Source organism: Aotus nancymaae, unplaced genomic scaffold (assembly GCF_030222135.1).
Source record: "Aotus nancymaae isolate 86718 unplaced genomic scaffold, 86718_ANA_hifiasm-v0.15.2.pri h1tg000089l, whole genome shotgun sequence".
Taxonomy (NCBI): Eukaryota; Metazoa; Chordata; class Mammalia; order Primates; family Aotidae; genus Aotus; species Aotus nancymaae.
In genome coordinates this window covers 22939265-23207087 of record NW_026988504.1, presented here as the reverse complement: position 1 = coordinate 23207087, position 267823 = coordinate 22939265, and the positions used below count along the sequence as shown (strand labels likewise).

At 49.6% G+C, this 267823-nt stretch overlaps 10 protein-coding genes and 3 pseudogenes across 21 annotated transcripts; 3 read left to right on the top strand and 10 right to left on the bottom strand.

Moving 5' to 3' along the window:
* Positions 1–30512: 30512 nt before the first annotated feature.
* LOC105711225 (histone-lysine N-methyltransferase NSD3-like) lies at positions 30513–32428 on the bottom strand (annotated as a pseudogene).
* Positions 32429–60646: 28218 nt separating this feature from the next.
* On the bottom strand, positions 60647–65680 carry SOST (sclerostin). The gene is made up of 2 exons (XM_012443855.2): positions 65411–65680; positions 60647–62670 (listed from the first exon to the last, which is right to left on the bottom strand). The coding sequence occupies exons 1-2, from the start codon at positions 65628–65630 to the stop codon at positions 62249–62251; spliced, it is 642 nt and encodes a 213-aa protein (XP_012299278.2). The 5' UTR covers positions 65631–65680; the 3' UTR covers positions 60647–62248.
* Positions 65681–75511: 9831 nt separating this feature from the next.
* DUSP3 (dual specificity phosphatase 3) lies at positions 75512–86661 on the bottom strand. The gene is made up of 3 exons (XM_012444111.3): positions 86522–86661; positions 82979–83205; positions 75512–77010 (listed from the first exon to the last, which is right to left on the bottom strand). Exons 1-3 carry the CDS (start codon positions 86644–86646, stop codon positions 76805–76807), a joined length of 558 nt encoding a protein of 185 aa, XP_012299534.2. The 5' UTR covers positions 86647–86661; the 3' UTR covers positions 75512–76804.
* Positions 86662–88193: 1532 nt separating this feature from the next.
* On the top strand, positions 88194–93304 carry CFAP97D1 (CFAP97 domain containing 1). Its single transcript, XM_064369732.1, has 5 exons — positions 88194–88317; positions 89166–89236; positions 89826–89944; positions 91874–91997; positions 93248–93304. The coding sequence occupies exons 1-5, from the start codon at positions 88194–88196 to the stop codon at positions 93302–93304; spliced, it is 495 nt and encodes a 164-aa protein (XP_064225802.1).
* A 14066-nt stretch (positions 93305–107370) lies between these two features.
* On the bottom strand, positions 107371–140306 carry MPP3 (MAGUK p55 scaffold protein 3). The gene is given in 19 exon segments (XM_012444133.2): positions 107371–107813; positions 116323–116445; positions 118161–118269; positions 118470–118563; positions 121672–121752; positions 121858–122022; positions 123659–123700; positions 124298–124318; positions 125658–125722; positions 129037–129233; positions 132469–132543; positions 134300–134385; positions 135984–136065; positions 137872–138009; positions 138246–138326; positions 139491–139568; positions 139806–139924; positions 140126–140168; positions 140170–140306. Coding segments are annotated over 19 exon segments (1836 nt in total). The 5' UTR covers positions 140230–140306; the 3' UTR covers positions 107371–107636.
* Positions 140307–152310: 12004 nt separating this feature from the next.
* CD300LG (CD300 molecule like family member g) lies at positions 152311–168600 on the top strand. 2 transcript variants are annotated; one of them, XM_064369142.1, is made up of 9 exons: positions 152352–152394; positions 153298–153633; positions 157356–157457; positions 158661–158796; positions 158905–159006; positions 160151–160263; positions 162761–162810; positions 166772–166891; positions 167396–168600. In XM_064369142.1, exons 1-9 carry the CDS (start codon positions 152352–152354, stop codon positions 167504–167506), a joined length of 1113 nt encoding a protein of 370 aa, XP_064225212.1. In that variant the 3' UTR covers positions 167507–168600. The 2 variants fall into 2 exon arrangements, with proteins under 2 accessions (XP_021529357.2, XP_064225212.1); XM_021673682.2 differs by lacking the exons at positions 157356–157457; positions 158661–158796; positions 166772–166891; positions 167396–168600 and adding an exon at positions 163091–163456 and having other exon boundaries at positions 152311–152394; positions 158922–159006.
* Positions 168601–179276: 10676 nt separating this feature from the next.
* On the bottom strand, positions 179277–213638 carry MPP2 (MAGUK p55 scaffold protein 2). 10 transcript variants are annotated; one of them, XM_012443937.2, is made up of 13 exons: positions 213490–213638; positions 203777–203840; positions 197881–197999; positions 187105–187257; positions 186804–186953; positions 186207–186434; positions 185365–185496; positions 185152–185257; positions 184998–185066; positions 184592–184753; positions 183682–183884; positions 183176–183304; positions 179277–181937 (listed from the first exon to the last, which is right to left on the bottom strand). In XM_012443937.2, the coding sequence occupies exons 2-13, from the start codon at positions 203805–203807 to the stop codon at positions 181761–181763; spliced, it is 1659 nt and encodes a 552-aa protein (XP_012299360.2). In that variant the 5' UTR covers positions 203808–203840; positions 213490–213638; the 3' UTR covers positions 179277–181760. The 10 variants fall into 10 exon arrangements, with proteins under 10 accessions (XP_012299360.2, XP_064225558.1, XP_012299365.2 ...); XM_064369488.1 differs by lacking the exon at positions 213490–213638 and adding an exon at positions 207203–207220; XM_012443942.2 differs by lacking the exon at positions 213490–213638 and adding an exon at positions 206781–207036.
* Positions 213639–214797: 1159 nt separating this feature from the next.
* LOC135271681 (ADP-ribosylation factor-like protein 17) lies at positions 214798–216613 on the top strand (annotated as a pseudogene).
* Positions 216614–220256: 3643 nt separating this feature from the next.
* Positions 220257–221861, bottom strand: LOC105711279 (leucine-rich repeat-containing protein 37A3-like). The gene has a single exon (XM_012443948.3). It carries the CDS (start codon positions 221859–221861, stop codon positions 220257–220259), a length of 1605 nt encoding a protein of 534 aa, XP_012299371.2.
* A 64-nt stretch (positions 221862–221925) lies between these two features.
* Positions 221926–222885, bottom strand: LOC135271689 (leucine-rich repeat-containing protein 37A3-like). Its single transcript, XM_064369489.1, has one exon. The coding sequence runs from the start codon at positions 222883–222885 to the stop codon at positions 221926–221928; it is 960 nt and encodes a 319-aa protein (XP_064225559.1).
* A 353-nt stretch (positions 222886–223238) lies between these two features.
* Positions 223239–224579, bottom strand: LOC135271688 (leucine-rich repeat-containing protein 37B-like; annotated as a pseudogene).
* A 14238-nt stretch (positions 224580–238817) lies between these two features.
* On the bottom strand, positions 238818–240546 carry PPY (pancreatic polypeptide). Of its 2 annotated transcripts, none has more exons than XM_012443949.2 (4): positions 240477–240546; positions 239470–239660; positions 239157–239228; positions 238818–238966 (listed from the first exon to the last, which is right to left on the bottom strand). In XM_012443949.2, the coding sequence occupies exons 2-4, from the start codon at positions 239658–239660 to the stop codon at positions 238942–238944; spliced, it is 288 nt and encodes a 95-aa protein (XP_012299372.1). In that variant the 5' UTR covers positions 240477–240546; the 3' UTR covers positions 238818–238941. The 2 variants fall into 2 exon arrangements, with proteins under 2 accessions (XP_012299372.1, XP_021529359.1); XM_021673684.2 differs by lacking the exon at positions 240477–240546 and adding an exon at positions 240243–240330.
* Positions 240547–251658: 11112 nt separating this feature from the next.
* On the bottom strand, positions 251659–252564 carry PYY (peptide YY). The gene is made up of 3 exons (XM_012443950.2): positions 252474–252564; positions 251859–252046; positions 251659–251743 (listed from the first exon to the last, which is right to left on the bottom strand). Exons 2-3 carry the CDS (start codon positions 252044–252046, stop codon positions 251659–251661), a joined length of 273 nt encoding a protein of 90 aa, XP_012299373.2. The 5' UTR covers positions 252474–252564.
* Positions 252565–267823: the final 15259 nt, after the last annotated feature.

Below are 267823 nucleotides of genomic sequence, written 5' to 3'. Positions count from 1 at the left end.
TCAGCCTCTTGAGTAGGTGGGACCACAGGTGTGTGCTACCACACCCAGGTAATTTTTGTGCTTTTTGTAGAGTCAGAGTTTCAATATGTTGCCCAGGCTGGACTCGGATTCCTGGGCTCAAGTGGTCCTCCTGCCTCAGTCTCCCAAAGTGCTGGGATTACAGGTATGTGCCACCATCACCAGTCAGAATATGCAATTTTTTTTTTTTTTTTTTTGAGGCAAGGTGTTGCTCAGGCTAGAGTGCAGTGGTGTGATCTCAGCTCACTGCAACCTCCGCCTCCTGAGTTCAAGTGATTCTCATGCCTCAGCCTCCTGAGCACGTGGGATTACAGGTGCCTGCCACAACACCCAGCTAATTTTTGTATTTTTAGTAGAGATGGGGTTTCATCATGTTGGTCAGGGTGATCATGAACTCCTGACCTCAGGTGATTTGCCCACCTCGGCCTCCCAAAGTGCTGGGATTACGGGCATCAGCCACCTCGCCCTGCTGAATATGCACTTTTAACAAGCCACCAGCCAGGCTGGGCAGACCGCCGGCCAGACTCAAGAACATCTGCACCACAGCCACTGGCTACCTGCCCTTTTTCCACAAGCTCCCCCTGCCCTCTCTCCCCTCCACCCGGATCTGTTCCTCAGGTGCTTCCCTGGGAGCTCTCTGAGCCACATCTCTGTCCCCAAGTGCGAAGAGATGGAGAGAGGAATCACCAGACCAGAGCAGGTCCCCAAGTTCGAGATGGGCAGGGGAGGCCCGTGCTCTGAGGCTCCTGAGGCAGTGAGAGGTGACCAAAGACGGTGGCTGAGAACCAAGGAGGGGCTGCAGGGAAACGCCTGGATGCAGGTCGCACTTTCCTCAGCCTCCCATGCTACAGAACGTCTTTGAGAGGAGGGGATGGGGAAAGGTGAGGCACTGGGAAAACCATTTGGAAGGGGGTCAGGCTGCAGAAAAGCTGCAGGAGTCTGGAGGACCAAAAAAACGGTGGAAGACCCCACTGCAGCCAGCATGTGAGCGATGTGTCATGAATGAGGGAAGAGCAGGCAGTAGGTGGTGACCTTGCGGCCTCTGGAGAGGAGGAGCCGCCTGACTCTGGGGTGATCTGGGGTGACCCTCAGGGTAGGGGTCCCTCCCTAGCACTGCGCACAGATGGAAGCCCACATGGCCAGGGGCGGTTTTTCTGACAAGGCTTCTCCCTCTAACACGATGTGAGTGTCCTGTCGCTGCTGTAACAAATTGCCACCGAGTGGCCTCAGATAACACAGATGGACTATGACAGCTGTGGAAGTAGGAAGTTTGAAAAGCAGGGTGCCTGCGGGCTGCGTTCCTTCTGCCGGCTCCAGGGAGAATCTGGTCTTTGCCTCTTCCAGCCTGTTAGAAATGGATGCTCGGTGCCACAAAGAAAAATCAGCACTGAGACAAAGGATCTTTCAGCAACGCAATTTTTACTTCCTGGACTGCAGGAAGGGTACCCTTGCTAGCCATTGTGCCACAAAAGTACAATGAACAAAGGAAAACACACAAATTTATCCCTTACACATTTGGGGCCGTCCTTAATGCTGTGTCTGATCTCTGTTGGCTGGAGCCAGACCTCACAATCTAAACTAAAACCTGATTGACTAACAACTTAAAACTTTTCTAAACAGGTAAAGCAATGGAGAGCTGGGACGTGGTGTGAGCAGGTCCAGCACAGGTACCTTGGTTAAAGTACAAGGACACATAAGTCCTACGTGCCTGTGAGCACGGCGTGTCTAACAGCTACACAGGATAGGGCTTAACAAAGTTATTAGCACACTTATTCTTTAACAAGAAAGGAAACTTTGAAAAGGAACTTTTCTACTTCCCGCACAGCCTCTAGACGCTGCCGCACTCCTTGGCTCGTGGCCCCGTGTCATTGTGGCCTCTGCATCTGCTGTCACATCTCCTCCTCTGCCTCTCCTGCCTCCCTCTGTCCTTTATAAGAACGCTTTTGATTATCTTGGACCCGTTCAGATAGTCCAGGATAATCCCCCCATCCTCATATCCTTCCCTTCATCATACCTGGAAGGTTCCTCTTGCCACATAAGGTAACATATTCACATTGGGACAGTTAGGGGATGAGGATGTGGACATCTTTTGAGATGAGAAGGAGAACCTGGGGTTCTTTTAATTTTTTTTTTGAGACAGGGTCTCTGTCACCCAGGCTGGAGTGCAGTGGGGTGATCGAGACTCCATGCAGCAGCCTCAGCCTCCCGGGCTCAAGTGATCCTCCCACCTCAGCCTCCTGAGTAGCTGGGACTACAGGTGTGCACCACCACACCCAGCTGATTTTTGTATTATTTTAATGTTTTGTACAGATGGGGGTCTTGTTATGCTGCCCAGGCTGGACTCAAACTCCTGGACACGAGCAATCCTCCCGCTTTAGCCTCCCAAAGTGCTGGGATTACAGGTGTGTGCCACCATACCCAGCCTGGATCTGGAGTTCTTGTCTCGTGTCAGCCTTAGCAATCTGGGTGACCCTGGGCAAGGCCTGTCCTCTCTCTGGGCCTTGGTTTCTCCGCCTGTGCAATGAGGCTGGCACCTCTGGCTCCTTCACTGTGAGCTTTTCAGTTGGGAGAGCATCTTGGCAGGGGGCATGGGTAGGGGGGTCGTCATTCCATCTGAGGGCCTCCCAGAGTCCCGCCGTGTGTGTGTGTGTTTAATTTTCTACATTTGGATGTGATCCTAATCCAATAAATGCTTAGGAGATTTCTATAGAATAGATCAATTTTTACTAGAAAAAAATATAATTGGCTGATGTTAAGGCTACTGCCCTGACAAATCTGCCTTGGCCATATATCTGAGAAAGTAAAAGACCCGCTACGCATGCACATAAATATGCCATCTTCCCCACAGGCCCCAGCGAAGCACTCTGGGGAGGTTTCCCTCGGTGATTTATTCTTCATTAATAAGCTCTATGCTATATTAGGATCAGATTTATGACTCTGCCTTTATAATATTTCTGACATTTCATCTGAAAAGAATTACAAATGAAATCTTGAAACTCTGCCACTTCTCCCTGCTGGTGCTCGGGCACTGCATGTCCAAGGGGAGCTGGTGGGCTGGGGAGACCCCAAGAAGCAGGGACAGAGGCATGTTTCGGGGAAAGGGGCGGTCAGCTTGACTTCAGGGGGACTTTATTAGGTTTGCGAGCAGCTGGGGAGGTGAGCGGTACAGGCGCAAGGGCTGCGGACCACAACCCCAGCAGCAGCAGTGATGCCTGTAACATGTATTAGACAGCGCCAGGCACATTCATTCATTCAACAGCTGTTTGTTAAGCACGTACTATGTGCCAAACACTGCGTTGCTTGGTGCTTGGGATACAGGAAAGAATGAAAGTGAAGCAATGACGAAGATCTTGGCCTTCATGCAGATGGTGCTCTAGTGGAGGTTGGGGAGGGTCAAGCACTAATGCATGAAAGCCATGACTAGGTAAAGTATATCTTATGTTCACACGTGGTAAGGGCGATGGCAACACAGAAACAAACCCCCAAACAGGGAAAAGGGAACCAAGAGTGCCGGGTGGTCCAGTTGCGATGTTAATTAAGGTAGCACTTCAACTCATCAACGCAGGGAACCATACGATCCCATTTTACAGAGGAGGACGGACGCTCAGGGTGGATTAGGAGCTACACAAAGACACGAAGGTACCTTTGCACAACTCGAAAGTTTGCAAAGTGTCATCTGAGCTATTAGCCTCCCTCTCCCCTGACTGCACACCACAATCATATAGGAACCATAAAAATCCTGCTGCCTGGGTCCCACCCCCAGAGGATTTGATTCAGTTGGTCTGGTTGCAGCCTGGGACTTGGCTTGTGACTCTGGTGATGCCAGGACTAAGAGTCTTGTGTGACCTCCCAGCCCAGCCTCTCAGGCCTCTGTTTCCTCACCTGCCAGATGTGGGTAAAAATATTTGCCCTGCACTGCAAGAGGATGGCAGGAGTGAGGGCAGAAACCCAGCCCTCCAGGACCCCCAGCTCCTCCCCGACCCCCATTCTCCACCCCTGTTGTCCTTTCTGACCACAAAGTGGCTCTGATTATTTCACTCACAGGCTGCTGGCTCAGAGGTACACAGCTCACACGTGGCAGATGGAGATGCGGACCCGAGGCTTCCGATGCTGCCACATCCAGCGGCCTCCCCCAAATTCTAGGCTCCTGGATGACATCTAGTCTGTTCCCACAGCATCAGAGCACAACAGAGCCAGCTACCAGTCCCGGCCCCACCCGCACCCCACCCTGGGTGCCTAACCTCGAGGATCCACTGGCAGTGTGACGCGGACCTGTCTTGGAGCACTTACAGTTTGCCCAGGGATATTCTGGCCACAGGGAGGAGCCAGAAACCAACCTTCCTGTCACCATGTAGTGAGTGACAAGTGCCTTTGGAGATCACAATAGCCAGTGGTGATTTCTACCACGACCCCTAGCACCTAAAGGTGGCGGAGGGGCCCCGTCAGTCACCCCCATTCTGTTCATGGATTCACAGTGGGCTCCACATGGGGAATGGCAGCCTTCTCCCCCCAACCCCACCACAAGCAACAGGACAATACGAATACAAATAAGACCGGAAGATCGAGGTGCTGGGCAGAAAGGGACCAAAGGCCAGTGTGTGTGTGAGGGGTGTCGGGGTGGGAGAGGAGCAGCAAGAGGCTGTGACCACCTGACTGAGCACTGAATACTCCCTCAAGGCTAGGGAGGCTTCCTGGAGGAGGAGGCCTGGCGTGGGGCTTTGGAGGGTGCTGTGAACGGTGAAATGGACCCCAGGTAGGGGCATGCCTCCATTCCTCCCAGTGTTATCCACTCTCTCTAGGAGGTGCTCTGCGGGGAAGCAGCTTGCATCCAAGCAGGGAGGCAGAGAGGACGAAAGGCAGAGAGGAGCCCAGCTGGGCTGGTGGACAGGCTGGGAAATGCAGGAAAATCCAGAAGAGGGGAATAGTTCCCAGCTGTGGCCTGTGGTGGGCCTTGAAAACAGGTGCAGGCACTTGGACCTGATCGCTGGGGAGCCAGAGTTGTTTCCTGAGCAGCAGAAGGGCAGGACAAGAATCCGACGAGGGGCAGTGGGAGGAACTGAGAGGCCTCAGGTCAAGGAGAAAATGCACAGGGCCGGGAGGCAGAGATGCTCCTGTTTACTCGCATTGGGGCTCAGGATGGTCACAGTCACCCTAAGCCTCAGACTCAGCTCACTCATCTTGGGGAGATCCTGATGGTGCTGCTTCCCGATGATTGGGAAGAGTCAATAAGGTAAAGTATGTGAAAAGGGCGTTGATAACTATAAACCACGGTACAGGTTCTGTTGTCGCTTCTGCTTGAAGGACTCACTGAGGTGGTGGGGACAAGAGTTAGAGAAGCCTATGAGGAGGCCGGGGGTGCCAGACAGACCCACTGAGGACCAGTGGGACTGGGAGAAAGGGCGAGTCAGAGAGAAACGGCAGGAGCAGGAGGTAGGCTTCGTATGGAGGATGAAGGTGAAGGTAATACACCATTAAACTTGAGAAAGAGAGGGGAGGAGCTGCCATTTCTTGAGTCTAGTGGATGCTGAGCAAGGGCCTAACAGGGGGAAACTGAGGCACAGAGCGATTAAGTAGCTTGCCTAAGATCACCCTGTTAGTAAGTAGCAGAACCAGGCAGCTTAACTCCAAAGTCTTTCTACTAAAGCCAGACTTCCCAAATTTGCTCAACTGTAAGAATCACCTGGGCCTGTAATCTCAGCACTTGGGGAGGGGGAGGCAGGTGGATCACCTGAGGTCAGCAGTGTGAGACCAGCCTGGCCAACATGGTGAAATCCCGTCTCTACTAAAAATACAAAACATTAGCCGGGTGTGGTGGTGCTCGCCTGTGATTCCAGCTACTCCGGAGGCTGAGGCAGGAGAATTTCTTGAACCCCGAAGGCAGAGGTTGCAGTGAGCCGAGATTGTACCATTGCACTCCAGTTTAGGCAACAAGAGCAAAACTCCATCTCAAAAAAAAAAAAAAAAGAATCGACCTGGAGTTTATTACAGATGCAAATTCCCAGGCCCCTCCATGGAGGTTCTGAGTCAGTGAGTCTGAGGCCTTCTGCCTCTACCCAATGTATTCATTCTGCACCATCATTACTCGTGTTCAGATACAATGTGGGTGACAGCTTGTCTCTGGAAGCACAGCAACCACACCCAACCAATCCAGACCTCAGTCATGATGGCACCAGTCATAGCTAACATTTAATCAGCACCTGCAGGACCATGCTCAGCATTGTTTGTGCACAGTGCCATGTAACCTTCACAACAGCCTGTGAGAAGGTGTGTTAGCCTCATTTTACAGAGGAAGAAACTAAGGCCCAGAGAAGTTATGCAACTTGCCCAAGGACACACAGCTTGAAGGAGGTGAGGTTTAACCCATTTCTACGGGGTCTGATTCCTCCTTACACCCCTCTCCTCTGACTCCCAGGTTGTATTTGGTCTACTTGGGTAGCATCCAGCCGACAAACGAGATTTTTTTAGCTTCAGACAGTCTATGCCATGTAGAAAGCACCCAGGACTGAGCATAGAAGGGAGGTTTGCAAATGTGTCCACAGTAGATAATTTTTCTCAAAATGCCCCTCACTGCACTTCTGTCATGCAGCGTGTACTAAGCTCCTGTGTCTTGCCAGGTCCTAGTAGAGAGGACAAAGTGGGCAGAGTCCCCACCCTCAAGGGACTCCTGAAAACAGGAGTCCCTTGTGCTCACGGAAGCAGGGCCTTGGAGCCTCAGCACTGTGGACATTTGGGGGAGTCATTCTTTGTTGTGGGGGGCTGTCCTGTACATTGTAGGATGCTCTGCCACATCCCTGGCCCCTGCCCTCCAGATGCCAGTTGCACCCTCCAGTTGTGACAGCCATAAAATGTCTCCAAACACTGCCCCCAATTGAGAGCCAATGCATTAAATAAAAAATAAAAAAAAGACTTCTGTATCCTCTACACACGGACTAAACTTCACTGACATTTCTCTAAAATAACTCATTCTATTTCTATACTCATTTTTTTTTACCAGCTGCCATTTTATTTCTTTTTCTTTTCTTTCTTTTTTTTTAAGAAACAGGGTCTCACTCTGTCACCCAGGCTGGAGTGCAATGGCGTAATTATGACTCACTACAGCCTTGACCTCCTGGGCTCAAGAAAACCTCCCACCTCAGCCTCCCCAGTAGCTGCGACTACAGGTTCATGCCACCATCCCCTGCTATTAATTTTTTTTTTTTTAAAGACAGGGTCTCCCGATGTTGTTCAGGCTGGTCTCGAACTCCTGGGTTCAAGCAATCCTTCTGCCTTCATTTCCCAAAGTGTTAGGATTACAGGTGTGAGCCATGCACCTGGCCATTTTATTTCTTAATAAAGCACAAATCAAATGTAAAGTGCAGCTAGATTTTCCTTGATAAATAATGCCTAATGGATTTGTTTCTGTCAGCTGCGTAGAACATTCTGGTAGCCCAGACAGAAGTGTAACACCAGGTGGAGGAATTGCAACTGAGATGTTCTGATCAACACACCAGCACCCCCTTAAAAGCTGTGTACACTTGGGGTTCTCAGCTAGGCTGCCACAGAATTGCCTGAGTCTTAAAAAAACAGATCTCTGTCCTACTTCTTGAGATGCTGGTTCTCTAGGTCTGAGGCCCTGGCACCTGTATGTTTTTAAAACCTTACAAATAATTTAAAAGAGCCTTCAAGTGTATAACAACAGAATATTTGCCTCTACTCCTCATTGTCCTGGAGTTCTCCCACAGTGCAGTTCTATAACTGGACACCAGATGTCACTTTTCAGCCACAGTTATCACTAAGCAGCCCCACAGGGTGGCAGGTGCCTTCTGCAGAGAGAGATGGCTGTGGCGAGTGGGTCAAGACCGGGCATCCTGGCTCCTTCTCTGCAAAGACTCTTCACGGATGTGAACTTTCCCTATTCCTTGTCTTCTCCTGTCCCCAAACGAAGCCTCTCAGCTGCCAAGAGCTGAGAACCACCAAGCGAGCCATTGCTAGTTACTCTTGTGTTTGGAACCACAAAAGGCAGAATTATTAAGGCTGTAAAGGACCTCAGAGCATCTGGTGCAGTAGGCTTCCAGCCTGTAAAAATACGGTGCAATTTTGGACAAGTCACTTAGCCCCCGCCTCCATTTCTTCATCTGTAAAATAGGATAGGAATATATCTTCTCCGTCCAGTTGTTATGAAGACAAAGAGAACAAATGCACACAAAGCCTGTGACCATGTGCTTTGTGAACGGAAGCTTTAATTTAATTAATTTATTTATTATGAGACGGAGTCCTGCTCTGTCACCCAGGCTGGAGTGCCATGGCGTGATCACGGCTCACTGCAAACTCCGACTCCCGGGTTCAAGTGATTCTCTTGCCTCAGCCTCCTCAGTAGCTGAGGTGACAGGTGACTGCCACCATGCCTGGGTAATTTTTTTATGTTTTTAGTAGAGACAGGGTTTCACCATGTTGGCTAGGCTGGTCTCAAACTCCCGACCTCAGGTGATCCGCCTGCCTCGACCTCCCAAAGTGCTGAGATTACAGGTGTGAGCCACCATGCCTGGCCAGAAGCTTTTATTTTTATTATAGTTTTACATAAGGATAAATTTAGGGTGAGTGAAGGGAAGTGGCTTGCTCAAGATCATACAGTGAGACTGCTGATCTGGGGTTCTGCCTCAGAATTTTTTTTTTTTTTTTTTTTTTTGAGATAGAATCTTGCTCTGTTGCCCAGGCTGGAGTGCAGTGGCACAATCTCAGCTTACTGCAACCTCTACCTCCCAGTTCAAGCGATTCTCCTGCCTCAGCCTCCCTGGTAGCTGGGACTACAGGCTTCCGCCACCGTGCCTGGCTAATTTTTGTGTTTTGAGTAGAGATGGGTTTTACCATGTTGACCAGGCTGTTCTCGAACTCCTGACCTCAGGTGATCCACCCACCTCGGCCTCCCAAAGTGCTGGGATTACAGGCGTGGCCCTCAGAATTCTTGAGAATCAGTCTACTGCTACTGTCCATGATTTTTCCTAAAGGGAAATCACAACCCCAGAAGATAAGACAAAGAACAATAAAGGTGGCTTTTGAGGCAGTGAGTTCTACCTGAAGGTGGGAAAAGCCCGCTCCTGGCTTGGGCACAGAGTGATGAGTTCTACTCAAGCCTTCCCCTGGCTTTGTGGGTGAGGAAGAGTTTCTACCCTGAAGCTCGGTCTGTTCAGCCATAAAGTCAGGATAATGGCGGCTGTGCCTCCTTGGAGTGGAATGAGAATCAGAGCAGAACAGGAAGCTGCAGTGACTTGTCAGCCATCAACCTTCAGCATGACGGGAGAGCCTGGGGCCCTTCCCGTTTCCCTAAGAGAGCTGGCCCTCAGCAGGCCTGGGATTCACCACCCGGCACTCACCACCCGGCACTCACCACCCAACACTCACCACCCAACACTCAACTGGGAGCCCAGGGACCTTGGCCGATGTCTGGTTCTGCTTCAACTTGGTGTTTGGCCTTTGTCAAGTCACTTCCTCATTTGCAAACTGGGGGAGGTTGGATGAAGCTATTTAACGAAATTATTTTGGGGGTTTCCTTCTGGCTCTCACAATCCTCGCATGCTCACCACATCTTCAATTTCGTTAGCTCAGCTCAAGAAAGGGTTAAGCAGTGTCAGCTCCTCTCATCCTTTGGTTAGGACAGGAAAGTCAGGGGTGAGGCCAGTACAAGAGGTAGCCGCTGCGGCTGATGCTGAAAATGACAATATTTCCTTCCTAGACTCACGTTTGTCCCCTCTCCCTGAAGCTTTGCCTGCAGTGCCCTCGTAAAGACGTTGGCAAGAAGCAGGAGAGAGGCTTAGCCTTTCTCTGAAATGGATACGCCGGTCGCTCCCCCTCATGGCTGGTCTCATTTGCCTTCTTCATTTTTAGACACATTCCAAACTTTTCAGCAAATTATAGTGTTTGCCAACTGACCGTCTGGGGCCCAGGAGAGATGCTATTTATAGCAGTGCTGGGATGCTGCCATCCCAGAGCAGCCTGGTAAGAAATGGGGCCAGAGTGCCTGGGAGTGGCATCCTGCACCCTGGGGAGAGGCCAGGGCCCTGGAGCAGGGTGGCAAAGCTGGTGGCCCGTGGCAAGGATCACCAGCACATCCGCTGCCTGCCTGGGCCCTGGGGTCTGTGCCATGCCCCACACAGGGGGCTGCCTCCATGCTCCTTGGAGAGACGGTAGTGCCGCAGGGCCACTGGTGAGCACGGTCAAGGCTAAGACCCCCCAGAGATCAGCCCTTGCTCATGCTGACTGTTGCCCCGTTTTACTTCATTCTCTCATTCGCTCATTCCTCAGAGGCTACGTCCTGGTTCTGTCACTGCCTGGAGGTGTCAAGATACCACCAGGCTCACCTGGTGGTGTGAGCCTTGATTTTCCCCATCTGTGTAAAGGATGGATCTGGCCTCCAAAGTTCCTTCTAGTCATATGTGTGAGACCCCAGCAGAGTGTCCCACATGCACAAGGTGTATAATAAATGTGTTCATATTCCCACTGCGCTTGTGGTGGGCACTGGGGCATGCAGAAGAGAAACTGGACTAAATGTGACCCTTGTCCTCCAGAGCTCAGTAGCAGACTGGAACCAGGACCCAGACGAGGGGCTTACCCAGGACAGCAGCGTGCTCTCCCGTTTGTGTCAGACGTTACAAAGGGAAAATACGGCATCTCAGAGAGACCAAGGGACTCGCTCAAGGTCACAGGGACACAGCCAGTAAGTAGGGAAAGAGCCGGGCTTCCAGGCTGCTTTCCCAGGGCCCTGGCCTCAGTTTTAACCCATTCTCCTAGACCTCTAGGTCTCTGGCTCTCCCCTCTGTGCCCCCCACCCCCACTTTCCATCAAGAGCTCAATTCTCTTAAGTTCTCTCTTTTCTCTTCCCCACCCCTAGAAATCTCTGCCCACTTCCAGAAAAGGCTTTGATTCCATCATTTTTGGCATTTCCCACCCAGGAATCAAGGCTGCCTCCTCTGCGAGGAAGGCGTATGGAAGGCGAGCAGCTGAGGACACCTCTTTTTAAGAGAAGCTTCTCTATGTTCTTAGCCAGATTATATAATTTCTTTTGCTTCTTTCTTTTCCATACTCTCGGTATTTTTCACAATGGGGATGTGTCACTTCTATCGTTAAAAATGGAAATCTTCATTTAAAAGAACGATCAGACACAAGGCAAGGTATGCTTACCTGGCCAGTGATCAAGGAGCAGGGAGGCATTGGTCATGGAAGCTGTAGGTGGCCGGCCCGAGGGGAGGGAAGGAAGGGGAGGCGCAGGGAGGCACCGGAGTGGGCTCTACGAATATGTCTGTCAGCTGCCCCTCTGTGCCCAGCACCCTGGACAGCTCCTGCACACAGTAGGCCCTCAGCAAACACCCACTGAGCAAAGGGCCCTGCTTGAGTAAGGACCTAGAAGCAGAGTGTGCTTGAGGCATGGGGTGGGAGGGCATCCAGCTTGGCTGGTGGTGGGAGCTGGTGCAAAGTCAAGCTGAGACGGGATGAGAGAAGACCTTCAGTGCTGGGCTGAGGAGGGTTCCTTCATCCCATAGAGAAGAGCCTCCAAGACAGGGGGCTGGGAGTGACAAGTTTAAATCAGTATCTTAGGAAAATGGAGCCACTGGCTGGGCCACTGGCTCCCCTTTGTAGAGGGGTCTACGAAGCTCCCCAGGTTTCATATGGTCCCCCGAGGGCCCTTCCCTGGCAATGGGCTCAGTTTGAGGCATGCCCAGTGTGAAAGGACCACAGGCCCTTTTGCTCCGTGAGGGACAGGACCATTGAGGGCTAAGAGCTGGGAAGGTCCAGGGGACCAAGAGAGGGAGCAGAAGGGGAGCTGAAGGTGTTGGGAGGTGGGTAGAGAGCCAAGATAGGGAGGGGACAAGAGAGGGGAGAATCTCAAGGAAAAGCAGGGGCATGAGGCTGAGAGAAGGCCCCTGGGACCCTGGCTTGAATGTGGCCAACACTAGCACCACCAGTGCTAATCCCAAACCAGAGCTCAACCAGCAACTTTTCTGCATGTCCGCTCTTTCATCAGACAGCTAGGAACAAGTTACACGAGACGACGTGAATAAATGTCACAGTCCTTCCCACTGGATCGGGCCCCAGCCTCCTCTCTGAGCCATCTCCTATAACCCCACCCTGGCCCCGCTGGCTCCTTCTGCTCCGGCCACACAGGCTTGCTCCTGGGCTCAGTACGTGCCTGCCTGGGGACCTATATGCTCGCTGTTTCCTCCTTGAGAAATCCCTGCCCTGGAAAACCACACGACTCCTTCCCCCGCTTCCTTCAGATCACTCCCTTATCAGGGGGCCTCCCCTGGCTGCCCTATCTATGACAGCACTCACCACTCTTTTCCTGCTTTTTTTTGTCTTCCTGTTCCTATCACCTGACATCACACATATATTAGTTGGCTTGTTTATATTCTGTCTCCACCCATCTTAGTCAGCTACTGCCAAAATGATGCTGTGTAACAAACCAGCCTGATACTCAGAGGCTCCAAACAAGTGCTGATCTTTCTTATTTGTGAGTCTGTGTGTCAGCACGAGCAGGGCAGCTCCAGGCTGTGGCTTGGGTTGGCTCCATGTCTCTCTCCATTCTCCTTGGACCAGCAACTCCCTGGACCACGTGCTTCTCCTGGAGAATGGCAGGAACTTCAAAGCCAAGCCAAACCTCACAGCACGATTAAGGGTGACCGTGACACACCGCTAACATTCTAGTGGCCAAAGAAGTCTCACGGCCAAGTGTAATAGCAGTGGAGTGGGCAAGTTTACTGTCCTACACCTGTTGTGAAGGGGAGCAGGAGGGGTGAGGGGGTGACTGTTTTCACAACAACAATGCAAACTATCCCATCTCCCAATAGAACATAAACACCTTAGGGCTAGAACTGGGTCTGCATCCCCAGCACTTAAAATAGTTCTTGGCATATAGTAAGGGTGCAACAGACATTTGTTAAGAAAATATACAGACTAACCAATTAGCATTATACGGATGACATTATACGGAGAGCTGTCTCTCTTCTGCCAGCTTCTGTGCCTGAAATGTTATGGTCTCCTCCCTATCTTCCTAACATCTCTCCTGCCACCACCTGTCCATGCCCAGGGATTGGCTGCTGTGACAGAAGTGTGGGAGCCTCCTGTCTCCCTTGGGCTTCCAGTAAGAACTTCCATGCCCCTCTCTCTGCTCACCTGGGCTCCCATCCCTGGGGACCTTCTGGAAAAAGCTTCCAGGGCTCCCAGAGCTTAGCCAGATTCTACATCTGGCTCCAGTTGTTATCCTAAGCTTGGCCTTGTTTTCTGACCTGACCGCAGCTTCGTTGCTCCTACCTGACTGTGGGATCCTAGCCAGCAGGGGGGTGGGGGACCAGGGTGACAATTACCTGGGACCTTGACTATTGAAAGGCTAATCAGGCTTGATTGGGAAAAAAGAGTTGCTAGAAAGGATAGTATTGGATAATTAGTGGGATTTGAACATGGACTGTATATTAGCATTGTGTTAACATTAAATTTCCTGATGTTAGTCATTCTTATAGGTATGTAAGAGAACATCCTTGAAGTATTTAGGGGTGAAGGTCATGATCTCTGCAGAATGAGACTAAGAAGAATAAGAAGACTAAGAATAGACTAATAAGAAAAGACTGAAGAATATAATTCTTAGGCCACGTGCAGTGACTCACACCTGTAAATAAATCCCAACATTTTGGGAAGCTGAGGCAGGAGGATCACTTGAGGCCAGAAGTTGAGACCAGCCTGGGCAACATAGTGAGACCCCCATCTCTACAAAAAAATGTAAAAATTAGGTGGGCATAGTGGTGCATGCCTGTAGTCCCAGCTACTTGGGAGGCTGAAGTGGGAGGATCACAGGAGCTCAGGAGTTCGAGGCTGCGGTGGGCTAGGATTGCACCACTGCACTCTAGCCAGGATGACAGACTGAGGCCCGGTCTTTAAAAAAAAAAAAAAATCTATAGGAGTTTATATATTCTTGCAACTTTTCTATAGGATTGAAACTCAAATAAGTTTAATAATAAAAGCAAAAGCTGGTGGGTGAGACCTATCATGTACTCTCCAGGGGAGTTGAACCCCCTATTCCTGTCCCCCTGTTCACTCTCAAGCACCCCCCCACCCACCCAAGGACCAGGGTTTTGTTTACCGATCATCTCAGCAATGAGCTCTCGCCCCCTGATTTCATCAATTATAAATGTGCTCACTACTCACCACACGGCAATTCATGACGGACTGTGGTTTGCGGTGAGTAGCACCATCCAAGTTCACCGCAGCCGCGAGTAGAGATGAGGGTTGGGGCCAGACACAGGGCTGTGGGGGCGGCAGGGGCACGCAGGCTGCCCTGCCACCTTCCTGTTTGTCAGCCAAGTGAGGCTTCCGAGGGCAGCGGGCGAGTGGGTCAGTGCTCCGGGCCAGCTACTGCGGCCAGCCCAGGCAGGTCAGGTCTGTGCAGCCAGGGCCAGAGGCTCCGCCAGCACCTGGGAATTGAAGCAAACACTCTGACTACCCCTTCTTGAAGTGCCTTATGGTATATAAATTTATTTAACCTGCACAACAAACCTAGGAGCAGTTATTGTTACTGTCCCCATTTTGCAGACGAGGAAACCGAGGCAAAGAGAAGTTAGATAACTTCTTCAAAGTCTGGTAAGTGACGGAACCAGATTTTACCCTCTTAATCACTGCCCATATTGCCAAGTAACTTACATTAATAGTTACTATGCATGCTTATTTTATTTTATTTTTAGAGATAGGGTCTCATTCTTTCACCCAGGCTGGAGTGTCCTGCGCAATCTCAGCTTACTGCAGCCTCAACCTCCGGGCTCAAGCAATCCTTCCACCTCAGCCTCCCAAGTAGCTGGGGCCACAGGCGGTGACACCACACCTAGCTAATTTTTGCATTTTTTGTAGAGACCAGCTTTTGCCATGTTGCCCAGGCTGGTCTCGAACTCCTGAGCTCAGACAAAAATCCACTTGCCTTGGGATTACAGCTCCGCACCTAGCAGACACTATGCACATTTATTGACACCTAATGACTAAAAGTCACAGGTAGCAACAATTTCTCAGCTGCCTGATTCACCTTCCTGAACCCCAACACTGAATACGTCTTTCCCCATGTGAAAGAATTTGTAGGCTCCTACTGCCAATCTATAAAGTAGAAATCCTTTGGTGGTACAAAGTCCTCTTTCTTATCTAATTTCCCATTTCCCCTTCCTCCTCCTCCTTCAAAGAGCTCTTCCATACCCACATTATAAGTAGGACAGGGGAGCTTACCCTACCTTGCCGGCTCCAAATCAATCATGTGACCCAGGCCTGGCCAATCAGGGCTCCAAATCCTATAGCTATCGTGATAGGTTTAGGAAGGGACATGTGACTCACCTGAGCCAATGAGGATCTATTCTGGGACTTCTGTCTGAACTCTTGGGAAAATAAACTCTCCTAATGTTGGGGTGACTGAGAGGATGAATGTGAGCTGGGAGCTGCCAGCAGGCGTCATGCTATTCCCCTCAGCTTTCAAGTAGTGTTTTCGCGGCTTCTAACAATTCCAAATCTTAAGTGTTCCTTGCATCTTCCTCTCACCAAAAACATCACTGTACTGGAGGGCTTACATGATTTCTCAAATATCTGGAGTTTGAATCTGCCTTGCAGCTTCCCTGGCCACAGTGAGTATCTGAGCCCAGGCTGCTTTCTGCTGATCCCAGGGGAGAATTTAGCCTGCCTGCCCTTCCTCCCTGGTTAGTTCTCATGTACTCAGATCCCTGCTTCACTCTTCTCATACACAGACAACAAAAGACAGTCAGATTGTGGTCTTAAAGGCACAGGATTCTGAAGTTAGGACCAGAAGACCTTGGTTAGAGTCTAAACCTTGTCACTTACTAAATATCATTAGGCACATTAGTTAACCTCTCTGGGGCTCATTTCCCCATCAGTAAAATAGGTACTGCTGAAGATGTGGTCTTTGGAAGCGTTCTCTAGTCTGTAAGCCCATGCTTCCTGGTTATTGCCTAAACAGGGATAAAAATGAGTTTCTATTCACCTGGGTGTCATTGAGCTTCTGGTCATTGTGAAATGGGTGACTGAGCCAAGGGCATCAAACATCCCAACGAGGCTCAGTTTTCTGCATCTCCAGGGCTATCCCAGCGTTGACCACATATGGACCTTCAATCAGAGTTTGCAGAATAAGTGAGAATTGTGTCAGAGTACGAATGTAGATATTGTCTTGTTTTAGTCATTGTTACTCTAAGGGACCATTCTTGCTTCAGGAATATTGCATAAAACTGAAGAAATTCATTGACACTTTCTCCTAACCAAGGCCTAAAGAGCTGGTGTTAGACGTAGACCAAGGCCAGCCAGAGACCCCAAGCCTGTTTCCCAGGGTAGGACTGCCCTGGCCTACGCCTCCTTCTCCCCAGGCTCCACCCCAGGGAGCTCAAGACCCAGCTGGGAACAGCACTGCTGAGAAACCGAGGAAAAGCCCACTGGTCTCCCCTCCCACTGCAGGCTGCCCACCCGGGACGAGGAAAGTGTGTCACCAAATCAGGTTCAGCTTTGGTCACTCTCTTGGACTGGACATTCCAGCATCGGCATTGAGATGGCTCTTGTGACTTAAGTGACTTCAGGACTCTCTTTTACCTAAGAGTGGGTGGAAAAGTTACAGGCCTGAGGAGTTCCAATTCAGAAACAGGGGAGATTACTCTCACTGAAGAAAGTCTAGAGGAAGGTAGGAGACAAGAATAAAGTTGTGTTTTGATGATCCTAGAAACTATGCTTTTTCTTTTTGTTTTTGGGAGGGTGGGGGACAGAGTCTCACTATGTTGCCAGGCTGGAGTGCAGTGGTGTGATCTCAGCTCACTGCAACCTCTGCCTTCTGGGTTCAAGCAATTCTCCTGCCCCAGCCTCCCGAGTAGCTGGGATTACAGGTGCGCACCACCATGCCCAGCTAATTTTTGTATTTTTAGTAGAGACGGCCTTTCACTATACTGGCCAGGATGATCTCGATCTCTTGACTTCGTGATCTGCCTGCCTTGGCCTCCCAAAGTACTTGGATTACAGGTGTGAGCCACCATGCCCAGCCAAGCTGTGCTTTTTCGACGTACCAGTTATACCTACTATCACAGTAGTTATGCATTAGGGGACCCAGGTGTCTGGAATTATATCCAGAAGGCTTCTGAGGGTGCACCAGGGGGTCCCTTGGCTATAAGTACGAATTAAACCCCAAGAGCCTGCCCAAACTATCCATCCCAGTTTCTAGGTCCACTGTCCCTGAATCTCGCTGCTTCTTCCTTCTGCTGCTGGAGTCTGAACCCTCCCCGCCACCACCCCTCCCCCATACCTCAGTCGTGGGAAGGTAGGGCCTCAAGCAGTAGGGCCAAGCCCTGTTCACCCTGGACCCAAGTTCCCATCAACAAGGTGGCCTGGACAGTGGCCAGCCAGAGAGCAGTAATTACTGTTGAGGTGCAGGGACCCCAGGTGGGGCCCCCACCTCTCACCTCTGTGTGGGCAGTGAATGGGCCTGCCCCTGGGTAAGACAGTATCAGCAGGCGCGCCTACCTGCCCCTTGCTGTGTTCCCAGGCCCCTAGAACCCTCTTGTAATAGGAGCCGTTTGCCCTGTAACCAGTGGGTGACCAGATTTTTAATCTTGGAGACCCCTTGGATCCCAGCCGGGAAGTGGGATTCGTCAAATGGGGAGGGGAGGGCCTGTCTGGGAATGCCAGAGGGGCTTGTGCTGGGGAAATATGTCTCCTTTCTGTACCAGCCTTCCTCCCATGCCTCCAGCCTCCCCCTACCCCGCAAGCCAGCTCTGTAGCTCCTAGGAGGTGTCTCCAACATGCTTAACTGTTGAAAGGAAATGAGTGCCCGAAGTTGAAATCTGAATGGCTTGTTTTGCACCAACTCAGGTGCGTGTCAAATAGGAGAATCTCTTTGCTTGATCCTAATCCTTCCTCCACTGAAACTTCCTTTCTGGCCCGCTCCTGTCAGCAATTGCCCTGCAAAGACCCTCTAGCTGGCCACGGGAGAAGCTGTGTTCTTGGCTGTCAGGGGTGAGAACACTGGACCCAACCTTGCCCACTCTCTGACGCAACTCACTGTGTGATCCTGGACAAGCTGCTTCCCTCCTCCTTTTAGCCTGTTTCAGGAGACTGGGCACTTGCTGGGTACCCAGTGTGTGCCATGTTCTTGACATGCATGGCCCCACACAACCTTGCCAAGGACCCTGTGACCTGGGTCTTCTTGTTCCCAGTTTACAGGAGAGAAGGTGCAGCCTGGGAGAGATGTAGCGGGTGTCTGGAGCCACTCAGCAAGTCACCCAGGGCCAGGATCTGAAGCTGGGTCTCTCCAGGTCCACTGCTGGAGTGCTTTCTCCTCCACAGCCACCTCCAGGTCGTCATCAGGAGCCTTTCAGACAAAAGCTAGAGAGCTGGGATTCCAACAGGTCAGCTCCCCGTGCCTTCTCCATGGTGGCCGCTGCCTGATCACCTAGTGCCTTTCCACCGAGGTTGCTCCTCCCTCTCCTGAAGATTATCCTCCTGCCCCTCTCTCCTAAACATCTGTGGTGTGTGCCTGCTGCCCAAAGTTGAACTTTGTTTTTTGTTAGACACAGGGTCTCACTGTGTCATCCAGGCTGGAGTGCAGTGGCGGGATCATAGCTCACTGGAGCCTCCAACTCCTGGGCTCAAGTGACCCTCCCACCTCAGCCTCCTGAGTAGCTGGGACTACAGGCATGTACCACGCACCACCACACCTGGCTAATTTTTAAATTTTTTGTAGAGACAGGGTCTATGTTGCCTAGGCTGGTCTTGAATTCCTGGGCTCAAGCAATCTGTCTGCCTTGGTCTCCCGGTGCACTGGGATTACAGGCATGAACCACCATGCCTGGCCCTCCCAAGTTAAACTTTTGAGACTCGGTTTCCTTCTTTGTGAATTCAGGCTCCTAGGGTTGATAAGTTCAGGTGCCCCCTCCTCAGAGACATCCTCTCTGACCACATCACGTGACCTCTCCCAGGGGCCACATCCTTTAACGTATTCATTTGTCTATTATCATTTTTCCCCAGTGGAATTCAAGTTCCACAAAGGGCTGGGGCTTCATCTGTTTTGTTTGCTGTTATATCTTTAGCACCCAAAACTCTGCCTGGCACATATAGTACTCAGTATGTATTTGCTGAGTCAATGAGTGAGTGCATTTATACTAATACAGTAGCTACCATTTCTAGAGTGTTTACCATGTCTCAGGCACCGTGTCAATCTTCCCAACAACCCACGGAGGAAGATCAATTATTACACCCATTGTACAGATCAGGAAACCGAGTTAGGTGAAGTAACTTGCCCTAGATCCTTCAGTCTCACTTTGAACTTCTGACTCCAGTGCTCATGAGAATGGACAGTAAACTCAAAGGCCATTTCCAGCTCAGGTGGCTTCTATCGACAGAGCTCATCATGGCCTTGCCAAGAGCTGGACCTCTGACATCGGCGGAGCCCTGTGCATAGCTGGCCTCTCCTGGGCCTCTTGCCCCAAGCACAGAGACCTGGATCCTTTCCCTCTCATGGGAAACAGCCCAAAATTATAAACAAAAGCCATATTAAAAAACAAAACCAACTTGCTGCCTTAAAATATGGTGAGCCAGCGGGCAATTAGCAATTATGCTGTATTTTATTATGAGAAGATAGAATTCTAATTGGACTGATTTGAATTCCACACACCTCCACAGATTGTTTTGGGAATTAAGGTATCAGTTGTATCGGTAATTATGGTTTACCATTCAATTACCCCCCCACAGAAAACTGTTAAATTGTCTGTGACGGGGCTTAAATTTAGCTCAGACCTATGTACTATGAAGACTGAGCGAGTCAATACAAGCCATCCGGAAACCACTGGGTGCCCTGTGCCAGGCGGTAATTAGGGGTTGAGGTTTCCAAAGTTTTACCTGAGACAGCAGGGACAAGTGCCTGGGCCGGGCGTGCTCACGTGGGGGGCTTGGACGCTCCCCCAGCACAGTGCTCTTGGCTCCTGCCCTGAGTTGCTGGCGCAATAGCCGACCATCCTGGAAGGCAATGTGGTTTCAGCCGCAAGTGACATTTTGGCGAGGTGCACCGGCATAGAAGGCACCATGTAAGGCTCAGGGACCTTGTAATCGGACATATCTGGGATCGAGTTCCCACTCTTCCACTTAGCAAGTGCACTTGAGAGGGTCACTTAATCTCTTTGAGCCTTTGTTTTCCCACCTGTCAAATGGGTGCACCTCCTGCCTCACACGTGAGTTATTGTGAAGATGGGTGGAGAATAATGTGACAACAACCATCTCTGGTGCCCTTGTAATGTGCAAGTCATGTGTTTGTCTTTAATTGCTATGACAAGCCTATGAATTGGGGAGGAGTTCTGTATTGGGAGGATTGTTTGATTGCAACCTGTAGACCCTGACTCTGGCTGTTATGCAAACTGGGAGTTTACTGGAAGGATGAGGAGGTGCTCACGGAAGGGAAGGGGAGGCTGGAGAAGCGGCTCAGTACAAACAGGCCACAGCGAGCACATGCAGACCCCAGGATCTTGACTATCATGTTCTCCCAGACACCCGCAATGAGACAAAAGGGGTGCTCTGAGAGTCTCCCATCCCCCATCCCCTCCACTCAAAACCCTGGCTACATCACAGGCCTGCCCCTTGGCTCTCCAATGCGGGTGGCAAACGGAAGTTCTGTCCAAAGAAGCGGGACCTGGATTTTCTATTCTTCAGGACACTATGAACAGTGGCAAGGGGAAATTGGGGTGCTGAAGAATGGATACTGAGCATGATTCTTATTATCCCCATCTTATAGGCCAGGAAATTAAGGGTCAGAGCTGGTAAGCCATTTGCCAGCAAGCGGCAGAGATGGGATTGAAATCCACATTTCAAGCTTCCTTCTTTCAGCCCCAATCTGGGCTTTTCTGGATCAGAACAGGGGCTGTATTCTGGGGTCTCACACATACGTCTGGCTCCAGGGCGCCCAGACAGGGTGAAAAGCCCTCAGGATGGAGGAGTAGCTACCCTAACCCAACTCCCAGGACCAGCCAAACAACGTAGGAACAACTCTGACCTTACTGTGTGTGAAACGCAGCGGTCAGGACGAGCCGGGAGGGGTCTGTTGTCATGACATTGAAGAGTTAGGGAAGTTGTCAGGACTTTCACACCATCAGAACAAGCCCCAAACAGCTTTGAACTGAAGAGAAGCCTTGTTCTGATGGTGTGAAAGGCCTTCCCCGTTTCTTACCTCCACACCCTGACTTCTGCTGTTTATTCTACCGGCAATGGTGTCTCCCTTATCAAGGTTTTTCAACCCCACACATTCTTGAAAGCTGGAATCAAAGTCCACTTTATCTAAGAAGCTTTCCTGAGTCCTGACCAGGGCAGGCATCTCCTTCCTCTGGCCTCACAGGGTCTGCTCTCCTGACCCTGGCTGCCTTCTGCATGGCTGGGAGCTTATTTTCCCACCCGCCACCACAGCACAATGCTGGGTCCAGGGGCCTGTGTTAATACAGGGTCTGTGTTAAATGGAACAAAACTTCTCCCCACCCCACCCCAACAAATTGCATTTTTTTTTTCTTTTTTTCTTTTTTCTTTTTTTAAGACAGAGTCTCACTCTGTTGCCAGGCTGGATGCAAAGGCATGATCTCAGCTCACTGCAACCTCCACCTCCCATGTTCAAGTGATTCTCCTGCCTCAGCCTCCCCAGTAGCTGGAATTACAGGCACTCGTCACTACGCCTGGCTAATTTTTGTATTTTTGTAGAGACGGGGCCAGGCAGTCTCAAACTCCTGACCTGAAGTGATCCACCCACCTCAGCCTCCCCAAGTGCTGGGATTACAGGCGTGAGCCACCGCACCGCGCCTGACCCAAATTACATTTTTTTTTTTTATATTCACTACATGCCAGATACTTAAAAGCATCTCCTTTAGACCTCCTAAGCTCTATGGGCAGGCACTGTGGTTATTCTCTGTTTTATAGATGGGAAAACTGGGGCCCAGAGAGGTTAAATAATACGCCCAAAGTCACATGACTATGAAATGGGGCAGCTGGGATCCAAGCCCAGGTGACCTAGGGCCAAACCCTAAGCATGAAGCTGCCATGCTGGGTGCACTCTGTATCTGTTCCTCTAACTGGAAGTGCCTAGAAATGACACAGCCAAAAGCAGGAGGCTGCATTTTATCTTTTAACAATTTCCCTTGTCTATGAAAAGTTCTATGCAGTCCCTTTCTTCTGAATACAAAACTGAGAATGGTAACAGGAAATTGAGTTTTTAATGTCATGGTGCAAAGGAGCTAGCTCTGCCATGGCCTCCTTGAAGTGACCTGGTAGAGTGAGGGTAAGACAAGCCACACCCCATAGGCTATGGAGGCCACTCTCCATGGAGGTAGGGGGATAGGAAATCCTGCAAAATGCAGTCTTTGGCAATGATCAGGGAAGGGGCTGGGTGCGGTAGCTCACGCCTGTAATCCCAGCACTTTGGGAGGCTGGAGCAGGAGGATCACTTGAGCTCAGGAGTTTGAGATCAGCCTGAGGAACATAACAAGAGCCTGTCTTTACAAAAAATTAATAAAAAGTCCAGGCACTGTGGTTCATGTCTGTAATCCCAGTACTTTGGGAGGCCGAGGTGGGCAGATCACATGAGGTCGGGAGTTCGAAACCAGCCTGGCCAACATGGTGAAACTCTGTCTTTACTAAAAATACAAAAATTAGCTAGGCATGGTGGCGCACGCCTGTAGTCACAGCTAGTCAGGAGGCTGAGGCAGGAGAATTGCTTGAACCCAGCAGGTGGAGGTTTCAGTGAGCTGAGATCTCGCCACTGCACTCCAGCCTGGTGACAGAGCAAGACTCTGTCTTTAAAAAATTTTACAAATTAGATGGGCATGGTGGCACACAGCTATAGTCTCAGCTATTCAGGAGGCTGAGGTGAAGGGATCACTTGACCCAGGAGTTCGAGGCTGTCGTGAGCTGGATCACACCACTGCACTCCAGCCTGGGTGACAGAGTAAGATCTTGTCTCAAAAACTAATTCTTTTTTAAAAAAGGATTAAGGTAGGGACATGGACTCCTCCTCTTCCTTCTGGCACCATCAGTGGTTGAACACACAGCTTTGGTTCAAATCCTGCCTCTACCAATTTGCTAGCTGTGTGACCTTGAACAAGTTATTTAGCGCCTCTTATCCTTAGTTTCCTCATCTTCAAAATAAAAACAGTGCTTGCCTGAGGGGGGAGATGATGAACGTAAACGGCCTCATAGAGGGCTTGGCATTTACCGTATGTTTGAGAAATATTGTCTGTTTTTATTCAAGGCCTGTTCATTGCCAGCATGAGCTACCTGCAGCAGCCACCTCTAGGCCTCTTTCGCTCCCTATATTCCAGCCACACAAAGAAACCACGATGGCCTGAACCCTCTCTGACTTTGTCAGGCCTCCATGCCTTTGCACATGCTGTTCCTTCTGCCTGGAAGGCCTTTGTCTGTTTTCAACCTCCCTGAGTCCATTTTAGCCCTGGCTAGATCGTCACTTCTCTGTGATGCTGCCCTAACTACTTGGCAGCCATGCTGCTCCCTCGACCATTCATTAGCCCCTTTAATTCAGCTGCAGCCACAGTGAGGATTAAATGGGATGATGTCTGAGAAAGCCCACGGGCAAGAGCCTGACATGGAGAGGTGTCCGTGTAAGACGAGGGCAGGGTCCCAAGGGGGTCCATGGGGAGACAGACCGTGCATGACATCATGAACAAGACCACGTTGTAAAGTGGGACTTAGCTGGGCCTTCCAGGCACCCTGAGGAGATGACTTTGAGCCCTCATTGGGTGGTGCCATCACAAAGTACAAAATGAATTGGGTTGTAGGAACTGGAGGCACTGAGACAATATTCCAGATTAGGGATTGAGCTGAAGGGGTTGGAAATGGCTGAGTGGGGTGGTAGAAAAGAATGCCTGCTAGTAGGCAGTTATCTTAGTCTTTTCTGTGCTGCTGTAACAGATTACCACAGACTGGGTAATTTATAACAAACAGAAATTTACTTGGCTCATGGTTCTGAAGATGAGAAATCCAAAATCAAGGAGCCGGCATCTGGTAAGGGCCTTCTTGTTGCATCATAACATGGCAGAGGGTGTCCCATGGTGGAAGGGCAAAGAGAGGGAGAAAGGGAAAGAGAGGGGGCAAGAAAGGGCAAACCCAGGCCCGTGATAATGAACTCACTCTTATTATGAGGCATTCGTTCATCATGAGGGCAGGGTCCCACCTCCCAACAATATCACAATGGCAACTAAACCTCAGCGTGACTTTTGGAGAGGACAAACATTCAAACCACCGCAGCAGCGTTTGTGGGAAAACGGGCCAAAGCAAGAAAAGAGCAACCTAAGAGTGAATGGCTGGGCCCCTCATTCTACATTCATTTTCATCCAGTGGGGCCCAAGAGCATGTACCCATTACCCAACTGGGTAGTTCCCCTGAATGTGGGCTTCTCTCTGCACGTGGGGCTGAGGAACTTCAGGGAAGAAACCGTGAAGGACCTATTGAGGCTGAGGGCTGGCACCGGTACCGAGATCTCCAGGCAGCTGGAACAGTGATGGCTCTTCTGTCCTGGTAGGCAGGGCAGCCAACAGGGCGTGAGCATCACCTAAGGGGAGAGAGCCAGAGGAGGAGGCCTGATCCTAGGACTGAGGTTGGTGGTTTGGGTGGAGAGGTGACTCTGAGTGTGACACCCTCCAGTGATAAAGCGGGGGGCTTCCCAGCAGCCCCTAAGGAAGCAGGCTGCATCTCTGGAGACAGGAGCTGTGTGTAGGCCTGAAGGACAGTGGAATGCCCTGTGTGTCTGGGTCAGAGCTCTCTTTGGCAGGTAGTTTTCAGACTCCCCATCCTGCCCTGTCCTTCTCCTGTCTGATGCTCAGACCTGTCACTCCCAGGTCAGCCCCCACCTTACTGTCTACTCCTCAGAGTCCCTCCTGCCAAGGGCACCTTCTGTCCCACATCTCCATGACACAGCCATGGGAGGAGGACTCAGGAGCATGTGAAACTCCCAAGGGCTTTTGGGTCCTAGGGACAGCAATGAGGAGGCTGCTCCAGCCAGAACCTCATCTTGTCAGTAAAGTTGGGACCCACATTCCCTAAGTGATTTGTCCCAAGAACACATGGGTTGCTACAGAGGAGGAGAAATCAAGTCTGTTTTCCCTCTGGTCAATTGTCCACTGAACTTGCTTTCTTCCTACAGTGTTGCCAGGAAAGTTAAAAAAAAAAAAAAAAAAAAAAAAAAGTCCACAATGTCAGCTGGGGTGATACCAAAACAATTGTGGGAGGAACAACATCCGCAAATTGAATAGTGTGAGGAGTGTGGACAGAAGGTGTTTTGTCTTTGGCCTCATCTCCCAGACTTGATCTTTGTAAATACAGAAGATTCCACCAGAGCTGAACCTGGCAGTGACTGGAGGAGCAGCTGCACAGAAGGCGGCCTCTCCCAGGGTAACACCGGGGGCACAGCCCAGCCTCCCCTCCTGAGCCTTATCCAGGGGTTAGCACTCCCTCTCGGAAAACACAAAGATGACAAGAAGCCAAAGGTGCCAGCCGTTCCCATTTCATACTAAAGCTGGCTCAGCAGATCACACTGTTTCAGGGCCTAGGGTGGGCCAGTTTCCGGGCAGCGCTGGCAGGAAGGACTCCGGGGGGCGGACAGTGAGATGGGGGCTTGAGAGTGATAGGTCTAAACATCCGATGGAAGCAGAAGAGAGGACAAAGGAGGGAGTCCAAAAATCCAGGAAGCCTGTCCTTCCAGAAAGTACTGACACCAGGGGCTCTCACACCTCCGCGTGCCCTTTCCCCTGCCCTCCTATCCCGCCCCCTCTCAGAGCTGCCCCAAAGCACCTGTTCCTCTGAGCCCCGAGGTGGTGCCCTTTGTGTGTGTATAGGAAAGTACAGTGTACACATTGGGTTAGTTCCTTGTTTTAAACCCGTAAATTATCAGAGACAATCCTTTTGGAAAGAAATTTGGCAGTAATATCAAGTGACATAAAGATGTTCATAACGTTTGGCCCAGTAATCTTCCTCCTGGGAATTAATCAATTCACAAGGAAGAGAGAACAATTTCGTATCTAAAAGACATTTATTGGGGTGTTATTTATGATAGGGAAAAAGTGGAGACACCTTCCCCAGACAACATAGAGGGATGGTCCTATAAATGATGATACATCCATCCAATGAAATGATCCCCTGCTAGTAAAAGTGGTAAATTGAAAATTGCGTAGCAACAAGAAAGAGTGTTTAGAAAATAAAAGCATTTGGAAAAAAAAAAAAAGGAGCGCAGGATTGTATGCTGTGATCATGACGATGCTGACAAATCCATGTATGTGTAGGGGTGAAGATCGGCCAGAACCTGGAGAAATGGAAATAGCTGTTACCTGCAAGGGACAGTAGGGCGGATGTCACTGCGCTTCAAATGTTCTTTTCCATGGCTGTGGAGTCCTTCTAGTATGAAATTATTTTTGTAAAATCGCAATTTGTTACCAGGGGTTTTGATTTACCTTATTGCCTCGTGGGAGGCGCCAGAGGCTGCGCGTCTCAGACTGAGCCTCCTTTCCTCCCCGACCTCCCACCGCTGCCCCTAAAGGAAGATGCTGCAGCCTCCCCAGTCCCCATGCCAGCATCTCCACTTTTCTCTGAGCTTTCGGTGGCAGACAGCGCCTTGGGTACTTTTTCTTGCTCATAATTCAAATTACCTGTTTAAGTCGGTCAAATGAAAAAATAGCAGCTCCGCCCCCACGCGGGCTGGCCCGGGCGCCGGGAGCGCCAGGGCGGCTGCAGCGCGCTCTCCGCGGCCCTGGGCCCTGAGCTCATTTCCTGGCGCGCGCGCCGCGCTATTTCAGCCTGGCGCTGTGCAAACAGGACAATTTACTGCGGCCAAAAGGGGCCCAAATTACAATCGTATCACAGACAAATATCCGCCACGCCAGGTCTCCAGGGGCCAGAAGGAGCCTTTCTCCCGGCGCGGGGGGCGGGCGCGGGGTCAGGCGAGTCCGCGGGGCTCGGCTGGGCCTTGCCGCGCCCTGGTCGGCATTTGCCAGCGAGCTGTGCCTGCTCCCTGCAACAGGAAGGGGCCCAGCTCCCCCGGGGGACCGTTCCTATCTGGGTTCTCGTGCAGAAAACCTCATCTCTTCCTGGGGATTTTCCTCTGATTTGGGGCCCCCTTTTATTTGGTTACTTTTCTGCGCTTAGGATGAAAACATCCCTCCATCCAGCCACTCCAGGGCTCAAAATCATATCTCCTCGTTCAGAAACCTCAGTGCCTGTCCATCCATCACCCTTTGGGAAAAGTCGGAATCCTTAGTCTGATGGTCAAAGATCCGTCTTGGTCCAGTCCACCTGTCCAGAGCCAGCCCCTGTAGCCAGATGCTCCAGCCACGGAGAGCACACAAGACTTTCACAATTTTATCCTTGACAATTGCCTTTTCATCCTGCCTAATGTTCCCTTGTTTTTTTTTCTGCCTAGTGAGCTCTTACTCCTTCTTCAAGACCCAGATACACATCACCTCTTCCATGAAGCTTTCCCTGACTTCCCCTTTCCCTGCCTGACATCTGTCTTCTAAGCAGAGTCAGCCCCTTTCCCTTCCTAGCACCGTGTAGAGTAGATGGTACTTCTCACGCCCTGTAATGATTTGATTGCATGCCTGTGATGCACGGTACCATTGCTCACAGGTATTTCCTCTTCCTCTCTGGAGAAGGATTCCACTTCCCTGACCCATTGGCCTCACTCAGGCTTGGCCACATGACTGGTGCTGGCCAGTGAAGTGGGACATGTGAGTTACTGGAGAGCAGAAACTTTCAAAGCCAATAATGGCTCATCATGTTCTCTCTTCCTTCTGCTACAAGGATGGCAGTGCCCCAGCCAAAAAACATGCTGCCAGCCTGGCACAGGAGTGGAGCAGGACACATGTAGTGTGAGAGAGAAATGAACTTGACCTCAGTGCTCGAGGCCCCTGGGACCCGGGAATCATTTGCTACTGCAGCATACACTAGCTGATCTTGACTTCAGCTTCTGCCTCTCTCCCTGGCTTTACCTTCAAAAATCAAGAATCTGATCTGACTCATATTACAGAGCTGGTCCTCAACCATGTTCCTTTTTTTTTTTTTAGATGGAGTTTCGCTCTTATCACCCAGGCTGGAGTGCAATGGTGCTATCTTGGCTCACTGCAACTGCCGCCTCCTGGGTTCAAGCGATTCTCCTGCCTCAGCCTCCCGAGAGGCTGGGATTACAGACGCCTGCTGTCACGGCCAGCTAATTTTTGTATTTTTAGTAGAGACGGGATTTCACTATGTTGGCCGGGAAGTCTCAAACTCCTGACCTTAGGTGATCCACCTACCTCAGCCTCCCAAAGTGCTGATATTACAGGAGTGAGCCACTGCGCCCAGCCCCACGTTCTTTGAATGGCCAAGAATATCAGTAGCTAAGGTTTCTCGAGCATGGATTGTGTGTCAGGCACTGTGCTATGCCCTTGGCAAGCGTTCTCCCATTGTATCCTTTAACGGCACTGTCTGGTGGGTACTGCTCTTATACAGGATTTACAGAAGAGAAAAGAGGCTCAGAGGAAGGTAGGGGTTCGCCTGAGACTGTAAAGCAGTGAGAAGTGGAGCTGGTCCTTGAGTTCAAATCCATGTGATGTCAGAGATCTCAAACTCTGCAGCTCCATCATGCGCATCCTCACTCTCTCACTCCCTGGAGAGCACCTGTGGAGGCTGTAACTGTTTTCGCCTGTCTCTTCCACTGGGCTCTGAGCTGCCCAAGGACAGATCTTAATCATCTGATTTCCCATCCATTAATTCAGTCTTTCACCAAGTCTGTATTGAGTGCCAGTTATGTGCCAGGCACCATCTGATGTGCTGGGGACAGAGAAATAAAACAGATAAAAATCCCTGCTGTTAATCTAAGCTATAGTGACAAGAGGCAGATCCGTGGCTGCCTGGGGTGGGTGTGGGGTGGGAAATGGGAGAAATGGGACGACTGCAACTTTGGGGGTGGTGGAAAATGTTCAGTATCGTGGTAGTGGTGGTGGCTGTACAGGTACATATATCCTGTTACACCCCAACATCCTGCAGTTCAGAATTGTACACTTTAAATGGTAAATGGATAAATGGATCCAGTTTTTTGTTTGTTTGTTTTGAGATGGAGTCTCGGTCTGTCGCCAGGCTGGAGTGAAGTGGCACAATCTCGGCTCAGTGCAACCTCCGCCTCCTGGGTTCAAGTGATTCTCCTGCCTCAGCCTCCTGAGCAGCTGGGACTACAGGCATGCGCCACCATGCCTGGCTAATTTTTGTGTTTTTAGCAGAGACGAGGTTTCACCATGTTGGCCAGGATGGTCTTGATCTCTTGACCTCGTGATCTGCCTGCCTTGGCCTCCCAAAGTGTTGGGATTACAGGTGTGAGCCACCGTGCCGGGCTAATACAGTTTATTATATGTAAATGATCCCTCGATTAAGTTGATTTAAAATAACCCTTGCCCTTATGGAGAAGCGTTCTAGTTGGGGAAACAGACAATATACACATAGATAAATAAAACATATGTCAGAAAGGGGTACGTGGTGCTCAGATAAATAGGACAAGGGATTAGAAGTGCTGGGGGTTGCAATGTAAAATAATAGGGTCCGGCAGGCCACCCTGAGCAGGGCCATTGGAGCCATTCCCAGCCTGTGGTATCCTTCCTCAGACAGGGGACTATACCGCCAGCTTGCAAGCCTTTTCAAGGTACCTTCACGGTTTGAGCCCAAAACATGCCGCACATTAATGGGCTTGTGGAAATCTACCCTCCTGTCGGGCTCTGATGAAACTTCTGTAACAGGAGGCTGAACTCAGGATGGGGCATGGCTCCCTGTACGTAGTAAGTCCACGGCAAATGTGTGTGGGGTAAATACTGTCTTTATCCTCCCTTTTTATACCCCAGTCCATAGACCGTGTATCTACCCACCCAATTTTGCTGTTTCTGGTACCCTCAGTGGGTCTTGCCTGCCCTCCTCCTTGAAGTCATTACTCAGAGGTCTCTGAGTCAGCTCCAGGCAGATGGGCCTGGTGCTCCTTTATCTCAATACAATTCCCCCGTCCCCAGGCTCCAGCGGAAATCCTGAGCTAACTTCCGCCTTTCCTAAATTCCACACTTCCCTTTGTGGGACTCCCTTTCAGAATTTGTTGCTTTTTCTTTTTTCTTTCTTTTTTTTTTTTTTGCAAATATTCATTAATGATGCTTTATTTAAAAAAACAAAACAAAACAAAAGCAATCCATGTTGAAATTGATCAGTGTAAGTTAAATAGTGGTTTTTAGGCTGGACCCATGATTTGATTTAAGCTGTACCCATCCATCTCAAACTGAAAACAAAAATCATTTGAATGCTAAAGCAATTGTTCAGAGTCTTGAAGAAGAAACCAGGCAAGAAAATGCCAATAATAATGATTGGCGAAATCAAAATAGAAAACAAAGAAACTGTTTATCAAGCTGTGGACAAAAAAATCTTGCATGGAGACTACAAATATGAAAATTCTGGGATGAAACTGTACGGGAACCTCAGTCTACAGTTCCCTCAATCGCTGCGGAGATGGAGCTGTGTCACTGAATCTGACAGAGCCCTGCACTCCCCAGTCCACTGACCCTTTCTGTAATCCAGTCTTCACTGTAGCCTGAGGAACTGTTTCAACCTGCTCCTTTTTTATCTTCTTCTGTGGCACAACCTCAGTGGACTTCTCTGATTCAGAATGAGTTCTAATTGATCTTCTCTATTGCTTCTTCTCTACTGAGACTGTAGAACCAGACGTTGCTTCAGGAGATGATACATTCTGCATTGGCTTTTCATTTCTCTGGTTTGGTGTAGAAATTATAAGCCTGTCTTGCCCCCTGAGACTTCCTTCTGTTTTGCTACCAGTTCCCTCTGTTGAATAAATAAATTGATCGATAAATTTCCCATCGCCTGTAGCATTCTGAAGAGCAAACATGTGTTCACTTTTCACAGCTGGAGATGTTACACTTCTGCAAATCCAGTCTCTCTTTGTGCATTGTAATGGAAGCTGGTAAGGACTTCCTTGCTGCTGCAGTTTTCCAGGCTATTTTACCAAGACGTGGCTCTTCCTTTTCCACACTTGTGTGCTGCCTCTGGCTGTGTGAATGTCAGTTCGTAAGAGTGAGGAGGCCACCTCCTCTGCACTGGTCTGTTCTGGCTGAGGATTCAGCACAGATCCTGATCACCAGGTTTTTCTTAACTTTGGCTTTGGAGACAACATTCTTTTTTGCTTGGGATAAAGCCTCTTCAGTCTGTTTATCAATATAAATAAAAGCATACTGTTCTATTCTTTCTTCTCGAGTCATTTTCAATGCTTTCTCTACATGGGCAATGCCAATATCCCATTGAGCATATTCTCTCTAAGGTTGGAGTTTCTGAATCATTTTTTTCTGAGTGACTGCTGGCTTGTCTGGTCGCCTCAGCCGGTAATTCTTCATACTGCTGATGACCTTTTTATTCCTGTACCCATTTTTCATGACCCTATGCCCTCTCTGGCTGTTTGCTAAAAAACTGGACATGATATTCTCAGGCACCTCTTGTGTTAATTTTGGTATGAACCTCAAGCTGGGGATCACTTTAATCCATACAAGACCACCAAGGACAGGTTCCCACCTTGGACCACACAAGATCGCCAACCTGAAACTTAACACCAGTGGACACTTCTGTTGTTAGAACAGAAGATCGTATTGGCTGAACTGGGGCTTCCTTTTTTAGTACTGGATCTTCCCTTGGTTTTTCTGATATGGTGTCAACCCTCTCATTTGGTCTATTTTGTTCCTCTGTTTCTAATTTGGGGATTTTGTGTGACTTTCGCTCTTCAGATCTCGATGAGTCATGCATTTTGCTTTTTGCTTTTTCTCCTCTTTTCTGCTTTCATGCTTTGACTTCGTGTGCTCACTTGCCTGTACTTCATTTAAAAGGTCTCCACAAAGGGAAGACTTAATTCCCTGCCATTCTGGATAGTTTTGGTTATTTTTAGTTTAACTTCAGGTGAGCCAGTCTTCTTTGGAATCACAGTTTGCGGTACCGAAGGAGGAGGTGGTGGCTGTGGAGGGGAAGGTTTTTCCAGAATTTCATGTGGTCTTGTGTTTGGAATTTCTGAAGGGTAGTAGTCAGTGGAGCTAAAGTTTCTAACTGCACCAAAGCCATTGGCTGACCCATTCGGATGTTGATTATACGACTGGTATTTGGATTGAGTTTCACACACGCTGATTGATGGTGGATACCCATTTGTGAGTGGAGGGCGTAGGTGGGTACCGAAAGTTTTGCTGCAAGGTAGCTTCGTATGGTGTCTGCTCACCATTTTCAGCAGTGTCGCTGTTGTTATCAAAGGCATCCTCCTGATGCTGATGGAGTCAATGAGTTGAGGTGGTGGCTGAATTGTGTTTCCCATGATCCCTTGCATGAAAGAGAAACAGCAATCCATTGTTCTGCTCCAGCTTTCTTAACTTTCCCTTTCTCTCATCAGGACTTCAGTTTGTTCCGTTCTAACCCCCGGCCGTGTCAGTGAGATCACAGGAGAGGCACGGAGACCGAGGAGGGCCACGGCCGGGCCGGGCCGAGCGTGCTGCGGCAGGAGGAAGGCTCGGGAGGGGGCTGGGAAGGGGAGGGAGGGACGGGGTCGCCGCGCCGCCGCTGCCGCCAGAGAGGAGCCTACGACTGGCGGCCGGGCCTGGGCAGCCGGGTCCCCGGCGCTCGGCTCGGAAATCGCACGTGTCTCCGCAGCGACCTGTGCACAGCCCTGGTCCTCCGCCTCCGTGCTGGCCGCCGCCGCCGCCGCGCACAAAGCCCCCCAACCCCGACTCTCGGGGCGCCGCGCCGCCAAATCTTCAGCCCCTCATTGGCCGCGGCGCCTGCCGGGAAATGCAGTCCCAGGTTCGGGGCGCTGAGGCCCCAGGGGAAGCGGCGAGTCACCGGGGCGGAAGGGACGGGAGCGCGAACAGAAACGCCCACGGCCGCGAGCTTCTGGACGACGTGGGAAAGACTGGATGAGAGGGCTTGATGCTTTTTTTTTTTTTTTTGAGACGGAGTCTCTGTCGCCCGGGCTGGAGTGGAATGGCGCGATCTCAGCTCATTGCAACCTCCGCCTCCCGGGTTCAAGCGATTCTCCTGCCTCAGCCTCCCGAGTAGCTGAGATTACAGGTGCCCGCCACCACGCCCGGCTACTTTTTGGTATTTTTAGTAGCAACGGGGTTTCACTGTGTTGGCCAGACTGTTCTCGAACTCCTGACCTCATGATCCGCCTGCCTTGGTGTTGCTCTTTTATAACTCTTTTTACCCTCTCACCAATCTAGCATTTAGAAAAAAAGAATCCTCTATCAATCATTTACACGTTAGTAGGAAATAATTTAGACCGGAGGGTCTCTCCTTTGCAGAACACATTCAGTCCTCTCTGATTATTGGAAGGAAGGTTCACCTTTTGATTTCGGTTAAAGAAATTTCAGGCTAAATTTCTGGGGAGGGGATGTATTTCAGGTTCTAGGGCCCCAGAATTGCTCTGTAGAAGTCGCAGCCATCCCTCTTCCCTGCAGCCCCTGCTGGCTGCATCACGTCTGCTGCTCCTTTACCAGTGGTTTTGGCAGCGGCCAGGCTGAGCTCTTAGGAGCTCCTTACAACAGAACAAGCGAATGTGAAAAGTCTTAAACACTCAGCCTTCTGGCCAGAGGAAATCCCAAAATCAGCATGGCTCAGGATTTTAAGTGCCCCATAGAGCATCCAAGAGAAGAATCCTAGGGTCTTTCAAAACCCCAAAGCTAAAATCTTTTATTACCCCTTCCTTACCGTCCTCCGTCGCCTAGGGTACAGTTGTCCACAAAGCCATTCATTCAGCCCTACTGATTTAGTGCCCGTTATGTGCCAGGCAGAGGAAAAGTAGAAATGGTAGGATCTATCTTCAAGGGGCTCCAAGTCTGCAGGAAACAGGACCCATTAACAAATTAGAGCACAAGGGTGTGCGGAGAGCTAGCAGTGTGGGCTGTCACTGAGAAAATACAGAGAATACCACCACGGAAATTCTATGAGTTGAACTGAGCTTGAAGGTTGAAGAGGCATTTCCCACTTAAAGAAGACAAAACAGTGCCCTGAATATATGCTAGAAATCAAAGCGCCATGTGCTTACCAAGCTCAGGTAGGTAACGTAAATGGATGGAGCAGGTAAGTAAAGCAGCAGGAATTGGTGGTGGTGGTGAAGTGGAAGGCCCATGTCCTGCCTACAGGGCTTCTGCTGTAGAATCCAGCCTGGCCTGGATTCAGCCTCCATCTGCCCCTTCTGCCAGGTGCTTTTGTGCAGTGCACAACTCACACAACCTCACAAGGCTGCCCTGTCTGCCCAAGCTGGCCATCAGCTGCTTGTTGCCCTACTGAAAAAGAGGACTTGGTTTTGCCTCACCTTGCTTTTTCAATGGAATCCAGAAACTTGAATTTTTATGTAAAATTTTCCAATTTGTCAAATGCCATTGCAGCCAAACAAAATCCAGCCTCAGGCTGGAGCCAACATAGAGATTCAGTCTGTGGCCCCGATGGGAACCAGTCCCCTGGGTGCACATGCTACTCTCTCCGCCGTACCACACAACACAGTCCTTTGCTGATTTGACAGGGGAAACACAGTTATAGATGAAACCCCCTACCGCTGCTGCAAAGCCCTTCAGAAAGATGAGATTGGCCTCTGAACCAGAGGAAAGCCACGTGGGGCTGTGCAACAGCAGCCTGCCTGTGAGACTGATGGAGAAAGCTTTCATTTATCGGTGCACCTTGTTTGGAGAAAGCTTCCCTGCGCTCTTGTCTGCCCCCACCTCCAACCCCTCCTGTTTTGCTAATGATAAATGACAAGCAGTGGACGTTTATTAATTAAACTACCCGCTGTAGCCTGTGGTAAAACCCAAGGCCACACACAGGGGAGGCATTCAAAGCATTCCTGCTGCCCCCGCCGGAGGCACAGGCCCCAGGGTTATCCTTTGCTGGTGAGAGCAGGCCACGGCGGCCACAGCCTTACACGACGGGCCTTCCTAGGACCTGTCTGGGTTCCGGCTGATAAATGGAAATCACCTCCATGGGCCACACAGTAATTAAACTCTTGGCATTCTTTTGACAAAAAAATGTTCCTCATGGGACATTCTCACAAGCTGCTGAAGGTCTGGGTCCTGCAAGCTCCCAGCTGATTACCAAGGGATTTTTGAAGTTGGCCTTGACTGAGGATCAAAGGAGGATGGGAGTTCAAGGAATGCGGGTGGGAGTGGGAAATGCCTTAGAATTAAATTGATCACGGCCCAGCATGGTGGCTCATGCCTCCAATCTCAGTGCTTTGGGAGGCTGAGCTGGAAAATCACTTGAGCCCAGGCATTTAAGACCAACATAGGCAACATGGTAAGACCCTCTCTTAACAAAAAATATAAAAATCACCCTGGTGTGGTGGCACACCCCTGTGGTCCCATCTACTCAGGAGGCTGAGGTGCGAGGATTGCTTGAGCCCAGGAGGTCGAGGATGCAGTGAGCTGTGTTTGCATCACTGTACTTCAGCCTGGACAACAGAAGGAGACCCTGTCTCAAAAAAAAGTTCACTGATGTACTCCAAGTACCTAGAACAGAGCCTGGCGCATAGTAGGTGCTCAATAAATATTTGCTGACTGATTAGGCAGAGATGTGCTCATGTTAATTCTTAACAAAAGCAGTAATCAGGAGAAATTCCTAATTAAGGTCCTAGAACCAGTGGCTTCTAATTGTTTGTTGCCGCAGGATTGTAAACATGTTGAAGATGAGGGCAGTGTCTTATTCAATTGACTGTCCCCAGAAGCAGGCACAACGCCCAGCCGAGGGCCTGCACGCTGTGGTTTCTCAACAATATCAATTGTCTGAATGACTCAGGGGTAAACCATTTTTCGGGGCTGGGTCAGCAGAGCCCCACTGGGACGTGACCTGCACACACTTTGGCAGTCTCCTGGGATGCAGCGGTAGCAGCAGCAGAGTCATAAAGCCTGGGGATCAGAGCCACAGTGGGTGTCACAGCTGGAAAGGCCTGAGATCTCAGCCAGTCCCTTGCTAGGCAGAAAGAAGAAATGAATTAGCCACAAATCTTGGGGTCTCTAACAATGCAGCTTCATTTTTCTGTATTTCTCCTACAGACTCCGCATTCTGTCCACCTGCCAAAAACATTTAAGTTAATTTAATAATCAATGTCAGCTGAACTCAGACATTTCAGACTTAAATTCAATCTATTCCAAATTGCTTCACTTTCCTTGTCAGGGCATTTACTTAGTTCCAGGGGCTTCTGTGCCATAGGACGGGGAGCTGGAGGAGGGGGAGAGCTGAGCCGTGGTCATCAGTATCTGTCTTCGCTAGCCTCTTGGGCATGGTCACCCCACCTTATTGGTGTCTGCTAAATCCATGTCTTTTTTCTGTAGTAATTAATCCACACACTCTGTGTCCTCCCGACTCTGTACTGAAGGCCCTCCCAGCCCACCAGGCCCTGCCCAGCATCTTCTATGCCTTCCTTGAAGTGTTGGAAAACCAGCTGGCCCCTCATTACTATAGGGCCCAAGGAGGCTCTGATTGACTCTGGGTGCCATGATAGAGGAGGGCTCCACACACTCAGGGTTCCCAGTGGACAGTGGACACAGTCTCCTTTGCTCTGGTATTTTCCCCAACTGGTTGGGAGGATTCTGTTGGTACCCACCCCCTACCCCACTGTGATCTCTGTCTCCCTGGTGAGCTGTGTATGAAGCCTGCCCATCCTTATTCATTTATTCAACAAGGGATCTATGAGCAACTACAGGGTGCCAGGCCCTGTTTTAAGATTCTGGGACATGGACACAGGCCTGGCCCTAGTGGTTCTCTTAGTCCAGCTAGAGACAAACATTGAATAATGATTAATGCACATACTTTGAATGAAAAACTTGGAGTGTTCTGAGAGTGGGTGGAGATCTAGTTAATCCTCATAATATCCTTCTGAGGTGGGAACCATCCTTTCTATTTTGCAGGGGAATACTGAGGCTCAGAGGGGTTAAGTGACCTTCCCAAGGTCACCCAGCCAGGGAGACACCAGATTTCAAAGCAGCAGCCCCCACCCGCCCGGTGCAGCCAGGAAAGCACAGGCACAAATGCCCAGCTCAGCAGGAGAGTGCTTGGGCTAACGGGTGCGGTGGGGTCAGCAGCCTCAGACTGGCAACTTCTGAGGGAACAGGATTAACCCCTGGAAAGCCAGGGTAGCTTGTTAATCCAGCAAACCTACTCTTCCCAAGAAAAAATGGCCTTCAACTGGGAAGGGATGATGGAGCTCCAATCATCCACCAGTCCCAGGACCGCCACACTCACCATCTGTAAATTGAGGGCAGAAATAGAGGGGGGAGGAATGATAACCACCCAGAGGCAGTGGCTGGGACCTCTAACCCACTCTTTGATTCTGAGTCCCCAAGGGCCAGTGGAGGAGCATCAGGAGGTGAGACAGAACATGCAAACAAACCCCCTCCAAGAGATGTCAGGATAAGTGGGTTTCAGACCTTGGGGTGTGGAAGAAGCACCTGGAGAATAGCTTAAAATGCTGATGTGTGGCCCCCACCCTGAGGAATTTGGGTTCATTTGGTCTGGAGTGAAGCCCAGGCATCTGTGGGTTTTGTTTTTTGTTTTTGTTTTTGGGCAACAGGCTGGAGTGCACTGGTGCACCCTCAGCTCACTGCAACCTCTGCCTCCTGGGTTCAAGCGATTCTCCCGTCTTAGCCTCCTGAGTAGCTGGGATTACAGGCACCCACTACTATACCTGGCTAATTTTTGTATTTATAGTAGACACAGAGTTTCACCATGTTGGCCAGGCTGGTCTCGAACTCCAAGACTCAAGTGATCTGTCCGCCTCGGCTTCCCAAAGTGCTGTGATAACAGGCATGAGCCACTGTGCTTGGCCAAAAATATTTATCTTTAGATGAGCTTTTAATAGAGTTCTTCAAATACTCAAAAAAGTAGGGAAAACTAGGATGCTAGAAGATGAAATAGGTGATTAGGCAAATAAATCATTAGGGAAACTGGCTTCAGGCTCATGGTCTTGTTCCCCACATTGCTGGGCAATTTACTTGTCAATTCCAAGCTTCAGTTTCCCCACCTGAAAAACTGAGCTAATAAAATTGATTTCTCTGAATGCGGTGGCTCGCGCCTGCAATCTCATCACTGTGGGAGGCTGAGGTGGGTGGATCACCTGAGGTCAGGAGTTTAAGACCAGCCTGGCCAATGTGGTAAAACTGCATCTCTATTAAAAAAAAAAAAAAATACAAAAAATTAGCTGGTTGTAGTGGCACGTGCCTATAGTCCCACCTACTTAGGAAGCTGAAGCAGGAGAATTGTTTAAACTTGGGAGACGGAGGTTGCAGTGAGCCGAGATTGTACTACTGCACTCCAGCCTGGGCGACAGAGTGAGACTCTGCTTCAAAAAAAAATGGATTTCACAGTGTAGTTATGAGGACGTTGTAAGAGGGTGTGAGCTATGTGCCAGGTGGGTGGTAAACGTTCAATAGATGCTACTTTCCTTCCTTCCGGGGCATTTGGACCACACAGAGACCTCCCTGCTCTTGGCTTTGGCTTTAAGGAGCTTGTGGTCACTGAGAGGATTTCACACTGGAAGTACATGCATTCGAAATGGATACCTAAGTGTATATTTTATGGTGTAAACTATATGTCGACTCTAACTTTAGCCCAAGGGAGCTTTATTATTTGTCTCCCTTTCGTGAAAGCTATAATAGAGGAAGAGAAAACCCTGCCTCGTACATTCCAATTCCTAAATACACAATTTATAATTTTCTGGGATATTATTTACGTTTATTTTAGTTCTGGATACACACCATCCCCGTGGGGTGCTTATTTAAGTTTCGGGTGGGCTCTGGAAAGGCCTGGAATGCCTCAGAAGGAGGGAAGAAGATTCTTTTCATTCATTAAACAGCAGGGCCTGGGGTCTTTGCAGGTTCTAGGGCTTAGAAGTTCCCTCAACACCAACTGAGAAGTTGCAGGGCTGGAGCTGAGCTCACACCGAGTTCTACTTCTCATGTCCTGCAGCTTTGACAGTTGGATCTCTTTCTGGCTCTTGCATTCTCTGCTCATACTGAGGCCAACAGAGAGACAGGTTGGACCATGGTCTGGCCGGGGGCTCCAGCCTCCTCTTTTTTTCTCAGTGGTCATCGGGCCTGCTGCCCATACCTGGCACCCAGGTATGAAAAGAGACCTTTGGCTTTCACCAGGCTCTTGAAGGGTCAGGGACCTCCAAAAGGATAAATGCCACTGGTCAGATAGTCACCATCTACCTCCTTCCCACCCATTCCTTGCTCTCAAGACCTGTTCTTAAGAGAAGGCCTTCCCTGGCATTCAACGGTGGGTCCCCAAGGAAGGCCCCAGGCTTGCTGAGCATCCTTCAAGGAAGACTTCAGCCCCTGGCCCTGCAGTGAGTGCTGTTGTTAGCAGCAGAGGGGCTGAGTGAGGCAGCGGGATGGGGTTCTTCTTTTTCATTCTGGTTGCAAATTATAAACTCCCAAATGTTGGCGTTCTGTACTGAGGTTCACAAACTAGCATGGAAAACAGTCAAGTGTAATTTTAAAAGCACCCCAGGAGATGCTGATGCAGGTGGACACTTGAAGAAATACTGGTTAATAAAGTTTCTTTCTCTTTTTCTGAGATGGAGTTTCACTCTGTGGCCCAGGCTGGAGTGCAGTGGGGCCATCTCATCTCTCTGCAAACTCTACCTCCTGGGTTCAAGCAATTCTCCTGCCTCAGCCTCCCAAGTAGCTGGGATTACAGGTGTGTGCCACCATACCCAGCTAATTATTGCATTTTTAGTAGAGATGGGGTTTTGCCATGAAGTCCAGGCTGGTCTCGAACTCCTGACCTCAGGTGATCCACCCATCTTAGCCTCCTGAAGTGCTGGGATTACAGGCGTCAGCCACTGCACCCACCAGTGATTTATAGTTTCTAGAAAGCTGTTCCAAGTTATTGGCTGTTTTTGAACTGTTCAAACTTAAAAAAAAGGAGGCACCCTTTAAGAAGGCCAATTGTGAAGTAGAAGTCCCATTCCAAGGCAGGCAGGCCTGTAGTGGCAGCTAATAAACACTTTTGTAGCCCTACTGTGCACCAGATACTGTTCTAAACACTCATAAACATTAATCTAAACCTCTCAACAGCCCCAAATGCCAGGGCACCAGTGCCTCTATTTCAGGAAAGGCCATCTGGACCCTGCAGGAGGCCAACAGGGAGAGGACAAACAGAGTCCCGTAGGTGAAAAGGAGAAACGAGAGGCTGGAGCGGAATGGGGAGCATTAGAGATCACAAAATGTGGTAGACAGAATAATGCCCCCCAGAAGATGTTCACATCCACATCCCCACAACCTGTGAATGTTACCTTACCTTATGTGGCAAAAGGGACTTTGCAGGTGTGATTAAGAATCCTGAGATGTGAAGATCATTCTGGATTATCCAGAATAATCCAGGTGGATTGGAGGGACCCAGTGTCATCACATTTAATGGTCCTTAGATGTGGAATAGAGGGGTAGAAAGGTGAGGCAAGGGGGTGCCATGAGAGAAGATGGAAGGGGACACAAGCCAAGGAATGCAGGCCACTTCTAGGATCTGGAAAAAGTGAGGATAACTGGTCTCTCCAGATAGGAACACAGCCTTGCTGGAATCTGGATTTTAGCCCTCTGAGGCCCATCTTAATACTTGTGACCTTTAGAGCTGTAAGGTCATAAATTTGTGTTGCTTTAAGCCTCTCAGTTCGTGGTAATTTGTTACAGCAGCCATAGAAAACTAGTAGAAGGAAGAAAAGGAGCATTAAGAGATATTTCCCACTTTGCTTTGAAAAGTGCATGGAAATAAATGGGAAAACAGGGAGAAGATGGCCCAGAGTAGAACGAGGGAGAAAGTCTTCTTCTATGACTAAGGAAGAGTGAGGCTTCCAAATGACCCTCAGGAAGGAGTTTGTGCCATGATGCTTTTCAAGAGAGAGTAGAGATCAATCAATCTCTGTGCTATGTTCTCACATGAAATATTTGTGAGGGAAGGGTTGTGGTGAGTCACTTGTGTTTTTTAAACACCTGCCACTCCCAGTTTTCCAGATAGCTGAGGAAAGGCTGGGGTTCAAATCCCATAAAAAACCAATGTCATTCAATTGGTACATGCTCCAAAATGTACATAAAACATCTAGGAGGACTTCATAACTTCAAAATTAAGAGCAATCAACTGCTAATGCACTGAGTGCTTATTTTTTGCCAGGCACTGTACCAGGAATGCTGCTTCATTTAAATTTTACAGGGACCTTTGACGTAGGTCCTACCTTGATTTCCATTTTGCAGATGAAAAGTATCACATTGGGATGCAGCCAAGGCTGTTGGTTGCCCTTCAGCCTTCGTGCTTTGATTATGGTCTGGCTCTGTGTCTCCACCCAAATCTCCTCCTGAATTTCACTCCCATAATTCCCATGTGTTGTGGGAGAGAACCACCTGGTAGGAGATAATTGAATCATGGGGGCAGTTTCCCCATACTGTTCTCGTGGTACTGAGTAAGTCTCACGAGATCTGATGGTTTTATCAGGAGTTTCCGCTTTTGCGTCTTCCTCATTCTCTCTTTGCCTGCTGCCATCCACGTAAGACGGGACCTGCTTCTCCTTGTCTTCTGCCATGTTTGTGAGGCTTCCCCAGCCATGTAGAACTGTAAGTCCAATTAAACCTCTTTCTTTTGTAAAATGCCCAGTGTTGGGCATGTCTTTATTAGCAGCATGAAAACAGACTAATATACCCTTCTTCCTCTTTGCTAAAATACCCTTTTGATGGTGATCATGAATTGGCCTTTGTGTGCAATGAGTTTTGACTGGTCTACCAATGCCTTGCCTTTCCAGCTATGAATGGTTTTAAAAAATATTAATGTGAAGACCCCACCTCAGAACCATTAAATACAAAGCTCTGGTATGGGCCCAGGTGTTTTCTTAAAAGTTCTCAGGTGATTCTAATGTTGCAGCCAGGGATGAGACCATTTATCCAAGGCAATCTGGATAATTCCTTTCACCTTAGCCAGGGGTTAGCCTGTGAACTATTCTGACTAAGGAGGCATGAATTTTTCTGTTTCTGGATGTTGTCATCTGCAAATGGCAGGAAGGAACCTGAGATCTGAAGATGCTGCTGAGCTGCCTGAGTAGGTCACCTGGATCCACTCTATTTCTAGACTTGCTGTTATATGATGAATAAATGTCCTCTTGATTTGAGACAGGGGTTGGCAAACTATGACCCAGGAGCCAAATCTGGCCCACTGCTTGATTTTGTAAATAAAGTTTTATTGGAATACAGCCATGCCCATTTGTTTATGTATTGCCTACATATTGTTTAGTGCTACAACGGCAAGGATGAGTAGTCATGACAGAGACCTTATGACCTGCAAGGCTTCAAATATTCACCCTCTGGCCTTTTTCCCTTTACAGAAAAAGTTTGCCAACTCCTGGTTTAAGGGTCTTTTTGTGGGCCTTTGTTTTATGTGCAGTCGAGGGTATCTGTTAGTTTTGGAGGTTAGCTTCACCAAGGTGGCATTGTTAGTGATGGCGGGTTTGCCCTCTTGAAGCCATTTTTTCATGAGAGAATAATTACAGAATAATCTTGCAGGGATTTCAATAATATCAGCCAACGCTATTTCTCACGGGAATGCCAGATGATAGTGTGGGATCACACAGGTTGGGGCTTCAGACAGGCCTGGATTTATGTCCTGGTTTTATCATGAACCAATTGTCTTTGAAAAGTGACTTGATCTTCTAGTTCTCAACTTTCTCATCTGAAATGAGGACAGTTATATCTACACGAAGGATGAGTACCCTCATGGAGGCAATTCCAGACAAAGGAATCAGTGCAAGCAAAGGAAGCGAGGTGAAAAAACTCTCGGTCCACATGGAGAGGAGCAAGCTGCTCTCTCACCTAAGCCAAGAGCATAGAAAAGAGGTCGTGGGCATACTGTGGTAAAGATAGGCTGGCACTTATTGCATAATAATTTGTCTGGTTGTCTTGGGTTTCTGAGAGGGAGCTTCTAAATGCTTGGAATTTCCCTAGTGATAGGAGTGTCTTTGTTATTCATAGCCACTGGAACCACACCTGAGTTTATACTAACAAGGTGTCTCATTATGGACCCCTAGATAGTTTCAGGGTGGGAACTAGCTATTAGGAACCAACCAGATGATAGAGGGTTGGGGTTTTGAGCCAGATGATATCAGTCTGACCTCCAGGGAGGGAAGGAGGCTAGAGATTGAGCTTAATCACATGGCCAATTATTTGATCAATCATGCCTCGTGATGAAACCCCAGTAAAAATTCTGGACATCAAAGCTCCTGGTGGGTGAACACTGATGTGCTAGGAGGGTGATGCATACTGACTCCATGTCAGTATGGAAGCTCTGTGTTTGGGATCCTCCCAGATCTCACCTTATGGATCTCTTCATTTAGCTGGTTCTGATTTGTACCTTTGATAATAAAACTGTAATGGTAGGTATAGCACTTTGCTGAGTTCTGTGAGTCATTGTAGCAAATTATCAAATATGAGGGGGTTGTGGGAACCCCCAAATTTGTAGCCAGCTGGTCAGAAGTGCAGGTGGCCTGGGAACCCCCACACTATGTGGGGTGTCTGAAGTGAGGGCAGTCTGTTGATGACTATGTCCTTAACCTGTGGAGTCTGCGCTAACTCCAGGTAGTTGACGATGCACAAGTATATGTTGCTGTGTTGCAGAGCTGGATTCATGAATGCCTGTTTCCAGACTTGGATTTAATTTGGTTGGTGGTGGGAAGCCATAGAAGGTTTATAAGCAGATGAATGACAGGATTGGTAACTGAGATTCTCGAAGAATAATTAGGCAGAGATAACGGCCAGCTAGAGCTCTCCCTGAGTCACAGGATCCCTTGGTCATGCACTTTCAACTTTGACATGAGATGCTGGTCACCGAAGATGCATCCTTTCAAAAATAAAGAGCAGCTATAAGGCAACTCACATATACTGGTAGGGTTGGAGCCATTCCAGGGCAGGCCAGGCCAAGGAGCTACAGGAAATCCTCACTTCTGGGAGCAGAAGGTCAGTTGCTTCTTCCTGGTCCACACCATCTGCAGACACTAGAGCTCATGGAAGAGTCCTGGATGCATACACAGCCCAAGGCTTTGCTTTATAGCATAAGGGTATGGAAGCAGAATCTGGGTACAGCTTCCTCTTGGAGGTTTGGGGAACCTGGTGACATTGAGGAGCTCCCTTTTTTAAAACCTTTTGTACCTTCCAGTTTGCTACTTTCTAGCAACAGCTAGCCATTGGGGCATTGTATTTCAGCCTTTCTGGGGCATCCCCTGGAAGACAGGCGCTGGCACTGCCTGCTCTCTCTCCCTGGATCTGATTTAGCCTTCACTGAAACCCTGCCCAAGGTGATGACTTAATCTCTGGGATGAGTGAATGCAGCCAGCATGTGCAGATGGATTTTGCAAGACAAAAGCTCAAATCTGTTTTGTGGCTGCAGATACACATTCTGACTTTACCACATCCGTGGTCATTCCAATCACAAACACAAAGCGTGCTATAAATTCTTTCCATGGAAAAGAATTTCCACTGAATTTTTTATCATCATTCATTTCATGATAAGTCAGTCAAAACTGACAGTCTGGCATTGATCCCAAGGGCCCCAGAGTAGTGTCCTTAACTTACTGATGGTTTTAGGTCTTGTTAGTTGCAAAGTTTCTTTCCAGGAATTCTGTTTTCTCATCGACTTTGATGAGAAAGAAAATTGAGAGAGATGCTAGCGAAAAAATTTAATTGCACTCAAAGAAGTAGCAGTCTTTTTTCTTTAGTATACATCATACATCAAGCAAAATCATTTTCTGAGAACTAGTTCCAGATTGCGTTCAAAATCATGGGTTGTATGTTTTATTTATTTTCTTATTGAGATGTAATTCACATACCATAAAATTCCTTTTGTAAGTTTGGGGAACCTGGTGACATTCAGGAGTATACAATTCGGTGGTTTTAGTATATTCAAAAGACTGTACAACCATCACGACTATGTAATTCCAGAACATTTTTATGACACAAAAAAGAAATTTTGCACTCATTAGCAGTCACTCTCCACTTCCGCTGTCTTAAATTCTCTGACAGCAACTAATCTCCCTTCCAATGTACTTGCCTAGTCTGGATGTTTCATATAAATGGAGTCATATAATCTGTGGCCTTTTGATCTGGCTCTTTCACTTAGCGTGTTTTTAAGGTTCATCCATGTGGTGGGATGTATCAGCTTCATTTCATCTCATGGCTGCATAATAATCTATTGTATGTGATGCAGGGCAGGTGAGTCCCGAAGTGGGACTTAGCCCATTAGGGTTATTGACTTTGCCCAGGGAAGAATTCAAGGGCAAGCAAGAGGTAGAAACCAGCTTTATTGAAACAGCGGTGTTACAGCTCCGTGACTGCTCCTGCAGGACAGGGCTACCCCACAGGCAAAGGGTAGCAGCTCAGGGCAGTTTTGCAGTCATATTTATACCGACTTTTAATTACTTATAGATTAAGGGGTGATTTATGCAGAAATTTCTAGGGAATTGGTAGTAACGTTTGGGTCGGTGGGTCATTGCCATGGAAAGGAGTGGTAACACCCAGGTGTTGTCATGGCAATGGTAAACTGACAGGGCACACTGGTGGGCATGTCTTTTGGAAAGCTGCTTCTGCCCCTTCCTAGTTTTAGCTAGTCCTCAGTTTGGTCTGGTGTCTGACCTTCGTCTCTGGAGTCAAGTCTCACTTCCTACCTCATATGGATATACCATAATGTGTAATCCATTTGTCAATTAATAGATATTGGATTGTTTCCAATTTTTGGCTATTGTGAATAATGCTGCTATGAACATTTGTGTGCAAGGTTTTGAATTGACATATATTTTCAAATCTCTTGGGTATATACCTAGGAGTGGAATTGACAGGTCATATAGTAAAGTCTGTGTTTAACCTACTAAATTAGAATATCTGGGACTAGGGCCTGTTTTAACAACTCTCCAGGTGATTCTATGATCACCAGAATTTGGGAAGCGCTGCCCTAGAGTAAGGGGCAGCAATGAGCCCTATAGTAAATATTGGAGTTTGCAGACCAAGAGACAAAACTGAGGATGTTAGGTAGGTACTTACTTAATAAGCGTGTAAACACATATCCAAAAATTTTATTGAAAAATTTAAAACTGTAATCATAATAATTGGTAACAGGGTTGTTTCTGTTTGTTGGTTTTTGGTTTTTTGAGACAAGTTCTCACTCTGTCTCCCAGGCTCAAATGCATGGCTCACTGCAGCCTTGACCTCCTGGGCTCAGGTGATCCTCCCAAGTAGCTTGGAGCTACAGGCATGCATTAGCACACCCAGCTACTTTTTAAATTTTTTGTAGAGATGAGGTCTCACTATGTTGCCCAGGCTGGTCTCAAACTCCTGGGCTCATGCGATCTTCCCACCTCGGCTTCCCAAAGTGCTGGGATTACAGATGTTAGTCACTGTGTCCAGCCAGAAACAGTTTTTTTGTAACGCAGGTTTACTAAGTAGAAGAATGTGTTTCATTTGTTTTGCTTTTTGCAGGGTTGGGAGGGCAACATTTTACTTAATTGAGATTCAAAGTTGGTATTTGCCATCACCAAATCAATTGTAGGTAGTAATCTGTAAAAACCACTTTTCCAGCTGGGCGTGGTGGTTCACGGCTATAATCCCAGCACTTTGAGAGGCAGAGGTGGGCAGATCACCTGAGGTTGGGAGTTCAAGACCAGCCTGACTAACATGGAGAAACCCTGTCTCTACTAAAAATACAAAATTAGCCAAGAGTGGTGGCGCAGTCCTGTAATCCCAGCTACTCAAGAGGCTGAGCAGGAGAATCGCTTGAACCCAGGAGGCAGAGATTGCAGTGAGCCGAGATGGTGCTATTGTACTCCAACCTGGGCAACAAGAGTAAAAAATATATATATATATTCTTCCCTTATGGACTATAAAATAACAAGTCATGGGACAGATTTGGCCTGTGGCTCTACTGTGTCAACTAGTTCCGGTGCATAGAAGCCCCCGAGGTTTTAGCAGCGTGGTTAGCGGACAGCTGTGGCTTTTGCCTCCATCTCAATTTTTCTTTGAGCAAATCACTTCTTTCCTGACAGTCCTGTTGGGGCTGTCGGTTGTGGGGTTCTGGCACCTCCCATCCCAGCCCCAGCTAGAGCGGGCAGGCCCACAGGAATCTGAATCTGGAGGGAGTTCTCAGGGGTGGAGCGTAGAGGCTGCAGGAGCCTTCTGATGGCAGGGCCCTGAACTAAGTCCTGCCCTGAGAATCACACTGTTATGTCTAGGCCTTGTGGGATTCCTGAGAATTGTACCCCGCCTGCCCTGCTCTGACATCTACTCAGCCTTTGCCATATCCATTTATCGATTCGGCTCAGCAACATCTACTAATGACGCTTAAATCCTGCAAGTGTACTTGAAGTGGCCCCAGAGGTTAAAGATGTGGACGTTCTCCCTCCAGCACCAGCACCCCTGCCCCACAGCCTGGAGATTCTCTGTTCTGCTTGCTATTAATCACTTATATATTGCATACTTATATGTGCCAAAAATAGGATCCTCTCTTGCCCTGTTTGGGTCATGAAATTGTCAAGTGGTACCTATCTTCTAGAAAGCAATCCAGCAGTATATGAAAAGAGCCACAGAAATGTGCCCCCTTGGGGAAAAGAAAAATCCTAAGTACAGAAAAATGTATCTGAGCAAAGCATTCATGGCCACATTCTGCCTTTCCCTGTTCAGATATGGATTAAAGCTGAATCTACTGCCAGCAAGTACCCACCTCCGCTCATTCGAGATGCAGAGGGTTCCCCGCCCTTTCCATTGGGTTGCCTTCCGGAAACAGCTCCCACGATGTCCTGTAATCTCTGTTTCCCTTGATCTCTCTCTCTTCCTCCTTGTCTAACCTTCTTCTTTTAGAAAATAAGCTTTATCCCCTTTGGTTAGTAGCCAGCAAATCTGAATTGTTCCCCGTGACCCTTGTGCCCAAGGTAGATAGAACCACCTACTCCACATCTGCCCATCCTCTGAGTGGAAGGCCCTCGAAATAATCTGCTTCTCTGCTTAGAGTGGATTCTCAATGTATCACTCTAATGATTTATGAAGTTAAAAGTCTCCCTCTTCAGTAGGGATTAGGTTAAAAGGTTCCTCCTCAGTAGGGATGAGCACAGAGAGGGGAAAGAGACTGACAGGGCCAGAGAATCTCATCCACTTTTACAATAGTGAAAATATTAGAAGCCACCAGATGTTCCAAATACCCTCTTGTACTAGCCAAGGGGGCTGACCCAAGGCAGGATCCCAGGAACTAGGGTTGATGGGTGGGGGAGGTACTTCGGGCAACAAGACATCAGATCTGAGGATGGGTGCCACAGTCAGCCTTAGAAGGTAGGCCTAGGGCCAGTTTTAGACAAGCAGCCTGGACAACCTGTTTTCTTTTGTTTTTAATTGGGTGCAGACACAAGGGGAGTATGGAGAGCCACTGGCTCAGGTCTCAATGGGTCTCGGATGTGGACTTCTGCTATTTTTTTCTTCAAATGCAATCACATATTTAGTCCCAGACAGTGACTCTGACAAGACCAAAAGAGAACATTTGTCATTTGGCCTTGACCTTTTCTCCACATCTGGACAGTTGGTATCACCTGTGGTACCTTATGAATTTCTACATTTCTTGTGAGTTTCATAACAATGTTATACCACATTACTAGGTGAAAGGAATAGTAATTGTTCAGTGTAAACATTAAAATAGCTGATAATCTTTTTTAAATTTTAATCTATTTATTTGTTTTGAGACTGGGTTATGAGACTGGCTAATGTTTGTATTTTGGGTAGAGATGGGGTTTTACCATGTTGCCAAGGCTGGTCCTGAACTCTTGGGCTCAAGAAATCCACCCACCTTGGGCCTCCCAAAGTGCTGGGATTACAGGTGTGAGCCACCACACCCAGTCTAAAATAGCTGACAATCTTTATAACCCTCTTCAGGCATATTTACATTTTATAGGTTACTAGGAAGTTCGAAAATTGATGGTAATTCAGGTTTTTTTCAGTATTTGAGAAGGCATCTAAGTTGTCAGATCTAGGCGTGGTGGTGAGTGTGATATACAAATTATATCAAAAAGTCTGGAGCAGGCAGAAGAATGCAGGAATAGGTCAGGGAGTGAGGGACTGGATTGAGAGGGCCACGATTTAGGGTCTGAACAGGGCTGACTTCAGGGTGTGGGAGTCTGGCCCAGGTAAAACTTAGTGTCATTGCGCGGGTCAGAAGACAACAGAGGATTTTTAAGGAAACTGGCCCATCATCTCAGTGGACCAGGCAGCCTTTGGGAATGATGGTCACAAAGACTCTGTGGCAACATAGAAAATGCGAATAGTGGCTGGGCGCAGTGGCTTACACCTGTAATCCCAGCACTTTGGGAGGCTGAACTGGGTGGATCACCTGAGGTCGGGAGTTCGAGACCAGCCTGGCCAGCATGGTTGAAACCCCATCTCTACTAAAAATACAAAAATTAGCCAGGTGTGATGGCAGGCATCTATAATCCCAGCTACTCTGGAAGCTGAGGCAGGAGAATCGCTTGAGCCTGGGAGATGGAGGTTGCACTGAGCTGAGATCACGCCACTGCACTCCAGCCTTAGCAACAGATCGACACTCCATCTCAAAAAAATTTAAAAAAATGCTAATGATGTCATACAGAATACAGAACTTTATGGACCTATGGTACACACACACACACGAAACAAGACTGGAAGGGGTTACACCTAAATGTAAGCAGTGCTTGTGTTCATGGGGTGGAGTGACTTTGTGGGTTTCTTTTCTCTCTATTTTTAAATAAAACAATGGCTCAGTTTAGGAGATAACTGAGTCAGCATCTCATCCAGCAGCTCCCAGGGCCCCTGGGAGAAGCTACCTCCTACCACCTGACCAAGAAGATCTAGAGAGGCTGAGAGACTCCCTCTCCCTCTCCTGGGGTCCTGAGCCACAAATCTAAAGCCACATTCCTTGGGTGACCTGGCAGGGACTGGGGGCAGATGTTGAAATTGGCAAGGCCCCGCTTTGGGGTAGCCAACCTGCTGTGGCTCCTGTCCTAGCGCCAGCTCCTCTGCTGCCATCCCATCCCCACCCGACACATCCCCACTTCCCCAGCCAACCGGGCCCAAGGTGCCCTCACTGATGTGTTGAGGAAGCATCTGCTTCTCTCCAGCTCCTCAGGAGACCCACATGGGTGGTCCTGTGTGACGGGCTGCTGCGGCACATGCTCTGAGCCCCTCTGGAGCCCACCCACCATGGCTTAGCTCTTCCCACCCAGGACCTCCTCAGGGCTTCTCAGCATTCCAGAAAGACAAGGAGATTTTCTTGGGGCCAAGGCATTGCTGGGCCTCACTGTCCCACCCAGGCCCTTGTCAGGCTCCATGCCTCAACTCTATTGCCTTCTCTCTGGTCCTCTCTGTCACCTTTCAGAGACTTTTAAATCCCATAGTCCAGGCTTCAGGGCCTCCAATAAAAGCAGAATATGACCTACAGGGACTTATAAATATGTTGACAGTAAGTATTATTAAGAAACTATGTGCCCGGGTATGGTGGCTCACGCCTGTAATCCCAGCACTTTGGGAGGCTGAGGAGGGTGGATCATGAGGTCAGGAGGTAGAGACCAGCCTGGCCAACACGGTGAAATTCCATCTCTACTAAAAATACAAATATTAGCCGGGCATGGTGCCATGTGCCCATAGTCCCAGCTACTCAGGAGACTGAGGCAGGAGAATCGCTTCAACCTGGAAGGTGGAGATAGCAGTGAGCGAAGATTATGCCACTGCCCTCCAGACTGGGCAACACAGTGAGACTCCTTCTCAAAAAAAATATAAAAATTATTTCTTTTTCTATAAAAGAGATAGAATTTTATCTATAAAAGAGACTTTCTAATCTAACTAGACACTAAGGTAAAAATGAAAAGAGTTAGACTTAAACTCTTAAAAAACAAAAAAGATTCAGCCCTGTCAGAGTCAGCCTGATGTGGCGGACAAATCGTTCATGAATTATTCATGGTATTTGCTAAAAAATGCAGATTCCTGGGAGTCTCTGAGCCTACTCTGGCTTGAGAGGCTGCCCGATTAAAAAAAAAAAAATGCAGGTTCCTGAGCCCAGCTCCAGAGCTACCAAACCAAAATCTTGGGGAGGTGAGGACTGGGAGTCTGAATGTAACATGTTCCCTAGGTGATCTGAAGCACACTGCACCAGTGGTTTAGTGGGTTCCATGCCAGGAGAGTGTCGCACCCTCCCTGGGAGCCTGCCTTCCAATTACTAGCTGCCAGGGCTCTGGCCAGCACAGACACAGGCCTCCTTCCCAAGAGGTCCCCAGACCTGGCGATGAGGAAGATGCAGTGGGTAACAGGAGTTGCAATATGAGTTTGTACCCAGTTCTCTGTGAGCACACAGGAGAGGGGAAGTCTCAGGGAATGAGTCTCTGGGGCCAGATCATGAGGGCTCAGTAGAGTTGACCAGCTAAAGAAGGGAGCAAAGATATCCCAAATTGAGGGCATAGCATGGGCAGAGGCACGATGTGGAGCTGTAAACAGTTTAGGGCCGGGGCACAGTAGAGAGTAGAGGGAGGAGGCCAGAGAGATGAGTGGGGCTGGTCTTCCTGCTGGTTTGTGTTTCATCCATTTGGCTAATCTGGAAATAATACTTACCAGAATCCCCTTCTCCAAAGGGGTCTGGGGTAGATTTGGTCAAAAGAAGAGCTTGCATGAGATTTGGAAAATAAAAGTGAAGCAGCACCATGACTCTCAGAGGGTTGTCAGGATCATGTGCTGTGGGCAGATCACAAGGTCAGGAGTTTGAGACCAGCCTGACCAACATGGTGAAACCCTGCCTTTACTAGAAATACAAAAATTAGCTGGGCGTGGTGGCAGGCACCTGTAATCCCAGCTACTCAGGAGGCTGGGGCAGGAGAATCACTTGAACCCTAGAGGCAGAATTTGCAGTGAGCCGAGATTGTGCCACTGCACTCCAGCCTGGATGACAGAGCAAGACTATCTCAAAACAAAGCAAAACAAACAAAAAACTCTAATGAAGGTGTAACTATTAGAAAAAAGGGAAATAAAGTGATTGAGGAAAGGAAAGTAACTTGTGTGTTAAGAAGCAAAGAACAAGCAACCGAAAGGCTCAAAACATTTTTCCAGGCCTGGGGGATGAGGTGGAGAGAGTCTGTTACACCCACTCCAGGAGAAGGGCTGCCTGGGACTAAAGCTGGTGTTTATGATCCAGTATTTCACTGGCATTCTTAGTGGTGGTGGTAGCTGTAGCAGAGCAAGTGTGCCAAGGCCCACCGGCCCCTTGCTGGTTCACTCAGTTGCCAACATACACTGAGCACCTGCTGCAGGCCAGGCTCTGTGATCTCAGATCTCGAACAAACCAGCTCAGTCCCTGCCTCATAGAGCTTGCAATTGGGCAGCAGAGGCAGACCTGACATGAGACAAATATAAAATGACAACTGATGACAAGGGTTGGGAAAAAGAATGGTGGGATCCTGTTTTAGATGGGATGGGCAGGGAAGGCCGCTGAGGAGGTGACATTTGAGCCGAGATCGGATGGATGGCAGAGAATGTAAGAAGAGCGTCCCCGGTGGAGCGAACAGCATCGTCATAATCGGGAGCCAGTGCTTTCGAGGAACTAGCAGACAGGCAGGGTGGGTGGAGGGTGGGAGCCAGGGCCGGACTGGGGGTACGAGGACACTGACAAGGGACCAGCTGGAGTGGGGCGGGGCTGACCATGCAGGAGTTGGTATCTTTCAGTAAAGGCCCGACCAAATGATTCTTCAGGGTCCTTGTTCCCCAGGTTTCAGTGGCATTTTAAAGGTGTTGTCATAAAAGGCTGGGGAGTCTGTTTCCACCCCCCCATCTCATTTAAGAAGGGGGCATCCAGGGCATCGTTGAACAGGTGACCTAGAAGCTGTCCCTTGGTCCAGTTCCTGCAAATTGCCCTGCAGCATTTTTAGAAAATGTTCCCTTTTAGATTCGATTTACCTTAGCCAAATTGACCAGGGAAAATAAGTCCCTACAAATAGCAATCACTGGCAAACAAGGAGAGTTATTATCTTAAATTGAGGCTGGTTTCTAAGGAAAAAAATAAAAAAGACCACCAAATGCCACAGGGTCACCCACCCCTCACACCCCGATCCCCAGCCCATACGTGAGGATGATGGCTCCATCGCCCTCCCTGTAAGTGCCAGGCTGAACACTGGCCTCTGTGCAAAGGGAAGGAAACAGACAGAGGAAGGAAGTCAAGAGATTAGAGAAGCTGACAGATGTAAATAGCCTCTGAGGAGCCACATTGTCCCGGCATTTCTCCCCAGGGAGCTTTTTGTACCAAGGAATCTGGTTGTCTGAATGAAAAATGATATCATTTATTTCTTTAGTCAGAGCTGAGCTGTTTTCTTCAAACATGGAAATAACACCACAACACCAAATTGTTGGCCAAATGATAGAGATATCTGTAACGTGGGCGCTTCATATTGTCCAGGGTAAACAACCATGGACTTGGTTCCTTGGGAAGGGCCCTGTTGCCCCCACGGTTGCAAAGCTACAGAGGGACTTGAATGAAAGAAATGCTTTGGAAAAGCTGTCCCAAAGCCCTTGCCTGCTGCCAAGCTGGGAGGAAGCTGGGCATTTCATTCCTGCTGCTCAAATCATGCTCCGGCAACCAAACGTCCATTAATTCAACAAATATTTATGGAGCCCGGATTCTGGCCAAGCCCTGTGCAAAAGCACTGAGGCTACAGATGTGCAAAGGCCGGGATCCTGTCCCCGACGGCCTCATAGTCCAGAGGAGACAGCCAACTTCAGCCTGTGTGGCAACCTTGTAACGCAGCCTGGATGTGGCATGGTGGTCAGCTCTATGGGGAAGGCAGTCTCCTCAAAAGGAGACTCGAAGGGGAATTTCCTGGCCAGAGGAGCTGGAGGAGGGGATCCTAGGCAGACTGAAACCCCCTGGGCGATTTGGAAATTAACAGAAATATGATATTGCAGAGAACAAAGTGCTAAGGAAGTCAGCGGTCAAATGTGTGGCTGGACAGGTAGGCAGATACCAGATCATGTACTGGTAAGCTAAGGAGTTTAGAGTTGAGCTTTGAGGTAATAAATTCCATGGAGGAATTGGAGCAGGGAAGTGGCATGATTAGACTTTTGTATTAGAGCACTCATTCATCTCTGTCCTGAAGAAACTCTACCATATGTCATATCAGGAGTGCAGGCATCCTCCTTAGTGCATTGCTTTTGATGGTGAAAACACTGGAACAAACCAAATGTCCATCAGTAGAAAAATAGATAAGCAGGCCGGGCGCGGTGGCTCATGCCTGTAATCCCAATACTTCGGGAGGCTGAGGCGGGCAATCGCCTGAGGTCAGGAGTTTGAGACCAGCCTGGCCAACATGGTGAAACCCTATCTCTACTAAAAATATAAAAAATTAGCTAGGCCTGGTGGAGCACTTCTGTAGTTCCAGCTACTTGGGAGGCAGAGGCAGGAGAATTGCTTGAACTCCGGAGGCAGAGGTTGCTTGAGCCAAGATGACACTACTGTACTCCAGCCTAGGCAATAGAGTGAAACTCTGTCTCAAGAAAATGAAAAATAGATAAGCAAATAGTGGTATAGTCATAAATTATAATACCATTCATTCAAGATTTAAAAATAATCCTATGTGGCTAGATCTTAAAAGCATAATTTTGGGTAAGACATAAGGTGAGTTTCAGAATATGTATGGTGTGATAAAATGCATGTGAAATTTAAAAACACATTTGTATATTGATTATAAGTAATATATGTAGGACCATATAAAAACATGGATTGTTGCCTTTGGAAATGAAGGGAAAGGCATGGAAAGAGAGAAATGCAAAGAGAACTTTAGAATTTTTCTGTTGATTTTATATAAAAAAGAAATACTAGTGGGGCATGGTGGCTTCCACCTATAATCCCAGCAATTTGGGGGCCAAGGCAGGAGGATCACTTGAGCTCATGAGTTCAAGACCAGTCTGAGAAACATAGTGAGACCTCATCGCTAATACAAATAAAAAACATTGGCCAGGTGTGGTAGTGCGCACCTGTAGTCTCAGCTTCTTGGGAGGCTGAGATGGGAGGATCACTTGAGCCCAGGAGATAGAGGCTGCAGTGAGCTATGATCATGCCACTGCACTGCAGTCTGGACAACAGAGTGAAACCCTGTCTAAAAAATAAATACTGTGGATGGAACCAAAATGTTAACATATTAAATTTCCTGTATTTAAAATATATTTTGAACTTTGCTTTTTTAAAAAAACAGAGAAAGCAAGTCCATCTGGCAGTGGCAGGGCAGATGGAAGGGAGGGGACTGGGGAAAGGGCCCCAGGCCAGTCTCTGTCTCCACACAGCTCCTCCTGGGTGGAGGAGAGCTGGAGGCGGATCTTGGGGACCCAGAGGGTAACGCGCACAGAAAACACCTCACCTTCTTGGGCTGCTTTTGGCCTCTGCGCAGAGCAGAGGCGTGGTCCTGGCATCTTGTCTGGTGTCCCTGGAAGATACGAGGCTCTGCCTTGATCCGAACTGGCCACCATTCTAACTTGGGATGTCAGTACCATTTTTGGACATCTGCCAACCAAGGGGTAGAAACAGGAGGCTTTAAGAATACCTAGGAAAGCTTGACATTGTATTTTCAGAGTAAAGATGGTGTGAATGTGTGTGCGTGCACATGTGAGCTCATGTGCAAATCCAGGACCATAATGAAAGAGACTCTTCCCCAAGGGGGTTTGCAGTGGATGCCGTGACTAATACATTCACTGATGAAGATGCTCTTCCACAGTTCAGACAAGTAAGAACGAATTATGAATCTTTCCAGAAGGAATTCATTTCTAGACTCCTCCTTACCCTTCAGATCTCCATTGCCTGCCCTAGAGTCTTAGCTGAATAGCATGAACCTGTATCAATCCACGTATATTTACGCATCTGGCTTAGAGCCACAGCAGGGAAGACCGTACAGCAGTGAAGTGCTTGCACTTCCTCAGGCCGAGATAGTCCTTTGCCTCCATCCCAGCCTGGATCGTATAGGCAACTATTAAAGAAACTGCAGGCATTTCTGCAACTACATACGAATTGTGTCATATCTGTATGTGCTGGAAGGAGTTCAAGGGCATCAATATTCCTATTGTAATACATCTGCCCAGTGCTAGCAGCCTTACTTAAACCTATCAAGAGCCTAAGGAGTAAAGATATGCACCAGCCTGGGCAACAAGGTGATGCCCCGTCTCTACAAAAAATATAAAAATTAGCCAGGCATGGTGGCAACTGCCTGTAGTCCCAGCTACTCTGGAGGCTGAGACAGGAGGATGGCTTGAGCCTGGGAGGCAGAGGCTGCAGTGAGCTGTGATCGCTGCACTGCACTCCAGCCTGGGTGACAGAGCAAGACCCTGTCTCAAAAAAATAAAAATGTGCATAGCTACATAACAATATGCAAATATTCTTCTTTAGGGCCACTTGGTCTTTAACATAGAGAGCCAAGAGAACATACAGAGACTCATTCTCTCTCTTTTCATCACACACACACACGCACACACACACCCCTCTCCACTATAATTATAATTACTATGTTGGCTTCCAGATCAGGGTTTAGAGCCTTGGCATGGAGACGCCTGAAAGGCACCCAAGGCAATTAGTGGTTCCCTCCTCCACCCCCTGCATACCTTCAGGGTCTTTGCACTTGCTGCGCCCCCTCCCAGAGCACACACCCCCAATTCCTGTGTGTCTGACTCTCCTATCACATTTAAGTCTTAGCTCGAATGCTACCTCCTCAGAAATGCCTGGCCGCCTCCAGGGCTGTCTATATGCTCACCAGCTTTATTTTTCTTTGGGGAACTTTCCATCCCCAGGCATGGTGCTAAACGTTTATTTGTTATCCATCCATGCTGGCACTCACTCCTTGCCGGCACTCACTCCTTGCTGGCACTCACCGTGAGCTCCATGAGGCTCCAAGATTATAGCCACATGCCCAGAGCCAGGGTGGTGCCTAACTCACAGCTGGCATCCAGTCAGTAGCAATGGAATGAATGAATGATCACCCTCCCTTCCTCTCCATCCCGCCCTCTCCTTTCTCTCACTTCCTCTCCCGCCCCATCTCCCCTGCTTCCGCCTTAAGTCTGCTGGCAGGACCAGCCTCAGGAAGTTGTCAGGCAGGGGAGGTGTGTGCTCTGCGCCCCTCTCCTTCCATCTCTCTTTCCTGCCTCCCTTCTGGGTACCTATCTCTCCCACCTGCAGCTGCCCACTGCCAGCTCTGGCCTTCTTGGTGGGCAGAAGCTTAGGCACCCCAGACAATCGTAGGGAAATCGGGCATTGGAGGGTAGCGGTAGGAAAGGATTCAGTGCACGCCAAAGAATGATAAATTGAGTCTCTCCCACCCACGGGACAGCCATGCTCTTGCAGAGCTTGGGTTCCATCTCTAAAGCAGAACGCCATTCCGGGAACCCTGCCGCACCCATGACTCAGTGCCTAGCCTTTCCTGCAGGAGTTGGTGCTGCCACTATGGGGACTCAGCCCCTCTCCTCTCATGATTCATTACCTAGGTTCTTCCTGCAGTGATTTACAGTATCTATTTTATTTTATTATTTTTTTGAGATGAAGTCTTACTCTGTTGCCCTGGCTGGAGTGCAATGGCATGATCTCAGCTCACTGCAACCTCCACCTCCCGGGTTCAAGCAATTCTCCTGTCTCAACCTCCCAGTACCTGGGATCACAGGCATGCACCACCATGCCCTGCTAATTTTTGTATATTTAGTAAAGATGAGATTTCGCCATGTTGGCCAGGCTGGTCTTGAACTCCTGACCTCATGTGATCCACCTGCCTCAGCCTCCCAAAGCGCTGGGATTACAGGTGTGAGCCACTGCTCCCGGCCAACAGTATCTGGCTCTACCCCCAGTCCCACTTGTGTAATCAGCTTAGATAGAGAGAGTCGCTACATGCCAGCCCCATGCCTGCACCACCTGCCCTACCCCACCCCACCCCACCCGACATGCTCTCCTCTTACTCCCTCTCCTGCTGTCTCTCCTCACTGCCCTTCCATATCCTAGGCAGCCTTCAAAGCTCGCTTCTCACTTCCCAGGGCCCCACGGACGCCCTTCTCCCCTGCAGCCCTCCACCCGCTCTGGTCTCTCCATTCTGGTGGCAATACATCACATACTACACAGGGATGCCTCTTTTCACTCATTTTCAACTTGACTCCCCAGCAAGATTATAAACTGCTTGAGAATGGGAGCTTTGTCTTATCCTCAGAGACCTAGTGTGTGTGTGGTTTGGGGGAGTGGGGCGGGGAGGAGTTGGGGGGGAACCTATTTCCTTCTAGGCTTCTGTCTTACTCTCAGACTATTAATACAAGCCCTGAGTCTGGCTGTACCCCTGGAACATGTGCCCCGCCCCCTACAACAAAATGCTGCCCCTCCCAGCTAGGTCTGTTGTTTGTTCCTTTTCTGATTGGCGCCAGGCTCATAGACCCCATGTAGGTAGAATATAACTTTCCATAAATAACCCCTAACCTGACCTACAATTTAGCCTTTGGGTTTTTTTTGCCCCTGGTGGTAATGGGATTGCAGCCTGGGCTGATCCATCCTGTACCTTCAGGTTTCAGAAAGCAGACCCCAGGTCTGGGCATGGCTTGGAATTCCTGGTCCCCCTACGTTGCCTTCACGGCAAGGACTCGGTACACACTGAGGAACGGTGGACTCTCTTCCACCCATGAGCAGCCGTGCGCTTGCAGTCTTTGCTTGGGCTGTGCCTTCTGCCTAGAAGCCGCCTTCTCCACCCGGAAAATCTCTAAGCAGCAACCACTTAGTGAAGCCTTCCCTGACCACTATCCCTCATCCCCTCCACAGAGCAAATTACTCCTGTCTTGAGTTCGCATAACACTTTATACAGAACAGTGTGACCTGATTATTGCCCATGCGCCCACCAGGATCTGAGCAGCTCAAGTGAGGGACAGGGCCAGGTACTGAGCCCAAGTGTGGCTGTGGGCAAAATACTGAACCCCTTGGTGCTTCTGTCTCCTCAGATTCAAACACCAACCTGGGGCTGGGCGCGGTGGCTCACGCCTGTAATTCCAGCACTTTGGGAGGCTCAGACGGGTGGATCACTTGAGGTCAGGAGTTTGAGACCAGCCTGGCCAACATGGTGAAACCCCCTCTCTACTAAAAATACAAAAATTAGCCAGTCGTGGCACCATACACCTGTAGTCCCAGCTACTCGGGAGGCTGAGGCAGGAGAATCACTTGAACCCGGGAAGGCAGAAGTTGCAGTGAGCTGAGATCATGCCACTGCACTCCAGCCTGGTGACACAGTGTGACTCTGTCTCAAAAAAAAAAAAAAACCCACAAACCTGGCCCAGAGCCTGTGTCCCCACCCACTGGACTGCACTGCCTCTCAGGGCTGGGAGATGTCTCTGCTTCCTACCTGCCCTCATATTCCAAGGCCTGAGACACTCATGATGCGTGGAATTTCTGCAGGTGCTCACTGAGCTCCACCTCGGGGGCTGGAGCCACAGGAAGGAGCTGGCCACTGATACCCACTCATACCTACCAAAGACTTGATGATGATGATGAATTCAAGCAGCTTATTGGGAGTTAAACTGACAAGTCATTAGGAGGGACCCCAACTTTCTTTGGGGAGTAGGTTCCCAAAGGTAGACTGGACTTAATTTAAAGCTTTCCAGCTGACCAGCCCATCTTACGGCAACTGAAGAGTGACTTTGAAGTTACTCTTTATCTGACGATGCTAACTCAGCTGGCATCCAGCACTATTAGACAACCTGGGGAGGTGAGACTTTGAGAGAAGCTCAGGACGCTGACCCTGCTTTTGAAGATGCTACGTTTTCACCCGGGAGGCATAAAATCCACACTCAGAAGAAGACGAAGCTCCCTTTGAGCTGGTCCTGAATTGTACTTGGCTTCATGTTATCTATGCCAGTACTAAGCAGGGCTTGGCCAGGCTGGTCCTCCATGAATGATTGTCAAATGGAAAACAGAATTAGGAACCAAAGTAGTGGTGTGGACAAAAGGGGCTGGAACCTCAGAGGAGAGAGGATCATGGGAGATGGACTATCTCTGGAACATTGGGGGAAGAGGTGACAAGTAACGTGAATCCTAAAGAAAGAGGATTAGTTATTGGGGGTGCTAAGTGTAGACGGCAAACTAAGGAAGCAGGGACCTGCGTGACCATTTGGAGTTGGTAGGAAGCTTGGCAGATAGGAGGTGGGAGTCAAGCAGGAAAGGCCTCCCGTGTCAGACTGGAAAACCTGCACTTGATCCTGGGCAAGGGAGAGCTATTGAAGGCTCTTGAGCAGGAGAGTGATACAAAGAGAACAGCATTTTTGGAAGCCAGCATGGAGCGCAGGCTGCTAAAAGGAGGCAAGGCTGAGGTTATGACAATGCCCTGGGTGAAGAAATGAGGTCTGGGTTTGGAAAGGAAGGGACAAACATGACTTTTCAAAGGAAGACATAATTGCCACAAGGGCCACCAGAGAGTCGTCAAAGGTGTGTCCAAGGTTTGAGCCCTAGTGACCAACAGAAGGGTGTCAACTCTGACATAAACGACATCGTGTGTGGTCAACAAAATGAGACCACATCCGTTCGGTCGTGATTCATAGTCTTTATTAACAATGTCTCTGGACTGGAAGAACAGACTGTTATTTCATAAGCAATATTAACATTGCCATTCTCTACAAGAAAAACTTTTGCATAAATAACTTAAGTGAGAAAATAAATATGTAACTTAACTCTTTAAAAACCACACTTTATTCTTGTGGACAAGTCCCACGTGGAAGGATTGTAAGAAACGACCAGTCCTGCAGGCTTTCGTACGGCATCTGCTTCTGTTTAAAACATTTTTTTAAAAAAACAAAAACTACACAGAAAGTAAGAGGTTGTCTGGAAATGATTTTCAAAAAGATTTTTGGGTGGCAGCTATTATGCTCTGCAGTTGCTCAGCATATGTACAGCCCTTGTGATTTTTCTCCCAATAATATTCTTTTAGCGTAAGAAATGCCATCACGTGTAAGAGGAGGAGGAAGCTGTTTTCTAGGCAGAAATGTGTCTGTGAGCAGTGGGCAGAAGGTGGCATCTCAGAAGGGATGTGCTGGTCTGGGAGTGTGTGGTGGCTGCTCTCTCGGGCCTGCTAGATCAGTGTCCTGGGACCTTGAACTTCTCTACGGAAGGTGACTTTAAAATATGGCTGTGGGTCGGGGCAGGGATGCTGCTCTTTGGGAAGTTGGAGGCGGGGATGTGATTTCTGTCCCTCCCACCACCTTCAGGACCCTCTCCTTCTCTACCCCAGTGGATGATGTTATTCCTTTGAGATGGAGGGGTGGAGATAGCCAAACATCTGGGGAGGCCAGGCCGGGAAGCAACGTAGCTTCTTCCAGGAGTTTGTCAGCCATAAATATGTCAGCCAGAAATAGACTCTTTACTCTTTTTTTTTTTTTTTTCCCTGTTTGTTTTTCATCTTTGGCTGTCAGATGAGAGCATCACAACTCTGAATTCTGAATTCTGGAAGTGACATTGGCATTGAGTCAATGCAACCTCATTCATTTATTCTCTCTCTCTCTCATCTCTGCCCATTCAAAAGGCACTGGAGTGCTTGGAATCATATGCCAGTAGACTCCTCGAGATCCTAAACCCACCTCCACCCTCATTTTACAAAGTGGAAATTGAGGTCCCGAAAGAGAATTGTGAAGTTCAAGGTTATACAGCAAGTTAGTGGCAGAGCCGGGACTAGAAACCACATCTACAGATGCCCCTAGTCTTGTGCTCTGGGCACGCCACAGGCTTTCTGATGGGCAGTGAGGTGCAGGGGGAATCCTATCCAACTTTCTTAACCAGTCCCTGGACTTGTCACACTCCCACACGGCTCCCTTAAACCCCCAGGGCAGTGAAAACGCTTCCATTTCTGCCTCCTCTGAAGTGGGACCAGCAAAGGTAGGCGACCCCGGAGGCGGGGCTGCGTGGCTCAGTGTCTGTGACTCTCAACTCCCTCCCCTACCCCGCGGGACCCCTCAGCTGATCGGCTGAGGTGAGCCTTGCCGGCGCCCGGGATGCCGCAGGGCCTGCAAGGTCTGGGCCCCCTGCCCTGGGTTGCAGGCATTTACAATGAAATATAAACAATCGAACCACACGCAGAGGACAGAAACGTGGGGCGCAGGGCCGGGGCGCCCGCCGCGGGGTGGGGCGCGGGTGGACTCTAGTAGGCGTTCTCCAGCTCGGCCTGGTTGGCTTTGGCGCCCCGGGCGCGGGGCCGCGGCTTCCGGCCCTTCTGCGGCCTCGCGGCCTCGGGCCCGAAGTCCTTGAGCTCCGACTGGTTGTGGAAGCGGGTGAGGCGCTTGCACTTGCACGAGGCCACCAGGCGCACCTTGCGCGCACGCGGGGCCGCACCGCCGGGACACAGCAGCTGCACGCGCTGCGCGCGGTAGCGGTCGGGGATGCAGCGAAAGTCAGGCCCGCTCGGGCGCCACCATTTGCCACGTCCGATGGCGTTGGGCAGCAGGCGCGCGGGGCCGCACTGGCCGGAGCACACCAGCTCGGTGACCGGCTTGGCGCTGCGGCACGGCCCGTCGGTCACGTAACGGGTGAAGTGCAGCTCGCGGCAGCTGTACTCGGACACGTCTGCGGAGAGAGACACGCGTGAGGGTGGCCACCCACCTGGCCACCACAGCCCTGGCCCGGCCCGGCCCCCTCCACCCCAGCCCTGCTTTTGCAAAGCCTGCCTCTCCCGGTCTCCAGAGGCTTTTGCCCCTGGACACCTATTGCATGAATGTCCCAGATCCTCTAGAGCTGGTGGAAAGCTCTCCTGCACACCCTGTCTCCTCAGAGCCAAATGACTGCTGGGGTGCAAACACCAGGGCTCCATCGCTCACTGCAGGAGTCATTTGGGCAAGTTCCTTAACCTCTCTCTTCCAGTCTGTAAAATGGGCTGCCCCGAGCATTGTGAGTTAATCCATTACGCACGCAGTGCAGAGAATACCATTTGGCACATACAGCTGGAAGCATCAGCTGTTGTTACGTATTATTATTATTATTATTATTATTATTATTATTATTATTATTTCTCTCCTAGGGATCCTCTTGTGATTTAAGCCACACTTATGCCGCAGGGACCCTGGCCTGGGCAGGGTAGGTAAGTACCCGCCACACCTTCTGCCTGGCTCTGGCTTTTCCCAAATTCCTTTTCCAGCCACTTGGGAGGGGTGAACAGGAGATGGAGAAAGGAGTAGAGGTTAATTGAAGGTAATAAATCAGGGCAGCTGCTGTGGAGGTGACAGAAGGGGAGGTGATCAGGACAGGAATTCATTAGACTTGAAAGGAATCAAAGGCACAGTGTCCAACCCCCTCGTTATCAATGAGAATACTGAGGCCCAGCCACAGAAAAGAACATGCCCAAAAGGCAGGGCTGCGTGATCCAGACTTCACTTCCCTGGGGTCGCAGCACCTTTTGGCTTCCATAAGAGTGGAGGCTCTGCGTTCGAGCACCGGTGGGAGGCTGGGCTGGGGGACAGGGCCGAGGGCTGCTTTTTACTCTAGTAGAGGCCTGAACTCTGACCAAAACCTACGGGTTCAGCAGCCACATACATTTACCCAGCTGTCTGCTGGGCACATTTCTTGTTCTGTGTTATTTGAATGGGCCCCTCATGGTGATACTCCCTGGGCGGGCAGAGATTGGGTTCGGAGGAATGGCCTGATCCCCTGCGAACACCTTGACCATGTCTCCCACGGTGGACTTGGGTGGGAGCTTTTTAAATAGCTGGTCCTCATGTGAGTACCAGTCCACCCCCAGAGGTTCCATGGGGATAGCTCCGATGTGACACGAAAGAATCAAAAATAGTCTTCAGACCAAACCAGAGACAGGGGCAGAGAAGGCCACCCCTACCCTACCCCCACTCTGGAGAGCAAGCACAGCAGGGGAGATGTGGCCGCTGCCATGTCTGGGGTTGCTTTCTGGTTTGTGGGCTGGTTTGCATCCTCACCCCTGTAGGGCTGGGATGTGTATTGCGGGGGGTGGGGGGGCATTTGACCAGGGAATGGGGCATTTTGGGGCTTTCCAAGAATAGTGCCCTTAGGTCAGTCACTTCCTCTGCAGATTGTGACTTTGTTTTGAGCATGTGGCTTCCTCGGGGGCTGTGGCCCCTCACGGGAGCCCAGCTGAACTTGCCTAGAAGCGGGGCTGTGGGAGGGGGCACTTTTGCCCTCCATTTCAAAGGCACAGGGTCCTGGCTGGCCTCCCCTGTGGTGGCCCTTTTTAGCACCCCATAACCCCAACACATTGTGAGGCAGGGAAGGCTGGGGTGCAGGAGCCTGGGTAGTGGGCTTCTCTGCCACCTGGATAATGGCCAGAGGGCAGTGAAGCCCTTAGTCTGAAGTGTCACTCCCGTCCCCACCCATAGCCCCGTGATTCCTGCCAACCGTAGAAGCAAATGTGCCCACTGTCAACTGGGCTTCTCTGTGCAGGCCTGACAGGAATCCAGGGTCTCCTTTCCTTCTCCCTGCCCTGGAATGAGGCAAGGCTGGGACTGGGGTGGCTACTGAGGACAGATGTGCCTACTCCAGCACAGAGGATGCTGTGTGCCCTCCAGGACCTGGACACAGCTGCACCATGTCAGGGGCTAAACCTGTGCTGACAACGCCCATTCCTTCAATTGCCAGCTCCCTGGGCAGGCCGTGGGCAATGCACACTGCAGGGGTGCCTCTCTGGCCTTCCTCTCCCACTGCTTTGTGGGGATCTGTCCCCAACCCCCCCAACACACACCAGGGCTGTCTTGCAGTTGAATCAAACCAGGTTCAAACCTCAGCTCTTCTCTTCACTACCAAGTTACCGAGTGCCTGGAACCTGTTTCTTTCCCTTCAAGCTGGGGGTTCACCTCCTGGGGTTCCATGACATGGGCCTGTGTGGTGGGGACAGCCACAGGCAGCATAGAGTGTCTGGCACCCCACAGGTGCTGCTCTGTGGATGGGAGGCTCCCTCACCTTGTTCCCTCCCCAATGGTACCAGCAGTTGAATGTGGTTCCTATATTCCCAGCAGGAGATTCTTTGGAACCTTTTCTTTTTTGAGCCCCTGAGCGTGTTCTGATGCCCTGACGCCCTGATGCCATATCCTCACCACCCCAGCCTCCTCCCTGCCCTGGGCTCTCACTGACAGACTCCACCTGGCCTCATGCCCCTGCACCTGAATTCGAAGGCTGCACTAGAGCCATCCTTCCCCTGCCTCCAGTCAAAACTGTTCTTCCACCGGTGCTGGCAGAGGCCAGCGGTCTTCACTGGGTCTACCCCAGTCTTCAAAGTCTCCCAAAGAGAAGTTTCTAAAACCTCCCCAGGACCCTTTTACTAAGAATTCTCTCCTCCACCCCATACCTTTGGTCTCAAAAGGGTGGTGGGGAGGCCGCCCTCCGTTCTCCGCCCGGTTCATGGTCTTGTTGTTCTCCAGCTCTGGTGGAGGCTCAGGGTACTCTCCCAGCTCAGGGATGATTTCCGTGGCATCGTTCTTGAAGGCCTGCCACCCCTGGGCCTCCACCACATGGAAGGCTGCGTGCACCAGCAGGCAGACAAGACACAGGGCTAGAGGGAGCTGCATGGTGCCAGCCAGAGAAGGGCACGCAGCCTTCCAGTAGCACAGGCTCTGGTCCCTAGCCGAGACACGGTCGCCTTTTTAAAGCCCCCCTCTGCCTCATGCCAGCCAATGAGGGCAGGCTGGGGCAGGGCTGGTCCCCTGTTTCTCTCAGCCCCGGGGGGAGGGAAAGGGGTGTGCTCAGAGCAAATCCTCCCTAAAGACTTCTCCTCTAGCTCAGCAAACTTCCAAATTGCTGCTGGCACTCCCAGGTGACCCAGAGAGAGGGGGCGTGTAAGGCTTGGCCCAAGCCTGCTCTCCAGCACCTCCCACGGGCTGGCGGCTGTGGTTTTCAGATATCAAAATGAGCTCCGGCTTTTAATTGTCCCTGGGCCCTCGGGCATTCTCAAAACAAGCTGTGGACCCACTAAACAAAGAAAATATGCAGTTCCCAGTGCTTCGCAGGGCTGAGCCCAGCCTATTCCATTTCTCAGGCCAAGTTCATTTGTCACCCCACCAACAAATGGCCCAAGGGGTGTCTGTTTGACCCCCATAGACCCAGCCAGAGGCAGAAAGATGCTTTTTAAGAAATCCCATTGGTGTCAACTCCACAAGTCTCAGCATTGACTGTCCTGACCAAGGAAGCCTCTCTCTTGGCATTTTCTGGAAGGCAAGAGAAAGAACTAGAGGGCCAGAGCAAGGGTGGCCACTTGGGAGAGGGGGCAGAACTCTGGTTACAAGTGGAGGATGCGATGGTCACTCAGGCTCCCGTGATGCGGCTCACAGAGGAAATCCCAGCTTATGCTGCTCGGGGATCCTGTGCACTGTGACAGGCACTTCCGAGCCAGGACCCTCACTGTGGCTCTCAGGGGGATGGGCTGAAGACAGTCATTTCCCAGCCAGGCTGTGGGTGAGAGCAGATAACACCAAATTCCTTTCCTTAGCAAAAGCTATGGCCAGCATTTTTAGTGCTGACATTTTTTTTTCTCGCCTTCCAGCTGGTTACATTTTTCAAAAACAGTTTCCAGTCCTATATGGAAATCTTCATTGGTGCACACCACAGGTTGTGTTCCATGAAGCCATCCCAGGACCAACCAGTCACAAAGCAGCTAAGAGAAATTGCCACCTTGGCTCTGCATAGAATGAGGGGCACAGGGCCCGGGGGCAGGTAGAGGCAGTGGGGAGGTGCAAGAAGAGAAAGGAGGTGGTTCTTACACCTGAGGTGCAAGGAGAGAAAGGAGGGCTGGGGGAAGCTTTCATTGAAGACAGATTGTTTGAGGATGAGCAGCTCCTGGGAAGAGGCTGCCCAGATCCTCCTGGTATTTTAACTGGGCAATGAATCAGTATGCCCCACCTGCAGAACCTCTGCAAGGCCTTTGCCACCTGCCTCAACTTGCAAGTGGCTGCGTCCATCTGCAGCTGACTGTCGTCCTTTCCATCATCCATCACCCAACACATGAATGCAGCTGCTCTGACAGTTTTACAAGCCAGACAGAAGCCCCCTCAGGAAGGGCCCTCTCTGATACCTGCTTCCTAAGTCAGTTTCCTTCAGGGCAGATGAAAACAGCTGTGGCCATTGTTGGGGGTGATCTATCTCTCCCAGCAGAGCCGGTAGTGTTGTGAGAAGCCGGCCCTTCACACCCCCTCTCCTTGTCTATGACCCTCCAGCCTCCTTTTCCCTTGCTCTGGAATGTGGACTGTTAACCCTCTCGTGGCCAGACAACTGCCTTATTGCAATAGACTTGCGAGAGAGCAGTTCTGATGCCTGGGTTCCCTGAGCAGACAGGATGGATGCTTAGAGCCCCACCTGCTGTTGGGAGCGGCTGGACCATCTGCAGAGACAGCAGGATCCCTCCCTGGAACACGTCTGCCACCTGCTGGAGACAAAAGGAAAGACGATTCTTCAGTCGCAAGGATGCTAAGGCTCAGGACTGGGCATGATCTCCTTTTCTTATTTTATTTGGAAGTGAACTAATATTAAACGAAAAAAAGAAGACTCCAGTGGACTTGAACCTCTAAATGACCTCCATCCCTCTGAATGGCTCAGCAAGAACCTGCTGTGATATCTTGTGCCATTTTGTTTAATGTAGACATCAACAGCCGTTTAGTTTTACTCAGTCCACAAACTTGGCATTGTTCACAGTATTCCCTGGAATTATTTAGCTGATTCCTATCGTGAGTAGTTTAGGTTATATCCAATTTTTTCCTATTTTCGGCAAGGCTACTATGAACATCTTTGTATGGTGTATTTATTTTTTGAGACAGAGTCTCGCTCTTTGTCACCTAGGCTGGGGTGCAATGGCACGATCTCAGCTCACTGCAACCTCCACCTCCTGGGCCCAAGGATTCTCTTGCCTTAGCTTCCCAAGTAGCTGAGACTGCAGGAGCATGCCACCACACCCAACTAATTTTTGTATTTTTAGTAGAGACATGGTTTCGCCATTTTGGCCAGGCTGCTCTCGAACTGCTGACTTTAGGTGATCCATCTGCCTCTGCCTCACAAAGTGCTGGGATTACAGGCGTGAGCCACTGTGCCCAGCCTCAGTCATTTTTTAAATTAAAATTTTAAATTTGAATATAATTGTAAGTTTAAATATGCTTGTAAGAAATAAATACAAGCCTAGGCAACATGAAGAGACCTAGTCTCTACAAAAAATTTAAAAATGAGGCATGGGGTCACGCACCTGTGGTCTCAGCTACTCAGGAGGCTGAGGTGGGAGGATCACTTGAGGTTGAGGTTGAGGCTGCAGTGAGCCACAATTGTGCCACTGCACCCCAGCCTGGATAACAGAGTGAGACCCTGTCTCAAAAAAGAAAGAAAGAATACAGAATCCATGTATTCTTTATCCAGTTTCCCCCAACAATAACACCTGGCAAAACTACAGGACAATATCACAACTAGGATATTGACATTGACACAATTTGCCAATCTTATCCACATCTCCCACAGTGTTACCTGTACTCTGTGTATGCACACGCATTCCCATGTGTGTATACTTAGTTCTTATGCAATCTTGTCACGTGTAAATTTGGGGATCCACCAAGATAAACCACAGCTCTGTGACCACAAGTCCTTCTCCTGTTACCCACCTCTCTCCCTCCCTCCTTTTCCCTCCCTCCCACATCTAACGCCTGGCAACTACTAATCTAATATCCATTTCTGTCATTTTTTTTTTCACTTCAAAAATGATACCTAAATGCACCCGGGCACAGTGGCTCACGCCTATAATCCCAGCACTTTGGGAGACCGAGGCAGGTGAATCACTTGAGGTCAGGAGTTCAAGACTAGCCTGGCCAAAATGGCAAAACCCTGTCTCTACTAAAAATACAAAAATTAGCTTGGTGTGGTGGTGTGCACCTGTAGTCCCAGCTACTTAGGAAGCTAAGGCAAGAGAATCGCTTGAACCCGGGAGGCAGAGGTTGCAGTGAGCTGAGATTGAGCCACTGCACTCTAGCCCGGGTGACAGAGTGAGACTGTTAAAAAAAAAAGTTATATAAATGGAATAAATTTGTATGTAGCCTTTGGGGATTTTTTTTTCACACAGCATAATTTCCTGGAGGGTTATGCAAGTTGTGCATATCAGTAACATGTTCCTTTTTCCCTTTTTTTTGGCTGAGTAGTAGTCCACAAAGTAAAACAAAACAAAAAAAACTTTAGAGTTATTTCTAGAAGTGAATGCTGTGTCTGAGGGAGTGAAGAGTTGGTGGGTCTGATGAGGGTATTGCAGGGCTGTTTTCCGGAAAACTCAGCCAGGTCCCCACCCTCACCCACAATACAGAGGCCCCCATAGGTGGCACTTTGCTGAGGCTGCCGTCAGTCAGTACCATACACTGGGCGGGACCAGCAGCAGAAGCCGTCTCAGAGCTGGAGGTTAGGAGTGCGAGTTCAAGATGCAGAGTTGGTTCCTTCGAGGACAGTGAGGAAGGCCTTGCACTTGCCTTCTGCTGGCTGCTGAGGAGCTTTGGCATTCACTTGCTTGCAGAAGCGTCACCCCCAATCTCCGCCTTCATCTTCACATGGCATCCTCTCTGTATTCGAATTTTCCCCTTTTTCTAAGGACGCCAGGCAGATTAGGCCCAGCCTAATGACCTCATCTTAACGAATCACATCTGTAACAGGCCTGTTTCCAAATAAAGTCACATTCTCAGGTACTGAGGCTTATGACTTCAATACATGCATTTGAGAGAACTGCAGTTCAACACATAAATCAGACTGTTGATACTGGGTTTGGGCTGTCGATTTATTTATTTATTTTTTTTAACAGAGTCTCGTTCTGTCGCCCAGGCTGGAGTGTAGTGGCGCGATCTCGGCTCACGCAACTTCCTCCTCCTGGGTTCATGCAATTCTCCCTGCCTCAGCCTCCCAAGTAGCTGGGACTACAGGCTCCCACTACCACACCCGGCTAATTTTTGTATTTTTTTTAGTAGAGACAGGGTTTCGCCATGTTGGCCAGGCTGATCTTGATCGCCTTACCTCGGATGATCTGCCCGCCTTGGCCTCCCAAAGTGCTGGGCTTACAGGCGGGAGCCACTGCACTCAGCCCATTTTTTAAAAATTGAATAGTTGTACCTTAATTTCTAGAAAAGCTGTTTTTCCATGTGATGATTTATATCTTTTGTTTCTATCGAGTTGCTTCTTCCTATGTTCACTTGCCAAACATTTAATAAAGCAAGGGAGACATGCACTCCCTCTCCAGGAGCTCACATACCAGGGAAGAAATAAATCCTGCATCCAAACAACACTATGAGGTGGAAGGTGATCAGTGCCACTGAAAAAAGGTTCAGATGCTTTTTCCTAAAAGGACTTTATTTTCTTCTGGAGCAGTTTTAGGTTCACATCAAAATTGAGGGGACAATACAGCGATTTCTCATGTACCTCCCATGCTCACACAGGTACAGCCACCCCCATTATTGACATCCCGCCACCAGAGTGGTGCATTTGCTGATTGATCAACCTACGTGACACATTATCCCCTGAAGTCCGTGGTTTACATCACAGCATTAGTGTTGTACATCCTATGGCTTTGGACAAATGTATAATGACATACACCTACCATTATAGTGTCACACAGATGGTCGGTATTTTCATTGTCCAAAAAAACTACGTGCTCTGCCTGTTCATCCTTCCCTAACTTTCCCCAGCCCCGGCAACCACTGATCTTACTGGACCTTCCTTTTTGCCTTTTCTAGGATGTCATATAGAGTTGGAATCACACCTATACACAGTCTTTTCAGATTGGCGTCTTTCACTTAGTAAAATGCATTTGAGGTTCCTCCATGTCTTTTCATGGCACCAACAGCTTATTTCTTTTTAGCACTGAGTAATATTCCAGCCTCTTGGCATACCACGGTTTATCTAGTCTGTCACCTTCCGAAGGACATCTTGGTTGCTTTCAAGTTCTGGCAATTATGAATAAAGGTGGTATAAACATTTTGTGCAGGGCTTATTTTTTGTTGTTTTGTTTGAAGATGGAGTCTCGCTGTGTCTCCCAGGCTGGAGTGCAGTGCCGTAATCTCAGTTTACTGCAACCTCCGCCTCCTGGGTTCCGGTGATTCTCCTGCCTCAACTTCCTGAGTAGGTGGGATTACAGGTGAACATTACCACACCTGGCTAATTTTTGTATTTTTAGTAGAGAAAGGGTTTCCCCATGTTGGCCAGGCTGGTCTCAAACCTCAAATGATCTGCCCACCTCAGCCTCCCAAAGTGCTGGGATTACAAGCGTGAGCCATCACGCCTGGCTGTGTGCAGGTTTTTATATAAACATAAGTGTTCAGATCATTTGGATAAATACCGAGGAGCATGACTGCTGGATTGTGCAGTAAAAGTATGTTTTGTTTTGCAAGAAACTAACCTGCAAACTGTCCTCCAAAGGGGCTGGACCATTTTGCATTCCCCACCGAAACGACGAGTTCCTGTGGTTCCACATCTTCACCAGATGCGTTTTTTTAAAAGGACAATTTTCTCATGGGTCTTCAAAGGAGAGAATAATCTTTCTCCCCTGGGGTGGGTCTGGGATCCTCATGGTAAGATGTGGTGGCATGTGGACCAGACTTTGAAAGACAGGGCAAATCTGGAAAGTATATGATGCTCCTTTGACTTCTTGGGGTTACAGAATCTTTGATCTGGAAGGAACCTCAAAGGTCATCTGGTTTCATTCTCTCCTCAGTTCTGGAGGAGGCCCCTATCTCTAATTAATGGAAACTGAGGATTCTCCTTACCGGCTGCATTTTAAAACAGATTTTGCTCCCACTGGTAGGCGGTAAAAAGGAAATATCTGGATTGGGAAGGCAAACTTCTGCTTTTAGGCAGTGGCCTGCATTGAGGAACGTCCAAATCACCTTGTCTTTATTTGCATATCCATACACAATGGAATGCTATGTAGCTGTTAAGATGAATGGGGTAGAACTATAAAAACAATAACTAAAATATAAGCTAAGCAAAACAAACAACGAAGCACAGATATCTCCGTACATGTGTGGATGCTTATATATGCTTGAGATTTTTCTGGAAAGATACTTATGAGAGAAATTGAAGGTTTGGAACAAGTGACTTTTCCTTATAAGCCTTTTTGCATTGTTTAAGTGTATTACTATGTACATATAGTATTATTTGTAGTGAAAATGGTTTTAAAAACACTTTTACCTGTTTTATATTTTAGTGCTCTATTTTAAGATTTCACGTAGAACCATAAAGATTACATCGTCAGAGGTCTGACAGTGAGTCCAATCGCTTCATGTGATAGAAGGGAGCAGGAACCTCGAGGGGCTTTCTCTGCCCAGACTTCTTCTGTCTGAGGGAAAAGGCACCCACTTTCTCTAAGATTTTATATTCAAAGGAACATAGCACCAATAGTAGAATTTAAGGCGTCTGGGGGAAGGGGATATGTTTGGAGACTGCACATTTGCAGGATCACTCAAATCCCAAAATGCCACCAAGTCATCACGTGAGGCTACCCTGAGATGAATCCTAGCCCCCTGCTTTCTTAGGAGCACAAATCTTTTTTTTTTTTTTTTTTTTTTTGAGATGGATTTTTCACTCTTGTTGCCCAGGCTGGAATTCGATGGTGCGATCTCAGCTCACTGCAACCTCTGCCTCCTGGGTTCAATCAATTCTCCTGCCTCAGCCTCCCAAATAGCTGAAATTACAGGCACGTGCCACCATGCCTGGCTTTTTTGTATCTTTAGTAGAAACAGGGTTTCTTAGGCTGGTCTTGAATTCCCGACCTCAGGTGAACCACCCTCCTCAGCCTTCCAAAGTGCTGGGATTACTGGCGTGAGCCACCGTGCCTGGCCAGGAGCACAGGTCTTACCTCCCTCATTCAGGTGGGCCATTCTACCTAAGAATATTCCTAGCAGAACATTTCTGGCACTGGAGAGATGTTCATCAATATCTACTGCATAAACAGGACCATCCTGGAACCTGTAACTAGCTCAGGACGGCTATGTTTTAGATGATTATTATTTAAAAGTTAGAAAAAGCAAATATAAAAGCTAAGCACACACACAAAACTAAGCTAAAAATGTAAAAGAAAATCCAACTATAAGAAAGACAACAAGACAATACATTTGTAACATAAGACATTTATTTTGGCTACAGTTTTTGCATTTTAACACTGATTTGTGATACAATGGACATTAAACTTCCTTTAAAAAAACAATTTGGTAGCTCTCCCTTTTCTGTCTAGAAAATTCATTCTTTCACAAACTACCCCAAAATCTGGCAGAGTTAAGAGGCCACCAGAGTTAAGTTTCCAACCAATCTATTCTCTCAACCTGAAACGTCCTCTATTTCCAATCAGGATGAAACCTTGACTTGGAAGGACCATCACTGTTGGCTCTTCAGTGATTCTTGACACCAGTTCTGTGAAAAAGAAAATTTCCTTCAAGAAAAGCTCATGTCTTCATATTTAAGGTCAGTGCTTTTTTTTTTTTTTTTTCCTCCATTAAAACTGTAGCATCTTGTGGCACAAAAGGCACCAACATTCCCTTTCCGAACCAACCATCACCATAGTTAGAAGGCAGCGCCACCTGCTGGCCATCATATTATGACTCACATTGCCCATGATTTCCTGACGGTGCTGAATTCCAAGTGGGGATTATTAGAGACCCCTCAGAGCCAAAAGGAACCTCAGAGGTCTCCTAGATGAGTCCCCTTATTTGTAGGTGGTGGTTTCTGGATAACTCAGAGTGGCAGGGAGACAGACCAGCCTGTGGAAAGGTATACTGCTTTAAGATTGAGAAGAAAACTATTTGGCGCTCTAATTTTGCCTGGATGGTGCTGTCAGTCAAAGAAAGGGATCAGGTCTGGGGAGGGGGTAGGGGCACCCTGAGTTCCTGTTCCACCACTTCCCAGGGGGTAGAAGGCTGTCCAGGGACAGCTCCCATCCACAACTGGGCATGTGTTGGCGCTTACACAAGAGACTTTTACTTGAACTAGAAGCTAAATCTCATTAAGTAAATACAGGTTTTTAGGGGTGAAGAACTATCAAGAAATCCCAACTTATCAGCATAAAAGTAGTTCCAAAGTAAAGGCAGTAATTTTCCCAATGGCCTTTTCTCCCTCATGCCCCCACAGAGGCTTTCGAAAGGTCCTAGTTAGGCAGCCACACCAACCTGCTGTGTTCGCCTAAGCAGCTGTGGCTGTCCCGTGGGGTGACCACTGCCTGGGTATGGGAGGGGAGCCCCAGTCCCAGCTCCCTAGCCTCTTTCAGGAGCAGAGCAGAAAGCTCTGACTTAGGGGTGCTACATCTCACCTGGAGAAAGAGCTGCACATTCTAGCCTATGAGGGACCCACCCTTTTTACTTGCTTCTCTGGAGCTGGATCAAGGGCATGTGCAGTGCACCTGGAAATGCCAGGGAGCCCCTTCCTTGAGAGAGTATCGTATGAAAGAATCCAGCTTCAGGGAGCAGTCAACCTGAAATCTTGCCCAGTTCCACCTTACTGAGCTGGACAACCCAGGGAGAGGGGAGGGGAGGAGAGGGGAAGGGAGGGGAGGAAAGAGGAAGGAGGAGGGAAGGGAGGGGGAGAGAAGGGAGGGAAAGGGAGGGGAGGGGAGGAAGGAAACAAGCTAGCTAGCTATTGCAAACATGCTCAACAGCCAGTTAAAGAAATGTTGCTAAAATATTATTATAGTCACTCCTCTACTTCACCAAGGGTTCCGTTCTGAACCTCCTCAATTCCTTTTTTTTAAAAGGCCACAATACAAGAACAAGCTCTACTAACTTTCCTGGGCTACTGTGAGGCTCAGGTTTGATGAGGCTGGAAGGCTACCCGGAAGCTGTGCAGCAAGGCACCCAGTTTAGAGGACGCCGTTTCACTCAGGTGGGTCTATCTGGACACCCTTTTCACTATCTGGAGTAGACACATCCTAGTTGTTCAGGGCTGCTGTGCTCACAGAGAAAAGGGGACAGCAAATGGCCAGGCTGGGCAGGGCTGCTCCTGTGTGATCAGAGACCTTCACAGCTGGGAGTGGCCCTTACAGCCCACCTGCTTCTCCATGTCCCAGCCAGCAGCTCCTGGCCAACTCTGAAAAAGGCACATTCCCACCTTGGCATGTTAACACTGCCTGAACTTAAATGTAGAACTGAGTTGTAAATAGTCAACAAAAGTCCCTGACATTTCCTTCATGTTAGGCAAGACTCCTTCACAAGGCCTTGCAAGTGATCCTACCTTGGATTCAGGCTTCTGGGAGCATGATACACCCACCAGAACAATGCCCTTTATATATTTGGTGCTTAAAAAGCATTTAATTTCCTCAACTTTTATCAGACACCTATGTGCTCAGTGTTGGGGGCATGGCTGAGGACCTTCTCTTTGCCCAGAGTGACCCTGAAGATAAATAGCATCACAATCACTTTCCATAATAACAATAACGTAAAATCCTAACAAGACTGTGTTTAAAACAAAACTCTTCTATTCTGGCAAATGTGCATACACAGGTGAGGGCTAGTGCATTCCAATATCATCCTTAAAAAGTCTTTTAAAAGGTTGCTTGTGTTTTTTGCTCTGCCACCAGTAAAGGATCCATGTGGACACTCCGCCATGTCTCATGCCTGCCTGGCTGAGTCACTCCAGGGATCCTGTGCTGGCAGCAGAGAGCTAGAAGAGCCACCTGCAGTGGCCAGGGTGTGTGCCTGGGACCTTTCACTTCCCTGCTTGTCCTCTGGCCGCGTTTCTGAGAGGCACGGCCCCACGCACCCACACACACACGATGTAACTGGCCAGCTTCCTCCTTCTGTCCTTGGAATAGCAACCGAGACAAAAAGCAGTTAGCACAGTGGCTTGGGCTTGCCAACACTATCATTCAGGACAAAACCCTTGTAATTCTCCAAATGGTGGGGTTTTTGAATAGGCTGGACTTCAACACCCTGTTTTCTAAAAGAGAAAGAAAAAAAAGCATGCCAAAGGCATCGCTCTTCTCAGAAATGAAGTGACTGAGATAAGGTCCGAGGGAAATATGCCACAGCAGCGGATTCTGAACTCAAGGCTTCCAAAGATTCACATTTTGAAAACTCTATGGATTTAGGAGGGTTCTCCAGGAGAATCTGTTTTTGCTCATCGAAGGGCCTCTTTGCGTAGGGACCATTCATCCTAAGGAAATCATTCAAACGCAGCCTTGCTCTGGGAATCTCCATCCACTCATAACTGACGAACGCGCCCGCCCCAGCTTCGGACCTCAAGACGTGAGAGCGCTGCCTATGCACAGGGTGTGGCAGGCCGTGGGGACAGTGGGGGGCACAGACGTGGTGGGGACGGTGGCCTGCATTTGCATAGTTCCTTTACTAGGGTTCAAGGTGTTGCGGTTCCCCACTCAAGGAGGATTTGGGGGTGAGGGAGGAAAGGTCGTAAGGGCCCTCTGTGAGTGTCCCAGGCCTTGCGCGTCCACACGCCTCCTGCCCCGGGCCGTCAGGAAGCATGCAGGCCACAGGCCTTCCCCCTCTGAGCCCCCATCTCAGGGAAAAGACATCATAAGTTACAGAAACAGGACAACCAGGGAGTGAGGATGCCCCCCTTGGCAAGCTTCTTTATGTGCTCCCCAGGGTGGGGGAAGTGGCCCAGGGCTGTGTTGGGGCAGACTCGTAGACAGGTGCCTTGTGATGCTGGGAGCAGGGACGGTGTGTTTCCTAAACATGGCAGCTCGGGACACCTTTGCCCAGGGCCTCCCCCGGCGGACCTCACGAGCAGAGGCAGCAGGGGTGCCCTAGGGTTTCAACTTCCCCTCCTTGGCGAGTCTGTCATTGAGCTGGCAGAGCTGGGCCAGGAAACCATCGTTTGGGCCAATCTCACGGTTCTGCCTCACGATGCTCAGGGCAGACTTGACGTCCATCTTCTGCCGCATCATGAGGTAGGCAATGACTAGCGTTGGGGAGCGGCTGTAACCTTCCCGGCAGTGGACCAGCACCCGGCCTGGAAGAAACAGGGGAGATGCGGTGAGCTGGGCAACAGGAGACCACATCTGTGCCCCCTACTGTTGGGTGGGTGCAGTGGCTCATGCCTGTAATCCCCACCGAGGTGGGCAGATCACCTGAGGTTGGGAGTTCAAGACCAGCCTGACCAACATGGAGAAACCCTGTCTCTACTAAAAGTACAAAATTAGCCAGGCATGGCGGTGCATGCCTGTAATCCCAGCTACTTGGGAGGCTGAGGCAGGAGAATCGCTTGAACCTGGGAGGCGGAGGTTGTGGTGAGCTGAGATTGTGCCACTGCACTTCAGCCTGGGCAATAAGAGTGAAACTCTGTTTCAGGGAAAAAAAAAAACCACCTCCGTGAAGTGCAACTGAAAAGCACAATGTCACGCCACCGTGTGCCTGCCAGAATGGCTAAAATGAAAAGGATGGAAAACTCAAAGTGCTGCTGAGGATATGGGGCGACTGGAACTCTTCTGCGTGGCTGGGGGAGGTGGGGTGTGAACTGGCACAACCACTTTGGAAAGCTGTGCGGCACAGCAGCGTCTCCTCAAGCTGAACACATGCATCCCCTCTGGCCCAGCACTCCCATCCCCAGGCCCAGGTCCAACAGAGTGCGCATTCACATTCACCAACACGCGGGCCAGAATGTCCACAGGCAGCACTGTACATCACGGCCCCAGCTAGAACCCCCAAAGGCCCATCCCAGTAGAAAGGATAAATACAAAGAATGAGCAGCCTGCCACTTAGCAGAATGACAGAGCAGCACACAGATAGGAGGCAGATGAGCCCACAGAGCAGGAGAGCAGGCGAAACCATCTGTGCTGTCAGAAGCCTGCATGGGGCCAGGCACGGTGGCGCTCACCCATAATCCCAGCACTTTGGGAGGTTGAAGTGGGTGGATCATGAGGTCAGGAGTTCGAGACCAGCCTGGCCAACATGGTGAAACCCCATCCCTACTAAAGATAAAAAATTAGCTGGGTGTGGGGACGCATGCCTATAATCCCAGCTACTCGAGAACCTGAGGCAGGAGAATCGCTTGAACCTGGGAATCGAAGGTTTCAGTGAGCCAGCCTGGGCAACAGAGCAAGACTCCATCTCAAAGAAAAAAAAGCCTGCATGGCAGAGGCCCTGGGAGCCGGGGATGGGGGCAGCGCCCAGACTGGAGTGCAATGGCACAATCTCAGCTCACTGAGATTTAGATCTTCAACTGTTTGATGAACTACACTATGTATTGTAATTCTATATTTTTATATTATATATTAAATTATAATTTTATTATATATTTATATTAATATATTTATGTATGCATTTTATATAAAATATTGCAATTATATAATTAAGTATATATAAAATATGTATATTATATAATGTATTTCTGTTTATGAAAATATATATTTATATATAACATTTTAATGTATATATGTGTATATATGTATACACACAGGTGTATATATACACATATGCATGTATGTATATACTCAGGTGCATGTATAGACATACATGTATACATGTGCACACGTGTGCACACATACATGTGTGCATGCACACAAATACACGTGTACACACGTGCACATGCATGCACGCATACATGCATGTACGTGTATGTGCACATATATACATACGTGTAAGTGTGCATACATGTACATGTGTGTGTACCTACACATACACGTGTATACATATGCATGTATGTGTATACATATGTATATATGTATATATACACATGCATATATATGTGTGTGTGTGTGTGTGTGTGTGTGTGTGTGTGTGGAGAGAGAGACAATCTCTCAAAACCTACCAGGGAGATTGGTTCTAGGACCTTCTGCAGATATATAATCATAATTTTATCAATTATAATTATATAAAAAATAAAATATTAAATGTTTATATTAAATAATATATTTTATATAAATTATACAATTGTATAAATTTAAATATATAAATACAATATATAATTATGTATATACTTGTAAAATATGTATATTATATATATTTATAGTTTTTTTATAAAAAAAAATCCTTTTAATATGGTGTGTGTGTGTGTGTGTGTGTGTGTGTGTGTGTGTGTGTATATATATATATATATATATATAAATAGATACCATCTCACAATATCCACCAGGAAAATTAGTTCCAGGACCTCCTGCAGATACCCAAACCCACAGATGCTCAAGTTCCTGATATAAAATCACATATGCAAATAAATAACCTGTGCACATGCTCCTTTATACTTTAAATCATCTCCAGATGACTTATGATACCCAATACAATGTAAACAGTTATATCATCTACAGAATGACAAGAACAAAAAGTCTGTACACGTTCAGTACAGACATAACATCCTTTTATGCTGTTTTTAATATTTTCAGTCTACGGTTGGTTGAATCCACAGATGTGGAACCGACGGGTACAGAGGACCAACTGTATATTCTATTAGTTCTGTTTTTTCTAGAGAATCCTGACCAATACACTGGTTATTAACTTGTGATCCACCTAACCTCAACGTGCCTCTGTTTTCTTATCTGGCCAATAGTACCCATTGCACAGGTGGTTGGAAGATTAAAGGAAATGACACATGAATCCCCTCGGCTAGCACCTGGCATCCATGAGCACTCAATAAACATTACCCAGTACTCTCTGGTAGCACCTAGTACATCCTCAACTATAGCAGCCCTGGTCCTGTGTCACTGCCAGCCATGCACAGGTCGACTCTTCTTTCCCAGAGGATGAGTTCCTTAAGAGCGAGAAATGGCTGGGCACAGTGGCTCACGCCTATGATCCCAGCACTTTAGGAGGCTGAGGTGGGTGGATCACCTGAGGTCAGAAGTTCAAGACCAGCCTGGCCAACGTGGCGAAACCCCATCTCTACTAAAAATACAAACATTAGCTGGCCATGGTGGCCCGCACCTCTACTCCCAACTACTCGGGAGGCTGAGGCAGGAGAATTGCTTGAACCCAGGAGGTGGAGGTTGCAGGGAGCCAAGATTGAGCCACTGCACTCCAGCCTGGGCAACAAATGCGAGACTCTGTCCAAAAAAAACCCGCAAGAAATGTGGGGCATTGAATTTTGGATGCATTCTAATCTCTAGCATACACTATGTGCTCAATAAATATTTGCTAAGTAGCTGAGTGAATTATTACCTACTAACACCTCTATAAGGGCATCGTTTGGCAAGAAATCCACTAGTCCAGAGTCCAACAGTCTTTTCTGCTCCCATCACCCTACCCTCAAAACACCACTCTATTTTCCCAACGCCTTCCAAATCAAGAAGCAGGAGTCCCCCGCTTTCCTGCCTATTCACCCTCCGGCCTATATGCCCTAAATATTCAGAGTGGGGCCTCTGCTGCCCCGCCCTAGGAATGAGACCCTCTGCAGAGCAGCCACCTCACCATCTAGAACATACTTTGCATGTAGGCCCAGTGCACACAGAGCCCACTGGGAAAGGGGACAGTTCAACCTCTCATTACCCTAGGCTCAGCCCAGATGCCACCTCCTCCATGAAGCCTCCCTTGATTTTTCCAGCTGGAAGTGACTCCTCCCTCTTGAGCACCCTCAGCCACCCCACCCAGCTCTCTGTGATGAGTCCCTGGGTCCCACACACTGTCGGAGGCCAGCATATTTCTGTTGACTCACTTGGCCTCTCTTTCTTAGAGACATTTATACTTGGCATTAGAGCCCGTGGAATTCGTCATCACTTGCTCATTAATCACCTGCAGTGTATATACTGTGTACCTGATGCTACATCAGGGGCTAAGGAGACAGACAAGGAACAAAGTGGACCCAGGCTGAGGGTAGGCTTCATGGAAGAGAGGCCACCGTGCCAAGGACGAGCTGGAGTTTGCCAGAGGATAGGGTAGGAAGAGGCAGAATTTTTCAGACTGAAAACCCAGCACACCTGGACTGAGACAGGAGGTGAAAAAAAGGCCATGTTCCTAGTTGTTTGGAAAGAGGAAACAAAGTCGGAGAGCTCAAAATTCCACGAATGAACGACCAATTGATATTACACAAGAACAGCAAAATCCTTCCCCTTCGGCCGGCCCGTGTCTACACAGGGTGAGGAGCTCGGTGCAGCTAGAGTGGAGGGAGGGGCCTGTCAGCAAAGTCTGCAGATTCTCCCACAGTGAGGCTTCTCTCTGAGCCCTGAGCGTGCGCTGTCCAGTGGTCTAGAACATTCTGTGTACTGGAAATCATTCTGACGCGAGGCTGCTAGGCCCAAGAAGCGTCAGTGTAGTAGAGGCAAGGCTGATCACACCTCATGGGGGTCCTTTCCCTGGGAGGGTGTGGGGTGCGGAGGGAGGGAGAGGTAAAGGAAGGAGCTGAGAAAAACAGCTAAAAGCAGAAAGGGAGAAAGGGCAAGTGGCCCAGCCTGCTCAGCTGATGTCTGCTCTGTGGCCTTCTAGGGTTTCTTGCCGGAATGCCTTGGCGACTGCCAGCACCTTGGTAGTTGGCCTTCAGTCTTACCTTATATTTGGAGGCTGCAGGAAGTTATTTTTTAAGTGGCTGGAAGATCTGCCAGGGGGGCCTGTGCTTTGCTGACTGCCAACCTAAGCTGACCACAGGTACCTTGTTTCCCCTTGCCAGGCAGTCATGTGAATCCCTAGCCAGTGAGATGTGAGGGGGGGTTCTGGGGAATGTTTTACTTGCTCTTAGAAAAAGAGAGAGGCCGGGCATGGTGGCGCCTGCTTGTAGTCCCAGCTACTCGGGAGGCTGAGGTGAGAGGACTGCTTGAGCCCAGGAGTTGGAGACGACCAGTCTAGGCAACATAGCAAGACTCTGTCTCCTTAAAAAAGAGAAGAGTGGCCGGGCAAGGTGGCTCACACCATAATCCCAGCACTTTGGGAGGCCAAAATGGGTGGATCACCTGAGGTTGGGAGTTTGAGACCAGCCTGGCCAATATGGAGAAATCCCATCTCTACTAAAAATAGAAAAATCAGCCAGATGGTGGTGCTTGCCATGGTCCCAGCTACTTGCGAGGCTGTGGCAGGAGAATCGCTTGAACCCGGGAGGCGGAGGTTGCGATGAGCCAAGATAGTGCCATTGCATTCCAGCCTGGGCAACAAGAGCGAAACTCTGACTTAAAAAAAATGGAGAGAGAGAAAAACGTGGGAAGAGATGGCTGCAGTGCCTCATCTGCGGCCCTTTGTCCTACTGGGAGGGGATAACCTGATACCATCTTGGGACCATGAGAGGAGCACCCAACACTGAGGTGGCAGAAGAGAGAAAGGGAAAGGGCCCCCTGGCGCAGTGGCTCATGCCTATAATCCTAGCACTTTGGGAGGCCAAGGTGGACAGATCAGGAGTTCAAGAGATCGAGACCATCCTGGCCAATATGGTGAACCCCATCTCTACTAAAAATACAAAAATTAGCCAGGCGCGGTGGCACGTGCCTGTAGTCTCAGCTACTTGGGAGGCTGAGGCAGGAGAATGCTTGAACCCAGGAGGCAGAGGTTGCAGTAAGCTGAGATCATGCCACTGCACTCCAGCCTGCACAACAGAGGGAGATTCTGTCTAAAAAATAAAAAAAAAAACCAAAGGAAAAGGGTCTGGTCCAGATGCCACCCCAGAGCTGCTGAATCAACCAGCCCCCAAATCAACCATCCCCGGATCAACCAGCCCCCTTGCTCCTTCACCTCAGGCCTTCTCGCCATGCACATTAGCACATTTTCCTTATCATTACAGCTGTTTAAATGGGGGATGTGTAAGCAACTGGAAACCAAGCCCTAGCCAAAGTGCAATCAAACGCAAGGACCCTGGGGCTGCCATTGCATGAATGAGTTGCACATCCTGTGACACCTGGGTCCACTAGACAGGCAGCCAGGTGAGCAGAGAGAGACCCCCAGCTCTGTCATTGACCACAGAAGATAGGAAATGAGGGGGTTTCCCAGAAGACACCCGTTGTGGGCCTGTTTTCCAGAGGGACGGTCCTTCAAAGCTGCCTCCCATCTTTTCCTGGCAGCAGGTCCCTTACCGTTCTTTTGCGCCAAAGCCTGGTCAATGAAGTCAGCAGCCCTTTCAAAGTAAGCGCTGAGGTTGAACTCCTGTGTGTCGTTGGCCTTAATACCCAGGTAGGTGATGCCGGAGTCCTTGTAGAAGTTGGCATTGGTGTTGACGTGCATGAAGGACCTGCCCTCAGCCGCGTTCAGGACGTGGGTGATGCCCAGTTTCTGCAGCTTGGGGATATCCTGAGCCACAGACCTGGATGGGAGACAATTGAGGGGATGATTAACCAAACGGCAGCCCCAGCGGGAGGAAGATGGAGAAGGATCTAAGCTGCTTGGCAAAGCAAGGAACTCCTCCATGCTCTGGCCCCTGCCAGCTTCTCCCGCCTCATCTTATGACCTCTTCCCTCACTCAGGCCATATCGAATTGCCAGCAGCTTCCCCAAATAGACTGGTGGTTTCATAGCCACGCTGTCCCCTCTGTCTGGAATGCTCTTTCCCACCCTCTCTGGAGATACGCGCCCTCTCGTCTTTCACACCCTCTGCGGTGTTTTTCTCCCCTCCATTCCATGTGGCCCCATGCTCCCTAAGCTGTGGTGTGGGTGTACATAGCCAACTGGCTAAAAATGGACTCTGGAACCAGAATAACTGGGTCTGCCTCCAGCCCGGTTACTAGCCAGGCAACCTTAAGCCTTAAGCCTTAAGCCTTCTGTGCCTCGGTTTCCCTCTCTGTAAAATGGGGTAACAGTGCCTTCTCCCTGAGGTTGTTATGAGTATTAAGTAGGCTATTCCGTGGACAGAGCCTGACACTGTAGCGAACACTACGATTCTAATGCTTGACTGTGCTTCTGTGTTTACACAGGCTGTGAGCTCCTTGAGAGAGGACCCATGTCCGCTTCAAGTCTGTTTCCCTGCCACCTGCTACAGTACCTGCTACATAGTAGGTGCTGGATAAAGAAGCGGTGAATGAGTGCCCCTCCCTGCCTTCTAGAGGGATCCTACCTGCCACATTCCACTGGCCACATTTTCAAAGCTCTCTTGGATGATCTAGTACTTGGGAAGCAAGTGGCCGTAACAGAACTATGGGAAGTTACAAAATAATTTATCTAAGGCCGGGTGTGGTGGCTCACGCCTGTAATCCCAGCACTTTGGGAGGCCGAGGCGGGTGGATCACCTAAGGTTGGGAGTTCGAGACCAGCCTGGCCAACGTGGTGAAACCCTGTCTCTACTAAAAATACAAAAATTAGCCAGGCGTGGTGGCAGACGCCTGTAATCCCAGCTACTCGGAAGGCTGAGACAGGAGAATCACTTGAACCCAGGAGGTACAAGTTGCAATAAGCCAAGATTGTGCCATTGCACTCCAGCCTGGGTGACAGAGCGAGGCTCCATCTCTAAAAAAGAAAAAAAAAAGTTTTAAAATAATAATAATTGATCTGAATGGTGAAAAGTCCCCTTTATTTCATCTGACAACACATCCCAGTCCAAACGGCAGTTTATACTTTATAAAATGTCACTTCCTATGTGATCGTTTGGCCACTATGAGCAGCCCTGTTAGGAAAAAGGATGGCAGTATCCCCACTGAACAGAGCTTGAACTCTGACCCAACAGGATGGGCAGAGGGATGGGCACATGCCCCACGTGCTGCTGGCGGCAGAGCTGGGAGAAGACCTCCTTTCTTCCGACATCCAGCCCTGCTCTATCTTCCACCTCACTCTGTCTCTCACGCCCACATCTGCTGCAAAACCCCCAAGGCCTGGCAAATGTGGCTTACACAGGCTCTGTCTCTGCCTTGTGAGGACACGGCTGCAGCCCTGATTTTGTTAAGGGGACAGAGCCCAAGTCCTCTTGGTGCCTGGTGCCCACTGATCCTCCCTGCTGAGCAACCCTCATGCCCCTGGCCAAGTCAAGGTCAGATGTGCTTAGAGGGCAAGGGATGTATTTTCTACAGGAGCCATCAGCAGTTGCCACGCTGGCTACACCAGGTGTGCACAACCTTGGTTTCCACTTGGGAAGTGGTGACAGCTGAATGGCCAAGCTGCCCCAGCAGGCAGGGTTCCTGAGGCTAATAAGGCCCACCTGCTGCCTCGGGCAGGAGGGTGTCTCCAGAGCTTTGCAATTCCTGAAGCCTTTGGACTCTGTTTTATCTATTCCTGCTTAGGACACTGCACAAGACTGTAAAGCAGTGGCTGATAGAAAAATACACTTTGAAGAGTCACTCCCGTTCATCTCCCTTCTCTAATACTATTAATAATTCAACATTCAACAAATTTACCGTTATCATTATTACTATCTCTACTATGAATGAACATTGTATAGTGCCTGACACACAGTAGGTGCTCAGACTAGTGAATGAATGATGGAACGGATGAGAACTGTCCCCATGAGGTCCCCATGAGCGCCCAGTGGGTGCTACACCCTGTGCTGGCGGCCTGACTGCTGGACCCCTTCTAGTTCCACGATGACCCCCATTTCTGTGGCAGTCCTTGGCAGGCTAAGCAGCAGGTCCTAGCGGAGGTCATGGAATACACACACAAACAAGACATTGACCCTGTCCTCGTACTCCCTCAGACACTCTGAGCCACTATTTCTTCCTCTGAAATGGGAAGAGGGTTAGTTTTGAGTTTTCAACATGCCATCCTTGGGCTGAGGCATAGAGTTTAGGATTTTGGTAACTGGGTCCTCAGAGTCTCATGAAAATCCAGCCTGAGCCTTTCCGAGGCCGTCCTGGCATGCTAATCTATTCTTTCTCGCGGGTCCTATTTCATATCTCAGAATGTTAACACCGGTTCCCTCCTGCTGATTAGACATTCTCATTAGAAAAAAATTTAAAATCTAAATAAAAAAATTCTTACTAGTAGTTTGAATAATAGAAAATGGGGTAATTAATCTGGTAAGAAGAACTCATAAATGATCAAGAATAAATGCATTTCCCGGGGATGAAAAGTCAAGAGCCTCTTCTAGGTGGTGGCTCAGGTCCTTAGGGGGCTTATCACTGGATCGTTCTAGAATCTCATGTAAATCAAACCACATCTGGAAGGTGGGAGAAGAGGCCTGATAATCCCGGCCCAGCTCCCCGGACTCCCTCGTTTGGGCTGTTTAGGTTCCCTGATCCGGGACTGCCCGGCCGGGAAAATTCCACGCCCGAATTGTGACGTCGGCCCGTTGCCATGGCGGCGAAGGCAGACATTCCGCGGTGACCTCACTGCAGAACCAGGCAGCTGTCACATGACGCGCGGGCAGGAGACCGGCCGGGCGACCGAGGGCCACCTGTTAAGTGAACATGGTAGCCCCGACCCCGCCCAAGGCCAAGCCCCAACAGCGCGACCCCCGGGCTCCGTGCACCCAGCGACGGGGAAGGGCCGCGCCCGGCCGGGCAGATTTCCGGTCCCTCGGCCCCACGTGCGGGGGTGGGCGTCGACTCCAGCCCCCTCCCAAGTCCCCGCTGTGGCTCCCGGAGGGGCAATAGCGCCCCGGCTCCCCTGACCCTTGCCTTGCGACGCCCCCACCCCAGCCTCGGGTGGGCGGGGCGTCCCAGGAGGGGCGGCGGGTCCCGGCCCGCGAGGGGGACTCACGCGTTGCCCACGTAGATCCGCGGGGTGACCTCGTTGCAGGGCTGGCTCGGGAGGCTGTAGCAGCCGCTGCCGTCCGAGAGCAGGTCGTTGAGATCCTGCACCGAGAGCTCGAACGAGCCCGACATGGCGGCGGCGGGGCCCTGCACGCCCGGCGGAGCGAGCGAGGGGGAGAGCGGCGGGTCGGCTGGGCGGGGGCTCTCGCCGGAAGCCGCCCCGTTCCGCCCCGGGGGCGGGCCCGCCGGGCTCGGGGAGTGCCGAGCGCGGGCGCTGTGACGCTGGAGCCCCGCGCGCCACTCCTGGGCGCGTCCCGGGGGGAGACGCCACCGCCCTGGAGTCTCGGGGGTCCTCGCCCCACCCCGGTCCAGGCTGTTGGTGTATCTTTGTGAACTGGGAAGCGCGGTCACTTCCTTCCCCGAACCAAATGCAGGGCCCAATAAACGTTTCCATTGCGGGATACACCTAGGGGTCGCTTCAGTCTTTCTGGATTACAGGGACGGCCAGGTTCGGCTCCGGAGCGGCTTCCTGCTGCGGAGGCCTCTCCCGGGCCCTCGCCAGAACCCCCGCAGCCCAGCCCTGCTGGATCAGAGCGGACATTTCACGGACCCCAGGAGGTCCCTAGGAAGGTCAAAGTCTGAGAAGTTCTACTCTGGGATGCATCTGCTGTCAACATTCATTGAGAGCGTCGTGCTTAAAAGCAATCAGCCTGGTAATTCTGAGGAATTACCTAACCTGAGCCTATTTGCTTTAAAAAAAAAAAAAAAAAAAAAAAAAAAGGAGGGGGTAGTAATAGTACCTAATTCCTAGGGTTGCTGGAAAGGTTAAATGTGACATTCAAGGAAGGCACCCCGCACTGCACATCGCGATCACTCAATAAGTGTTGGTCCATCAGCAAATGCGCTGAGCGCCCAGTGGGTGCTACACCCTGTGCTGGCGTGGAGATAAATCAGACTCCTGCAGTCCTTCCTGGAGCAGATGCCAGCCCACCATAAGCCACTCAGCGTTTCCTGAACTCCCACTAAGTACAAAAGACAGTCTCTGTCCTGCAGGAAAGCCACCCTCCCCCACTGCCATGAAAAACTGGCAGTTTCCTTCTTGCAAAAGAGCAAATTTGGCCTTGAATTCAGGAAACCCACATCCTGACCCCAGCCCTGCCACCAACGTGGCTCTGGAGTAGCACTGCTGCTGTGGTCTTCAGTTTCCTCGTCTGCAAAAGAAATTGCATCAGATTATCATTAGTGTCAACTTTCTCCTCCCCCAAAAACCTGTGGTCTTGCCCCTTCGGGGGAGTTATTGCAGTGGAGACTACTTAGCTGATAGCCCAAGATGTGTAACCAAGGCTGGAATTTCTGTATCCTTCACCCCACTCCGTGCCTGCCCACCCCTCCCCGTGCACCACTCCTTTCCTTCTGATGTTGTCTGGCAGCATCTGTATTCTAAGCAGGGGGAAAAGGTTTCGGGTCCCTTGACCTTCATCTTGACTTGAACCTAGGTTAGCATCAAACACAGAAGCCCAGAGGCAGCCAGCATGCTCCCTCCACTGCTCCTACTCCTTTCCTGAGACCTGTCCCTGATGTCATAACTGGGTAACTATGACAACTTGTCAGGGGGACAGCTAGGCACCTCACAGAGGAGTCTGGGTGCCTCATTTCAGAAGTGAGACTAGGAAGGGAAGATGAACAATTCCTTGGATTATCTGGCCTACCCTGTTATTGTCTCTAATCACAGGCAAAGCACAACCTTCAGAAAGAAACTGGACTTTGGCCACTATCTATCTCACAAGAATAGAGTACAAATAGGTATGTGGGCAGACACTGCTATTAGGGATTTTGGAATGGTACCCCCTAGAGAGATGGAAAATAAATCAGACCAGGTCACAGCTCTGGGATGATATGGCCTTCTCTGCTGAGTTTGGGCAAGAGGGCATTAGCACCAAAAGAAAATTTATCTTCCACCAGGGAGTTCGCTGGATGGAAATACTTCTTTAAACTCTTTTTTTTTTTTTTTTTGAGACAGAGTTTCGCTCTTGTTACCCAGGCTGGAGTGCGATGGCGCGATCTCGGCTCACTACAACCTGCGCCTCCTGGGTTCAGGCAATTCTCCTGCCTCAGCCTCCCGAGTAGCTGGGATTACAGGCACGCGCCACCATGCCCAGCTAATTTTTTGTATCTTTAGTAGAGACGGGGTTTCACCTTGTTGACCAGGATGGTCTCGATCTCTTGACCTCGTGATCCACCCGCCTCAGCCTCCCAAAGTGCTGGGATTACAGGCGTGAGCCACCGAGCCTGGCCCTTCTTTAAACTCTTTAAAGCCAAAGTAAGTTAGAAGGAGGATAGGACTTCAGAAGCCACTGGACAGGCTAGTAATATCGGAAAAAGGTTGGAAGAGAGGCTCTTTCATTGGATTAAAAGGACATTTATCTCTGTAAATTTTACTTTGTCTAGCTCTCACTATTCTTTTGTTTCTGTTCAAAACTCCTCAGAGATGTCTATCTGATAAATTAAACCAAACAAAACTTCCTAAACCGCATTTAGGTCCTAATTCGAAATTGTTCCTTAGTCAAGGACATTGTCTAGTGCTGGTTTTTTGAGGCTGCTACTGGAATTCCTGTGATGTAACACTGCTGTCTTTCATCTCCCTTCTCTAGTGAAACCTACTGTTGATACAAAACCTCCAGTGGTGCACACACATCACCTTTTAAAATTGAGCAAACTACAGGTATTTGTTCCTGCTGCCTGCAGATGTATTTTATTGACTTCCAGTCTATGTCCTAAAGAGGTTCAATTTCCCAGAGCCTTCTAAATACCCATCTACTCAAAGATTTAATATTCCTCCTCCCCATACACGTCAGCCCCAGTTTTGTGTTTTTTTTTTTTTTTTAGATGGAGTCTCATTGTATCCCCCAGGCTGGAGTGCAGTGGCACAATCTCAGCTCACTGCAGTCTCTGCCTTCCGGGGTTCAAGCCATTCTCCTGCCTCAGCCTCCCGAGTAGCTGGGACTACAAGTGCATGTCACCATGCCCGGCTAATTTTTTGTATTTTTAGTAGAGACAGTGTTTTACCGTGTTAGCCAGGATGTTCTTGATCTCCTGACCTCATGATCCGCCCATGTCGGACTCCCAAAGTACTGGGATTACAGGTGTGAGCCATTGCACCCAGCCCCCGAGTCTTTTAAGTTCTGCTCCCAGTCTTCACTGTGGCCCTCAATGCGCCCCTTTCCCACAATATCAGAGGAGGGGGAAGCTAAGTCATTGTGTGTTGGGGCAGTGTACTGATGGTGTCACATGGTGGTGTGGTTTCTTACCAGTGTGAACAAGAGAGAATCAACAAAATCGAGTATGAAAACAAGCAACTCTGTCAGAAAATCGCAAATGCCCGTCACGGCCCTGCCAAGGTGGATTGCTGGAATGAATATTTTTCTAAGAGGTAATGCCTTTGTCTTCATTTCAGTTTTGGAAAGTCAAAATTGACTTTCCTCTTGGGTTTTACTGTGAGGTTTTCCCAAGCCAGAGGAGTACTTAAGGGAAGTCATCTTGAGGGAGAACCAAAGAGACCATGTTATGGAGAATGAAAACCTTAAAAATGGGGCCGGGTGCGGTGACTCACGCCTGTAATCCCAGCACTTTGGGAGGCTGAGGCGGGCGGATCACGAGGTCAAGAGATCAAGAGCATCCTAGCCAACATGGTGAAACCTCGTCTCTACTAAAAATACAAAAATTAGCTGGGCATGGTGGCACATGCCTGTAGTCCCAGCTACTCAGGAGGCTGAGGCAGGAGAATTGCTTGAAGCCAGGAGGCGGAGGTTGCAGTGAGCGAGGTCACGCCACTGCACTCTAGCCTGGCACCTGGCGACGGAGGGAGATTCTGTCTCAAAAAAAAAAAATGAGGAGTTTTCTCTAGCATTAAAGAACTAACTTTTCTTTCATCTAAGAGACTTTCAGAGTCCTATTCAGTTTGTCACAAGAATGCACTGCCCACTTTTATAAAATGGTGGCCATGTATCTTAGTACATTATAGGATGTTATAGCAAAATGCTATAAACTGTTGGCTTATAAACAACAAAAATTTATTTCTCATAGTTCTAGAGGCAAGGAAGTCCAAAGATCAAGTTGCCAGTAAATTTCGCATCTGATGAGGTCCTGCTTCCTGCTTAATAGACAGCCATGTTTTCACTGTAACCTCACGTGGCATAACCTCACGTGGCAGAAGGAGCAAGGTGTTTCTCTCAGGCTTCTTTCGTAAGAACAGTAATTCCATCAGGGTGATGGAGTCATCTCTCAAAGGCCCACTTCCTAATACCAACACTCAGGGGTTAGGATTTGAACATAAGAATTTTGGGGAACACAGACATCTGGACCATAGCTCTGTGGCTGGGGCTATGATGTGGCATTCTTAAAACTGATTCCAGAAATCTTTCCTGAGCAACTACTATGTGCTAGGTACCAGGAATAGCAGAGATGAAATGAGATGTTTATTTCCTAACTTCAAAGAACTCAAGGTCTTGTAGGGGAGACATTTATGTAAATAATGACAACGCAGTGTGATTAGGGATACAAAACAAGCACATGCAAGGGAAAGAACTCGGTGAGGGGTGGGGGCCAGGCGCAGCAGCGCATGCCTGTAATCCCAGCACTTTGGGAGGCCGAGGTGGGCAGATCACGAGGTCAGGAGATAGAGACCATCCTAACACGGTGAAACCCCATCTCTACTAAAAATACAGACAGAAAAAAAAAATTGCCAGTCCTGGTCGTGAGGGCCTGTAGTCCCAGCTACTTGGGAGGCTGAGGCAGGAGAATCACTTGAGCTGGGAGGCAGAGGTTGCAGTGAGCTGAGATAGCACCATCGCACTCCAGCCTGGGCGACAAAAGTGAGACTCTGTCTCAAAAAAAAAAAAAAAATTTTTTGTTGGAGGAAGGAGATGGTCAAAATGCTGTTCCTATATCCTGGTATATTCAGGTATAAATTGAAAGCTGAGAGGAGTGAGGTGACCCAAAACTTGTCGCCAGCCATTTGTGATTTATCCACAGCGAGACCTTCTCCCAATCCTGGTTTTACATTATAATCCTTGGGGAATTTTAACAAAATGCCAATGCCCAAGGTTCATCTCAGACCAATAAAGTAGAATCTTCTCATGGCCGACAGGGCTGAGGACTACTGATATAAACCTGCAAATGCTGTCACGTTTCCCGGAGTGCAGTGCAGATCAACAGGCTGCCCCAGGGGGCTATGGGCTCAGCAGGACAGTTTACTCCCTGCACTTAGGCAGCCTGGCGTTTATAATCTCATGACTTCATCTCCACCACTTGTGAAGATGAACATTTCCTTCTTCACCTATGTCGGGATTTTGTTTTTCAGCTTAAACAGGGAAACAAGGAACCACGAGCTAGTGAGAATCACCGTGGAAAACCAGGGCATTCTGAAGAGGCTTGTCGAATGCAAACCCCACTATGACTGCAGGGCATCTGAGATACACTGGCAGGTATGTCGGCACTCATGTTATATTCCCAGACACACACAGAGTTTATCCGTGTTCAGCCTAGAGAGAGTATCAGAAAGATCCCTAAACAGTACCAGAAATGTAACAATCATTAAAAGAAAAACCATCCAGTTTGGGCGTGGTGGCTCACGCCTGTAATCCCAACACTTTGGGAGGCCAAGGCAGGTGGATCACGAGGTCAGGAGTTTGAGACCAGCCTGGCCAACATGGTGAAACCCCATCTCTACTAAAAATACAAAAAATTAGCCAGGCGTGATGGCGGGCACCTGTAGTCCCAGCTACTTAGGAGGCTGAGGCAGGAGGATAGCTTGAATCCAGGAGGCAGAAGTTGCAGTGAGCCGAGATTGCATCACTGCACCCCAGCCTGGGCGACAGAGCAAGACTTTGTCTCAAAAAAAAGAAAAGAAGGCCAGGCACGGTGGCTCACGCCTGTAATCCCAGCACTTTGGGAGGCCAAGGCGGATGGATCACGAGGTCAAGAGATCGAGATCATCCTGGCCAACATGGTGAAACCCTGTCTCTACAAAAAATAAATAAATAAATAAAAAGAAAAGAAAAACCATCCAAAGCAAGCAAAGCTAACAGGCACAGACCTGTTAAGCACAAATAAACAGCTAAAACATCTTGGTAGCAAAGCTATCATCTTCCCTCACCCCTTAATTTATTAAGAAAGGCTGAATGTGGCAAGGTGCGGCAGCTCACACCTGTAATCAGAGCACTTTGGGAGGCTGAGGTGGATGGATCACCTGAGGTCAGGAGTTCGAGACCAGCCTGGCCAACATGGTGAAACCCTGCCTCTACTAAAAATACAAAAAATAGCTGGGTGTGGTGGCACATGTCTGTAACCCCAGCCACTCGGGAGGATGAGGCAGGAGAATTGCTTGAGCCTGGGAGATGGAGATTGCAGTAAGCCAAGATCCTGCCACTGCACTCCAGCCTGGCTGACAGAGCGAGACTCTGTCTCAAAAAAAAAAAAAAGCAAAGAAAAGAAAGAAAGAAAGGCTGAATGCACAGGGATGAAGGGCATAAGATTCAGTATGTGGTTGGTTTCTTCATTTAGGAATGAGCCTTAAAAAGGTAGGGGGAGGGGAAGCCATCTGTGGTGTTTTGAAAAAACCTCCACTTACTGACTTTGGTCTTTAGACCTTTTCTAAGTCATCCCTAAGATTTAGAACTTCAGTAGTAACACCAGTGCCCTGGCATTGACATAAACCAATTTTTTTTCCTTCAAGAATTCAAGGCGCTATATCAGAAATACCACGAGATATCTTCTCTCCCAAAATGAATAGGTATGTCTCCTTACTATGGAACATTGTGACCACAGCTGAGACATTGTGACCAAAGCCCTGAGAACCTCATAAATGGTGAATGAGGGGCCCAGTTAAGGAGATGGATTTTGCTCTTCTCATATAATATTGACTAGTCATCCATTCAGGAAACGTAGGGCTCTCGGACTTTATTTCATCTCTCCTTACAGGGAGGAAATGGCATTGTCTTTTGTTATCATCTTTGAGGCTTTATGGGAATCTAAGGGGAAGTGATTTGTTCCAATAAGACATAAACTGGAGGACTTGTGGCTTTAAAATTGTGCCTAAGTTACATTACAGGTCTCTGTCAGTGTTCGAAAGTACCAGTATGTTGGCATTTTGTATTATTTAACATTATTAGTAATGACTAAATGGTTTCCCCCACCCAAGGGAGAAGGATAAATGGACACTCAGACGTTCCAAAGAACAGTTGTGTATAGTTGACGTGTCTCCTTCTCTCTTCTCCACTGAATACAAGGTTACTCACCAGGGAAAAGATACAAGAGAAGGTCCTAGGATTTCTTGGCTGCTTAGAATCTCAAGACACTCCTGAGTGGATGAATGCTCAATCTTCAGATGCTTCAGTAAAGCTTGGAACATAAAATGCGTAAGTTACATTCAGGGGACCCAAAGGCTTTACGTTCTCATTCCAAAATGGGGCAGGTAAAAGGAAAGATGCAATGAGCATTTTTATTTGGGGCTATGAAGAGAAGTTTTAACGAGAGAGAGAGAGAGAGAGAGAGATCAGAGAGAACTCTTTTAAACATACACCATCATCACCATCCCACAGAGGAAGAGGAAGAAAAGCTGGGATAAGATCATCCAGCCACAAGTACAGCACTTCACAATGCAAAACACAATCACATGACAACATCAAGGTTCAGGAAGCACGAAGAACAAATGCCGTTAATTCCTCCGTTAATTCCTCCGTGAATACACACAATCGGCAAAGAATGCCTTATTGAAGTTTCCATGGACTCTGTTCATTTATAGGGAGCAGCAGCAGTGAAAATGTTGCAGAACATATGGTGAGACAATGTTGCAGGGCTTCTATGACTGGTCATGCTGGTTTTGAGCCCAACTATATTAGTCAGCATTTTCCAAAGAGACAGACTCAATAGGATAGGGGGTGGCGGGGGCGGGGGGTGGTGTAGATTTATTTGGGGAATTGACTCACAAGATCATGGAAGCTGAAGTCCCACCACAGGCCAGCTGGAGACCCTGGTGTAGCAGGGCAGACATCTCCCAAAGTGGGGCTTAGCCTGTGAGGGTTCTTGGCTTCACACAGGAAAGAATTTAAGGGTGAGCCAGTTGTGGGGTAGAAGAAGACAGTTTTATTGAAGCAGCAGTGTTACAGCTCCGTGACTGCTCCTGCAGAACAGGGCTACCCCATAGGCAGAGAGAGTTGCAGCTCAGGGCAGCTTTGCAGTCTTATTTATACTTACTTTTAATTACATATAGATTAAGGGGTGGTTTGTGCAGAAATTTTAGGGAAGGGGTAGGGATTTTTGGGTCCTTGGGTCATTGCGCTGGAAAGGGGTAGTAACTCCTATGCGTTGCCATGGTAATGGTAAACTGACAGGGCACACTGGTGGGAAAGCTGCTTCCACCCCTTCCCTGTTTTAGCTAGTCTTCAATTGGATCCTATGTCCAAACCCCACCTCTGGAGTCAAGTCCCACCTCCCACCTCACGGGGATTCTGGTAGCATGGCTTGGTCCAAGTCTGAAAGCCTCAGAACCAAGAAGAAGGTGGTGTAACTCTCAGTTCAAGGCCAAAGGCCTGAGAACCCACCAGGTGTGTATCTTAAAGTCCAAAGGCCAAGGAGCCTGGAGTTGTTGTCCCAGGACAAAAGAGGAAGACTGAATTCTAATTCCAGCAGATAGATTGATATATTCACCCCTTCTCTGTTTTTGTTCTCTCAGCTCACAGCAAGTTGGATGATGCCTATCCACATTGAGAGTGATCTTCCCACATATTTCACTCAGACTTACATGCTAATCTCCCCTGGAAACACTCTCGCAGACACACCCAAAAATAATGCTTTACCAGGTTTCTAGGTATCCCTTAATTCAGTCAAGCTGGCACCTAAAATGAACCATTGCACCGACTTTTTAAACTTTCTATTTTGAAATAATGACAGATTCACAGGTAGTTGGAAATAAAGGTACAGGGAGGCCTCCTGCACCCTTCACCCAGTCTCCACCAGTGTTAGCATCTTGCATAACTGGAGTACAATATCAACACCAGGAAACTGACATTGGGATGATGCATGGAGCCTAAGCAGATACCATCAGTTACACATGCACTCATTTGTGTACATATGTGTATAGCTCTATGTGGTTTTTGTCACCTGTATAGCTTTGTGTAACCACAGCCACATTTGAGATACCTAAAAGTACTAATCAAAAGACACTCTTGTGCCACCCTTTTAGCTACAGCCATCTCAGACCCTCAAGCCTAACTCCTGGCAATCACGATCTGTTTTCCACATCTGTTAGTTCATGAGTATTACATAAATAGCATCATGCAGTACATGTCCATCCTTTTAAGGCTGGCTTTTTTCATAGGATAACTTCCTTGATGTTCATCCGAGTTGTATGTGCCTTTTTATTGCTAAGTAATGTTCCATGGTATGGACATACTACAATTTGTTTGACCATACATCCATCAAAGGACATTGGGATAGTTTCTAGTTTTTTTAAATATTATAAATGAAACTGCTGTGAACATTTGTGTGCAAATTTTTGCATGAAAATATGTTTTCCCTGGAATAAATGCCCAAGAGTATAATTGCTGGGTTGTATGGTAAGTCCATTTTTAGTTTTAAAAGGAATTACAAAACAATTTTCCAGAGTGGCAGCACCATTTTATATTCCCACCAACAATGGATGAGTGATCCAGTTTCTCCACATTCTCACCAACATTTGATGTTATCACCTATTTTTATTTAGCCATTCTCATATGTGTGTAGTGAAATCTCATCTGTATATCCTCTTCGGTGAAATGTCTGTGAAAGTTTTTTGCTCATTTCCTGATTTGATTTTTTTTTTTTTTTTTTTTTTTTTTTTAGGCAGAGTCTCGCTCTGTCATCCAGGCTGGAGTGCAGTGGCTCGATCTTGGCTCATTGCTACCTCCACCTCCCAGGTTCAAGTGATTCTCTTGCCTCAGCCTCCCGAGTAGCTGGGATTACAAGCATGCGCCACCACACATGGCTAATTTTTGCATTTTTAGACGGGGTTTCACCATGACGGCCAGGCTGGTCTCAAACTCCTGACCCCAGGTGATCCACCCACCTCAGCCTCCCAAAGTGCTGGGATTACAGGCATGAGCCACTGCATCTGGCCTGATTTTTTTAATAGCAAATTTTGAAAGTTATTTATATATTCTAGATCTGTCCTTTGCTGGCTGTGTGCTTTGCACATATTTTTCTCCCAGTCTGTAATTTGGCTTTTCATCCTTAGGGTCTTTCACAGAGCAAAATATTTTTATTTTGATGACATCCAATATATCATTGATGAAACTGTTCTGTATCTTGACTGAATCAATGTCAATGTCCTTGTTGTGATACTACTGTACCATATGGTTTTGTAACAAGCTACCACTGGGGGAATCTGGTGAGGGGTTTACAGGATCTCTCTGTATTACTTCTTACATGCATGTGGATCTACATTTATCTCAAAATAAAAAGCTTAAAGAAAAAATCAACATGCCTAAATAACAAATTCATCATTAACTGGTTCCAGTTAATCTCAGTTTGGAGGAGCAACCATTCTTCTAGATACCCAGGTTAAAAACCTGAGGTCATCTTTTACTTCATTCTCTGTCTTTCTTCCTATCCCCCTCCTTACATACTTTTTTCTTTTTTAAGACAGAGTCACTCTGTTGCCCAGGCTATGGTCTCTTCAGGTGATCTTAAAGCTACAAGTCTTTATTTCTCAATCTCTATATGAGCTACTGCCCATATTTCAAGCACCTGTGATTTACAACTCGTATTACTAATGCAAAAATATGCCCGTATCACTTTCTAGCTTAATGGCTTAAGTGATTTGCTACTCTTGCATAATGGGCTGGAGATTTAAATAGAGCAGACCAGGCCTTTCATGATCCAGCCCATGAACTGCTGAGGTTATATTAGCTATACTTTCAAATGTTTGGCAATTTTCCTGTTATCTTTCTGTTGTTAATTTTTAATTTGATGCCATTATGTCCAGAGAACATACTCTATAATTTCAATTATTTTAAATTTGTTAAGGTTTTTTAAATCAAGGTGAATATTTTCCGGACATTTGAAAAGAATGTGTATTGCCCTGTTACTGGGCAAAGTGTTCTATAAATATCAGTTAGGTCCTGTTGGTTGATGGTGTCCAGATCTTCTACATCCTGATGATTTTCTATCTAGTAGTTTGATCAGTTGCTGAGGGTGGGGTGTTGAAATCCCCAACTATAATTGTGGATTTGTCTATTTCTCTTTTTAACTCTGCTTTTGCTTCATATATTTTGAAGCCATGGTGTCTGGTACATACACATTAAAGATTGCTGTGTATTTTTGATGGATTGATTTGTTGATTTTTTTTTTTGTTTGAGACAGGGTCTCTGTCACACAGGCTGGAGTGCAGTGGTGTGATCTCAGTTCACTGCAACTTCCTCCTCCCAGGCTCAAGCAATCCTCCCACCTCAGTCTCCTGAGTAGCTGGGAGGAAGTAAAGGCCCGCACCATGGTGGCCAGCTAATTTTTGTATATTTTTTTTTTAGTAGAGATGGGGTTTCATCATGTTGCCCAGGCTGGTCTGGAACTCCTGGGCTCAAGTGATCCACCCACCTCGGCCTCCCAAAGTGCTGAGATTACAGATGTGAGATCTCTTTATTATTATACAATGTCCCTCTTTGTCCCTAGTAATTTTCTTTCTTTCTCTGAAGTTACTTTATCTGATATTAACATACTCAGTACTGCTTTCTTAAAATTAGTGTTTACATGATATATTACTTTTTATCCTTTTACTTTCAGTCTACCTGTGTCATTATGTTTGAAGGAACATATACTTGCAGACAGCAGATACAGATGGTCCCTGACTTACAATGGTTCAACTTAAATTATTTTTTTTTTTTACTTTTTGATGGTTCAAAAGCAATACACATTCAGTAGACATCATACTTTAAGTACCCATACAACCATTTCCATTTTTCACTTTCAGTACCATATTCAACAGATTACATGACATATTAAAACTTTATTATAAAATAGGCTTTATGTTAGATAATTTTGCCCAACTAAAGGCTAATGTAGGTGTTCTGAACACATTTAAATTAGGCCTGGCTAAGCTATAATGTTTGGCAGGTTAGGTGTATTAAATGTATTCAACTTAGAATCAACTTACCATGGATTTATTGGGAATATAACCTCATCATAAGTCAAGGAGCATCTGTACTTCTATTTTTATGTATTGTGTTCTTTCTTTTCCCTCCCTCCCTCTCTCCCTCCCTCCCTCCTTCCTTCCTTTCTTCCCTCCCTCCCTCCTTCCTTTCTTCCCTCCCTCCTTCCTTCCTTTCTTCCCTCCCTCCTTCCTTCCTTCCTTTCTTCCTTCCTTCCTTTCTTCCTTCCTTCCTTTCTTCCTTCCTTTCTTCCTTCCTTCCTTCCTTCCTTTCTTCCCTCCCTCCCTCCTTCCTTCCTTTCTTTCTTCCTTCCTTTTTTCCTTCCTTCCTTCCTTCCTTCCTTCCTTCCTTTCTTCCCTCCCTCCCTCCTTCCTTCCTTCCTTTCTTCCTTCCTTCCTTCCTTCCTTTCTTCCCTCCCTCCCTCCTTCCTTCCTTTCTTCCCTCCCTCCTTCCTTCCTTTCTTCCCTCCCTCCTTCCCTCCCTCCTTCCTTCCTTCCTTTCTTCCTTCCTTCCTTTCTTCCTTCCTTTCTTCCTTCCTTCCTTTCTTCCTTCCTTTCTTCCTTCCTTCCTTTCTTCCCTCCCTCCCTCCTTCCTTCCTTCCTTTCTTTCTTCCTTCCTTTTTTCCTCTACCTTCTTTCCCTTTTTAGGTCCCAGCCTTCTTCTGTTAATTTCTTTCTGTTTGGAGAGCTTCCTTTAGCCATTCTTTAAGGTAGGTCTCAATAAACTCTGTTTCTTGTCATCTGAGAATGTCTTTATTTTTCCCTTCATTCCTGAAGGCGAGTTTCACCTGATACAGGATTCAAGGTTGACGGCTTTGTTTTCAGCACTTCATATGTGTTGGGCCACTCCTAGATGGCCTCCATCATTTCTTTTACAGGTAATGCATAAATACAGTTTGAATTAGCATTGTTTCCTGGTCGTTTCTCCCTGATTGTTTTAAAGATTTCTTTTTTTCTTAATCTCCAGTTTTCAGAAGATTAATTATGATGTGTCAGTTTGGTTTTGGACCGTGTTTCCTATTTGGAGCTCAGTCAACTTGAATCTATGTGTTTTTGTCTTTCACCAGATTTGGGAAGTTTCAGCCATTATTTCTCTGAATACTTTTCAGTCTCACACTTTCTCTTTTCCTCTGATACAAATGTTAGTAGCTCTATTGTGGGATCCTTGGGGTGTCACTTTGCCAGCCAGAAGCCTCTGTGGCTAGTGGCACCTTCTGCCTGAGTATGACTCGTGCCCACTGGGCTTGTTCCACCCACTAAGCCCAGCAGGCTGTGCTCGGCTTACACTACCGGCCCAGACCCCCCACCTGCCAGGGGTGAGCCAGGCATGGAGTGGCAAGGGGTGTGTGGGCAAGTGAGCCCAGGGTCTGTCTACTATGCACAGCCAGGCATGCTGATTGCTGTGGTGGGGCAGGCAGCCTCAGGTGCTGGCACAGGTGCCATCTCCATGCAAGACTGTGGCTGGACCAGATAAACGGCACACAGTGTCCACTGCAGGCATCCATGTTTAGATGAGGGGAATGCATTGGAACCCAGAAGCTTGGAGACCCCAGAAACTGCAAAGCACCAAAGAGGGTGTCACAGCCCTAGCTCAGGGAGCTGCAGCTTGTCCCTCCTTCTCGTCATCCACAACACGGAGAGCGAGGGTTGGCAGGGATGCGTTTCAGCCATATTTGTGTTATGGCTCTTTTAGCCCTGCCATTTGGCAGATCCCAAGTTCTTGTCCTGTGTCCAGGAAGAACAAGGTGCATGCATGGACAACTGAAAGATGAGAAAGACAAAGAGGTGCTTTACTGAGCGGCAGTACAGCTCTCAGGAGACCCGGAGTAGGTAACTCCTATCCACAGGCAGGTAGGTCATCCTGACATCTCCATGAGTCTGGCTCTGGAGTTTTTATAGGCTTCAGAAGAGAGGAATTATGTGCTGATTGGTCCATGGGTGGCCATGGGTGAGCCTGGAAAAAGCACCATAAGTTCTCACTCTGTGATGAGGACTCCACCTGGAACTACAGCCCAGTCCCCATGCTTCAGGCTATGCCTGGCTTGAAGGTGTGGCTTTACCAAGGACCTACCCCTTTCTGTCCAGGAGCCTGTCTGCCTCCTGCTGCCATCTTCCTGTCATTCATGGCATCCAGGCTGTTTGTGCCAAGGGATGCCTGCAGGCCCATGCTGAGACACCCTCAGTCCCCCCTTGGCCTTCCTCCCATACTCATCAGTGCCCAAAGTTTGGAGGGAGCAGAGGTGGTTGGGTCTGGCATGTCAGCGCTGCCCCAAGTGTGCTCACACCTGGCCAGGTCACAACACCCAGGCTGAGCCACAACTTTGCTGCAAAATCAGAGCAGGCGCTGGAAGTGGGGAGAGGCCAGGCTGTGAGAGTAGGCACTTCCAAGCCTGTGGAGGGAGGGGGTTCCCTGGGCCCCTGAGAGCACAAGGATGCCAAGTCTGCAGCTACAGCTGGGCAGCTGGAAAAGCAACATCCTAGGAGCCTGTGACAGATATTTTGTTACTGTCTCACAGGTCTCTGAAGCTCTTTCAAAAAAATCAGTAAGTTAATTATATTGATCTGTCCTCAAGTACACTGATTTTACCTTTTATTTTCTTCACTCTACTATTGAGTTTGAGTTTTTTCTTTTGCTTATTGTATTTTTCATTCCCATAATTTCCATTTAGTTCTTTATCATATCTTCTATTTCATTGCTAAGGTTTTCCATTTTTAAAATCTGTTTCAAAAGAAGTTACAATTAATTGTTATAGTATTTTTATTACAACTGCTTTAAAATCTTTGACAGATAAATTCCAACATCTGAATCACATTAGTATTGCTACCAGCTGATTGTCTTTTCTGATTTCGACTGTGGTTCTCTATTGCTTCCTGGCCTTTTGGCTAAGATCAAGCGTAGACTGTGGTTCTTCTGGTTTTAGGTATACTGATTTTCTATTGCATCCCAAACATTTGAGTTACGATATTATTTTTTCCTATTTATTTATTTTTGAGATAGAGTTTTGCTCTTGTTGCCCAGGCTGGAGTGCAGTGGTGTGATCTCAGCTCACCACAACCTCTGCCACCTGGGTTCAAGCGATTTTCCAGCCTCAGCCTCCCGAGTAGCTGGGATTACAGGCATGCACCACCATGCCCTGCTATCCTATTTAAATCTTGTATTTTAGCAAGCAGTAGTCCTGTTAAGGTGCAGTGTATAGGTTCTTGCCTTTTGTTGTTTTTAATTCCACTGAAAGTTGTTTTCAGAGCCCTCACAGTGCTATTCTGGTCTGCTTTGCTCTTGGGGAGCTGCTGGGACTCCCATCCAATCCCTGCTGATGTCTTCTACTGAATCAGAAGGTGCTTCCCTGGGGTGCAAGGTGTCACTGGGCCACCTTCTGCTGAACCTAGGTCTCCTTGTGCCACTGGGTGGAGGGTAGAGACACACAGGATCCCACTGCTGCTACTAATGAATTGAGAAACCTGCTAGTGACCCAGTATGGAGCTAGGGCTGGGGATCTTCACCTAGGTCTCCATTGGGCTTCCTCTTTCCCACCCTTTGGCAGAGAAAGCAAGCTTTTTTGTTTTGTTTTGTTTGTTTGTTTGTTTTGTCTAGGACAAAAAATTGGCAGTTGTGGGTTGCAAAACTCCCTCCAGTGTTCAGTCTGGGGTATACAGAGATAAAGAAAACCCAGAGAACTCACCGCATTGCTTTTCCTCAAGTCCTGACGTCCCTAGTCAGCTCATCATCTTCTTTCCAGCTTTCAGAGTCCTTTATCATAGTCTGTTGACTACTTTCCAAGGTATTTTGTTGTATTTAGAGGAGAAGAGGAGGAACAAGTGATTCTATACCATCTTGTTCTGAAACCATAAGCCCTTGACTTTTAAAGGAAGCGGTAGTTGGTGACTGTATTCAAAAGGCAGGAAAAATGGAGTAAGAAACTGATCAGTGGCCAGGCGCAATGGCTCACACCTGTAATCCCAGCACTTTGGGAGGCCAAGTCAGGTGGATTGCTTGAAGTCAGGAGTTCAAGACCAGCCTGACCAACATGGTGAAACGCTGTCTCTACTAAAAATACAAAAATTAGCCGGGCATGGTGGCGGGCTACTCGGGAAGCTGAGGCAGGAGAATCACTTGAACCCAGGAGGCGGAGGCTGTAGTGAGCCAAGATCGTGCCATTGCACCCCAGCCTGGGTGACAGAGTGAGACTCCATCTCAAAGAAAGAAAGAAAGAAAGAAACTGATCAGTATTAACTCCACCAAATAGAGAAATGCTACTGGTTCTTAACTATCTGATTAAAAATGGGCTTTGTGCATACGCTCAACTCTGCAGTTATTAAAGAAATCAAGTGTTATCATTGGATGCATAGTCCTGCGGTCGGTAGCATAAATGATGTGATGCTGGATAAGTGGATACACAATTTCATTGGCCACATGTTTTAAAGCATGTATGTATTTGAATATACAATTGGCTAATATATCTGGGCACTGCCTGTAAATGACAGATGGTTCTAACTTTCTTAAACCCATCTTCCTAGGGGAGTGAAGTGGATAGCCAGGAAGGTTACAAATCAGTAGATTGAAAATGGCAAACAGGAATAACTCACTACCTAATCCTGCCCAGCTGATACCAAACACTGTCCTGAAAGAACCAAAGACATTACTAATTGAATCTAAATTCAATAGAAGAGTGCTGTGATCACAATATGAGAGTGCTGTGATCAATTAGTAATGTCTTCCACAGGTGCAGGAATGGACGTTGGCTGCACATATGCCATCTATTTAACACGTCTGACCTAGAAAATTCCTCCAGAGAGCACATCCTCTCTGGTTGTAGATACAGGCAGCCAACTTATCTATGTTTGAAGACCCAAGGATTTAAAAAGGTCCATCTTGAGGGGGTTGTAATAAGGAGATTTATTAGTGTTGGGCCCAGAGTGATGGACTTTTTCCAAAATTTTGCCCAGGGGCTCAGAACATATGGACTGCTAGTTGAAATGGGGTTTGGAATTGCATTTACACACATTCCACCAATAAATATTTGAACACAGGTGCATTTTTTAACAATAGTTTTCTGCATGAACTGCAAAAATGCCTTCCAAATAACCTCTGTCTCTGGGGCCCTCCCTTCCTACTCCCATAAATCTGGTAGCTGACAAACAGCTGTAGACACAGCTTGTCTTGGGGGTGGGGGTGCTGCCTTAACAGGAAATAAAGCAAGGATCGCTTTTTTTTGTTTTTTTGAGACAGGGTCTCAATCTGTTGCTCAGGCTGGAGTGCAGTGGTGCAATCAGCGTTCACTGCAGCCTCCATCTTCCTCGGCTCAAGCAATTCTCCCACTTCAGCTTCCCGAGTAGGTGGGACCACAGGGGCATGCCACCATGCCCAGCTAATTTTAAAATTTTATCGTTATTTTTTGAGACAGAGTCTCACTCTGTCGCCAGGCTGAAGTGCAGTGGTGCAATCTTGGTTCACTGCAACCTCCGCCTCCCAGGTTCAAGCGATTCTCCTGCCTCAGCCTCCCGAGTAGCTGGGACTACAGGTGTGCACCACCATGCCCGGCTAATTTTTGTATTTTTAGTAGAGATGAGCTTTCACCATGTTGGCCAGGATGGTCTTGATCTCTTGACCTCGTGATCCACCCACCTTGGTCTCCCAAAGTGCTGGGATTACAGGGTGAGCCACTGCGCCCGGTCTGTTTTAATTTAATTAATTAATATATTTGAGAGTCTTGCTCTGTTGCCCAGGCTGGAGTGCAGTGGCACAATCTTGGCTCACTGCAACCTCTGCCTCCCAGGTTCAAGTGATTCTCATGCCTCAGCCTCCCGAGTAGCTGGGAATATAGGCGTGTACCACCATGCCTGGCTAATTTTTGTATTTTTAGTAAAGACAAGGTTTTGCCATATTGGCCAGACTGGTCTTGAACTTCTGGCCTCAAATGATCCACCTGCCTTGGCCTCCCAAAGTGCTGGGATTACAGGCGTGAGCCAATGCTCCCAGCCCTAATTTTATGTTTAATAGAGACAATGTCTCACTATGTTGCCTAGGCTGGTCTTTAACTCCTGAGCCCAAGTGATCCTCCTGTCTCAGTCTCCCAAAGTACTGGGATTACAGGCGTGTCACCACACTTGGTGAAGGATCACTTTTTAATAAATACTCTGCTTCATAATACATATAACGACAATACCATCATTTCATCTGACAATTGTGTAAAAATATTATGTAAGCAGCAGAAAATGTCTGTGGAGTGGCATAAAATGCAGAAAGAATGTCATCGGGTGCCCAACCACTGTGTTCCCACACTGGAGGGAAAACCACCTAGAGGGAACTCGGAGAGTTGACTGGGATCTCCACCATGGTGCCTCCACAGAGGGTCTTCAAGAGTAATTTTTAATGTGTGTGGGTTTTTGTTTTTGCCTATGAGCAGACTTCAGACCCCAGCTCTCCTGCATAACAACCTTTTTTTTTGAAACAGTCTCACTTGTCGCCCAGGCTGGAATGCAGTGGTGTGATCTCGGTTCACTACAACCTCTGCCTCCCAGGTTTAAGTGATTCTCCTGCCTCAGCCTCCCAAGCAGCTGGGATTATAGGCGTCTGCCACCACGCCCAGCTAATTTTTTATTTTTAGTAGAGTCGGGGTTTCACCATGTTGGCCAGGCTGGTCTCAAAGGTGATCCACCTGCCTAGGCCTCCCAAAGTGCTGGGATTACAGGTGTTATCCTGCATAACAACTTTGCATGTGCTAGTCTCACTTCAGGGGCAGCTGCCCTCCCTGGCCTGGCTCTCTGTGTGGATCAGCTCAAGACCAATTTCACTTGATAAGAATCCAGTACTCTCCATCTTTTTGCTAGAAAGTTCTGAAGAATGTGATCCTGCTAGGTGAACCTACCAGGTTCATGAGCTAGAGAGTTGCAAAGGCATCCTTGTGTAGGAAAGTAAAATGGAAATTTCTAAATGGGTGGCAAACCTCCCTGGTGCTTCACCTTCAACCTGGCCGCCTTTTCCTCTCATGAATAAAAGAATTTGAAAATGTACACATGCGTATGTAGCCTCTTTTCAGTCTTAGAAGTTATGGCCACACTTCATATTAGACACTCTAGCTGTGAACACATTCATCACTTATAAGTGAATTATATTAATGGGTAGCCTCAATTATGGGACCACAAAAGAATGAGGTAGTATAGTATAGTATGGTGGTTAATGATCATCTCTGGTATTTGGGAGATATAGGCTTAAATACCATAGTTCTGCATTTTATTTTTTGAGGCAGGGTCTCACTCTGTCACTCAGGCTGGAGTGCAGTGGCACAATCATGGCTCACTGCAGCCTCGACCACCTGGATCCTCCCACCTCAGCCTCCCGAGTAGCTGGGACTACAGGCGCACACCACCACGCCTGGCTAGTTTTTGTATGTTTTGTAGAAATGGGGTTTCGACACGTTGTCTAGACTGGTCTCGAACTCCTGAGCTCTAGTGATCTGCCCACCTCGGCCTCCCAAAGTGCTAGGATTACAGGCATGCACCACAGCGCCTGGCCTGCAATTTTTTTTAATCTGTGCAAGCTTGGGTACATTATTCAAACTGTCTAAGCTTTATGTTTTTCTCATTTGTACAATGGGATAAGAATCCTACCTCACTGGCTTGGTGTATTTATCAGGGTAATGTATGTAAAGGCCTTAGCATAGCATCCAGCACAGAATAAAGACTGTTGTCAGCTATTAATAGTAAATAACATTCTCTGAGCCGCTAAGATATATCAAGAATCCTGGGCGACAATCATTTTTGCTCAGAGACAACCCATTAGGCCAGAAATGGTTTATGGTGGTGTAGCCATAGCTTTGACAGGGAGAGTCATCTGGTTTCCCAAGATCTAGCTCAACAGGAACCCCTATCACCTCATGGCAGAGACAGGCTAGGACCACGCCTGTCAGTAACAAAAAGGACAATGGATGGAATAAAACAAATCCAACAAAGCAAGGGCTCGATGTTAGGAATCTGAGGGTATTTAGAAAGGGGACAGGCAGGCCGGGTACAGTGGCTCACGCCTGTAATCCCAGCACTTTGGGAGGCTGAAGTGTGCAGATCACGAGGTCAGGAGTTCAAGACCAGCCTGACCAACATGGTGAAACTCTGTCTCTACTAAAAATACAAAAAAAATTAGCTGGGTGTGGTGGCATGTGCCTATAATCCCAGCTACTCAGGAGGCTGAAGCAGGAGAATCACTTGAATCCAGGAGGCGGAGGTTGCAGTGAGCCAAGATCGTGCCACTGCACTCCAGCCTGCGTGACAGAGCAAGACTCTGTCTCAAAAACAAAAAGAAAAACAAGAAAGGGGAAAGGTAACCTTATATTCCTCGAGTCCCTGAAGGCACCACCACAGTATAGAACAGTACAGTAATTCATGTTGATGGTGAAGTGTGCCTCAGCCTTCCAGAGAAAATTCTCGTATACTCAGTATATAGGCAGAAAACCAGTTTTCTACTATCAGGCAAGCACTTCAAAAAAGGTTAAGATCAACATTTTAGTGCTTGAAGACAGGGGAACTTCAGTCACATGGAAAATCCCCTTAGATAAATTAGCTTCCGAAAAAACTACTAAGTGTCACTATGTTTAAAAAGCTTAAACGTTCTGCAAATCAGTGCTGTATAAATGAACCACTACCGCCTGCAAAAGACAGTGGCTACTTAACTTTGGTACAAAGAATCAGGGTCAGCTTGCCTGTGATACTTTAATGAGTGAAATGTGTTGTTTTCTGATACGCCCCTTTCAAATCATGATCCAAAGAGGTGCAGTGAAAAACAGACAAAAACCAACAACAAACAAGACTTCCCACTTATGCTCTTCTCAGTGATGGAATTTGTGGAGAATCCTGCCCCTCTCTGCACTCGAGATTCCTTGATGGTAGAATGAAGGAGGCTGGACTAGATGATCTTCAAGGTCCCGTCCAGCTTGGATGTTCCAGGATAAAGTTACCTGACCCAACTAACAGGTACCCAGTGAGTGTCCTTGCTCAGCTTCTCTAAGACCACTATGAGCTGGCTGTAGGCACCCTGGAGATCCTCCTTCACCAGCACGGCGTCCACCAGGTGCCCGTAATGCTGGTCTATGAAGGCGGCAGAAGCGGCCATCTCTTGCTGCTGCTCATCCTGCAAGGAAAGGGGTGGTATGGAGCAACTGGGTTGTTCTCCTATAACAAATCTATAGCCTTTGTCTTGAGCAATGTTCCAACCTTTAAGTTTTCTTTTCTTTCTTTCTTTTTTTTTTTTGAGACAGAGTCTCTATCGCCCAGGCTTGAGTGCAGTGGCATGATCTTGGCTCACTGCAACCTCTGCCACCCAGGTTCAAGCAATTCTCCCACCTCAGCCTCCCAAGTAGCTGGGATTACAGGCACCTGCCACCACGCCCAACTAATTTTTGTATTTTTAGTAGAGAAGGGGTTTCACCATCTTGGCCAAGCTGGTCTTGAACTCCTGACCTCGTGATCCACCTGCCTCGACCTCCCAAAGTGCTAAGATTACAGGAGTGAGCCACCACGCCTGGCCCCAACCTTTAAGTGATGAGTGGATGACTAGGTCCCGCTGATAACCAACCACGTACCCAAGAACAGAGCATAGGGACAACATTGTGTCAAACTTCAAAGAAAGTTAACGGGCAGTAGACACAATCGCTGTTCAGCCATCACTCACAGAATACCTCCTGAGGACCTATGAGCTGAAAGCCATGGTAGGAAGTGCACTGGGGATGCTGATTCTATATCTGTGTATATATGTCAATATCACACTTCCTGCCTCAGAAGTAGTAGTATTGTGCTGCACGGCAATTAGTATACAGATTAAATAATTATAAGAAAGAACTACAAATATTAACTATATAAAAACAGAGCAAGCATTTCTGCAATCAACTGGGGGAAAAAGAAATCATTCTAATGCCCTCCTGAAGACTCCTAAATTCATAGTGTAGAACTCAATTTTTCATTTCCTCACACCAGAGCCAAACACTACCATAGCAAAGTGGAGTTATTTAAGAAAGCCCTGGACAATTCTAATCAAATTCCCCATTTCCTTATGGCAGCTGATCCCTTTAATGAGATTGCTTTTCTGACACCTAACATTAAGGTATAAGCAGCAACTCCATCACCCAATGTGGGCACTGTTTGCTTCTTCATTCAAAAGAACCTTTAATACGTATTATTTCAGGTGAGTAGTTGTCTGACAATTAGCCTGGTTTTGGAAAACAGGAAAGTGGCAGGTCCATTCTAAATAAAATTATAGAATGAGATTTGTCACTGGCATTCACCCGCTTCCCTTTCTAGTCCTGTGCTGCTTTCTCCCCTCTGCTTCTAGGGGCTCCGTGTTTCCATGCTGCCACAGGGAAAGGGTGAATTCCATTCTTTCCCAAAGAGATCTGCATTCCAAAATATCCCCCTCTCCTCTCTGTCACCAGTCAAAACCCAATTCCTACTTTAGTAAAAGCATCTGAAATTTCAGGATTTGAGTCCTCAAGATCGTGACTTCGAAGATAGTGGAAATGTAAGACAAGGCTGAGATAACTTCCTCTCCTTCTCTCCTCTGGGAGAGAAAAAACTGGATTAAATTGGGAGACACTTCCCAATTCTATATAGAATATTCTTGCAGGGTTATTTTCATACTCAGAAGTGCTTCGCACTGTCCCATAACTGCCCCCTGGCCTTCAACCCCACCTTCCCCACTCCCTGACATATACCCATCCTATAGACCTGTCTGCTGCTTCCAGTCTCCCCTCCTCCAGGTACCCACATGGATTATCCTGGAAGCATTTGGCTATTTGAGAAATTATAAAAGGAAAATTTTTGCCACTAAGAACCACAATCTTCCTAATAAACATCTGCATCTGGAAAGAACTTAAGTAAATCTCTAATGGGGTAAAATTTGTGACATTTGCTTTGCAGTCATAAAACCCCTGAACCCCTTTCCTGGCCTGTAAAGATGGAACTCGCCCACCTGTGTCTTCAGCAACAGTCATGGTCCTGAAGCTCACATAGGAAAGATCCCCCCGTGCCGTCCATTACCCCCAGGTTGGATTAGCTTGCTGGCTCAGAAGCCAGAAGCCCTGTTAACTTGTGGTCAGCAAGGAGATGGACAGAGGATGTACCCAAAGGATGTTTTGGGACCACTACCAGGAACTCAGGTGCCAAACAATGGACAGATATTTAATGTCACACAAAACTCGAGCCTTTGTGAGGAATTTCTCCAGATGTCATCTGGGGTCTGCCAACATACATCAAAACCACATGAAAGGCTGTGTGTTAAAAATGGAGTGCCTGGGCCCCACTCCAAACCCCCTAGGTTGGAATCTCTGGGAGTAGAACCAGGGACTCTGTGTTGAACAGCCTCCCTGTGACCTTGCTGCCTATTCACAGCTGCAGGGTGGTGCAGCATGTATGGGCCAGCTGCATTTCATCATCACCCCACCTGCTTGGATTGCAGCACTCTGGTGGGCAACAAAGGAGATGGGATAGACGACAAAACTTGCCAGGCTGAAGGACACTGGGAATAGAATGCAGCTGCTTCTCTTGAAATAACCACCATGAGCCAGGGAGAGGGTTCTGCCTCCTAGAAAGCTGGCACTTCCTGTGGACCTGATGATTTGCCAGAACTTTCCTTGAGTCCTAGGAAGCTGCCTCTTATTCTCCCAATAACTTATTTACTCTTTGAAAAATGAGCCCTTTCTCCCCTGCTTATTAAATTCTTTCAATCATGAAATATTTGTAAAACAAAACAAATATAGTAAAACAAATAAACAGACTGATCCTAAAATTCATATGGAAATGCAAAGGACCCAGAATAGCCAAAACAAGCTTGAAAAACCTGACTTCAAAACTTACTACAAAGCTAGTAATCAAAGTAAGACAGTGTGGTGCTGGGCTAAGAACAGACATGTAGACCAGTGGAATGGAACCGAGACTCCGGAAAGAAACCCTTGCTTTTCTTTCCAGTTGATTCTAAACAAGGGTGTCAAGATAATTAAGTGAGAAAAGAATATTCTTTTCAGCCAATGGTGCCGGGTTAGCTGGCTATTCACATTTAAAGAATGAAGTTGGACCCCTACTTCACACAATCCACAGAAAATAACGCAAAATAGATGATAGACCCGAATGTAACTGTTACAACTATAAATATCTTAAAAGAAAACAAAGAAGTAAATCTTTATGATCTTGAATTTAACAATGATTTCTTAGATATGATACCAAAAATAATAAGCGACTAAAGAAAAAATAGATATATTGGACTTTATCAAATTTTAAAATGTTATGCCTCAAAGGACACTTTCAAGAAAAGTAAGGGCAAGGTGTGGTGACTCACGCCTGTAATCCCAGTACTTTGGGAGGCTGAGGCAGGTGGATCACCCAAGGTCAGGAGTTTGAGACCAGCCTGGCCAGCATGGTGAAACCCTATCTCTAGTAAAAATACCAAAAAAAAAAAAAAAATTAGCCAGACGTGATGGTGCATGCCTGTAATCCCAGCTACTTAGAGGCTGAGGCAGGAGAATCACCTGAACCCGCGAGGCGGAGGTTGCAGTGAGCCAAGACCACACCATTGCACTCCAGCCTGGGGAATAAGAACGAAACTCTGTCTCAAAGAAAAAAATAAAAAAGAAAGAAAATGAAAAGACAACTCACAGAATGGGAAAAAGTATTTGCAAATCATGCATCTGATAAGGGACTTATATCCAAAATATATAAAGAATTCTTATAATTCAGTAATAAAAAAGATAAATAATTCCATTTAAAAATGGACAAAGTATTTGAATAGACATTTCTCTAAGAAAGATATAAAAATGGCCAATAAAAACATGAAAAGATTCTCAATATTACTGATCATTAGAGAACTACAAATTAAAATCACAATGAGATACCACTTCACATATACTAGTAATGCTATAATTAAAAAGACAGCCAATGACCGGGCACGGTGGCTCACGCCTGTAATCCCAGCACTTTGCGGGGCCAAGGCGGGCAGATCACGAGGTCAGGAGTTCGAGATCAGCCTGGCCAACATAGTGAAACCCCGTTTCTACTAAAAATACAAAAATTAGCCTGGTGTAGTGGCACACGCCTGTAATCCCAGCTACTCAGGAGGCTGAGGCAGAAGAATCGCTTGAACTCGGGAGGCGGAGGTTGCAGTGAGCTGAGATCACAGCACTGCACACCAGCCTGAGCAACAAAAGGAGATTCTGTCTCAAAAAAAAAAAAAAAAAAAAGACAAGTGCTGGTGAGGATGTAGAGAAATGGGAACTTGAACACTGCTGCTGAGAATGTAAAATGGTACAGCTGCCACGGAAGTTCCTCCAGATGTTAAACACAGAGCTACCCTATGACCCAGCAATTCTATACCAAGGTATACACACAAGAGAAATGAAAACATATGTTCACACAAAAACTTGTATATGAATATTCATACCATGATTCATAATAGCTGAAAAGGTAGAAACGATCTAAATGTCCATTAATTGATAAATGGATAAACAAAATGTGATACTCTGTACAATGGAATATTATTCAGCTGTAAAAAAAAGAAAAAAGAACGAAGTATCGATACATGAACCTTAAAAACACTAAGTGAAAAAAGCCAGATATAAAAGGTCTTATATTGTATGAATCCATTTCTATGAAATGTTTAGAATAGACAAATTTACAGTGATAGTAGATTAGCAGTTGCCTGTGGCTAGGGAGGGGCACGAGGCAAACAGATAATAGGAAATTCTAATGGGCTCAAGGTTTCTTTTTGAGATGATGAAAATGCTCAGCCGGACACGGTGGCTCACGCCTGTAATCCTAGCACTTTGGGAGGCCGAGGTGGGTGGATCACCTGAGGTCAGGAGTTCAAGACCAGCCTGGCCATCATGGTGAAACCCCATCTTAAAAAAAAAAAAAAGAAAAAGAAAATGCTCTTAAATTGACTGTGGTAGTTGCAAAAACTCTGTGAATACATCATTGAATTGTATGCTTTAAATGGGTGAATTATACGATATGTAAATTTTATCTCAATAAAGCTGTTAACTCCCTTCCAAAAAGCATACAGTAAAACACAGAAAACGAAAATTAGTCATGAGCCCACTATTCAGGGAGAATTGCCTTTAGCATTTTAGTGTACTTTCTTTGTGTGTGACACAAAATTAGAATCCTGATTTTTTATTTTCTGATTTTCATTTTCTTGTATTTGGCTATGTCATCAAATATTCCTCCAACACATGCCTTTATTTATTTATTTATTTTTCTTTTCTTTTTTTTTTTTTTTTTTTTTTTGAGATGGAGTCTCATTCTGTTGCCCAGGCTGGAGTGCAGTGGCACAAACTCAGCTCACTGCAACCTCTGCCTTCCAGGTTCAAGTGATTTTCCTGCCCCAGCCTCCCAAGTACCTGGGATTACAGGTGTCCACCACCACACCCAGCTAATTTTTGTATTTTTAGTAGAGATGGGGTTTCACCATGTTGGCCAGGCTGGTCTCGAATTTCTGACCTCAGGTGATCTGCCCACCTCAGCCTCCCAAAGTGCTGGGATTACAGGTGTGAGCCACCACACCAGCCCCAACACATGGCTTTTAACTGGCTATAATATTTCAGTACATCCTGTAAGTGTCATGTAATGTAGTATATAAGCTGAGTTCTGCTACTGAACATTTAGGTTGTTTCTGATTTTCTGGTTTTTTTTGAGATGGAGTTTCACTCTTGTTGCCCAGGCTGGAGTGCAATGGCACAATCTCGGCTCACTGCAACCTCCACCTCCCAGGTTCAAGCAATTCTCCAGCCTCAGCCTCCTGAGTAGCTGGAATTACAGGTGTGTACCACCACGCCGAGCTAATTTTTTGTATTTAGTAGAGATGGGGTTTCATCACGTTAGTCAAGCTGGTCTCAAACTCCTGACCTCAGGTGATCCACCTGCCTCAGCCTCCCAAAGTGCTGGGAATACAGGCGTGAGCCACTGCACCCAGCCAATACTGTATGTTTCTAAATGATTCTAGACCTAAGTTGATATTTTTGAGTTTCTTTTTTTTTTTTTTTTTTTTTTTTTTTTTGAGATGGAGTCTTGCTCTGTCATCCAGGCTAGACACTGCAGTGGCGCAATTTCAGCTCACTGCAGCCTCTGCCTCCTGGATTCAAGCAATCCTCCTGTCTCAGCCTCTGAAGTAGCTGGGATCACAGGCATGCCACCACGCCTGGCTAATTTTTGTATTTTTAGCAGAGATGAGGTTTCACCAGGTTGGCCAGGCTGGTCTCAAACTCCTGACCTCAGGTGATCTGCCTGCCTTGGCCTCCCAACGTGCTGGGATTATAGGCATGAGCCACCGTGCCCAGCCTCCCCACTTAAAGGAGAAAAATTCTTTTTTTCTTTTTTCTATTTTTTATTTTTTTTGGAGACAGAGTCTCACTCTGTCACCCAGGCTGGAGTGCAGTGACATGGTCATGGTTCACTGCAGCCTTGACCTATTAGGCTCAAGTGATCCTAAAAATTAGCCAGGTGTGGTGGTACACACCTATAGTCCCGAGTAGCTGGGACTATAGGTGTGTGCCACCACACCTGGCTAATTTTTGTAATTTTTTTGTAGAGACAGGGTTTTACCAAGTTGCCCAGGCTGGTCTTGAATTCCTGGGCTCAAGCAATCTGCCTGCCTCAGCCTCCCAAAGTGCTGAGATACAGGCAGGAGCCACCATGCCTGGCCAAGTAGAGAATTTCTAATGTTCCTTGTATGTATGCCATTCTAAATAACTTATTGAAACCAGGCATGGTGGCTCACATCTGTAATTCCAACATTTTGGGAAGCTAAGGAGGATCACTTGAGGGCAGGAGTTTGAAACCAGCCTGGGCAGCACAGAGACAGCCTGTCTCTATAAAAAAAATTTTTTTAATTGGTTGGACATTGGTGGTACATGCCTGTAGTCCCAGCTACTTAGGAAGCTGAGGAAGGAGGACTGCATGAGCCCAGGAGTTCAAGGATGCAGTGAGCTATGATTGCACCACTGCACTCCAGCCTGGGTGACATGGCAAGACCCTGTCCTAAAAAAAATAAAAGGCTGGGCATAGTGGCTCACACCTGTAATCCCAGCACTTTGGGAGGCCAAGGTGGGAGGATCACTTGAGACCAGGAGTTCAGGACCAGCCTAGACAACATAGTGAGAGCCTGTCTTTAAAAATAAAATATAAAATAAAAAATTTATCAATGTGGACAGTTAAAACAGAATTAGTATGAACTAGGATTGCAACAAAATCTTGACTTGGAGGAAGCTTCCTGACAAGGAGGAAGGATCTGAGAGGGTCTCCTTCTTTTTTTTTTTGAGACGGAGTTTCGCTCTTGTCACCCAGGCTGGAGTGCAATGGCGCGATCTCGGCTCACCGCGACCTCCGCCTCCTGGGTTCAAGCAATTCTCCTGCCTCAGCCTCCCAAGTAGCTGGGACTACAGGCGTGCGCCATCATGCCCAGCTAATTTTTATATTTTTTAGTAGAGACGGGGTTTCACCTTGTTGACCAGGATGGTCTCGATCTCTTAACCTCGTGATCCACCTGCCTCGGCCTCCCAAAGTGCTGGGATTATAGGCGTGAGCCACCGCGCCCGGCCCCCGGGCCTCCTTCTGATGAACCAGCTGTACAGGACAGCAGGCAAAGTCCACTCTGGGACTGAGTTGTTTCTGACTGCCCCCACCACCCATAACAACTTTCAGCTCATTCTGCTAACTGATCCTGTTAAGGACCAAAAAAGATGAGTCACCAAGACCAGACCTCCTGGAAGAACCCTGTCAAATATTTAGGTTTCGGGTGAGGGTCCCGCCAGCCTGACATAGACTGGGCTGAATAAAGAATCTGACAGAGGAACAGAAGTTCATTTAGGACACATCAGATGATCTCATTCACTAGTTTTAGAAATCCCTTTACTCACTGATGATTCAAACTGGTTTGAAAGCAATGATAATGACCTTGTTAGTTGGGGTTTCAATTAAAAATACTTGGGTTTGGGCTGGGCACGGTGGCTCACGCCTGTAATCCCAGCACTTTGGGTGGCCAAGGTGGGTGGATCACGAGGTCAGGAGTTTGAGACCAGTCTGACTAACATAGTGAAACCCCATCTCAACTAAAAATACAAAAACTTAGCCAGGTGTGGTGATGGGTGCCTGTAATTTCAGCTACTCGGGAGGCTGAGGCAGGAGAATCGCATGAACCTGGGAGGTGGAGGTTGCAGTGAGCCGAGATCGCGCCATTGCACTCCAGCCTGGGTGACAGTGCGAGACTCCATTTCAAAAAAAGAAATAAAAAAACAAAACCAAAAACTTGGGTTTGGTTTAGGCATGTAGCTTTATGAGTGTAGTCTGGTCACACTCAGATGAGGTCGCTGAGGTGTCATATTTTGGGGGAGGGTGCTTATGTGAGGGAGTGGAGGGGTGTGAACCCAGGCAAAGTCACCTGCCTGGTCTGGGAGACACTTCCAGCTGTTCACCTTGGGCCTTCTGGCCATCTGATCATCTTCTCTGAGTCTTTCAATCGGCAAAATGGAAAGACAATCATGTGCAGAGGGTACGTCCTGCGTCCCTCTTCAGCTGCAAGCACCCTTACGCAGCTAGAAGTGTTCCTGCAACAGCAGCCTCCCTTAGGCCTTCAGAAAAGAAACAATCAAGTTTAAACTTACGAGTGGGGCTGCCGTGGCCTCACAAGCTGGGGACACAGGTGGCGTCTTTCTTTTTTCCTGAATTGCAGGCTTTACAAATATAATATAGGGTTTAAATTCTGAGGTCCTCAGTTGCTTCAGTGCCTGAGAAAGAAAATTCAGGAATATTATATACTTCTGCAGTGTTTTATTGTGAAACATACTTCTGAAAGCTCAGTAATCGTGTGCTTCAATCCCATAACCTCGACAGCAAAGGTCCTGGTTACATGGGTCCCATGACAATGGACTTCAGCTGGGCAGACCAACTGCTCCTTTACTCGTCCTTCACCTTGACATTGAACTCAGCGGGGCCCTGAAGGCAAACTCGCTGCCAACAGCAGGGTCCTAAGCCTCAGCTCAGAGTTGCTGTCTCTTAGCCCTGACCCCTCTGGCTATAATTAACCTTCTAGGCTCCTCTCCACCTTCCATTCCTGATGGGTGAGGAAGCAGGAGTCAATGTCTATCTATTTAGTCAAATGTCATCAATCTGGACTACACTATTACCAAATTTGTGCTATCACACCTCCTCTTGGTATTCACAGAAGAAAAAGTTTGCAAAGCAAATAAGATTACCAAAGAGATCACCTGAAAACAACAAACTGTAGACTAGAAATTGTACTCTTGATTAATCCATTTTATCTAGAATGTACGGGCTCCATTTGGAAACGCTAGTATGAAACTGCTATATGCATTATCTGCATCCAAAAGATCAATAAAATCACTTTTCAAAGAAATTTTTCAAACTCAGACTTTGAATTTTGACTACTAGCTCCCTGTAAGTCCAAATGAGTGAGCGTTTTCCTTTATAGGCATAACGTGCTTTTTGGAATACGTTTCAAGCCAACTTCTTTAAAATAACGCCTACAGTTTATATCATAAAATCAGAGATCTGTGTCTATAGAGGGGAAAAAAGTCCCCAGATCGAGTTCAAAGCTTGGCAGTTTTTCTACAAGACAAGGTTAAAAAGATGGTTAAGCCCCTGCTGAGCCCACAGCATGCTGGTGTGCAGGAGTGGAAATGTTTTTGAAGCATTTCACAGGGTCATGTCTCCCTCCCTCTTCTTCCCCTTTAAACTGCTCTCCTGACTGCCTCCCTGAGTGGTTCTCTAAGCCACTGACTCCACCTGCCCTGGCTGGAGAAGAGGCCTGGCACCGAGAGCTTTACCTGGGGGGGTGTGTGTGTGTGTGTATTTTTATTTATTTATTTTTTTGAGACAGAGTCACTCTGTCACCCAGGCTGGAGTGCAATGGCATGGTCTCAGCTCACTGCAACCTCCGCCTCCCGGGTTCAAGCCATTCTCCTACCTCAGCCTCCCAAGTAGCTGGGACTACAGGCATGTGCCACCACATCCGCCTAATTTTTGTATTTTTAGTACAGACGAGGTTTCACTATGTTGGCCAGGCTAGTCTGGAACTCCTGACCTCGTGATCCGCCCGCCTCAGCCTCCCACAGTGGTAGGATTATAGGCGCGAGCCACCGCGCCCAGCCAAACCTGAGTATTGACCTCTAATTCTCTGGCTCATTGCAAAGGCCAGTCAGCGCCACCAACAATTGCATGATCTTTGGGTTACTAACCTGGGTCTGTGAGCCACCAAAGTGTCCATGAGCTCCCTAAAATGAATGCAGCATTTGTGAATAGAGGGGCATGTTTTGGGGTACAAGGCTTTTATTTGAGTCTCAAAGGAAAACCCAAAGAAATTTAACAGCCAGTGTTCTAGACTAAAAATTCCTTAGACTGAGGTTAACTGTTATGTAAAACGTACAATCCCCTAGATATAAATTCCGTTAACCAGAAATGGCCAGCAGGCCCAGGAACTCACTTCCGGCTCCACATCCACCAAACAAACTTTGTTTTTGTCCATAACAGCCTGAATGGCCTCCAGGCTGGTTCCATAGAGATTTTCCTTATATTCACCATGTTCCAGGAACCTAAAATGCCACCAAAGGGGAAAAGACCTTTAGTTCCTGAGCTCTCCTAAATTACAAAGCAAAGGGGACCTCCTAACATGACTTCTGTCCCACTTCCCCCATCCTTTCCGGAAGCCCACCCAGGAGCTCCAGTGGAATACAGGGCAGATATGAAAACACGCAGCTACCTGGAGGGCCGACTAGCCCATCAAGCAACGTACTTGTTGTGATGTAAGTCAGCCTCAAATGCTTGCTTAGACACAAAGTGATATTCCACTCCTTCCTTCTCGTGGCTCTTTCGGGGCCTGGTGGTATCTTTGAAAGAAAGAAGGAAAGGTGGGCAAAGAGATGTCGCATCACAGCACATGGGGACAGCAGCGGGCTTAGGCGCTCATTCAGGAGTTCAGGGCTGCTCTGTGTGTTGAAACCAAGCACTTCCACCTCATCGCATGTCCCTGTATCAGGCACTGTGCCTTTCCGGGCGTATCACTGATTGACGCAACTCTTTGATGTAGCCAAAAGGAGGCCTTTCTTTTTGCAGCTGAGAAAACTGAGGCACAGAAAGGTTCAGCGCTGTGCCCAGTGACCCACAGCCAGTAGGAAGCACAGCCAGAATCAGTCCCTCTGCCAAATGCCCAGCTTATACCCTTAACCACTCTGCTCACTGACTCCGTGATGCTGTGGCTCTTTTGTTTATTATTATTTTTATTATTTTTTATTTTATTTATTTTTTTGATACAGAGTTTTGCTCTTGTTTCCCAAGCTGGAGTGCAATGGCATGATCTCGGCTCACTGCAGCCTCCACCTCCCAGGTACAAGAGATTCTGCCTCAGGCTCCCAAGTAGCTGGGATTACAGGCATGCATCACCACGCGCTGCTAACTTTGTATTTTTAGGAGAGACGGGGTTTCTCCATGTTGGTCAGGCTGGTCTCAAACTCCCGACCTCAGGTGATCCAACTGCCTCAGCATCCCAAAGTGCTGGGGATTACAGGTGTGAGCCACAGCGCCTGGCCAATGCTGTGGCTTTTAAAGAATCACTTAACGGGACCCCTAGTCCTAGCTTTTAATTCTTCATTTTTTTTTCTTTTTTTGAGAACAAAGTAGCCACACATACATTTGACCCTGGTATATACTTTTAATTCTTTAGTCAATTAGTTCTCATCTCAAGAAAAAGGAGATAGGAAGACAGGCCGTCCCTGTATGAACTGGATGTGTTTCAGCAAGGCTGGCTCTCAAACAAAAATGTTAAAACACATGGTGTTTTCTCATTGATTTCCATAACAGAATTGAGATGCACACTTCTGGGAAAAATCAGGTCTTCCACAGAACAAGAGCACACACAAAGCCACACACAGTATTTTCCAAAAGAAAAAATGGGATCCTGGGGCACTGTGCCTTCTGGTCCATGGGAACCACTCAGGGGATGCCCTGTGTACTATTCGTGGCGTCTTAGTCCAACCTCTGGTAGAGCTGCTAGGGTCACTTTCCAAACACATCATTCCCCTGCTTAAAAACTTTGTCTATGGATTACATTCTAAACACCCTGGCTGAGTATGTAAGACCTGCGTGATCTGCCCACTCTCGGACTCAGTTCCATTTTCCACCACGTCATCCATACTAACTTCCCCAGTCCCTAACACTGCTTCGTCCCTTTGCACAGGTTGTTTCCTCCGTACAGAGAACCAGTCCTTTCTTTTCTGCCTGGAAAACTCCTATTTAGTCTTCGAAACCCAGCACAAAAGTCACTGCCTCTGGGAAGGCTTCCCTGACTCCCTCAGTTTCTAAAACCAAGGAGGAAAGTCTCCTATCTGTGGAGTGCCTGGAAGCAGGTGGGCCTGACCATCCAGGTACCTCCTTCCCCAGGGGATGGATCCAGGGGGTTCTGAACAATCAGTGTGTGAGCAACCTCTGCATGTCCTGTTTCAGTCCAGCTGAAACCTGGAAGGCTGTGGCTCCCTGAAGCCCTCCAGGTCCATCACAGGCCTCCCCAGCGTCACCACCTCCCCCACATCCCTTCCACTTCAGATTGGGCTATGGAAGACAGCTCTGACAACCCACAGACTAGGTGCTAGGCTCAGGGTCCGAGGGAGAGCAGTGCGACCAAAGCAAGGATTGGTGGTTGCCCTCCCCCAGAACGCTCTGAGGACGCCCCATCATCACCGCCACAGCGCCCCCCTCAGTACCCACCAGGCATTCACACTGCATTCCTTTGAGGCCAAGGGGACTGAGAGTGAGTCCCAGAAAGGAAAGAGGCAGCCAAGGGCCTGAAGTAGCAGGCAGCAGGTGAGAAGCCACTGTGCACCCTCATTAAGAACATGACTCGGGGCCAGGCACGGTGGCTCACGCCTGTAATCCCAACACTTTGAGAGGCCGAGGCAGGTGGGTCACAGGGTCAGGAGTTCTAGACCAGCCTGATCAACATGATAAAACCCCTTATCTACTAAAAATACCAAAAAAAAAAAAAAAAAAAAAATTAGCCAGGCGTGATGGCACACACCTGTAATCCTAGCTACTTGGGAGGCTGAGGCTGGAGAATCGCTTGAATCCGGGAGGCAGAGGTTGCAGTGAGCCAACATCATGCCACTGCACTCCAGCCTGGGCGACAGAGTGAGACTCCATCTCAGAAAAAAAAAGAACATGACTGGGACAGGATGCCTGAGTTCGAATCTTGGCTCCACCACTTACCAACTGGGCAAGTTACTTAACTTCTCTGAGCCTCACTGTCCTCCTCTGCCATACAAGATGATAACAATCTCTCTTCAGGGGTACTGGGAGGGCTGACCCAGGGACTGCACAAAAAAGCTCTTGGTGTAGTGCCTGGCACCTTCATCCTCCTCCTCCTCATCTTCCTTATCATATTTAGAACCAGGACCCTCTGCCCCCTGGAGCTTGACATCCCAGGGTGCCCCTAACAGCAGCAAGCCTCAGGAACTGGCAGGGGAGGCATCACCCAGGGATGTACCCAACCACTGTGACAAACTGGAATCTGGCCATAAGGGAGTGCCAAGAAACACCACTCTCGGGGCTCTGTGGCTTCTTTGACCTGCCCTCTCATCCAAGCAGAGGGCAGGGGCCAAAGGAGCCAAAATTCACTGTGATGAGGAGGAATGCCCCCTACTGTGGGGGGCCCTTGGTATCAGGTTGAGGCGCCACTTTGCCTACAATGTGCTGTGGGCTCACCTCCCACCCCAGGCAGGAGCTAAGCAAGTGGTCCTCCAGCTTCTGCCTCAGAGGGTCTCAGAGGACCACTGAAAGTAGATTTCTTCCCATCATGCCTTTGTCTCATCATTTGCCGATAGCAGGCAGTGCCTGGTGATCCTTTAAACCCAAAGTAAGGATTTGGATGAAGCTGGAGAGTTAAGTCCCCAGGAAATATTTGCGTGTGTGCAGATAAACACAATCCCCCACATGGGCCCTCTTACGTGGAACAGCAACGCCAAAGTGCTGTGGGTTCTCGGCCACTACCTTTTGCTTCAGCTCGTGCAGTCGGGCTCCCAGAGACCCTGGGAAACAAGAGGAAGGCTGACCAGGGTCCCTGCCGAGCTCCCTCCCCACCCGCTCCAGGGAGGAAACCAGATCACTCCCTGGAAACCTGGGATGGCACCTACCGATCAGAACCACCAGGCGGGGCCGCTGTCCGGGCTGGTGTTGGTACCTGGCCACCTCCTCGTAAGTCAGCAGCTCCGGAGACTCAGCTCCAGAGGACATCTTCCCTTCCTGCGAGCCACCCAGTCTCTCCCTACAGCCCAGCCGGAAGCTCCTCCGAAGACCAGCTTGGGAGGAGGGGCAGAGGGACACCATGGCATTTGTCCCAGGATCTCCCAGTAGAGACTTTTTCCACCTGGCCAGACCTGGAGATGGGACTGAGTCCCACTGACTTCTCCCAACCTCCTCCTGCTACTGGACGGGGTTGTTCGGGAAACACAATAATAAGATGAATGGGTGACCCCTGCATCCACAAACTAGGGCTCAAGGTCACTGTTTTACTTGGCATGTGACTGACCCTGGACAAGTCCCTTCTTCATCTCTCTGAGCCTCAATTTCCTTATCTGTGAAATAAGAATATGAATCTACAAATACTATGTGTGGTCCTAGATTGGATCCTGGACCAAATGCTATAAAAGACATGGTGGGGACAACTGATAACATTTTAATAACAGTATATAATAGAATTGGATGCATTTTAAATTTCCAGAATTTGATCATTGCCCTGAGAAAGTCCTTGGCCTTAGGAAATACATTTAGAGGTAAAGGGACATGATGTCTACAACTCATATGACTCAGGAAAAGAAAATGTATAGATGTGGGAAAGGAAATTGAGCAAACATGGCAAAGCAGCCACAGCTGGTGAATCTGGCGTGTAGTACTTGGGAGTTCTTTGTACAATTCTTACACCATTTCAGTAAGTTTGAAATTACTTCAAAATAAAAGTTAAAGGGCTGGGTACAGTGGCTCATGCCCGTATCCCAGCGAGGCAGGCAGATCACTTGATCCCAGGAGTTCGGGACCAACTGGGCAACATGGTGAAACCCCATCTCTACAAAAAATACAAAAATTAGCCAGGTGTAGTGGCATGCACCTGTAGTCCCAGCTACTGGGGAGGCTGAGATGGAAGGATCGCTTGAGCCTGGGAGGCTGAGGCTGCAGTGAGTTGTGATCACACTACTGTACTCCAGTGTGGGTAACAGAGCAAGACCATGTCTCAAAAAATAATTGTTAAAAAAGTTTAAAAACTTTTTAGGTGGGAGGATCAGTTGAGGCCAGGAGCTTGAAACCAGCTTAGGCAAGTAGCGAGATCCCCCATCTCTATAAAAAAATTTTTTAAATCAGCTGGGCATGGTGTCAGGGGCCTGTAGTCCCAGCTATTCGGGAAGCTGAGGTGGGAGGATTGTTTGAGCCTGGGAGGTTGAGGCTGCTGCAAGCTGCGACGTCACTACTGCACTCCAGCGTGAGTGACAGAGCAAGATCCTGTCTCTAAAAAATAACCAAAAACCAACAACAAAAAAAACGTTTTGCCTATCTCTAAGACCTTCGAAAAACCTGACCAAAATAAAAAGTGAAAGGGGCTCTGCAGAGCCGTAAACACCCCTCGCTGTGTGGTGGTGACGTTAATATTGAATAAACTCCAATGACGATGATGATAATAGAATTGGTATTAATGTTGGGGTGTGTGTGCCCTTCCTGCCAGGCATTGTGCCCCAAGGCTGGGTAAAAACTGGGTAGGGGCCCAATGCCTGGACAGGCTCAGCTCCTGCTCCAGCTGAGAGATTGAGGAGAGATGGGGGTCCCACAGGCTCCGCTGCTCCGGAAGGACTCCTGGGGCTCAGATCACCCTGCTTTGACCTCTCCCTGACTCTGGAGCCTGAGGTGGGGCAGGTTGTGCATGGGGGTGCCGGGGAAGCCACTTACCCACATAATGCCCTTTGAGGTAGCCCTCACAGTCACAGTTCTCTGGAAGCAAACAGGGAGGGAAGCCAGTGAGTCCCGCCAGACACACCCGGCCCAGGGGAACCAGCCCCTGGATGGGCCAGGCAGGAAGAGCCCCCTGGGATGGTGTCTCAGGGGGAGCTCAGGAGAAATCCCATGTCCTGGCCACCCACAGAAAGCAAGGTCGTCTGTTTGGCTCAGTTCTCCATGCTTAGACCCCTAACAGCCTCTCCAGGCCCTGAGGGGGATTCTAAGCCAGCAGGCCCCTCCCCAGTCCCCAGAGTGGGCTGTGTGAATAAGGAGGTAGGGTTCACTCCTGCCTGCCCCACCCCCCACCCCATGTCTCCGACCCAGCCCCATCACAGCACAGCCTAGTCCTGGAAAGGCCGGGCCCTGCGTGTCAGGCAGGCAGGGAGGGGCCCCAAGGCCTTAAACCCTGTCTCCACTGGCTCTGTCTGCCTCAAGGAACAGCCCAGTCCGGCTGGCAGAGCAGGAAGAGATGTGCAGACAGTGTGAGGGGCACAGCTGCCCAGATGGGGAAAGAATGTGAGCCCCTCAGGCCCCAGACGGTCCACGGAAAAGGGGCCGTGCCTGTGCACAGCAGACAGATACTGGGCCTACCTTTGTCACAAGGCTGATCATCTGCGGTTTGCACAAAAGACAGATGGGACAGCGTTAGTGGAGGGAAGCGGGGACCCTGCGGCTGAGGGCAGCCACGGCCCGGGTGCCTGAGGAGCCCGCCATCTGGCCTCTCTCCCTTTCCTCCAACGAACCTGTGATCTGAGCTGTGGTCCATTATTCAACCCCAAGACCTGCTCTAATTAGTCTTCTTGTGTGTGTCTCATTAGCAGCCCAGAGAAAGGCAGCTCATCACTGGCCAAGCACCTCAAGGCCACTGCCCTCAGCAGCCCTTCCAACCTCACAGCAAATCTGGCAAAGCAGCCATTGTCAGGGGCCCAGGGAGCAGCTCACTCTAGGATCCTGCAGTGGGAAGAGGACCCCCTCTCTCTTTTCTGGGGTTAGAGACGGGCCCTGGAAAATGCAGATGCCTGAGGATGGAGCAGGGTGGAGCAGAGCTGCAGGCCGGCTGCGCGCTGGTCACTGGGCACTTGCTCAGGCCGCTCACTCAGTGACAAGTTGGCCCTCTAGTACCAGAGAGACTGTGCCCTGGAAAAGCTTCCTCTATGCGGGGCCCTACCCTGGGGCTCCAATCACAGGCCTTCAGAAAATGTGACCCCACCTCTGCTCACTTAACCTTGTGACCCTACATATTCCCAGCTTGGAAAAGACACCTGACTCTACCTACTTCCCAGGGTTCCAAGAAGTAGGTGGACGTGTTTTCTAAAGGGTTAAGGGCTACACGGTGTAGAGTTGTTGGATGCAGGACATCCACTTAAACTTGAATTTCAAAAAAAAAAACAAGTAACTTCTTGGTATAAGTATGTCCCAAATATTGCACGGGAAATACTTATAATCTAGTAAAAACATACTTATACTAGAAACCAATCTGTCACCGATCTGAAATTCAAGTTTCAATTGGGCATCCTTTATTTGTATTTGCCCAATCTGGCAATCTGGCAGCCCTCCCACAGAGGCACAGGATCACACACAGCCTTCTCCATTCCCGTGCAACACCGGTGCTTCTCCCCATTTTCAGGGTCAGAGAGTCCTTGGGAATCCAATGAAAGCTGTGGACACACACGCACGCGCGCGCACACACACACACACGTCTGCACATCATTTTGAGAAAGGTGTTAATACACCCCCCAGCATCATTTATGGACTCCAAATATGCAAGCTCCTCTCCAGGAAATAGCTGTCCCACCTCCCACTCCCCACCCCCTCCTTCCTCTGGAGTCCGAAAGCTCAGACAGGACCCCTGATGCCCCCTCTAGCCCAGTGCCTGCTTCTTCCCAGCCTGAAGCCCCCCACATCCTAACCCCAGGCCCTCCTGGAGCACCATCCCCGACAGTCTACTCACAGGGGGGCTTCTTGAGGCTCTGAGGGCTCGGCAGGGTACCCGCGGCTCTCCGGTAGCTCAGTCGTCTGCAGGGACACAAGGGGATGGGAGGGCCCATGAGCTGGGCCAGAGAACCAGTCGAAAAGAACCTTCTGGAAAACTCGGGAAACCGAGGCCTGGATCCCACAGGTAGGCACGCACTGGACACTCAGAGGGCCTCCTGCTTTGCACTAAGTTCCAATGAAGAGGACACTTTCACAGGCCTCACTGGTTCACCAGGAGGAAGAAGCTGAGTCTCTTGCTCCAGAAATAGCTCACCCAGCTCAAGATCACCACACAGGGATGCAGCCCGGTGTACGGTCCTCAGCTGGTCTTTACTCTCCTATGGCCAATTTCCGAGGAGGGGCAGCCCCTTGTCTATCCCTACCCAGCCTCCCCATCTCTGAGGGAGCCGGGAAATAGCAGAATGACTCCCAGGAGAGGCCGAGGACAGAAGTGACCCGAATTTAACATCCTCCCCGCCGTGGAAGGCTCAGCCCTGGCACACCGTCCAATGTGCCTATTGGTGGAGAGGTGGGGCTCTCGGAGATGTTTAGATTTCCACATTTAAGTGTGGCTGAAGGGCTGGGCACAGTGGCTTACGCCTGTAATCCCAGCACTTTGGAAGGTTGAGGCGGGTGGATCACTTGAGGTCAGGAGTTCGAGACCAGCCTGGCCAACATGGTGAAAACTCATCTCTACTAAAAATACAAAACTTAGCCGGGCGCACATCTGTAATCTCAGCTACTCGAGAGGCTGAGGCAGGAGAATTGCTTGAACCCAGGAGGTGGAGATTGCAGTGAGTGGAGATCGCATCACTACACTCCAGCCTAGGCGACAGAGTGAAACTATGTCTCAAAAAAAAAAAAAAAAAAAAATGCAGCTGAGTGCCCTCCCCCACATCCTCTGGTAAGATGTTGCTAAGACCTGTGAACCCTAAAATGCAGATCAGTCTGGGGTTCCCGAGGAGACAGAGCTTCGTTCTCAGACTTCAGCACCTCAGAATCACCCAGAACATTTGTTAAAAGGTGGAATTTCTGGGTGGGACCCATGGATTTGCATTTCTAACAAGTTCTCAGGTGATGCTGAAGCCCAGCCAGGGGGCCACACCTTGAGGGCCACTGAAATGGGTGAACCCTGAGGTCCTGTCCTCGCCACAGTCCACACACCAAAAGACGCGAGGGCTACAACCCACAGTGGAAGTCACGACTACCACCCTCTGACCCAAGACTGACCCTCTTGGAAGTCTAGAGAAATAATCTGAGGCCAGGCACGGTGGCTCACGCCTGTAATCCCAGCATTTTGGGAGGCTGAGGTGGGAGGATTATGAGGTCAGGAGATCAAGACCATCCTGGCTAATACAGTGAAACCCCGTCTCTACTAAAAATACAAAACATTAGCCGGGTATGGTGGTAGGCCCCTATAATCTCAGCTACCCGGGAGGCTGAGGCAGGAGAACTGCTTGAACCCATGAGGTGGAGGTTGCAGTGAGCTGAGATCTTGCCACTGCACTCTAGCCTGGGCAACAGAGTGAGATTCCATGTAAAATAATAATAATAACAATAATTTGAAATATGAGGTCTATGTGCAAGGTAAATACTGCAGCCTTGTAACGTGAAGAACTGAGAACAACCTAACAAAAGTACAGCCACAGGAAAGCAGTGACGTCATTTAGCTAGTTCCTCCGAGAAGCCTTCCCTGCATTCCTGGATGAGGATGCAGCCTCCTCATATGAACTCACAGAGCACCATGTCCTCCTCCCACGCACCCATCACGTTTATATAAACTGTTTGTTTGAAGAGTATCTGGCTTTTCCACTGAACTATAAGCTCCTCTAGGGCAGAAACCCTGGGTTCACAGCAGCCCGCAAGATGCCTAGCATGAGGCCAGCTCAATTCATCCCAAATACCTGCCGCCTAGGAATGAATGGCACGGCTCCTGATGGGTTAGTATATAACCACTAAAATCACACTACAAAGATGATGCTACAATATCGGAAATACTCATGCCAAAAATGTTAAAAAAAAAAATAAAAAGCAAAACCCCAAATTCTGTATGCAACACTCACATAAAAAGCACAGTAAGGAAATAAACTAAGCTGTGTAGACAGGAGTGAGACTTGGGAAATTTTCTTTCATAGTCCTCCTCTTCCGTCTTACTTTTTGAGTCTGGGTCTCACTCTGTTACTCAGGCTGGAGTGCAGTGGTATAATCACTCACCGCAGCCTTGACCTTCTTGGGCTCAAGCGATCCTTCCACCCCAGCCTCCCAAGAAGCTGGGACTATAGGCACGTGCCACTATACTTAGCTAATTTTTTATTTTTTGTAGAGACAAGGTCTCACTATGTTGCCTAGGCTGGTCTCGAACTCCTGGGCCCAAGGGAACCTTCTGCCTTGGCTTCCCGAAATGCTGGGATTACAGGAGTGAGCCACAACTATGCCCAGCATCTCTTCTGTATTTTTATATTTCATTTCTCAACATTCTCTAAGCAAGCATTTAAAATATTTAAAACATTAACATAGGCTTGGCGCAGTGGCTCATACCTGTAATCCCAGCACTTTGGGAGGTCGAGGCAGGTGGATCACCTGAAGCCAGGAGTTTGAGACCAGCCTCCTCAACATAGTGAAACCCTATCTCTACTAAAAATGCAAAAATTAGCCAGGCATGGTGGTGCACGACTGTAATCTCAGCTACTCAGGAGGCTGAGGCACAAGAATTGCTTGAACCCAGGAGGTGGAGGTTGCAGTGAGCCAAGATTGCACCACTGCACTCCAGCCTGGGTGACAGAGTAACACTCTGTCTCAAAAATAAAATAAAATACACACACACACATACACACACACCTTAATAACATAAATTTCCATAGATTCCTTTTTTTTTTGAAACAGAGTCTCACTTTGTGACCACACTGGAGTGCAGTGGCGCGATCTCAGCTCACTGCAAACTCCGACTCCTGGGTTCAAGCAATTCTCCTGCCTCAACCCCCCAAGTAGCTGGGACTACAGGTGTGCGCCAACACGCCCAGCTAATTTTTGTATTTTTAGTAGAAACGGGGTTTCACCATGTTGGCCAGGATGGTCTCGATCTCTTGACCTCATGACCTGCCCGCCTTGGCCTCCCAAAGTGTTGGGATTACAGGCGTGAGCCATCACGTCCGGCCCAAATTCCTTTAAATCTCGAACAGCCATCACCATGAGTTATGGGAAAAGAAGACGAAACAGACGTGCAACTGGTACTCACCTTGGGGGAACAACGCTCAGCAGGCCCCTCTGGCTGTGAGGACAGAGACTTGGGGGGTCTGTCATGTACCTGTGCCTCTGCCACTCTGGAACCAGCCCTTCACGACACACCCCAGACCCACCTCTCCTGGAACCGCTTGGAGGGGATGAGGCCGGCTCGAAGGTTGGTGTCCCCGACTCGCTTGGCCTGCCACCACGTGGGGTCGTCCTGGCTCACCACCTCCAGGACCTGCCTGCGCTGGAAGGGCAGGCCCGCCTCCTGGCAAGGGATGGCTCGGTCTTCCCGAGGGTTGTAGTGAAAGAGGGCACGCATGAACACCTGCACAAGGAGGGCTCAGGTGAGGCGGCCCTTCCCCCACGAGCACAGACATGTCACTGCCACATCAAAGGCCACGTGATGACCATCCACACTTGGGAGGACCGAGTGGCCTTCAGAATAGAAAGCTACATGGAAACACACTGCACTTACGTTTTTTTTTTTTTTTTCAGATGGAGTCTTACTCTGTAACCAGGCTGGAGTGCAGTAGCGCGATCTCGGCTCACTGCAACCTCCGACTCCCTGTTTCAAGCGATTCTCCTGCCTCAGCCCGTCGAGTATCTGGGATTACAAGCATATGCAACGACACCCAGCTAATTTTTTTTTTTTTTTTGGTATTTTTAGTAAAGATGGGTTTTCTCCATGTTGGCCAGGATGGTCTCGATCTCCTGACCCCATGATCTTCCTGCTTCGGCCTCCCAAAGTGTTGGGATTACAGGTATGAGCCACTGCGCCCGGCCCGTACATATGTTCTTAACTGTTCTTCAACCATTTGGGATACTGTAGTCAGGAAGTCCATCAAAAATCAGAAAATTAATAGACAGGTCCCATGACTGAATGTCTCTTTCCCATCTAAATATTTCCTTATTTACTTGACTAGCTGTCTTCATAACAGCCTCTCAGCACACACACAGCAACAACGAATCCTGGGAACAAAAAGTAAAGGCAAGCACAATCTCTAACTCGAGTGTTATTTTTGATATGCCAACTGCACTGACGGGAGGCAGCAGCCATCTGTTATATAAGTAATCTAGATGTTTGGGTGAGAACACAAATATCAACAGAACTACTGTTACTGACTCCTCACCGTCACTTTTCAGTGGGTAACTGACACCCACAGCACTTACAGCTCACTCCTGGCTAATCTGCCATAGACGCGGCCAAGCCCAGATCCCCGCCTACCCTAGAGTCACCCTCCCTGGAGAAGATGGTGTGAGGACACAGCATTTTTCACACTTCCTTGCTCTCTTCTATAATTCAGTGCCATGGATTAATTTTATTTATTTGCATTTTCAGACCATCAGGGCCCAATCCCTTCAGTGGCAAATAGAAAAAAAAAGCAATCAGGGGTCTTCCTCAGCCAGATAAACTGTATTCCTTTATATCCCAACCAGAAAAGATTCCACTGGACAATAGTAAGAACTTTCTGGTATATGCTGTTGGGGATAAACACCCTGAACCAGCCACAGATGTTACCAGGGTCCTAAGCACTCAGAAGAGTGTAATGTTAAGTGGCCACCCCAAAGCAAGCATCTGGATCAGGAAGAAATATTCAAGAAGGATGGGCTGGGAGACAGGCTACTCATTTTGTCCTTTAGGAAAACCAAGTTCTCTTCCTCAAAGAGGGTTCCTAAAGTCAGAATCCTCAAAGTTGCATATGGGGACCACATTCGCTTGTCCTAGGAAGAATCACCTTCCACCAGGTAAGAGGAAATATTATGCCCTGGGATTTAACCAAAGAGCACAAATAAGAAACAGCTATATAAAGATTATTTCTTCACTTGCTGTAAAAACTGTCTTTGAAGACATTGTCCATTACTAATCCACATTCATCAAAGTATCGACTAACATCTCCTCTGTGCCAGATGCATTAAGTACTGAGAGGCAGGTATGGGAATCAATCTTGAAAAACTGGCATACTTCCTTCCATTCTCTGCTGAACAGTATGCAATTCATTATGTTCCCCTTTTGCCTTGGCTGCCAGGAAACTCAGATCCAAATGTACTGTGAAATCAAAGTGATGCCCTCCTCTCTATCTCATCAATCACCATCTCACAGTTCAGGTCTTAATAATGTCTCACCTGGGCTTTTACAAGAGCCTTTTACCTGCCTTTCTGCCTCCAGCCTCTACCCACTCCACCCTCCTCCATGTGGCTGCCCCAAGGAGCTTTCTAAAACACAAATATTGCACCACTCCCATCCTTAAAAAAAAAAAAAAAAAAAACAAAAAACAGCAACAACAAGAACAGCTTTAAGAGCTGATTAGAACCTATGGGATTATCTCTGGGGCTGTGGGATGCCCTCCCACATGCCCCAGGGCTGGACCATTCATGTGGGATGCCCTCCCACATGTCCCAAGGGCTGGACCCTTGGGCTGACCTCCAGCTGCCAGCACCTGAATCTCTTTGCCTAAGGACTTACTTTCTCTGGCCCCTGGAACCTGCTCTTCTCTAATCCAGCAGGCAGAAGTTGCTAGAATTAATCCCCCGGTCGCAGCCTGGCAGAAGTTGGTGTATAGATCGCCCAGCTCCCAGGGCACTTGGATGGGATGATGGAGGCGTGTGTTCTACGGGGGAGGAAGTGGTTCCCCCAGTTCCCAGCAGGACTAAGCTCCAGCTGCCCATAGTGGTAACCGGCTTGATAACACACCCTTAGTCAGATCAGCCGTCTTCCCTTCCCAGTCCTGTTCTGGTGTTTCCTGGGGTCACTTCCCAAGTAAAACATCTGCATTCAAATCCTTGTCTCAGGGTCAGCTTCTAAGAGGCCCCAAACTAAGGAAGGATTATGCCAAAGCTCGTAACAAAGCATTCAAGGCCATTCAGAACACAGGCTTAATCCACCCCCAGCAAAACCCACCACCAGCCTCCCCACCCCAAGCCCCATCACATCACCCTTAACATGCTCCTCTCCAGAATGCCAGGGAGCCTCTGTGTGGGCAGCCCCTGCCAAGGTCCTACTCGTCTTTACCTCCTTCAGGCCTCAGTTCCAACACTCCCGCTCGGTGACACCCTCTAGGGTGACTGTAACTTTTTGTACAGAATCTTGTCAAAGCACTGATCACAAAGCAATGAAAACTTGCTGCCCTGCACCAGGAACCCTTGAAGCTACCAAGAGTCCCTGTCTCCAGCATCTGGCAGAGTGCCTGGCACAGAGGAGGTGACCAAATAAGGCAGGCTCAGCAACAATTCAACCAATGGCAGTTACTTAATTGGTTCAGAATTCAGCACACTTGGTACTTTCTCCTCCTCTTCATGGCCCTGAGTTTCTATTTCAATTAAAATAACCTCGTCTTTTATTAGTAAGCTACGTCAAATCCTGTTTAGAAAGAGGCAGGGTACAAATAAATGTATCACTCTGTGACGGAATTAAAGTCCTCCTCTGGGCACAGATTACTAGGACCAGATCTATGATCTGCTTCTGAATGACGGTTTCAGGAGGCTGGCCTGGCTCCAGCCCCAGCCAGCGAGCTGCATCTCTCAAGCTGAGAGCGGCCACCTGCGGGCCCACCTCCCCATACCTTGCTCTCCTTTAAGCGATCTTCTTCCTGGGTGGCTGGGATGATTTTTAGGGTGATAGATCCCTGGGACTGGGCCTGAAACGAGAGAGAACAGAAGCTTCTGGCCTGCCAGGTCTAATCCTCCATGAGTTCAACTCTTACTTCCCAGGCCTAAAAACTGATGTTCAGAAAGTCAGACTTGCAGCCTCCCTGAGGCCTGCCCTTCTAGGATGGTAGCCTGGTTGAATTAACTAAAGCAAAACTTAGTAACCAAGTCACTGTATGTTTTGTATTTTTAATATTTTTAAGCCAGTTCAAATTTAGCAGTGGGGGGTTGGTAGTTGTATTTTCAAAAGACAAAGGGATGAAAGACTTTCCATGAGAATCCAAGGACACTGCGTGTTGAAGTCCAATTCTCCGTCCCTTCTGATCGCTAGGGCCCCAGAGGGCTCCCTTCCTTGCATTTCTCTTGGGGCATCTGAACAACCCATTTCAGTCATTTCCGTTTCCTTTTCCCCTTTCCTGCCTGATCTGGGGCTGGTCTCTGATTAGTATGTCCCTCTTAGCTTCCATCTCCCGCAACCGCCCTCCAATCTCAGGCCACGCCCAGCTTTCTAGGAGCTCCCTTCCCCCACATCTACAGAGACCCTGCAGCCCAATGCCAGGGGCCCAATGAGGAAGAATGCTGTCCCGTGAGAACAGCGCAGCCCAGTACATCATCTCCTGGCCTCAGGACTGCCCAGAAAGCCCAGACCCTTGCTCTGGAGCACAGGAGGTTGGCGCCCAAAGCCACAGAAAAAAAAGCTCAGGCAAAAGGAATGAAGGGCCTGCTTGCAATCTGCATCCCCCACGGAGAGGGCTTTATTTTGTTGTTGTTTGGTTTTGAGATGGAGTTTCGCTCTTGTTGCCCAGGCTAGAGTGTAGTGGCACGATCTCGGCTCACTGCAACCTCCACCTCCCGTGTTCAAGAGATTCTCCTGCCTCAGCCTCCCAAGCAGCTGGGATTACAGGTGCCTGCCACCATGCCTGACTAATTTCTTGTATTTTTAGTAGAGGTGGGGTTTCACCATCTTGGCCAAGCTGGTCTCAAACTCCTGATCTCAGATGATCCACCTGCCTCAGCCACCCAAAGTGCTGAGATTATAGGTGTAAACCACCGAGCACAGCCCAGAGAGGGCTTTAACCAGTGGACCTCCTCTCTTCAGATCTCATTCTGTTTCTGCCCCCGAAACCATCAGAAGTTAGCAAAGAGTGTCAGGTTGCAGGAGGATTCCTGAGTACAAAGGGGACTAAGCTATGATTGGGGCTTTTCACAACTTCAGTTTTGACTCCAACTCCCCAGAAGGGACTATGGAGGTTGTTTTCAGCCCAGCATTTAATACCTAGAAATCCCCTTACACTTCGGAAGGGCTTTACCCTTTTCCAGATGTTGGCATCCCAATGATAACCACACACTGGTCGAGAAAGCATCTTTATCCCAACGTTAAGGAAAAGGAAATGGAAACTGAAAGGATTTGATAACTTGTCCAAGGTTGCACAGCTAGGAGACAGAGCCAGGATTCACATGCAGGACCTGGACCCAGGAGGGGCCTTGTGAAAGGGAACCAGGGGAAGGAAGGCAGGCTATGCCGAGGAGAGGGTCTAAGAGACGCAGATGGAAGGGAAGTTCCCCTCCTCCTGCCCCTACCCCATGCCCCGGGCACACTGTTAGGGGCACACCATAAGGCCACTTTGCCTGCCACCTCCTCAGGACAACAGCAAGGCTAAGCCAGAATCTGCGCTGACTCCGGGAAGCGCCCTGCTCTGGGTGTGTGAAGACCCACCACGTCCCTAGCAGGCATGCAGCACGGACCAGAATCTGGCTGATCTCATCGGGCCGCTTGTGCAGGACTGCGATCCCGTTCACTTCTCGGAGCTCATCTCCAACGTGGACCAGGCCTAGGAGACACAGGGACTGACCATCAGCACAGGAGGAGGACCTCAGCACCCTCGCTCGGAGCTCCAAGCACCACGGGGGCCTGCCTGAGGAGCCCACTGCAGGGCAGACTCCAGGTTTAAAGTTGATGCATGGGACTGGGGCGAACTAAGCCCCACTGGGTGCTGGGCACCTCACTCAGCATGGAGGTCTCAAATCACCCAGTAAAATCTCCAATTTACAAGTTGGCAGCTGAGCCCCAGGAAGATTAAGCAGCTTGCCTAAGGCCACACTGCTAAGAAATAATGAAGCCAGTATTCAAACACAGTTATTCTGATGTAGAAAGCCTGTGTTCTTTTTGCTATAACCTCTGCTTCTTTAAAATTATCATTAACTCTTCACCTTCCTAGGTTTACAGACATACTCCAAGAATGGCGTTTTTACCTCTCAACAAGGAAAGATAAAGGCACCGGTGAAGACATCGTGAAGAGTAAAAACACACTATGAGCCTCTGCCTGAATGACAACTGTCTCTGCAAATTAGGGCCCTATTTGCTACTCAAAGTGGGCACTGACCCGGCTGCATCAGCATCACCTGGAGGCAGGTTAAAAGTGCAGAATCTTCAGCCCAGCCCAGACCTGCTGAGTCAGCCTGCCTTTTACCAAGATGCTCGGGGAATTCGAGTACTCGTTAATGTCTGCAAAGCACTGGTCTAGGATTCTCTGCAACAATGACCCCTCAGACTTTCGGGTAACACCAGGAGGTTTGTCTCCCAGCTTAGTAGCTCCTCCACATACCGGTGATTCTCAACTTGCTTTCCACTCGAACTAATCTGGGACACAAACACTCTCTTTGTAATAGCGGCTTGACAAGACCTGGGGTGGCGAGGAAGGGTGTCATCCCCCTCCCCCACAGTAATCCCCCAAGCCCATGCTATGTTCTTGTCGCAGTCCTTGGACTAAATCAACACATGAGCTTTTTCACAATCGCCCCAAAGCACTCCATGACTATTATATTTTCTTTCTTTTTTTTTTTTTTAGAGACAGTCTCACTGCGTCTCCCATGCTAGAGTGTAGTGGTATAATCGTAGCTCACTGCAACCTCAAACTCCTGGGCTCAAACAATCTTTCCACCTGGGCCTCCCAAATAGCTAGGACTACAGGTGTGAGCCACTGTGGGTGGCCTATATTTTCTTTTTCCTTTTTTTTTTTTTTTTTTTGAGACGGAGTCTCACTCTGTTGCCCAGGCTGGAGTGCAGTGGCGTGCTCGGCTCACTGCAACCTCCACCTCCCAGGTTTGTATGTTTAGTAGAGATGGGGTTTCACCACATTGGCTAGGCTGGTCTCAAGCTCCTGGCCTCAAGTGATCTACCCACCTCGGCCTCCCAAAGTGCTGGGATTACAGGTGTGAGCAATCATGCCCAGCTGGCCTATATTTTCTATTACAGTTTCTACTGACTCGGGGAGGAGATGAGAATTCCAGGCCCAACCCCAGAAAGCAAAGCACATCGCAAACAGGTGACCTGAGAGGAGGGAGGTAAGGGGCCCTAAAGCAAAGGCAGAGGACTCTGGAACCATGGCCATGATGGGGACCGGGACGCCTTTGCACTGCCGCCACTCACCGCTCCTGTCTGCTGCGCCTCCTCGCATAATTCTGGCCACCACAACAGCCCCTGAATGCTCGTCCCGCCGGATGGTGGCACCCTGCACCCGAGACAGAAGACACAGGTTCTTAAGCAGCAGCTCCAAACCCCAGACCCCTACTCTCCAAGCCCAGCACAGCCTCCTCAACCCCTCCCTCTGACAGTCCAGAGGGCAGATCAGTGGGGACCTTCCCAGTGCTGATGACAAAACAAAACCAACATCTGCCATTAGTACAGCTCTGCACCTTACAGTTTACGAGGCACGATTACACTGTGACATTTTAGATGAGGGACTGGGGCACAGAGAAGCGAAACATTCTCAAGGTCACCCAGCTGGCAAAGGGGAAGGCTTTTTGTGATGCCAAATCCAGTACGTTCTCCATCACATCTGTCATATCACAGTTTCTACCACTTGCAAAGACATTTAATAATGAGGATGATATGTGCCAGTTCATTCGCACCCCGCCTCTACCCAATCACAGGGTTACCGGGCCTTCTGCTGTTGCTGAGGGAAACCAATTATGCACCCAAGCCAGAGCTTCAGGACCGGGACTCAGCCCATGAAGCACAGCAGAGATGACACTTAGGATGAGAGAGGCCCTAACGAGCCCTCAATTTCTTGCACCGCGGAGGCCGGACTGCGGCAGGACAGCAGAAAGCTTAAGCGCTAAGCTCTAGGGCTGGACAGCCCCGGGTGTGAGCACAGCTCTACCATTTACAATGAGCATGTGGCCTTAGCAAGGACATCTCTTATCCTCTCCAAGCCTGTTTCCTCTGAGGTGTGGGATAGCATTTAACTCACACGGTTGTTGCAAGGATTCCATGCAAGGCACTTAGTACACAGTAAGCACTCAACAAATGTTAACCACTTATGAGCAGCTGGAATTGCAAACATATTTGCACATTTCTCTTAACGTCATCTGTGCCATCTATTTGAAGTACATAAGATAATTATTGCTGGAAAGGTCGTCAGCTAAGAACCCCAAGACTTCTAGCCCCCCAGACCTGAGAACTTCCCAGCATCTCTAGCCATCATTTATTCAGCTCTGAACCGCCAGCACCCAATACAGAGCCGGAGAGGAGAGTTCATGATGTGTCTGCTAAATGAATGGCTGCTCAATTTTACAGGTGAGGAAATAGAGGCAGAGGAGAGATCCTCGTCTATTTGCAGAAGAGGCTCATTGGAGGTCATTTGGAGAAAGCTGGAAATAGAGAATGCCAGCTGTGGGATCCTCTGGAGCCAATCTCAATTCTCTGGGCTTCCACCACTTCTGTCCATCTCATAAACAATGCTGTCCCTTTGCTGGGTACATCAATACTGGACCAGGACAAAGTGATAGCAATCTGTCTGCCGGGGAGAGGAATGCCCTGTGCTTCCTCAATAGTCAGAGCAGGCATTGTCACATGTTTTCTGTAAGGGGCCACAGGTAAATATTTTAGGCCGGCCACACGGTCTCTGTCACTATGACCCAACTCTGCCATCGCACTGTAAAGGCAGCCACAGCCAATCTATAAGTGAATGCGCTTGGGTGTGCTCCAAAAAAGCTTTATTTTAAAAAATAAGCTGTGGGCTGGGTTTGACCCTTGGGCTGTAGTTGGTCCATTTCTGGCTTAAAGGGTGATTGGGGTCACCCTGTACAATTGCGCAGGTTATTTACTGACAAAGGGAATTGGCCACAGTTGTGGGGGCTGTCTCCGCCCAGAGGAAGGGGCGCCCTGCATACAGAGGTGACACAGAGATGAGCAGCAGGCCTGGCGAAGCTGCCATCACTCACTCTGAAGACTTCGGGAGGGTCCTGTCCCACTGTTCTGGGTGTGGGTGAGAGGCAGGGGAAGAGTGGGTTAGAGAGAGGCGGGCAGCACCTACCAGGGGTTCCTTGTTCTTCACCAAGCGGACGATCTTTACCGATTCCTCATCAAAATCCTCATCGATATTATCAGGCAGAGGTGGGAGAACGGGGTCAAAATTCTTCTGGGCAACCGTGTCATGTACCATGAGCACAGCCTGCCGGGAAAGCAAGAGAAAAAGGAGGGCTGGCCCACCACTCACAGGGTCAGCAAGCCTCGGCTGGGCGGTGGTCTGGAGGGTGGCGGACGTCATGCCAGAGACAACTGCCCAGATACGGGCACTGAGGACCGCTCCCTCAGATGTCTCCACTCCGCAGCCTCACGACGAGAGCTCCCTCCGCCCCCATCCCAGGAGACGTGGAGGCATGGGTGGGCGGGGCTCTGCATGACTACCCTCAGGTGCGGAGTGGACAGCAGCTGGAGCAGCTCCCTCTCATCACCGTGCACGGAGGCGGCCTGCAGCTCCTCCATCACCTGCAGAGAACAAGACAGGTGCTGCCGATGGCTGGGGGTGCCCCTGTCCCACATCTGCTGGGTCCTTCCTCTTTGGACCACAGATTCAAGGGCCCACCCAGCTGCGGCCTCCAGGGGCGCACCAGACCCTCAGTCACCCCAGGACGATGCTCCCAGGAACATCACGCCAGGGGTCAGGAGCAGCTCTACGGGGCCATCCTCCGAGGAGCCACCGTCTTAAGCCCTGTGTGCTTTCTGCTTTATGTGGACCTTCTCACTGAACCCTTGCAATCAACTCGAGGCAGAGGGTCTTGTTACTTTGCCATTTTACAGATGAGAATCCTGAGACTCAAAGGGATTAAGCACCTTGCCTAAAGTCACAGAGTTTGTATACAGCACAGCTAGGATTTGAACCTGGGCTTACCTGGCTGTCAGATGCTATTTTACAAATGAGGAAATGGGAACTCAGAGAAGTTGAGTGGCCTGCTTAACATCACAGAGCTGGTGGGACAGGCAGCGGCTGAGCCTGGGAGCCGGGCAATCGAATGTGTCCCTAATCACATTCCATAGTGGAGAAGCGCCCAGGGCTCTGCACCCACAGGCTGCATCCATCCCTCCCCAGGCCATCTCCCGGGGTTAGATGAGATTATTCAGAAACTGATCTTGGTAATCAGCCAGAATGGCTTTTCCCCAACCATGCAACACAGACGACTAGGTCCACAAGAAATTAAGAAGCATTCCTTTAAAAAGTGAGAAGCCTGAGCCATTAGGCAGGAACACGCTATAGGTCCCTTGACTTCAGAAAAGCACAGATACAATGTCTTATTGACCTATTCAAATCGCCAGTCCTCAGGGCAGTTTGGGAACTGCTGAGCCAATCCAATGCTCTCATTTACAGCGGAGGAAACAGACTTTCTCAAGAACACACAGTGAGTGGGCAGCCCCATGTCACAGTGTCTCCCAGCCCAGTCCAAGGCTCACAGGTTCCTCCCTGCCTTTCAGTGGGGGGCAGGGGGGAACCCAGAGAGAGGAAGAGGAATTGGAGGAGGACAAGGGAAGAAAACACCTCTTCACCTTTGGGCTCCTGATTCCCGCTGTCCCCAGGCTAAGCAAACGAGGCAAGATGAAGGAGCCCTACAGGGTGGGGAGCGGGGTGGACGCTGCAAGGAAAAACCCGAGGCTTACGTCCTCAGCGAGGGCCACGGCGCTATGCAGAACTGGGGTTGGACTTTGCCTTTCGTAATAGCGAAGCTTCTCGTGAATCTGCAAAGACAGACTATTTCAGATGCACCTTGGACACCACACATCCCACCCACGGCTGTGGGGACACTTGGGGCGGCAGACTGAGCCACCGATGGGGGACCATAAGAGAAAGTCCTGTGTAGTGGGCAAGTGAAGGCCTTCCTGGGGCAGGGAGATGAGTAGGATGACCTCAGACAGCCACAGACAGCTAGAAAGACCTCCAGACACCCTTCCTGGCAGGATGACGTGGGACTTCACCTTCATTAAGTAACTGAGGCTTTTTTCGCTGAAAACATCCCTCAGGAAGCCCATCTCTTCCTTGTGGTTGGAGTCAGGTCTGAGTTGGGAGGTCAGCAGGGCCAGGGTTTCATGCAAACCTGGGGAGAGTGTGAGAAAAACAAGGGATAGCAAACGCCGCGGGTGCTCCCTGCCCCCAGAAGCCCGAGTAGAGCCTCAAACAACACTTTGGTCCTGCCGTGAGGACATCCTCTCCCCTGGCTCTCACTGCTAGGGCCTGGAGGCTGCCAGGCAGGCTATCTTCAGGGCTGTGGCAGGTCCAGCCCCAGGGAGGTACTTACCAGAGTCCTCCGACAGCACGGGCATGCTGGTGTCAGTCCACACGTCCCAACCTCTCCCTGCAGATTCTGGGAGAAAGGGGTCGGGATGGGTATTGAAGCTCCATCAAGCATATTTATTCAACAGTGACTACACATCCACTGTGTTCTCTGAGACCAGGGTGTCAGAGAGGATGGGAACAAATAACTCCTCTGCTCACGTTTTTCAGAGGAAGGAAATAAAGCTCAGATGTGCTGAGTCCTCAATGTGCCAAGCATCGTGTGGGGTGATTTCTATGATAAATTTTTTATCTGCACAGTCCTGAGAAATGACTGCTAATGTTCCCATTTTGCTGATGAAGAAACAGGCGCGTGGAGGGGTTCAGTCAGCGGTGGGTCAAAATCCATATTCCAGCGCGCTCTTCCAGGCTGGCCTTGGAGGTGCCAAGTGACCCTGCCTGACAGTGTCTGCTGTCCTCTGCAGCGCGCCCCTCCGCTGTCACCTTGTAAGAGGCCTGGCTCAAGTCTCCCGCTGGGACCCACCTTCCACAGCTACCTGGTTGGGCCTACAAGCCCCCCTCCCCGACCCCCCAAGACCCAACCCAAAGAGAGCCTCCAGACTGGGGTGCAGAGAGGAGGGGGAGACCTGGGAGTCGGGCTTCCACTTTGCAGGAGGGGGGACCCCTATCTCAGCAGCCCCCCGAAGGTGGTCTGCAGCACGTGGACCACCTCAAAAAGTCCTCCTTCGAAAGGGGAGAGAAGGAGAGTCATGATTGATTCATTCCGCAAACACGGAGCCAGCCCGCAGCGCCGAGCCCCGGTGCCACTAAGAGGCGTAAGAACCGCCCCGGGCTCTCCAGCCCCCGCCCCGCCCCGCCACTCTGGACTCACCCTCGGCTGCTCCCCGCAGGCGGCCGCGCACCGACTCTCGCTCGCTCTCCGAAGGAACCTGTGGGACGAACGGGGAGCGCGCTGGGCGTAGGAGCGGCGACCCCGGGGGACCTCGGAGGGCGGTCCCGGAGGACGCGGAGCGGCGCGGAGCTGGGGGCGCGCGGGGGGCAGGCGAGGGAGGAGAGGGGCGCGGGCCGAGGGGCGGGGCGGAGACCCCCGCGGGGGGCTCGGTGGGCCGCGAGGCTGCCGGGGAGCTCGAGGGGAGGGTCTCTGTCCGGCCTCCCGCCCCTCCCGCCGCGGCCCCAGCTCCCTCATCCGCTCCCCTCGCCGCCTCCTACCTCGTCGCGCCGGGTTGTGTGCTCCGCGACCGGGAGTCGCGCGGGTGCCCCGAGCCTGGGCCGCCGCTGGCTCCGCCTTCCCAGGCCCCTCCCTGCGGCTGCCGCGCCGGGCGGGGGTGGCAGAGCTGGAGGAGGCGCGGCGCGGGGAGGAGGCGGGGGAGGAGCGGAGGCCGCCCTCCGCGTCTGGCACCGCCGCCCCCCGGGCGGGGCTCGTACTCCCTCCCACTCCCCCGCTCCCCGAGCCCCCAGCCGGTGTCCCCCCGCCCGGGCACACAACCAGCCTTTCCTTCCGCCCGCACGACCCACCCTCCGCGAATGGCGGGGTGGACACCTGCTCAACAGATAATTCGATTTCGCAAACATTTATTGAGCGCCCTCCAGGTGCCAGGCGCTGTGCCAGGGGCCGGGGCTCCAAAGACGACCAAGGCAGAGATCCTAGGTTTGAGGATCTCCCGAGCCGGGGAGGGGGGCCGGTCGGATGCGAAGGCAACTTGCTGTAACAATGCAACGCGCTGGGAAAGATTTATCGGTGCACGCTGCCCTGGGGGCTCGGAGCAAGGGAGGAGAAGTCAGGCTGGAGAGAAGGGGGACTCCATTCTGCCCGGCTGCAGGGGGGTGGGGCTGCATGGCAAAGGCGACCAGCATCCAGGGGCTTTACTGGAGAAAGAGCTCTGAAATGGCCATGACCATAACTGACTTCCATTGTGCTGTCCCCAAGTCCAGGTACTCCTCAGATCACTTCCTCACCGTAGCCCCTGATATTGAGACCATTATTATTTTGGTTCTGCAACTGAGAAAACTGAGGTTGGGGTGGAAGGATGTGTATGGTGGAGAGCATAGGAACTGCTGGGCGAGTGAGCAGGTGGTTGTGGGTATTAGAAGGTGAAGAGTGGGTGAGTGAGGGGCCCCCTTCCCTCAATCCCAGCAGCAAAGAACAACACAGCACATGTCAGGAGAGGTGGACCCAAGGGTTAAATCTGGAAGTAAATCTAGCCCTGCACAGCAACCAGGGAAAATGGGTTGGCAGGCCCTGCAGGCTGTGGATGGGGGGGCTGTGAGAGGCAGCAAATGTCATGATGATGTTTCCCCTCGTTCCTCAAAAATTATCCACACCATTGCTTCTCAAAATGTAATGTGCCTGAGACTCATTAGGGGGTTGTGTAAGTCTGGGTAGTGCCAGATTCTGAATTTCTAACAAGCTTCCAGGTGATGTGATGCCACTGGTCTGAGACCACATGAGGCACATTTTTAGCTGCAATGCTTAGTGTTGGAGCGATAATGAGAACCATCTGATACGGAGTCAAATGATTTTGGACAAGAGCACCAGGAAGTGGTCTTGGAACAAGTAGATAGATATTTATGTGTGTGAAGGGACCCAATCCCTACCTCACACCATATTCAAAACACAATTTAAGAGAGATCATAGGCCTAAACATAAAGCAAATTGATAAAGCTACTAGAAGAAAACAGGAGGGTATCTTTTAAATCTTGAGGTATGCAAAGATTTTTTAGAAAGGATACAAAAAAAGCCAAGCATGGCGGCATAAGCCTGTATCCCACATAGGAGGCTGAGGCAGGAGGATTGCTTGAGCCCAGGAGTTCAAGGCTGCAGTGAACTGTGATTGGTTCACTGCACTTCAGCCTGGGTGACAAAAAGAGATTTCATCTCTAAAAAAAGATAAAAGAAAAGACATGGACCCTAAAAACAATTAGTAAATGGACCTCATCAAAATTTAAAACTTCTGCTCATCAGAAAACACTATTGACGGGGCTCAGTGGCTCATGCCTGTAATCCCAGCACTTTGGGAGGCCGAGGCAGGCAGATCACAAGGTCAGGAGATTGAGACCATCCTGGCTAACATGGTGAAATCCTGTCTCTACTGAAAATACAAAAAATTAGCTGGGCATGGTGGCACATGCCTGTAGTCCAAGCTACTCGGGAGACTGAGGCAGGAGAATCGCTTGAACCTGGGAGGGGGAGGTTCCGTGAGCCGAGATCACACCACTGCACTCCAGCCTGGGCGACAGTGAGACTCCGTCTCAAAAAAATACACAAAAAACAAAAAAACACTATTAAGAAAATAGGACCAGGTGCATTGGCTCACACCTGTAATCTCAACACATTGAGAGTTCAAGGCGGGTGGATGACTTGAGCCAGGAGTTCAAGACCAGCCTGAGCAACATGGCAAAACCCAGTCTCTACTAAAATTACAAAAACTAGCCAGGTGTGTTGGCTTGTGCCTGTAGTCCGAGCTGATCAGGAGACTGAAGTAGGAGGATCACTTGAGCCTGGGAAGCAGAGGTTACAGTGAGCCATGATTGTGCCACTGCTCTCCAGGCTGGGCCAAAAAAGAAAGAAAGAAAAAGAAAAAAGACTAACACCCCAACCAAAAAACAGGCAAAGATATGAACGTGCACTTCACAGAAGAAGATATACAAATAACCAATAAGCATATGAGAAAGCCCATATCCAACATCATTTGTCATCAGGGAAATGCAAATTAAAACTTGTCTTAGTCAGTTCCTGCTACTAAACAAAGTACCACAGTAGTTTGTAAGTAATAGAAATTTATTGCCTACAGTTGTAGAGACCGGGAAGTCCAAAATCAAGGGGCCAGCAAGTGCAGTGTCTGGTGAGGGCCTGTTCCTCACTGATAGCATTGGAAACATATCCTCACACGGTGGAAGAGAAAGACAGGCATAAAGGGATGAACGCTGTGTCCTCATGTAGTGGAAGGAGCCAAAGGGTCTAGGGTGCTCCCTTCAAGTGCTCCACCGTTCACATGTGGTATATCCATACAATGGTATATTTACTCGCCAATAAAAAGAAACAAACTACTACTCAAAGACTACCCCTACCATGCAACAGCATGGATGAACATCAAAATAGATTGACTGGCCCGCGTGCAGTGGTTCACATCTGTAATCCCAGCACTTTCGGAGGCTGAGGCAGTTGGATCACCTGAGGTCAGGAGTTTTAAACCAGCCTGGCCAACCTGCTGAAACCCCGTCTCTACTAAAAATGCAAAAAATTAGCCAGTTGTGGTGGCAGGCACCTGTAATCTCAGCCACTCAGGAGGCTGAGGCAGGAGAATAGCTTGAGCCCGGTAAGTGGAGGTTGCAGTGAGCTGAGATCACACCATTGCACTCCAGCCTGGGTGAAAGAGCGAAATGCCATCTCAAAAAAAAAAAAAAAAAAAATTAGCCAGGTGTGGTGGCGGGCACCTATAATCCCAGCTACTCAGGAGGCTGAGGCACAAGAATCACTTGAACCTGGGAGGTGGAGGTTGCAGTGAGCTGAGATCACGCCATTGCACTCCAGCCTGGGCGACAGAACAAGACTCCATCTCAAAAAATAGATAGATAGATAGATAGATAGATAGATAGATAGATAGATAGACTGAATGAAAAAAGCCAAACACAAAAAAGTACATACTGTATTACTGGGGTGTTGTAATCTTGATGCCATCACTGAGGTCAGTAACCTTATTATTATTAAAATTTACCAAAACTACCTCAAAAGAAAGATAAAATATTAATAGGTCAATCTTAATTGAGTAGAGCTGTCAACTGCTCCCTCAAAAAGCACTAGGTCCTGCTAGTTCTGCAGGAGAACTTCACCAAACATTTAAGGAACAAAACTTATTTCTTCTAGAACGTAGAAATAGAAGGAACTCTTCAAAGTTCTTTTTATAAATAGCATTGGTACCAAAACCTGTCAAAAAAGGCCAAAAAAAAAAAAAAAAAAAACCTGCAAATCAATTGCATTTATAAATATTGGTGCAAAAATCCTAAAAACTGTATTAGCTAACAAATTCATCAGAACATCAAAAGAATAACACACCATGAATAAATAGAATGTTCTTAAAATGATTTAATACTTGGAAATTACATTGTTTAATATTTGGAAAGCTATTACTAAAACTCCATGTAAGACAATCTATTAATAGGATAAAAAATTAGGCAGGGCACAATGGCTCACTCCCGTAATCCCAGAACTTTGGGAGGCCAAGGCAGGCGAATCACTTGAGGTCAGGAATTTGAGACCAGCCTGGCCAACATGGTGAAAACTCACCTCTACTAAAAACACAAAAATTAGTTGGGCGTGGTGGCACATGCCTATAGTTCCAGCTGCTTGGGAGGCTGAGGCAAAAGAATTGCTTGAACTGGAAGGTGGAGGTTGCAGTGATTGGAGATCATGCCACTGCACTCCAGTCTGGGTGACAGAACAAGACTCTGTGTCAAAAAACAAAACAAAACAAAACAAACAGTTGTTTTCATTAAAAGTAAATGCTCTAGGCCAGGTGTAGTGGCTCACACCTGTAATTCTCAGCACTTCAGGAGGCCAAGATAGGAGAATCTCCTGAGATCGGGAGTTCCAGACCAGCCTGGGGAATATCATGAGACCTCATCTCTAAAAAAATAATAAACAAAATTAGCCAAGTGTGGTGGCGTTTATCTGTGGTCCCAGCTACTCAGGAGGCTGAGGTGGAGGATTGCTTGAGCCCCGGAGATGGAGGCTGCAATAAGCCATGATCATGCCACCATACTCCATCCTGGGCATTAAGAGTGAGACCTCATCGCTAAGAACAAAACAAAACAAAAACAAAAGAAAAAAAACCAATGGTCTAAATCCTCCAATTAAAAGGCAAGGATTGTTAGACTATATTAAAAAGCAAGACTTAATGTGCTTTCTAGAATAAACTCACTTGAAAAATAAAGACACAGATATGCTAAAAGAAAATGAATGAAAAAAAGGTTTACACTAATTAATAAAGCTGGAGTGACTACATTAATATAGGGCAAAGTAGACCTCAAAACAAGGAATATTACCAGGGATAAAGGGGGCTATTTCATAATGATAAACGATCAGTTGATCAAGAGGACATATCCTATGTGTATGAATCCCTAAATGTGTATAAATCTAATCAAGCCTCAAAGTGCCTACCAATATGAATGATTTACTATCACTCTGAATGTCGGCCAATATCAGCAGATGAGAAAAAGAAACAATAGACATAGATATTAGATTGAGACAGTCTTGCTCTATCACCCAGGCTGGATCGCAGTGACATGCTCACGGCTCACTGCAGCCTCAACCTCCCAGGCTCAAGTGATCCTCCCACCTCAGCCTCCCGAGTATGCTTTCTTTTTTTTTTTTTTTAAACAGATGGGGTTTCACCATGTTGGCCAGGCTAGTCTCGAACTCCTGACCTCAGGTGATCCACCTGTCTTGGCCTCCCAAAGTGCTGGGATTACAGGTGTGAGCCACCGCACCCAACTCTTTTTTCTTAATGAACTTTATATTTTGGAATAATTTTAGATTTACAGAAAAGTTGCACATATACCACAGAGAGTTCCTGGACACTCTTCCCCTGTTTTCTTTAATGTTAACATCTTACATAATCATAATACATTTGTCAAAATGAAGACATGAACATTGGCATGTTATTAATGAAATTCTAGACCTTATTAGTCTTTCACTAGTTTTTCCACTAATATCCTTTCTCTGTTCTGGGATCCAGGCTAAGATAGCACACTAAAGTTAGCCTTCAAAGTTTCTGAGAAGATTCGAAATTTGCCTGTCAGTGAATATGGGCATTTATGATTCAGCTTCCAAGGGAGGATGGTCCTCATTACCAGTCTCCCATTACTGCCTCCTCTATCATTTTCCCTGTCATTCCCAGTAAAAAGTCTTTACATCAGTCAACATAAAAAATTGGAAAGGGGCCAGGCGTGGTGGCTCACACCTGTAATTCCAGCACTTTGGGAGGCCAAAGCGGGCAGATTATTTGAGGTCAGGAGTTCAAGACCAGCCTGGCCAACATGGTGAAATCCTGTCTCTACTAAAAATATAATAAAATAAGCCGGGCATGGGGCGCATGCCTGTAATCCCAGTTACTCAGGAGACTGAAGCACAAGAATTGCTTGAACCCTGGAGGTAAAGGTTGCAGTGAACTTAGATCGTGCCACTGCACTCCAGCCTGGGTGACAGAGTGAGACCCTACAGTCTCAAAAAAAAAAAAAAAAATTGAAAGGGAGTTTTCAGATTTGTTTTGATGGAGAAAGTTGAAAAATCGAGTTTGCAACTGGCTAGGGTAGGGAAGCTGCAGAGAGACTAGAGGATGAAATGTAAGAGAGAAAACAGAAAGCATGGTGGGGTCTACGCTGTGCTACAGCGACGAGCAAACTGCAAGATCTCCTGGCTAAACACTGAAAAGTCTATCTCTTGCTCACACCAAGTCTGCCGCACGCTTGGTGGCTGTCCAGGGCAGCTGTCTTCCAAGTGGTAGCTCAGGAATCCAAATCTTCCCGTCTTGTGGCTCATTCGTCTTTGCTGAGGACACATCTTCCCCACTCCTGATGCTTCCTTCCGTGAGCAGAGAGCCCTGCTGGCGCAGAATTCTTGGTCTCTCTCCATGCCTCTGCTGATCTGATTGATGAATGCGGAAGGAGAAACAAGGCATGTGTAACCCGGCCCTTTTCTTCCTTTTCTCTGGGGAGCTGGCCCACCTGCAAAAAGTGTGTGTTCTGCACTGCTATGCCCCACCTCACCCTGAGTGTTACGGGGATGGCCCTAGCTCCACGGAGGGAAGAGGGATGCAGTTTCGCCTCACTCTGGGGTTCAGCATTAGGTTCTGCCCCCAGTCCTAGTCCAAAACCTTGTTATTACGCCCAGGATGGCTTTGAATGTGGCCCAAAACAAATTCGTCAACTTTCTAAAACATTGTGAGATTTTTTTTTTTAATGGCTGGGCACAGTTGCTCACCCCTGTAATCCCAGCACTTTGGGAGGCTGAGTCAGACGGATCACCTGAGGTCAGGAGTTTGGGACGAGCCTGGCCAACATGGTGAAACCCCTTCTCTACTAAAAATACAACACAGACAGGCCTGGTGGCAGGTGCCTCTAATCCCAGCTACTTAGGTGGCTGAGGCGGGAGAATTGCTTGAACCTGGGAGGCGGAGGTTGCAGTGAGCCTAGATGGTGCCATTGCACTCCAGCCTGGGTGACAAGAGCGAGACTTCTTCTAAAAAAAAAATATGTTTTTTTTTAAACTCATCAGCTATTGTTAGTGTTACTGTGTTTTATATGTGGTCCAAGACAATGTGGCCCAGGGAAGCCAAAAGATGGAACCCCCTGGCTACATAAACAATAGACAGAGCTTGCACAAAAGCGCACTTACTTGTTCCATAGAGTTTCTCATCATCTAAGACAGTGGTTCTCAACCCAGGGTATTTTTGCCTCCAAGTGGAATGTTTGACAATGCCTGGGGACTTTTTTTTTTTTTTTTGAGACGGTCTCACTCCTGTCACCCAGGCTAGAGTGCAGTGGTGGGATCTCAGCTCACTGCAGCCTCAACCTCCCACTCTCCGGTGATTCCGTCACCTCAGCCTCCCAAGTAGCTGGGACTACAGATGCGCACCACCACGCCTGACTGATTTTCTGCATTTTTTGCAGAGACAGGGTTTTGTCATGTTCCCCAGGCTGGTATCAAACTCCTGGGCTTAAGTGATCCACTCACTTTGGCTTCCCAAAGTGCTGGGATTACAAGCATGAGCCACCTCACCCAGCCTGGAGACGTTTGTGATTGTCACAACTAGGGAGGGACTACTGGCATCTAGCGGGTACAGCTAGAGATGCTGCTAAGCATCCTGTAATTCACAGGACAGCCTCCCACGACAAAGAATTATCTGACCCAAAATGTCAACAGAACTGCGGTTGGGGAAACCTTGATCTGAAGGGAGCAAGTGAGCATCTTGGAGCAGCTGAAGTGATTTAGTCCAAGTCAAAACCAGAGAGGAATTGGTCCAGGGTGGCTATTGAAGGCCAAGCAGCTCCGTCTCCTCATCCTTGCCATTGCACCTCTCCGGCACACAGATCCCTTCCTGAGGATGCAATGAGGCTACCACCAGCCCGGTGATCTGTCCAGGAGATCTTTTGCCCCACTGCCTCTCCCAGATGCTGTGATGGCGGGGCACCACCCCAAGCTCCTGGTAGGAAGCGGGATGAAAGTGTCCTCTCTTCTCAGATCCCCAGCCCACCTGTTGGCCCCACCTACCTCAGGGTGTGGCCTAAGGGTAGAACTAGGTGCAAGGCTCATGCCAGCACCTCACTTTTCACCCTTCTCCCCAGCCCTTGCTCCACTTCCCAGCCTGGTGAATCTATTTCTATTGGAGTTTTCAAGTCAGCCTCCTGGGCTAGGTGTGGGGCTGGGGAGTGGAGGGAAGGGCCTTCAAATAGGCAGGAAGGTGGTAGGGACCCGCTCGACACCCTCTTTATATAAATAAACATTTGATAACACCTCGCTTTCTCTCCTAAAATGACAATCATAAATAATATGCCTTCCCATGCACTTACTTTTTTAAAAGCTATACTAGGGAGAAAAAATAAAAGGAAAGCAATTTATAACCAAGTAACACATATTTCAATCTGCCAGTGGTCAGGTCCCATGACACCAGAAAACATCGAAGTGTCAGATGCTTGCCCTTGCATATCATAAATAAGTCTGAATTCAAGAAAAGTAGAGGATCAGAAATTCTTCCGTGTAAGGACAAAATTAGATAAATAAAAGAGCAAAGATATGCTATCAAATGCTAGAAGAAGTATTATTTTAAGGCCAGGCATGGTGGCTCATGCCTGGAATCCCAGCACTTTGGGAGGTCACCATGGGAGGATTGCTTGAAGCCAGGAGTTTGAGACCAGCTTGGACAACATAGCAAGACCCTGTCTCTATTAAAAATAAAAAATTAGCTAGCCATGGTGGTGCACAACTGCAGTCCCAGCTACTTGGGAGGCTGAGGTAGGAGGATCACTTGAGCCTGGGAGTTTGAGGCTGCAGTGAGCTGTGATGGTGCCACTGCACTTCAGATTGGGCAACAAGACTGAGGCCTGTCTCGAAAATAAATAAATAAATAAATAAATAATTTTTTTTTAATCTGTGTTTTTTTAAACTACAAAAACAGATCACTCTTTGTAGTCTGTATATGTAAAAGGGAGACGGGGTGGTGGCTCATGCCTGTAATCCCAGCACTTTGGGAGGCCGAGGTGGGTGGATCATTTGAGGTCAGGAGTTCAAGACCAGCCTGGCCAACATGGTGAAACCCCATCTCTACTAAAAATACAAAAATTAGCTGGGCGTTGGCGCACATCTGTAGTACCAGCTACTCAGGAGGCTGAGCCAGAAGAATGGCTTGAACCTGCAAGGCAGAGGTTGCAGTAAGCCCAGATGGTGCCATTGCACTCCAGCCTGGGTGACAGAGAGAGACTCCATCATAAAAAAAAAAAAAAAAAGGAGGCAAGGTTGAGATCATGGTAACAGAGTTTTCACCAACGTGAACAGCTGTCCCTGCCCACTAAATGGCAGCAGTGCTTCTCAGTCATTGTGAAATCAAAACGCTTCTCCCACATTGCTAGACTCAAACACACACAATCTCCCCTCCCAGAACCACTGAGTTCATGCTTCAAATATTATCCTGACAAGTGAGTAAAATTCCAACTGAAAATTTGGAAGCATATATGCCAAAATATTAATGGTGCTTTTCTAAAGCAGAAGGGGAATTACAAAAAATATTCCCTTTTGTTTCCTTTCTTTCTTTTTTTATGTTCCGTATTAGGTAAAATCTTGCTTACCTGTGTGAACTTTGCAATCAGACAAAAAAAGAGTCGTTGAAACCAGTGTGTCAGGGCTCCCAAGAGTACCTTTGTGTGTGTGTGTGTTTTGTTTTTTGTTTTTTTGTTTTTGAAACGGAGTTTCGCTCTTGTCGCCCAGGCTGGAGTGCAATGGCGCCAACTGCGGCTAACTGCAACCTCCCCCTCCTGGATTCAAGCGATTCTCCCGCCTCAGCCTCCCGAGTAGCTGGGATTACAGGCATGTGCCACAACGCCCAGCTAATTTTTTTGTATTTTTAGTAGAGACAGGGATTTCACCTGTTGGCCAAGCTGGTCTCGAACTCCTGACCTCAGGTGATCTACCCGCCTCGGCCTCCCAAAGTGCTGGGATTGCAGGCGTGGGCCACCGCGCCCGGGCCAGTTTTGGTTTGGTCCTTTCAAGGAGGATTCAAGTCTGCTTGCATTGATGGAGAAACCACCAATTCACTTTTTCAAATGCCAAAACAACTCCGCAGGCCTAAGGGAGACCCATCTTGCAGCAGCGGACTGCCCAGGTCTCCAGGGAATCCAGCTCAGCCCAGCCCTACGACTTTGCTCAGCCCCGTCTGCACCGCCGCCCCGTGGCCAAGGACAGCACTGCGTCCTCCAAAAGGCGATGGCAGAGAAAGGGCCAGGGACCTTGCCCCAGGGGCAGCTTCTTTCTGTCCCACCAACCACACGACAGTCTGGTGAAGTTTATGGACCCCTCTCTCAGTATAACAGCGCGTAAGTATATAAATAAAATACATATGCTGAAAAAAGAACTAATATTGGTGAGATGATTCTCAAAACTATCAACATGTAATCTAGTAATAGCCCTGTTTCATTATTAGCCCTGTAAATAACCAGCTCTGGGGGCAGGTCTAGTAACTCATGATTTTCCAAGCAGTGAGGAGTACACACGACGTTTCGAGATATCCACAGCCTGATGTGCCAGTGTCTGCGATTGTAAATGGTAACAAAGTTGCAGGTACTGCTAACAGCACACTCCTAATAGGAGGAAAAACTAAACATTAAAAGTCGGTGAAAGTCAATATGTAACTTTTTCCCATGCGAAATACATGGATTCCTTGAATTCGACTTCCAGACCTCTTAGGGTGCATGGACCACAGGTTAAGAGAGAAGCACCAGCGTGGGTTTTCAGTCCTGGGAGGTGAGCCGCGAGGTAGGCACGCGTGGGCGGTCATTTAAGGGAAGGCAGAGGCGCCCCCCCCCCCGGCGCCCCGCGCTGGGCTTGCGGCGGGGTGACCCGCACGCCCCTCCCCTCGCTTCCTCAGCCTGGTTTCACGCGACTAGAGGAAGTTAAAGCCCCGCGTGGCTAAAGAGCAGCTCACAGTTCCCAGCGTCTGCTCCCGCGGTGTCCAGCGCCCAGAATGCGGCTTCTGGTCCTGCTATGGGGTTGCCTGGTGCTCCCAGGTGAGATGGGGTGGGGGTCTTGGGAGGGATGTGGGGTTCACCCTTGGGGTCTGCAGGGGAAGGACCTCCTGACTGCCTGATAGCCCCACCCCACCCATCCTCAGCCTCCTGAGCCCTAGGGGAGCCGGGTGGTGCCGGGGCGCGATTGCTGTTTCTGGAACCTAGAGCCAGGTTTTCTCCCAGACCCGTGGGTTTCCCCTCCTGGCGAGGTGGCTGTGCCTCTCTGATCTTAATTTTTCTACCCTGTGCCAAGCCTGGAGGCAGACAAGACACCCCCATCTGATTGTCCTTTTAAACTCAGCAAATATTTGTTGAATCTCTACGTGCCTCTCCCCACGACCCTGAGAGATGGAGAATGATCACGTTTCATCAATTCTTTTGCTTTTTTTTTCTTTACCTTTTAACACTGAAAATCAGGATGCATCCTACAACTGATGCCAGTTGTTCAGCTGGCAATAGTGAGACCCCATCTCTTTGAAAAAACAAACAAAAAATTAGCCAGGCGTTGGGGTGCACGCCTATAGTCCTAGCTAGTGGGAGGCTAAGGTGGGAGGATCTCTTGAGTCCCAGAGGTCAAGGCTACAGGGAGCCATGAGCGCCCTGCCCTCCAGCCTGGGCAACAGAGTGAGATCCTGTCTACAAACAAAACAAAAACCCAGAAACCCTCCTGGCTATCTGGCTATCTACAACGCCTCTCCCCACCCCATTCCTCAACGGGCCAGGGTTAGGGAAACAGCAGCAGCCCTGCCCCAGAGCGGGAGAGGAGTACTGGCCTTTCCAAGCCTGTCCCCAGAGGGGTGACTAAGAAAAGCCTGCCTTCCTCCTCCTAAAATGGAAGCTCTGGCCTTGATCTTGGTGCATGGATCCTGGTTATTCCAACCTCCACTCCTGCTGTGACTTTAGGTTATGAAGCCCTGAAGAGTCTAAAGGAAATCAGCGGGTTCGAAGGCGACACTGTGTCCCTGAAGTGCACCTACAAGGAAAAGCTGAGGGACCACCGGAAGTACTGGTGCAGGGAGGTCGGCCTCTTCATCTCCCGCTGCGCCGGCACCATCTATACGGGAGAAGAAGGCCAGGAGACAACGGAGGGCAGGGTGTCCATCCGTGACAACCGCCAGGAGCTCTCGTTCACTGTAACCCTGCGGGACCTCACCCTGAAAGACGCTGGGAAGTACTGGTGTGGGGTCGAAAAACTGGGCTTAGATGACACTTCACTGATCACTCTGGTCATCTTTGCAGGTAACAGATATCTCTCCTTCCCCGGGCTGGGGACAGGCGCTGCAGAGGGAAGAGGGAGGGGTGGTGGGGCGTAGTCCTGGTACCAACCTTATTGCCTCAGGGAGATCATGCAGGTCAAGCGCTGAGCAAGACCTGGGGCACAGAGGGAGCCACATAAGTCTTGGCCACTCTTTCGCTCTTGCTGCCCAGGGTACCACTAGTAGATGTCAGAGCAGGACTGGACCCAGATCTGTCCAGTGCTGGGATCGGCGCCTTTCCTTTCTGCCCAGATGTACTGGAGGGAGATTTCCATAGGTTGGGTGCAAGATGGACATATCAGGGGATAAAGAAGACTCCTTGCCTGATGTCCAAGATATTCCTGAGCACAGAGCCACACCTGAGCCCTGACCATGCTGGCCTCACTCTGCTTGTACCCTCAACTCTCCCCTCCTGGCCTCCACCTCCCCCGATCTTGAAGTCCAGGCACAGGTGCTGGAGTGCTTGGGAACCAGCCTCTGGGTAGGGTGCCTGAAGGAGGAATTGTTAAATGCAGGGACACTAAGGGGCTGGGGCTGGAGCCATGGGGCCCGAGCAGAGGGTAGAGCACCTCTCTGGGTGCCCAGAACCCCACCTGGACCTGTTGAGCTAAGGAGAAAGAAGCCAGAGAGGGACCAGGGCAGTGGGAGCCTTGGTCTGCTGGCCAGTGAGGGCGAGGTAGGTCTTTGTAGCCCCATTTCACAGATGAGGGACTGAGGCTCCAAGAGACTAAGTGATTTGCCCAAGGTCTCACAGCAGGAAGCGGTGGGACCAGGATTCTAACACCATCATTTCCAGCTTTGATGTCTGCTTTATTCCTCTCCTGGTCCTATAGCTGGGACATATCCCAAGCCCAGGCCCAGCCCCACCACCAACAGATCCTCTCATTATTACTATTTTATTCCTTTCTCCATGGATCTTTATTTTAATTTAGGGAAATAAAGTTAAACTTGCCAAATAGCAGCAGCATCAAACCACATTGAATCTGTTCTTCATTATTTATGAGACTCTCTTCCCTCTTCCAATTCGTATCAGTATTCACAGGTCATTTTCACCAGTTATGATCAAGTTCACCTGTGTTTTCCATTTACCCTCCTTTGTAGTTCTTTGCATATAGTGTGTACATTACTACATTACCCTCCCAGCTCAGACTTTGTTGGCCTCTCTCTGATGGCAGTTGGGATATTAAATGAAGAAGCCTCATGACAGTGTGTGCTGGTAAATGCTTAACAGGCTGGGGGATGCTCTCATTTGTAGTGTTTTTCAATTTCTGTGGTGTCAATGCTCCTCCCATGGCCAATTTCCAGCCATCCACAGTTTAACAACTACCTCACCAATTGCTGAAAAGTTAGCTATTAGCTCTTATGAGCCAGTGCGAGCCATCTCAGCATGCCACTGAGTATGGTGAAACATGAGAATTTCTAGGAAGGTCAGAAAAAGACAAATGTACCCACTATCATTTCTTTTCTTTTTATTTATTTATTCATTTATTTGAGACAGGGTCTCATTCTGTCATCCAGACTGGAGTGGAGTGACATGATCTTGGCTCATTACAACATCTGCCTCCCAGGCTCAAGCAATCCTCCCACCTCAACCTCCAGAGTAGCTGGGACCACAGGCACAGCCACCACGCCCGGCTAATTTGTGTCATTTTTTTTTTCAAGGTGCGGTTTCACCATATTGGCCAGTCTGGTCTCAAACACCTGGACTCAAGCCATCTTCCCTGCTTGGCCTCTCAAAATGCTGGGATTACAGGCATAAGCCACCGCACCCGACCAGTCTACTATCATTTTCTTTTACTCCTCTTTGCCTGAAGGCCCTAGGCAATGAAATATGCAAGATTAAGAAGTATAAATGTTGGAAAGGAAAAGATAAATACTCTTTATTTGCAAAAAGATTTGATCACTTAGAAAAATGCAAGAATAAACTGACCTAATGTTACAGATAGAGTATTCCTAATCCAGAAATCCGAAATGCTCCAAAGTCTGAAACTTTTTGCATGCCAGCATGACACATACAAAGGAAATGCTTGTTGGGGCATTTTGTATTTCAGATTTCTGGATTAGGGATGCTGAATCAGCAGATATAAGGCAAATATTCTGAAATCTGAAACACTTCTGGTTCCAAGCATTTTGGATAAGGGATACTCAATCTGTAGAAGAGGGAGTCCAGGATACACAGTCAGCAAGGACTGGGAGGTGACGGTGACAGATGGACTTGGGGAAGCAGAGGACTGGAGTAGCTCCTGGGGGGTTGGTTGCATCAGGCTTCTGCCCACTGTGCTGGGCGCAAAGGATAGGCATTTTGCCCACAAGGAGTCTCAGCCTAGCAGGTAGACCCAGTGAACAAGAAATTGCAGTGTAAGTGAGCATCAGCGCCACGGGAGCCACGCACAGGGGACTATGAGTGCACAAAGGAGAAGGAGATTCGCCGCCTCCAGGGAAGACATTACAGAGGAGTTGACCTTGAGCTTGTGCTGAAGAACAGAGAGAAGTGCATTAGGCAGAGATGGAAAGGAAAGGCAGCTCACACAGAGGAACAGCAAGTCCAAGGCACAGAGGTGGGCAGGAGGCTGGCTTAGTCGGGAATAAAGGACAACGCTATGGCTGGAGCACCGAACAGGGAAAGAGGAGAGGCTGACAAGGTGGTTTGAAGCCTGAGTTTGGGTTTTTTTTTTTTTTTTTTTTGAGATGAAGTTTTGCTCTTGTTGCCCAGGCTGGAGTGCAATGGTGTGATCGTGGCTCACTGCAACCTCTGCCTCCTAGGTTGAGGCAATTCTCCTGCCTCAGCCTCCCGAGTAGCTGGAATTACAGGCATACACCACCACGCCCAGCTAATTTTGTATTTTTAGTAGAGACGGGGTTTCATCATGTTGATCCGGCTGGTCTCGAACTCCTGACGTCAGGTGATCCACCAGCCTTGGCATCCCAAAGTGCTGGGATTACAAGTATGAGCCACTGAGCCTGGTCTGAAGCCTGAGTTTAGGAGGCCTTAAAAGGCATGTGAAAGGCTGGGCACGGTGGCTCACGCCTGTAATCCCAGCACTTTTGGAGGTCAAGGCAGGCAGATCACCTGCGGTCGGGAGTTCAAGACCAGCCTGGTCAACATGAAGAAACCCTGTCTCTACTAAAAATACAAAATTAGCCAGGCATGGTGGCGCATGCCTGTAATCCCAACTATTCGGAAAGCTGAGGCAGGAGAATCACTTGAACCTGGGAGGCAGAGGTTGCAAGGAGCTGAGATCATACCATTGCATTCCAGTCTCCAGTCTGGGCAACAAAAGCAAAACTCCATCTAAACAAAAAAAAGAAAAAGGAAAAGAAAGGCATGCTAAAAAGTTAAAACTTCGGCTTATAGGCAATGGAGAGGCACTGACTGTTCTAAGGCAGAGGGATGGGATCCAACACAGACTTTAGAGACAAAACTGGCATAGTGTGAAGGGTGGCAGGGAAGAAGCAGGCTGAGAGGCAGGTGGGGACAGGGGAAGCTGAGGGTCTGAGCTAGGCGGGAGAGAGTCTAAGGGGGCTGCAGAAGGAGAGGGCCAGGGACCTGCCGGAACCCGCCACGTGGCTCCTGGTTGGCCGAGGTGAAAGATGGCAGTGCTCTGTGCTCAGGTGGTGGGTAGGAGAGCTGCCAGTTGCTCCCAAGGAAGGAAAAGGGGTTCAGAGTGGTGCCGCCCCTGAGAGCAGCCTCTCCCTTTCCTCTAGGACCCTGCTGTCCTCCCTCTCCTTCTCCAACCTTCCAGCGTATGGCTGCGACAAGCCTGCAGCCCAAGGCAAAAGCTCAGCAAACCCAGTCCCCAGGATTGAGTGAGTGAATGGCGATTCCGTCCCTGTCCCTTGCCACCCTTCTTACAGAAGCAGCCAGTGAGTGCCTGCCTGGTACCAGACATGATGTTTTTTTTTTTTCTTTTTCTTTTTCTTTTTTAAAGATGGGGTTTCTCCATGATGGCCAGGCTGGTCTTGAACTCCTGACCGCAGGTGATCCACCCACCTTGGCCTCCCAAAGCGCTAGGATTACAGGCGTGAGCCACTGCGCCCGGCCGCATTTTTTTTTTTTTTTTTTGAGACTGAGTCTTGCTTTGTCACCAGGCTGGAGTGTAGTGGTGCGATCTCAGCTCACTGCAACCTGTCTCTTGGGTTCAAGCAATTTCCCTGCCTCAGCCTCCTGAGTAGCTGGGACTACAGGCATGTGCCACCACGTCCAGCTAATTTTTTGTATTTTAGTAGAGATGAGGTTTCACAATGGCCAGGATGGTCTCCATCTCCTGACCTCATGATCTGCCCACCTGAGCCACCGCGCCAGGCCTCAGACACGATGCTTTATGGCCACCTAGGTGTCCCACAAGCCTGGGAGCTGGGTTGCCCAGCTGTGAAACAGGAGGCTCAGCAGGGTTAGGTCATTCACTCAAGGTCACATAGGAAGCAGCAGAGCCCAGAAGTGGTCACAGTCTGACCTCAAAGCTTGTGTTCTGTCTGTGCCATCCAGAGTCTCAGGGGCAAGCCAGAAAGACGGGGCCTTAGGCCCTGACCTCTGGACTCATCCCTGCCACCCTGCCCTGCCTGGCCTCATGGCTGCAGAAGGAGGTCAAGGCGTTACTGAGGCATGGGTGGTGGGGGGTGGGCACATGGTGGTGATAGGAGAGCCTGCCCTTCTGGTGAGGAAGGAGGTGACAGTTGGCTGGGACTGCAGGGGAAGGCAGGAATGGTCACCAGAAGGGGTCATGGCAGTGGGGAAGGGGAGTGATTGTGCCTCCCCACAGAGGGAGCAGGCTGCAGACAGAGAAAGAGACTGAACATTATGCACAGGTGTGGGGTGTGCCTGATCTACGGTCTCCTTCCTTAAAATGACTCCATCTAGATCTGTTTGCTTACTGGGGTGTCCTTTAGCTGGGGATGTTCTGAGAAATTGGTCCCAGGGAGGCTAGGGTGCAGGGGTGAAGGGTCAGAGGTCGGGGATGCTGGGATGCAAGGGTCAGGAAGGATGCTGAGGCATTGCTTTTGGACTTGTAGCTTCTCCTGGACTCTACCCAGCAGTAACCACAGCCAAGCAGGGGAAGACAGTGGCCGAGGCCACTCCATTCCCAGGGACCTCCCGTTATGGGCACGAAAGAAACTCACAGTGCACAGGGACCTCTCCTCATGCAGCGACCTCTCCTCACGCAGCAACCTCTCCTCACGCAGTGACCTCTCCTCACGCAGCAACCTCTCCTCACACAGCGACCTCTCCTCACGCAGCGACCTCTCCTCACGCAGTGACCTCTCCTCCTGCAGGGAGCTCCCGCCCCTTCCTGCACCTGGACTCCACCTCAGCTGAGGACGCCAGTCCTGCTCTCAGCAGCAGCAGCTCTGAGCCCAGGTGAGCCCCAGGGCACCCATGTCCCCTTTCAGGCCATCACTAACCTATAAGGTGCCTTTGAGCAAATAGGAACCCAGTGCTCTTTCCTCTAAGTGGACGCATCCACTTGTCATGGCCACAGCCTGCAGCTGTGGCCCTTGAGCAGTGGACAACTTGCACTGTAGGACCAGCAGCCCTGCTGCCTATCCAGGGTGAAGTGTCACCAGGGTCCCAGCCCCCACATCTCTCCCTGCCCCCACCTCAGGCACAGCCACCCCAGTCGGGGGCTCCTGCCTATATACTTTGCACCAAGCCCTGTGCTGAGCATGAAAATTCAGAATCCAAAAGAAAGCAACTTTTTTCCTTACAACTGGAGTCCCAGCCTGAAGGATTGGTTCTTGGGGGTTGTAACTGCATTCAGCTATCAACATCCAGGCAACTGCTGGCAAGTTCAGACCCTGCTGAAAGTGAACCCTGGGGTTGGCAATGGAGGCAGTGGCGCCTTCCATGCCAGACAGGGCTGATGGGATGTCGTGGCCCCTAGTGCACTCTGATCTCCTTGGGAGAGACAAAGGATATGGCTTGACTCACAGTTAGAATGCCAGGATGCCCCCCATGCCAGTGCCAGTGACACCAGCCCAGACACAAGCCTCTGAGAATTTCCCTTCACACCACTGGGTGACCTAGCAAGTCACTCATTGCTTCAAATGTCAGTTTCTCCAGGGTGAAATTGGGCCACTCCTACCTAGTTACACAGGGACTGTGGAATTTGACAGCTAACAGTGACAGGGTGCCTGGCATGTATCTGGCTCTGAACTAAGCGCTTTACACATCCTGACCTGTTTGATCCTCACCACAGCCATTTTACAAAGGAGGAAATTGACACCCTGGGAGGTTTAGTCACTTACCCAAGGTCTAGAAGGTGGCAGAGCTAGAGTTTGAACCCAGGCAGCCTGGTTTCAGGGTCTGTGTTAATTAAATATTTGTCAAGAGCCAATAGCACTAAACACTCCTACTCCCCACCCCGCCCCCGCAAGCCTTTGCTGCATTGAATTGGATTTCACTCTAGGGATTGGCTTTCTCAGCCTATACCTGGGACCCCCAAAGGACATAGACTCTGGCTTATCTGGTAACAGCCACTAGGCTCCTTGTGTCTCATCTCCAGGTTGTCCATCCCATTGGTCCGCATCCTGGCCCCAGTCCTGGTGCTGCTGAGCCTTCTGGGAGCCGCAGGCCTAATCGCCTTCGGCAGCCATCTGCTCCGGAGGAGAAAGAAAAGTAAGCGAAGGTGGGTGGGAGGAAGGGGAGAGGCTCACTGGGCCAGGGCCTCACTGAGACCTACAGCTCCACACCCAGCCCTGGAAAGACCCTGTGGGCCTCAGCATGTCCATCTAAGATATGGGCGTCAGGAGCTGTGCCCTTCCTTCTGAGGGACCCATGAGACCGTCAACCTTAGGAAAGCAATTCACAAGGGGAAATGGGAGAATGAAGGGTTCTCAGCTTCTTCCTGCCTGTCTGAACTGATCAAGCACTTCTCTACCTACTGACCGCAGGGAATTCCCGGCAATCCCAGAGATTGCCAACTCCTTGTGTGGGAACCAACTGCCAGGGGCAATGCAGGGCCACGCACTTGAACTTGAGCAGAACAGACAAGGTGACCCCACTCCTGCCACTGGGTCTCTAGTGCTGCTCAGTCCCTCCCATAGGCCGAGGCTCAAATCCAAGCTCTACCACTTTTGAGCTGTGCAACCTAAGGCAAGTCACCTAACTGCCCTAAGCCTTATTTACCTAAAATCACAGATACGCATCAAACAGAAATAGAATACAAGCCACAAATGTAATTTAAAACTTTCAAGTAGCCACATTTTTAAAAGTTTAAAAAAAACAACAACAACTAGTGCCATTAAATGTATTTTATTTTAATTATTTATTTTTTAGAGATAGGGTCTCACTCTGTCGCCCAGGCTGGAGGGCAGTGATGTGATCATGGCTCACTGCACCCTTGAACTCCAGGGCTCAAGTGATCCTCCTGCCTCAGCCTCCCAAGTAACTAGGACTACAGGCATGGCTATGCCCAATCTAGTGAAGTTAATTTTAATAATGTAGTTTATCCAACATATCCAAAACATTATCATTTCGATATGGAATCAATATGAGCATATCAATGATGGCGGAGCGCCGTGGCTCACACCTGTAATCCCAGCACTTTGGGAGGCTGAGGCAGGCGGATCATGAGGTCAGGAGATCGAGACCATCCTGGCCAACATGGTGAAATGCCATCTCTACTAACGCACAAAATTTTTTTTCCTTTTTTGAGAAGGAGTTTCGCTCTTGTTACCCAGGCTGGAGTGCAATGGCACAATCTCGGCTCACCGCAACTTCCGCCTCCTGGGTTCAAGCAATTCTCCTGCCTCAGCCTCCCGAGTAGCTGGGATTACAGGCATGCGCCACCATGCCCAGCTAATTTTTGTATTTTTAGTAGAGACGGGGTTTCACCATGTTGACCAGGATGGTCTCAATCTCTTGACCTCGTGATCCACCTGTCTCGGCCTCCCAAAGTGCTGGGATTATAGGCGTGAGCCACCATGCCCAGCCTTTTCTTTTTTTTTTTTAACATACAAAAATTTAGCCAGGCGTGGTGGCACGTGCCTGTAGTCCCAGCTACTGGGAAGGCTGAGGCAAGAGAATCGCTTAAACCCTGGAGGCGGAGGTTGCAGTGAGCCAAGATCGCGCCACTGTGCTCCAGCCTGATGACAAAGCAAGACTCCATCTCAAAAAAAAAAAAAAAAAGAAAAGAAAAGAAAAGATCAATAATACATGTTCTACTTTCATGTTTTTCATATTGAGGCATCAAAACCCAGTCTAATGTGAAGTAGTCACATTTCAGTGCCTGATGGCCGTGTGTGGCTCCTGGCTCCTGTTCTGATGGCAAAGACTAAAAGGATTAACTGAAATCTCAGTAATAAGAGCTACTATGTGGCGGGCACTATCCCAGCTTATCTCGCTTATCCCATTTAATCTCCTCCACACTGGAGAACACACCCATTTTCCGGGAGAGCACACCCATTTTCCAGGGAAGTACACCCATTTTCTGGGGAGTACACCCATTTTCCAGGGGGAGACACGGAGACAGAGTGGTTACGCAGCTCGCCCTTTGCATAGCTAGGAAGTGGTGGAGCCAGGAAGATCATCACAATGTCATCCCCATGGACATGACCACGGGGGAGTCCTGGGCCCACTTTCTGTCTCTTCCACGAGTGGCTTCTAGGAGGAAATGTGGGCTTTGTCCAGGTCCCCTCTGAGGAGTCCAGGGCGGGAGCATTCCTGGTCACAGCCTCAGAGCCACTTAGCACCTTGCCTCTCAAACTGTGATCACCAGCCAGCAGCAGCGGCAACCCCTGATAGCCTGCTAGAAATGCAGACCCTCAGACCCTCACCCCAGACTACTGAACTAGACTCTGCGCTGTACGAAAATGTCCAGGGGGTCCTATGTGCACACTATGGCTGAAGAAGCTATGTCCTTAGCACACAGATTTATTTTCCCAGCCAGTTTCCGGCCCTCATGAGATCATCTCCATGAGCTGATCTAGGAAGATTGGGTCATTCCCAAAGGTCTGAGCTGGAAGGGGCTCCTCTGCCCGTCTGGCTGCCTCCTGCCTCGGGGAAGCCCCTGCTCCCATGTGCAAGGGGCCCAGTCCACCTCTCTGGGAGCAGCTACAGGCCGTTCCTCACTACTCCTGACTTCAAGGGGCTCCTCCTTCTACATCTCTTTCAGCTCAACTGGCCACAGAAACACAGAGGAACGAGGTCTGCCTCTCACACTTGGTAAGGACAGAGGCATATGGAAGCCCAAGCTAGGATCCCCGTGGGGCTGGGAGTCAGGATTCCTGGCTCTGCCTCTGTGACTTCCTACCTGACCCTCCATGCCTTGGGGCTCACACAGATTCCTGCCCCAAGATCAGCCCTTCAGGGTGTGAGCTGGACAGAGTGCCCATAGGGGACTTACAGGTAGGAACCTGATTTCCCTCTGGGTGCCAGGCAGGGTGGACACTAGGATCCATGTGAGCGTCTTCACCAGGCACCTTCTTTCCATCCCACCTTTGAGAATCACAGAACATCAGATCTGGGTCCAGAGGAAGCCTTTGAGATCTCTAGCCCGATCTTTCGCTCAGTTTGAAGCAAATCCCCTTTCAGAACACCCAGGGGTGAGGGCCCCAGCCCCAGATGAACCCTCCAGGAGTGGGGTCCAGGGACTCTGGCAATGCTACAAACTCTAGTGTGCTTTTGCAAAAGATGAAACTGAGGCCCAGAGAGGGTAAAGGCCTTGCCGTGGTCACACAGCAGGTGGTGGCCCAAATGGAGAACAGGACCCAGATTTCTTGACTCCCCGCTCTTCTCTTTCCAGAATGCCCTCATGTTTTCTCTGAGCCTTCCTTGGCTCTGAGACCAAGGTAGCATGGCTGCCCTAGGACCCAGGCTGAGGGTGGTGCCCTGGGAACCAGGGGGCAAGACAATAGGGGTCCCCGTGCCCATTGTCAGGAGCAGGGAACCTGCCCCAAGGCTACTGCTGCAAGGAGAGACTGTGCCCTCCGAGGCCTGGGCTCCAGCCTGGGTTGCGCGGGAGCTTCGGCATCGCGGTTCAGGACACAGAATCCCCACCTGGGCCCTCCTCCCTCCACTGTTGACTGAGATGCCTCCACTCATTCCTTTAAACACGAGGGCAGGAAAAGGGGGCTGTCATTGCCTTCTTTCCTGGCGCCAGTGAGGACAAAAGACTCAGGCCTGGTCCCCCAGGGAGGACTTGGGTGGGAATGGGACTTTGGGCTGTTATAGGAAGCAGTTGTTGTCGTCTCAGGAAGCTCAACAGGGCCAAGGGTGGCGGAGGGGAGTGAGGGAAAAGTCACGGAGACACGTGGATGGTCGGACAGGGGTGCCACTGATTGCCTCCAAACCCAGCCTCCTGGCTCTGCGGCCTGGGACCTGGGGCTCACCGCACCTAGCGCTGGAGGAGGGGCTGGGGTCCAAGGAGGCTGAGAGCTCCTGTACCAGCCACAGCTCCCACGCTGCTGCCTTCCGGCCACCCTGGGAAGGGCTGCTTTGGGCTTTTTCTGCCGAGGTACCTGACCCTGCTTCTGCTGAAGAGGGAGGGGACAGTAAGGGGCACAGGGCCAGCAGTCAGAGGGGCTGGCCCTTGTTGAGGGAACGATGGAACAGAGCAGCCCAGGAGGGTCAGAGGCAAGAACCCTGCAAACACAATCAGGCGCGGCCCTCTTTTTCTTATTTCCCTTGTGGCCTCTCCATAGGTTTTAGCAGAGTCTGGAGGTGGAATTGAAGGGGCCTGGGGTTTTCTTTGCCCACATTCAGGTCAAAGAGAATGAGGGGGTGTATTACTTATACCTTGAGAGAGCCTCACAGGGGTGTGAAAACCCTGAGGGAAGTGTTAGGGGTCAGACCGGCATTTTCTTTCCCAAAGAGATCTTGCTGAAAGGATTGCCATCCATCCATTCATCCGCCTCATGTTTTTTTTTTTTTTTTTTTTTTTATTGAACACCTACTACGTATTAGGGGCTTTACAGACGCCATTGAATCCTCATAATTACACGAGGTAGGCATTATTATTTCCCCCATTTTGCAGATGAAGAAATAGAGGCTCAGAGAGAAAAGGGACTTGCCCACAGTGACCCAGCCTGAAAGAGGCAGAACCTGGGAAACTGACTGAGGTCTGTGAGGCTGGCTGCAGCGCCCTCTGCGTCCTCCACCCCGCTGCACTGAAGTAGGAGGGATTTGAGGAATGGCGCCAAGTTCACAGCCCAAGACCCCTCCCCCAGACTCAGGAGAAAGAGCTTGGGACAGCTGCAGACCCTCACTCCTGGAAACGAATAGCCTGCTAAGCTCAGATCAGAACTCAGCCCTGGCTACCCAAGACTTCCCTCTTTCTTTGCCACGTTTATTACTAGTACCTAGAAACGAGCTCTGATATATATCTTGCATATTTAGCAACCCAGAAAATGGCTCTGTGCTTGCTGGAACAGGACCGATCATCCACAGTGGAGGCAGAGCGCAGGGGAGAGGTTGTGAATCACATGGGACATGCGGTAGTGGGCCTCACTGCTGCCTGGGTGTGCGGTTTGGCCTCTGTACCACGAGGCTCTTTCCTCAAACTTGGTCACCCTGGAACAGGTGATGCTTCTGCAGCTGCTGGTGGTCCAGGGTCAGCAGTGGCTGGGTTATGACCAAATTGCAAAGCTAAAAATATGGATTCATGGGTCTGATGTCAGGAGTCCTCTGGTCTAGCCCCAGCTCTGCCATACACCAAGGGCCCCTCTGTCCTCACCACGGACGCGGCTAGGAGGGACAAGAGCCCTGAGTGGCAGTATTTGGGAATTGCCTTACCGCTCTCAGTCCCCTCATCCCCTCATCTGCCAGCCACACTTCCCCCAGGGAATTCTGCTCCAATTCCTACCTTGTCCCCAGAAGACTGAATATGTCATCCCTGTGTTTCTTTTTTTCTTTAGTATATTTTTTATCTTTTTAATTTAAAGTTTTAGAGAAATGGGGTTTCACTATGTGGCCCAGGTGGGTCCCAAACTTCTGAGCTCAAGCAGTCCTCCAGCCTCAGCCTCCCAAAGTGCTGGGATTACAGGCGTGAGCCACCACACCCAGCCTTCATCTCTGCATTTCTAACAAGAGATGGCTCAAATATCCACACCTCTGCCCCCATCCCCGGCAGCTAGGTATTGAGAGAAGCTAGGTACTGAGGGAAGTGTACCTAGCTGGCTGATTAGTAGACCACAGACACTGAGCCCAAGAGAAATGCGTCGCACGCCTTGCCAGGATGGCAGCAGGGTACAGGGAAAGAGCTTGGGTCTGCGGTCAGACAGTTTCCAGCATGAGTCCCAGCCCAGCCATTTGCCAGCTGTGTGATGTCAAGCAAGTTGCATCCGCTCCCTGAGCCCCTGTTGCCATAGCTCACATGCTCGTAAGTAGGAAAGAGTGAGATGATATACCCCACAGATGCCCAGAAAATGAGAGTTTCTTTCTCTGGTATCAGTGCCCATTGGACCGTGGGATTCGCTGTGCAGGAAACCTCAGGGCAGCCTGTGGCCTTGGGAGTCTTGGCTGGCGGCCTTGGCCGGCTCCAGCCTCTGCTCTGCCCACCTGCTAGGGAAAGGGAGCTTGAGATCATGGGCCTGGCATTCCTGATCTAAGGACCCATGGGAGCAGCCGGGCCCGGGTCAGAATATGGGCTTCCCCACTGACCCTGGACTACCTGCTCTCTTCCCTGGGCCATGGTCTCTTCATCTGATTGATAATGGATTGCTCAGACCCATCATCTCAAGAATTTTTCATGTGCCTCTTGTTATTCAATGAATCTTTGGAGTGTCCAACTTTGCTGTCTCCTAGCTGGTCACAGAGAACCTGCAGCTTGCATCATCTTTCTGCTTTACAGAATAGAATGTAATGAAAACAAATCAGTCATTCCAGAAGTTCTCATTGGCTGAGTGGCAGGATGCTATTATGAATATTATAATCCCAAAAGACAAATTCTTACCCAGTTTCGCAGCTGAGGAAACTGGGCTTCCGAGAGGTTAGACAGCTTGTCCAAGGTCACCCTGAGGGGTAGGAAGTGGCAGAGCCACGGAGGAGCTTAAGTGTTCTTTCCCTCCTGGTGCCTCCCACCTTGCCACCCCCTCCCACCTTTCCCTCCTCTCGCTTGGACTTGGCTGGGCTCGTAGACCCTCCTTGCTGCCAAGAACAGGCTGTTCTGACCAAGTCTCTGTGACAGCCGCTGGGGAATGGCCAGGACCCAGAGGACGCCAGGATCAGCTTTGCAGAGCCCATGGGGCCTCTCGCCATCCCCGAGCCCTCTGCCAGCCTCTACACAGAGATCCAGTATCTAAGCCAGGTACGGACAGAGGGCCCAGGACGGGGAGGGGCTGCGGAGCCACCTCGCCTGCCTCCACTCAGACATGCGAGGAAGTGGAAGAAGGCCTTTCCTCCGCATCCGCTCCCCAAACCCCACACCCCCGCATCCGCCCACCTGCCCCCTCGCAGCCGTGGGCCAAGCCCATTTCACCCGAGAAGCCAAGGCTTTTGACCTCACATTGTCTTTCTTCCCGTCCAGAAAATTCCTGAATAGCTGGTTGGGAGTCCCAGCTGACAGAGCTGTGGGCTGCTGGGCGGCCACGTCTGCGTCAGAACCCAGCCTGGGGCCTTGAGGGCGCCCCCGGGGATGGACGGACTGGGGATATGAGAGGCCATGAGTCAAAGCCTGGGGGTTCTGGGGAGATGTCGTTGGGTCCTGTGCCCCTGCAGAGGGGCGGGTGCAGCAGCTACCTGGGGACCACCTCTCACACCTGCCACCCCTCATTTGGGTTCTGCTCTCCAAACCCCACTGTTGTCTTTACAGACCACAGAGAAAGAGGAAGCCGCTTCCCAGGCTCCCGAGGGGGACATGGTATCGCCTCCACTCCACACGTCTGAGGAGGATCTGAGCTTCTCGAAGTTTGTCTCAGCGTAAGGCAGGAGGCCCTCCTAGGTGAAGGCCGGCTGTGAAGCAGGGTAGCTGGATCTGCACCGACTCCCGAAAGTTTTCTGCCTCAGCCTCAGAGTCCAGCTGCCCAGACTCCAGGCTCTCCCCACCTTCCCCAAGCGCTCCTCCCGCATGCTCCGGCCAGACCTCCAAGCATTTGTCAGCCCTGGAGCCCAGAGTGGTGGCCTTGCCCTTCCCGCTGGAGACTGGGACATCCCTGATATGTTCCCACCCCTGGCCAGGGCAACCGGCTGAAGACCCTCAGCAGGGCCAGGCAAGGCTCAGAGGATCTGGTCTGAGTTTCTATCTGCCCCAGGAACTCCCCTGGGCTTCGTGCCCAGCGTCAGACCCTGCCTTCCTCCCGCTGCAGACCCCACCTTCTCCTCCCTCCCTGGCGTCCTCAGACTCAGTCCCACGGGTTCCTGCATCAGCTGGTGATGAGGAGGAGCAGGCTGGGGTGAGACTGGGATTCGAGCTTCTCTGTGAACCACCCGCACCCCCAGCCCTTCAGGAAGCTTGTGAAAAGTGTGATTCCTGCGCCCCACCAAGACCTGCCAAAACTATCTCTGGGGCTTGGCGCAGGACTCTGAATTTCTAACAGTGCCCAGTGATTGTTGCACTTGAGTTTGAGGGCCAGTGGGCCTGATGAACACTCAGACCCCTCTAGCTTAGAGTCTGCATTTGGGGTGTGGTGTCTCCCACCTGCCCCCATAAGATCTGCTCTGTCCACGACACCATGACCCAGCTGGTGACTTCCCTCAGGTCTGCCTAAGTCCAGGCTCAGGTCAGGTCAGGTGCACATTGGAGGCGTAAGCCCAGGACTGGGAGAGAGTGCTTGCCTTTCCATTCTCCCTCCCCGGCCATGCCTTCTTGCCTTTGGAAAAATGATAGAAAACCTTGGCTCCTTCCTCGTCTAGAAAGGGTTACTCGCCTATGGGTTCTGGTGGCTAGAAAGGAGAGTAGGCAACAGAGGGGAGTAGGAACAGGGCAGATACCTGAAGGGGACTCTGAGTCCAGCCAGCCCCTGGAGAAGGCGCTGGGGGTGGGGGTAAAGTAGTACTACTACTATTTCTTTCTTTTCTTTCTCTCTCCCCCCCTTTTTTTTTTTTTTTTTTTTTTTTGGAGACAGAATCTTGCTCTGTTGCCCAGGCTGGAGTGCAGTGGGGTGATCTTGCTCACTGCAACCTCTGCCTCCCAGGTTCAAGCGATTCTTCTGCCTCAGCCTCCCGAGCAGCTGGGATTCCAGGTGCACATCACCACACCCGACTAAGTTTTGTATTTTTAGTAGAGACGGTGTTTCACCATGTTGGTCAGGCTGGTCTCGAACTCCTGACCTCAAATGATCCTCCTGCCTCAGTCTCCTAAATTGCCGGGATTACAGGCGTGAGCCACTGCACCTGGCCCTATTTCCTTTAAAAAGCGAAATAAGGAGTTGTTCAGTTTGCAAAACTCGTAAAGATGGAAACAAAAAAGAAAAGGAAGAAAAAAATGTCACCCATAGCCTCACCAGAGACAAGCAGTATTTCATTTTGTTATATTTCCTTCCACCCTCTTCTTCTCCACATGATTTGCTAGTGTTCTTTCTACAGAGCAATTATCTTGTATATACAACTTCGTATCCTGCCTTTCCCACTTCATTATTCCATCACTTTATTCCAGCACTTCTCTGTTTTACAAACCTTTTATAAATAAAACGTTTGTCAGCTGCATATTCCATTCTATCACTATGTCTCAATTTATTTAACTGATCCTCTATCACTCAGTATTTAATTTGCTTCCATTTTTGCTATTGTAAATAAGTGTGGGTGAATCTTTGCCTGGGGCTTTATCTGCATTGGGAGGAGATTTCTCTCTCTCTTTTTCTTTCTCCTTCCTCCCTTCCTTCCTTCCTTTTTCCTTCTCTCTCTCTTTCTTTCTGAGATGGAATCTTGCTCTGTCCCCCAGGCTGGAGTGCAATGGCGCCATCTTGGCTCACTGCAACCTCTGCCTCCCAGGCTGAAGCGATTCTCCTGCCTCAGCCTCCCAAGTAGCTGGGACTACAGGCATGTGCCATCACGCTCCATTAATTTTCATATTTTTAGTAGAAACAGGTTTTCACCATGTTGCCCAGGCTGGTCTTGAGCTCCTGACATCAAGTGATCCACCTGCCTCGGCCTCCCAAAGTGCTGGGATTACAGGCATGAGCCACCGCACACAGCTGGGAGATTTCTTAAAGAAGGATTTGCATGCGTGGAAGTGCCAGATCATAGGGAGTGAACCTTTTTGAAGTTACTGATGCCTCTTGCTAAACAGTTTTCTGGAGTGGCAGCACCAATTTCCCGCCCACCAGGGCCCTGCAGTCAGTGTTCCTTGAAGTCCTCTTAACCTGTCGCTGCAGGAAAGGCAGGAGAAACAGTGCAGTAATGCCCCTGTGATCAGAACCTCGAGGGCCGGGAGGACTGGGTGGAGGTGGAGCTGGTCTGATGAAGCAAAAGCAGCTGATCAGAAGGTGCCAGCCAGTGCCCGAGGCCCCTGGGCTGGGGTTGCACCAACTACCTTCTCCAGGTGGAGAGGGAGCTCCCAGGCCTGAGCTCTGCGGGCTGTACCCAGGCTCCATGCACTGTGTGTGCCAAGGTGTTTGGGACGTAGGGAGCAGCAAGTTTCAGATGGTCCCACATCTTCTGCTGGGACCTGGGCACATACACTGTCAAAATGCACCCCAGAAATGCATCAAAAGCAGGCTTCCCCCCTGAAAAAAATCCCCTGGCTGAGGTTTCCCTGAAAGGAAAGAACCCTCCTCCTCACCTACTGCAGCCAGGGCTTCGTGGGAACCAGGAGGTGGTCAGCTGGGCCATCCCACTCCCATCCTTTCCATTCGCAGACGAGGCTACATATATGGACATCTTTTGTGAGGCAGAGCTCTCTCCCAGGCAACCTAGGATTGGCATCCATGGAATTCCAAGTTTCAATGGATTTATGAGACATGCAAATATTATTCAGAGACGCTCTCTTATTCCCACAGTACCACCAAGAGGGCCCAGCTCCTTCCTGACAGGCAGGGGAGAAAGACCACTCCCTTGCCAGTTGCCACTTGGCAATCCCCCATTTGGATACACCTTGGTTTTAAGTTTGTACACGAATACTCAGATCTGCAGTCTTTGGTATTTATGTTAGATTCTATTCAATACCCTTAAAACGAAAGAATGCAACAAGTCACTGCTCACCTACCCTGAGAATGAGGGTTTCCAGTTTGGGGACTTTTGTTGGGAGGTAAAACTTCAGAAAAAAATGGAGGAATATTGAAGAATTGCAAACATTTAGTTTTGCCAAATTGGGACAGTAAATATAACAAAAATAACAAACTATCATTTACCAGTCCATCTATTTCCTTAAAAGAAACTTTTTTTTTTGAGATGGAGTTTTTGCTCTGTCACCCAGGCTGGAGTACAGTGGTGCGATCTTGGCTCACTACAACCTCCACCTCCTGGATTCAAGCGATTCTTCTGCCTCAGCCTCCCCAGTAGCTGGGGGGACTACAGGCACACACCACCACACCGGGCTAATTTTTGTATTTTTAGTAGAGACAAGGTTTCACCATGTTGACTAGGCTGGTCTTGAACTCTTGACATTAAGTGATCCACCCGCCTTGGCCTCCCAAAGTACTGGGATTACAGGTGTGAGCCATTGCGCCCAGCCAAAAAGAAACATTTTACCACCAAAATGGATGATTTAAGCCCTCTCTTCCCCACCTTACTCTCGACAAAGAATTGGAAACTATGGTTCTAATCCACTGAGGTCTATTAAGGAGAAATTTCTAAATTCATCCAGGAAGTGGGTGAGGGAGGGGCATATGGGGGAAAGAAAACAGAAACAGAGAAGGTGGAAAGCGCCTGAGACATTCAGGGGGGCTGCGATGTGCTTTGGCGGAGTCTTCCCAGGCGCAGGGAAGAGCTCTCCAACAGTATCACTTCAAGGTGAGATAGGCAGGCACCCGGGGCTGACAGCTGGGACGGCACCTCGCACAGCTGGATATGAGTGCCGAGGCCCCAAGTCTGACGCAAAAGCAGCAGATCTGCCCATCTGCAATGACACATGGGATGGGACAGAAAGAGATAAAACCAGGGGCCCTTTCCTTATTGTCTTTCTTTCTTGCCTTTTGGGATTGACTAAGTTCTATTTTTGTTTCCTTTTTTTTTTTTTTTTTTTTTTGAGACGGAGTCTTGCTCTGTCTCTAGTCTGGAGTGCAGTGGTGCCATCTCGGTTCACTGCAACCTCCGCTTCTTGGGTTTAAACAATTCTCTGCCTCAGCCTCCCAAGTAGCTGAGATTACAGGCACCCGCCACCATACCAGGCTAATTTTTGTATTTTTAGTAGAGATGGGGTTTCACCATCTTGGCCAGGCTGGTCTTGAAGTACTGACTGCATGATCCACCTCGCTCAGCCTCCCCAAGTGCTAGGATTACAGGCATGAGCCATTGCACCCATCCTACTTTTGTTTTCTTATGCCATTCTTTCTCCTTCTACACTATGGAGGTCATGATCCTCTATTTTGAATCTTGAACTTTGTATTATACATAGATTTTCAACAAAGACTACAGTTAATATTTTCACATTCCTTAATTTTTCCTCAAATAATACAGAATCACCAAACCCTTTAACTCCCATCACTCCCTCCTATCTTGTACACCATTTTCTTCCAGTTTTTAGTTCTGTCATTTCTTTTTTCCAACAAACTGGACTTCATGGTTAATTCCTATTTTTAATAGCTTTATTAAGGTATAACTGAGGCTGGGTGTGTTGGCTCATGCCTGTAATCCCAGCACTTTGGGTGGCTGAGGCAGGTGGATCACCTAAGGTCAGGAGTTCAAGACTGGCTTGCCTAATGTGGTGAAACCTCGTCTCTACTAAAAATACAAAATTAGCCGGGTGTGGTGGCACATGCCTGTAATCCCAGCTACTCAGGAGGCTGAGGCAGAGAACTGGGAGGCAGAGGTTGCAGTGAGCCAAGATCACGCCATTGCACTCCAGCCTGGGCAACAAGGGCAAAACTCTGTCTCAAAGAAAAAAAAGTATAACTGGCATTCAAAAATTGTGTCTGTTTATACTATTGGATATGTTTTGACTATATATATACCTGTGAAACAGTCACCACAATTAAGAAAATGAACACGGAGTTTGCGAGATCCAAGATGGCTGATCACTAGCAGCTCGGGATTGTAGCTCCCAGAGAAAACGCACAGAACGAGAGGACGCCACACTTTCAGATGAATTTTTGTTACCCACGGACCGGAAGATTCCCAGTGGAGGAGTCCCACGGGTCGCCAGGGCGACTCTTGTGGCCAGCGTCGTGGTTTTGCCAGCCCCCAGGCATGGCGGTTCTTGGTGCAGAGTAAACAGGACTGATCGATGTTTGGAGCTCCGGGAAGGCAGAGTCGCCCATTTACCTGATTGAAGAAGGGACTCAAGAGGGAAGCCAGACCGGAGTTTCCCGGGCAGAAAAGCGCCACGAATCTTGATGCCGCTGTTTTGGCCGGCACAGTGGGTTGCTCAGATTTCGGCGCTGGGAATCAACAAGTTGCATGTCCACTCAGAGACCTAATTTGAAAGTAGGCAATTACAAAGACGACAGGTGGATGAACTCACAATGAAGGGAAGAAATCAGTGTAAAAAGGCTGAGAATACCCAAGATCAGAATGCCTCTCCTACAGGTGATCACAGTTTCTCATCAACAAGAGAACAAGGCCTGATGGAGAACGAGTGCGTTCCATTAACAGATTTAGGCTTCAGAAAGTGGATAATAAGGAACTTTAGTGAACCAAAAGAACATGTTCTAGCCCAATGTAAAGAAACTAAGAACCTCGAAAAAATGTTTGACGAAATTCTAACGAGAATAGACAATTTAGAGAGGAATATAAGTGAATTAATGGAACTGAAGAATACAATACGAGAACTCCGTGAAGTATGCACAGGTTTTAACAGTCGAATTGATCAAGCAGAAGAAAGGATATCAGAGGTTGAAGACCAACTTAATGAAATGAAATGAGAAGACAAGATCCGTGAAGAAAGAGTAAAAAGGAATGAGCAAAGTCTCCAAGAAATATAGGACTATGTGAAAAGACCTAATTTACGATTGATAGGTATACCTGAATGTCATGAAGAGAATGAATCCAAGTTGGAAAATATTCTTCGGGATCTTATTCAGGAAAACTTTCCTAATCTAGTAAGGCAGGACAATACTCAAGTCCAGCTAATCCAGAGAACACCACAAAGATATTCCTCAAGTAGAGCAACTCCAAGACACATAATCAGTAGATTCACTAGGGTTGAAATAAAGGAGAAAATTCTAAGGACAGCTAGAGAGAAAGGTCACATTACCCATAAAGGGAAGCCTATCAGACTCAAAGCAGACCTCTCACCAAAAACCCTACAAACTAGAAGAGAGTGGGGGGTCAATATTCAATATCCTCAAAGAAAAGAATTTTCAACCCAGAATCTCATATCCGGCCAAACTAAGCTTTATAAGCAAAGGAAAAAGAAAATTTTCTGCGAACAAGCAAGCACTCAGCGATTTCATCACCACCAGGCCTGCTTTACAAGAGCTTCTGAAAGAAGCACCAGAAACAGAAAGGAACGACCAGTATCAGTCATCCCAAAAACTTACCAAAACATAAAGAGTATCTTTATAATGAAGAATCTACATCAACTAATGGGCAAAATAGCCAGCTAGCATTAAATGACAATATTGAACTCACAAATATTAATATTAATTCTAAATTTAAATGGATTAAATGCCCCAATCAAAGACACAGACAGGTAAATTGAATAAAAAGTCAAAACCCATTGGAACGCTGTATCCAGATCTATTTCACAAGCAACGACATACAAAGACTCAAAACAAAGGGATGGAGGAAGATTCACCAATTAAATGGAGGGTCAAAAAAAAAAAAAAAAAAAAACAGGAGTTGTAACTTTCATCTCTCACAAAATAGACTTTAATAGGAACAAAGTCTAAAAGAAACAAAGAAGGACATTACATAATGGTAAAAGGATCAATGCAACAACAGGAGTTAATGATTATAAATATATATGAACCCAATACAGGAGCACCCAGATACATAAGACAAGTTCTTAATGACTTATAAAGAGACCTGGACTCCCGCACAATAATAGAGGGAGATTTTGACACTACATTGTTAATATTCGACAGATCAACGACATAGAAAATTAATAGGGACATCTATGATTTGAACTTAGACCTGGAATAAGTAAACTTAGTGAATATTTATAGAATTCGCCACCCCAGGTCCACAGAACATACATTTTTCTCAGTATCACATTACACCTATTTTGAAAGTGACCACATAATTGGAAAATTGGAAGTAAATCATTATTCTTCAGCATTTGCATAGCGTTTCATAGACTTAAATGAAATATTGGTTGGCTGTTTATTATTTTCTTCCCTTATTCCTTCCTGTCTCCGTTGTTAAGCACAATTATTGGCATAAAAAAGGTTTTTAGTACCTATTTTTAGATTGCATTTCAGCCCGGGCAATAGAGCAAGAATCCTGTTCTCTCTCCCCCTTTCTCTTTCTTTCTTTCAAAAAAAAAAAAAGAAAGAAAAAGAAAATGAACATATCATCCCCAAAAGTTTTCTTCTGCCTCTTCATAATCCTGCCCCACCCCCACCCCACCCCCATTCACCAATCGATGGGTATTTGGGTTCTTTCCAGTCTGGGGCTATTACAAATTGAGCTTCTGTGAATATTCATGTACCAGTCTCTGCATGCTATCACTTCTCTTGGGTAAATATCTCGGAGTGGAACATCTGGGCCATATGGTAGATATATGCTCATGTTTTCCAAGGTGGTCATAATATTTTGCATTCCCAACAGCCATGTATGAGAATTCCAGTTCCTCCACCTCCTCATTGACACTCCCTACTGTCAGCCCTTTTCATTTTAACCATTCTAATAATTGTATAAACTGTACCAAAATTGTAGCTTTACTTTGCATCTCCCTGATAACTAATGACTTTGAGCATCTTTTTATGTGCTAATTTGCCATCCACTTATCTTCTTTGGTGAAATATTTTTTCAAATATTTTGTCTATTTTTATTGAGTTTTGAGAGCTCTTCATATATTCTAGAGATAACTCCTTTATCAAATATGTGATTTACAGATATCGTCTCCCAGTGTGTGGCCTGTCTTTTCATTCTCTTAAAAAGGTCTTCTTAGCTTGCTGCACTGAAAAAAGAAAAAAAAAAATGTCTTTCACTGAGCAGAAGTTTGATATTCTTTTTTTTTTTTCAAAGACGGGGTTTCACCATGTTGGTCAGGCTGGTCTTGAACTCCCGACCTCAGGTGATCTGCCCGCCTTGGCCTCCAAAGTGCTTGTATTACAGGTGTGAGCCACCACGCCCGGCCCAGAAGTTTGATATTCTGATGAAGTTCAGTGTGTCAATTTTTTCTTTTATGGATCATGCTTTTTGGTGTTGTATCTTAAAAATCTTTGCTTAACACAGGGTCACAAAGGTTTTCTCCTGTTCTCTTCTAGAAGTGTTACACTTGTAGGCTTTACATTTAGACTTATGGCTGAACTTGAGTTACTTTTCATATATGTGTGAGTATGAGTTGAACAACAACTTCTTCTTCCCTTCTTCTTCCTCTCCTCTTCCTTCTCCTTCTCCTTCCTCTTTTTTCTTCTTCTTCTCTTCTCCTCCTCCCTCTCCTCCACCTTTCTTCCTTCCTCTTCTTCCTTTTATGTATGGATATCCAACTATTCCAGCACCATTTGTTGAAAAGGCTGTTTTGTGCTTCCTCTTCTGAACTGACATTGCACTACTTTGAAATCAGTTGAACATATTTGTGTGGGTCTATTTCTGGCCTTTTCTGTTCTATTGACCTATTTATCTATCTTTATGCCAATACCACACTGTCTTAATTACTGTAGCTTTATGTCTCAAATTCAAGTGGTATAAATCCTCCAACTTTGTTCTTTATCAAAGTTGTTTTTGCTCTTTTAGATTTCTAGTATTTCCACGTGGATTTTAGCATCAGCTTATCAATTTATACCAAAAAAAAAGCTTGCTAGAATTTTCACTGGGATTACATTGATTACATAGATGAGTTTGGGGAGAACTGACATCCGAACAGCATTGATTCCAGCCCATAAATACAGTATAACTCTGTTGATTTAGGTCTTTATCTTAGTTTGGGCTGCTGTAACAAAGTGTCATAGTCTTGGTGGCTTCTCAACAACAGAAATCTATTTCTCACAGTTCTGTAGGCTGGAAGTCCAAGTTCCGGGTGCCAGCATGATCAGGTTTTGGTGAACGCCCTCTTTTGGTGTAGTGAATTCTTATATTTTTATGTTGCCTTGGCATCCATTTTACATATAAGCTGGACTTTCTCATACCAGAAGCAGGGCTTGGTCACCCTTGACACCGTTTCCAGTTCTCTGCCCTCTTGTAGTTCCTTAATGTGGTCGATTCCAGTTCCTGTGCCATACAGCTGCTTCCTAGTGACCATCTCTCTATGAGACAGCTAGATATGACCTTCCTAACTTGCCATACTGACCCCCACACCCCACAGGGACTGTGCCAATATGCCACAGTGACTACCTCTCAGTCACAGCATGACTCCACGGAACTTGTGCCTGCTTGCTCTAAACCCATCAATTAGAACCGCCTATGGCAAACTTGCTTGGGTAAACCCCTGGCCTCCAATAAAGGCTTTGGCCCAAGGCCCATCACCCTCTCTCTCCTGCTTCTACTCAGTGGTTGAGCTCCTTGCCACCTCCAGACTTTTCATGGGCAACCAGTAGATGCCCCTAATGTCTCTGGAACCTGTAAGTAACAAATTTCTTCTGTTTCATGCATTTGGGTTTCACCTTCTCATTGTAGCTCACCTGACTGACATACTGTTCCTTAACTCCCCTGACTAGGGCTCTCTTAGAAAATTGCTATCTCAGGCTGGGCGTGGTGGCTCACATCTGTAATTCCAGCACTTTGGGAGGCTAAGTCTGGTGGATCACTTGAGGCCAGGAGTTCAAGACTAGCCTGGCTAATCTGGTGAAACCCTGTCTGTATCAAAAATACAAAATTAGCCGGACATGGTGGTGCGTGACTGTAATCCCAGCTACTCGGGAGGCTGAGGCCAGAGAATCACTTGAATCCAGGAGGTGGAGGCTGCAGTGAGCCGAGATCATGCCACTGCACTCTAGACTGGGTGGGTGACAGAGTGAGACTCCGTCTCAAAAAAAAGAAAGAAAATTGCTCTCTCAGCTTATAGCCACTGTCAAGAGTGACCTCAACACCAAATTAAAAGAAACCATGGGCCAGGTGTGATGGCTGACGCCTGTAATCCCAGTGCTTTGAGACAGAACTGTTTGAGCTCAGGAGTTCAAAACCAGCCTGGAAAGCAACATGAGACCCCATCTCTACAAAAAATAAAAATAAAAAAAATTAGCCACCACACCCAGCTAATTTTGTATTTTTCGTAGAGGCGGGGTTTCACCATGGTGGCCAGGCTGGTCTCAAACTTCCAACCTCAGGTGATCTGCCTGCCTTGGCCTCCCAAAGTGCTGGGATTACAGGCGTGAGCCAGCGCGTCCAACCAATGTCATTCTTCAACCTTTGTCCCCCTCCTTCCTCTCGCTGTCCCCAGCGTCTATTGTTGCCATCTTTATGCCCATGTGTACCCAATGTTTAGCTCCCACTTATGAGAACATATGGTGTTTGATTTTCCATTTCTATGTTAATTTGCTTAGGATAATGGCCTCCAGCTGTATTCATGTTACTGCAAAGAACACTTTTTTTTTTTAGTATCACTCTGTCGCCCAGACTGGAGTGTAGTGGCATGATCTTGGCTCACTGCAACCTCCACCTCCCAGGTTGCTATTCAAGCAATTCTCCTGCCTCAACCTCCTGAGTAGCTGGGACTACAGTCATGCACCATCACGCCAGCTAATTTTTGTATTTTTGGTAGAGACAGGGTTTCACTATGTTGGCCAGGCTGGTCTTGAACTCCTGACCTCAGGTTATCCGCCCTCCCTGGCCTCACAAAATGCTGGGATTACAGGAGCGAGCCACCATGGCCAGCCGATTTCATTATTTTCATGGCTGCATAGTATCCCATGGTGTATATGCACCACATTTTCTTTATCCAATCCACACTGATGGGCACCTAGGTTGATTCCATGTCTTTGCTATGGTGAATGGTGCTGCAGTAAGCATACAAGTGCAGGTATCTTTTTGGTGGAATGATCCCTTCTCCTTTAGGTAGATGCCCAGCGATGGGATTGCTGGAATGAATGGTAGTTATATGAGAAATCTCCAAACTGCTTTCCACAGGGGTCGAACTAATTTTCATTCCCACCAATAGTGCATAAGCACTCCCTCTCACCTGCAACTTCACCAGCATCTGTTATTTTTTGACTTTTTAGGAACAGCCATTCTGACTGGTGTGAGATGGTAACTCATGGTGGTTTTTATTTGCATTTCTCTGATGATTAATGATGTTGAGCATGTTTTCATACATTGTCCACTTGTATGTCTTTTGAGAAGTGTCTGTTCACGTCCTTGGGTCCAAGCACTTAGAAGGAGCATCTTCTGGGGATGGGGGAGTGTGGAGGGGCAAGACAGAGAAAAGGAAGACATCACAGAAAACAAGACGTGTTGCTCTGACTTCCATCCTAGAGTCATCTGTGCTTTGCTCCCCGGCTCTCACCCTCTCCCAAAGCCATCCACCCAACCCCAACCAAAGACAAGCAGAGCCAGAAGCCTTTGCTATCACATTTAATCCAAGGAAAAGAAAGAAAACCAGTCAGTAAGAAAACTCCAGAATTGGATGGCTGAGGGAGGGGACAGAGGAAGGGCATTGGGGCTGGGACTGAATGTGGACAATGGGTGGTAGGGTCCTCACTCTCCTGACATCCCTCAAATACAGGAGTCCACAATGAGGGGCAAGGGAGAACAGTCACAGAGCTGATGTGGTGCACACACACACTTGTTCCAACCCAGCTCTGGCCCTGGCCCAGGTGAGCCAAGGACTGACAGCCTCTGCTCCCACCGGATAGGTGCCTGGGAGGGGTATGGAGTGGAGCTCAGGCAGGGGAGGTAGGAGGCTGTTCAGAGAAGGACTGAGAAGAAACAGGAGGGATGGGGCCCAGGCCTGTCCCTTGGGCATCACTAGCAGTGAAGGTGCCATGAGGGCAAGGTACCCACCCCATCCCCCTCAGAGATGATGGTCATTTGGGCCAAGGGGGCAGAGGCAGCTGCAACAGCAGACCCTCCCCTGCCCTTATCCTCAAGTCCCCCAAGGAAGGTAGGAAGTGTCAAGTGACCCTATGGCCTCAGGTCAGCAGGAAAACACCCCATTTCCTTCCCACTCCCTTAGGCTGAGGGTGATGCCAGGGAGAGCTGAATCAGGATGAAAGGACATTAAGGGAGAAGAGGAGCAGGAGGATGAGTGCATAGTGCTCGCGGAGCCACACCAGCGAGATGGGGGCACACCTGGTCTTTCCACCCATGTGTATACCCTATGCAAATGCAAATGAGATTCCTAATATAAGAAATATATTCTAACATTTGTAATAAATATTCTGTTTATTCTCCCTCCCCTTCCCTAGGAAATGGGCACACAGTGGTTCAGGGGCCAGCTTTGGCTGACGCTGCAGCGAAGACTAATTAGACACTCAAAGGAACTGGGAGGCACAGGGGTTTGGACTCGGGGTGTCCCAGGTTGTCCCCTCTGAGGACAGGCTCACCCTGGGAAGGACTGCAGAGAACAATGAAGGATGAGATGTTCAGGTATGTCTAGGACAGCATTCTTCCTTAAAAGGGAGTCTCCTATTTTACAAAACTGCCTTCCACAAGGACAGCAGGGAGGCATTTAGGGCAGGGGGACAATAGACAGTGGAGGAGACATCAGGAGAGGGCCAGGGCTTCAGAGTCTGGGATCAGGGTCTTATAAAAAATGAGGGCTGATGGGGAATCCCCCCCAAAGAAAGGGGCCCCAAAGAGTGACCTCCAAAACAAAACAACCCTTTGCTTCCTCCCCAAACTAAACCTGACAGACAGACAGACAGACACAGACAGACACAGACACAGACACAGACAGAGACACAGACACAGACACACCAGTGCCAGAGGCACAGACAGGCGCCGAGCACACATGCAGAGCCACAGGTTGTGCAGACTACAGTGTGAATGGCGCCCCCTGGAGTCGTGTATGAGGAACCTGCTGGAGGGCAACTGTCCTTCAAAAGCCCAGGCTCCCAAGGTCCCCTCTGCATTCCTCAGCCCCTCCAACCCCGCAGCCCTGACGCAAGTGGGCTACCTGGACCTGGCTAGAGAGAAAACCAAAATGGACCAAGGTCAAGGACACAGAGCCCAGACCAGTGCCTGCTGTGGGCCATGGAGAGCTTGGGGCTGTTCGGTCAGTAGCAGCAGGTTCCTTGTCACAGGGCTCAGCCCTCCATCCCACCCCTACCTGGGCTAAGCCCACTGGCCCCTGCCAGCCTGGCCCTGTGGGGAGCAGGGCTGATCTGTCGGGACACATCTGAGAAGTCTGGAGAAATTTCGGCAGTGAGAAGCTGTGGATGAGGGAGGGACCGAGCAGTGTCCGCCCCACCACCCTGCCCTTTCCGGGGGAGCTGGGAGCTGCACTGCTCTGCAGCTGCGGCCACTGGCTCTCACTCTGACTCCTCCAGCCTCCAAGATGGCACCAGGCTAGCACCACCACCTCGGCCTGCCTGGCTGCCAGTGGACCACACATTCCCCTGGCCACATGGAAACAGCCCAAGGCCTGCTCCTGCGACACGGGGGTGAGAGGTGGGAGGAGTCCAGGAATAGGGTGGGTGTGGCCAGTCCACAGAAGAACTGGTGACTGTGGAGAGGTGGCGGGGGCAGTGTACCTACTAACCGTGTGGTCCCAAAGCAGCTTTTATCTCCTCTGGACTAACCATTATGGAGATGACTCTGACACATTCCTGCGAATGGCTTGGCCCTCAGAGAGAGCTATCTGGTGGCTAATGAGCGTTGGGAGTGGGCAGCACCTGGGCACAGGATACCCCATGAATGCCCACCTCCCTGGCAGTGCACACCTCTGTGCTGAAGCCACACTTAGGGCCTGCTGGGAGCTGTTACCCAAGGAGAATCAGATATGGGGGTTAAGGATTGTGGTAGGGCTCACAGGTCAGGAAGGGGATGGATTCAGGTTCTGGGTCTCAACCCAGAGCAGGCAGAGGACCAGGTGAACAGGCTCAGTACACCCAGCTGACAGGCACCCACTGGGGCTCTGTCCGTAGCTTCTCCATGGCCGCCTGGAGCTCACGGAAGGTCCTCTCCAGGTTGCTATTGACCAGGCAGAGGTCAAAGTAGTGCCCGTAGCCCCTCTGGATGCGGCTGCTCTCCTCCACTGTCCGCCTCAGGTCCGCCTCCTGCCCGGGCACAAGGGGACCTCCCTACAGTCAGTGCCCACAACTCACCCCCACTGTCAGAAGGAGCTACAGCTGCCCCCGCTCCCCCTCCCCAAAGCTCAACCCTGGAGTGGACTCCCTGGCTAGGGAGGCAGGGGCCCCTCTCTGCGTGCCTCAAAGTGGCTCACCATCAACCACAAACAGATGGTGGGTGAAAGGATAAGCTTTAGTAAGTGCCTATCACACCCCTAAATGCTTTGCAACCCACATAATCTTCACTGCAGCTCTGCAAAGTAGGATTAATTCTTCCCCATTTATAGCAGAAAAGTAAGATACAAAAAGGTCATACAGCCAGTCAGTGGCTGAACAGGGTCTGCCTGACTCCCAAGCCAGTGCTCCCTCCTGACCAGGCTGCCTCACCTATGCAGCATGACAGGCTGGTACCAGGGCAATCCACAAGTGCCCAGGGCAACCCCTACCCTCGACCCTGTGGAAGCTGGCCGGGCAGGGGTGGGGAAGGGTACTTGACAACTGACTGGAGCCGCATCCCAGCAGCTCCAGTTGGCCACACCTGTTGCCAAGGAGGAGGTGCCCAGAGTAGGGATCAAACAAGGGTCCATTGGCAGACGGGTGCCAGCCTAGACAGCCTCTCCTGGGCCCCAGCCACACTCTGACCTGGGGCCTGAGTGCTGCAGCACCAGGCATGGCCAGCAGAGGGACCCCTGAGCTCAGAGCTCTGCAAACCGTCCACCTCCTGGGGAGGCACAGCAAGACCTAGGGAGGAAGGAGGCTGGAGTCCTGTAATGAGAGTTTGAGGCCTCTCCTCCAGGTGCTGCCTGCTCCCTGATGCTGACTCACCCCTCCAGCCAGACTTCCCGCCTCTGGCTTTCTCCTACCCTTCCACTTTCTCCCAGCTGTAAGCAACCCAAGCTCCCCTGGCCCACCTCCCGCCCACTGGCCCTCTGAACGCCCTCTGGCCAGCACTCTGTCCCTGCAGAGTGGGCAGAGCAGTGGGCTGGAGGCAGAAGCACATGTGTCCCAGGCTAGCTCTGTCCCTGGTTCACTCTGAGACTTTGGACATCCTCTCTTAGACCTCCCCTTCCACATCTATGCAAGGGGGACCACGTCCTGCCTCACTGATAACTGGAGCAGGCCCCTGTCCCTCCCCAACACCACCTCCTTCTCTCCGTCAGCTCAGGCCTGTCCCCAACCACCCTAGGCAGCCATCGGACCCCTCCCCCGCACCTCAGAGCCCTCACCGTGAGTTGCTTGGTGGACACCCCACTCTCCAGTGCAGCCCTGTTCATGGCCCGCAGGGTCTCAAAGTCTGGGGCCTCGATGAACACCACATAAGGGACAAACTCGGCTGTTCGTAGCACCTTCACCGCCTGCAGAAGGAGAAGGCAAGTTAGGGAGCATATCCCCATGTCTGTCCTAGGAATCAGAGGAAGGCTGTGAGGGTGACCGAGGTTGGGTGGGCACCTAGGAGTGGATGAGAAAGGGGTGCCTGGGAGTCTGGGACATGAGTACTGGGATGAATGACAGACAGCTGGCAGGTGGCTGGGGTGACTGGAGGAGACTAGAGAAGGAGTGGGGGGTCTGGGAGGCTGAGGAAGGTTCCAGGTGGGCTGGGTTCCTAGCAGTGGTTGAGGGCAGTGGGGGTGCATGGGTGTGCTCAGGTGACAGATGCCTGGAACTATATGGGGGAGCACTGAGGCAGCAGAGAGGACATTGGGCAGGCTGGGAAGGAGCAGAGTGGCCGTACCTGGGGGTTGACATCCAGCACACACACTTTCCCGGCAGCAACCACGCCCCGGATGGAGTCAATACGTGTACCATACAGGTTGCCTTCGTATTCGCCATGTTCCAGGTAGCGCCCAGCACGGATGTCAGCCTCCATCTCCCCACGGGACACAAAGCTGTAACCCTGACCTTCCCGCTCTGAGTCTTTGGGCCGCCGGGAGGTGTCTAGGGGGATGGAGGTAGGTGGGGCTGAATGGGCACAGGCAGGTCACAGCACCTCAGACACATACACACACCCTTACCCGGGCTCCCGGTTCCCAGCCTTGGGGGTGCAGTCCACTCCCCATCTTGCCAGCACTGTTGCCTTCGCACACTCCTGCCCCCACCCTCCCCACTGGCACTCACAGAGACATGAGGTGGTATCCATGGTCCAACCCAGAGCCCACAGGTGAGAGGCTGAGGTCTAGAAAGGGCAATCTATAGCCCAAAGCCACACAGCAAGAGCCAAGCAGACCAAGGCAGCGCTCTCAGTCCTGCCTCTGGTAGCCAAGAGCTTCCACCACCCACGCTGGCTCTGCCACCAAGAAGCCCTGTCTTCCACAAGGCTACACATGTGCAGCTCATAGCCCTGTTTCACCCGGGTGCACAGCTGGGCACTCATTTTCTTCATGGCTTTCAGCAAGTGAAACAGAGAAGGAAAGGGGACACCAGCCCAGCCCACTAGGCCACATGTTGGCAGGACACCTCCCTCACCTTTCCTGAGCCTGCAGTTCCTCTCCCTGCCCACAGAGGTCGTGCACCCCAACCTGTGCACCCAAAGGTACCACCTGGCCTGGCGCCCATGAAGATGCCCATTCGGTGGACCCAGGCCTGGCCCCCAGGGGAGTCCCTGCTCCCTGTACCCCACTCAGCAGGGCCCAGCCCCCACTCACAGGGCACCGTGGTGCCATAGCGATCTGGATCCCACATGATGAGCTTGTTCTTCAGGCTGCGCCTTCCCACACCCTGAGCCCCAATCAGCACCAGGGTTTTCCGGCGGAACGGGGGCATGCGGGCCACCTCCTCATAAATGAGCAGCTCATGGCGGTCAAACTCTGGACACAGGGAGATGGCACTGCTCACCAGGCTGCATGGTGAGGGAGGGGCGGAGTTCTCAGGGAGGCTGAGGGCAAGAAGGCTTGGAACAGGGAAGCAGGGAGGAGACGGGCAGGGCCTAGGGACATGGCTGGCAGCATCTGAGCCAGGTGAAGGGTGAGCACCATCACAGGTGAAGGGTGGGGACAGGGAGGGCCATGCCATGTTAGAGAAAGACAAGGGAGGGGATGCTCTGATACCCACCTGCATTCTTGGTGGTCAAATACATCATTCGCTTCTTTTTCTTTCCTGAAAGGCTGCCGCATAGGGTCCCTGGCCATAGGGAGATGGGTGAGTGAGGCAGGCAGGGCCCTGTCGGATCCCAGATTGGGGATGTGGGGTGGGGGGGCCCTCCTACCTGAGTTTGGTGTCAGCTCCAGGTCCCTCTTGACAAATGCTTTCCGCTTCTCCTCCAGCAGCTGGCTGGGGATGAGGCCGGCACTACCCCCTTCCACATGACACGCCTGAAACGGACATGAGACCAAGATTGGCCTGAGCAAGAGGACCCCTCCCTGCGCCTTGCCCTCCCATGCACCACACCTGGAGAGATGCAGGGGTGTCCGCGGCTCACCTGCCACCAGTTGGCATCGTCCTGGTTTACGATCTGGAGCAAGTCCCCAGCACTGAAACGCAGGCCTGCTTCCTTGCAGGGGATGAGGCTGTCTCGGGCCGGGTCATAGTCAAAGTGGCATTTCACAAATACCTGGGCCCGGGAATCAGCAAAAAGTCAGGGGAAGGGTCAGTGGAAGGCTGCAGGTGGAGGTCTACCCCATGTTCCCTCCCTTCACAAAGATGCAAGGGGCAATGGAGCCACCCCTGCAGGAGTGATGCCTCCAGGCCTGCCCCACATGCCTCCCTGGTGCCAGCCTCCCTTTGCATCTAGTACTACAGGATTCAGATCTCAGGACCAAGGATGTGGGAACAGCAAGTAGGGAACAGGACTCTGGCACCTAATCCTGGATCCCTCCCTCCACTCACCCTCTCCCCTTGGAGAAGGGTTCTGGGGGAGGGTGAGAAAGCCAATAGTAGAGGTGGACAAAGCAGCCAGACCCCCAGAATCCACCAACCAGGAGATAGATGTCCAGGACATATGACAACCCCACCCTGCACGTGTGCACAAACATGTGAAGAACGCTGACCATGATGCAGGTGCTCTCTCACACACTCTGGTACCCCAGGCTGTGGCTGTGTGCATAATGCAAACCAATGTGGAAGCACGTGCAGGTGCAGCAGAGGCAGAGGCCTGTCCATGGCTGCAGTCAGCTGCCCCCTGGCTGCAGGTCCCGCCCCCATCTCCCCTGGAGGAAACCAGTAGGAGAGGAGGTCCTCAGTGAGACCTGCAACCCTGACAGGCAGGAGGCTCAGCCATCCCTTGGGCCTTGTGTTGAGTGGAGGGCTGGTGGAGGGGCCCACCTGGCGGGGCAGATGGGGCTCCTGGTAGCTGGGCAGGATCTTGAGGATGACACTGCCACTGGCATTGCGCAGGAGCTCCTGCAGCGCTCGGGGGTCACTGCCCACCAGCTGCCCGTTCACCTCCTTGATGATGTCACCCACGTGCAGCAGGCCTTGCTGAGCCACCATGCCCCCGTGCAGAATGCGAGCAATCACCAGCTCGCCGCCCTCCACTCGGAACGTTACACCCTGCAGGTTGGGGGAGTGTAAGATGAGGCTCCAATTGTTCCAAGTCAGAATCTTCAAATAGTCTCCTAATAACTCCTCCATTCCTGTCCCTATCCACTCACCTTCGCCCTCACAAAGTCCTCTTCCGTCCTTCTGCCTAAATTCTTCACTTATATCAGGCACTAACAGGGGGAAGTGGGCAGACTGGAGAGGCGTGGACACGTACGTATGCAGTGTCTATGGTCTCCCGGATCTGCATGGGCCCTTTCCTACACAAAGCTGGCCTCAACTTTATTTTCAGCCCTCGCTTGACCTTTCTTGGCCCCCCATTGGTTATTCTCAATTTTGACCCTCACCAGCCCCATCTCTGGCCCTGCCCAGCATCCTCACCAGATGTTCTCCGGCTGTCTTGCGGATGCCCACCATGCGCACGGCGTCAGGAGGTACGGGCTGGTTGCTGAATGTCGGGTCCAGGCCAGGGCTGGGGGGTGGTGTCTCATAGGTCTTTGAGGCCACAGAGTCATGCGTCTCCAGGAGGGACTGGGGGGTGGTGGGAAGAGAAGGGCCAATGGGGCATTGCCCGGAGGTCCCTTCCCATCCCAGCTCCAACTTCCTGCCAGCCCCTCCAACAGCAGCACACCCCAGTCCACCTGCCTCCTGCTCCCTCACCCCAGCCCCAGCAGCCAGGAACCTGGAAATGGGGCTCCTGGAGGATGCGGGCCAGTTCTGCGGCCGTGCTGCTCTGCTCGGCCAGCTGTGCCAGGTCTCGCAGGATCTCCTGCACCAGCTCCAGGTTGTTGTCTCTCACGGCCTCCAGCTTCGTCTCCTCCAGTCTCTCGTGGGCCTGGGGGTGGAAGCAGAACAGGTGGGGCTAGGAGCTTCCCCAGGAGCCCTGGGACACCAAACAGGGTCCTCCCTCAGCCCCAGGCATTTTCCTCACCCAACTCCCAGCCTCCAGCCTCAGCTCCTCACTCACTTACGCACAATCATACCCACACGTGTGTACACGCACAATCATACCCACACGTGTGTACATGCACAATCATACCCACACGTGTGTATGCATTCCTCGCTGTCTCCTTTCTTCCCCAAAATGACTAGGACCTAGTTTAGGGAAGGAAGAAACCAAAGGACAAACCTTCCTTTCCATCCCCTTGCCACAAAGGGTCATTAAAAGTTACCAAATTGTCCCCAGCTCCCAGGACCCTATATGCATTGGAGTTCAAGGGCAGCTTCTTCCACCGGACATCATGATTGGGTGGGGACTTGAAGACCCTGAAGCCCAGGATGAGGAAGTTAGGGAGGTGGAATAACATTCCCAGGGTCACTGGGACTTGAACTTGCATCTCCAGGCCCTCAACTCAGTGATCCCAGTGAACGAGGGGACAAGAAATCAGCACATGGTACCAGGAGCAGGCCCTGTACCTATCTGTCACTCTGCTGGCTCCAGGTTCCAGCCCAGTGGGGAGTATTAGGTTAAGTGGGTCAGGAAGAAAGGAATTGCATTTCTTTTTTTTTTTTTTTTTGAGATGGCTTTTCACTCTTGCCCAGGCTGGAGTGCAATGACATGATCTCAGCTCACCGCAACCTCCGCTTCCTGGGTTCAAGCGATTCTCCTGCCTCAGCCTCCCGAGTAGCTGGGATTACAGGCATGTGCCACCATGCCAGGCTAATTTTGTATTTTTAGTAGAGACAAGGTTTCTCCATGTTGGTCAGGGTGGTCTTAAACTCCCAACCTCGGGTGATCCACCCGCCATGGCCTCCCAAAGTGCTGGGATTACAGGAGTGAGCCACTGCACCCAGCCCTCCAGGAATTCCATTTCAAGAATATAGATGAAGACCTTTTTTCCCCTCTGAATCTTTGAAAGATCACTGCAGACAACACAAGCCATTTTATCCCAAAGTATTTCAGCATGTATTTCATAGGAACAAAGCCATTCTGCTGTATAAACCACAATACCATTATCACCTGCAAGAAATTTAACATTGATACGTTAATATATTATGTAAGACAGTCCATATTCAAATGTTCACTCTTGTCCCAAAAGTATCCTTTATTGTTCTGTTTTTTCAGGATCTAATTGACCATATGTTGTATTTGTTTGGCACATCTCTTTATTCTCCTCTAATCTAGCACAGATCCCAATAACTTTTAGACTTTCAGGACATTTGTTGTTTTTTGTTTCTGTTTTATTTTACAGAGACAGGGTCTCACTACATGGCCTAGGCTGGTCTCAAACTCTTGGCTTCAAGCGATCCTCTCGCCTCAGGCTCCCAAAGCCTGGGATTACAGGCGTGAGCCACTGCACCCGACCTAGACATTTTTAGACTCCAGGCCAGTAGTTTTTAGGATGCTCTACCACTAGATTTATGTGATTGTTTCCTCATTATTAGACTTGAGTGAGTCCTCTTGACAAGAGTTCTACGTAGGTGATCTTGTGTCTTTGTCTTTCCCATATTTTGAGACTATGTGACCATTCTGTTCCCCCAAAATCCTTCACCAGTGGATTTAGCATCAATTTATGACCCTTGCCTAAATGAATTATTGTACTGGAGGTTGCAAAATAGTGACTACATAATTCCTATCATTCCCTCTACATTTATTGGCATTCTACTATAAGAATGAGCTTTTCAGCCAGGCATGGAAGCTCATGCCCATAATCCCTGCACTTAGGGAGGCCAAGACGGGTGGATCACCTGAGGTCAGGAGTTTAAGAAACAGCCTGGATAACATGGCGAAACCCCATCTCTACTAAAAATACAAAAAATTAGCTGGGTGTGGTGGTGAGTGCCTATAATCCCAGCTACTCCCGAGGCTGAGGCAGAAGAATCGCTTGAACCTGGGAGGCGGAGGTTGCACTGAGCAGAGATCGTGCCATTGCACTCCAGCTTGGGCAACAAGAGCGAAACTCTGTCGTAAAGAAAAAAAGAATGAGCTTTTCTTTTCTCCCTCCCACCCCACTCCTCTTTCTCTTCTCTCATATCACTATGAACTTTTATTCCGTGTGTTTGAATCCATTACGATCACTATCTTCATTGACCCCGTTTATCCCAAATGTGTCCACTGGGGGCCCCTTTCACACCTCTGTCCTGTTCACATGTTCCCATCTTCTTCCCTTCCCACACAAGCTCATCCGATACTTTCCCTACCCCAGGTCTGGAATCAGCAATTTCTCAAAGGAACCCTGACTCCTTTCGGCAGGGAACAGTATTTAGAAACCAAGATGTGGGCACTCAGTACCCATTGTTTCTGGGGCATCATTTCTTTGGTAACATTAGTGTTACCAAAGAACACTAATGTTTTATTTGGATGGCTCCACATAAAATCAAACTCTACAGGATTTTTCTTATCTTCCCCCATTCCATATTTGTGTCTCCCTTCTCCTTCAGTGTGAACTTAGTTCCCAATAACATCAATATATTTACTTACTTGTTCTGTCCTTCAATATTCAAAGCAGTTTCAGAACTGCTGTACAACTGCTACTACCTATCACAAATCTATTAAGTAAAAATCAGGAGGGAAGGGTTGTAGGGGTGTAAGAGATGAAAGACTACACAGTGGCTATAGTGTACACTGCTCGGGTGATGGGTGCATCAAAATCTCAGAAACCGCTGCTAAAGTTCAGGCGCGGTGGCTCACACCTGTAATCCCAACACTTTGGGTGGATCACCTGAGGTCAGGAGTTCGAGACCAGCCTGACCAACATGGTGAAACTCCATCTCTATTAAAAATACAAAATTAGCCAGGCGTGGTGGTGCACGCCTGTAATCCCAGCTACTCGGGAGGCTGAGGCATGAGAATTGCTTTGACCCAGGAGGCAGAGTTTGCAGGGAACTGAGATCGTACCACTCCACTCCAGCCTGGTCAACAGACCAAGACTCTGTCTCAAAAAAACAAAATAAAATAAATTGCCCTTTCTTTCTTACATAAAATTGTACACATTCTTTGATACCCTGGGGCTTTTGTTCAACTGGTTTGTTTTCTGGCTTTTTACTGAAAAATATGCCATGGAAATCAGCCTATGAAACTGCATGGAGATCTTCCTCTATTATTATTATTATTGTTGTTTGTTAGTTTGAGACAGAGTCTTGCTCTGTCACCAAGGATGGAGTGCAGTGGCACAATCTCCGCTCACTGCAACCTCTGCCTCCCGGGTTGGGATTACAGGCATGAGCCACTGCACCCGTCCTATCATCTTAAATACTGCATTTGACTCCACTGCATGACTGGATTCCTGTCATTTATTCAACCAGTCTCCATGGGTATTTAGGTTGTTCCTGATACTTTGCTATTGCAAATAATGTTGCAGTAAACGACTCTGGCATAGTATTCTATATCTGTGGAGATCTTCCACATAAATTCCTAGAAGTCTTTCTGGGTCAAGCAGTAAATACATATGTAATTTTCTTAGATATTGACAAATTACCCTCTCTGGGACTGGGGCCAGTTTGCCATCCTGCTAGCACTGTATGAGGGATTTTCTTGAAGCTCACCACCAGAGTGTTGATCAAGTATTTGCATGTCTGCTGATCACATGGAGGAGAAATGATCTCTCAGTGGGGCTTGCTTTGCATTTTGCTTACTATGACTGAAGTCAAGCATCTCTTCACATGTCTAAGGGCCATGTGCATATCTTTTTCTGTGAACTCTCTACTCATGTCTTTCCCAGTTTTTCTTTCAGGTCTTGGTTTTTATTCTTTTCCCCATTTTTAAAAATGTTTTCTATTGGGAAAATTAGCCCTTTGTGATATCTCTTGCAAATCATCTCCCCCAGTTTGCCACTTGTCTTTTCACTCTGCTTCTGGTGTTTTTGCATGCAAAAAAAATTTAGGTCAGGTGCAGTGGCTCACACCTGTAATCCCAGCACTTTAGGAGGTCAAGGAGGGAAGACTACTTGAGCCCAGGAATTTAAGACTAGCCTGGGCAACACGGCAAGCCACTGTTGCTAAAAAATATTTTTTAAATTACCAGAGCATGGTGGCATGCACTTGAGATCCCTGCTACTCTTACTTGGGGGCGCTGAGGTGGAAGGATCACTTGAACCCAGGAGGTTGAGACCGCAGTGAGCACTGTTGCACCATTGCACTCCAGCCTGAGTGACAGAGCAAGACCCTGGCTCAAAAAAAAAAAAATTAATGTGAGTAAATTTATTAATCTTTCATGCATCTGAATTTTGAAGGCTAGGTTGTTTTTTTTTTTAAAGGGAGGGCTTTTCTCATATACAGAGCCTTGTTTTCCTCTAGGACATGTATGATTTATATTTCCACAAAGAGATCTCTGATCCACTTGGAGTTTATTCTGATACATAATGTGAGGTCTGGATCCACTTTGATATCTTTCAATATGACTATCCAGACATCCCAATACCATTTATTAAAAATTCACAACTGGGCACAATGGCTCACATCTGTAATCCCAGCACTTTGGGAGGCCAAGGCAGGAAGATCACTCGAGCCCAGGAGTTCGAAACAGCAAAACCCCATCTCCATTTTTATTTTTATTTTTTCTTCCCTTTTTTCTTTTTTTTTTTCCCTCTGACTTTCTTTTAACAGCACCCCATCTCCATTTTAAAAAAATTTTTTAATTAAAAAAATTCACAAGAAAACTATTGTTTGATTCTTTTTAGGAGGTGTGAGAATAGTAGTGTAACTTTTTTTAAAGAATCCTTTTCGGTTGATAGACATAATCATACACAGATACAATCTATTATGGCTGAGATCTATTCCAAACAATGGAGGAGAGAGGGAAGGGGGTGAAGGTATGGAGGAAACAAGATAACAAGACTTGTTAAATGCTGAAGTGGGGTGCTGGATGATGGAGGTTCGGAATATATTTTTAAATTTTTTCATAATAGAAAGCTTGTTTAGCCATGAGATAGTGAGATTTGAATAACACCTCATAGGACTGCTGTGAGGAGTTGGTGAGATGGACACAGTGCCTGGCACGCAGCAGGTACTCAATCAAGGTTAGATCCTTTCTGCCTTCTCTTTTCCCAAACAGGCCAGGGAACAGCACCCCACATGGTCCCACCGCCTCCTAAAGCATCCTCTGCCAGGTGGGCAGCATTTTAGACTGACACCCACAGCCTACTGGGAAAACAGACAACTAATGGGCAAAGGAATAGTACTGGGGACAGGAACAAGCCCCAGAGGGTTGGTCTTCCACAGAGCCCTGTGTGATGTTCAGTCATTTAGCTTGACCCAGCCCACGGAGTCCCAGAGTGAGGGAGGCGTCCTGGCTCTATTACCCCTGTGCCAGACAATGCTGGGAATCAAAGCCCCAACAACTGAGTTTCAAGAATAAACAAAGGCACTCAGGCAGCAACAATCTCACCATGGCAACCCTTGCATGGCTCTTTTGGGTTAACAGGAACCAGCTCTGGCCCAGGTGTCCTGATGTGAGCATTAGAGAGGTCGCTCATTTTGACTTTAGCACCATCTGCTCCACGGATGGAAGACAAGTTTTCTGAGGAGACGTGTTTGATCAAGGGGAAGCCAGGGTGCCTCCTAAGCTGCTTAACTCCCATCTTTGACTCAGTGACATTCCCACTAGGGGCTAATCCATTCCTCCTCCTGTGGCCACCCTGGACGTTTTATACCCACAGATATGAAAACACAGTTCTCCAAGCTCAACCTCATAGCCCAGAGAAAACTTGAAATATTTAATCATTCAAATACAAAACCAACACCTCAGTGGGCTGAACTAAACAGTTGATTGACCAGCACCAAGAACACTCAGCATGTAGCACAATTTGCCACATAGTTTTTCAGACTTTCAGAATTGGATAAATCACAGTCCTTGGTTCATAATATGTTCTCAACATTGGTTTGTGCATGGCTTGTGTTAGTTAGTATTAAAATATATATATATATATTTTTTTTTTGAAATGGAGTCTCACTCTGTAGCCCAAGTTGGAGTGCAGTGGCACAATCTCGGCTCACTGAAACCTCTGCCTCCCAGGCTCAGGCAATTTTCATGTCTCAGCCTCGCAAGTAGCTGGGACTACAGGCACGCGCCATCACACCCAACCAATTTTTTTATTTTAGTAGAGACAGGGTTTCACCATGTTGCCCAGGATGGTCCCAAACTCCTGAGCTCAGGCGATCCACCTGCCTTGGCCTCCCAAAGTGCTGGGATTACAGACATGAGCCACCACACCCAGCCTAAATTAGATTTTTTTAAATTATATAACGAGGATCTAAGAGAACCCAGCACCCAAACTAAAAAACAAAGCTCTTGACAATATCCAACATCTAAGCACGTGCCCCACTTACCCTCCTGCCTGCAGAAAGCACCATCTTGATTTAGGGTGCTTGTCATTGCCTGTTAAAGAACTTTAATTGTCTGTATATATTCCACATACTTCTGAAATGAATAGTTATTTTTCCCTTTATAAAAAGGGAATCGTGTCTGTCCAAATGCATTTTCTATGACATTAAAAAAAGGGAATCACGATTTTATCCCTCCCTGGGGCCTGATTTTTTTCACTTAATATTAAGTGAACAATTATTTCACTTAATTTTTTTAATTCACTATCTTGCTAAGACTTATCCTTTTTCATGTTAAGTGACACATAGCCCAGAATTTGAAGAGGGATTTTAATTTCTGTGGTAGCCATTCATTTCATTCTGCTCTGAAAATCATCCTCAGCAAAGCAGGGCTAAAGCTCACAGTAGACCAGAAGCTTGGGTGGGAGACACAGCTCGGCTCGTGGTGGAGCCAGCCTGCACCCTGCTGTTTGCTCCCAATCCACAGCCATAGCAGGCTGCAAATACAAACACCACATAGTCATTGCACTGAAAAGTTTTCCCTCCAACTCCACTTCAACCCTTCTTATCATCACAAAAGACAGGGAATTCCCATCTGAAGCCCTGGTTCATAATTAAATAGTAAAATTAAAAGCTGAAAGATGTCCCAGAGAGTAGTGTGCCAGAAAGTAAAGGAACTCTTTCATCCGAGTTTGACAGATGTGACTTGCATTAGACAATGCACCATTAGCAAATGTGAGCAGAGACGTAGAGAGTGCTTGTGACTGGGGTCTTGACCTTCCTTGCTGGTGACACCACCATGTGAAGGCGGCTGAGGAGGAGAGACCACATAGAAAGGGGCCTAGTCATCCCAGACATTGCAGTTTTCCCAGCTAAGACACCAGGTATGTGAGTGAGGCCATCCTGGACCACCCAGCCCCAGCTAAGCAAGCCCAGGCCAGAAGAACCACCCAACCAACCCATAAAATCAGGGACATTAAATCACAGTTGTTTTAAGCCACTACACGGCAGGATGGTTTGTTACACAGCAAAAGCTAACTGATGCACTGACCTCCTCACCACTACACCCTCTGCTTGTCATGTCCCCTTGTCAGAGCCCCTATCTTAGTTACCTCCCTAGACCTTTATTCTTCTAGGGCACTCTCTTACTTTCCCAGCTCTTCCACCCCAGCCTCCCCAGAGAACAAGAGTCCTCCCTGTGAACTCCAGTCTAAAGCTAAAATTATAACAACTCTTTCTGAGTCAAAAAGCACTTCCATTTCCATAACCTCCACCTAGCCCCACCACGACTCTGAAGGATAGGTATCATTCTCCCCAATTCTCAAAAGAAACAACTGGGCTGGGGATGGTGGCTCATGCCTGTAATCCTAGCACTTTGGGAAGCCAAGGTAGGAAGATTACTTGAGCTCAGGAGTTCAAGACTAGCCTGGACAACATAGTGAGACCTCGTCTTTCTTTTAAAATACATAAATATTAATTTTTTTAAAAATCCTCCATAGTGTACCATATAAAGAAATTTTTTTTTTTTTTGAGACGGAGTTTTGCTCTTGTTACCCAGGCTGGAGTGCAATAGCGCGATCTCGGCTCACCACAACCTCCGCCTCCTGGGTTCGGGCAATTTTCCTGCCTCAGCCTCCTGAGTAGCTGGGATTACAGGCATGCACCACCATGCCCAGCTAATTTTTTGTATTTTTAGTAGAGACGGGGTTTCACCATGTTGACCAGGATGGTCTCGATCTCTCGACCTCGTGATCCACCCGCCTCGGCCTCCTAAAGTGCTGGGATTACAGGCGTGAGTCACTGCGCCTGGCAAGAAAATTTTTTAAATTAAAAAAAAAAGAAGTAAGTGAAGCTCAGAGAGGTTGACAGATATATAAAACTCACAAAGCCAGTCAGTGGAACCTTCTGATTCCAAACCCTGTGTTCTTTCTTCTTCGTTTCATGTGAATTAGTTCACACACTGCCTTCGTATGCCTCTCAGCTGGCAGATGTCCCATTAGAAACAATTTTTCTGAATTTCTGAATGTCCCCTGACTTGGAGTCCTCACCTTGGCCTTGCCTGTGGCTGGAACACCTGCTGCTGGACCCATGTCACCCCTCCCAGATGCCAGCCACCTGCCAGGGCCGCCACCTGCTGTCCGCAGCCAACCGCCTGGATTTATGATCTCTCTGCTAGACTTGAATTTCCTTAGGGCCTTTAACCCTCTGGTTTTGTCCCTTTAGGCCCTGCCCCTTCCAGGTCCCAGGTCTACCCAGCCTGGCCCCTCCCACACTGTCTGCCACATCCCCAGAGAGAGTCAAGCCCAGTTCCAAAGGGTAAGGGAGGGAGGCCAACAGCTACTACATGCGGCTTCAATCTGATTCCATTCCTGTGGGTTTGGGGGCCACTTTGCCAAGTCTTTGCAGCTGGATTTGATTAAAGTGCTTGGTCTATTAGGTTAGAAATTTGTCTGCGTACAAACAATCATTAAAATCGGTGAGAAGGAGGAAGCAGGTCCCATTGTCCAATGCAGGAAGCTCTGGGATGCTATCTTTGGTGAGTGGCAAATTTACATTGCAAAGAATCACCCATACAGAGACAAGGAAGAAATGTATGGGCTTTTTTTGCTTGTTTGTTTCAATGAGCTCAGGTAGGCTCCTTCGAGGAGATTCACTTCCTGTTTGTTTCACAACCAGAGGGAGAGAGAAGTCATTGGATTGCCTGAGCCCATTAGCCTCATATTGGGGGTCTCAGAGGGGAAGAAATGTCCATACTGTCTCCCACTGTGCTCTATGAATCTAGAACCGTACCAGGAATTTCTTGGGAAAATCCTGACCAGCTTCTCACCAAAAACGTTTCTAGAGAAGGGAGTTTACTTACAATGTGACACAGCACATTGATTCATTATCAATTAGGCTTTACTCTGAGGTCCCAGGACTGGGACATGGTGGGGCCCAGTGAAAGGAAGACAGACTTGGGCTTCATCAGGAAAACAAACTATCTGGCAGTCCACTGCCATAATCCCAGCACTGTGCCTGGCACGTGGTGAGTATGAAATAGGTATTTGTTGAATAGATGGATGGATGGATAGATGGATGAATGAATGAGTGAATGACAGAGCCAGCCAGCAGACCCATCATTAGAGAGCTGTCGAGCAGACTGTCAGGTGGACTGGACCAGAGAGGAATGCTATCAAGGGGGATTCTGCTTTGAAGGGCATTGGTGAGAGGGCCGTCTCACTCTGAGACTCTGCCATCCCAAAGCAGAGTCTCACTGTCTCATTGTGGACACGACAGCTAACATACCCAGAGGTGATATGGTCTCCTAAACCCAACTCTAAAATCAACTTTGGAAAGTTACAGATGTTGAGGTTCAAGACTGCACATATTCATCAATTTCATTACCAAGTGTCCATTCCAAAGAAACCCTCACACGCGTGCAGGAGCAGATGGATATGAGGATATTCACTGCAGCACTGTTTTTAAGAGAGCAAAAGCAGCAGTAACACACACATCTCTCAGGAGAGGAACCAACAAACAAACAGCTCTATTCATATATTAGAACAGGGGTTCTCAACCCCCAGGCCATGAACCAGTACTGGTCCCTGGCCTGTCAGGAACCAGGCGAACAGCAGGAGGTGAGCGAGCATTACTGCCTAAGCTCCACCTCCTGTCAGATCAGCAGCAGCATTAGATTCTCACAGGAGTATGAACTCTACTGAGAACCAAACATGCTGGGGAATCTAGGCGGGGTGCTCCTTATGAGAGTCTAACGAATGCCTGATGATCTGAGTGGAACAGCTGAATCCCAAAACCACTCCCCCTCACCCTGATCCGTGGAAAAATGGTCTTCCACAAAACTGGTCACTGGCAAGTGACCTTAGAAAGACATCTACACAAAATGCTCAAAGGCAGGGCAAGCAAGATGAATTCTAGAGAGTCCTCAACATGTGCATGCTGGCCCCCACCAATCACACACTCTGCAAGCTGGCAGTCCCCAAACATCTGCTCATGCACTCCCCAGACAGGTGCGGGGGGCAGCCCCTCTACTGCAGCCACTCAGGTCCTCACCTGGGCATGATTTTCTCCCACAACCCCCTTCAGGGGGGCCTCTTTGCCACATGCCCCATTCCCAGGGCCCTCTGTAGCTAACACCCCATCCCCTACTGTGCCTCCCCAGGCACAGTGCCCTTGTGCCCATCTCCCTGGATCACTGTACCTTGGCCAGGGATCTTACTATGGGACTTTCCATAATGCCTCGAAGGAAGATCAGGTCCAGCTCTGCAGCCCCCGTGGCATTGGGGAGGGATCCCAAGTTGTCCAGGACTTGCTGCATGGCTGGGGGAAGGTATGGGCAGTGAGATACACAGGTACCAGCTGGGCAGAGAAGACCAAAACACACCACAATACCTGCCACTCCCCCACCCCTATGTCCCACAGAAGACAGCCCCTCCCCAGCAACACTTCCCTCCCTTCCCAGCAACACTTCCCTCCCTTCCCAGCACAGGCACCCCAGGGCCTTGAATGCCTGGGACAGGGGTCCTGGGGGAAGGGGACAGTTTCCTTGGCCTGTTCTCTCTACCCTAGGTAATGCCAGTCTGGACAGGTGGGAGGCTGCAGGCAGCTGGAAGGAACTCTGAGGTGGAGGGAGGGGAGAAAGGGAAGTGGTGTCAGGTTCTAGGTCCTGCCCTGCTCCAGAAAACAACAAGCTGCTGGGCGGATCAAGACCCTCCTCTCACAGCCAGGAGTTCAAGACCAGCCTGGGCAACATGGCAAAACCCTGTCTCTACTAAAAGTACAAAAATTAGCTAAGTATGATGCTGTAGGTCTGTAATCCTAGCTTCTCAGGAGGCTGAGGCAGGAGAATTGCTTGAACCTGTGAGGTAGAGATTGCAGTGAGCTGAGATCATGCTACTGCACTCCAGCCTGGGGCACAGAGCAAGACTGCCTCAAAAAAAAAAAAAAGGTAAAAGAAAGAAAACCACAAGCTCCTTATCCAACCTCTAGATGGGCTGAAGCCCAGGACTCAGCCACCTGCATCTGGCAGGCTCAAGGATTAGACAGACAGTACTTGGAGCAAGTCCCTGAGTACAGGCTCAGAGTCGAGCAGGCAGCCTCACAGGAGGCCGGGCCTGCACAGCATCCAGTGTAAGCACCACCAATTCCCTGTGACATTGCCCAAGTCCCTGTCCCTCACTGGCCTCAGTCTTTCCCGCCTGTAAAATGGATGGGTTGGGCTAGATGATGCCTACAGGCCCTTCAGCTCTGAGTGACAATGATCTATAATCACTGAGAAATTAACATGATGATAGGAAGCCAAAGCTGAGGCCTGGAACACTGGCAGGAGCTAGGGAAACAGGCACTGGGGGCCTAGGATGGATGGCTGTGGGCACCCAAAGGCCGAGGTCACACCAAGCCGTCACTGGGATAAGCAAACTCTCAGCCCAGAATGGGACAGAACCAAGGACATGGTAACACCTGTAGCTGGGCCACAACAACGGCCCCCGAGATCTGAGGTGGGGGCTGTCTTCACTCACTGGCAGAGGTAGGAGTTCCAGGCTGTGGCAAGTTCCAGGGAAAGGAAGCGAGAAGCAGAATGTGCCCAGCTGGGGGCAGAGATGGGCAAGGGGTATCATTACTCTGCCACCCTGCCGCCCATGCCTACATCTGCATAACAGCACCCAAGCCATGGAGGATGGGGGAAGACGCACCCCCTGCCACCTCTCAACGCTCTTGTCAGTGTTCCCCTCCTCCAGGAAAAACAGGAGTGGGGAGGAGGGGGCACTGGAGCTGGAGGCGGCAGAGATGGTTCAGGGACTCCTGGACTCCCATCTCCTTCTTCTTACTGTTTCCTGCCTTCTCCAGAAAAAAAAGTCCAAGCTTGCCCTCCAGACCCACCCCTCTTGCCCAGGCCAGGGCTTGGCATGGGTTAGAGGCCTGCGAGGCCCTCAGTGGGCTCTGAATGAGGCCAGGGTAGGGACCCTTCCCTCCCTGCCAGTGTATGCCGGATTCCCTCCGTCAATCATCCAGGGGAGGACTAAGCCAAGGAAGTCGGTGCCCTCTGCCCAGGACAGCTCTCCAGAAGGTGCCCTCAGATGACCGCTCCCAGGCCACCCTCCCCAGATGCCCCGACTCTGCTGGAGGAGGGTAGGCTAAGGGGCCAGCTGCCCCGCCCCCATCCGGCACTACCTTCCCTACCTTCCCTCTGGAGCTCCGCTTCCTCAGAAGAGCCCAGGGATATGCCCTCCAAGGAGGCCCCGCTGCCTGGGCTGCCTGCCATGGCGGCCCCCAGCCCCGGGGACTCCCGGAGTGGCCTCCACGCCGCCTTCTGCTGCCTCCCCAGCCAGAGGCTGCCCGCGCTGGAGAAGGCGGGACTCGGGGGAGAGCCCTCTGAGGAACCAGCCTATGGCAAGGCTCAGCAGCCGTGACCACCTTGCTGATTGGCTGAAGCCCCGACTGGCGCAGCAGGGTGCAGAGCAGGCGGTAACCCGGGTGGGAGAAGGGTGGTGGGATGGAGCCCCTAGTCCCACAGATGGCCCGATCCCCAGCGTGTCAGTGTCGGTGACGATGGGGAGGAGGCGGCTAACAGGAGGTTTTGGGGAGGGGGTAGGCATGGCATGCTGCCCCTTCAAGACTGGCGCGGCATCCCGAGACCCTCCCCTCACAGCCAGCTTCAGAAACCCGAGGGAGAAAAGTCTTGACCTATCTTGTTCCTGCCCCCTCTTTTCTGGAAGTCCCTTCTCTAATACACCCTGGAGTATCAGAGGACATGCCACCTCCTCCCCATGCCCTCTGACCTCTGCTCTGTCCCCTCTCCAGGCCCTGTTTCATTTACAGTGATTGCTCAGTCAAAGAAGTCCCCAAGAAAGACTCAGCCTTCCACGGGGAGGCAGCCTCACTGGTGTGCCGGGCAAATACCTTAAGCCCCAAATGCCTCCCCGCACCCGCCCAAGGTCAGCCACTGGGAGGCAGGATACGTGGGGGAAGTGGCATCGCTGTGGGTAGGGGCGGTGCCCCAACCCTGCTGACCCCTCGCCTCACAGCAGCTTTTCCCTCTCCCCCATCTCCCATGAGCTCTTCCCCTTAACAAAGGGGGTGATGCCCAGGAAGCAAGTCAGGCATCTTGGAACTCAGTTCCTCAGAAAGGAAATGTGAGGGCACATTTGCACACAGGAAAGTGTGTGGGCAGAAGGGAGGCACTCAGCTCCAGCCAGGTGCCCCCATTCCTCTGAGATCTTGTGCCCATGAGGCCACCACCAGGGTACTGCAGCCTCCACTCAGCCATTCCCTGAGGAGTGGCACCAGGTTGCATTGCACCCCTGGTTGCCATGGCAGCAGGATTATACACCAGGACAGTAACCTAGGGATGGAGGAGAGATTTAAAGGGACAGCTCCATCTGAAAGCAGCCCCATATCCCAACCTTGATCCAAAGAAGGGAGGGAGTCTGATGACAGGGGAAGAGGGAGCAAGGCTGCAGGTCAGGAGATGCCTGGGACAGGATCTCTAAGCTCTCAGCCCAGTGCCATTGCCCATTCATCTCCCAACCCTCAGGAAAAGGGCCCCTGACTTTACCCAAAGTAGATATGGGGTCTCCCTGCAAGAGGAATACACCCATACCCTTTCCCGCCCTTCAAACAGCCATACTGACCCATGGGGAAGGGCAGAAAAAGGACCTTGCCCTTTGCAGAGTCCAAGGCAGGGCCCTCCCAGGGAAGGAGGAGGGAAGGGAAGACTGAACTCAGAGACAAGGACACAGCTGTCTTTCTGTTCTGTGAGAAGTATAATGACTACCAGATAATAAGGGGCAGAACCCACCATTAGATTTTTGAGGCTGGGAGCTAATGTAGCTCAGGATAGGACATAGGCTGCCCAAAGGAAGAGAAACATGTTGTACTTCTTCCTTTGATTATGAGAAGCCAGAAGCAGAACAACATGAAGGGGAGCAGGAGCTCCAGGAGTCCTGTGAGGAAACAGACCCCATCGCCACACCCCAAGGCTCCACTCCCTGTCCCCGATCCTCCCCGCCAAGCCCCATACCCCCATCGAGTGGCCTGCAACAAGGAAGCCAAATTGCTGGGCCTGCTCCTCCCTCTACAACCCAGCCAGGCACTATTAATGGGTTTACTGGGCAGCCCTGGATGGAGAGGCCATTAAGTACAGGCTCGGGGTGGGTTTAATTAACCCCTAAGCAGCTTACAGTGGGACTGAGGCAGGCTGAAAGAGGTGGGGAGATCCCAGGGGGCCCAGCAAGCTGGACAGGAGATGGGGGACTGAGCCCTCCAACGCTGCAGAAGCTGGGGACATTGGTGCCATCCCTCTGCTGCAAGGAGAAGAGGCCTTTCCTGGACAAGTGCATCACAGTTTAGGCTCTGGCTCACTCACTTCACTGTCTCAGAGTAGAGGGACAGGGGAATCATTCTAACCAAAGTGGCAGCCCTGGAACCTCTTGCAGAGGCATTAGCAGGGCCTAGAGCAAGGGAAGGAGCTGCGTGGGAGGGGGGCATCCAGGCAGGGGGAAGTTCAGACAACTCTGAGAAGAACCAGAGCAATTCCCAGCTGCCCAGGCCTCAGGGCCTCCAGCACAGAGAACTTAACCCTGTGGGGTCCTGTGTGCACTACCGGAGTCCATGAGCCCCTGGAGTGGAATGCAGCTTTTGTGCATGGACGCATATGTCTATGATGAGGGCTCACTGCTGTCAACAGATTCTCAGTGGCTCAGGACCAGTAAAAGTTAAGAAAACGCCGGGCATGGTGGCTGACACCTGTAATCCCAGCACTTTGGGAGGCCAAGGCAGGTGGATCACCTGAGGTCAGGAGTTCATGACAGCCTGGCCAACGTGGCAAAACCCGTCTCTACAAAAATACAAAAATTATCCAGGCATGATGGCAGGTATCTGTAATCCCAACTACTCAGGAGGCTGAGGCAGGAGAATTGCTTGAACCTAGGAGGCGGAGGTTGCAGTGAGCGGAGATTGCACCACTGCACTCCAGCCTGGGTGACAAGAGTAAGACTTCATCTCAAAAACGAAAAAAATTCAGAACACTGATTTTGTTCCATCATCTCATCTTAGGGAAATCTCAGGTCCTCAAAGGGAGTTGACACAGGGTTAATGCCGAAATAACCCAGGCCAGGTACAGTGGCTCACACCTGTAATCCCAGTACTTTGGGAGGTCAAGGCAGGTGGACGGCTTGAGCTCAGGAGTTTGACACCAGCCTGGACAACATTTTTGTCTTTACAAAAAGTACAAAAATTAGCTGGGTATGGTGGTACACACCTGCAGTCCCAGCTACTTGGGAGGCTGAAATGAGAGAATGACTTGAGGCCAGTAGGCAGAGGTTGCAGTGAGCCAAGCTTGTGCCACTGCACTCCATCCTGGGCTAAAGAGCCAATAACTCAGTGTCAGTGGCAGCAATGGCAGCATAATAATTATGACTATTCTTAAAAGTAACATGCTCTCCCCTGTTATAGCCTTTGTGTCTCACCAACAGGTTAAGCAGTTTGCTCCTGAGGCCTCGCTAGTTTGTCTGGGTGGCCCACTCCCTTGTCCTAATACCTCCTACAGAGCCATGCCCAGGTATCCCGACCTGGTATTTGCATTCCTTCACTCACAGACAGCTTCCTGAGCCCCAGCATCCCCTGTCCACCTCTGGCACATGCTGGTCTAGCGGGCAGCGACTATGAATTTCTCAGCCCCAGGCTGTGCTGCTGTAATCCCTCCACCCCCAAGCCATTCACCAAGGCCCAGCTCCCAGGCCACCTCCTAAAGGCCTGGTCCCATGCCACTGCCCTCCAGCAAAAGTGCAGGTCATCTCTGGAGCATTCATCCCCTGCCCTCCAGGGAGGTGGGTTGTGCTGCATCTCCAGCCCGACACTGGAGCAGGTATGGGTCTTATTCTTCCTCTTCTCCGGTCCAGCACAAGAACCCACACAGAGGAGATGGCCACAGCAGCTGCCAGAAGGAATGGCTGAGTGGTAGGGTAGAACAGCAGTGGAGCCGGCTGGTTCTTACCTGGAGCTGTGCAAGTGCCTGGCTGCTGCTCCCCATCCCCTAAGTCCTCACCTTGCATCCTCCGAAGCTCCGAAATAAGCTAACATCCTCACCCGCTTCTTACCAGACTCAGAGTTGGTGGCGGCGACCGGCATGGTGAAGGAGGTGAGGGCTCTGAAACGTCTCTCCTGGAGAGGGGAGAGAGGAGGATGAGTGGGTACAAGGGCAAAGCAATGGGGAAGGGAATATGAAGGGCCTCCCCTTCAGAACCAGTCAGCAAGGTAGGGGAGAGGGTGCTGCCCAGAAGGTGGGGATTGGAGAACAACAATGATTCCAATAGTCCTGGGAAGCAGGAAGAGCAGGTATTACATGCCTATTTCCCTGAGGAGGAGGAGGCCAGGGAGGATCAGAGAGGTTAACTGATTTGCCCAAGGTCATGAAGCTAATAAGGAGAGCTAAAATGAAAATCCAGGTTTTATGACTCAAAAATAAGTATATAAATAAAGTGTTTCTGGCTGCTGTCTTTTTTTAAGAGGGAATGAGAATTTTTAGAGGGTAAGAACAGAATTTGGCCGAGCAAGGTGGCTCACACCTATAATCCCAGTACTTTAGGAGGCTGAGGCAGAAGAATCACTTGAGCCCAGGAGTTTGAGACCCACCTGGGCAACAAGGCAAGACTCCCATCTCTACAAAAAAGTTAAAAATTATCCAGGTGTGGTGGTGCGCACCTATGATCCCAGCTACTTGGGAGGCTGAGGCAGGGAATCTCTTGAACCCAGGAGGTCGAGGCTGTGGTGAGCAATGATTGCACCACTGCACTCCAGCCTGGGCAATAAAGCCAGAACCTGTCTCAAAAAAAAAAAAAAAGTCATTAAAAAAATAAAAGAGTTCAGAATTTGAGCCAAAGTAGAAAAGATGAGTACTCCCAGGCTGTAGGTTTCATGACAGCCAGAACCACATTGATTTTATTTGCTTCTGGAACCCGAGCCTACCAAAGCATAGATGTTCCACAGACATTTATCTGGGGGCTGACAGAAGTGATATGTACCTCTCCATGGCCCCTCTGGCTTGCTCTCTCTTCCCTCTCCCCTTCTCAGCTCAGAGCTGGCACAAGGAGAGCAAATGCTCTGGGCAGAGCCAGGAATGGTGTCTACGGCCCTAGTTTCCACTCCAGGGCCTCCCCAGGCTAGGAGTGGCTCCCTTGTTTTCCCAGGAAAAGGCAGGGGGTTAACCCCCCACCCTTCTTCCCTTTGCTTTCCTGGGCATGTGCTGCTGGATAAAACCCTAATTCCCAGTTGCCATGACAACAGGAGGCAGTGGCTCACAGCAGGGGTGGGGAGTTGGGGGAAGCATCTGGCAGTGCCCACTTTAGGACTGAATGCCTGCTGAGTTCTGGGGGTGGGGGAACCACAGCAACTCCACCTCCCCTCAAAAAAGATTCTTCCCAGAGGACTAGTACCTGATTTCACTAAAACACTCCCTTGCTCCCATTCCCCTCTCAGGCCTGAGCTGGTCATCTGAGCTCAGGTGACAGAAATTACAGAAGTGAAGGGGATGGCTCCCCTTCCTCCCGGCTCTGCCCCTGAGGACATGGAAGAAAGGTTCTTAGGGAGAGGAAGGGCACCCCTATTCAAGCTACACCCAGCCTGGAAGAAATGCCCAGATCCACTGTACTGGTCCATGGCCCTGGTGCCAATCCGACTGTCCCTGTTCCTAGAGAGCAGGCTTCCACCTCCCAGGCCTCGAAGACCTGGAGCCTTCTCCTGGCTGGCGCAGCGCTCCCTCATAGGGTCAGAAAATAGACTCCAGAAGTCCTTCTTCCCTAGAGTGTGGAGGGCGGGAAGAGGCAGGAAGAATCCTGTATGAAATCCCTGCGCTCAGAAGTCTTGCCCAGCCTGCCTGGGTTTTCTCCCTGGGGAGTTGGTTTCCACGGCATCGGCTAGCTCTGCTCCCCCACGTCAGCCCAAGCCTCTGAGAGGGCGGGGCCTGGCTGTGCCCACAGGAGAACGGCAGTGCCAGGCAAGCTAGCTTGGCTCCGTGCCAAGGTCCTGCACCCAGGCAGGCATCTGGGAACCTGCACCTCGGTTTCCAACAGCCTGGGCCCAGATGCCCGCTCAGCTCTGCCTCCGAGATACCCACATCGCCCAAAGTGTCCATGGGCAGTGCGGGCCAGCAGTAAAAGGGAGAGGTTTCCTCCAACCTCCCACCTATCCCTCCATCCACACACATACAAAGAGGTGTGGAAGAGAAAGGTCTGACAAAGGCGCTTTGGAGAGCGAGAGGTCGCGGGGAGGGCTGGACAGAACTGAGAGCCAGAAGATGGGGTCAAAAGGCCGGGCAGACGTGCTCGCTCGGACAATCAGATCACCCCTGCCCCAACGGTCCCAGCCCTAACACTCTGGGCGCTAGGACCTGGGGGAGGGGGGCGTGTTGTGAGCTATCAAAGAAAGCTGTCCGCCCGCGCGCCCGCCAGAGACCAGGGATGAGGTCACTAAATTACTGCCCCCCCACCAACCCCCACCCCGTCCTCATCCCCCTTCTTAATTGACCTAACTTTCTAACCCTGGCACCGGTCCCCTCCCAAGTCTCCAGATCCTAACCCTGGCTTCCGACCCGCCCCACTACAGCCTGGGAAGCGGGAGAAGCAGTGCACCCCCTTCTGCGGACCCCTCCCAGGGAAGACTGTGGTGCTGGCCGCCTAGGGGGACCAGGGGGCCACCGGAACCCAGCGCAACCTCTGTCTCGCTCCCCAACCCCCGGAAGCGCTAACAGCACGGTTCTTACGTAATGCTGGGCTTCCAAGTCCCCCCAACCCGCACAGCCCCCGGGGAGGCCGCACGGATACCCGGGCCCCGCACAGCTCACCACCTCGGTGCCCGAAGCCACTTTGGCACCCCTACCGCAGGGGCGGGGGCCAGCGTCAATGGGCAGAGGGGCTTGGTTCTCCCAACCGGCACCCCAGAAAGAGGGCCCGGGGGCGGGGGCGGGTGGAGAGGGAAGGGAGGGGCTGGGTGAAAGGGGCCTATGGAGTTTAGACCCAGAGAATAGGGTCCTAAGTGCCCCGCCAGGACGAAAAGGAGGTGGAGGTCTTGGGGTGGGTGCTGGCCCGGGGGCCGCGGGACGCCTACCTGCACCCCGGGGAGCCCCTAGCTCCGGGCGGCTTCAGCGCAGCCGGGCGCTCAGCGTTTATTGCTTGTCAATCGCTAGCCGGGCTCTTAAAGCGGCGAGGCCTCTCCGCGAGGGGGCGGAGGCCCAGACGAGAGGGGAGGGGAGGAGGACGCGGAGGCTGGCACAACTCGGAGTTAGTAGTTTTTCCCAGCAGCTGGTAGGGGGGCAGTCAGGTACTGGTTTGGGAGACACTGCACAGACCACGACCCCCTGCTGGCTTCCCACTCGGGGAGGCAGGGCTGGTATTGGTACCTGCTGGTGTCCCTCGGCTCCCAAGGATCCCTTAAAAGGGCGATGGTGAAAGTGCCGAAGGAGACCGGCTTGATTACTCCGCCCACCCCTCTTGGCTTAGACCCGCGTTCTGTTTCCAGGCGTGCCTCACCTTTCCTCGTTAGCCTGCTTCCATATTGAGAAAAGGAACAGGAGGACTTTAGAGAGACTCCCAGAAAGCAAGATACCAGCCCCAGAAGGCCTCGGAGTCAGGGGCGGCTTTTAAGGACTCAGAGGGTGGATATCTGGATTCCAGACTTTCTAAAAAATTTGCAAAAAAGAGGAAATGTCTTTGTGAAAGGATTCGGACCCTATTTTAGGCCTGGGTGAGGGAGGCCTGGTCCATTTCCCTGTCTAAGGAATAAAGAAGTAACTGGCTAGCCTTCCTCAGTCTCATCCCAAGAAGTAAATAAAGGGTTAAACCCACTGGCCCGCCTTCGCCCAGCCTCCGGCTCCACCCAAGGCTTGCTAGTAAAAGATACTGAGCCTCCAAATACCGGAGGCTCTTGGCGTTCCGCCACTCCGTCCAGTTGCCCCCAACAAATTGCGGAGATCACCCCCTTCCTTGCTAATTGGATTCCTAAGATCATAAATGAACTGCATCTTTCGCCCAGCGCGGTGGCTCACTTCTATAATCCCAACACTTGGGGAATCCGAGGCGGGAGCATCGATTGAGCCTAGGAGTTCGAGACTAGTGTGAGCAACAAAAAATAAAATAAAATAAAATTAGCTGGGCGTGGTAGCGCGCCTGTAGTCCCAGCTACTTGGGAAGCTGAGGTAGAAGGATCCCTTAAACCCAGGAGGTCGAGGCTGCAGTGAGCCAAGATTGCAACACTGCACTCCATCCTGGGCAAGAGAGTGAGACCCTGTCTCAAAAGAAACAAAAAGAGAAGAAATGAATTACATCCTGGAAACTTGCCTGGATATCTCAGAAATGGGAATCTATCCCGGAAGCAGGGGACTGGTCCCTGGTTCCAAGACTCAGCTCTCCCCTGAGCTCCAAAGGTGTAAGTTTGGATATAGGGAAAAGCCACAGAGGCAGCCAAACTGCTGAAAACCACGTTGTTTAGGTGCCGCAGGCTTCTACTGAGAGGAGAAAGTCAGCAACCCCAGATAGCTTTGACAGGAATTGCAAGCTTTGGTCTCCAACCAAAGAGGGTTCCTGCAGCTCTCTTCTCTGCCTGCAAGCTAGAAAATCCTTCTAATTGAATTCAGGAAAAGAGTTCCCCTTTCCATTATAAAGCCTACCCTCCACTCTCACCTGTCTACCTCTGGGCTGGGAATCACTTAGCTATTTGTATTTGGGAAGAGAAGGGCTCTTGAATCTCTACAAAATATTAATTACTTCTCAATCAGGCAATTATTAGCTCTATAGCAACCCACAGCAACCTTCCATTCCATTTAGGATCCTCAGGACAGGCTGGGATCTCAGATTCTAGCCCACCTGGGGAGGTGGAGTCCAATTCATTCTTAGCCGCTGCCCCACTGCATTAGTCAGTCAACAAGTATCTCTCTGATAAGGGCCTTGCAGAATGCCAGCCTCTCACATCTGTTCAGAACCTTACAATTGACAAATTGTTTCATTCTCACAACAGCCTTGTGCAGTTACACAATGAGAAGAAACATTTCTTGATGTAGAATAGGATGCTCCTGTTCCGTGCCAGGCAAGGTACCACTTTCTGTGATACTGAGATAGATAAGGGCCCTGACTTCCTAGAGTTCACAGTCTGGGGCTGAAGTCAGGAAGGGGTGTGTTACATAGATACAAACAGCGCTTCCTGGTAGCACAGTTGAATGCCACAATAAAGATGCAGTGTGTCCTAAGCTGTTTCCCCAAAAGAATGGGGGTGCTAATGGTTGGGAATGGAGTAGCTGGGAAGGAAAGCAGGTTTGAGGGTCCACAATGCATCTCTTAGCAGTTAAGGGCTGCCCTCCTGCCCCAAGAGGGGAATAAGTTCTCCTCTGGGGTCTGTAGTTAGCTCTGCCTTCCCTCCTGCCTCAGCCTCAGAGGTCATAAGGGTGCAGGTGGTATCTCTCCTTCCCCCTAAATCAAGGTTTTCCTGTGGTAGTGTTCAGCCCAGAGCTTTGGGAGTCAAGGCGCAGAGAGAAATAAAACTCAAGAGTGTTGTAAATGCCCAGCAGAAACTGCTTTGCACTGAGTGATGTTGCACTTCCTATAATGACCAGCAGGGGCCACCAACAGCCAATCTCAGTCCATCTACACCCACCCTCTGGGGTGCTTCCCCTCCACACCTCCAACTTGCCAGAGCCTAGTACTGGAAACCTTTTCTAGGGAATACTCAGTTTAAAAAAAAAAAAAAAAAAAAAGCCATGGCTCACACCTGTAATCCCAACACTTTGGGAGGCTGAGGCGGGCAGATCACTTGAGGTCAGGAGTTCGAGACCAGCTTGGCCAACATGATGAAACCCCGTCTCTACTAAAAATACAAAAATTAGCAGGGTGTGGTGGCACGTGTCTGTAATCACAGCTACTCAGGAGGCTGAGGCAGGAGAATCACTTGAACCCGTGAGTCAGAGGTTGCAGTAAGCTGAGATTGGGCCACTGCACTCTAACCTGGGCAACAGAGTGAGACTCTATCTCAAAAAAAAAAAAAATGTAGAGCCCTCAATGGACTATATAAAATTATATAAACATTTGCCTATAAACTGCATTTGTGTTATTCAATTTATTAGTATGCATATTAGAAATCATACACACATAGGGATTAATTAATTTATTTATTTATAAATAAATATATTTTGAGACAGGGTCTTACTCTGTTGCCCAGGCTGGAGTGCAGTAGCGCAATCATGGCTCACTGCAGCCTGGACCTCCCAGGCTTAAATGATCCTCCTGCCTCAGCCTCCAGAGTAGCTGGGACCATAGGTGCATGCCACCACACCTGGCTAATTTTTACAAATTTTTTAGTAGAGATAGGGTCTTGCCATGTTGCCCAAGCTGGTCTTGAACTCTTGGGCTCAAGTGATCCGCTTGCCTCGGCCTCCCAAAGTGCTGAGATTACAGGTGTGAGCCACTGCACCAGGCCAGGATTGATTTTTTTTTTTTTTTTTTTAAGATGGAGTCTAACTCTGTCACCAGGCTGGAGTGCAGTGGTACGATCTCGGCTCACTGCAACCTCCGCCTCCCCAGTTCAGGTGATTCTCCTTCCTCAGTCTACCGAGGAGCTGGAACTACAGGTGCATGCTACCATGCCCGACTAATTTTTTTGCATTTTTAGTAGAGATGGGGTTTCACCATGTTAGCCAGGTCTTGATCTCCTGACTTCATGATCCACCCGCCTCAGCCTCCCAAAGTGCTGGGATTACAGGTGTGAGCCACTGTGCCCGGCCCAGGATTAATTTTTTTTTTCTCAGCACTTACATACAAGATAATTTTTAAACTATAAATAGAAATTCCAATTTTGTCTTCCCATACTCAAAAGAACCATCTTGCACACCCCTAGGTGCACTCCCACTTTGGAAACCACTGTTCTAATGGAAAAGCTGTGCCGCCTCCCTAGTCTGCACCTTAAGAGGGCATCCAGATAGGGATGGATCCAGATAGCTTTGCCTTCCCACCAGGACTAAACCAAGGCCTCTGTGCCTCTTGCTTGCCACACAACCTCAAGACAGAGATTGAAGCCCCCTCCACCACTCCCACTACCACCAGCCAGCCACACACCAGCATGGCCTGCACTCATGTCAGATTGCCTTTCTGGAAGGCAGAGACCCAAAACCTCTCTTGGGAGCACCATCTATTCTACCGCCTGGCCCAACAATTGCACTTTGCCTTGCCTCCTGATTTTACTCTGCCCACTTCCCCATTGGGGTGGGAAATTCTGAGAACCATACGATTTTGTGTTGAAATCCTGGCTCAGCCACTTCATGTATATGTCTTAGGCCAGTTAAATAACCTTGCCAAGCCCCAATTGCCTTATCTGTACAACGGGGATAACAACTTTGGGAGAGGATGGAGGTAGAGTGACTGCCACTTGCCAGGCACATAGAAGGTGTTCCATAAACACAGTTCCCTTCTGGGAGTAGGTCTAGGTAGGCTCTAGCTAGGTGCCAGCGGCTGTGGGTGGTAAGTCCTTATCTCTGGCTGTCTGATGTGTCCTGGCTGACCTCAGGTTCTCCTGGGGAAGACAGGGTCCACCCCAGGGCTTCTGGAGCCACAGATATCTGTTACAGATAGCATGTCCTCTTCTCGCTGCCCACACACTCTTTACTGGCACCTTGCCCATATCCATCTGTGCCACCCACTTATCCTCCTCTCCCTCCACTGCCTCCACTGAAGTGCCAAGGGCTTTGATATGGGCACCATGTAAGGGGCCAGGAACAGGTGGCCCATCGCCAAAGTGGGGAAGAGCTTGCAAAAGTCGGTGCATGGGGCTGTGCGGTGTGTGCCTGTAGTCCCAGCTACTCAGGAGGCTGAGGCAGGAGGATCCCTTAAGCCCAGGAATTCAAGACCAGCCTGGGCAACATAGTGATACCCCAATCTCTCATAATAGTAATAATAATAATTTTTTTTTAAGACAGAGTTTTGCTCTTGTTGCCTAGGCTGGAGTGCAATGGCGTGATCTCGGCTCACTGCAACCTCCACCTCCTAGTTTCAAGCAATTCTCCTGCCTCAGCCTCCTGAGTAGCTGGGATTACAGGCACATGCCACTATGCCTGGCTAATTTTGTATTTTTAGTGGAGACAGGGTTTCTCCATGTTGGTCAGGCTGGTCTGGAACTCCTGTCCTCAGGTGATACACCCGCCTCAGCCTCCCAGTGTTGGGATTACAGGCGTGAGCCACTGCACCCGGCCAACAATAATAATTTTTAAAAGTCAGTGCAGAGCCTGGGAGTAGGGGGAGTGCTGCTACCCACCCCAATAACCCAATGTCTATTGCCCCACAAGCCAACCGTAATATGAAGTGTCCCTATAGTCCCTGGACAGGGCAGAGTGTATACATACATGCATACACTCACATACTCACACATACACATATACACACATACACTGACAGACACTCTTGGACACACACATACACAGACACACACTCAAATACACACACGCACACTTGCATACACACTCATACACATACCATACTCATGTATACAACACACACTCATAGACACACTCACAGACACACATACACACTTGCACACACACATCCTGTGCTGCTCCCCTCCCTGCTTGTCCTGGGCCAAGGCAGTGCTTACAGAGTAGACTGAGGCCAAGACAGAAGAGAGAGGGAGCCGGGGCTGTGGAGAACACTGGGTGGCCTCAGGCAAGCCACTTGTCCTGAGCTTTCCCTGCTGTCAAATGGGCAGGATCATATCCAGCTCACAGGCTCTGTGACGACTGCATGGCCTGATAGAAATGCCTTGTGAGCCATAATGGGGGAGCCCTGGGCACCCAGACCATGCCCTGGCCATACCCCTTCTTGGGAATGCAGGACAGCCCCAGTCCCAGAGCTACTCTCTGCTCCTCCCCTGCTTTGACCACCCAGCAACTCTGCCCCCAGCCCTGCTTGGCACCAACTGCCCAGGTCCAGCCTCCCCATTCCTCACAGGGATCTTCTTGTTGCTCTCCTCACTGGGGTTCAGCCACCCTGGGCCCACTCTGTGCACCTCTCCTCTCTGAAGTGCCTGGGGACAGAGCTGGGGACCTCCTGCCCATTCCCTGCCATTCCACAGGCACCTCCACTTCCAGCTCCCTGCCCTGAGGTATGGGTGTGGGGAGATGTGGAACCCTGGGAAGGGGAAAAGTCGCCATCCACCCCTCCCCGAAAATTGCCTTTTTCCAGGCCAGGGCCATTGGCGGGGGGCTGTCGCCACTCTCACCCACCATCACCCAAGACAGACTGGGAATCAGCACGTTCTTGGCAGCAGATCTCAGATAAAGAAACAAGCAGAGACGTCCAGTAATTTGTCCAAAGCCATCACACTGGTCAGTGTAGAGCTGGGGCTTGACCCCAGGCGGTTGGCCTCAGACTCCGTTACAGATGCTGCACCTTGCTTTGCAGGTACTATCATTAACTTCATTTTATAGATGAAGGAGCTGAATCTCAGAAGAGTTAAATGACTTGCCCAGGACCACACAGCAAGCGGGTGGTGGGGCCACGCTTAGCGGGTAAGCTTAGTAAAGTGATCGACTTAGTTTTCCATCAATTATTTTTCAATTTGCAAAACTGTGATAACTTACAAAAACAGCTGAACATAAACAACATTTTGACTTAAGACTATACATATAATCATCAGTGTTTGAAGAAATAAATTCCTGGAAACAATTTGTAATCTTTCTTGCCAATCCTTAGCTAAGGATTGTTCATCATGGCTGAATCTAATCTCAAAGGCAACTAGACTTGATTAAGATACCTTTACTAAGGTACCCTGAATCTTTTATTACCTTGACATCAGACACAGGATTTAAGGACAGCTGAGCAGCTCTTGACAGCGGCTGGCAGGAATGCCACAATGTGAGAGTCTTCTGGCTTTCAGAGACCACTTTCCTCCTCCAGGGCAGAACACTCAGCTGTTTGGCCTTGGTTTTCACACCTGTAAAATGGGAGGTTGGGGTTAGATTACTAAATTCCCTTCCAAATCCATCAATCTAAAGAGACAACTTCCCACTCTGCTCATAAAGGAAATAAAAATCTTCTCTCCAACAGGGATTTCCAAGAATTGGCCTCTCGGTAGACATTTCTTTAAATATTATTCCGTTCAATAAATACCTATTCCTACCTGACTGAAGTTCTTTGAAGACAAAGATTATATCTTACACACTTGACCACTGTATAACTCCAGCACCGAGTTCAGTGCTGGCCATCAAGTAGGTGCTCGGTATTTTTTAATTAATTTATTTTGAGATGGGGTCTCAATAGGTTCCCTAGGCTAATCTCGAACTCTTGGGCTCAAGTGATCCCGCCACCTCAGCTTCCTGAGCAGCTGGGACTACAGGTATGCGTCACCGCACCTGCCTGTAGGTGCTCAGTTAATACAAGGTGCAGCATCTCTGGGGGGCAGGGCGACGCAACAGTGGTTTGTAACGTTCCCCAGGCGATTCCCGTGTACAGCCAGGCCAGGCCTGCCAGGCAACTACATGCAGAGAGAGGACCCCTGAGGCCTCTTCCTCAGAAGGTAGCTGTGGTCGTGGAGAACACTCAGAGTGGCAAAGCCTGCTCTTGAAAGAGCTGAGAAAACCCAGAGGAGAAGAGGAAGAGGAAGCGAAGAGGCCGCCGACAAGGGATGGCCCCAACAGGGCTTCCCAGGGTCCACCCTGCAAAAGGGGCTTCTGTTTGATACTAAGGACATAGATAACTGGCCCCTGACCACACCCGGCCAGCAGCTCCAGGATCTCTGGAGGCGTGCAGCATGCGCTGTCCCGGGACTTCCGGCGGAAATCGTTGGGAGAAGAGCCGTTGCTGGTGCCACAGCCGTTGCTGGTGCCACAGCCGTTGCTGGTGCCACAGCCGTTGGCCCGCGTGTTCGGCTCAGAGAAGGAAGCCAAGCGGCGCTGTAGCCGGATGTTGTGCGGCGTGCCCACGCTGACGTGGCAGATCATCAGCTGCGCCCTTGTGACGTACACGTTGGTAATTGTCTCCAATATCTGGGGTCTTGAAAATAATTCCATGCAGGTGGGACTTTCAGAAGCTCTCCATGTCTGTCCAGAAGGGCCCCACAATATAGCTGGGGGGGACTTTGTATGTGGTTCAGCATGGAGCACGGGCAGGATGTTCGGTCCCACTCACCCCCTTGGCCAAGCGCCCTCGTGCAGCGAACAAACCGCACAACCATGCCAGGTAGAACATTTTACATCAGTCCCCTTCAGACTTAGTCTCATAGGCATCATTTGATGGGGGTCGGGGGATGAAGTGGTTCTTCTTTTTTCTAGATGCTTTATTCTGTAAGTTGAATCACCTCAAGCAAATGCCTGAGTGCAACTAGCCAAGTTATCCATCTCACAGATCTTCATACAGCAGGCTGTCACTGGTGAGTGAGTGAGCTGTGAAATAAGCTTAAAGGACAACATATTCTTTTGAATGTGAATAAAATAGAAAGCCAGAGTGCATTGTGCGGCCATGGGGCAAGACACTCCCCCTTTCTCTTTCTCGTGTTTCCTATCATAAAGGACAAACTACTGACTAAGTTCTCTCCTAGTTAAAATTCTTGTTTTGCTTTGTTTGTTTGTTTGTTTTTAGACAGAGTTTCACTCTTGTTGCCCAGGCTGGAGGGCAATGGTGTGATCTTAGCTCACTACAACCTGCCTACTGGGTTCAAGCAATTCTCCTGCCTCAGCCTCCCAAGTAGCTGGGATTACAGGTGTACGCCACCACACCCATCTAATAGAGATGGGGTTTCACCATGTTTGTCAGGCTGCTCTCAAACTCCCAACCTCAAGTGATCCACCCACCTCGGCCTCCCAAAGTTCTAGGATTACAGGCATGAGCCACCCCTCCTGGCCTTCCTAGTTAAAATTCTGTGAGGTCTGTATAGAAGGAATAGAATGGGGGCCCAAAAACCAGTAAGATGAGAAAATAGTGATCCCCAATGTCTCGCTTCCAACTCACACGCCCGCTCCCCTACATCAATCTCCCAGAAACCTGTTTCTACCAAAAAAAATACATATATAATGATTAGCTGGGCGTGGTGGTGGGTGCCTGTAATCCCAGCTACTTAAGAGGCTGAGGCAGGAGAATCACTTGAATCCAGAAGGTAGAGGCTGCAGTGAGCTGAGATCATGCCACTGCACTCCAGCCTGGGTGACAGAGTGAAACTGTCCAAAAAACAAAACAAAAGTGTCCCAGAATTTCCCTGTGGACACTTTTTCTTTCTGGCAGTCTTTTTCAATGAGGGCTATGTTTTCTCCTATACCGTATGGCCTGCAAACTGCTCAGCTTTCATTCCAGTGAGAACATTCCAGAACAAATTCTGGGTCAATCCCAGGTGTTTGTTCCAGTCAAAGAAGGAAGATGACTGTGTCACCTGCTGCCCTCTAGAATGACACCTCTGCAGGCCTCTGTCTCTACCATATGACTCCACCGTAAACTCCCCACCTTTCTTCTTTTGCAAAGCCTCAGACCCCCAAACACCCTAGGGTGCCAGGACACCTCCAAGTATAAGTGGGACTGCCCCCCACACCTGGATATGAAGCTGTGCTGCAGGGTGCTGGCTGCTCGTGACACTCATTTCACCCCTTTCTGTGCAGGAGCCGGAAGCTGAGGAACCACACATCAAGGCTTCCTTGCCAGCAGGGTGCTGCCAATCAAATGCAGTCATGTGAAATGTGGAATGTGGAAAGGAGGTAGAGTCATCCTTTCCTCCCCCCGTAGCAGCAGGTGTGCAGGCTCAGGTGAACAGCTGGACTCCATATCCCCCGCCAGTCACCAGCCTGGGGACCAAGGGGCTGCAAGGACCTCAGCAGCAGTTCCCCACGTTTCCTGACTTCTTCCATCCTCTGGAAATCAGCTGTGGTAAATTAGCCTGAAAGCCAGTGGTGTGACCCCCTCCTCCCCAACCTTCGCCACCTCTAGTCACTCCAATGATAAGCACTAATTGCCTGTATGAAACCCCTTTTTGTGAAATATCTAGAGTAATTTCTGTTTTCCTATCTGGTGTATGCAATGTAAGAAGAAATAGATATTTGGTCTCTGCCCCCAGTTCCTAACACAGAGCTCCTAAAACCCTTGGAGATTCCTGAATGATGGGGGCACTAGGAGCATTGTCTTCTTCTTTTTTTTTAATTTAACATTTTTCTTTTCTTCCAGGTGTTTTTTTCCTTTTTTAAAAAAAAAGTTTATTTAGGTTAGGGGATACATGTGCACATTTGTTATATAGGTAAACTTGTATCACAGGGGTTTGTTGTACAGATTATTTCATCATCCAGGTACTAAGCCTAGTACCCAGTAGTTTTTCCTGCTCCTCTCCCTCCTCCCACCCTCCAGCCTCAGGTAGGCCCCAGTGTCTGTTGTTCCCTTCTTTGTGTTCATGCTGGACATCAAGAGGACTTTGAGGGGAGCACCCCAGGCAGGTCACCAACCGGTGGGCTGAGGCAGAGTTTGGTTGGGGCAGTGGGAGGACAGCCCGGGCGACTCCAGGGGAACATCTTCCCACTCCATCCCATCTGGCTTTCCCCATCTGCTGAGAGCGACTTTCACTCAATAAAACCTTACACCCATTCTCCAAGCCCAGGTGTGATCTGATTCTTCCAGCACACCAAGGCAAGAACCTGGGATACAGAAAGCCCTCCAGCCTTGCAACAAGGTAGAGGGTCTAACTGAGTTGGTTAACACAAGCTGCCTAAAAAGGCAAAACTAAAAGTGCACACGGTAGCACACACCCACTGGGGCTTCAGGAGCTGCAAGCATTCACCCCTAGACACTGCCGTGCGGTCAGAGCCCCACAACCTGCCTGCCTGTCTGCTCCCCTTGAGGTTTGAGCAGCAGGGCACTGAAGAAGTGAGTCACACCCCCCCCCGCCACCGTCCCACGCCCTGCAAGGGGGACAAGGGAACTTTTCCTGTTTCAATTTGGTGTCCAAGAAACCGTGACACATCTCACAGAGGGCCTAGGCTCTGGAGGGCTGGAGTATGAGACATTCCTCCTCCCCTGTGAACTTTAAAATGTGGCCAACAATTTTTTAAAAAGATGGCTACCCTGTAGTACTTTAACTGGACCTATTTAGACAATGCCTTACACGCTGGAGAAGAAAGACGCTATGTGAGTCTAGTAAGTCTAAAGACGAGACTTCTCTCTTTTGCCTTGTCCTTCCCCTCCATCTCCGTGAGGGTGGACATTATATGTCTCTCATCATTTCAGCAACAAGGAAACAAATTAGTGTTCCCAGAAGCCCCCAGTGTGCCCTTTCCAATCATAAACCTCTCTCTAACCCTTACAGGTAACCACTATCCTGTCTCTTGTAATAATTTTCTTGCTTTTAAAATGTAGTTCTGACCTGGTGCCGTGGCTCATGCCTGTAATCCCAGCACTTTGGGAGGCTGAGGCAGGTGGATCACCTGAGGTCAGGAGTTCAAGACTAGCCTGGCCAACATGGTGAAATCCTGTCTCTACTAAAAATACGAAAATTAGCCAGGTGGTAGTGGTGTATGCCTGTAATCCCAGACACTCGAGAGGCCAAGGCAGGAGAATCGCTTGAACCTGGGAGGCAGAGATTGCAGTAAGCCAAGATAGCACCACTGCACTCCAGCCTGGCTGACAGAGTGAGACTTCGTCTCAAAAAAAAAAAAAAAAAAAAAAAATTAATTCAAATGATAAAATAAAAAATAATGTAAAATAAAATAAATAGTTCTGGCTGGGCGCCGTGGCTCACACCTGTAATCCCAGCACTCTGGGAGGCCAAGGCAGGAGGACTGATTGAGCCCAGGAGTTCAAGACCAGTCTGAGCAATACAGCAGGACCTTGTCTCTAGAAAATTTTAAAAATTAGCTAGGCATGTTGGCCTGCACCTGTAGTCCCAGCTACTGGAGAGGCTGAGATGGGAGGATCACTTGAGGATGGGAGGATCACTTGAGGATGGGAGGATCACTTGAGTATGGGAGGTCTAGGCTGCACTGAGCTATGTTTGCACACCACAGACCCTTCCTCAAAAATAAATAAAATAGGCTGGGCACAGTGGCCTGTTATCACAACACTTTGGGAGGCTGAGGCAGGTGGATCACGAGGTCAGGAGTCAAGACTAGCCTAGCTAACATAGTGAAATCCTGTCTCTACTAAAAATACAAAAGTTAGCCCAGCATGGTGGTACATACCTGTAATCCCAGCTACTCAGGAGGCTGAGGCAGGAGAATTGCTTGAACCCAGGAGGCAGAGGTTGCAGTGAGCTGAGATCGCACCACGACACTCTAACCTGGGTGACAGAGGAAGACTCTGTCTCAAAAAAAAAAAAAATACAAAAATTAGCTGGGCATTGTTGTGGGTGCCTGTAATCCCAGCTACTTGGGAGGCTGAAGCAGAGACTTGCTTGAACCCAGGAGGCAGAGTTTGCAGTGAGCCAAGATCACAGCCTGGAGACAGAGCGAGACTCCGTCTCAAAATAAATAAATGAATAAAATAAAATGTAGTTTTAACTATTATAGGTCATTCATAAACAACATAGTTTAGTTTTGCCTTCTTGAGCATTATATAACACTATGTAAATGAAATCATGTTACACATATTATTTTCTGTATCACTTCTCTTACTCAATAATTTGTCTGTACATTTAATATGTATGTTGCTGAGCAATCACAAGCAAAAGACTGGAGAAGGGGCCTAACAGTAAAGGAGAATGAGGAGAAGGAAGAGTGGACAAGCAAAGGTGAAAGCAGAAAGTCAGCTGTCAGTATGGCTTGGGGAGATAAAGAAGGCCCAGAAAGGCCTCCAGGAAAAGCCTGCCATGTCAGGCAGGACACAGAGGACAATGGAGGAAAGGTGATTCTTACAAGATGGTGAAGGTGCCATTGTAGGTGTTCGGCTCTGGCACAGGCACGTGGCAGAGCCTCTGCTTTGGGCTGAGATCAATACACGACAGCGTCTCATCTCTGCAGGTACAGAGCTCACATATGTTGGTGCTTGCGGAGGCCTGTTCCTCTGGTGCAGTTAAAGCCTTATTTTGGGCGTAAGTTTCAGGCTGCACCAATGAATCCTGAGTTGGTTCTAGTTCAGTAGGTGGACCTGTGACTTCAGTCAGGTTTTGATGCTGAGTCTGAACCTGGTCTGGATGAGTAGCTGTAGTCTTCTCCAGGGCTGCAGAATGTCCAGTCTCTGTAGTGGGTTCTGGAGTTATGGCAAGCCCCAGATCTGGAGGCTGAGTTGAGGTCTCCTCTGTGGCTGGAGACAGTTTAACCTCTATAGTAGGTTCTGTAGTTATGGTAACCTCCAGGTCCAGTGGATGAACTGTGACTTGAGTCAGGTTTGAATGCTGAGTCTGAATCTTGTCTGGATGTGGAAGTGTCACCTTAGGGTGCTTTGGAGTCACTACAGTCTTCTTCAGGGCTGTAGAATGTTCAGCCTCCGTAGTGGGTTCTGGAGGTATGGTAAGTCCCAGGTCCAAAGATAGAACTGCAACGCTGGGTGACACTAGGTGCTGAGCTTGATCCTGACCTAGTGTTGGAACTGTTACTTCTTGATATACTGGAAGTTGGGGTACAACTTTCTTAGGAGGCTGAGTTGGGGTCTCCTACATGGTTGGAGAAAGTTCAACCTCTGTCATGGATTCTGGAGTGATGGTAAGCCCCAGGTCCAAAGGCTGAACTGTGACACTAGGCGATGTTGAATGCTGACCTTGATCCTGAACTGGTGTTGGAAATGTCACCTCATAATGAGCTGGAGGTTGAGCTGCAACCTCCTTAGGTGGCTCTGGAGCCTGAACTATGGCCTCCTGCTGGGGTGGAGAAGGTTCTGCCTCCATAGGGGGCTCTGGAATCTGAGCTGGAACATCCTGCTGAGTTAGAGATGGTTCCACCTCTTCAGGGAACTCTCGAGGCAAAGATGGGGCCATCTGCTGGGTCAGAGAAGGTTCTATCAGCATAGGGGGCTCTGAAGACTGAGCAGGGACTGCTTGCTGGACTGGAGAGGATCCTACCTCTTTAGGTGGCTCTAAAAGCTGAGTTGGGGCCTGCTGTAGGACAGGAGATGGTTCGACCTTCCCAGGTGGCTCTGATGGCTGAGCTGGTATCTCCTGCTGTGGTGGAGGGCTGATCTCTTCCGTGAACTTCAGAGGATGACCTGAGGCTTCCTGCTGGGTTACAGATGGTTCAACCTCCTTAAGGGGCAATGGTGGCTCAGCTGGGAACTCTTGCCAGACTGGAGAAGGGTCTACCTCCTTAGGAGAATCTGGAGTCTGAACTGTGGCCTCTTGCTGGACTGGAGATTCAATCTTTTCAGGAGAATGCAGAGGAAGGGAACAGAGATCAGGCTGGACTAGAGAAAAGTCTGCCTGCTCAGTGGGAATAGGAGGGTTGTCCTGCTGGACTGGTGAAGGTTCAACCTCCATAGTGACTGCTGTAGGTATGGTAAGCTCCAGATCCACATTTTTAACTGTGGTATTAGGCAAAGGTGAATTACTTTTGAATACTGGAGACAGATCTAGAGGTGAAAATACCACCTCATCACTCAATGGACTTTCAAAGTCAGAGGAGAGCTGAGTTGGAGACTGAATTCTGGGCTCTTGATGGACTGGAGGAAGTTCATCATTTTCAGGGGTATTTAGCTGCTGAATTATAATCTCTTGCAAATGTTGAAACTGCTCAGGGGACATTAAGAACCGAGCTGGGGCCCCCTGTTGGGTTAAAATTTCAACCTGATGAGTGAAATCTGGAGTCATGGTAACGATGTGATCCACAGGTTTAACAGTGACATTGTGCAATGTTGGAGGCTGAACTTGGTCATGACTTAGAGGAGAAACTGATACCTCTTGATACTCTGGAGGTTGAGCTACAATTTCATTAGGGAGCTGTGGAGTCTGAGCTGGGGCCTGGATTAGAGGAGACTCAACCTCCTCAGGGGTCTGTGGATGCTCAGCTGCAGCCTCCTGCTGGGTTGGAGAGGGGTTCTCATCCTTAGTAGGTTCTGGAGACTGAACTGAAGTCTCCTGTTGAATTGGTAAAGGTCCAACCTCTTCCAATGACTCTGGAGGCAGAGGTGGGCCCCCGTGCTGGGTGGTGGAAGGTTCTACATCCTTAACTGGTCCTGAGAGCTGAGCTATAGCCTCCTGGTGGATTGCAGAAGTTCCCATCTCTGCAGTAGGCTCTGTTGCCATGGTGAGCTGCACCTCTAGAGGCATAACAGTGATACTGGGCAAATCAGAATGATGAGCTTGATGGTGACCTGCAGGTAAAACTATTACTTCACGATGTTCTGGAGGCTGGGCTGGGTCTCCTGTTTGGCTGGAGATTCAGAAGGCTGAGCTGGATGCTCCTGCTCACTGGGGGAAAGTTCAGACTCCATAGGAGGACCTGGAGGCTCCGTTGGGGTCTCCTCTTGGATTGCAGAAGGTTCCATCTCTTTGGGAGGCTGAGCTGGGGTTCAAGCTCCCCAGAAGACTCAGAAGGCTGAGCTGGCTGCTCCTGCTCACTGCGGGAAAGTTCAGGCTCCATAGGAGGACCTGGAGGTTGAGTTGGGGCCTCCTGTTTGGTTGCAGAAGGTTCCACCTCCTCTAGATGCTGAGTCAGGGCCTCCTGCTGGGCTTGGGAAGATTCTGTCTCCTTGGTAGGCTCTGAAGTTATGGTAATCTCCACATCTGTAGGTTTAATTGTAATGCTGGGCAAGTTATAATGAGCTTGATCCTCATCTGGAGGTTGAACTGTCAGCTCATGATTCAGTGGAGCTTGAGCAAGACCTTCCATAGAGGACTCTGGAGGCTGAGCTGGGGCCTTCTGCTGGGTCAGAGAAGGTTCAGGCCCTGCAGGAAACTCAGAAGGCTGAGCTGGCTGCTCCTGCTCACTAGGGGAACGTTCAGCCTCCACTGGAGGACCTGGAGGCTCAGTTGTGGTCTGCTCTTGGATTGCAGAACATTCCATCTCTTTGAGAGGCCGAGCTGGGGTCTCCTCCTGGGTCTGAGAAGGTTCAAGCTTCGCAGAAGAATCAAAAGGCTGAGCTGGCTGCTCCTGCTCACTGGGGGAAGGTTCAGGCTCCATAGGAGGACCTGGAGGCTCCATTGGGGTCTCCTCTTGGATTGCAGAAGGTTCCATCTCTTTGGGAGGCTGAGCTGAGGTCTCCTCCTGGGTCTGAGAAGGTTCAATCTCCCCAGAAGATTCAGAAGACTGAGCTGGCTGCTCCTGCTCACTGGGGGAAAGTTCAGGCTCCATAGGAGGACCTGGAGGTTGAGTTGGGGCCTCCTGTTTGGTTGCAGAAGGTTCCACCTCCTCTATATGCTGAGTCGCGGCCTCCTGCTAAGCTTGGGAAGATTCTGTCTCCTTGGTAGGCTCTGAAGTTATGGTAATCTCCATATCTGTAGGTTTAATTGTAATGCTGGGCAAGTTATAATGAGCTTGATCCTCATCTGGAGGTTGAACTGTCAGCTCATGATTTGGTGGAGCTTGAGCTAGACTTTCCAAAGATGACTCTGGAGGCTGAGCTGGGCCTTCTGCTGGGTCAGAGAAGGTTCAGCCCCCACAGGAAATGGAGAAGGCTGAGCTGGCTGCTCCTGCTCACTGGGGGAAGGTTCAGGCTCCATAGGAGGACCTGGAGGCTCATTTGGGGTCTCCTCTTGGATTGCAGAATGTTCCATCTCTTTGGGAGGCTGAGCTGGCATCTTCTCCTGGGTCTGAGAACGTTCAAGCTTCCCAGAAGACTCAAAAGGCTGAGCTGGCTGCTCCTACTCACTGGGGGAACGTTCAGCCTCCATGGGAGGACCCAGAGGCTCAGCTGGGGTCTCTTGCTGGGATACAGAAGGTTTCCTCTCCTCAGGGCACTCTGGTGTCTGAGCTGGGGCCTCTAATTGGGTTGAGGAAGAGTTCACCTTCTCAGGGTGCTCTGGAGGCTGAGCTGTGGCCTGTTCCTAGCTTGATGTACGTTCCTTACCTGGCTCTGGAGTTCCTGTAAGCTCCACATCCACAGGCTTAACTGTGACACTGGGCAAGTGTGAGTGCTGAGCTTCACTCCAACTTTTAAAGGAACATCTACCTCGTGCTGTATCGATGGGTTAGCTACAATCTCTTCCGAGGCAGGTAACTGCTGCACAGGGGCCTCCTGCTCTGTTGAAGAAGAGTGGACCCCCTCAAGGGACTGTGAAGGCAGAGCTGGAGCCTTCTGCTGGGTTGAAGAAGGTTCTACCTCCTCAGGGAGTTGTGGAAGCCGCGCTGGGGCTTCTTGCTGTAGGGAAGAGGACTAGATCTCTTCAAGTGTCTCTGGATTTTGAGTTTTAGTCTCTAGATGGAATTCAGAAAGTGGAATCGACATGGAATTCCCACAACCTTAGCAAGCCTCCAATGCTGAGCTGGATCTTTCTTCAGGCTCTTGGGAGAAACTATAAAGTTGGTTGCTTTTGAATCCTTACTGTCTAGAAGTGGAATCCTTTCATCTGCCTGATGATCTGCAGCCTGATCTAGATCTGTAGTCTGAATCTTACTTTTGAGGCGAGGAGGCTGAACTAGGGTCTAGTTCTGATCCCAGTCCAGCATTGGACCCACCTCTGGGAGCCTTTCTTGCCAAGTCAGCTTGTCATTCAGATCTGGCTGTGCAGATGAAAAGGGCTCTGGCCCTGGGGACAGCTCTCCAGCTGAATCCGTGTCCAGGAATGGAACCAAATTCTCAGTCGATTCCTGGGGCAGGGCTGACCTCTGGGAGGAAGCAGAGGACCCTAGGTAATCAAAGCCCCTGGGGCCTGCCGGGGAAGGAAGCACATGGGGAGATTCCCATGGGAGATTGGAGCCTGCTCCAAGACCAGGTCTCAGTCGGCCCCAGGGGTTTAGAGGTCAGCTGGAGCAGGTCCTTGACCCACTCCAGAGGCTGAGCCTCCTGGACTAGTAGCCACAATAGTTGCCACGTGAGTAGGGGCCATGGGGCCCAGAGACACAGCCAGGACACGACAAGCTCTGGCACCGCCCCTTTATGACACCTTTATTTACGCTACCTTTATTAGGCTCAGATCTAGATCTGCTCCATGTCACCATGGTGACCTTATGTCACAATCCTGCCCAAGCCCCGCTCCACTCCTCTTAGCTAGGAAGGATTTGGGCCACAGACCCGGGTGGTCCCAGGACTCCAGCAGCCTGGTGGGGTAGGGTGAGGTGGGGTGAAGTGGGGTGGGGGCGTGGCAGAGCTTCCCAAGGAAGTCACGGGACCTTGCCTCAGGATATTCAGAAGCGCTAGCCCAGTTCTAGCAGCCCGAACTCTTCCTCCTCTAAGGTGAAATCTGAGAATACTCTTCCTTCCAGGGAGAGCAAACTGACCTGCAAAATGTGTGCCAGTTAGGGTGGCAGGCAGAACTCACATTACAGTCATTTATTCCAAAATGTTGCCATTTTCGCTAAACTTTCTATATCTTTTGTTGCATGTTTGATAATTGATTCACCACCGTATCAGGTAGGGGCCACCAGGGAATAAGTGAGGACTCCAGATTTTCTGTAGGAGGGATGTTGGGGGTGGGGAATTCAGTCTGGGAGAGAAGGCTTCAATCTGAGTGAAGAGCCCTTTGCACTAGCCTGGGAAGAGGCTGAATGTCATCCTGCCTTGACTTACCACATTACCCTAGAAGTTACAGTGCCACCCTTCAGAGGTCTACCCTGTGTGCACACATGGAGAAGTGGCTTAGGTTGTTAAGTCAGCATGCTAAATAAGTTCCTGAAATTCAACTATAAACTAGAACCCAGCTGACTTCCCCAACAGCCATTCTTACCTATCTTATTACTGACTGACTGGCAAAATTACCAGTGTGTAAACTCCAAGTTTACACACTTATTTCAGTGCCTAGCATAGGCATATGGTGCATAGTGATGGTTTTAAAGTGGAAGGGATTACAGGATTCACCTCATTTAAGGATGGACCTATTGTTATAATCAGATTTCTGAAATCAGTGATAACTTCCTCTCAGATTTCATAGGAAGCTAGACTTCTTAAGCTTGAGATTTCTTTGGTGGGTTTTATTTAAATTGAATTAAAGTATTTATTTTACAGGGAAAAACTTCAAAACAAAACACTTTACAACTTTGGGGTGAAAGCTAAATAAAACACTCTAGCCCCAAATTAAGTTCCCACTGAAATGAGACTTTTGCTCCTTTAAAAAATTCCATATATAGTAAATAATGAGTATTTTAGAGATTAATTTAGAAACTTAATCCCTACTTAACAGCTTTCACGTACATTCATGTGTTGCTTGCCATGTGAGGAGGAGCTTGAGAAATGTGTCATTAGGTGATTTCACCATTATGCTAATATCATAGTGTGTACTTCCACAAACCTAGGTGATATAGCCAACAGCACACCTAGGCTATACGGTATGGCCTATGGCTCCTAGGCTACAAACCTGTAACACATGTTACTGTTAGAAGTAAAATTTTCAGTGCCACAAAGGAAATAGCACTTGACTATGAATTTTCTCAGCAAGGCAATTTTACTTTCTGCAGAAAGGGTGCTTCTTGGAAGTATGATTGTCATGAGAACACATTGAACAAATAAAAGCAGAAGTTTTTGTCCCTGATGTACTGGGTCCTTACTGCTGTGTCCTGTCTCCATTGGCTGGAGCTGGACTGTACCATCTAGACTGATCTCAACTGGCTAAAAACTTAAAACTTTCCTAAAGAGGTAAATGCACGATGGAGAACAAAGAAAGGAAGGGGGTTATTTATGGGAAACTAGGAGAACAATAACATTTCTGAATAAGGAAGAGGCGTAGCTGTAAGCCAGGAGATGCCTGGGCATGTTCGGACCTGTCTGAGAAGCTATAGGCCAAAACAAATAACTTGGTTAAAGTACAAGGACATAGAATGTATTTATTCCCTTACTATATTTAGCAGCTACATAGGGCATAACAAAGAGTTATTAGCAAAAAGCAAGGAAGCTTGAAGGAAGTTAGTTTTTAAAAGGGATTATTACTGAAGAGGGAGACCCAGGCATCTCAGATCAACTTCCCCTTTTCATTCCTAAGACTGTAAACTGGAACCTTTTCATATGTAATTCCTGAGACTGTAAACCAAAACCCTTTTCATATGTAATTTCTAAGACTGTACACCAAGACCCTTTTCATATGTAATTCCTAAGACTGTAAACTGAAACCCTTTCCATATGTAATTCCTAAGACTGTAAACCGAGACCCTTTTCATATGTAATTCCTAAGACTGTAAACCGAAAGCCTTTTCATATGTAATTCCTGAGACTGTAAACTGAAACCCTCCTCATATGTTAAGCTATACACCTAAGATTCTTCCACATGTAACATCTAAAGTATAAGCCTATATAAAGACGGACCCTTCCTTTGTTAGGGGAGCTTGGCTGTCAGGCAACTATGCCACCTTGCTCCCGGCGAAATAAACCCTCCTTCCTCCTGTATTCAGTGTCCAAGAGATCCGTTTCCCGCGGCCGATCCTGCTACATTATTTCTAACACTTATTGTTTATTCTTTAACAAAAAGGGAAACTTTGAAGAGGAACTTTTTACTTTTTACAGGAGGTAGAAAATTAGGTGTCCTAAGAAAGGGCCAACCGGCTATCCTGGTGCCAAGTGTAGCAGAGATGTTTAGTCCTGCTAACAGGAGAATGAAGTATACGGCCTGCTTGGTGTGTGGTGGGGAGGAAGAAATAGGGATTCCTAAAGGAACCTGATCCTGAATGTTTGCTTGTTAAGCAAAATGTCAATGTTTGGAGATTGAAACACCAGGGTGCACATTCCTGACCAATTGGCTGGTAGGCAGAGATAAGAGTTTGCACCACAAAGGAAGAAGATCACAGGTGCACACCACCACGCCCAGCTAATTTTTATATTTTTTCATAGAGGCAAGGTTCCCTAGGCCCCCAAATGCAGCCTAGGGAATTCTGGCACTCTCCAGATGTCAGAGGTGATAATCAAGGATGACCCCTTTAGTTAGATAAACCAACTTTGAGACTCCACTCCACACTATAGGGGAGTCCCAGACAAGAACACAGCTTGGGCTGGGCACAGTGGCTCACACCTGTAATCCCATCAATCTGGGAGGCTGAGGTAGGCAGAACACCTGAGGTCAGGAGTTCAAGACCAGCCTGGCCAACATGGTGAAACCCCTTCTCTACTAAAAATACAAAAATTAGCTGGATGTGGTGGCACGTGCCTGCAGTCCCAGCTACTCAGAAGGCTGAGGCAGGAGAACTGCTTGAACCTGGGAGGCGGAGTTTACAGTGAGCAGAGATCGTGCCACTGCATTCCAGCCTGGACCACACAGTGAGACTCTGTCTCAAAAAAAAAATAGTAGTAATAATGTGTTACATATCACATCATATGACATATAATGATATAATAATAACGGCTATTATTCTTAAAATGGCATTTGAGGCAGGTCTTGAAAGATATGCAGCCCCATTGGCCAAAATTGCCATCACTCCCTGCTTGTTCCCTCTGTCAATCAATCAGCTGCTACCAGGGAGGTCCAGTTTCTAAAACACAGGAATTGTAAGCCCCCAGGGTGAGGAGGAGGACATTTGAGGGCAAGGTAGCTGCAGCCCCTAAGCCGCCCTCCACACTGGAAGTCAGTCAAGGCATGGCCTCCTCAGCTAGAGCTGACATCCAGTCCTGCTCTGGACCTGCTAGGGGTCAAGCTCTGAGGGTTTCCTGCTAGGCTGCAGGGAGGGGGTTGGGTGTAGACCTGGCAGACTGGAAAATTACCCATTTGCCCCCAGATTAATGATTAACGGGTCCCTGCCCTCACCCTGTCTGGGAGAGGAGCCCAGGGCCAGGCTGGGCCAGGGGAAGCCCGATAGCATCTGTCTCTGCTTGGAGGTTTCGGAGATATGCTCCATGATGGGTTGACTGCACCTGATGGGTGTGGAATCCGAGGGTGATTTCTGAGGGCACCTGGGTGATTTCTGAGGGCCTGGCCAGGCCACATACCCTCCAGTGAGGCATCTGACTTCTGGGCACAGAGAGAGGGCATAGCATCCAGCCAGACATCCTGGCTAAGGCAGGTGGCTCCAAACAGGAGAGCTGTGTCCTTGGCTCAGAGGGACATGGGCCTCTCTGACCACTCCTGGCTTGACCACAGGCCCTGCCGTGGCCAGTGGCACATGGGCAACACGGCAAGTGCCACATCCAAGCAGGAGCTCTAAGAGCCATTGCCTGCTTCCTCCTTTGCTTTTTTTTTTTTTTTTTTAAGACCGGGTCTTGCTCTGTTGTCCAAGCTATAGTGCAGTGATGCAATCTCAGCTCACTGCAGCCTCCGCCTCCTGGGCTCAATTTATCCTCCCACCTCAGCCTCCCAAGTAGCTGGGACTACAGGCTTGTGCCACCACACCCAGCTAATTTTTCTATTTTTAATAGAGACAGGGTTTTGCTGTGTTACCCAGGCTAGTCTCAAACTCCAGGACTAAAGTGATCCACCTGCCTTGGCCTCCCAAAGTGCTGGGATTACAGGTGTGAGCCACCGCACCCAGTCCACCTTTGCTCTTTTACCCTAGCTATGAGGCCAGAATGTCCCAGGTTGAGGTTACTTCTTTTGGGCTGGGTCCCGGAATGGTGTATGTTCCACCCACGCTGGGGGCACCAGGGTACAGGACAGCAAACATTTTGAAGCGGCAGAGCCATCTCACAGAGAGCTTCTGGGAAGAGGGAGGGAAGGCGAACTCTCACTCCAGTTCCCACCCTGCTGCTGATCTGCTGTATGGCTGGGCCAGTCACTGGCTCATCATCAATCCTTCATTTCCTCCTATGGACAAAGGGAAGACCCTGCTTAGTTGGAGAGTAAAGCATCTTGCAAAATGAGAGAAGTTTAGGAAGCCCCAGCCAGCAGGAAGGTAGGCCTGCATGTCCCAGGCACTGTGGTTAGTCCATTTCACATAATCCTCCCAGTGCCCCTAGGAGGTAGAGAAGATCACTCTCCCCAGTTTCCAGAAGGGAATAACCGAGGTGTCAAGGTTGCACAGCTAGAAAGTCAGCCTTAGAATTTGGCAGCTTGGCTCCAGAATCAATGACCTTTGGATCTAGGAGAACAAGAAGTCTGGGATTGATGGCCTGATGGGAATTCAGCTCCTTCACCTGCATCTAACCATCTAAGTCCTTCCTTCCTTTCCTTCTCTTTCCTTCCATCCCCTCCCCTCCCCAGGCATCTATCTGTACCAGGTACCAAGTGGTCAGATGGTTGAAGATCTATCTGGGGATTATGGAAACATGTTAGATCGGAACGGGATTACTTGGGCAGCAGCATAGTGTAAGGGAGAGAGGGATGTCAGGGGACCTTGGCTGGGTGTTCGCTCAATGTCCACATCCCCTCGCTGCCCCCTCTTAGGAATGCGGCTCTCCTGGCCAGGCAGCCACCAATACTCTGTGTGTTACTTCCCTGAATTCCCAGATCACAAAAGCTGCCCAGGGAATGTGGTAAATATACAGATTCCCAGGCCCGATTCCAAACCAATAGACTCAGAATTGCCCAGCATGAATCCTGGGAAAGCGTATTTTTAATAAGCACCCCAGATGATTTTTCTAACTGAGCAAGTTTGGGAAATAGGTGGATAAGAATAGCAGAGACCAGAATCTGGAAAATGGGTTTAAGGTCCCGCAGCAACCCTGGTTATGTGAGCCTTGATTTTCTAACCTGTAAAATGGGGATGGGACCTCCAGGGGGTCAGCCTGACACCCAGAAGGGTAATGAAGCCCCCAAGGGGGCCCCTTCCCTTCACCTGCCCCTCACCCCCATCCCCACCTCACCTGTCTCCCTCCTCTCGTCCTCTCCAGCCTGACTGGGTGGGAGGTCCTGACGCCCTTCCCAGGACTGGGCGCTGCGGCGGTGCCAGCGCAGGATGAGGCCCACCTGAAGCAGTGCGACCTGCTGAAGCTGTCCCGGTGGCAGAAGCAGCTGTGCTGGAGGGAGCCCGGCCTGGCTGAGACCCTGCGGGATGCTGCGCACCTCAGTGGGGAGGAGGCCAGGGGAGGAGGAGGGCTGGGAATGGGGAAGAAGGCCTCGGGCAGGAGGAGGCTGGCAGAGGCTGCCCTTTCCTCTCCCCTGGCCCCAGTGCCCAGGCCACACTGCCCTTCCTGCTAGCACAGTCCCAAATGTGAAGAGTCCCAGGAGTTAATGAAGGCAATTGAAGGCCAGGTGTGGCCCAGCCTCAGGTTTGGGGGAGCAGAGGAGCAAGGAAGATCCGAGAGAGGAGGAGACACAAGCCTGTTCCTGGAGGAGCCCACAGATGAGATGGGGTCCCCCAGTTACCTCCCTCTGCCTCTTCACACACACGAAACAAGGGCATGAAGACATGAGGATGGGCGGCAGCTGGTTCCAGGCCCGATGACATGAGCCAGGCCATGCATTTGTTCACTCCTTCATCTGTCCCTTTGTTTGTCACATCCATCGATCCACGAGTCCCTCCCTCCCTTCCACTCCCATTCTACCTCCCTCCCATCTTCCTGCCTCCCTCCCGCCTCCACCAGCCCCCTAAGCATCCATGGAGGCCCACAGTGAGCCAGGCACTGTGCTAGATGCTAAAGGGTCAGAGCTGAACAAGACCCCAGCTGCCCTAGGGAAGCATGCAGTCTAGAAGGGAGAACACAAGTCACCATGTGACTCCCTCGCCAGGGGGAAAGGGCTTTGATGGGACATTAAAAAAAAAAAAAGCAGTGATGCTATACAGAGCATCCAGGCCCCTCCTAGGCCAGCTGCTCTCCGCAGTCTGCTGCCAAGCTAATGGCCTCACTCTGTGTCTCTCTCGGGACGTCACCAGCACCCCAGATGCACTGGAGGGCAGGTAGGAAGTAGTGAGCCCGAGGGAGGCCAGGTTGGGCCACACCCAGCAGAGAGGAGTAGCGGTCCTGGAGTGGGTGGGATGGTCAGTCTGGGGCAAGCCAGCCAGGAGACTCAAGGTCACTCTATCATTGGGTCTATTTCACAGTGGGTGGCAGAAAATGACATCTGAGAACCATCATGTGTCATGAGAAGCCCACGGGGCTTATCTCGGGGGCCTCAGAAATGGGCTGGTCCAAATGGTCACACACTGACATGGAGTCAAAATAGCAGGTTTAGCCCCAGCTGTGCCTGCACCAGGTGTCTGAGTAGCTTCTCTTTGCATCTCAGTGTCTTCTCTGAGAGGCGGGGGCAGTAGACCGTGGCCTGCTGCCCTCTGGGAACCTGGGCACGTGTTCCAGAGTGAATCTGGAAGTTCCATTTAAGTGGCAATTTGCAGTCAGAGTTTAAGGGGCAGTTGACAGGGAGACCCACCCAGAGCTATGTCCTCAAGCCACGTTCCCTCATCCTGCCCATCACAGGGCTGCCACCATCAACTCCTCCCCTCAGAGGGCGGCAGGCAGCCTCTGAGCTTCTTCCTCTCCTCTCTTCCCTCTTTCTTCCCTCCCCACACTCCTCCACAGTTCCTGGAATGAGTAAGGGAGTCCAGAAGAGTGAGGGGCTGAGAGCCCTCAGTGCCTGCAGAAGAACCTGGGTTTGTAAGGGCCTCCAGGGCTGCAAAGGGACACATGGTTTGAGCTCTTGTGTGTGGGGGGGGGGCGTTGGGGGTATGTTCAGCGCTGGACTGTGACTAATGAGGATAAGGAATAGCCTGTTTGCTGGTATTTAGGGTACACCAATCCCCAGATAGCTCCTCCCACCTGTACTATGGAAATTTATCATGGAATCTCATTTCTTTTTCTAGAGATTCCTGGCTCCACAGAAATGCTGTCCTGGTCTCGCTTGGCTACTGAGCCATCCCATAAACTTCAGTGGCATTGACATTGAACTTCTCACCCCCACTGAGAGCAGGGTTTGTTTGTTTGTTTGTTGTTTTGAGACAGGGTCTTGCTCTGTCACCCAGGCTGGAGTGCAGTGGGCGATCCTGGCTCATTCCAGCCTTGATTTCCCAGGCTCAAGTAATCCTCCCACCTCAGCCTCCCCAGTACGTGGGACCACAGGCACGTGCCACCACACCTGGCTTTTAAAAAAATTTTGGGAGAGATAAGGTCTCAATATTATGCCCAGGCTGGTCTCAAACTCCTGGGTTCAAGTGATCCTCCCACCTCAGCCTCCCAAAGTGCTGGGATTACAGGCATGAGCCACCATGTCTGGCCAAGAGCAGGTTTTAATAAGGAGAAGAGGCCAGAAGATGAGACACTTCAGGAGAAGTGGAGATGGGAGAAAGGGGTTTTTTTAGGGCCAGGCATGGTGGCTCATGCCTGTAATCCCCAGGACTTTGAGAGGCTGAGGCAGGTGGATCATGAGGTCAGGAGTTCAAGACCAGCTTGGCCAAGATGGTGAAACTCCGTCTCTACTAAAAACACAAAAATTAGCTGGGCGCAGTGGCGGGCACCTGTAATCCCAGCTACTCAGGAGGCCGAGGCAGGAGAATCACTTGAACCCAGGCAGCAGAGGTTGCAGTGAGCTGAGATTACGCCACTGCACTCCAGCCTCAGTGATAGAGTAAGACTCTGTCTCAAAAAAAAAAAAGAAGGGGGGTTCTTTCATGAGTGGAGGGGCTCACACCTCTTAATCACCTAGCATGTGCCAGGAGCTGCCAGAGGCTGAGCTACATCACCCAATTCCATCTTCACAACAGTCCTATGCCAGGGTATAACCAGCTCCATTTCACAGATGAGGATGTGGAGGCTCAGGGGAGATAATGTCCCTTAATCAAGGTCACATAGCCAGGAGGTAGTGAAGTCAGGATTCCTACCCAGAAGCCCCTGCTCTTCCCACTGTGCCCCTTCTGGGGTTGGCTGGGCACAAAGAATTGCCACACATTTCACAACCTTGCCCCAGAAAAGCACCAATATTGAGCAGGTAGAGGGAACCTGACAGGCCACACAGCTGAGGCTCTGTTGCCTGAGGCAGCCAAGGCCTAAGTTCATCATCCAAGCAGCCAAGACCCACCACCCTCCAGAAGGCTCAGCAGGTCATGCCTCAGGGGCTCCAAAATGGCCAGCAGGCTGAGAAAATCTCCAGGCTGTGCAGTGGGGCCTGCTATCCCGAAACCAGAAACTGCAACTCCACCCCCTCCCCATGGCAGTGGGCCTAGGGGAGGGGAATAGGGGTGCTGGGATCCCACATTAGCCCTGCAGGGAAAGGAGGCACCTTGGATCCAGCCAGATGGGGAGGGGCATCTGGTCTCAGCATAATCCCCTTCCAAACCCTGACAGTAGCCCCTGGGAAAAGCACAGGCCCCTCTCAACCCCAGAGACAGTTTCTTCCTAGGATATGTGTACTTGGAGCAGAAAGTTACCCTACACCCCAGGCCTCCCTGCCTCTGCCACCCACACTTCTGGGCCCCCGGCAGGGACTGTGCCCTGGTCAGAACAGCTGGTAGCCCATGTGCTTCCACCCCCACCTTCTCTCTGTTCTGGACTTTCAGGTCATGACACACGGGGAGGAAAAGAAGGTTGTGGTGGGAGTGGAGCCTTAGCGAGAAAGGGAGCATGGATCCTTAGGAATATAAAAGGCCTCAGAAGCCCTGGCCAGAGACGATTTGCTGTGCTCCTCTGCATCTGCCCAGCACCATGGTAATGTCTGGTGGCCAAGTCTGGGCCCCCATCAGCTGTATTCTCTAGGCGCTTGGGGATGGGGACTGGCACCAAGGGCCCCTCCTCAGGCCCACTAAGGGCATGAAGGAGTTAGGCCAGGGCAGCCTCGTCTGCCACTCTGATGGCCAGGACAGCTACTAGGGCTTCTTATCCCTGTGTGGGCTGGCAGAGATGAGGGGAGTTCCTGGTTAAAAGAGGGTTGAGGGGCTTAGGAGCTCTGGGGGTGTGTGTGATGCTTACAAGCATCATAGTCTGTGAATCATTGTATGTTGCAGGCACAAAAAGTTCTCTGTGCATTGGGTGTGTGAATCCTCAGGCTGGCTTTCCTGTGTGTGACTGTTAGTCATTCATTTAATATGTATTATTGAATATCTACTAAGTGTCAGGACCTGTTCTAGGTGCTTGTGATACATCAATAGACAAAATAGGCGAAGAGCCCAGTTGTAACTAATGATACACTGAGGGAGGAGATGCTGCTGGGAAGGGACTCAGACAACAAATATGATAAATCTAGAATATAGTAAGTTAGAAAGTGCAGGCTGGGTGTGGTGGCTCATACCTGTAATCCCAGCACTTTGGGAGGCGAGGAGGGAGGATCACTTGAGGCCAGAAGTTTGAGACTAGCCTGGGTCACATAGCAAGACTCCATCTCTACAAAAAATTAAAATTTAGTTGGGCATGGTTGTATGCACCTGTAGACCTAGCTACTTGGGAGGCTGAAGCAAGAGGAGGGCCTGAGCCCATGAGTTTGAGGCTGTGGTGAGCTACGATCCCAACACTACACTACAGCCTGGGAGGTAAAACAAGAACTGTCTTTAAAAGAAAGAAAGAAAGAAAGAAAAAGAAGTACAAAAATAGAGCAAGAAAAAGAGCAAGATGAGGGGTTGGTTGCAATATTATTTTATTTATTTATTTTTTAAATTGTAGAGACGGGGCTCTCTCTGTCTTTTGCCCAGGCTAGTGTCAACTCATGGGCTCAAGCAGTCCTCCCACCTCAGCCTCCCAAAGCGCTGGGATTACAGGTGTGATCCATCATGCCCTGCCAGGTTGCAATTTTAAATAGGAGTGTCACGGTAGGACCCATTTCAAAGGTGGGTTTTGAGCTAATGCTTACAGGGGGCGATGGAGCTGGCCATGAGTATGCTGAAGGAAGAGTCTTCCAAGCAAAGAAAGCGGGAACAGCAGGGAGAAAGGAGGGGGATACGCAAGGAGTTTGTGGGAGAGAGGTTGGTGAGGTTAGGGAGCTGACCAATGGCTTTATGCCATCCTCGTGCGACCACCTTAGGGTGTGTCTCCCCGTTCATTTTTTTTTCTTTATTTTCCTCTTTTTTTTTTTTTGAGACGGAATCTGGCTGTGTCGAGCAGTCTGGAGTATAGTGGCGCTATCTCGGCTCACTGCAACCTCCACCTCCCGGGTTCCAGCAATTCTCCTGCCTCAGCCTCCCGAGTAGCTAGGATTACAGGCGCCCACCACCACGCCCAGCTAACGTTTGTATTTTCAGTAGAGACGGGGGTTTCGCCATGTTGGTCCAGCTGGTCTTGAACTCCTGACCTCAGGTGATCCTCCCACCTCGGTCTCTCAAAGTGCAGGGATTACAGGCGTGAGTCACCGCGCCCGGCCTCCACGTTCATTTTTACCTGGATGCTCGCTTGCATCACTGGGCACGTCCAGGTGTGCACCATTCCCCCGGGCACCAGGATGTCCCTTACGGCGTCCGTGCACTGGTGTGTGTCTCAGAAACAAACGCGTCCCTCGGTCTGGGCGCCCCTGCACCCACCGCGCGGAACACCTGCAAGCTCCGGTCCCGGGGCCGCGCTGACCCCAGCTCCGGCGTCACGTGACCGCCCGCGGCTCTGTCTGCCCCGCCCCCTCCAGACGACGTCTCTGCGCTGCGCATGCGCTTTGGCCATAGCGGGCCTCTTGTCGCTGCTCCTGCCGCTGGAGGGCGTCCTAGGCGAGGAGCTGCCAAGGCCGCAGCCAGGGCCGCCAGTTGGCTGAACTTAGACTCCATCAAGAAGTACGTGGGGAAGCTCTTTAGCAACAGGTGGGCCGGCGGAGGGCGCGAGGGAGGGAGGAAGGAAAGCGGGGGCTGCAGGGGGAACACTGATCCCACTCGCCGCCCTCACGCGTATCGCGGCCCGAGCTGGGCTCGGGGAGCGGCCTCATGACCGCTGCAAAGACGTGTACCCAGCCCGAAGAAATCTAAAAACCACAAGAAAACTGCGAACGCCACGAGCACCTCCCTACCGAAAGCCACTAAACCCCCTCCATGGATCACCACGAACCCCCAGTGGCTGAACACCTCGGAACCCCGACCACCGACCTCCTCCCGGGGCCCCAGGTAGGACAGCCTGGACGCTTGGCACCGAGCCCGGGTCTCGGGGCAGCTTGGGTGGTAGCGAGAGGAAGCTCCCGGGGGCAGGCGTACAGGGAGATACCAGCGCCTGGGGGCGCTTCTCTAGGCTGGGCCTTGGCCTCCAGACGCCTCTCCGCCCACCAACCCCTTTCTATTCAGAAGGGCATCAACCCCTCCCCATCTTCTCAGTGAAAACAATAAAGACAAATTTCTGTTGCTTCAGTGACTTCTGTGGGCCTGGGGGCAGGGAGTGACCTGTCCATCTAGGGGGGAGACCCAGGAGTTCCTGCTGTGAGAGAAAAAGACCTCACCTGTGGGGGACTGGGAGGGTCCCCCAGCAACCCTGCCGCCCCCAGCAACCCATCTACCTTCCCCCACCTCATCCCACACACCACCACCAACATGGGGGGTTTTAACCCAGAGGTAGAGAAGAGGTGAGAGTAGCAGGAACCTCAAAGGAGGGGCTTCATTCAGCTAGACACACTCCCACTCCCACCTGGCTCAAGTTTCTACCCAACAGCCCAGCCTGGGTTATCAGAACTGGCACAGGAACAAGAAGAGGTGCCTTTGCCCCTCAGCGTGCAGAGCCTAGGGGGCTGCCTTTGCCTCCTGGACTTCTAAGCCCTTCTGGGGTGAGCAGAGCAGGGGAAGGGGTGGAGCCTGGCCAGGGTGTGTACCTGAGAAGCTGGGTGTGAGGGTGGCTCTCTCTTCTGGGGGCTCCCATGGCCATGAGAGAGACCTGGTGGGGGCAGAGCCCTGCCCTGATCCTACTGTCACATCCAGGTTCATCTGTGTCTCCAGGGTGCCAACTCCTGGGGGTAGGAAGTATCCTCTCCTCCCCATTCATAGCCCATCCCCTTAAACTGCCAGAGAAAATGCTGGAACTTCAGGCTCCTTCACCCAGACTCAAACCGTTCTTTTGCAAAACCATCCCTCCTTCCACACACCCCTTGGATTTAGGAATCAACCTGAGGTCAGACCCGGTGGCTCACACCTGTACTCCCAGAACTTTGGGAGGCCGAGGTGAGCAGATCGCTTGAGCCCAGGAGTTTGAGACCACGCTGGGCAACATAGCAAGACCCTGTCTCTACAAAATTAAAAAAAAAAAAAAATAGCTGGGTATGGTGGCATGTGCCAGTAGTTCCAGCTACTTGGGAGGCTGAGGCAGGAGGATTACTTGAGCCCAGGAGGTCAAGGCTACGGTGAGCTGTGATCATGCCACTGTACTCCAGCCTGGATGTCGGAGCAAGACCCCCTGTCTCCAAAAACAAACAAAAAATCAACCTGAGCCAAGCAGCTGCATCCTCTAGAAGTTCTTTGCCTTTTAGGACCTGGTCATTTGCACACACCAGATGGAGTCAGGACTTGAGGGGAAACACAATTGTGGTGTCATTTTCATTCTGTGCAAGGTACAGATCCCAGGAAAGTGGATCCCTCATCCTCCAAACCCATAACCCCATCCCTTCAGGCCAAGCATGTGGGGGAGGCAGGAGAAGCCATTCTAGGACCCGGAAACATTCTAGTTCCCTCACTTCTCCCCATTACACAACCGCGTGCACACACACGCACGTGCACTGTCCCCACCTATTCAGGGTGCCTGAGAAGAGCCAACAAGAGACAGGTGCTCTGGGACTCTGGGCAGTCCTCCCTGGGACAGGATCCAGGTCCTCGCCCTCCCAGAGCTGGAGTGTGGAATCCACAAATTCAACTCATGGTGGTGGCTGGAACTCAGCTAATCTAGCCTCCTCCCCTTCCACAGGAGCTTGAATACCTCCTGTGCCCAGGACTTCACTACCTCTCCAGGCAGCCCATTCTCTCCAAATTTCTGGACGGCAGCTCAGGCCCCTGGAGGCAGCCATGACTGCCGTAGCACCAGAATCATTCCCCCTCCATGCCAAGAATGCATTAGTATAAATTTGGGTGCTTCTGCTGCCTAGGCTGCAGGAATGCACTGGTGAGGGGTGCACTTGGGGCAGGGTTGTCATCGGGCCATGTCGGGGGCTACAGCTGCTGAACTGGGAAGATTCAAACTCAAGACTGCCGCTTCACAGACTTGCTGAAAAACCATGGAGGATTCCCTGCCTTCCTCTGGCCACAACTTGTCCCTGTGTGAAGTGGAGAGAATGAACTGAGTGACTCTGATGACCCCACCAACCTTCTGGATGATCCCCTTTGCCTCCACCCTGCCCTCCCCTTTCTCTTCCTTGCATTTGGTATTTCCTGCTGCCCCCCACCAGGAGTCCACAGAGACACAGGACAGGCTGTGGCTTTGACTTGCTTTATTGAGCCTGTGTGGGAGCAGGGAGCAAGCTTTGGCCAGAGCCAAGGGTGCGGAGGGGAGAGCTGGGCTGGCACTGCCCATGGAGTCATCAGAGGCAGGAGGTGGCATTACAAGTCCATCGGGCTGAGCTCCCTGGGAGGACAGGGCAGAAGACAGCACTGTAGGGGGCAGGCCTCCTGCCCTCAGGAAGCCTCAGACTGGCCCTGGGCTCCTGTTCGCCCTCTTCCACCCCCCACCACACCTTTTCAAGCCCTGATTCAGTCCCACCACCCCTACTTCAGCCCCAGGGAGCTGGACAGACAGGACAGGGAGTCAAACTCACCAGGGGCCAGCAGCATGGGGGGAGCCCCACTCTGAGAAGGCCAGCGTGTCCTCTTTCTGTCTTTTCCCATACCTGGGAGGGAAGAGGCAGCTGCAGCAAGCGCTGTGCCCAGGTGCCAGCCCCTCATTTCATAACTGCCTGTAGGCACCATCTTGCCCAGGGCACACGGGCCCAGGTCTGTTCAGCACAATGCCCTGTTTTCCCAAGAGCAGGCCTGGAAGGGACTGGGACTGGGGATAGGGCATGGCCAGGAATGTTGGGTGGGCCCAGGGTCCCAGGGGCTGGGATCTCTCTCCCTGACCACAGCACACACCTAGGCCTGGTCAGCATGTTGATGTATCTACGGAGATCAGCTGCATACTGGGCCATCTGCTCTGGCGTGGCATTGTCCCCTGGGTACACTGGCTCCAGCGGAGCTCCCTGGGCACCCAGCAGTGGCTCCAGTAACAGAGCCACACAGGTGGACAGGAGCAGCAGGGAGAGGCAGCGGCGTGCAGCAGCCATCTGAGGAGCAAGGAGAGAGGAGGTGGAGGCGGAAGAGCACCGGGGCTGCAGATTTTCCTGTGCCCAGGAAGCAGGGCCCATCTATCCAGCCCCTTGGCCCATCATCCATTTCTCTAAGCCCGGGGACAAGGGGGCAGAGCAAAGGGCCACTCTGAGCTGACTACTCCACCTCCCAGACACTGCCCTAGAGGCATGGACAGCCTGTCCTGTGAGAGCCCAGCAGCTGGGACCTCGCAAGTTAGAAAAGTGTAGCAGAGAAAATAGGGACGTGAGTCCTGGAGAGACAGGACTCATGACATCCAGGACCTCATGGCTCCGAGGCGGCAGCAGCTAGTGGGAAATAAGGGCATGCCAGGTCCCCCACAGGGTAGGGGACACAGAATGAACCCGGGAAGCAAAGGACAGAAATCCGTGGCCTTGTGGGTCTGGCCCTCAAGGACACAGAATGAACCCAGGAAGCAAAGGACAGAAATCCATGGCCTTGTGGGTCTGGCCCTCCTCCCTGAGGTCAAGGAACAGATATGGGTCCTGGAGAAGACACAGACTGGCGCAGGCACTCACACAGGGACCCCAATCACTCACAAGGTCACAGTCACACATTCCAGTTCACAGCCACGCACATGAGTGTGCACACACACTTGCAGTCAGCAGACGGCTCTTCTAGCGTGACAGGTCTGTCCAGATGCAGTGCAAGACCCAAGCAGGACCTTAGGCTTCCCGAGGCCCCTGGCCCTGCAAAGCACCAGCTTCTTCTCTCCATCCCAGGCCCCAGCCTGGGGGAGGCCCCCAGAGCCCCAGCAGGCTGAGCCCACTTACCCGGAGTCCGGAGTAGATGGGCACTGGACCAAGTGGGTACCTGCCTCAGGTGGGATGGGCCCCTGCCCTTGGCTGGCCTCTTTATAGTCCTCAGCCCCCCAGAGTCCCCGCCTCCTGTCAGCCTCCCTCGCTCCGCAGCCCTCACCCCCTCCTCCCGCTCTCTCAGTACTGGCAATGCCGGTACTGAGGCCAGAGATAGGAGGGGGACCGGGCAGTGCTGTGGGTGCCAGACCAGCAGCGTCAGAGATAAAACTAGACCACAGGAGAAGTCTCCTGCAGGCCCCCATTGCTGACACCCCTTCCCTTTGAGCACCAGAGCAGGCTTGGTTCAAGAAAGATAGGGTTCTGGGACTTGAGGGTGACTGAAATGTTTTGGTCACAGGCCTTGGAGCTGGCCCTCCCACCTCCTAAGGATCAACCCAAATCATCCAACGGATTCCCTCGGGGCAGAAGATTGAGGCTGCAGCTGGAGCCTCCAAAATGAAGAATGGAAACTCAGGCCATCCTCTGCAGTTTGCAACTGAACAAGGTGGGAACAGGGAAGGGGCCTCAGGTCCTCAGGTAAGGTATAAAGGAGCAGGGTACCAGGCTTGGAGAAACCCATTTGGTGGGTGCATAGGATGCAGAATGAGAATGAACGTGCCTGGGTTCAGGGGAAAGGTTGAGGGGGTGCCAGTTTCCGGTCGCCATTTCTCCTCCCATCCCAGAGCCCCAACCCCAAGGGAGTGCTAAAAAAAACCAGCATCATTTGTAAAGCCACACATTTGCCAAAGTGCTCCCAGCTCAGTCACCGCACTAAATCCCCACCACAACCCACTTTACGATTCAGGATCTGAAATCTGCTCAGAGATGTCAAATAACTGGCCCAGACCACATAGCTAGTCAGTGGGAGATCCAAGGTTTCAAACAAAATCTAACTCCGAAGTTCTAACTCCAAACCCGTACTGTTTTTCCCTAAGTGGGGCTGTCAAAGTATTGGTGTAATTTCCCACTTTTTGGCTGAGAAAGCTGAGGCTCGGAGAGAGAAAGATGCTTGCTCAAGATCTCATCGCTACCTAGGTCTTGAATTCTGGCTTAGATCCTCAACCTCACTAATCCATCCCCACCAGAAGCCCCTGAGTCTCCCTGTCCAGCATCTCTTCTCAACCCCCAGTCTCCCTCCCCAGCTTAGGCCAAGGAGTAGTAACTGGCTGTGTCTGAATGACACGGTGACACCAAGTAGGGAGCTAAGGACTTATCACTGCTGACGTTCTGCTGTCCCAGATCAGCACACCAAGAAGTTGGGAGGTGGGGATGCTGCTGGGGAAGAGGAGGCCAGAGGTGAAACTCCAGGATCTGGCAGGGTGGGATTAGAGTCAGACAGACCTGGGTCCAAATTTTGGCTCTGCCATTGGCTGGCTGTGTGAGCCTGGGAAAGTAATTTCTTTAGCCTCTCTGAGCTTCACTTTTCATCTCTGTAAAATTGGCTCATCACACCCGTCTCAAGATAGAATAAAGGAAGTCTCAGCAAACAGCAGTGTTCTGCCTTGATCCTCTCAATTTTGATTTCTAGTAATAAGAACAGCAATAATGCTTCACCAGACAGCTTACATTCCACAAGGTAGAGATGAAAGTCATTCTGTCTCAGCAAGCCCGGGCCTTTCTCTGGACTGAAGTTTTCCACTTGCAAAACAAGGGTGTGAACTGGTGGCTGGTCTCAGGCTGGCCTTGGGGTTGGTAGGTAGAGGTTGCAGCTCGCCACCAGGGAGCGCCAGGCTCCAGCCCTAGTTAAAAGGTCCTGCGCTCCCACAGGACCATGGCCTGGAGGGACCTGTTCTGGCTGCTGCTCGTTTAAGGACCCAGCCCTACCCGACAGAGAGTGGATCTAAGGATTGATTCAGATGCCAGGACCACTTACAGTTCTATCCTGTTGCAGAGGTAAATCTAAGTGCCTAAGAAATAGGTACTCTGCAAATGTCAACCAAACTGTAGCTTTCATTTTTCTCCTTTGCAAACAACAGATTCGTCTTCTGTGTCCTTTCAGGGATGTGGTGACAATCCAGGAGGAAGTGGTAGTAGATGTGCTTTCCACGCGGCATGACCACGTGTATTAGCTCATTTTCATACTGCTATGAAAATAACTGCCCAAGGCCGGGCATGCTGGCTCACACCTGTAATCCCAGCACTTTGGGAGGCTGAGGCGGGTGGATCACCTAAGGTCAGGAGTTCAAGACCAGCCTGGCCAACATGGTGAAACCCCATCTCTACTAAAAATACAAAAATTAACCAGGCGTCCCAGCTACTTGGGAGGCTGAGGCAGAACTCGGGAGGCGGAGTTTGCAGTGAACCAAGATCACACCACTACACTCCAGCCTGGGCAATACAGTGAGACTCCATCTCAAAAAAAACACAAAAAAAACAAAAAGAACTCCCCGAGATTGGGTAATTTATAAAGGAAAAAGGTTTAATTGACTCACAGTTCAGCATGGCTGTGGAGGCCTCAGGAAACTTACAATCATGGCAGAAGGCATAGGGGAAGCAGGCACCTTTCTCACAAGGCGGCAGGAAGGAGAAGTGCAGACCAAAGGGGAGAAGAGCAACTTATAAAATCATCAGCTCTCGTGAGAACTCACTCACTATCACGAGAACAGCGTGCAGAAAACGGCCCGCATGATTCAATGACCTCCACCTGGTCTCTCCCTTGACACACAGGGACTATGGGGATCATAATTTAAGATGAGATTTGGGTTGGGACAAAAGCCTAACCATGTCCCCATGTCTAGAACACAGCGATGATTCTCACTCATCTTCATGTGTCCCCGTCAGAGGCGTTTGAACCAGAGTGACTCCATCTTGAACAGGAGCTGGATAAAATGAGGCTGTGACCTGCTGGGCTGCATTCCCAGGAGGTCAGGCATTTTTAGTCACAGGATGAGATAGGAGGCCGACGCAAGATACAGGTCACAAGACCGTGCTGATAAAACAGAATAAGGTAAAGAAGCCGATAAGAACATGGGAAAACCAAGAGGGCGATGAAAGTGACCGCTGATCATCCTCACTGATCTTTTCTTTTTTTTCCTTTTTCAGCAGAAACGGGGTTTCACCATGTTGGCCATGTTGGTCTCGAACTCCTAATCTCAAGTTATCTGCCACCTCAGCCTCCCAAAGTGCTGGGATTACAGGCGTGAGCCACCGTGCCTGGCCTTACTGATTGTTACACACTAATTATAATGCATTAGCATGCTAAGAGATGCCTGCACCAGTGCCAGTTTACAAATGCCATGGCAACATCTGGAAGTTACCCTCCGTGGTCTAAAATGAAGCAGAACCCTCACTTCTGGGAAATCCTCACCCCTTTCCTGGAAAACTCATGAATAATCCACCCCTTGTTTATTAGTATATGATCAAGACATAACCATGACAATAGCCCAACAGCAGCCCTGGGGGCTGCTCTGCCTGTGGAGTAGCTGTTCCTTTGTTTCTTTACTTCTCTTTTATTTATTTATTTTATAGAGATGGGGGCTCACTTTTTTGCCCAGGCTCAAATGACCCTCCTGCCTCAGCATCCCAAAGTGCTGGGATTACAGGCGTGAGCCATCGCACCTGGCCCTTGTTTCCTTACGTCTCTAATAAACTTACTTTCACTCTACTCTGTGGACTCATTCTGAATTCTTTCTTGCCTGAGCTCCAATAACTCTTTTTGGGGGTCTGGTTCAGAAACTTTTTCAGTAACATTCCCGTAGTGCTTGCCACAGAGCCCTGCTTAAAGAAAGCACCAATTCCCGGCCTGCAGCTGCACTAAAAGATGATAGTGGGGCCTCTTACCCTACCCAACACCATGCCCTCTGGCACATGGCGGATGGCCACTGGCAGTGATGGGATGGAACAAGCGCTCTGAGACTAGGAGAGGAACACCCCAGAAACACCTGAGGTCACAGAGTGAGTGAAGGCAGCTAAAGGAGCAAAGGGAATGGGGGCCCTCACATACGTGACCCCAGGGCAGCAGTTTGCCCCGCACTGTGTCCTCCATCGCACCCTGCCTCCCCTCCCCGCCCTCAGAAGCTCATAAGTTCTGGGCCTCATGGGGGCAGCGGGAGGAGATGAAGAAGCAGGGGTTCTGCAAGGAGGTCAAAGCTGCATGAGGAGCCAGGGGACGGCTTGCAGTTTTTTGGGGTTTTTTTTTTTTGTTTATTTGTTTTTGAGACAAGCTCTCACTCTGTCACACAGGCTGGAGTGAAGTGGTATGATCATGACTCACTACAGCCTCTGTCTCCTGGGCTCAAGGGATCCTCCCATCTCAGCTTCCCAACTAGCTGGGACCACAAGTGCATGCCACCATGGCCAGCTAACTTTTTTTTTTTTTTTTTTGGAGATGGAGTTTCACTCTTTGTTTCCCAGGCTGGAGTGCAGTGGCACGATCTTAGCTCACTGCAACCTCTCCCTCCCAGGTCCAAGCGATTCTCCTGTCTCAGCCTCCTGAGTAGCTGGGATTACAGATGCCCACCACCACACCCGGCTAATTTTTGTATTTTTAATAGAGATAGCGTTTCACCACATTGGCCAGGTTGGTCTCAAACTCCTGACCTCAGATGATTCACCCACCTCTGCCTCCCAAAATGCTGGGATTACAGGCGTGAGCCACTGAGCCAGGCCTAATTTATTTATTTTTTAAAATATTTTGTAGAGATGGGCTCAAGTGATCTACCCACTTCACTCAGCCTCCCAAAGTGCTGGGATTACAAGAGTGAACCACTGCACCTGCCCAAGATGCAGTTTTTTGTGTTTTTTTTTGTTTTTGTTTTTGCTTTTGTGTGTGTGTGTGATGAAGTCTTGCTCTGTTGCCCAGGCTGGAGTGCAGTGGCATCCCTCAGCTCATTGCAGCCTCCACCTCTTGAGTTCCAGTGATTCTCCTGCCTCAGCCTCCTAAGTAGCTGGGGTTATAGGCACACACTACCCCTCCCAGCTAATTTTTGTATTTTTAGTAGAGATGGAGTTTTGCTATGTTGGCCAGGCTGGTCTCAAACTCCTGACCTCAGGTTATCTGCCCACCTCAGCCTCCCAAAGTGCTGGGATTACAGCCACGAGCCATTGCACCTGGCCAGAATGGCTTTTTTGAAAGTCAGGACATGGAAGTTCAGAAAAGGGAAGAAGCTGGCTGTGGCCCTCCAGCAAGCTGGCAGCTGTCCCTTACCTGGCCCTGCACTTCAGAACCTTCCTCTCAGGGCATCTTACAAGCACCTCTTTGCTGCCTTGTGAGGGAGGCAGGAATTACTCTTCACTCTTATCAGATGAGAAAACCCAGATCCAGCGAGGTAGCTGAGGCTGTCTAAGGTCACGTGGGAGTCAGAAAGGGTCAAGACTAAACCAGGGCCACATGGTTCCAGCCTGGCTTTATTCCTGTTTGCAGATCCCCTGACCCCCACCCACCACTGGCCAGAGCCTGGCCCAGCTCTTAGGCCAATGTCTTATTCCAAAATTGAGTGGCAGCAGCAGAGGTAGGGGGTACATTGGGGGAGGGGTAGCTGCTCCCAGATGCCAGGACCTATGCCCTGGAGAAACTCTTGAGCTAGGGATAGCTGTGACACACACACACATACCTTCTGCCCCTTGTCTCACCCACTCTGAACCAACTCAGGGCCCAGTGGGGGCTCACTCCACTAATTTGGAGACTGGGCCCTGCCTCCACTTCTCTCTGCCCTGGGAACTCCATCTGCCTCCAAGTCCTCCCAAAGACACACAGGGAGAGTTCACTGTTCTCCCTTCCTGTCTCCAGCATCTGCAACAGCAAATCCTATCATTGCCACTCCAAACTGTTCTCAAAGAGGAAGTCATCTCTATGGCTGAAATAGAAACTACACCAAGCTACATAATACAGTTCAAGAACAGACTGGTCAACATGGTGAAATTTTTCTATACTAAAAATACAAAAAATTAGTGGGGTATGGTGGTGGGCACCTGTAATCCCAGCTACTCCGGAGGCTGAAGCAGGAGAACTCCTGGGAGGCAGACGTTGCAGTGAGCCGAGATCACACCATTGCACTCCAGCCTAGGCGACAAGACCAAGACTCCATATCAAAAAAAAAAAAAAGACAGTGTTGGGGAGGTAAACAGGGAGGGCAGGGCAGGAAGTTTCCTGGAGGAAATGAGGCTGGAAGTGACCTTGAAGGCTGGGGCAGGGGAAATGCTTTCACAGAAGCAGGCCTGCGACATGGGGCTGAGCACGTTAGGGGTGCACACAGAACAACTGCAGGAGATGCCACCAGGGGAGGAAGGGGTGTGATGAAAAGCCTTGAGTTTCTGGCAAAGATTTTAGATTTCATGTTTAGTAGAATCAGAACTGCTTCGGGATGAGATCTCTTACCTCTGTCCCTCACTCTATGGCCTCTCTCCCTCTCTGCCTTGGGATTCCCATTGGTTCAATGAAGAGATAGGACCAAATGATTTCTTGATACATTCAAAAGACATCATGTTTCTAGCACATAATGCGAGGTACCCAAATATCCACATTCTCCCTTCATCATCAGAGAGCTTGAGATGGTTGATATGTAGGTTTGTTACATAACAAAAAGATAATCTGGCTGGGTGTGATGGCTCACACCTGTAATCCCAACACTTTGGGAGACCAAAGTGGGTGAATTACTTGAGGCTAGGAGTTCAAGACCAGCCTGCTCAATATGGTGAAACCCTGTCTTTACTAAAAATACAAAATTAGCCAGGCCATGGTGGCGTGCACCTGTAATCCCAGCTCCTTGGGAGGCTAAGGCAGGAGAATCACTTGAACCTGGGAGGAGGAGGTTGCAGTGAGCCAAGATTGCACCATTACACTCCAGCCTGGGCAATAAGAGCAAAACTCCATCTCAAAAAAAAAAAAAAAAAAAAGATAATCCATTTATAAATTTTTAAAAAGTTTAAAAATGAAGAGCTTGCAATAGGCACACAGCCACTCAGCTGAAGATATCTCCTAGGTTGTCTTTGAGACTGATGGGGCCATGAGACTAGGCTTTAACCAATGGGCTGAGAGCTAAAGTGATTTTTGCCATTCTGTTTTTAGGAATGGATGGGAGATTATATTTTTCAAAGGTGACCACAAAAATATCTCCTACCTCACGTGTGATTCTATAGTGGGGTCTATGTCCCCTCTTCCTAAATGTGAGGACACTTGTGACTACTGTGACCAACAGAGTATGGGGTAAGATGCCATGTGACTTTGGAAGCTGGGTCACAAAAGTGATTGTCATGAGTTAAATGGAGTCCCCCCTGAAATTCATACATTGAGGTCCTAATTCCCAGTACTTCAGAATGTGACCTCCTTTAGAAATGGGATTGGCCAGGCACAGTGGCTCAAGCCTGTAATCCCAGCACTTTGGGAGGCCGAGATGGGCAGATCACGAGGTCAAGAGATTGAGACCATCCTGGCCAACACGGTGAAACCCAGTCTCTACTAAAAAAAAAAAAAAATTAGCTGGGACACACACCTGTAGTCCCAGCTACTCCAGATGCTGAGACAGGAGAATTGCTTGAACCCAGGAGGCAGAAGTTGCAGTGAGCCGAGATCACGCCACTGCACTCCAGCCTGGTGCCTGGCGACAGAGCAAGACTCTGTCTCAAAAAAAAAAAAGAAAAGAAAAAGAAATGGGGGCTGGGCACGGTGGCTCACACCTGTAATCCCAGCACTTTGGGAGGCCGAGGTGGGTGGATCACGAGGTCAAGAGATTGAGACAATCCTGGTCAACATGGTGAAACCCTGTCTCTACTAAAAATACAAAAAATTAGCTGGGCATGGTGGCGCGTGTCTGTAATCCCAGCTACTCATGAGGCTGAGGCAGGAGAATTGCCTGAAACCAGGAGGCGGAGGTTGCGGTGAGCTGAGATCGCGCCATTGCACTCCAGCCTGGGTAACAGGAGCGAAACTCTGTCTCAAAAAAAAAAAAAAAAAAAAAGAAATGGGATCATCGCAGATATGATTAGTTAAGATGAGGTCATATGACAGTGTGTGAGCCCCTAATCCCATAGGACTGGTCTCCTTTGAAAAGGGGAAATTTGGACACAGAAACAGACATGCACAGAGGGAAGATGATGTGAGGAGACACAGCTCAGACACCCACCTTCAAGGTAAAGAGAGAAGTCTAGAACAGATCAGAAGGAATCAACTTGCCAACAACACCTTCATTCACTCAGTCTGTGATTCTTTGTTATGGCAGCCCTAGCAAATTAAACAGCAATGTCACCTTCAGCTGATTGTCTTGAAACACTCTAGGCGGGAGACAAGTTACCACATAAGTCCAACTACCCCAAGAATATCAGGCTGGAGAGGCCACATGTAGGTACGAAGGTCAACAGCCCCGGCTGAACTCAACAGCCGGCACCAGCATGGGAACGAGCCTTCTCAGGCATCAGCCCAGCGGATCCTCTAGATAACTGCAACCCTGCCAACCTCTGACTGTATCCGCACCTGAGACTCTAACCCATAAAACCTGAGTGATATACAATGGTTGTTTGAAGCTGCCAAGTTTTAGGATAACTTATCATAAACATAGTAACCAGAGTGCCTACCTTTCCCTTCCCTCTTTCGCCACTGGCCGGGACACAGATGAGGTCATGGTGGGCTGTCTTCAGTCCTGTAAATGACATAGATGAGGGCATGGGGAAGCCACAACTGAGGAGCCTGGGCTCTTGGATGCCCTTATGGAGCAGAGCTGCCAACTCCCCAGATGCCACTCACATTTCATGCAAGAGAAATAAATTTCCATCTTGTTTAAGCCACTGTTAATTCCATCTGTTTTTTTTTAAGCCAAATCAGTATCCTAGTAATATGATATACACAAAACAAACAGCTCAGTGTCTAGCACACAAATAAATGCTTTTTGGAAAAGGTAATTATTGCTATTGTCATTATTATGATACTGATAATAATTATTAATAATATTATTACCCTACACTGCTCGACACACCTCAAAATGAACATGAGGTGGACCCATGTCACTGATGGTCAATGAGACACGTCAAGCTGGGCAGAAATTGTCTGTGGTCATGCCTAATTCACACCAGGTCTCTCTTCCATCTGCCTTAAACTGACTACAGTTCTCCCAGGCAGACCAATAGACAGGGGATCCTGGACACCAACACACAGACACATCCTCCCACTCCCCACCCACACAATGAACCAAAGCTCCCAGCAGCCACTGCTTGCTCCCATCCCACCTGTCCTGTTGCAGGAGAGAAGACAGGAGGCAAAACGGATGGAAAGTGGGTTAGAGATAATGAATGTGGAAAGGGAGCCAAAGAAACTAACTCCACTCCCAAGAAATCGGGCAAGGCTTCCAGGAGGAGGTGACCACTATCCTGAGAGTATCTGCCAGGCTGAAGAGAGGGAAAGGGCTCTGCAAGCAGGGCGAGTGGCCTGGACAAAGGCACAGAGCATCAGAATCCACATAGCCGGTGACCTACCCCTGCCTTCTCTGCCTCACCCTTTCAGCTCTACCTCAGAGAGCCTGAAGGGCAGCACAGGGGAGGGTGGGTGTCAGAGCCCTGTGGCCCCCAAGGGACCTGTGTCCAAGCAGGGGCCTCCTCTGCAGCTATGGCAGAGTCAGCTTTAGAGTATTCTCTCCTTCCAGAACCATTGAACTGCAAATAGTACTTAAAAATCCTGATCTGATGCAGGGATGCCCTCAGCCTTCCTGTCCTTTTTACCCTCTCTGGGTCAGGGGCTTTGACCTCAATCTGATTTTCCCCCTCATCTCCTAGCTCCCTGCTTCAGATTCGGGCAGGTCTTGCTGAACTAGAGGCCCAGGAGAGAGCCCACAGACACAGGAGGCTGTGTCAGAGGAAGGAGACATAGACCCTTCCTTTCTGAGGCCCAGGGAGGGAGACAGGACAGAGGCATAGACAGAACTCTCAGTGAACAGAGCAGAGACCCTGAGAGATGGGCAGCCAGAGAGGGCAGGAAAAGTGCAACTGGGCAATCAAGGCAAGCCTCTTGGAAGAAAGGGGTAGGGAAGGATGGATGTCAGGGGAGATCAGCCTGCAGGTGGGCTCTGGAATAGGTGCAGAGTGGTGAGGGATTCGAGCTGGACTCCAGTTTAAACATTCACAGCGCCTTCAGGCTTCAGTAGCTAGTCCAAGGGAGGAAGGTACATGGGAGGGTGTCCCTATGGCCTTGTCACTGAGAAGGGACTGTTAGTGATTTATCCACTGAGTGTGAATTCAGCAAGATGGGGAGGGTGGTTTCTTAGGGATAGGGCAGCCTCCACGCTCCCCTCCCATTGCTCCTCTGCTCCCGAAAAGGGGGACGGCAGAAATGACCTGCCTCTCGGCCAGCACACACACGGCCATCTCACTCCCACACGGCTCTTCCTCCACGACCCCATTTCAGAACACACTTCACCGCCAGCCACTCCAGCCCTGGGCGCTAGTAATGCAGCTCCTAGGGAAGCGCCCGGGTGTGTTGGTGCCCGACCGCCCCCCCAGCCGTCTTTGGCTTCACGGGGTGGGAGAGGGACAGCCCTGTCCCCATCTACTCTCCTAGGCTGCCAGCAGGCTCCTATCCACTCTCCCCACCACTTCTTCCCGAGCTTCATCCACCCCTGCCCCAACTCGACCAGAATTCCTTCCACAGCAGTCCCTGGTCTGGGCGCTGTCCGGCTCCAGGCTGGGTGATCGAGTCTTCCCTGGGCTCCGAGCAGAGGGAACCCCGCCGCCCGCCCCAGCCTTGTCCTGAAGCGCCTCTGTCCGAGTGGGTTTTCTCTTCCCTGACCCCCACGCCTCCACCCTCCACTTCCACCGGACGCCACCTCCACTAAGGAGAAAGGAGAAGAAATAAAAAGGCACACATTCCGTTTCTGTGGAGTTTGCTCTTTATTTTGGGACCAGGGAAGGACCACATACAGCCCTCCAGCCCAGGGTGCGGGGGCAACGAGACGCAGGCGAAGGGCCGCACCCGAACCCTGTCCAGACGCCGCTGTCGGGAGGCGGAATCCGGGTTTCTGGGGTCCGGAGTGCGTATGCAAATGAGGTGGGCGTGGTTGGCAGAACTCCCAGGATGCCTCGGGGGTCCTCACCACTGGTCTGCGCCCTCTGACCTGAGGGAGCAAAGGGAAAGGAATTGGATCTGGGGATGCGAGCCTGGGAGACTTCTTAAACGAAGTTGCCAGGGTGGGGCCGGGCCGCGCTCTCGGAAGCAGGATGTGTGGTGAAGGGGGCGCTTTTACCGCGACCTGACGTGGCGATCCTCGCCGTCGGGGAAGAACGTTTTGGCGAGGAGCGCTTCCGTGCTGTCTCTTTTCCCATACCTGGGGACGGGGGCGGGAAGGGCGTGGTCAGACCTGGCCACGCCCCCAGGTGGTGCGGGGCCGCAGGGTGAGAGTCCCAGGGGTCCCGCTGCGCCCGCTCCGCGCCTGCGCTCACCGCTGCCGGGTGACCAGGTTGAGGTAGTGGCGCAGGGAGGCGTAGTAGCGACTCAGCTCCTCCGGGGAGGCGTCTTCGCCGGGAGCCTCCGGTTTGATGGGGTAGGCATCGACCAGCGCCCCCAGGCAGACGAGCAGGGCGAGAAGCACTGTGACCAAGGCGGGCCACGGCCTGCGCACCAACACCATCTGGGAGGCGACACTGGGGCGTGGGTCATTCCGAGCCTCGACGCTCCACAGCAGGAGGCTGCGGCTGCCGTCTGGGCAGCGCTCCAGCGCTCTCCCTGTGACTGGTGCCTGACCAAGGCTCAGCCACCGGCTTGCTGTGTGTTCTCAGGCACTGCACCGTCTCCTGACTCAGTTTCCTCATCTGTCAAAGGGGCGTTAAGCTCTGCCTGCCTCGCCACCCCACCCCCGCTGCTGCCCAAAGAGGTAGATGGAAGAAGAGGGCTGTGCTGGCAATGGGACTCCTGGGCCTCCTTCCCGTTTCCGATGGGCCCCTCCAATCCAGTTTCCCACCAGTCACCCCTGGCTGCCACCATCCCAGCCTCAGTTTCCCCACAAAACAGCCTGGGTTTCCCGGTACCAGACCATGCTTGAGCCCCCAGCCACTTACAGCGATAGCTCGTGAAGCAGATCAGCAAGAGATGGAAGTCGAGGGAAGTCCCAAGGGCTGCACTCCTGCAGGTCAAGCCGAGGTCTTCTCTGCTCAGCGCTTTCCTTGCGGGGCTTATATCCCCGCCTGGAAAGGGAGGGGGAGTACCAGGAGGAGGGGGAGCCAGCAGGGCGTGGGCCCTTCTTCCTCCCTCCTTCCACCCCCGCCAGATCACTGAGCTTATACCCAGCCAGTACGTGAGCTTATACCCAGCCAGCACCCCGCAAGAGCTCAGGGGGCAGCTACCATGCTCAGATTCGGTGTCCCATTGGATGGGTTACCCAGCCTGAACCCCATGTTCATCCCACAGCCCCCCAGTGGCAGGTCTGGCCTCCCGAGGAAGTGAAGCGGTTGGAGCTAGACTCCTGGGCAGGCCCTAGGACCAGGATTGAGATTCTGTCTTCCCTAGCCTGTCGGTGAGTGGGAGAAGGGAGTGGGAGCGTGGACACATTTCCTCCAGCCTGTGAGACCTATGTCCTCTCTTTCCAAAAGACAACCCTTTTCAGCCTCTGCTCAGTAATACCTTGAAGAAGGGCTGAGGACTGACAGGACGTCTGGGGGAAAGTCTTTCTCCTGGAGGCAGGGGTGGGAGCGCATGACCTTGGCTCCTGACATGCAGTTTATGTGTCCTGAGGGAGTGGCCCTTCTGAACACTCCATTATGTCCTCTCTCTACTAAAGAGTTGGAAAAGAGGCAGGAGGAGGCAGAACAGAAGCCAGTAAGTCCCCCCCACCAGAGGCAGCTGAGTCGGCCACCTGCGTATCCAGCCTGGCACACACAGACCCCGGTCCAGCCATGTGTGGCATACAGCCCCCTCCCAAGGCAGAGTCTCTTCACCCCTATGCAGGTGTCATTCAGGGCACAGGTGTCTTCTGGGCCTGAGTGATGCCAAGGCTTCCCAGGCACATGCCACTGTCCCCAGCCCATGCCAGTCTCCACTGGGCTCTGAAGCCCAGATCCTTTGAAGGAAAGGACTCGTGTTTATTAAGCACGTATCTGCACCGGGTGGTGCACAATTTCAGGCATCACAAGACGGTGAGGTGAGTTTATCTCCATTTTCCAGATGAGCAAACTGAAGCTTTGAGAGGTGATAGAGCAGCCAAGCTCACCCACGATTCAAACAGGAAAAGGAGGGTGAGGCAGATCCCAGGAAAGGACCTCTCAATCATGAGGGCAGAAAGACTCAGCACCTGGAGTACCCATGGGCGCCAGAGGCAGGCCTGGGAGCAGGGACCCAAAGGCTGAGTCTGGGGCCCACCACCCACTCTGAGAGGCCGGGGCAGGGGAAGGGCCTCCAGAGTGCCCTTCAAACCCCCTCAAACCCACCTGCCCAGGAGGAGAGAAGGCTGTGGGAAGGTCTCCCCAGAAAGCCCTTCCAGCTTCCTCTCCCTGGCCTGGCCAGACCTCCAGTACTTCTAGATGTCCCATCAGCATCCCCTTGGTTCTGAGCCAGCTCCTCCAACCCCAGGACAGATGGCTGTGGGTGCTATTTTTAGAGCTCTCCTGAGACGGGGAGTTCAGGGCTCCCGCAGTCACCTTTTATGAGTTCAATCACCTGCATTCTCCGGAAATGGCTCCTTATCAGCCAGTGAGGCCCCATGGAACTGTACATCCCAGGAAGCACCAGGGTGCCCTGCTGAGCATGGAGGTGGAAGAGGACACCAGGACAAGGGGACATAGATCCTGCCCTTGGAGGGACGAGAAAAATCATTCTTCTTAGGGAGCCCTCATCCAAGGGGCAAGGCACAGCCCTGTCCTTCAAGAACCCCAGTCTCAAAGGAGAGACATGGCCATGTCATAAGGGAGCCCCAGTCTGAGGGGTTCCCAGAACATAGATACAGAGAGACAGAGATAGCCTTTGTCATGTTGGGAGGGGAGACAGCAGAAATCAAAGAATTTCACTCCTGTGGGAAGACAAGAGACAGGTGCTCACCCTAGGATGGAGGGGCAGCGGGGGTTGGTTAGGACATCTGTGATCTCAGGGGTCAGGGCCCAGAGAAGGACCCTGAAGGCTAACAGGGGCAAGGATACCAGAGAGTAGAGGGCTGTTTGCTCTTCTGACCCTGCGGCACTAACCATGGAGGTGATGGGTTTCTAGAGCGCTGATTTGGGCCAGAGAGATGGAGACTGTGAGATGTCCAGGGAATCTGACATCTGGAACCTGTCATGTCCTGGAACCCCATCATGTCTTGGGGTATGTGGGGTCCAAGGACAGATGGGAAGAGAGGAGAGACATTGTAGAAGCTAGAGGGCATGGAGTGGCCTGAATTTGGGCTACAACCTCTGAAAAAGTCACTTCCTCATTTATAGCCAAAGTAAATGGGCCCCTAGGTGGTCTCAGTGTGGACCAGGAGCCAGCCTCACACATCCCTGCAAACCGTCTCTATCCATCATACTCCCATCCTCTAATCTCAGTCCCCAATTACAGGGCAAGCTGATTGTTTCATTAATCACCGCCTCCTCATCGAAGAGCTTATTAACTTGTTGATTAGCGAGAAGGATGCCTCAGCCTTCGATCAGTGGGCTCAGCCACCCCACTCATCCATACACCTACACCCATCATTGATGCATGACTCAGGGCCGTGAGATTTGTCTGGGGTGTGGGGGAGGGGGGGAAACTTCAGAAAAAATTGTTTTTGTAGATGTGAGACCAGGACCTGCCTCCAATTTGTCCTTGGAGGGTAGGGGACAGAATCAAAGGGCTCCCTTGGTCCCCATTCTCAGAGCACCTTTCAAGGCCACCCCAAGGCAGGGAGACCATGGACCTGGACCCCAGGCGCCAACCATTCCCCTTGTCCAGTGGGCTCAAGGACCACTCATCAAGATGCTGTGGCCTCTGCCACATCACCCCATCACCCACCCAGCTGTACCCACTCCCCACGAAAAAGACTTCTCTTTGATTACCATGCACTGTGCACCACTGGTCCACTGCCTTCCACCCTCAGGCATTTTCTCACACCAAGTTTCCTGTAGACAGCAGGTTGTTATACACCAAGAGTAATTCAATCCTCATTCAATAAGCACTTATTAAGTCTCTGCTATGGGCCAGGCACTGATCTAGACATTGGGATAGAACAACAGACAAACGGGCAAAATCCTTGCCCACATCGATCTCACATTGTAGTGACAGGAAATAGAAAATAAATAAATAAATATGGAGGCCAGGTGCAGTGGCTCCCAGTACTTTGGGAGGCAGAGGCAGGTAGATCATCTGAGGTCAGGAGTTCAAGACCAGCCTGGTCAACATGGTGAAACCCCCTCTCTACTAAAAATACAAAAACTAGCCGGGCACAGTGGCACACGCCTGTAATCCAGCTACTCGGGAAACTGAGGCAGTAGAATGGTGCCACTGCACTCCAGCCTGGGTGACAGAATGAGACTCTGTCTTGAATGAATGAATGAATGAATGAGCATGGGATATGTCTGATAAGCACTATAGAAAAAAAATCAGATCCGGGTGTAGTGGCTCACCTCTGTAATCCCAGTGCACTGGGAGACCAAGGTAGAAGGATCACTTGAGCCCAGGAAGGAAGTGAGGAAGCAAACCATGAAGCTACATTGGGAAGGGTGACGGGCGGGTGTATGAAACAGCAATGCCAAGAAGGAAGTGATTTTCACGTTTTGTGATAGGAGTTCTCCTAGGAGCCCTCCCTCTTACCTGAAGCTTCTGCAAGACACAGTAACAGATGCCTGTGGCCTGGTGCACATGCCAAGGCTCAGGCTTCACTCCAGAACAGAGGTAGGTAAACTCTTTCTGTATAGGACCCGAGAGTAGATATTTTAGGCTTGTGGTCCGTACAATCTCTGTTGACACTGTTAGGCTCAGCCAGTGCAGCTTGAAAGCAGCCACTGAATATATCAAAAAAAGAATGGGCATGGTGGTGCTTCAGTAAATCTTTAACATCTTTACAGATGTTAGTTTGAATTTCATATAATTTTCATGTCATAACATTTTTGGGGGTTTATTTCAACTGCTTACAGATTCAACCACTTTAAAATTATTTTTATTATTATTGAGCTCAAGGGATCCTCTGGTCTCAGTCACCCAAAATGCTGAGGTTATAGGCATAAGCCACTGTGCCTGGCCTAAAAGGCATTTTTTTTTTTTTTTTTTTTGAGACAGAGTCTTGCTATGTCACCCAGGCTGGAGTGCAGCAGCATGATCTCAGCTCATTACAACCTCTGCCTCCTGGGTTCAAAAGATTCTCCTGCCTCAACCTCTTGAGTAGCTGGGGTTACAGGCATGCGCCACCACACTCAGCTAATTTTTGAATTTTTAGTAGAGACAGGGTTTCACCATGTTAGCCAGGCTGGTCTCAAACTCTGGACCTCAAGTGATCCACCTGCCTTGGCCTCCCAAAATGCTGGGATTATGAGTGTGAGCTGCCACATCCAATCCCTAAAAGGCATTTTAACCCACAGAATGTACAAAAGCAGGCCCACAGGGCCAGAGTTTGCTGACCTCTGGTCTAGAAAAGCAAGAACTCAGCTACTTCTGGGTTGTCTGTTTACCAAGAGTCTGTTGGATGTGTCCCTAGTTTGTTTATGCCAGGTGTATTTGTCATTGTAATCCTATAATTGAATTAAATATTATTAAATTGATGAAACATGAGTGCATAAAGAATTGTTTCCTTGCAAACTACGTTAAATCCTTTGAAAGCAATACACAAAGAGATTTGCTGACATGTTGAATTAAATGTGAAAGAGAAACTATTCAGGGAAAACCCTAAAAACCTAGAAGTGTGCTACATCACATCGCTTCACAGGGGTCTTCAAGTTTAAAGAAATTGGAAATAATAGGTGATGAATTATAGGTTTGTGGGTGTGATTTATGCAAGAAAGTCAAAGGGGGATTTGAGTCAAGATCCTCAAAGAAAAATTAGTGCCTGAATGTGAATCTTTATGTTTGAAGTCGAAGCAAAGTGACTAAGACCTGTATGTGTCTGCTTTTTTTTTTTTTTTTTTTGAGACGGAGTTTCGCTCGTTACCCAGGCTGGAGTGCAATGGCGCGATCTCGGCTCACCGCAACTTCCGCCTCCTGGGTTCAGGCAATTCTCCTGCCTCAGCCTCCTGAGTAGCTGGGATTACAGGCACGCGCCACCATGCCCAGCTAATTTTTTGTGTTAGTAGAGACGGGGTTTCACCATGTTGACCAGGATGGTCTCGATCTCTTGACCTAGTGATCCACCCGCCTCGGCCTCCCAAAGTGCTGGGATTACAGGCGTGAGCCACCGCGCCCGGCCTCATGTGTCTGCTTTTATGACTGCCCACTTAGACTGACTTTTTCAAGACTGGTCAATAACTCAGAGCTGCTTAGGGCTTCTCCAGTACTTTATATATTTCCAATATAGTTTGAATGTTTTACAGGATATTTCTATTTAATGGCTTAAATAACAAACAAAAAATCTTTAAAAACCAATAAAAATAGGCTGGGCACAGTGGCTGATGCCTCTTATCCCCGCACTTTGGGACACCAAGGTGGACAGATCACCTGAGGCCAGGAGTTCGATACCAGCCTGGCCAACACGTTGAAACCCTGTCTCTGCTAAAAATAGAAAAATTAGTTGGGTGTGGTGGTGCATGCCTGTAATCCCAGCTACTTGGGAGTCTGAGGCAGGAGAATCACTTGAATCAGGGAAGCGGAGGTTGAAGTGAGCCAAGATCACACCACTGCACTCCAGTCTGGGTGACAGAGGGCGACTCCATCTCAAAAAATAAATAAATAAATAAAAATAAAATGCTAGTGTGTGTTGTGAAGCCTGAAATTAGCTAGTGTGAGGGTCCCTGGGCTCCAGCCCCTGGAAGCTCTATGCATATCCCCTCCACATGAGTGCTCCTGTTCTCAGGATGAGCTCCTGTTTGAATCCAAAACTTTTTCAAGAGTCCAACAGTCTCAAAAGGCTACTGATGCAGAACCTCAAGTCCTGAAAGAGGTATGGAGTCAGGGAGAAACAGTTCTGACCTAGTTTGGACACAGTCAGCTCCCTGATTCACCAGGCCCTTGTGGACTTGTATCTTTCTGGCTCCTGGTATCTGATGCAGTGCTGGCACGTGGTGGGCTCCTAGGTTATTGAATCAATCATCAACAAGAGAACATGTTAGCTAAGATATTGGTTCACCTGCCTTCATAGAGACCAAATAACAGTAGCTTACATACCATAGATGTTTATTTCTCTCTCATGTAAGGGTCCAAGCTGGCAGCCAGCGGATAGGGTGCCTCTGATCTACAAGGAGCCCCAGCACCATCTATCTTCTTACTCCAAGAATGTGCACCCATCCACATGGTTTAAGAATGTTTATTAGGCTGGGCGCAGTGGCTCATTCCTGTAATCCCAGCACTTTGGGAGGCCAAGGCGGGTGGATCACCTGAGGTCAGGAGTTGGAGACCAGCCTGGCCAACATGGTGAAACCCCGTTTCTACTAAAAATACAAAAAAGAAAATTATCCAGGCATAATGGCAGGTGCCTGTAATCCCAGCTACTCAGAAGCCTGAGGCAGGAGAATTGCTTGAACCTGGGAGGTGGAAGTTGCAGTGAGCTGAGATCACGCCACTGCACTCCAGTCTGTGCAACAGAGCAAGATTCTGTCTCAAAAAAAAAAAAAATAGTGTTCATTACCCCACATTCACACTCCAAGCCACAGGGATGAGAAACAAGCAAGTAGAGGGCAAGCATTTTGCCCTTTAAGAGTGTGGTGCAGTAGAAATCTGGCTCTGACTCACACCTGTAATCCCAGCACTTTGGGAGGCTGAGGCAGGAGGACCACTTGAGCCCAGGAATTTGAGACCAGCCTGGGCAACACAGCAGAATCCTGTCTCAACCAAAACAATGAATAATAAAATAGCCTGGTACGGTGGTAAGTGCCTGTAGTCACAGCTACTTGGGAGGCTGAGGTGAGAGGATTGCTTGAGCCTGGGAAGTCAGGGCTGCAGGGAGTTGCGATTGTTCCACAGCCTGGACGACAGAGCGAAATCCCTTCTCAAAAAACAAACAAACCAAAAAAAAAAAAAAAAAAAAAAGAAGAAGAAGAAGAAGTGGGGGAGGAAGGAGAGTATCAGGAAGAACAGCTAATGGATGCTGGGCTTAATACCTAGGTGCTGGATGATTTGTTCTGCAAACCACCATGGCTCATATTTACCTATGTAACAAACCTGCACATCCAGTACACGTACCCCTGAACTTCAAAGTTGGAAAGAAAGAAAAGAGTATGAGGAGGAAGCGGCATTGCTGCTTGTGCTCCTATCCCATTGGCCAGAACTTAGTCACGTGGCCATGCCTAACCAGGCTTTTGCTCCGTTTTTCCTTTTTTTTTTTTTAATTGGCGTCCCTGGGTGGGCTCGAATTTCCCTTTTTTTTTTTCTTTTAGAAGAATCTCACTCTGTTGCCCAGGCTGGAGTTCAGTGCCGCAATCTCAGCTCACTGCAACCTCTGCCTTTCGGGTTCAAGTGATTCTTGTGCCTCAGCCTTCCAAGTAGCCGGGATTACAGGCTCCCGCCACCACGTCTAAGTTTTGTATTTTTAGTAGAGACGGGGTTTCTCCATGTTGGCCGGGCTGGTCTTGAACTCCTAACCTCAGGTGATCCGCCCACCTCAGCCTCTCAAAGTGCTGGGATTATAGGCGTGAGCCACCTCACCAGCCTGTTTTGCTCCATTTTCCCCGACCCTCATGTCAGCCCACTTTCTGTCTTCTCTGCCTCCAAACTCACCTGTCTCTTACCACAATGAAAGTGGCTTTCACCTCAGCACACAGCATCCTTCTCCCTCATCGCCCTGCCTGGAAGTGGGAGCCTTTCACCCTACCTCACACGTCTTTTCCTTTCACTCTTTCCCATCGCTCTTAGTGAAAGAGACTGAGTTGTTCCCCAGTATCTATTTTCCCCTTCTTCCCTTATAATAGAGTTTAGCTGAGCATGTGGCTTCCCAGCTAAAAACTACATTTCCCAGTCTCCCTTGCAGCCAAGTGGCTTCTCGCGACTAAGTTCTGGCCAACGGATGTGAGCAATAGCGATGTGCGCCACTCCCAAAATGTGCATTAGAAAGAATGCGGCTATCCTCTCACTCCTCTGTTTTCCCCCTTCCAAGACCCTCAATGCAATGCCAAACGGAAATGTAAAAATGAGCCATTTTTCAGCTTTAGTGAGGTATCATTAACCCATAAAATTGTATATACTTAAAGTGTACAATGTGATGATTTGATATATGTATACATTGTCAAATGATTACTGTAATCAAACTAACACATCCATCACCTCATTCCTTACTTTTTCTTATGTGAAAATGTTTAAGAGCAACACTCCAAGCATATTTCAAGTATACAATACAGTTTTATTAACTATTAACTATAATCACCATGCTGTACAAAAAATGAGCCATTCTTGACCATGTGAATGAAGAAATCTTTTAGTCACAGGAGCACCCTCAGACTGGCAGGACCAATTTGTCTGCGTCACGTTGGAGATGACTGGGACTTCCCCATTCCCCAGAGGGGAATGATGACTGATGACTGCAGGGGTATAAACACTTCAGTTTGCCTCTGATTTGTATGACTTGAGATGCAGCCAACAAATGTTCCCTGGAAAGTGCTATGGGCATTTTTTGGGGTGGCGGCACACAGTTGCTGAAACAGCGGTTGCAATAGCAGGTGAGGGCAATGGCACCAATGCCCTTGTTCAAGTCTAAAGGGTCTGGAGAAGTTCTTGTCCCCTGAGCTCTCAGCACTGAACTGCCAGGGCTCCCTTACGGTACTGAACCCACAGTGGGGATAAGCCACCAAGAGCAGGATCAAAATTAAGCAACGGGGACAAGAAAAGGGGGAGAGAGAGAGATCCAGATAAAAAAGGGGAGAGAGGAACACAGCCAGAAAAAGCTCAGACCAAAGCCACTGTCGTTTTCACATTGCATGAAAACAATAAAAGGAAGAGATCTGTGGAGTCAGAAAAATTCTGGCTGGGCGTGGTGGCTCACGCCTGTAATCCCAGCACTATGGGAGGCCAATACAGGTAGATCATGAGGTCAGGAGTTCAAGACCAGCCTGGCCAACATAGTGAAACTCCATCTAAAAATACAAAACAAAATTAGCCAGGCGTGGTGGCAGGTGCCTGTAATCCCAGCTACCCAGGAGGCTGAGGCAGGAGAATGGCTTGAACCTGGGAGGCGGAGGTTGTAGTGAGTGGAGATCATGGCGCCACTGCACTCCAGCCTGGGCAACAGTGCGAGACTCCATCTCAGAAAAAAAAAAAGAAAAACTGGTGAAGCCTCCTTCTGAAAATTCAGGAAAATTAGTTTCACATAAAAATTAGCAATGGAAAAGTACTAAGATAAAATCCAATACAGACTATTATTAGAAAAATACAGGCTTGTGCCTGTAATCCAAGCACTTTGGGAGGCTGAGGCAGGTGGATCACTTGAGGTCAGAAGTTCTAGACTACTCTGGCCAACATAGTGAAACCCTGTCTCTACTAAAAATACAAAAATTAGCCAGCATGGAACCACGCACCTATAATCCCAGCTACTCGGGAGGCTGAGGCAGGAGAATCGCTTGAACCCAGGAGGCAGAGATTTCAGTGAGCCAAGATCTCACCACTACACTCCAGCCTGGGTGATAGAGTGAGACTCTGTCTCAAAAAAAAAAAAAAGATAATATTGATTTGATAAAGAAAAATCATTTGACAAAAATTCAACGTCCACTCACAATTAAAAAAACAACACTCAGGCCAGGCTGAGTGGCTCACACCCATAATTCCAGCACTTTGGGAGGCTAAGGCAAGAGGTATTGCTTGAAGCCAGGAGTTCAAGACCAGCCTGGGCAACACAGTAAGACCCTGTCTCTACAAAAAAAAAAAAAAATTTAATTAATTGGGCATGGTGGTGCCTGTAGTCTCTGCTACTTGGGAGGCTGAGGTGGGGAAATTGCTTAAGCCCAGTAGTGTGAGGCTACTGTAAGCCTTGATCACACCACTGTACTCTGCTTGGATGACAAAGCGAGCCCGACTCAAAAAAAAAAAAAACCAGGCAAGGTGGCTCATGCCTGTAATACCAACACTTTGGGAGGCCAAAGCTGGAGGATCATTTGAGGCCAGGAGTTCAAGATCAGCCTTAACAACATGGCAAAACCCTGTCTCTACTAAAAATACAAAAATTAGCTGGGCATGGTGGCAGATGCCTGTAATCCCAGCTACTCAAGAGGCTGAGGCATGAGAATTGCTTGAACCCTGGAGGCAGAGGTTGCAGTGAGCTGAGATGGCATCACTGCACTCCAGCCTGGGTGACAGAGGGAGACCCTCTCTCAAAAAAAAAAAAAAAAAAAGACAGTGAGCGAGGTACAGTGGAAGTGACAGACAGCTAGGAGGTCAATGGAACAGAACAGAAAGTATGGAAATAGACCCATGCAAATATGGCAAATTGGTGTGTTTTTTTTTTGAGGCGGAGTTTGCACCCACTACCATCACTATAGTTCTATCTTTTAGGGAATGTTATACACCTGGAATAATACAGTATGTAACTTTTTGAGACAGGCTTTTTGTCCACCGCTTATGCCTTGGAGATTACTCTAATTTGTTCTGTTTATCAATAGTCCATTCCTTTCTATTGCTGAGTAGTAAATATCCCAATATATTAATGTAGTTTGTTTATTCAGTTACCCATTGAAAGACATTAGAGCTGTTTCCAGTTTGAATCAACTATGAATAAAGCTGCTATAAACATTCATGTGGGCATATTCATCTCTCTAGGATAGACACCCTGGAGAGAGTTTTCTGGGTCATATGCAATTATGTGTTTAACTTTAGAAAAAAGTACCAAGGTGTTTTCCAAGACGGCTGTACCATTTTGCATTCCCACCATCTGTGGACAAGAGTTCTAACTGCTCTGCACCTTCTCAGCACTTCAGATTGTCAATATTTTTTTATTACTCATTCTAACGTGTGGTTAGTGGCACCTCATCACAGTTTTAATTTGCATTTTCCAGCTGGGAGAGGTGGCTCACGCCTGTAATCCCAGCACTTCGGGAGGCCAAGGCAGGTGATCACCTGAGATCAGGAGTTCAAGACCAGCCTGGCCAACATGGTAAAACCCCGTCTCTACTAAAAATACAAAAATTAGCCAGGCGTGGTGGTGCACGCCTGTAATCCCAGCTACTCAGGAGGCTGAGGCAAGAGAATCACTTGAACCTCGGAGGTGGAGGTTGCAGTGAGCCAAGGTCGGGAAAAAAAAAAGGCATTTTCTATTGTCTAATGATATTGAACATCTATTCATATGCTTATTTGCCATCTTTATGTCCTCCTTGGTACAGTGTCTGTTCGTGTTTTGTTGTTGCGTTTTGTTTTATTTTGTTTTTCTGAGACAGAGTTTTACTCTTGTTGCCCAGGCTGGAGCGCAATGGCGCGATCTCAGCTCACTGCAACCTTCGCCTCCTGGGTTCGAGCGATTCTCCTTCCTTAGCCTCCTGAGTAGCTGGGACTACAGGTGTGCGACACCACATCCAGCTAATTTTTTTTTTTTTTTTTTTTTGGTAGAGATGGGATTTCACCATGTTGGGCCAGGCTGGTCTCAAACTCCTGACCTCAGATGATCTGCCTGCCTCAGGTTCCCAAAGCACTGGGATTACAGGCGTGAGTCACCGCACTCTGCCAACTTTATGTTACTTTAAAAAACATTTTTTTTTTTTTGAGATGGAATCTCAATCACCCAGGCTGGAATGCAGTGGCACAGTCATAGCTCACTGTTACCTGGAACTCCTGAGCTCAAACAATCATTCCACTGCAGCCTTCCTAGTTGCTAGGAAAACAGGCATGCACCACTATACCTGGCTAATTTTTATTAGCATTTATTTTTGTTGAGACAGGATCTCACTCTGTTGCCCAAGCTGGTCTCAAACTCCTGACCTCAAGTGATCCTCCTGCTTCAGCCTCCCAAAGTGCTGGGATTACAGGCATGGGCCACAGCACTCTGCCAAAAGAGTCATTTTAAAAAGAAGTTATTTCTAAAGTGCTTAGAACAGAACCTGAAAAATAGTAAGTTTTCAAAAAGTGTTACTTAAAGACAAATTCCTGGCTTCCTAGGCAAGCCACCCTCCTTCAGTGAAATAAGCACCCATGGGTGGCTGCTGACAGATCAGGAGGGTCTCTGGGGTTTGTGCCTGGTGTGGGATCACATCCTAGGTCATTGTGGGAAAAGTGAAATATGAAATTTGAACTCAATTGAACGTGGACACAAACAATGGTCACCAAGTCCCGGAACGGGCTGTGTGAGCTCCTTGAGGCGCTCATCCAGCGCTGTTTCGGAGAAATCTCTATTTCAATCTATTCCTATACATTAGTTATTGAAAAACAATAGACAATCACAGAAACAAGTTGACCTTTTTGTGTTCCTTGAGCCCATTCACGAAGGGCCCTCGTGACTGGGCTTCATGCTAAACAACTCGTTACAAAAAGAGCCAGGGTCCCAGACTGCGTGGAGGCTTCATGAGCCCTCTCCTGCCTGTGCACGGACGAGTGGCCGACTCTGGAGCCCAGGCTGTTGCTTCCCGGTCTGGTGGTGAATCCTCCACAGTCTGGTGAATGCAAATATCTTTTTCCTTCTCCCGTTCCCATTGCAATGTGCTTATTATATCAATCTGCTTATCATATCATTTGCTTATTATATCTGCATTGCCATTTACATGGGATAAAGGTTGTTTACCCTTAAAGGTATTGTGTGTGTGTCTTTTCTTCTCCCCTCACACGTTTCCCGCACAGAACAGTCGTGTCACCAGATGCTACTGTGCAACAGGGCATCAACAGGCCCCTTTACTCATAGAGGGCGGGGTGGAAGGGCAGACAGTGGGGGATGGGTCCAGGTGAACGTGCAGGCACCTTTGGAGGGAGGGGTCCCATAGTCGCCCAAAGCCCCACTCCAGAATCAGAAAAAACCTGCTTCAAACTCTGCCTCAATTGTTCACCCAGTCTCTGTGGCCTGAACAAATCATTTCATCTCTGAGCTTTGGTTTTGTCATCCATGAAAAACAAGTCATAAAAGTGCCCGTAAAGGATTAGGAGAATTGAATGAACTAATAATGCCCATCAGAAGCTCAGGACTGCTGCCAGCTCATTGTAAGCACCCCATAACACGCTACCTTTGCTTGCTATTGTTTGCAATAAAGAGACTGGCGGGCTGCGCCCTCAGTGTGAACAGTGGGTTCTCTTTTGTTGTGGAATTTCGGGTCCCAACATTGTATTCCAAAAATGTTCAAAGTTACAGCAAATTGAAAAACGCAGTTAGGCAAGTGACGTTGGTGAGAATTAGGATGCTTTTTCCTTCTTTTGGCTTAGTTATCTTTTTTTTTTTTTTCCTCCTACAGCAGACATGCATTACTTCGATAATTAGAAATAAATATGGGGGAAAGGATAAGGGAAAAAAAGTTCAACAGAGCATGACCAAGGACAGAGCCCCATGGCGCAAAGCCGCCACCTCCCGCTTTCAGCCATGGACTGCCTTTACAAGCAGCCTCTCATCTAATTAGAAATTCTTCCAGCCGTTGAGCCATTTCGCCCACACATCACCGCATGTCCGCAGGACGTCAGGAGAGATTTTGCTGTGAGCCTTGCTGAAGTCCAGACACGAGGAGCTTTCGACACCCCATCCCTGACCAAATAATTCCATCAACGGGGAAAATCAGATCAACCCAGAACGATCTGTTCTCAGTTGTTTCTGATCATGTCTTTCCTTTCCACGTACTTACAAACCTCGGGGTGGTGGAAAGGGTATGGATTCTAGGGTCGGAGTTTCCGGGTTTGAATCCAACTCACATTTCTCAGCCGTGTGACTTTGGGAGAGTTACGTGGCCTCTCTGAGCCTCACTGTAAAAAGAGAATAGTAAAGCTGGTGTCACAGGCTTCTTCTGACAATGTAAACAATGGGTAGGCTGGGCACAGTGGCTCAACCTGTAATCCTAGCACTTTGGGAGGCTGAGGCAGATGAATCACCTGAGGTCAGGAGTTCAAGACCAGCCTGGTCAACATGGTGGAAGTCCATCTCCACTAAAAATATCAAAATTAGGCAGGCGTGGTGGCGCACACCTGTAGTCCCAGCTACTCAGGAGGCTGAGGCAGGAGAATTGCTTGAACCCAGAAGGCGGCGGTTGCAGTGAGCCAAGATGGCGCCACTACACTCCATTCTGGATAACAGAGCAAGACTCCATCTCAAACCAACCAGTGACTATATCTGCATGCTTCTCTCTCCCCTTCCAAACTGTGGTTTCCTCAAGGACAAGGCATGGCGTGCCCCAGTGCCTGGCACAGAAGGGGACCACCACTCCACCCCACCGCACCCTGCCCGATACGTATCCCTTATTCTTGCTCACGTCTCTGCCACCAGCCTCTCCCACATTTCTCCACAATTCTCGCCAACTCCCTCTCCACATAGACTTCTCACCAGTGCTTACCTCCGCCCTCTCGTGTCCCCCCACACTGCCTTCCTGGCCTAAGGTGGCGGGCCCCATCTTTCAATCCCCATTCCGTGTCTCTAGTGTCCAGGAGCTGCTGTGCTGCCGGTGGCCTCCTCCATGGCCTTCAGCGGGGGAGAGGGAGGGAGGGGGAGGCAGAGACAGCGATTCATTCACCCAGGCACTTGTTAGCAGCTTCATTAGTTCCAGGCTCCGTGAAAAGCCATTAGCTGCAACTCAGTCTGTGCCATCCATCAGAGAGGGGGGTGGAAAGTGACAGCAGAGAGAGAAGAAAACAAGAAAACAACCACTCCCACCTTTCTGCCGCCTCCCAGGGAGAATGAGGCCCAAGCCCGTAACCTGGAGACTAGCGTTCCAGGGCCCTCTCCTAGAAGCCCCTCGAACAGGACCTCATGCAAGGATGCAGCCCCAGCTGGAAACACATCGCAGGTGTCCCGGTGCCTGCCTGCCTGACATGGGCGCTACTGACATGCAGTTCCTTGGCATGTGCATTCCTGACCCCTCCTGCTCCGTGCCCCTTTGTCCCTCTGTCCACTTTCTCCTCCTTACCCTCACCCTATTCTGTGTCTTCAGCCCAGCTCTGGGGTCCCTTGAAACTGCAGCGCCATCTCAGCCACCTATGCCACTGCCATAGGGGTCTTCCCACTTAGAACCCTCACTTCAGAGTTGGTGCTATTCAGGAAAACCTCCTGAAACTGCTGTCCCAGGGCCTGGGGCTCCTAAAACCACTGCTGAAATGGAGATTTCCTCTACAAAGAGGATTTTTTTTTTTAATTTTTTTTTTTTTTTTTTTTTTTTTTTTTTTTTTTTTTTTGAGACGGAGTTTCGCTCTTGTTACCCAGGCTGGAGTGCAGTGGCGCGATGTCGGCTCA

Coding starts and splice junctions, on each gene's coding strand:
- SOST (XM_012443855.2), bottom strand. CDS start 65,630: ATGCAGCTCCCTCTAGCCCTGTGTCTTGTCTGCCTGCTGGTGCACGCA. Junction 62,671..65,410: donor CCACCCTTTTGAGACCAAAG/GTATGGGGTGGA, acceptor CTCTCTCCGCAG/ACGTGTCCGAGTACAGCTGC.
- DUSP3 (XM_012444111.3), bottom strand. CDS start 86,646: ATGTCGGGCTCGTTCGAGCTCTCGGTGCAGGATCTCAACGACCTGCTC. Junction 83,206..86,521: donor CGGATCTACGTGGGCAACGC/GTGAGTCCCCCT, acceptor TCTCCCATCCAG/GTCTGTGGCTCAGGATATCC. Junction 77,011..82,978: donor GGCTTTGGCGCAAAAGAACG/GTAAGGGACCTG, acceptor TGTTTCTTCCAG/GCCGGGTGCTGGTCCACTGC.
- CFAP97D1 (XM_064369732.1), top strand. CDS start 88,194: ATGAACAATTCCTTGGATTATCTGGCCTACCCTGTTATTGTCTCTAAT. Junction 89,237..89,825: donor TAAAATTGAGCAAACTACAG/GTATTTGTTCCT, acceptor GTTTCTTACCAG/TGTGAACAAGAGAGAATCAA. Junction 91,998..93,247: donor CATCTGAGATACACTGGCAG/GTATGTCGGCAC, acceptor TTTTCCTTCAAG/AATTCAAGGCGCTATATCAG.
- CD300LG (XM_064369142.1), top strand. CDS start 152,352: ATGCGGCTTCTGGTCCTGCTATGGGGTTGCCTGGTGCTCCCAG. Junction 160,264..162,760: donor GCTCCGGAGGAGAAAGAAAA/GTAAGCGAAGGT, acceptor CATCTCTTTCAG/CTCAACTGGCCACAGAAACA. Junction 166,892..167,395: donor AGATCCAGTATCTAAGCCAG/GTACGGACAGAG, acceptor TTGTCTTTACAG/ACCACAGAGAAAGAGGAAGC.
- MPP2 (XM_012443940.2), bottom strand. CDS start 203,731: ATGCAAGGTGAGGACTTAGGGGATGGGGAGCAGCAGCCAGGCACTTGC. Junction 184,754..184,997: donor TTTGACCACCAAGAATGCAG/GTGGGTATCAGA, acceptor CCCTGTGTCCAG/AGTTTGACCGCCATGAGCTG. Junction 183,305..183,681: donor TGCTGGATGTCAACCCCCAG/GTACGGCCACTC, acceptor CTCCTTCTGCAG/GCGGTGAAGGTGCTACGAAC.
- LOC105711279 (XM_012443948.3), bottom strand. CDS start 221,861: ATGCCTCTAGAGGTGCAGCTCACCATGGCAACAGAGCCTACTGCAGAG.
- LOC135271689 (XM_064369489.1), bottom strand. CDS start 222,885: ATGGAGCCTGAACTTTCCCCCAGTGAGCAGGAGCAGCCAGCTCAGTCT.
- PPY (XM_021673684.2), bottom strand. Junction 239,229..239,469: donor AACATGCTGACCAGGCCTAG/GTGTGTGCTGTG, acceptor CTTCCCTCCCAG/GTATGGGAAAAGACAGAAAG. Junction 238,967..239,156: donor CCCCATGCTGCTGGCCCCTG/GTGAGTTTGACT, acceptor CTGTCCTCCCAG/GGAGCTCAGCCCGATGGACT.
- PYY (XM_012443950.2), bottom strand. CDS start 252,046: ATGGTGTTGGTGCGCAGGCCGTGGCCCGCCTTGGTCACAGTGCTTCTC. Junction 251,744..251,858: donor AACCTGGTCACCCGGCAGCG/GTGAGCGCAGGC, acceptor CCCCGTCCCCAG/GTATGGGAAAAGAGACAGCA.